A 240,124-nucleotide genomic window follows, 5' to 3' on the forward strand; every position below is an offset into this window, starting at 1 on the left:
AGAGAGTCACAATAAATTAGGGTTGCGAGATCTCCCGTATTTTACGGTTTCTTCCGTATTTTAGCCACATTTTCCCCAGTCTTCCGTCTCACATATTCGATAATATTTTCTCCCATAATTTATTTACTTAAATGGTAAATATGAATAGTGCTATGGTGTTATGAAAGTTATTCTAATTGCATTTTTTTTAAGTGTGATCTACAATGACAAATTCTCATTAATTTCAACCTGTTTTGTTAAGAGAAATTTCAATTGAAAAAGTTTCTGAATAAATACAAAGCAAAATGGTAAGTATTGATAGTGCTATGAGATTCATCTCAAATTACTTTTACATACAGTTATACTGTATATACCATGTTACTAAAGGTAAAATATGTCGATAATATTTTGATGGAATGATTTTGGAAATTATTTCCAAACTCTCCCGTATTTTTAGTTCGAAAACCTGGCAGCCCTACAATAAAATTTTAAGTAGATTTTCTTAATTTTTCATCATAGTGTCCCCTTAAGAACCTATAGCTTGTGGAGAAAAAATAAGGATAAAATAATAAATAACTGCGCAGAAACGCCAAAACAATATCAAAGCTTTACATAAAGTAGGCCTCACCCATTAATGTTTTACAGATAAATGCATTCAGGTGACTGTCTTAGTTTTCTGTTGTTAATGATTTTAGTAGGTTATTTAATGACGTTGTAACAACTACATTACTACAGCGTTATCTAACATAGATGGAAATGGTAACAGCGAGACGAGTCCGAGGATTTGCCATAGAATATCTGACAAATGCCTTACGATTAGAGAAAATATCGGGAAAAAACCCCATACCCGAGCAGCACTCTGGATTAGCAGACAATAGCGCAGGCCGCCTGAGCTAAGCTGGTGGCTGTCGGGAAATGAACCCGGACCTCGAGGCGTACGATTGATATGGGCCAGGATCAGTACCAGCCATTGTAGACCTCTAGGGACTGGCTACATGTTTTCACGAATGCTTGGAAGAGGTTCTTGACATTTCCAGGTCCTAGGTCAGGACTGAAGACACCGCGGCGTGCGTTCGGGCAAATCGATCGAGTTGTTATGGAAACGTAAATGGAAAACTAATTACATTTTCCTAGAAAAATGAATGCAAACCAAATCGTGGCGGTTTACAGAAGCTACGGGCTACGGGAGCTTTGAAGTTTTATTTTTGTGTAACAGACTTTTCCTGTGACAGGACATCCTGAATTGAATCCTCGAGAATAAAAGCTTTTTCTCAATCTCTCTAGAAACAAAATAGGCCTATGTTTACAAATGACTCGTTTCTATTTTTTTAATTGGTATATTTTGCGATGCTTTATCAACTGATATGGTTATCTAGCATCTGAATGAAATGAAGGTGATAATGCCAGCGAAATGAGTCCAGGGTCCAGCGCCGAAAGTTACTTAGCATTAGGCTATTTGCTTTTAATAGGTTGAAGAAAACCTCCGGAAAAAACCTGAACCAGCTAACTTGTCCCAATCAGGATTTGAACCCGGGCCCACTCGTTTCACGGTCAGCTTTGCCAGCCGTTACTACACAGAGGTGGACCGTATTTTTTCAGTTTTGGATAAATCACTTAGTGCAGTTTTGGCACAAGGAAATTAAAATTAATAGCCTATGTTTTATTTGTGTACTTCTGAAATGAATCGGCTCATAGATGGAATATCAACAAAATACTGGCGATGGGTTAGAAGAAAAGACTTTACACAAGTGGACAGGAGGCATTCCAAAACCAATTTTTTCGTTATCTGAAATAGGTACTGAAAATGTCATGATTCTTTTCGAAATGATATTTCACAGCATTACAAAACACTCTGCACTTCGTAAAGCGAAGATTATATTCTCATCGTAGTAGTAGTAGTAGTAGTAGTAGTAGTAGTAGTAGTAGTAGTAGTAGTAGTAGTAGTAGTAGTAGTAGTAATAGTAATAGTAGTAGTAATAGTAATAGTAGTAGTAGTAGTAGTAGTAGTAGTAGTAGTAGTAGTAATAGTAATAGTAGTAGTAATAGTAATAGTAGTAGTAGTAGTAGTAGTAGTAGTAACATTTCATTTAACGGTTGTTTTAACAGCAGATATTATTCAGTATTGAAATTCAACGTAGTCAAAAAACAATCGACATATAATTTGCCTGTTTGCCTAGAGGCCTCTCTCAAAGACGGATCTGCGACGCAATACCCCAGATTTACTACGCTCCCACAGGAAACAATGTTAAGAATTTTATCGTCCTTTAAGGGGTTAGGTACAGCTTACAGCAGTAAAATTTTGGAAATATTCAACTTTTTTTTCCCTCCATTACTGTATCATGTACAGTAATGAACATTAGTATGTGTAAAACACTGTCCTTCTTTCTATTCATCATAACATAACTACATTAAACGTATTACAAGAAATTCGTAGGATACGAGTAGCAAAGAATGCCGTACCTTACTCAGAGTGGCTGGACGTTATCGTCTTTCTACGGCACGCTGATAAGCCAAAGTCCATAAATTTTGTATACAATGTTATTACTAGAACAGGTTTCTTTTAAGTCCGTCATAATGTCAGCGAATTAATGGCCCATATACGTAGCCTAAATACTTATCGGAGACTTATCTGTGCAGATTTACATTTCGTAGGTACGGTATGTCTGTATTGAACGATCGTCCAGACACGTTCAGACTTTCCTTCTAGATTTATGGTTCACAAATAAATCGTAAGAAATTGTTGAAATCAGTAATTCCCCGTGGAGAAATTCGATCACTCGAGAAATAATATTCATTTTTGGTTCTACGAATATAGAAATGCATGAGAATAATTTCTCAAATCTGGGCCATATGCTCACAGTATTGTTTTTTTCTACGTTTACTTTCCTCCCGCTTAATTTGGAGACTTACCTCAAGGCCGGAAGTCTCAATCCTTTTCACCTATGAATGAGGGGATTTGCGTGTGCATTTCGGTTTGTATAGACATCTTGACTCAAGGTATGTTTCTGTTTTATGGGACTCCTAAGATGTGAGAAGAGGTGAATTCGAAATAAACAGCAGTAATAGTAGGTCCTTTCACTCCTTAGAGAAGCACAGAGTTTCAATGAGAGATCTATATGACACGATTGGCTGCCATTGGCTTAAAAATTCGGAATATAAGTTCAACATACAAATGAGTGATACAGAACGAAAAGTGAAATATCGAGTTAACATGTAACAAGGAATAAAAGGAGATAAATGTGTGTATGTGTACGGAGAGGAAGAATGAAATCCTTCCCCATGTGGACCATAAAACAGATCATTGTGCCACGGAGTTAAAATGTGTGACTTGTACGAATAGCATTTTAACTTGCAAAAGTGTATCAGACAAACATATTAAAAGTGATGTTTTCCTAAAGACATATGAGGTTAAACTATTCCATGTAGTCTAAGTATCAGGTATATTATATAGTATATAATATACCTATATTAGCTTGAAAACCAAATTTTCCTACAAAATCCCCCCCCCCCCCAAAAAAGTTATTTTTTACCTAATGGCGAATAACCTGACTTTGCGCCATTCACCATTCTATGAGCGACGTCCCAAAGATGTAGTTGTTCTTGCCGCCGTAAGTTTCTTAATTGGTTATTTTACAACGTTTTATCAACTCCTATGGTTATCTAGCGGCTGAGCGAGATGAATGTGATAATGTTAGCGAAATGAGTCCAGGATCCAGCGTCTGAAGTTACCCAACATTTACTCTTTATAGGTTGAAGGAAAACCTAGGAAGAACCCTCAACCAGGTAACTTGCTCGAACCTGGATTTGAACCCAAGCCCGCTCGTTTCACGGCCAGACATGCTAACCGTTACTTCACAGCAGTGGACTTCTCGCCATAGGCGTTGCCTCGGTGAATCATGGCAAGCGAACTACATAACACCGCATGATGGTTAATGGAACAATGATGGAATGGTGGTAGAGGGAACCGTAGTTCCTCGCGAAAACCTACCGCGAAGCAATCTTTGTCCTCCGGAACCATCGGGATTCGACCGCATGTTACCAGTGTGGAAAGGCAACGCTCTAATTATGAATCTTATGTCGCTAGAGAATGGTAAAAATTCATTGTGCTAGAGATCACCAACTACAGTCGTAATCAGCAATATGCGAGGCACATTTCATTTTTAAATAGTTTTTATGTCTCCTAAATAAGAGAGAAATGATACTATTTAAGCAAAATTTCTCTGCATTGAAAATAATAACACATTTTAAATCCCTTTTTATACGAGGAATCCGACAACAGTTGTGACTTCAAAGTAGTACCCACATTTAACTCTGTACAGACTATGCTCGCTCTTTCATAATATTTTGGCTGCATTCATTCGTTATTCTTGTATGCAAAATCGAGACAGTTGATGGAGGATTTAGAAAATATCATCCAAGGACCTAAAATGAGTAATTGTCTTATAGTGTCGTCCTTCATTAAAATGAATGACTGCATATTTGGGCCCAAATTGGTGACATCAAAGCCATGAGGTAAGCACTGTCATGAACTCTTCTTGAACTATTAATCCTGCCCATTGTTATACTGTAGACTACTTTAAGAACTTGTTTTTATTAGGCTTTTTCCACTTTCTAGCAGTTTGCACGCAATTCTCTTTCCTCTTGATAGAGGAGAGCACACTCAGCTAGTTACGATATTTCTCTAACAGATGGCTCTGCCTGTCGCGTTAGATAAAAAGATGACAATGAAGTGATGTTATGAGAGATTGTAGGATTGGGAAGAAAGCGGGTCGTGGTCCTTATAATTAGTACGATCCCAGCATTCACCTGGAGAGACTTTGGAAACCACAAAAAATTCAAGTCAATATATTCCGCCCCTGGAATTGAACCTCGGATCTCTCTAATACAAGATGGACTTGTGTTTTCGTTTAATTTTGTAAAACATGAAAGAAAATTGGGCGGATATTGTAGGATACTGCCTAGCCAAGTGCATTGTAAAGTGCTAAACGTGTTTTGAGCACGAGTCACATGAGGGATATGTTTATACATTGCTGCAATACATGAGACATTCTGTGCAGTTTTCAGCAGGAATAGATGTTATAGTAAATTTCCACAGTACATGAACAATTAATTGGTAAGAATTTAAATACGAAGCCGAGGAAGGTCTCACCCGCCTAATAGGATAAATGTTGAAGAAACGTACAGTATGCTGTGATGTTACATGAATGGCATAACACTCTCTTGTCTTAATACCATTTTTTTTAATCAGAAAAGGTAAACGTTTCTTGAGATTTTGTATTCATAACTAAGATTATATTATTTTCCACTAAAGGAGCCCACTTCCTACGGAATATGTAACCAATAATTCATGTTCTTTACTATACTTTTGTAATGATATACAGTAGTTGAATTCCGACCAAATCAGTAACAGCTGAACTTCAATTAATTTACCACTTGACACTGCAGTTGCAATATTCTTTCTTCGATGTTATCTCTATAGACAGTATGCAAGCATTTTATTGTCCTTACAAGTTCGTTGCATCTCTGTGCAATTTTAAAGTCAACAATGTTATCTTTCCGCGTGCTTTTTCTTGCTCTTGATGTAATATATTTTTATTTTTTCAGTAAGATAATAGGGCCTGTTGTAAGTAAGACAGAACTGTTACACTCAAAAGGAAAAGTTTGCTTTGTAATAAATTATGCTTAATCTCAAACAAAGCAAGTGTTAAAATATGTAACATATCTAGCGATCTTGAGATAATTAAAATGTAAGTATTAATTCCTCACCTTCTTATGCCATTTTTGAGGACAAAGCAAAGTCGTCACCTCCAGACATTCTCGTGATACGCAGAACGTGCGTTGTAGCAATTAATGTCGTGCAATGTTTGAACATGAGAGGGGATATCAAGATACTACAAACTTCGCCCTACTCCGCAGACATCCCAACAGTACGTGGAAGTGAAGCATGTAAACTAAAACAACCGAGTCCATTGAAAACCGGTAAGAGGCCTTATGTTCGGTTCATGTTTGCCGAGTCTCTGTAGAACTGAATGTCCCTTTGCGTTTGTTCAATATTTCCCTTTGCTTACATATTTTCGGTGCCATTCTCTTTAGTTCCTACTCTCCCTGCGCCTTTATGCTTTACTTGCATAAGGATATCAGGCACATATCTTACGAAGTTACGCATAGTAATGAGTATAGGTATTTTTTTTTGTTATTTATATGACTAAAGATTCACACAAATATACGTATAAATAAATAAAAAAATATATTTAAAAATTATATGTTCAAAGTACCGACTAATACGTGCAATGTTCAAACATGAGAGAGGAAACCAAGACATTGCAAACTTCGTCTTATTCCATATGAAAAAAACTAATCGTAAGATATGTGCTCAAATCCTTAAGCGGTTTAAAATAGTGTCCTGCAATGTTCGAACATGAGAGAGGCAACCAAGACATTACAAACTTCGTCTTATTTTATATGAAAAAAAAAAAAAACTAATCGTAAGATATGTGCTCAAATCCTTAAGCGGTTTAAAATAGTGTCCTGCAATGTTCGAACATGAGAGAGGCAACCAAGACATTACAAACTTCGTCTTATTTTATATGAAAAAAAAACTAATCGTAAGATATGTGCTCAAATCCTTAAGCGGTTTAAAATAGTGTCCTGCAATGTTCAAACATGAGAGAGGCAACCAAGACATTGCAAACTTCGTCTTATTCCATATGAAAAAAACTAATCGTAAGATATGTGCTCAAATCCTTAAGCGGTTTAAAATAGTGTCCTGCAATGTTCGAACATGAGAGAGGCAACCAAGACATTACAAACTTCGTCTTATTTTATATGAAAAAAAAAAAAACTAATCGTAAGATATGTGCTCAAATCCTTAAGCGGTTTAAAATAGTGTCCTGCAATGTTCGAACATGAGAGAGGCAACCAAGACATTACAAACTTCGTCTTATTTTATATGAAAAAAAAAAAACTAATCGTAAGATATGTGCTCAAATCCTTAAGCGGTTTAAAATAGTGTCCTGCAATGTTCGAACATGAGAGAGGCAACCAAGACATTGCAAACTTCGTCTTATTTTATATGAAAAAAAAAAAAACTAATCGTAAGATATGTGCTCAAATCCTTAAGCGGTTTAAAATAGTGTCCTGCAATGTTCAAACATGAGAGAGGAAACCAAGACATTGCAAACTTCGTCTTATTCCATATGAAAAAAACTAATCGTAAGATATGTGCTCAAATCCTTAAGCGGTTTAAAATAGTGTCCTGCAATGTTCGAACATGAGAGAGGCAACCAAGACATTGCAAACTTCGTCTTATTTTATATGAAAAAAAAAAAAAACTAATCGTAAGATATGTGCTCAAATCCTTAAGCGGTTTAAAATAGTGTCCTGCAATGTTCGAACATGAGAGAGGCAACCAAGACATTGCAAACTTCGTCTTATTCCATATGAAAAAAACTAATCGTAAGATATGTGCTCAAATCCTTAAGCGGTTTAAAATAGTGTCCTGCAATGTTCGAACATGAGAGAGGCAACCAAGACATTGCAAACTTCGTCTTATTTTATATGAAAAAAAAAACTAATCGTAAGATATGTGCTCAAATCCTTAAGCGGTTTAAAATAGTGTCCTGCAATGTTCGAACATGAGAGAGGCAACCAAGACATTGCAAACTTCGTCTTATTTTATATGAAAAAAAAAAAACTAATCGTAAGATATGTGCTCAAATCCTTAAGCGGTTTAAAATAGTGTCCTGCAATGTTCGAACATGAGAGAGGCAACCAAGACATTACAAACTTCGTCTTATTTTATATGAAAAAAAAAAAACTAATCGTAAGATATGTGCTCAAATCCTTAAGCGGTTTAAAATAGTGTCCTGCAATGTTCGAACATGAGAGAGGCAACCAAGACATTGCAAACTTCGTCTTATTCCATATGAAAAAAACTAATCGTAAGATATGTGCTCAAATCCTTAAGCGGTTTAAAATAGTGTCCTGCAATGTTCGAACATGAGAGAGGCAACCAAGACATTGCAAACTTCGTCTTATTTTATATGAAAAAAAAAAAACTAATCGTAAGATATGTGCTCAAATCCTTAAGCGGTTTAAAATAGTGTCCTGCAATGTTCGAACATGAGAGAGGCAACCAAGACATTGCAAACTTCGTCTTATTTTATATGAAAAAAAAAAAAACTAATCGTAAGATATGTGCTCAAATCCTTAAGCGGTTTAAAATAGTGTCCTGCAATGTTCGAACATGAGAGAGGCAACCAAGACATTACAAACTTCGTCTTATTTTATATGAAAAAAAAAAAACTAATCGTAAGATATGTGCTCAAATCCTTAAGCGGTTTAAAATAGTGTCCTGCAATGTTCGAACATGAGAGAGGCAACCAAGACATTGCATACTTCGTCTTATTTTATATGAAAAAAAAAAAACTAATCGTAAGATATGTGCTCAAATCCTTAAGCGGTTTAAAATAGTGTCCTGCAATGTTCGAACATGAGAGAGGCAACCAAGACATTGCAAACTTCGTCTTATTCCATATGAAAAAAACTAATCGTAAGATATGTGCTCAAATCCTTAAGCGGTTTAAAATAGTGTCCTGCAATGTTCGAACATGAGAGAGGCAACCAAGACATTGCAAACTTCGTCTTATTTTATATGAAAAAAAAAAAAACTAATCGTAAGATATGTGCTCAAATCCTTAAGCGGTTTAAAATAGTGTCCTGCAATGTTCGAACATGAGAGAGGCAACCAAGACATTGCAAACTTCGTCTTATTCCATATGAAAAAAAAAAAAAACTAATCGTAAGATATGTGCTCAAATCTTTAAGCGGTTTAAAATAGTGTCCTGCAATGTTCGAACATGAGAGAGGAAACCAAGACATTACAAACTTCGTCTTATTCCATATGAAAAAAAAAAAAACTAATCGTAAGATATGTGCTCAAATCCTTAAGCGGTTTAAAATAGTGTCCTGCAATGTTCAAACATGAGAGAGGAAACCAAGACATTGCAAACTTCGTCTTATTCCATATGAAAAAAAAAAAACTAATCGTAAGATATGTGCTCAAATCCTTAAGCGGTTTAAAATAGTGTCCTGCAATGTTCGAACATGAGAGAGGAAACCAAGACATTACAAACTTCGTCTTATTCCATATGAAAAAAAAAAAAACTAATCGTAAGATATGTGCTCAAATCCTTAAGCGGTTTAAAATAGTGTCCTGCAATGTTCGAACATGAGAGAGGCAACCAAGACATTACAAACTTCGTCTTATTTTATATGAAAAAAAAAAAACTAATCGTAAGATATGTGCTCAAATCCTTAAGCGGTTTAAAATAGTGTCCTGCAATGTTCGAACATGAGAGAGGCAACCAAGACATTGCAAACTTCGTCTTATTCCATATGAAAAAAACTAATCGTAAGATATGTGCTCAAATCCTTAAGCGGTTTAAAATAGTGTCCTGCAATGTTCGAACATGAGAGAGGCAACCAAGACATTGCAAACTTCGTCTTATTTTATATGAAAAAAAAAAAACTAATCGTAAGATATGTGCTCAAATCCTTAAGCGGTTTAAAATAGTGTCCTGCAATGTTCGAACATGAGAGAGGCAACCAAGACATTGCAAACTTCGTCTTATTTTATATGAAAAAAAAAAAAAACTAATCGTAAGATATGTGCTCAAATCCTTAAGCGGTTTAAAATAGTGTCCTGCAATGTTCGAACATGAGAGAGGCAACCAAGACATTACAAACTTCGTCTTATTTTATATGAAAAAAAAAAAAAAACTAATCGTAAGATATGTGCTCAAATCCTTAAGCGGTTTAAAATAGTGTCCTGCAATGTTCGAACATGAGAGAGGCAACCAAGACATTGCAAACTTCGTCTTATTTTATATGAAAAAAAAAAAAAAACTAATCGTAAGATATGTGCTCAAATCCTTAAGCGGTTTAAAATAGTGTCCTGCAATGTTCGAACATGAGAGAGGCAACCAAGACATTGCAAACTTCGTCTTATTCCATATGAAAAAAACTAATCGTAAGATATGTGCTCAAATCCTTAAGCGGTTTAAAATAGTGTCCTGCAATGTTCGAACATGAGAGAGGCAACCAAGACATTGCAAACTTCGTCTTATTTTATATGAAAAAAAAAAAACTAATCGTAAGATATGTGCTCAAATCCTTAAGCGGTTTAAAATAGTGTCCTGCAATGTTCGAACATGAGAGAGGCAACCAAGACATTGCAAACTTCGTCTTATTCCATATGAAAAAAAAAAAAACTAATCGTAAGATATGTGCTCAAATCTTTAAGCGGTTTAAAATAGTGTCCTGCAATGTTCGAACATGAGAGAGGAAACCAAGACATTACAAACTTCGTCTTATTCCATATGAAAAAAAAAAAAACTAATCGTAAGATATGTGCTCAAATCCTTAAGCGGTTTAAAATAGTGTCCTGCAATGTTCAAACATGAGAGAGGAAACCAAGACATTGCAAACTTCGTCTTATTCCATATGAAAAAAAAAAAAAACTAATCGTAAGATATGTGCTCAAATCCTTAAGCGGTTTAAAATAGTGTCCTGCAATGTTCGAACATGAGAGAGGAAACCAAGACATTACAAACTTCGTCTTATTCCATATGAAAAAAAAAAAAACTAATCGTAAGATATGTGCTCAAATCCTTAAGCGGTTTAAAATAGTGTCCTGCAATGTTCAAACATGAGAGAGGAAACCAAGACATTGCAAACTTCGTCTTATTCCATATGAAAAAAAAAAAAACTAATCGTAAGATATGTGCTCAAATCCTTAAGCGGTTTAAAATAGTGTCCTGCAATGTTCGAACATGAGAGAGGAAACCAAGACATTACAAACTTCGTCTTATTCCATATGAAAAAAAAAAAAAACTAATCGTAAGATATGTGCTCAAATCCTTAAGCGGTTTAAAATAGTGTCCTGCAATGTTCAAACATGAGAGAGGAAACCAAGACATTGCAAACTTCGTCTTATTCCATATGAAAAAAAAAAAAACTAATCGTAAGATATGTGCTCAAATCCTTAAGCGGTTTAAAATAGTGTCCTGCAATGTTCGAACATGAGAGAGGAAACCAAGACATTACAAACTTCGTCTTATTCCATATGAAAAAAAAAAAAACTAATCGTAAGATATGTGCTCAAATCCTTAAGCGGTTTAAAATAGTGTCCTGCAATGTTCAAACATGAGAGAGGAAACCAAGACATTGCAAACTTCGTCTTATTCCATATGAAAAAAAAAAAAACTAATCGTAAGATATGTGCTCAAATCCTTAAGCGGTTTAAAATAGTGTCCTGCAATGTTCGAACATGAGAGAGGAAACCAAGACATTACAAACTTCGTCTTATTCCATATGAAAAAAAAAAAACTAATCGTAAGATATGTGCTCAAATCCTTAAGCGGTTTAAAATAGTGTCCTGCAATGTTCAAACATGAGAGAGGAAACCAAGACATTACAAACTTCGTCTTATTCCATATGAAAAAAAAAAAAAACTAATCGTAAGATATGTGCTCAAATCCTTAAGCGGTTTAAAATAGTGTCCTGCAATGTTCAAACATGAGAGAGGCAACCAAGACATTACAAACGTCGTCTTATTTTATATGAAAAACTAATCGCAAAGTCTATGCTAAAACATGAAGGGGTGAGAGTGGAGGACAGCCCATATTTTTATAACAAAGTGGAACAAACACAACAGGCCTCCTTCTGCAGAGCGAACATCGACGAATGTCGAACTCGTCAAACTCGACTAACTTGAATCGAACATAGTGCCTGTAATACTTTCATCATCCGTATAGTCACACAAATATTGTTGCCGAGAAACTGTGATTTATTTGAATAAATTGTGTGAAGAATGTAATTATAGCTACTTTATTTCTGTAATTGGTATAATAACAAATGTCACGTATTTTGAAAACATAATGTAATGTACCTATATGTACGTATATTTCTGTCGAAGTTTAATAATATTTTTGTAATAAAAATTACCTCTCCTTACAACTAAATAATACTTCACAAGATTTGTTAAAAAATCCTTACTCAGCTAAAAGCATGAAGGGTTGGGAGACGAGTGTAAGAGAGGGCAGCAAATTTCAAGAGCACAGATCATACAAGGCGCAAGACCGAGCGAGCGAGCGAGCGAGACAGATCCGCTTCTTCAAAGCAGACTTCGGTTCTTGTCACGCTCGACAAACTTGAACCGAACATAGAGCATGAAATGTACGACATTAGTAGCAATACTATAAAAAGGACCTCCTGTGGAAGATTGTATGTTACTGTAATTTCAAGAGTGAACTGGAGTGAAATTGCTCCTCTGAATGCAGAACTCCCTCTCCCTAGATTACAGCTGTATATACAGTAAATAATTTTATTTTAATTTTAAGCGACTCATGATAACCTTAACTTCAACCCTTTACTTAATAAGTTGTGAAATGAAGGTGGAAAATAGGTTTTCATTACATGTTTTACTATTTTTCACAATAATTCACTTCTTTGATCATCTTGTGAATCATATCCCAGATTGCATATTATTTTTCTTGAACTATAGACTGCACACATTCATTCATTCATAGTTTTCTGCCCAAGGGCAGGTCTTTCACAGCATTCTCCAATCTTTACTATTTTCTGCCTTCTTCATAGTCTCTGCATATGATCCATATACAATATCTTAATGTCGTCTATCATATTTTGATATCTTCTTCTGGACTATCAGCCTGATATTGCACTCGGCAAAGATTCTCTTTCGAATACTGAATCGATGTTTGTATTCTAAGATGGAAGGACAGTTGGAAGAAGAGCAGTTTGGCTTCAGAACAATAGATCACATTACGAGTATTTCGAGAAAACAGGCTCGGATTTTCCATTACGTAAACGTTTTTCGTAAGCACCCTTACATTTCCTTAATACTTGAATTAGTTTTTAACACTGTCCATTGTTTCAGTAAGGCTCTGAATTTAATTAACTTGATGTAATAATTTATTATTATTATTATTATTATTATTATTATTATTATTATTATTATTATTATTATTATTATTGCTGAAGTAGGCCTACTTTCCCTGTATTTTCAGTAAATAGTCACTACATTAATTTCACATTTCATATGTTGGTATTCATTGTGTTGATCATTATATAACTACAAACTAATATAAGTAAGTTACGATTGTTAAATATTATAGTAACATACAGTATACGTATAATGGTTGTTAACCCTATACATTAAAATAAGCATGATTTTTGGTCGGTTATTTAACGACGCCTTATCAACTAATAGGTTATTTATCGTTGATTGAATGGTGATAACGAGATGATATTTGGGCGAATGATGCAGAGAATCTGCCATGGGATTACCTGAAATTCGCCTTACAGTTCAGCAGAATCTCGATAAAAAGCTGATGAGGTAATAAACACAAAGCCGGTATTAAACCCACGCCCCTTTACGTTTCCGGATCAACAGATAAAAGTGTTACTATAAAGAGTGATTCGTGACTAAAGACCTGCCCTTTAGGAATCAGTTCTATAGGTCATTTTGAGCATAGTATGTCATATGAACATGGGGCCGATTATCAACAGTTAAGGAGTTACAGTTGATCGAATCCTACGAAAGTAGCAATGGTTTTGATCTGAACTAAGAATTATTTACTTAAAATGCACAGAAATATTAATTTAAAACACTGTATTATTAATAAAATAAACATACCTTACCTCGAAAACAGATTTACAAAATATTCCTTCTACCACTTCAACGCACTTGGTCGCACTGATGTGAATGGAGCGCGCACGCATAGCGTTACGTGCATACCTTGGCACGGCTGTCCCTGATAAGCGCAACTGATAATCACCAGACCTATCACCCCTCCCCCAGTAGTTCATGTCACAGAGCAACCCTCCATTTAGTTTACTTTCCAATGTTTGTATTACAATGCAAGCAACTCCAAGACCTGATTCACAGTATGACGTCTGGAATTTTACGAATAACTTTCAAACTAATGATAATCGGACCCATGTTCATATAACATTTTATGCTCAAAATGACTATAGAAAGAGCGGGTCATTAGTCATGAATCACCCTATACAACATCTTTGGATGCTACCGCCTGAGCTACGCCGCTAGCTATTAGCTTGATATTATTAATGGTATTTACTATGAGGCTTACCACTGATTAAGATTCTGGATGATATGCACATTTATTACTAGGCAGTATATCTCACTTGACGCTATGTGTCAGAGGAAGTACAATAATTTTATTGTCTGTATACGTCTGAAATCTGATTAGTGGAATATGTAGCTAATCGGCGATGTATGCAATGGAGGGGGAAAGGAACTGGCTACTCTATCCCATTATCTCCTGGTGGCGCCATGTTGGTATCACTTGTGGGGTTCAGACCTGTCTTCGGACAGTTGACTAAACAACAGTTATGGCGCTAGACCTACCTGTTAGAAGCCTCAGAGGGTACGTTTACAGAAAAGGCTGAGAAACACTGCTCTAGAAGCAATTTCATCCCAGAATTGCCTTCCTTTAAATTCTCTACTGATTGCACATAAAGAAATTCCCGTTTGATCTAATAAAATTATATGTTCTGGATTTTTTTCCGAGGTTCTCCCCAATTATAAGACGAACACTAGATAATCTCATTGCGATTTCTAGAACTCATCTCGCCAAATATCACCTCGCTAACACTAATTTTACATACGCCAGATAACCGCAGAGTTGATACAGTGTCGTTAAATATTTAATTAAAAAAAAGAGCTTATTCTAGAGGTCATCTCGGATAGTGTCAATATTACTGGCTTTGAAAGGAGTTCCAAAAATGTTAAATTTTGTTCCATGTTGTCTAAAACTAGTAGGCTACATCTTTCTACAGAATTGCTTCGCACTACCAATTTGGCGTACTCTTCACTGCAATAATTTAAGTACCGGTACCAGTTCTTTACTTTCCAGTCGGCCATAATCATCTTCATCACATTGGCCGGAATTGGTCCGTTGATCGGTTGTTCTACAGCTCTGAGCCATGCAAATGTTTTATTATTTAGCCATTGATATAAATGTTTTGTTTTCAAATGAAGAAAGTAACATCAATCAAATCCATTGTACAGTATTATGTTCGCTTATGTCTCTGTTTCTGAAGAAAGAACAATGAAACCTTTCGGCTACTCGAAACAATCTGAAAATAAACATGCACGTGCATGACGAAAATAAACATTCTAGCTGATGGGTCAACCAACGGTAGCAGCTGTTCTTTCTTTGTATCGAAGTACTGTTTACAAATGCGTGCCTGTATAATATGTTGTTGCGAGAAATTGAATAGATTGAAACCATAACCTTAAACAAATAAGTTGTAACAAGTGTTATCAATTAGATAAACGCTTTTGCTTGTCTACATGGATATATAAATAAGAAAAATAAGCAATGACAGCTCGTGAACGAAACCATGTGTGTGGTATAACGCTTGTAGTAATCTGCCCAACAATTCATTTTGGTTCGTTTTAGAAGTGTTTTAAGAACTCTTATTTTATTCCACGTGTTCTTGTTCTTCTTGTACAGCAGTACAGTTGTTGTAATCGTAGTTGGTATCTACTGTGCAACTTTTAGGCGGCGCCTGTGTGACTATCGAGGCAGAATATAGCGCCTAAGTCCCAAGTCCCGAATTGTTTAGAACTTTCGATTTCATAATGACTAGATTTTATATAATATGAAAGTAAGAACTATGTAGCTAAAATGGTAAAATATGTAGATAATTATGTATTAGATGTACTTCTGCACACCGATAAAAAATTACAGGTGCAAATGTGATTCAACCTCATTTAATTATTGTTTGGAGGCGCAATTAATAATTAAATATTTTTCCACGTTTTCTCCGGTCATTGATTGTCTTGTCAACGGCAACCCATACGTAGGAATCGCCAAGTTAAGCTATAATCGTTGCCATTGTGTCAGTGTAGCAGGAGTTCAAATAATTTTTTCGGAATATTGAAGTTGCAGCATTTGCGTAGGAATGCTTGATACTTCGGCATTCCAAGTTTATACAGGGTATGTTTTCAGCATGTGCCATGCGCAAATCTTTATTAAATTCACTGGTAGAAGACGAAGAAGATTCCACTATCACTTGTATAAGAAGAATTTGTTTTTCGACGGAGCACGTTTTTTATTTGAGATATGTAGTTCAGTTTTTAAATGCGTTTGTCACACACTTTGTCAAGCACTATTTTGCCATCACTAGTAAAGGAATCGTCAATAAATCAAACCTTTTAACTTGGATGCTAACTCGGATGCGACTGGCGCTATAGCTGCATCACCTGATGTCAGAATAAGCTTCTGAAGAAAACTGAGAGAACTACTGTTATCTTCCAGAGCAACTGATTGGGGGTGTTTGTGTCAAACGGCATCTTTTCAAATTTCGATTTTTCTATTCCCAATGGTAATCAATCATTTCAGGCGATTATAATATACAGGGTGTTTCCGAGGTGGTGTTACAAACTTTCAGGGATGATGTCGAAGGGCACATGTATCAATTTGAAATAAGGAACCATGGTCGGAAAATGACTGAGTCGAAAGTTATAAGCAAAAATATTTGTGTGGAAATGGGATTGTAATTTGCCCTCCTTCCCTTAACCTTTGGAACGGTCGTGGAAAGATGGTATGGACCGGATGTCTCCTACGTGGGTACTTGCCCGGATACAATCTGTAAGCTTGTCTACTGTTCCCATTGGCTCATCCGTATTCGAAAATCAGGTCTGCTTATTCCGCTCTCGTGTACTCCTCCATTTCACTAGGACTGATCAACTGGACACTGCAACTTGTAACATACACTGCTGTCTACAGACGTGCATATCAGGACCGACCTTGTCCGTTACAAATTACGCTATCTGCATTGCTTTAGTGTAGTTTCCTGTCCCCATCCCTCAGACAGCACACTGAATGGAATACTGTAAGCAGACAACGTAAACAACGTCAGATGAATACAGTATGTGTAAGATGTACAGATAAATACATATAAATAAGGTGTACAGAGGAATAAAATTATTTCATTTCCACACAACTATTTTTGCTTGTAAGTTTCGACTCGGCCATTTCCGGACCAGGGTTCCTTATCTCAAATTGATACATGTGTCCTTCGCCATCATCCCTGAAAGTTTGTAACACCACCTCGGAAACACCCTGTATATTGAATATTATTCTAACCACATAATTAACAGTAAATAAATATTCGTCACATCTTGATTACACAACTTTTAACACTATATCACTTCGGAAAACGTATTATGTGTCTTTCTCGTGTTAAATTTCACATTAGTCTACCTCGTTAACATGTTTCAGTCTGTTATCGGCCATCTTCAGAAATATTCGTTCTTGAAATTATTTTCATTGTTACCAACACAAAAACACGTTGATGAACAATAAAATTAGCTCATTTAAACTAGTGCCCAATAATAGGACCAGTGCTACAATAAAATTATAGAGAAAAATTGGGATTTGTGTTAAATAAGCGTCCAGGTTTAATTTACGAACTACGTTAGGTTCCATTTCAAGATAAGTACGAGTAAAAGCACATCGCTATAAGCTTACGAACTTAACAGTGTAAATATTGACCATTAAAATTAAGGACAATAGATAATTTTCTTTAAAAAATCCCCTAAACTGGAAAATTCCGATTAATTTGGACGCAAGGTCGCTCTATCGGAGATACCGTTCAAGGATGCAACAACGTGCGTCCACTTTAGATTATTTTAATTCTCAAATCTCCTCTAGTAAGTGATTGATTGTGTCTAAAGGAAGACTGATAATGAGATAGGTATAAGAAGTGGTCAAAATCTAGACCGATTATATTATATTCATGAGAGAAGATATAATACAGCTGTCAAAGTGCACACGTACTATGACGTGTCATTGCCCATATTCTTTGACCTTCAACAATTTAAACTCTATTTTCTTCCACACTCGTTACCAATGGACCCAATAGTTTCCCATTTTACATTTTAGTTTAAGTTCAGTGTTCCCAACCGGTTCGATAATAATCATTTCATACCATAGTTATAGTTACCTCAATCACTTGCATAGCTGTGTACAATATTACACAATAGTCGGCCTCAATTCTGCTTGAGTGGGCGTGTCTTTACATTCTGCACGTGCAGCACAAGATAATCAGTAATTTATACTGACTCCCCTGCCTTTAGTCTGGATTGCAGGTGGAAAGTTCCTTTGACATTTTTGAATTGGATGTTCAACAACGCTGTATGAACAGCGTGGTTAAGTATTCTCAATGGAATTGGTGATAGCGAGATGAGTTCGAAGCTTCCCCATGTGACTGCCTTACAGTTGGAGAAAACCTCGGAAAAAATCAGACCGGATAATCAGTCCAAGCGGGATTCAAACTCTTACTCGAGTGCAGCCTCGTAGCGTAAGTCCCGTCTGCTACCCCTAGACCACGCTGGTGGTCCTTTGACTTTTTATAATGTTTACATTGCTAACTTTGTACGATTATAAATAATTGCTGTTTGCCAGTGACAAAACAAGGAGGAGGCCTCTTGTAATCTAAATTAGTGTTCTGGGTACTGAAGGAACCCACTTATTTTATTATTTATTTATTTCTCATCAATCTTGCTGGACATAGCGGATTTGGTGCATTCTAGTTGAAATCCGTAATTCCTATATCAAATACAAATATAGTAGATTATATAATTTCACTAATACTAAGAACAACTTCTTAACTTAACAACTTTTCGGAAAACGTATTATTTGTCTTTCTTGCGTTAAATTTTACATTACCTTGTTAACATGTTTCAGCCTGCTATTGGCCATCATCAGAACTGGCCTTTTGTTTTGTTTCCTGTGGGGGTGTGTTTGTGTAGTGTAAAGTGAAGTCAAAGAGTGTGTTACACTACACAAACACACCCCTACAGGAAACAAAACAAAAGGCCAGTTCTGATGATGGCCAATAGCAGGCTGAAACATGTTAACAAGGTAATATAAAATTTAACACAAGAAAGACAAATAATACGTTTTCCGAAGTGATATAGTGTTAAAAGTTGTGTAATCAAGATGTATTAACAACTCTGTTAGAACATGAAAGAGACATCTATGACGTAGTGCAGAGGGCGGCCACTAGAGGGAACCCAAGAGATGGAGCTTAATCTGAGACGATTCTAACCGGCGTCGGGGTTGTATCCGGCGTGGCTTAGTGGATAAAGCATCAGCACGTAGAGCTGAAAACCCGGGTTCAAATCCCGGCGCCGGAGAGAATTTTTCTCCATTCCATCACTCTTTCATCATATGATGACGCATGGAAATATCATATGTACTTCGGTACATCAAAAATATATAAAAAAATATATCTGTTAGAACAGTTTAATACTGTGCATCTACTATACTATATCATACAATACAACACGAATACAATAATAATAATAATAATAATAATAATAATAATAATAATAATAATAACAATAATAATAATAGCATTATATAATTATGTTTCCATTAAGACGGCTCTTCTGATACTAATTGCTCACTACTTCCTCTACCCTTTGTCTTTCATCTCAGACATTTGTCTTCCTTCCGCTTTAGATGATTCTTATTCTATTCTCTGTCTTTAATTATGTAACTGAATTATTCTTTCTTCCTTTTGTCAATAATAAAATATCACTCTTTAACTTAATGTTCTTATCCTATACTTATTCATGACCTATAGCCTAATTCTAGTTCGCTATATTATGATAATAAACTCAGTATACACTATATTTACTATTCATAAATCTTTTGCTGTTATTATTCTAAATTATCGTTTCACTTGTTTACATAACTAAAAGGAACCCATTTGTAAGCTCATGTAAAATGTCATGTTTTATTTAACGACGCTCGCAACTGCCGAGGTTATACCACACTTAAATGCCATCGTCCTGGCCCGGGATCGAACCCGCAACCTCGAGCATAGAAGGTCAGCGCCATACCAACTTGCCAACCAGATCGACAGCTAATGTAAATTTAAAAGGGTTAGAATTACAGTGAATTAAGTAATGTTTTCAGAATAAATTGTATTTCAACAGAGGAAAACTACGCCACAATATAACCAGGGTTGTAAATTTTATTGGTGTAGAGACTAGAAGAATTAGGCAGCAATAAAAAATCTATCTAAGAAAAAGAGATAACAACCTATACATAAAAGTACATTCAACCCATTTCTGTGAAAAAGTGACTTACTTCACTTTCATTCTGACCATTTCTTTATGTAATCATTTATGTTTATAACTTCAGTTATGGAAAAAAAAAAATGTATTATTTTTAGGAAAATGCAAGCAGTCAAAATTAAAATAAATCCTGTTTACGTTTCATTTGTTGGAGGCGACAATTTTTATTTGCCCAGGAACATAAGTAACCTTAAATATGGCCCTGACTACTACTATTCGCTACTACTGCTACTGTTACTACTGGTGCTATTACTACTGCAACTGTTACTACTGCTACTGCTATTACTCATGTTTTTACTACTGCTGTTACTAATACTACTGCTACTAAATCAATATAGATTTCTGATGTATTTGAGTTTTTTACGTTTTTCGGAAAAAAACCTATTTGTTAATTTTGTCCATAGCTGTAATATACGCGTATTGTATGTTGTAACTGATTATGCCATTAATATATTATTATTATTATTATTATTATTATTATTATTATTATTATTATTATTATTATTATTATTATCACTCTCAATTAAAACATGTGTACAATTTCTATTACTGTCGGTTTTTCAATGCGAGATTTCTTAGAAATTTAACACAACTGAGGGATATAATATGCACTTCGAGAACTTTTGAAGAAAATCTACAACACTGACTAAAACCTTAGAACAGATAGAATAGGCCTATTCTTAATTTGTAATTTGTTTGCACGTACATGATAATAACTACATTTATCACATCTCTCTGATGAAGATTTTATGTGCCAAAATTGTATTTCTTTGAAAAGACAGCAAAAAGGATCTTGGTTGTAGGCTAACTACTGCAAAATTATGACGGTTACAGAGAAGCAAATTTATTGATCTACAGTTAAATATTTGCACAGTCTGGATTAAATCTCTTTCTTTCGAAATAGGTGTAAATATTGCTGATAAAATAAACCTGATTACCTTCGATTTCAAAGGTCGTTAATCTTCATCGATAATATTTTTTTATAAATACCAAGCGACGTGATATTAGTAACGTTTTCATTATGTACTCTAAACATAGCAATCGGGCAAGGCCTCCGATGACGGAGACGTGTAGGCCTATTTTTTTTTTAAATTCTTATGCAATTGTATTGTACTCGTATAAATAAGCTAATACAGCTCTGCTGAGTTAAGTGATTCTCATATTACGATACCGACGAACATTTTTCACGTCCACCTATATAGCTCTTCCCTAATTCCTCACGTTGATTCTGGGTGGACGCCGGTTCCCTACATGTCATGAGACAATTTCTTCCCCCATGAGAACTCAAACCGGCCTCATTCTGTATTGCTAGTTCAAGGCATGCTTTAGATCATGTGGTTATGGCTCGGATCGTCATAAAATAGTTCAATGAAATCGGGATAAATTTAAAACAAAAATATATTACACAAGAAAAATGGTTACATGAAAAATTACCTATACGGTACTGCTCTTTCTACATATTCCGTCTATGCCTGTGGAGTAACGGCTGGCGCGTCTGGCTGCGAAACCAGGTAGCCCGGGTTCGATTCCCGGTTGGAGCAAGTTACGTTGTTGAGGTTTTTCCGGGGTTTTCCCTCAACCCAATATGAGCAAATGCTGGGTAACGTTCGGTGCTAGAGCTCGGACTCATTTCACTGGCATTATCACCTTCATCTCATTCAGACACTAAATAACCTAAGACGTTGATAAAGCATCGTAAAATAATCTACTACAATAAAAACATCTACGTATTCCTGTAGTATTTTCATAACTCAATTCGATATTCAAATACAAATATCTGTATAATAATGTTCTTTATAATATGAAAATATAAATTATTTTACACTTTAGACTATTCATATTTCATTGAAGTATTTTTAGAAGTACATGCATTCCCGTGTTTAAAATGTAATCATAAAATTCAGTATAGTATATACAAGGTGAGATAAGAACGAGCGAAGGAACGAAGCGATTACCAGATATTAGTGATTGTGAGGACAGAATAGATAGGGTTTTTGAGAGGTTATTAAATGGGAAAATGGAGGACAGAATAGTACAGTGAATGCAAGAAAGTTAGGGGAGGCAAAAGTGATAGAATAGGAATAGAGAAGAAAGTGTTAAGTATAAGAAGATAGTGTAAGAGTGTAATCAGATAGACATACAAACAATGAATAAAAGAAAATTAAAGTGAAAGAACATCTGAACAAATGTGAAGTGAAAGAGGGAGAAATTGTAAGTGTAATTAAGTGAATTAGATATTTCATGTGAATCAATGTTGTGGGTTGGGAGCAGTATCAGAGGTATTATAACTGTAGGAGTATTACAGAAATAAATTCATGGAAAGAGGCAATAAAAGGTGAAATTTAGGAGTGAAGTAAAGAGGAAAAGATAAATACGTAAATAGAGGATAGAATAATAGGAAAAAAGTGATGTAAGTGTTGTAAAATAGAGAAAAGGGAAATGTACACAATTAATTTAGGAGAAAATAGCTGGAAAAGAATTATTAAGAGTAGGTAGATTTGAGAGTAGAGAAGAAAATAAATAAATAACATGAATTATTAAGGAAAGGAATATGCAATATCTAATAAGAAAGCGAGAAATGGAAGGGAGACAGTCTAGATATGAAAGGAAACAGAAGAGGACAGATAAGGAAGGATAGATAGCAATTCAGTTAAAAAGAATAATATGAAGTACCGTAGAAGTGGGTAAAGTCAATCAGTGGGGGTAAAATCGATCATTTGCGATTTTTATTGAAAATTATATATTTTCTCAGTTACTTATTAAAATTTTGTTATGCTGACTTCATTGTCTTACATTGCAAAGTAAGCGAGAGGGACAACAAAAAGCCTGCGAATGCCAACAATGGAAACACTGTGTAATTACCGTTGACGTGAAGATTGTTATTTTCAACTTTTTCTCTTAAATGAAAACAAAGTCTTACAAATTCTAAATTATAGTCAGCAGTGAAAGGAGACAGGAAGTATACGCAAGTACTTTTCGTTGAGATTGTATCCTGAAATAATAGTTTTGCAGTTCGTAAATGTTAGTATTGAAACTTATTGTTTTAAGAAAACTTGTACCTTTGTAGGGTTAAGTCGATCATGCCATCAACCTACTCGAAACAGATAGGACCAGCAGGAAGAATAAATTGTTCACCGAAATACCTCCAACTAACAATAAACAGAAAAGTGTCATAGTATAGATTATATTGATGGGATAGGGAGGAAAGAGGAAGACGAAATTATGGTAAATTTCTTGCGTAAGAGAAGCAGTGCCAAAGGAACATATTTTGTACATCCCTCTGCACCTGACTATGGGAACAACGTAGTTTCTAAAGTGACAGGAGGAGGGGAAGATTTCAAATAACATCTGATATAAACCTAAGCAATGTTGAATTGCATTTTAGATTATAATTGAAGGGTGATATTTCAATGTAAATTTTGAATTCTTAAATCTTTGTTTGTTGGTATGTGAAGTATTAAAATGTGTTTTTATGTTTTATAAGTTGGCAATCATAGTCACGATTGTACAGTGGAGACCTATAGGCCTAATTCTATCGAATAGTATGATCACAGTAACAAAAGATACACTATATAATGCTATAGGCATATATTGAAGAATATTGTTGCTTTTTTACACCCCTTATAACAAATAAAATATATGTAATACACTTAATTTGTTTTTTAAAAACATAAACAGTGATCGACTTTACTCCGCAATATTTTAAAATCGATCTTAAACTAAAAATTCAATGGTGATCGACTTTACCCTATTTAAGCAGGTAACTTCGATCACAAGTCAAATAAAAAAAACAGTTTTTTATAGATTGTAATTCAATTCTTGTTACGTACCTTCATAAGTGAAGGATATGACGACAAAATGCTATTTTCTGAGGAACTTCGCTCCATTGCATAACCTCAATATCATTAAAAAATTGCACAATTTTGATAGACTTTACCCTCTTCTACGGTAATCAAGAAATACTTGGCAAATGAATATATTAATAGAAAACGGTGGTATGCATTAAGGAGGGGGGGGAGGAATGGATCGAAAAGCAGAAATGTGCAGGCCCACCATAACTGTGAATTGTAAAGTTGGCTAACAAATAAATATCGTATCGTATAATCATTAAATTTACATTTGACTAAACATTCCTCTACAGATTTTGTTCAAAATGAAGGCCCTGTTTCTCGATACACAATTCACAACGTTTAGACACTGATTTACAGATGCCAGAACATAACTCACGATTTTAATCGATTTTCACAAATGACTGTTCGATCAACTGATGCAGATCCTGTGGTTTCTGAGCAAAAACATCATTTTTTAGGATACACCACAACGAAAAATCACATGGCGTCAGGTCACATGATCTGAGTGGCCATTCTATTGTGCCACGACGGCCAATCCATTCATGGAATTGCTGGTTCAAGAAGTCCCTCACTCCTACACCAAAATGAGGTGGTGAGCCATCCTGTTGCCATATTAACTGCATTTTGGCAAAACGAGAGCTGTTTTCAAGACACATTGGAAAAACAGTTGACTCAAGACCTTGGTTGTTACCCCACTACTTATTACACCAGCTATTCGTTTATTCAAGTTAAGGCATCGGTATATGTGCACAAGTATGAAACCTAAGAACGAATATTAGGAAAATAGACTTTGACCACATTGTATTTTCATATTACTAGTAATTATAAAGTAGTTGTTTAGATATAAAAACAATACAATAAAAAGTACAAAAAAACATCGTATTATACCAATGTCTATATTATTGAATATACATATTTTCTTCTTTTAGGCTTATTTATAGTCGCTTTAACTGCACGGCCATTGTACGATGGCCTACATTGTTGTTGATATCACTGCCTCCGGTTGATATAACCATATATGTAACAGCTAACTCATCGCTATGTTAAAATCGGCAGCACTTTGAAGAGAACAACCGCCAGGATCGCCACCCGTCCGCCGTAAACGAACACGAGATGGCAGTACAGTCGCTAATGCAATTCAAATGGGAATTATGATGTGACTCCTTATGTAACAACTAGATGGCAGCGTAGTAAACCTGACAAAAGTTGTTAACCTCAAAGTCTATAAGGCCGACCTATCTGGGTATATATGATCTAGGATATAACTTACTGATTTGCTGCCATTTATCGGCATTTCGGCAAATCTGTGAACCACTGTTGTCAACTAGTGGGCATATTTGCAGACATGTCCAATTGTCCACCATGTGAAATCACTAGAGACTGATGCCCTAAGAAACATTATGCATATGTAGAGTTGCAGTGGAAATTGAAACCAATTCGGTAATTATCTTTTTAAATAATTAGATTCCTAATTATTTTATGATTGAGGAAACCACTGAAAATTCTGATCAGATTGGTTGCAACCTGGATTTGAATCCAGGACTTCCCAAGAGCAAGTTTGACGTTTTAACAGTAAGATACCTAGCACTGCTAACATTTTGTTTATTTCGTGATGATGAAAGCGAAATATATTTCCCTTATCAAAATGTATTCTATAATAATGTCATCAAAAACAGAATTATGACGAGCTTTCTCCATTTCGACGGAACACTTTTTGAAGCCCATGGGACATGTGACAACTCCATAGAATTAGGTCCACTATCTTGTTCTCTATACAGCTGCAAAGACGAGTACATTGCAGCCTTTAGAGTACAAGTAACCGACAATATCAGTGAAGTGTATCACGAGAAAGGAAACAATCAAGAAGGAATGCGTTGTAAACGTTTAAAATGAAATCGCCTATGCGATGAACAATGAATTTGTTTTGCAACACGATATCCTTCGTTGCGAAACAAAATGGCCACTGTGTGTACCGTATAGAATTTCCCACTCAACTTTCGTAAGGGAGTTACATCATGGGAATTATCAGTAACATACGCATGCACTCACGCACTTCGACCCAAGAAAAGTAACTTAACGCAAAACAAAAAAAAGTACCCACTTCTGAAATATCCAGCGCGCGAGATATTATCTTAATTAAGTCCATGAAAGCAGCACATTAAATTATTTAATTTTCCTTTATTTACAACGTAAAATTCATTCAATATTTCTTTAATATATTATATAGTATCAGACATACAAGCATTGGAATCTTATAGGCCTACTTTAATTCCAGGCACTTAATATTACGAAATTTATTATGGATAGAGTAGCTGTGGCGTAGTATTCTATGAGAACTTCGATTTTCATATTATTAATTCTGAAATAATTGATGGGGTTGATAGCAAAAACCGGACAAGTCCAAAATATTAATTTTTTCAGAAAACGAAAAAAACTGTCCCTCACGTTTCTCATACAATAAAATAATCTGACATATTTTATATAGGTATTTCATATATAGGCCTATATATACTAACTTTGGTAAAAGGTTTCACTGTTCTCTTTTATTTATATGGTTTCTTGGAAATAAAAAAGAAAACATTTGGACATATCCACTTTTTGCAGAAATTTTTATATGCACACACATTAATTGAAAAAAAGTATAAGAGATCATGTTTCATTCATATTGTCAACTGTATCAACATACAAATAAATACTTTATAAGTGTTTCATTAAATTAAAAACTTAATGTTGGATTGATTTCCTGAACAAGGAATACAATACTGTTATGTTTATATTTTTCTCTTTATAATTTGTGTCCAGTCTTTGAATTCTTGGCACGTCAGGTGGGACCAGGCTAGTATGTACAATGGAAGTTGGCCAAAAAAGACAATTCATCCAAACAAATTCGCCCATGAATATTAATCCAGGAATATTCGCCCAAAGTGATTACACCAACTGTTTTCATTCTCACCGTCATTCACGGAAAATTCACCCAGTGTGATAAAGTTTAGCTCATTTCATAGTAAATATATTTTTGTAGTAATTCGTTTCCGTGGTAACATTCGAGTCGCTCAGAGCAGAAGTGGTGTAAGTCAAAAATGAGTAATGAAGGTTAAAGTAAACATTCTGTAAAATACAGCGCAAAGTAGTAATTAATATTCAATTTATTTAAATTATTAGTAGTCAGTGGATAGCAAGAAGGACATATTAATTGCTACTTTGCGCTGTATTTTACAGAATTTTTACTTTAAACCTCATTACCCAATTTTGACACACCACTTTTGCTCTGAACGGCTCATTTGTATTCCGAAATGTGTAAGTATATACCCATATGAATATCTATTTCATTTTCTAGAATAAAGTGCGTAAGATTTGTTGATAATGTGGCGTTGTTAGCAGGCGAGGAAACGATACTAAAGGACATGCCACTGTAACTAAATTACAGCTGTAAAAAGTATAGGATGAAGATAAATGCAAACAAGACTAAAACCATGGTCATAAGAAGAAAAATGAAGAGGGTAAACGTACGAATTCTCAACGAGGCAGTAGAAAAAGGACAGCTTCAAATCCAGGAGTTGGATCTAGGACGAAGAGTAAAAGAACCACAAGAACGAAAATATAAAACGATGGAAGAGTAATGGAACGGAGAAAAATTCTCTCCGGTGCCGGGATTTGAACCCGGGTTTTCAGCTTTACGTGCTGATGCTTTATCCACTAAGCCACACCGGATACAACCCCGACGCCGAACAGAATCGTCTCTGATTGAGTTCCAACTCTTGGGTTCCCTCTAGTGGCCGCCCTTTGCACTACGTCATAGAGGGAACCCAAGAGAGAATTTTTCTCCGTTCCATTACTCTTCCATCGTATGATGACGCAGAATATCTGCATGGAAATATCATATGTACTTCGGTACATTGAAATAATATATGATATGCGTAAATCACGAAGTGATTTAAGACGGCGCTTATTCCGTCGGATCCCGGCCAACTAGTCACTCATAACGAGTGCACCTGAGCACATGTGTGGACTTCGGTCCGATGTTCATAGATATCTATGACGTAGTGCAAAGGGCGGCCACTAGAGGGAACCCAAGAGTTGGAACTCAATCAGAGACGATTCTGTTCGGCGTCGGGGTTGTATCCGGTGTGGCTTAGTGGATAAAGCATCAGCACGTAAAGCTGAAAACCCGGGTTCAAGTCCCGGCGCCGGAGAGAATTTTTCTCCGTTCCATTACTCTTCCATCGTATGATGACGCAGAATATCTGCATGGAAATATCATATGTACTTCGGTACATTGAAATAATATAGAAAATATAAAAGCTTAAATATAAGGCTGCACAATATTTCACAAAGGTATGATGAATTCAAAGACGAAGGACGTGTCGTTGAATACTTGCGTGCCTGTGGTTACAACATTCAAATCTGAAGAAATCCATCCAAGACTCGGTTTCTGCAATAAAGTAGGCCTACAGTTTTTCAGGAGATATGGAAACCATTCAAAACTTCGTTTCACCTAAATTATTGTATTAACAAATACAATTTTAAAAAATTTATATATGTCAATTTTCTTTGTTCTAAATTTATTTTGGGTCAATTTATTTGGATGCATTCTTCGGTGCGTCAATCGTCTATGGGTCAAATTCCATTTGGGTGAATATTCTTTGTGTGAACTAGCACCGAACCTGTATATCAAGTACTGAAAAATAATTATTTTCATAACAAAACAATAAACTATGCCCAATCAAAAAATATATTATTCTTCTTCCTATTATTATTATTATTATTATTATTATTATTATTATTATTATTATTATTATTATTGTAACTGTTTTCACTCATCATATCCACTGCTATTGTCATCTTCTGTCACCTCAACATTCTCCTCATTCTTATGACTTGCTTTTTTTTTTATTTGGTTCATTTTGATAATCATTCATTTTTAAAACGAAATATTTAACAAATAACACCGAAAATAACAGCTAATATGGCGATGAAACAAAAGAAGACACTACTAATTCCATCTTCATGATATTTTCTAACAAGAACTGGATAAGTTTGTGACGTCCGTCTCTTGCTAGAAAGACGTTGGAGTACTCCGCTTTTTGCAGAATCACATTTTCAAGCACCCATTTCAATGACACAAATCTGGTGTTTTTGGAAACTTGTTATACCAATAAATGCCGCTTGAAATTAAGTGAAGAGAACTGTACTATTCTCAAAATTGGAAGTTTTGGACTTGTCCGGTTTTTGCTGTCAATCCTTCAATGATTCCTAGCTCGGGAGAAGTGAGTAACTTGATTACAAGCAAAATTTCTTTCCCTTCCTGGCTATAGAAAATAACGTCGTGCATAACAGGCGCTATGTTCGATTCAAGCTTGTCGAGTATGGCAAAGTTCGATATTCGTCGACGTTTGCTCTGCAGAAGAGGGCCTGACGTGTTTGTACCATCTTGTTATAAAAATATTCGCTATCCTCCACTCCCACTCCTTTTTATTTTAACCGTTTAAGGATTTTAACACAGATCTTGCGACTAGTTTCTTTTTCATGTTAAATAAGACGAAGTTCGTGATGTCTTGGTTGCCTCTCTCATGTTCAAACATTGTAGGACATTAGTATAAAGCATTGAACGTTCATTTGGTTATCGACAAATAAATTTTAATACTTTACTTAAATTACCTTCCGATATGTGAGCCGGCAGCGATGTATGCATTATAGGCTATTTATATTTATTTGGCTTATTTATTGAAATTTTGGTATGAAATTATTTCTCATCAAAATGTTTAAATAAAGTTGTTGAAACTAAAATAACAGATGTGGTCGAATATTAAGTTAAGTCACTATATTTATCCATGCTAATGGTTATACGAGTATCCTTTCCGATGACTATTACACTTTTACTACGTCATACTACTTTTGACCAATAAAACGCTACGAAAGGACTTCTTTCAACCAATCATGGCTGCTGATCGCACAATTTTATCACTTCCCTTTCATTTCTTTATTTTTATCGCTTCCCTAGCATTTGTTTATTTTTATCACTTCCCTAGCATTTGTTTCTTTGTTTGCCAACATTTCAAACTGCAAATTCTTTACAGTATTATAAAACATTCTTTGCGATCGTCATTTGTTTCCCGCATAGATAGTCGACTGAAAATAGTGGCTCCGTTTAAACGTTTTGGTGAAGGTAACATTAGTGAAATAAACTTTTAGTAAGTCAATTAATATCTATTTTATTGTATTAGAGTACTTTATTTCTTCTAATCTTTATGTACTTTCTTCTGTTTTTATCACCTCCCTACCATATGTTGCTTTGTTTGTCAACATTTCAAACTGCAAATTCTTTACGGTACTATAAAACATGCTTTGCGATCGTCATTTGTTTACCTCATAGACAGTCAACTGAAAATGGCGTCTCCGTTCAAACGTTTTGGTGAAGTTAACATTAGTGAAATATAATTTTAGTAAGTCAATTAATATTTTATTGTATTAGAGTACTTTATTTCTTATAATTTTTATATAGGCCTACTTTCTTCTACTCGTGCAATAGTCAATTAAATCCCACTCGAATTTTGATTTTTTCTAGATAAATCAAAACCTCTAGTGAGATTACTGTTGATAAAATAGTATTTTTGAAGAATTGCTTATTGGCCATGCCCATAAGTTTGTTTTTTGAAGCTTGAGGTTCTGGGGTAAAGACTGTTTAATGTGTTGTAGATACCGGAGGTAAAAACTGAAGCAGTTACATAAGTCTAAGAGTGGATATTTGTGGTTTCATAAAAAAATGAATCTGTAGTAGGCCTAATGGAAATGTAAATAAATATGACAAACTTTGATCGAATATAGCGATCATTTTAATTGGTGCGTGGAATATGAGAAACATCGTGTCATTCAGTGGAATCTTACATGAAATTCATATTATGTTTGTGGTCATAAATCATAGTTGTTTCACAATCACATTTCCTGAAAAGTTACATAATTCGTAATTATCATTAATTGCTTTCAGGTACCTTGCTTCTGTGTAAAATTTGACGTAAATAGACGTTCATAAACACTGACCTTGCTTCATTCTGGACACAGTTCTCCCTTGTGAATATCTAGCATATATTTTTCAAGTATAGGCAAGGACTTTTTTTACTTAGTTATTTAATGACTCTGTATAAAGTACTGGCTTATTTAGCGCTGATGGAATTGGTGATAGAGAGGTGGTATTTGTCGAGATGAGGCTGAGTATTCGCCATAGATTACCTGACATTCGCCTTATATCGGAAAAAATCCAACCAGAAATTCAGTCTAATTGGGAATCGAAATCAAGCTCGAACACAACTTCAGATCAGCAGGCAAATGCGCTACCGCCCGAGCTAAACCGGTGGCTTGCCAAAGGGCTACATTTTAAATAGTAGGGCTACAGATAATGATGATACTACTGATGGTGGTTATAAAGACGATAAGCAATGTCCGTATTTAAGATACGCTCAGAATCTACTGTAATATCGGTAACAGAATGTCGATAAAACAAAAACTGTAAAAGTGAGATTCCACTGTTTAATTTCAAATGTGTAAATAAAAATGTTTTAATGATCTTCAGAAGATCTTCAATAGGCCACGAATATACATGACCACACACACACACACACACACACACGTCCGCACACACATAGTTAATTCATGATCCATTTAAATTGCACATTTTGAGAAGATGTTCGCCAGATACAACTTTTTTCTGTTAATGTTCACTACCATGTACCGATAAATAATGTAGGGAACGTCTAGGACAAGATCCGATTTGTCAGTCATACACATTTCGAAAAACAGGACACTTACTTGTGTTTGATCGGCGTCATATCGGCTGTCCGTCGTGATAAATATTTCTCGTGGTTTGTCCAAACGTTTGTAGATGGCAATAGTGGTGGGTTCTAGAATACTTAGAGATTTACAGAGGAATTGAAGTCCTGAATTTCCAGAGCGAGGAACCAAACGAGTCAGGTGGATCTCTCAGGTATGACAGGCCATTGCTAGAGATATATTCGGACTTGATGCCTGGAGAGGAATGCATGGTGTGGCGGATGTTGGAGCTCAGATATTCACTAGTCTTATCCCCCTTTTCCAAGAGAATCAATAAGTAGAACAGGCCTTCAAGACATTATTGCAGAAGGATTTTTCTCAGCTGCTCCGAAAATAAAAAATGATCTCGCAATAGTAGCAGTTTGACTCTCTATAGGAGAAAGACGTAACTTATGATGTATTAGTTTGAATCCTGCTGACTGTAAAGTGTTGGCACTGTCCACATAGGAACAATACGGCCACACAGCTGAGGAAACTGCGCTTCGTTGACAAGTTCAGAGAAAAAAGGCTATCTCTCTTCATACGTTTAACAGTTTGCGTCTTAACTTCGGGTATCTATCTTTTTTAATTTTCCAAGGCAATGACTCGGGGTGAGGCAAATGGCCAACGTTATTGAAGCTCTCACGGTTATTCCATCAATCCCAAAATCCCTCACAAGGACGCGGGATGGTGCGTACCTTCTGAGACATAGGCCTATGTACTGAGTAAACCGTAAGTAATGTCATCAATTATTTCAGGGGGTTATTCTTTGAGATACTTGAAACAAAAAAGTTTAACACCGTTTCTTTTCGTTTTTGCTTCCTTTTCGGGATAAAAAAAATGTTTTATATGAAACATTTCATGGCATGTTTTGGGAAAGTTGTTGATTTAATTCCCAATATCCTCAGTCGATTTAAGAGAGCAGTGTATTATGATAATAAATGGTTGAAAGAATTTTAGTTGTCCTTTAAATGTGCAGAAATTTGTTCCAAAAAAATGCAAGATTGTAAAATTCCTTCGCATTTGTTCGGATCAAATTTCTATTTCTGCAAATTTAACCCCCTGAAATTAATGACATTACTTGTGGTTCACTATCTCTCTTTGTTTTATTTCGGCTGCTTTGGCAAAGCATACCGTACTTCGAAATGTAATAAGAATTGTTAAAATGGAATTATATGCAAATAAATACAGTACAATGGGTTATTAAAAAAATCAGGATTTTTCTGAAACCGCTGAAACTATGTTAATTTTTGTTTCAAAGGCGTGTACTTGACCTCCTCCATTTACCCAAACGTCTCCATGGACAATGTGACGAAGTTGTGGTGCTTTTAGAAGCCGTAGGCCATGGGAGGCGAACTACATATCACCGCATGTTGTTGATTAGTGCAGCAGCGGTGGTGGAATGTTGCTAGGGGAAACGGGAGTACACCGCGAAAACCTAATACCAAATATCGTCTTTGTTCACCACGAATTCCACTTGAACACATCGGGACGAAACCGGGTTAGCAGTGTAGAAAGCCGAAGATTTAGCCATTCGGATAACGATGTGCTATGTTAAAAGTTACATTTACAAAATAATAAAAACTACATTTTGCAATACAGAACAATTTGACGTTACGATATTCTTTCAATGATTTTGAATTACTTTGGTAACGCGTAATTTGAAATGTAACAAGAATCGCTCAAATAAAATGCAATGATAATAAATATAATGGAATGTTAAAAAGTCAGAACACTTTAAGAGAACCTAAAATTATAAAAAATAAACAAAGTTTTACAAAACAATAAAATGTCCAATTCGTTCACAAAGAAAAGAATTTAACTTTATGATACCTCCTGCATAGAACTGGAATATATCAGTCCCCTAACTGCCCGTTGTGCAATTCAAATCAAGAAATGGATTCGGAATACCTCAAAATCTGTGCTTCAGTCGCTGAACATGATAGTATCTTTGAAAAGTATCTTTGAAAGTCAAATGACTTTATTGTCAAACGTCTGGCATTAGAAAATAACACCTAGGCAAATAAATCTAATGGATTTTATTTCGAAATGTAACAAATGGAAGGTATTCAAGCTATTTCATGACAGTTACTGTTTTTTCTTTGTAAACTTATTCGTCGAAATAATAATTTTGTCTCTACAGTTGTGAGTCGATCTTATTACGTGTTGTGGATTAAATAGGGTATTTTCTAACGCCTTAGAGCATTTCGCACGTTTTTCTTCTGGATGCTTTACGGAGCTTAAAATAATGACTTCTAATGTTTGAAAACAAAACAATCATCATTCTATAATTTTTTATTTGTTTTTAAACACAAATAAACCATATATTTCCGCGAATGAGATATATTTTTTAATGTTGCTCAATCCTTAACTTTAATAACGTTCAAGCGATTTCAGTGTCTAACTTTTGAATTCCCCATAATTTATCTTCTATGTTGACATTGCGTTGTCATGATGACAAATTAAACTTTGCCACATAATCACAATTTTGTAAGCTGTCCAACTTGTTCTGTTGAATAGTAAGATGGAATTCAGTCTTCTTACCTTTAGTCAGAACTTTCCTGCCACTCCCTTGGCATCCGGGAGCTACGGTCAATTTTCCATTGCTTCAACACCTGATCAAATCAACAAGGTTATTGTATTTCCAGCAACCCCTCTGCTCTAGGTCGTCTGAAATACAATGGAGACGCAGGAACCGTGTATTGCACACTCGTAACCGAGAAATCAATTGAAGTGGGGAACAGAGAATTGGTATAAATACAAATTGTGCCAGTGGGAACCACACAATTGTAAAATAAAGTTATACAAGCACAGAAGCGAAGAAATCATGGGAGTTGATTATAAGAGAGTTGTTACGGTTCTTTCCATAGCGTTGCATTTGGCGTTTGCTAGGGAAGTGAGTGTTCATGGACCTCAGGTATACTTTCTGCGTCGCAGAGATCTCAAGACGTCTTCGAGCGTCCCCGTGGGTTATGGAGTTGGCGGAGGATTCCTGCCTAAAGGGGGACTTCTCGGATTTGGGGGACTGGGAGGATACGGTGGGGGACTAGGAGGATACGGTGGAGGACTGGGAGGATACGGTGGAGGACTGGGAGGATACGGTGGAGGATTGGGAGGATATGGTGGGGGACTGGGACATCACGGCGGCCTCCTAGGAGGCTACGGAGGTTATGGAGGTTACGGAGGATTCGGAGGAAGTCTTCAGAAAAGTCTTGGTAGCTCGAGTTACAGCAACGGCCAGGCAGGAGGAGGAGCCCAGAATCAGGCGTCGGGGTTCGAAGCCGGGGCAGGCCACAAGGGTCAAGCCGCTGCGCAGAACTCGCAGGGGTACTCGGGAGCCGAGGACGCCAAAAAGCAGAGCGAGCAAAACGCCGGTTTCTACGGCAACGAGGCGGGCGAGAAGAAGAAATACGAGAAAGGAGGTGCCTATCAAGGAGCTTCCAATTATGGCCAATCTGGTGAGTGAGTGTGATTTTATTGGAGTCCGGATTTTATGTAGACTAATTATACATTATATTCGGATATTCCTTCTTATCCACATATCTAAAAAGGATCAATATTTGAGAACATTAAAATATTACCACTAGTGTATTCAAATTTGACGACAGGTATATTCATGTCTTTATGCATTTACATAGCATTTGCCAGAGAACAGGTTTCGCTCAGATAATTAGTCATTGGCTTTTACTGTTATAGATCAAACGCAATTGCTGATGAAATATTATGTAGGCTACATTTCTCCTGGATCGAGCGTGAGAATATTCTGTGTTGCATATATAGACAGATAGTATAGGCTTAATGGACGCCAAGATTAGAGCATTAGTATACAGCTGACTTCTATTCAGTTTATTTAGTGGCAATGAAGTACATATTATAGCAGAGAATCTTCATTTATGACATGTATATTACGAATAAATCGCACAAAATACGTCATGCTATATTTCTACAGAAATATCCTGAATTTCAACAAACATTTAACAAAAATTCAGAATTTAATGAAAAATTGAGAGAAATCTAATCCTTCCTCAATAAAAAAAGACGGGTAAATTGCGCTCTAACTGAAGAAAAATTCGATGACGTCTCCTAGAGCAGTGACGAAATTCATTGTGTGTCTATAAATCTTTTCAGAAGTGAAATGTGCGTTAGAGAGATGTCGACAGTTACAGTAGTGGCTTATTATAAGGCAAGCCAATACATTACATTTGTAATGGCATGTACGATTACAAGTCGTGAGATTTTATTGCCGATGTTGGTGTGCTGAATCACCGCTAAGCGGGCTGTTACTTGCCCATGTAACTTTTCGGACGGCTTCATACTAAGCGAAACCTGTTGTACACCCGTTATTCTTAATTTCTCATTTGAGTATCATGATTCTGGAATGATTATCGCGGAAATATACGTTTTCTCCATTTCAGACACCGAAAAACGTTTTGGACATTTTATCGGTCTTTGTACAAAGTTTTCTCCTAAACTACTGGTCGAATTTAGTTCCTATTCAGTTACATATTTATGAGTCAATTTATGCTGTAATAATAAATACGAAATATAATAAATTTTAGAAAAAGAATTAAGAGGTCTTTATTTGAACCCTCTTCACAGACATCACATCTATTCATCTACACTTAGTGTCATTATTAACTTTTAGTACCGGTACCTAAAATTCCGGGCTCTAATTCTGTAACTGCAATTAGAAATTTATTTAATAGCTGCTATTCATTTATCTGCACATTTCTAAAGATATTTATGTACTGTATATATTTCACAATACGATAATATGTGCCACTGTCTTTACCCCCAAGGAAATAGCCTACCCTTTTAGGGGCTGAGTAAACCTCAGGGCCACAGTGCGCTGAAAGGATATCAATGGAGAAAATCTATGATCCCCATTGGGATTCGAACCCGCGACTTTCCACCTTGTAGCATTAACTTACACCTTAACAGCAACGCTATCGCGCGTCCGTAACAATACTGTAACGCATAAACAGGATCTCTAGTAATTAATTACATTTGTAATTAATCATTTCGTTAGTGTAATGATTCTGAAACTGATTAGGAGAGAGTCAGGTAGTATTGGACATCGGATAGTATCGGACAGTGCGTTTCTTTCATCTACCACCATATGGTAGTACCTGAATGACATGATTACGTTTCTCTATGCGACATCACAGAAACGTAACCATGTCAATCAGGTACTATCATCGTGTGGTAGATGAGAGAAACTCACTGTCCGATATTACCCGATGTCCGATACTACCCGACTCTCCCCTACGTTTAAAGAAACCAAAGTTTAAAAAATCTGCTTTCTCCACCAGTCGTTTGACAGTATCCGATGCAAGTTGAATCTCAGCCCCTTTGGTTAAAAGCTGTCAAATGAAAATAAATCTAATTAAACCAGTTCCCTCGAAGGAAGTCATAAATATAATCAGTTATTTGTCCAGGAAATATCACTATTTTAATCATAGTCATAATCTGAAGTGCTGTGAAAATATTCGACGAAAATCTGAATTCGTTCAATTGCACTCGTTGATTTATAATCACTAGGACTCGGATTTTTAGGTGCTAAAAATCGAATATTAATTTATTTCTATGCGCTAAAAAATCGGGAAAATATGTGACAAAAAAGGAAAAAAATATTTAATTATATTTCAATTATTTTATGTGAATATAAACAATATGCAGTACTCACCAATATATTATGCTGTCTCGCCAACTGTTGAAGAATTACAGTACACAATGAGATTCATCCTCAAGTTGTCCTTCACAAATAACCGACAATTATCGCGGAACATTGTCTTGTAGCCTACTGGGAAAAAGAGCGTCCTGGCCATTGAGAAACAACATGCACTCCCTACAAACATGTTTATGATTGGAGACGAAAACAGAGGCAGCTGGTGTTTATGAAATTATAATTGCTTCCTGAATCAGCGTAATGATAAATTACAAGACACTACTAAATGACACATCACTGTTTATGTGTGTTAGTTATAATACAATTCTTTAATGGTAACAGCCTGACAACTCTTATCGCTTGTGGCGAGAAAGCAGACTGCAGTTCCACAGATAGGCATTTCCGAGAAACAGTTGCCAGCTGTCACGTCTAAGCAACTGCACTGAACATTCGGGTGATGATTAATTTGAAATGGGGCTTTAGTCAAAAATTGTTCGATGAAAACTTAACTTTTATGTGGTGTGTGGATAAGCTTCAGGGCTTCTACCGCGTTGTCTTGGTGTTGGTGGCTGACGTCGAAACGTCGAAACGTCAGCCACCAACACCAAGACAACGCGGTAGAAGCCCTGAAGCATATCCACACACCATGTACACCAGCCGCGGAAGCCTATGCGAACACTTAACTTTTATGTGTTTTTATATGAATATTTGAAAATGTGTATTTACATTTAAAAAATTCAAAATATATGTTTTTATGTGAAATAAAATTTGAAATAAATGCTCAGGTGACCAAGTACGAGTTTCTATTACAGTGCAAATAAAATATTTATTTACCAAAGGATTCCAGCCCTATTGATCATCTTATTAATAAATGCATATTTTCAGCCTTTCCCGCACATATGGAAAGGGTCCCAAACGAAGTTTGTGTTGGATAGGACATGTAACGCGAAAAGGTGTAATTATAATGGCAAGGGAGTTTACCGGATGCTCGTAATGCGTGAAGTGGAAAATCCGAGGGACGTTAATTTCAATAGAAATAGATTGCACACACCACAAACACCGTGGCGGTAACGTCATGCGTTAAGAGTAGTTGCAAGTTACACTACAAGGAGAGAATGTGCAACACAATAGGTGCGTGAGGCTGAGACTACACACAAATAAGTCACGACTACATAGTGTGACATTTATGAAAAAAAATTTTAAACATTCTAATTACTTTTCATGTCTGTATCTCTATTTGCCTGTACGTCTGTATGCTTTGTCTAACTCTCTATTGTTTGTTTGTTTTTTTATTAGTTATTTAACGTTGTAACAACTGTCGATGGAATTGGTGATGACAAGATGGGATAGAGGATTCGTCATAGGATTACCTCACATTCGTCTTATAGTTGGGGGGAAAACCTAGGAATAAAATAGAGTCATGTGGGATTCGAATCCACGACCGAGCGCAACTTCGGATTTTTTAAAATGCATAATTAATAAAGAAGTAGTATCAAAACCACTAAGTTTTTTGCCTACGCATAGAAACTGAACAACATGAGAGGAAAACTAAGTGAGACAAAACCACTAAATCATGATTCAGTGGTGATAGCATCAGAATGAAAATAAAGAAAAACCAGTCAATAAACTAAAAGCCTAAGGATTAATGATGGATTTAGGTGTCCTGAATTTGATGAACTGCCAAGAATCATATCTTTCTAATGATGAGATGAAAGGGTTATCACTGGAATGAAGTTTCTGGTAGAAGTGTCTTGTAGATTGTAGAAGATGAGTGTGCAGATAGTCAACCTGTAGATCTTCATGAACTTGTATATTGCTTGTAAACCAACCGCAGCATGGATGTTCCGGAGAGCTCTGTTTTGCGTTGTTTGTAGTGGCTTGAGGGTATTCCGAGGTGCATAAAACCAGTCAGGAGAAGCATAAGTCAGAATTGGAAGAATTAATTGTCTATAGAAATTTGTCTTCTGTTTCAGACTAAGCACAGGAGATCGTAGTAAAGAATAAATTTGAAAAGTGCGAGCAGTAGCTTTAACAGTAGTAGATTTGATGTGTTGCGTCCAGAGTAAGCGTTTATCAAGAATGACTCCGAGATATTTAACTTGATCAACATATTGTAGAGACTGAACATATAATGTAAGTTTACTATCATGTTTTTTGGTGCACTTTGTGAAAATTATGGATTCGCACTTGTCAGGGTTGATTTACTTCGGATTATAAGCCGGACGCAAACGCTAGTCACCGCCATCGGTGGATGCCATCTGTGGATAAACACGATCACTAGTGGTCCCCACTTTATGCAGACATTTTCTCCAACCGCGCGTTAGTAGCAAAATGGACTCCCATATGGAAGCATTGATCGCAATATTAGTAAAACAACACTGACATAAATGACGACAAAGAGCCGTTTTTGGGTACATCCAATATTGAGAACTCGCGATCATTTAGCTAAGCTTTTCGAGAAGCTGAAGATAAATTTTTTAAAGTATTTTCGAGTAAGCTTGACAACATTTAAATAATAATTATTATATTATGAGGTAGTGGATGGAAAGCTAGGAATGGTGTGGTGGACGTGAGTGGTTGCGTTTGCGCGGGATAAACGGTGGTCGAACGCAGCCACAAGCATCGAGATACGGCCTCTACCGTAGAATGTGATCAAGGCGGGAGAGGTGGAGTGTAACAGCATTTTGTCGTCACAGCTCTGAACTGTGACAGCTCTGGAATAATTGCTGTGACAGGTAATAGCGATTTTGTCACAGTATGATTTTCGTGTTCGGATCATTTTTGACAATTGTGAATGTTTCTCATCACTAGCCGGCAAATATTTACATTTATCGCTCTTTTGAAAATAGATACACGGGTGCCATGTATTATATCAACAATACTGATTAGCGCGGCGAATATAAGAAACACGCTCTGAGCTGTATTATCGAGATGTGTGGGCTCGTATATTCGTCCAAGAATGTTTACGAATGATTAAGTGAATCATTCGTTGGAGAATATAGCGGTCCACGCCTGTGGAGTAAGGGTTAGCACGAGGTGGCCCGGGTTCGATTCCCGGTCGGGGCAAGTTACCTGGTTGAGGTTTTTTCTGGGGTTTTCTCTCAACCCAATATGAGCAAATGCTGAGTAACTTACGGTGTTGGACCCCGGACTCATTTCACCAGCATTATCACCTTCATCTCATTCAGACGCTAAATAACCAAAGCTGTTGATAAAGCGTCGTAAAATAATCTACTAAAAAAAAGAATATAGCGAGTACATTGTAGCTTGAATATCAAAGAGATGACGACGTTAACCTTTTGAGTGGGACGAAAACTAATTAGATTCCAGTTATGTTGCCCTTCAAGTTAAAATTCTGACTTGCAGTTGTCTGGACTCTGTATAGTTGTCACATCTAGGCCTACGTACATCAGTCGCCATCACTATTAGTCACATATCGATCGGAGACGGCGATTACTCAGAACTGTGGTTTTGGAACTGTAGTCACAGTCGAAACCAGCGAGAAACCAGACGCAGCAGCAACAGAATCACAGAGTCTCAAATCACACCCAACGACTCTCTACGGACGCCGTATCTGCGCTGAGTCTATTAAAACTGTATACAAAATACAGACCGCAGCTAGTGGCTCCGTTTGCGCTTGGCCTTATACTGGATGTTCAGTTCAAAGTGTGTCATGGCTCGCTGTATGCCGTTATGTGGCTAGCCGATGAGCCTAGAGAATTCAATCTTCCTACACTTCCGCAGAGGTGTATAACCTATGAGGAAGAGAAGTTGCCTAGCAAGTACGGCGTTCATTCTGAAGAGTACGTACCGATACGTACGGTAACGCCGGTAGGGGCAGGAATATGAGCTGTTTGGAAATACGTACTGTCGGAATATGGGGAGAGGGTTAAGACGATTACTTACGTATTTGTTGACATTAACTTCGATGGTCAACATGGACACAGAGCATTTGATTTGTGTTGTGGAATGTTACCGTAAGCAACCGATGATAACAAATACCCTGCGTACGACTTGCCGGCGCAAAACACAGTTCGAAAGAGGTTATGGTAGCACACAGACCGTACAGACCGCCATCTGTTGCTACGACGTTCAAGTTATACCGTACACGTTCTCAAGTTCAGATTGAAGAACGCCTTAAATAATAGGCAACTTCTCTGACATATAAGCTGAAACTCGCTTCAAATCGGTGACCCAAAAACAGTGACGTCATGACACACTTTGAAATGAACACCCAGTAATCTCGTTCTATTTGTCTGTCAATCTGCCTATCCGTCTGTCTCTGCCCTCTTTGTTTCTGCCTGTTGCTTATCTGTCTATCTCTGTCTATTTGCTTGTATTTGTCTGTTTGCCTGTCTGCTTGTTTCTGTCTCATTCTGTCTGTTTATAGGCCTATCTGCTTGTCTTTTTTTGTCTGCTTTTAACAATCTGTCTCTTTTTGTATATCTCTATTTGCTCCCTCTGTCTATTTGTCTGTCTCTATCTCTTCCTATTTACCTCCGTCTATTTGTCTGTATCCCTGTTTACTTGTCTCTGTCTTTTTTGTCTTCTTCTACTTCGCTAGCTGTCTCTATTTTCGTATAGCTATGTCTATTCGTTTGACAAGTCTATTTACTGTACTCCAACCAGGAGAAAGTCTCAGGGGTATGAGACGCAGCGGGATAATGCTGTGAATGAATGTTGATGTCATAAGATGTCATAAAGTCACACACGTAGGTACACGCATCTCCATTGGCTAACTCTCAAAGCACAAACCATACACACATACTTATACTACCCTAGTTACAAAATTAGATCACGGTTAATCTCCTGGTTATGGTTGTGGTTTTAATCCCTCCATATAGGAAACAACATAAGCCCTATGCAGGAGAGCGCATATTTTTTTAACTGACGTTATAACGGTAATATTATCTATCTACTTCGCTCCAATAGGTGACGAAATAGTAAGTACATTCCTTTCAAGGTTAATCTCCTGGTTGGAGAACAGTACCTACCTGCTTATCTCCGTATGCTGTTTGTTCTGTCTGTTTATATCAGGGAGGCGCTCCCTGGTTTATATTTCATTATCAACTTGTCTCTGTTTCTAACCGTTTCTGCTTGCCTTCCTGATTGTGTCTATTCGTCATCTTTCTGCTTCTGCCTGTTTCTATATGTTTGGCTCTATCTGTCTCTTTCTATAGGGTAATTCCGGGGGAGATAGCCATGCGGGTGAGACGACCAACCGCTCTTATTTTTATTCTAATCATCTGTTTCCAATGAAAATCGGTTTGCCGCCAGATGTTAATTAAACGAAGTGATTGTTGCACCTGCGAAAACGTAAGGTTATTATTTCCGCGTTTTGTAGCCGTTCGTGAGTCTGTGAGCAAGCAATAATTTTTCACCTTCTGAAATAACAATAGAGAAATACTGCATTTTGTGAGGAAATTTGCTGGAAACATTATTAAAGAGGTAAGGCATCTTTAAACATTCTATCTTAACTGTATTTGTTCTCTTCACTGCTGCCAGTTTTTATTACGCGGTATGGCCATCTCTCCCGTAAAAAAAGGAGAGATGGCCAGCATTTTTCCGGGATAGATGGCCTACAATTGAGGAGTATTATTATGTTAAAAGTATCGTTATTTCTAGATTCCGACAAAATATAAAGCAAAGCCCGGCAGCAAACGTGTCTTTGGAATGAAGATGACTTATACCGTGCTTTTGAAGTCATTAAATATGGCAATTCTGTACGTCAAGCCTTCATTACATTTCATATTCCAATAAAAGCCCTGGAAAGTAGAGTTAAAACAGACAGTTCTACAAAGGGTGCAATGGGACCAAGTGACACATAGGCAATGACAATGGATGTAGATTTGTTCGCCATATTAAATATGCAGGAACATGGATTTTCCCTTACAGGGACCGATGTCTATAGTCTCGCTTACATTTTTGCTCAAGAACTTGTCAATATTCTCTGACTGGCTGACAAGCAAGCATTCTGATGGGAGCAGATAAAAAAGTTATATTTTTTCACCATGTTAATAACGTCAAAAGAAGTGCTTATACAAATTTTGGCCACTTGACCGCAATTACGAGGGCCGTAAAAAAAAGTTCGCCAGGGGTCGTTAACAGAAAGAAAACACAATTTAATTCAAAAAAATTTATTGGCACAGACACAGCAATTGTTGAGCTATTTTTTTTCAATACATTCCACACCGGAATGAGACATCTGTCATATCATGGGATCGGTAGAGAGGTGCAGGCGGCTGTCCAACGCTGGTTTCGATCCCAGGAAGCTGACTTCTACGACACAATGGTACAAAAATTGATCCCATGGTATGACAAATGTCTCAATTCCAGTGGGAGATACGTTGATAATTAGCGCAACAATTGCTGTATCAGTTTCAATAAATATTTCCATGTAATTGTGTTTTTTTCTGTAAACGGCCCCGGGGAAAATCACTTTCTGGATGGCCTGGTAATTACGGTCGAGTGGCCAAAATTTGTATAAGCACTTCTTTTGACATTATTAATATGGCGGAAGAAAAAAAAATAACTTTTTTATCTGCTCCCATCAGAATGTTTGCTTGTGAGACAACACTTCCTATCCCGGATACCAACTGGAAAAGATACTGTTACTTTGACCTTTCAGGATTTTGTTTCATTAACATGTTCATAAGGTCCCGCGTCGTGATCTAAGGCATCCTGCCTAGGACTCGCGTTACGGAATTCGCGCTGGTTCGAGTCCTCATGGGGGAAGAAATTATCTCATGAAATTTGAGCGAGTGTATGGGACCGGTGCCCACCCAGCATCGTGATGCACTTGGGTAACTACGATAGGTAGCGAAATCCGGTTAAGAAAGCCTGCTGTAACGGCTGGGGGGATCATCGGGCTAATCACACGATACCGCCATTTGGTTGGATGATCGTCCACCTCTGCTTCGACATGTGGACGTGAGGCCAGCAGCTGGCTGGTCGATCATGGTCCTTCATGGGCTGTCGTGCCTCGGATTATTATTATAATGTGTTCATAAGCGTTTCAATTTATTTCTGTGTTGTTTTAAGGAAAATTCACTAAAAGAGGAAAAAAACAAAAAATAAAGTTGTTGAAACATTTCAAACAATCATAATTATGCACTTAGACACTATATTTATGTGTCCAGTGCATATAACCTAATTGTTTTACAAAAAATTGTTATGAATTTACTTAAAAATAATGGTGGCCATCTATCCCTATATCCTATGGCCGTCTCACCCATACATGTTGGGTGAGATGGCCAGTGGCCTATTATATTTCAAACGTATTTTTTTATTACATCAGTGAATTCTATGCGCCCTGAGGCACTGTAGTGGAGAAATATAACCTAGAAGGAACGTATTTGATTTGTTTCGTATTTCTTTTCCAATCGGTTACCCTTTTCTAAGTGATTTAAAAAACTATGGCCATCTAACCCGGAATTACCCTATATAATGTCTGTATAACTCCAAGGATTTTCACATTCTCATCGTGGTTTATTCTATAGCCACATTTGGTCATTTCCTATCAGACATTGGATGGTGACACATCAAGACTCAGCGACGTGAGGTGATGAGTAGGGAAAAGAAGTTCATGCATTTGCATATTTGTTCTCTATCGTTGTGTGAATATCCTGAAAGATTATCTACATGAATCACAAATTTCTGAATACAATGATATTACTTTTATTGTGCATAAAAGTGCATATTTTGACTTTATTTATAAAAGCATCATATTTTAACATTTATGCAGGGAAACTGCATATTATGTATGTTTATTTGTCTTTCCCTCATTTTTAAAAGTGTGTAACCTCGTAAACACGACTAATTTATGTTTATGAATTTTGAACGTAACGATAACGCCCTCACAGGGAGCCTCTCAAGTTAGCAATTGGTATTCCTTTACTGCAGTCTTTAGCAGATTTTGATAGAACAATATCCAGTTTAACATCAGTTCCAGGAAATGTAGGAGATAAAGTGAACGAGAAAACAGCAAATATTCTTTCCAAAAATCCTGGCTATTATCAACTTTAAGAAATTCAAGATATTCTCGGAGGAAAAACACACCAAAAACCAACAAAATTTTCTATAGAACAGCTCACAGCTTTTGTGAAAGCCCCTCTTACTTCTTGTGACACAGAACGAAGTTTTTCGCGCTACAATGCTATGCTGAGAGACAACAGGCGAAGAATGACAACAGAAAACGTACGTCACTGTTTAGTTGTGAACTGTAACAGCATAAATGGAGCATTCAGCAATGAGGCAAGCACTTCAAAATCCATAGACTAAACATAAGTTACTTTTACCTTATTATTCTGTTAAAATAATTTCAGTCTGATAACGCATATTTTGTAGCATATTTATCTATTTTTACGGCATAAATGCATACATATTCTTCACGTTTTTAGGAAATGAACTTCCTTCCCTGGTGATGAGACAGTACAACAAATTACACCGAGAATGGATAAACGTCCATGCCCTACGTGGAACTTAATTCCACGACCATGTCGTCCTTATTTTGCTGAAGTCCTTCCTCAGCCGATTTCCAACGATTCGTATATTTCAAGTTTGTGTAGTTATTATTGTCATTATCACCTGCAATACAACTGTTAACTGATAACGTGCTTAACGGTACGGTCTCAAGAAACATCTGACAAAACTTCTAGTCGATTCATGTCTAACAGTTATCTCATCACATTAGCGTGTCCCATGTAATTTTAAACACTGCAGGTGCAGGAAATGATTCATGTTGTTCACCCACTTGCGAGATGAGAAATAATAATACAATGTTAAGTTACAAATAGCGAGTTTCAATAATATTTCACTATTAACAACTTTTCGAGATACTATATTTTACTTCTAATAAATACTAACGTTTGTCTGTCTGCAGGAAAGAAACAGGGTGAGGTGAAAAGCAATCAGGACCACAAGAAAGGACACAGTACCAAGGGCTATCAGAACTACCACCACAAAGACGAATCTTCGCAATCAACGACGTTCTTTGACGAAGCGAACGACGAAGGCGGTCACTACGACTACCAAGGCCAACAAGGAGGTTTCGGCGGCAATGGAGGATCGTCTTTCAAGGGCTCTCTCCAAGACGGCAGCTTTGCATCTGACGCCAAAGGAAAGCAGGGCCATTACAATTCGGGATACGCCACTGACAACCAGCACGGCGCCAAGGGATCTCAGGGCAATCAGCAGTTCTATGGAGATAACGAAGACTACGGACAGAAAAAGTCGTTCGGTGATTATGCCAAGAAAGCCGGTCTAGAAGAACAGCAGAAGTACGGAGGCTACCAAGGACAGCAGTTCGGAGGATTCAAGAAAGGTGGTAACCAATTTGGGGGCTTCGGACATGGACTAGGAGGACACTTAGGATATGTGGGGTATTAACTCGTGGCTTAAATGTTTACTTTGAAACTGTAGGGTAAATTATATACTGTATAGGTGTGGTCGATTATCTTTAAGTTTACAGAGAGATTCACGAGGTTGCAGTGCCACTCAAGAAGTTTATTCCTGTGGCAATTATGACGAGTTTCAAGGTTTTAACATAGTTTTTCCTGCTTCCTTCTTCTAAAAATTTAACTTATTTTTTCACCTCATATTCCCTGACGAACACCGCTGAATATCAAACCGACTAAGCGGGACTTTACATATAAAAAGTAAAATTTTGAGTAGCCTATATTGAAACAACTTGGCGAAAAAATATTCTGAAATTAAGAAAAATGAATCGGTCGTTCTAAAATGTGAATGCTTTCATAATATCTTTCACAATAAGGCATAAAACTATGTAATGTAACCTACATACTTGTTATGTGTTGCTCTACGTGTCTAAGAGCTTTAGTATTGGTAAGGATTAGAATACTCGAGTTATAAAAGGGAAGTCCATTTGTTTCGTCGTAGTTATAAGATTGTTCATTACATATTTGGAATTTATGTAACATGTGCTTTAGAATCACGGAACTTTAAAGTTGAATTGATTTCGTTGTTCTTAAAGTTGTGGACTCAACTCGCTGCTCGTAGCAGGGGAAGAATTAACGAATATTTATCCATACATTCAGTTAATTTTTCAAAATTCTTAGCATGGTTTTTCTGTCAGTATTTCTAACCGTTTTAATTTTCTTTCGATTTGTTTAATTCATCGTGGACAGTTAAGTAGACCTAGTCACATTAGTCTGTCTAGATAATGGATCAGAGATCACCAAAATTTTACTGTAGATGGTAAAATAAACTTCTAACCATGTTAATGGCAAAGGCACAATTTGCAAAGAATGTGTTCAGAGACAGTAGAGAAAGTTTTATACCAAAATACTCCTAGGTGTGACAAATCGTATACAGTGTTAAAGTTAGTGTATGGGAAAAATGGCAAGCTACAGCTTTTATTAGTTTATACGAGTTAAAAATAAAAACATCGTTCTACAATAATTTTCTTATACGCATCATTGTGAATCAAGTTTATACTTCATTTGCTGTAGTCCAAAAACATAAGTACGATGCCAACTGGGGATGGTGAAGAGTGACGCGCTCCATTCAAACGGATGCATTACAGAGAAAAATGATTCTATTTTTTTTTGTAAACGTCATTTTGTGCAAAATAAACTCTATCAGATATACACATTCAGAAAACATTAATTACATTCTATACAATGTCAAATAAAATTATAATAAAAACACTTTTTCGACAAAAGCGGAAAAAAAAATTATATTCAATTTCAATAAAGACGCTTTCAAAGTCTCATAACTAAGTAAGATAGGCCTATATGACTTCATGAAATAGTAACTTTTAATAATTTGTTTTGGTCTTTTGTAATTTTCCTTACTCATTACATATACGTCTCTATTTAAGATTCCAATTGTTATAGCATCATAACTATTGCGAATCGGATCCATGTTTACATAATAAATCCTTTTACTCCAAATAAACCCAGGAATAAATTGATACAATGTCGGTATATCTAAGTAATTACGTGAACAACTCTGTAAATTTAAAGACTATGGTTATGTCTTCTTCAATTATGTATTCTATAATATCACATAAAATACTCTCTTAATGTCAATTAAAGGACCGTTGGTAATTATAAATATGTTTATTCTGTTGGTGGCATATTTTGTAATCGATCGACCAAATCTTTCCACAATTCAAGTTTTCTTCATGAGAGATAAACATTTTAACATTATAACAATTTGCATGGAATACGTACGAATTAATGTCCATAGTTTGCTTCAAGGTTATTTAAGATTTTTACAATATTCATTGTATTATTTTGAAGTATTATGCTCATAATTTTGGAATAATTTTATATTGTATTTAAGCTGCTAAATTAAGTGCAAGAATGTGAATGCAAGGTAATCTATGGCGAATCGTCGACCTCATCTCGCCAAATATCATCTCGCTATCACCAATCTCATCGACGCTAAATAACCTAGTAGTTGATACAGCGTCGTTTAATAACCAATTACAATAAAAAAAATTAAATGCAAGAAATTCGAAGTCATGGGCTTATGTTTTCTACGGAAATCGTATTTCATTTCTGTTTTAACTATCCTTTCTTCACACATCATATACGATATCTGTTACATTATAATTTAAAACCAAATATTTCGAGTCAATTAGGCGTGGGTAATAGTTATGAAAGTGTTGTGATCAATTTGTTCCGTTTTTCAGGAGTCTCTTGTGTTACGCTTGTTTTTGTTTACATAGGCTACGAGATTATACAAGTCCGAAGAATAACTGGCGTTTATAATTGTCACTAGGCTATCTATAACCAGCAGTTACGAGAGTTCCAATACTAATGACTGATTTTAAAGTGCAACCTTTGCAGCCGTTGTTTACGATGTAAGGCTCCTGTGACAAATTAAACTCAAAACTGAAATTAGTATTCATGAATATTAATACTCTAATATTGAAGGCTACTACAAGTAATAATATAAAACGTGTTGTTCTGCCATGACAGTCTATTGAGCTTGTCTTCAAGACCAATATTATAATCTGTGGTATGACCCAATATAGACTAAGGACTCGAAATGGAGTGTTATTATGCGACCTCAGCGACGATATGAGCAATTATGCTACCCATCTAATCGAGACCGGTCACATTTCTGTCTTTATAATCTCGTAGCTATGATAGTTTGTGTTCGACATTTGACTAAAAATGTATAAGAATTATATAACAAACAACTAAATACAATTTACGATATTCGTTCATAGGACGCAAAAATGAATGTAATTATGAATGTATAAATATTATAAGATAATCTGTACAAGATATAAGTGTTTGTATCATGTTGAGATAGATGGGCAAATTCATAATAAATATTATTAAAAGAAAGTGCCCAATTTCTTGACACAGAGAGAATTGCCTTCAAATGAAATAATTTCATTTGATTTCCATTAATCTTTGAAGGATCAGAAAGTGAAGTATGACTAGCCCATCCTAGAATTAAACATGTAATTGAGCAGCTGTTTCCATACTAACATCTCCAAAAACTAAAATTTTACAGAAAATAAATGATACGTATAGGACATACATTTTTAAACTGAATATTAACTAATTTAATCGTTTCAAATATATCACTATGTTCTAGTCAGATAAGTAATTTTGTTTATGGTTGTATTGCTTAGCTATAACAAAAATAAATATGCAGTTATCGTAATAAAATTAGAAGCCAATTTCTTAATAAAAAGTGATAGTTTCTTCTAGGCCTAAATGGAATAATTTCCTTTAATTTTTGTACAGTTAAAAACTGATTTATGCCTAGTCCACTCGATTATTAAAACATCCAACTGAAATATGACCAGTCCACTCGGTTATTAAAACATCTAACTGGAATATGCCTAGTCCAGTCGATTATATATTAAAACATCCAACTGAAATATGACCAGTCCACTCGGTTATTAAGACATCTAACTGGAATATGCCTAGTCCAGTCGATTATATATTAAAACATCCAACTGAAATATGACCAGTCCACTCGGTTATTAAGACATCTAACTGGAATATGCCTAGTCCAGTCGATTATTTATTAAAACAACAACTGAAATATGACCAGTAGGTTTTTTCCGGGGTTTTCCCTCAACCCAATATGAGTAAATGATGGGTAACTTTCAGTGCTGGACCCCAGACTCATTTCACCGGCATTATCACCTTCATCTCATTCAGACGCTAAATAACCTAAGATGTTGATAAGCGTCGTAAAATAACCTACTAAAATGAAAAAAATATATGACCAGTCCACTTGGTTATTAAAATATCCAACTGAAATATGACAAGTCTACTCGGTTATTAAAACATTCAAGTAAAATATGAGAAGTCTACTTGCTTATTAAAAAATGCAACTAAAATATGCCTAGTTCACTCTATTATTACAACATACAACCGAAATGCGACAAGTCCACTCCATTATTAAAACATCCAACTGAAATATGCCTAGTCCACTCGGTTATTAAAACATCCAACTAAAATATGACCCGTCCACTCGGTTATTGAATATTTAATTCAGAAACTTGCTTCCGAAAGATACCACTTCTAAAAGCAATATTTCTACAGAAAATATAATACTCGTCTAGGACCTATAATATCTTTTAGAACCAATTTTATCCTTTCAAGTATATCACCAAGTTATATTCTATAGTCACCGCCTTTATTAATTAGACAAGCTGCTTTTTTCTTTTTGTGTGTTAGTTATCCACGTGGAAGTGACAAATATACGCTATTGGGAATTGCTGATAGATTACTGGCAGAGAACGGTGCTGCTTTCTTTTGATTGGAACGGTAAAGAAATTTAGCAACATTGTTAGCTATCCAGTGGAGATGACAAATACATTACATTTGGAAATGCTGAAAGATTATTAGCAGAGAACTGGTGCTTTTTTCTTTTGATAGGAGAGGTAAAACAAAATAGGCAATGTAATATTACCAGAAACGGCCTCAAAAATGCCATAATTAAACATGAAAAAAGCCTTCTCTATAATAAATGAAAGCGAAGACATATTAATTATTGTTTATGCCTGTTGATACTTTATGACATAGAAAGCAATACATATTTAAAGACAGTGAATAAAATTCTACTTCAGTCCACCGCTGTAGAGTAACGGTTAGCACGTGTGAGTAGGCCCGGGTTCAAATCCTAGTTGGGACAAATTACTTGGTTGAGGTTTTTCGGAGATTTTCCTCAATCCATTAACAGCAAATGCTGGGTAACTTTCAGCGATAAACCCTGTACTCATTTCGCTGGCATTGTCACCTTCATTTCACTCAGACACTAGATAGTAACCATTACAGCTGATAAAGCGTCCTACATAAACCAATTAAAGATACTGCTTCAAAGTACTGCATCATAATACTTTCTTCCCGTGACTCTACAGCCCATGAAGGTCCCAAACCGACCAGCCGGCTGCTGACCTCACGTTCACATGCCGAAGTAGAGGTGGACGATCACCCAACCAGAATGGAGGTATCGTGTGGTTAGTACGATGATCCCCCCAGCCTTTATAGCTGGCTTTCGCAACCGGATTTCGCTACCTATCGTAGCTCCTCAAGTGCATCACGATGCTGGGTGGGCACTGGTCCCATATACTGGCCAAAATTTCATGAGAAAATTTCTTCCCCATGAGGACTCAAATCAGCGCGCATTCCTTAACGTGAGTCCTAGGCAGGTTGCCTTAGACCACGACGCCATGGCGCGGGAATGCTACTATTTATAATTACTTATCATTCATATACTCATATCCAGTCACGCTTAAGTCCCTATAAATCCTCATAAATTACTTTAGTACTCGTATATTTTAACAGAGTTCTGAGCTTTAAACCTGCCAACATTAAGAAAATAGGCCTATTTAAAAATATATCTATACAAATATTTCATACACCATTTTAACATCTAACTTTGTATTTGACATTATTTTTCTCTTTCTCCTTGCCTTTAATTCGGTTTGGCTTATGCCGACCATGAAAAAGTTACGGCTAGCCTTATTTTAAATGTTGGTTATTTAACGACACTGTATCAACTACTATGTTATTTATTGTCGTTGAAATTAGTGATAGCAAGATGGTTTTTGACGATATGAGACCGAGGATTAACCATAGAATTACCTCGCATTTGCCCTACAGTTGGAGAAAACCTCGGAGAGAATCGAATCTACACCCGAGAACAGTCTTATATCAACAGGCAAGCGTGATACTAACTGAGCTAAGCCGGTGCCTAAAGCTTCTTCTGAATATACGGAATATTTACCCCTTCCCCCCCCCCCAGAGCTAGGAGAGAGTTGGGTAGTATCGGACATCGGGTAATATCGGACAATGCGTTTCTTTCATCTACCACCAGATGGTAGAACCTGGATAACATGGTTACGTTTCTGTATGCGACATAACAGAAACGTAACCATGTCATTCAGGTACTATCATTTGGTGGTAGATGAAAGAAACTCACTGTTCGATATTACCCGATGTCCGATACTACCCAACTCTCCCCTACCTATTTTTTTCTCTTATACGGAGGAGGGACCTGAAGGCTTACACTGCACCCTGAGGTTTATTGTGCTTACAACACTCATATTCTGTGAATGATTGGGTAGCCGAACGGCAGCGCTCTTGTACAAGTACAGAACGCCGCACCGTGAACGTAACCCAGGCTATGGTATGGATGATGATATGTGAATTAATGATGGCGAAATGAGTCTGAGGTCCAACGCCGAAAGTTACCCAGCAAGTATTCTTCTTCAGTTGGTTGAGGGAAAACACCGAAAAAACCCCAACTAGGTAACTTGTCCCAACCAGGATTTGAAACCTGGCCCTCTCGTTCCATGGTCAGACGTGCTAACCGTTACTTCACAGCGGTGGATCAGAACTACCTATACAGCAGCACAACAGCTTTTCTGTACATTTCTTTCCCCACTTTCGTAACACTCTAAATCACATGGAGTTTTAACGCTCATATCGTAACACACAATTTTTTTAAACATCTGGTGGCATTCAAGTAGATAAACAACAATAATTATAGTAGTGTAACTTCCATGACTCAGACATATATGTAGACCTACATAATATATCACATGTTGAAGTAGCCTTCTGTTTCCGGTTTCTCTTAACGATAATCACCAAGGTCGTAGACACATAGTAGGCCTACTTTGAATTACATTTGCAATTGTTTTCAAGATGGAATTTAATGTTCAAACGGACGGCACGACCGGGACAGTACAAAACGGGATGGTCCTCTTCAAAGAGGGACACCAACTTTAATGTTGCATCGAATTAAGGCTGGTTCACAATAAACCGGGAACGGAAAGGCAACGAGGACGAGAACGGAAATGATGTTAAAATAAATGTACTTAAATGTGGGCGTTCACAATGGTTAATTGTGAATCCTCACATTTAAATACATTTATTTTAACAATATTTCTCTTCTTATTCTCATTGTCGTTTCCGTTCCAGGTTTATTGTGAACCAGCCTTTAAAGAAACTGAATTAATACATACAGTACATCTTTTGCCTTTCGTAACACAATATAGATGTAAGAGATCAACGAACTCAGCGTACGTGCACAGCCTCGCGCTCCCTTCTCTAACTACAGCGTTGCGATGTGGATTGGATTGTTCAGTGGCCTGGAATTAAATTAAATTTACACGAAAACCGCCCATGTTATTGAAATACGACAGAGGGATAAATGATTATTAGTTTCTCTATCGATATGTATAAATATCACGAACCAATTGGGAATAGTTACCGAATAAGAGGATGTTAAATATTTGGGAAAGAAACGTTTTTTTTTTCTGAGAAAACTATGAACTTTACACCAATGTGGTATTACAGTTTTTTGTTACATACAACATGAAAAAAAATCTGCAGAGTTATTTCACTTCCACTCTGTATAGGTCTATATGTGATGATTGTTCCAGTCCGATAGGTGGTCCAGGTGGCATTATTCATTACTCTGATGTTGAAAGGTGTGTCATCCTGTTTCAGACTTGACAGAGCCAGATCCCATTCCCAGACGAGTGAGCCTACCTGATAAGCTCAGGCCTCGGAGTACCAAGCCCTTAAATCCTACATCCTACATCAGTACCGGTAACCCATACTATCTCACAAGGCTTCACCCAGACATGGGAGATTAATAATGTTGAGTTGTTATTTATCACTCGACAATTCCGAGTTATAACTCGCATGTGTACTAATAAATATACTTATCTCTCACTCAGGCTGGTACTGACCTTTGATCCTTGAGTAACAACTCTTGATGACGCAACAGACGAGAGACAAGTCACTATTCGATATTAATAAACGTTACCTCTCACTCATATAATTGATTGAGTTTATACTATCAACTTTCTGAGTTAACTGAATAGGTGACTCAAGGCGGTTGAGTGAAGTTAAAAAATCGTAAGGACGAGGTATATTATTGTTATATAACGCAGAAGAAAAGGTATAAACATCGCAGAGAAGCTTGTAAACATAATTACAAAGATTTTTACAAATTTAAGAAGGAGAACGTACAGTGGCTAACGCAGCAATTCTTGCAAGATTCAAATGGGAGAAGAGGAAGAGCTCTCGATAATGAAATAAAAATGAGAATTTTCTTATCATATGTGGGCGATCCAGGTTTTCAAATGGGCGTTCCAGAGGATATGGATATTTCTCATGGTACCGTGTCACTTTTCATTTCATTGTATTCCATAAATCTTATGTTAGCATTAAAGCTTCAAGATACGAAACAAGACTTAAACAAATTTTTTGTGAGATGAAGTGAGGCCGAGGATTCGCCATAGATTACTTGGCATTTACCTTACGGTTAGGGAAACCTCGGAAAAAAACTCAACCAGGTAATCAGTCCAAGGAGAAATCTAACCCAAGCCCGAGTGCAGCTCCTGATCAGCAGCTAGCGAATCTGCCGACTAACGTAAGTTACCTTGGTGGCTCTACAAAATTATAATGCAATGCATAACAAGAAGTTTCATCAGTTGATCTATGCAACAGTATACAATACACAGAAAGCAGAGTAATTCAATTTACAAGCATAAATTTTGTTAGATTAAATAAATAAATAATAATAAGTAAACAATTCGTCAGTTATGTAGAAGGTATGTATATGTAAAGTCGGCATGGTTGGTGCAGTTGGTATAGCGCTGGCCTTCTGTGCCCGAGGTTGCGGGTTCGATCCCGGGCTAGGTCGATGGAATTTAAATGTGCTTAAATGTGACAGGCTCATGTCAGTAGATTTACTGGAATGTAAAAGAACTCCTGCGGGACAAAATTCCGGCACACCGGCGACGCTGATATAACCTCGGCAGTTGCGAGCGTCATTAAATAAAACATAACATTTTAACATGTAGGCCTATATGTAGAAATTTGGTTAATTCTGTTCTCAACATGGTCCTTCGAAGCATTAAGATAATTAGGCAGTGCACTGAAGACCGTAATAGGTACATGAATAGTGAACTCCTTTTTCATAACAGCTTAGACTAACAGAGGATAGATGGAGATCTGATTTGTGTCTTATATTAAAATTGTAAATGTTTTGAGTAGTACTGAATATACTTTATTCTTTATTTAAAACATAATCAGGGAAAGAGTAGGTTCTTTTACGACGCTGTATCAACATCTCAGGTTATTTAGCGTCTGAATGAGGTGAAGGTGATAATGCCAGTGAAATGAGTCCGGGGTCCAGCATCGAATGTTATTCAGCATTTGCTCAAATTGGGTTGAGGGAAAACCTCGGAAAAAACCTCAACCAGGTAACTTGCCCCGACCAAGATTCGAACCCGGGCCACCTGGTTTCGCGGCCAGACGCGCTAGCCATTACTCCACAAGTGTGGACTCAGTGAAAGAGTGTAGACCTACTCACAATGTACAGTAAAGATTTCTAAATTTTGGAATATCTTTTTACATGATGTCCTTCTATGTACCCCAGTCATTGTCCTTATAGCTTTCTTTTATAAAACAAATTCTAACTGCTGGGAAGTTGCAGATGCTTTGAAATTAAAAGCATTTAATTGCGTTCAATTTCCAACAACTGTCCAAGAGTTACAGGATGCAAAAAAGAAAGTATTCATTTCCTGACACCATTGAAGCTGTGAATTGTACCAATATTTTTATTTAAAAAAATGAACATGCCGATGAGTATTTTAGCAAAAAGAAAAAGTGTTGCCAGCCTTAAAGTACGAGCTACCTGCAATGTCAAGGAAGAATTCACAAGCGTGGATAATTATTTCTATATTAGGCCTATATGAAGAAATTCGGTTGTTTGTAGAGTAATGATTGGCAATAATGCCAATGCACTTCTTCTAGGTGATATGGGCTATGGAATTCTGTGGTTCCAAGGCAAAAGATGATATTTAAATTTTTGTTGAAAATGAGGTTTTGCGATATGTTGTGCATCCTGCTGGTATCTTTATCGTGGCAAAATATAATATGTATTTATCTCTTTTTTTTTTGTCTAATCCATTGTTATGAAACATGATTCCTACGATTTTATAAGGTTGTTCAAATTATATCTGTACATGCTCGCTCTTGAAAAGTGAAAGAAATGACATAGAGGCCTAATTTTGCCTTGGAGCCACAGAATTGCTCCTTGGCTTATTACTTTACTATCACTTCATAGCAAAGAGCCTACAATAAATGTATACTGGTAACGAAAGAACGTGCGATTATAGAGATGTTTCGGCCAAGTGAAACAACGATTTCCAATTCTCCGAAGCAAAATAAGAGTTACAATGGAAAGTGCGTTATATCGCACAAGGTAACTAAACACCTACTTGAAGATTATGAAGTTCCATTACTGTAGGATGAAGTGGAGGAAGATAGAATTACCGAACAGGTTAGTTGTATCACTCAGACGAGTCATTAGAAAGGATATTCTCATAATATACAGCGTACACATATAGGTAAGTTTATCATCACATTATATTGTTACACATTCGTAAGATTTCCCCCCCCCCCCAGTGAAGACCATGTTGCAAATTCCTTTGCATTTGTCTTCAAGTCTTCAATGATAGGAAAAGACTTCCTATTTCTCATTTCCGGTAACTGAGTGAATAATATGTGGTGTTGTTTCAAAATATTAACAAATGAAGTTTGAAACTGCACACTTTCCTCCTCTATGATCGAAACAAAAGTATATTTACAAATCGAATGTGACGAAGACTTCCCTCTGCAAGGAGCTCTAGTCTAAACACTGATAACTTGCACAGCTATGTCTAGGCGATAAAATGTGAGAAACAACTCAGAGTCAGAGTGAGATATGTCCAGGAGGGGAAAATATTTATTAATATGAAATTCAGACTAATCACTCACTCGACCCTTTACCACTCTCTGAATTGTCCGATACATCTCACTCATACTCAAGCAGTTTTATTAATATCTGCCAATGTTTAACTATTGCAGATAGTGGAAGAAATGAGAGATGGTGAAGAGCGTTACTAGAATGAAAGAGGGAAACGAGAGTACTCCGAGAAAAAAATTCTCCAACATCTGCTCTATATGGAAGACCAGAGCGTTAGCGCTGAGCTACGGAAGCGATCTTATTCCTTCATTATACGAAATATTAAGATGAATAAGGAAATTTAATTAACGAAAACAATATAAAGCAAAGCGAAACAAATACAAAACAGAATGAAAGCACTGAGCTACCGTAGTGTGACCACGAGCTCAGCTGTATCTGCGAAATACTGAACTGAAATGTTTTACGGTATCGCAGAGCGCTTGTAACAGATAAATGAAATGCGGGAGATAGGAATTTACTATGGGATATTTTTCTTTAATAATAATAATAATAATAATAATAATAATAATAATAATAATAATATCAATGGAACGAAAATATAACATTCAACACGAAAGTTGTGCGATAACCCCTAAATTCCGGAGATTAACGTGTCCATGCGGGAGAGCTAATTGCGGGTGACTAGCGCATTATGCATGAAAGTTGGTAGGTTTATAATTTAACCACAAACTGATGACAACAAACCTAAAGCAGTAATATGTTTTCGATACGGCTGTTCCCTTGGCCGCACTATACCTTCTGATAGGTAGCCTATGTCATAAGTTAGCGTCTGTGGACATGCGTTTCCTATTGTTGTCATATATGTCATTAGATCCGAGATTCGCGGGTTCATACCAGAAGGAAGAAGATGGATTTTTAAGGCCGATAAAAATTCTTAGCATGAATTTCTTCGGAATGCAAGTAAAGCTAAGCGTCTCATGACATAGATTAATGGTGCGTAAAGAATTCTATCCCTGATATAGAGCTCCTGAGAAAATTTTTCGTAGGGTGACCAGAAATTTCTTGACAAAAGAGTAGTCCATACTATATGCTTCGACAGAGGGAAATCAAATGTTCGTCCTCCCCAATGCGTGAAGAAACAATTGAGTGAGTACGAGTCAGTTTTCCGTTGGCGTTGATGATGTCTTAACACCAGACTGCGAAACCGATGTATTGGTCATATCGGGAATGTTGATCATGAACTGATATCATGGCCTACACGCTCTCCCGATTTATCCCCTTGTGATTTTTGTTTTGGGATGTGTGAAGGATTCAGTGTTAGCGCCACCATTATCTGCTGATCTGCCAGAATTCCTGGTTCGCATCATTAACGAATAAGGACGCGGAAGTTGATTTTAGTGCATCAAGTAACGCTAAATTTTACTAAATGGCTCATACCTAAGCACCTTAGATATGATTGTGATTAACTTTTAACTACATTTTGTGCAATGTATTTAATTACATTTATTTAAAAATTACAAGACATTCAATTAAAAAATGCGTGAAAAGTTGTATAGAATAAAGAAAAAAGTATAATTGGAGATATTTTCAGATAGAACAGAGTATAGAGTATTTGCACTTCTAAAAGAGTATAATACTCTTAAAAAGAGTATGCTTGGTCACTCATTTTCCGGAAATACCTCGTCCTCTAACAATTTGAAATAGCGCAAAAGGACCACATCAATAGTCCTTGTAAGCCTGGAATTGCCTAAACCTTTACCGTGTTGAATTACTTGTCTTGATGTACGGTGAAAACATTAGGATTTTGTATGAGTCATGTCTACAACTTAAAGATTCACAATTAGAAAATGAGGACAGAATCTTTGAAACTATATGATATAATGAAGTTATATTTATGTCTATAGCCATGATTGATGATGATTTGAATTAGAGATGATGATTGAGTAAGAATGTGATTGTTGATTAACTTTGCTTTGTTTACGGTTTGCTGATCTCAATTAAATTGCAACACGCCTTTGAATAAGCTTGTGCAAGGTAGTAGATTACGTCAAGAAACTGCACAGGTTATGCACCGATCACTGACAAGGCATTAAACACTCGGGTGCCACTTATCTCGCTTATCTAACGGAACAAGCAATACACTTTAAAGGAGGTATGTCAGTCGCATCCAACACTTTAAGCTGCAATCGCATTATAATAGATTTGTGGACAAAATGCTCACTGACATAGAAAGAGAACAGATTCAAGCCCAGGTCTGAAGGAAGGGAAATAGGGAAAGGAGTACGATAAGAATATCCTTTATCGTCTACCCTGTTCAACATCTACTTGGAGGATTTGGTGAAGAACATGGGACAGTAATGGCAAAGGAAGGTTTTAATAGAACAAAAGAGCATCTTCTGCGGACCTCTGGAAAAAGGACTAAGGAAAAGACTAATGAAGTGCTTTGTGTGGAGTGTGGCATTGTATGGGGCAGAAACATGGGCATTACGACTAAGTGAACAGAAACGAATAGAAGCATTTGAAATTTGGATATGGAGAAAAATGGAGCGTGTAAAGTGGACAGACAGAATAAGAAATGAAGTTGTGTTGGAAAGAGTGGATGAAGAAAGAATGATGCTGAAATTGATCAGAAAGAGAAAAAGGAATCGGTTGGGTCACTGGCTGAGAAGAAACTGCCTACTGAAGGATGCACTGGAAGGAATGATGAACGGGAGAAGAGTTCGGGGCAGAAGAATAAATCAGATGATAGACGACATTAAGATATGTGAATCATATGCGGAGACTAAGAGGAAGGCAGAAAATATAGGAAATATTCGAGTGGGTTTGCAGTGAAAGACCTGCCCATGAGCAGAACACTTATGTATGTATGTATGTATGTATGTATGTATGTATGTATGTATGTATGTATGTATGTATGTACGTATATATGCGCAAGATTTTTTATTCCGCCATGACTTCAAAAACCGCTCAAGGGTCCACTCGCCAAGTAAAAATTGAGTACTGGATCTCTCCTGGGACTAAAGGGTATCGGAGCATGTATCGAGTGATCCCGGTGGTATAGCGGTTACCACGATTATAATCCGTTGCATTCTAGGTTCCCAAGTTCAAAAGAGATCTGGGGAGATGGAGTTTAAAGGGTGACAAAATCGTTAAGATGGCTACCTAACAAAGGGCAGAAAAGCTGAGAGGTCCGTGTCATAGATTTAAGGCACATGTAAGGACTCTCTGCCTGACACAGGGCTTCAGGGAAAAAAAAAAAATTCGCCCGTATTGAATTTCGACACTGAACAACCTCCGCAGTTGAAAAACAGTGTTAAATACAGAATGTTAAAAAATAATTTCCAACTAAGTACACTATACACAGGAACTAAACAGTTAAATAAGATCGTTGAACGTAGAAAATTTGTAGATTGTTTGCAAACTACTACAGAGAAAGATATGCTTATCCAATTTTAAATGCTGGTAAATACCTAAATATTTAACTTGTGAGGATATACTCAAGGCATGGCATGAACAAGTAGTTAGGTCACAATTAGGCTTATATAGTATTACATTTATATTACCGGTACTAATTACTTTCAATTGTTCAAGGCTATGTGATATTAACTAAAATTATATTAATTTTGTTTTAGAAATATTCAGAGAAAGTAAGTGAGCATCGAACCATTCCTTAATAATTTAAATAACATTGTTACAATTTTTATTTTCCATTCCAGTTTGAACCGCTAAATACAACCATAGTGTCATCAGCATAAGAATTCAGAGTGCCAGAATATTTTTCAATAACAATTTTAAGTAAGTCGTTTGCAGATGTATAATTATATAAAAAATAAAATAGGTCCTAAAACCGTGCCTTGAGGTACACCTATGTCATAGTTACGTGATTCATTAAGATGATCTAAATCGGAATTTGTCATAAGTACTGGAAATCATACCAACAACAGTCAAATACACTACCCGGGATTATAACACAGGACTTGGCGTTCAGAGCAGCGTCAAAGTCGCATCTCATTGATAGTCGCTGCACACACGTCATGCACCATGGCCTGCTCAGAATTGCAGTACTTGACATAGACCAAGAACTCAAGGAGGCAGCGTAAGGCTTGTGAGACCTCCTTGCTAATCCCTGGTAACCGGTTCTGGGTGAGGCTCAGGTATTGTCCGTACACGATAATAATAATATGAAGACTATGGAAACGAGTAGTTTGAATGTCACGTGGAGGACACGGATGTGGGTTCGGATAACATTTACGTCACAGAACGCTGCTCTCTAGGGATGGGAAAAGTTGTTATTTTCTCGTAACAGTTCCAACAGTCCCAGTTCCTAGGAAATACTAGTTTCCAAATAAATAATAGTATCATGTAACTACACAGGTGCACAATGGTATTTTGTAACGCGTACGTGAGACTAGTATGTAATGAAACAGCTAGGGTTGCTAGATTCTCAAATTGAAAATAAGGAACAAATTTATGACTGCTGTGGATTAGTGACTAGGGCAGATGATTACAGATAATGGAATCTGATGGGGAAATATATTTGAAAACTTTAAGTAAATGAGGAGAACTGTAAGTGTCATTTTCAAAGTTGCGAGGTAAACGAGTTTTAACATACGTTGAAGCTATTGGCACATACACGTCCCGCTATATATGAACGCATACATATGCATACATCACATTATGTATGAATATTGAAACTGATCAATTTTCATACTCACTGTTCTTTCCAGCCATTTTAACAATGCATTATTGGAAATAATACTACATAAAAGTACATTTAAAATCTCTTAAATTATTAACAAATAGTAATTTTCTACTTACTGAGTCATTAAACTAAGCTAGTCAGAAAGTATTAAACTATATTTAGTAAGAAATTATTATAATGTACTATAACTAGGGACCGTACTTTGTCCCAGGAGGTTACAAGATTAAGTATTACTGGAGTTTTTAAGTAGACAACACACGTGCTCTAGAAAGCAAAGTACTTCTTGACGGCTCACGCCACTGTTATGGGCCCATTGTGGTATCTACAAAGGCACTACAAATACGACTCTGCCATAGCCGGGATTTGAACCGGATCCGCAGCCATCGTAAGCTAGTGCTCTGTGAACTGAGCCACTAAAGTGACGTTAATCTTATCTTTACGTTAACAAAGTAATCCGAGAATATTAGCCACTCTATTTCTGTGGCACAAAAAAGAAAAATGAAATACCGTAGCTAATTTGAACTAATACGAACACTTCGCAAGCTAGAAATCTCGTATTATGTGGTTTTTGTATTGTTTTGCGTGTTGGTAAAAAAAGTTCACTGTCTTTCACAACCTGAAGTTAATGAAAACTATTTAAAGCCAGTTTTGATGCAGGTTGCACCAATCACGATCAAGACAAGTTTGAAGTGTAGTGTTAACGATTGTGAACGAGTTTAATTTCATTGAAGTTTCGTAATCTCTGTCATTCTTCAAATCTTGATCAAATCAGATGATAGAAAACATTACGATATATGGATCTTATGCGGAGTCTAAAAGGAAGGCGGAAAATAGTGAAGATTGGAGAATGCTGGGTTTGCAGTGAAATACTTACTTTTGGGCAGAAAACTGTCAATGAATGATCAAGTTTCAGGAGGATATTTTGAATCCCTAATCTGTAGTTAAATAACTCTTTTGTATAGTACAAGTAAGTACAAAGATGTTTTCCTAACATAGTTACAATTTTAATTATTTTTTAATAAAATTACAGATAATTTACATGTTGAGTTGATGGACCTGGAGTGTCTGTCTATAAATGATATGACATGAATATATTTTACAATTTTTTTCTTCACTGTCATTTAAAAGACATAAGTGTAATTATTTAGTAACTTATGACCCGAAATAAGAAGATGAACATCTTTAATATTCTGCTTAAAATTAAGGTATATGTGTTCGTCTCTCTATATATTCTTTTCGGTATTTTCGTCCACACCTGTGGGGTAACGGTTATCGCGTCTGGCCGCGAAACCAGGTGGCCAGGGTTCGATTCCTGGTCGGAGCAAGTTACCTGGTTGAGGTTTTTTCCGGGGTTTTCCCTCAACCCAATATGAGCAAATGCTGGGTAACTTTCGGTGCTGGACCCCGGACTCATTTCTCCGGCATTATCATCTTCATCTCATTCAGACGCTAAATAACCTAAGATGTTGATAAAGCGTCGTAAAATAACCTACTAAAATAAAATTTTCGGTATTTTCTACCATGTCCACTTTCACAGCTGTACTGTAAGTTATCCTTGACAAAAATGAACTAGCTGGTATTAACGATGCACTTGACGCATTGTAACGTTACATGACGGAAAGAAATGCGGTAGTATTATAATACTCGGTGACTCAGGGGAAGACGAGAGCGGACTGAGGAGGAAGGGATGTGAACAGATAACGTAAGACAACACATGCAATATTTGTACTGCAGTAAGCGGAAACATTAGGTCTCCTGTTCAACTTAGCTTTAATTTCCATACGCATTGTTACTCATGTTTCCTGCATGAAAATAACCTGGCTACTGGGATGCTTATCTGAGCGATGTTTATAATAATCAACAGCGATAGTCAAGATGGTCACATTCTTTCCGCTCGTCTTCTCCTGAGTAACGGACAGTAGTTACGTGTTTATGATGCACGTAGGCACTGCCATCGTGATCTAGACCAGGCCGTAATGCAGGATGTGTGACGTCACTCGATGGGTCGGGCAAAATTCGAGTATACGGAGCTGAATGAAATATATTACTTTAATGCGTGTCGGTGCTCAATTATATTTAGTGTAATGTGTGTATAAGATACGTTCACTTCTTATTGCATAATATGTTGCAGAAATAATTACAAAACTGTGTTATTTTAATGTGAACGGAGTTTTACATGTTAACATAACCTGTTTACATCAACATTTTAAGTTTGGAATGGAAGCTATTTTGAGATTTAATAAAGAATTATTTATATTGCGATTTTAATTTAGCACATCTATCTTCCTTACTTGTAGGTATAAAATTTACCACAGTCCCTCGTATGAAATTAGTCTAGGTACGTACGGTTGTGTGTTGCTTCATCTGGTAGGTTAGATAAATAGAATTAAATACGACCCAGTATAGTAGGGAACAAATAAATAAAACAATTAAATTGTTATTCAATGAAATGTGTGCATAAGTTCCATTTATTTGTTGTATAATGTGGCAGGATTATAAAACTGTGTTATTTTTATGTGAAGAGAATTCAGCATGTTAACATAATCTATTTGCGTCAACATTTTAAGTTGAGAACGAAAGCTATTTTGAGATTTAACAAAGAAGAATATATTTAGGATAAACTTCAGAACACGGTTATCTTCCTTACTTAAAGGTAGAAAATTCACCACACTCCCTCCTATGAAATGTACATACGGTTATATTACTTACTAGCGCTGAGGTATAGTTCCGGTAATTTCTGAACTGAAAACAGTTGAATTTATTTTTTGTGGAGATGCATTTAATCCTCTAAGCAAGGCATAATAAACGCCTGAACTAACCGAACTAATTAGTATATGCAAGGTGTATGAATACGAAGGGAACTACCTCAGCGCTAGTTTAGGCCTGGTAACATATTAAACTAATCAGACTGGAGTACCGTACAATAAATAAATACAATTGAAGTGTAGACAAACTGCATTTACAAGTTATACGTAGCGTTATGCTTAATTATGATGCATAATTGCGAATATAGAAATAAATCAAGTACTGATAGAGTAAACATAACCTATATTTTCAAAACATCAAAATATGCGTGCGATGCAACTGAAAATTGTTGAAACGTGCTTAAATGAATGTGTAAGAATTTCGTAATGAAGTGAGCGTGCTTTATTTCAATTAATTAAAATACTAGATACTGTAACAGTAATGAAAACTATAAGGTATAATTTTTCACAATATACGATATGTATCTCGCTTTTAGTTCAAATTGTGTATATTATAAAACGTCGTATTATTTATAATGTAGGTTATTTACACATAAGAAGGGCGCAATAATTTAAATTTAATAAAACAAATACGGTAAACTAACAATAATGGATTAGACAAGAGTAACATCAGTAACGCTACACTTAAGCCTAATCATAATTTACTTTACATCCCAGTCAATGTTTCACTTTCACGTGTATATTACACATATTTACTGTTTATAACACCAACAATTCACTTAACCACATAAGGGCGCAATGTTTAATCGAAATAAAGGCAGGTATTACACATACGAACTTTGCCTGCAACAACGTAATTTTTACACCAAAAATAATATTATACCTTACGTTGCAAGTGAATTGTGTCTCAAGAGTCTCACAATCACTGTTTAAAATTTTACTGACGCAATTACACTGCATTTCAGAGAAATATATGTTGTTTTTCATGTACTGCAACTAATTGATATGGTTGAAAGACCGCCCTTCGCGATCAGCTGTTAAGCGAGTCACGTGGTCTGCCTTACGGCCTGTATAGATCACGATGGCTGTGACGTAGGCCTAACATAACGTTATTCAAATCAAATCTGATTCGTGGTTGTTTTGGATTGGATAGAATAAACACGTCTAATACAGAGAGAGGTCTACTTACTAGTTATCCTTCTCTAAAAATTAAAAAGTATAACTTATATGATTATTTGAAGTGAGAGATATTTTATGTGACGAATTCGGTACGGAGATGAAAATAACCTTAATCAGAAGCTTCGTCTTTGCAATGTTGATTTATCCTTCATATATAGGCCTACGAGGTTGAATTTTAAAAGATTGTTTTTTTTCCCAGTCCGATACCGCACTTTATTCAATTTTAACCTGTACATATTGAATATACAGTTGTTTTGAAGTCAGTACCGGAACTAGTAAGCTTCTCCGTTGGATCTTGGTTATATTTTACGTCCATGAATATTTTTTTGAAACTCTCCTCTGTCTATTCCCGCGACATATCATCGAAAAGAAATCAAATTAAGAGACATTACCACGTCTCTACTGATTGGCCTGGGTTCAGCACTTAGTTACGAAACAACTGACGGGAAGGAAAAATATTGTACATTGCCAAACTCTGAAGTTAAGTTGGCATGGAAACCACAAATAATTCCATTCAACGTCAAGACGTGTTATGCTTTTCTGTCACGTCACGTTACATTACACGTAGCTAACGAGAGAGACAGGCTACGGAGCGACGTCAAATTCTTAGTCATAACATGGCCAACATTGAACAAGTTTATAAATAAATGCACGTTTAACATGAGTTTAATATAGCACTTCCTTTATTTTTTAGAACTTTGAACATGTACTTATATTAGGCGATTGTCAAGATGGCCATAACTAGTCCATGATAATCACGTGACTCCAATTCGTGCCGAAGCCTGTCTTTCTCGTTAGCCACGACATTACATTATATTATACTAGTTTCCTTTAAGAGGAGGGGTATGGGCTGGGACTGCCCTCACACGTAGGCCGCTTGGGTGGGCCCATTGTGTTACCCGGAATGGGATGACGTCCAAAGACTCTCGCTCTACAGATAACCCTACGGGCCACCCCCGAATTCAGAATCCCTTTATCTTTTCAAGTAGGTATCACCGCGGTCTTTCAACAAGGTACAATAAAGCCTACGGTAAATATCACTACCACCAGCAACTAATGACCACTTATCACGGGGTCCAAGTGCGTTGGCGGTCCGCAGCCTATTCTCCATCGGTTGCAACCCTGAAATATGGAAAAGAAATGGAGATTATGATGAAAGAGAAGTGAAGATGAAGTGGAGAATGTTGGTGGAATGATAGAGGGAAACGGGAGTACACGAGAAAAACCATCAGCAACATCTGCTTTACGTTAAGTCAATCATAATTCCGGTATTACAATCAGGACATCTTTATTACGATAGATGTATGACCTTTCGTCTAGTCAACTATTCGAAGACAGGTTTGAACCTCATAAGTACACCAATAAGGCATCACTCATGTGGCAACTAAGCCAGGAGATAATGGGGTAGGATGACCAGTTCCTTTCTCCCTTTATTGCATACATCGCTTGCATACATATTCCACTTATCAGACTTCAGATGTATACAAACAATTTGTTCTTTCTCTGACACATATCGTCAAGTGAGATGTGCTGTCTGATAATAGATGTACAGTCTTAGAAAAAAGTTTGGTAGCACGATATTTTTGTAAGTCCCAGAAAAGAGGAGTGAGCATGATCAGAGGACGTGCGACTTGGGTCACATGAGAAGGACTAGTTGAGATAATAAAATTAGTTTTGCTGCGTTGTATGTCTGATCGTGCGCACTGCCTCCTTTCTGGGATTTATAAAGTATCTGTACGAAGAAACTTTTTTCTAAGATTGTACATATCAGACAGAATTTCATTCAGATGCAGCATGAGCTTATTACTCAATATGAGGCCATAGGGATCATAAATTGACGGATCGTCAATTATTTGTGGATCAATGTTCTGGAAACGGTTTTTACTTTAACGCGACGTTAGAAAATTGACAGCTATGAAGTTGACGCCCATCAAGCACAATATGACGAACATTGGTGAAGCCAGCGTTTGGAGGGGACACTCTCACTTTCACCTACAGTCCATGGGAAGCCACGCACAGTTTGCTATTGCGTCACAACGTTGACTCGCTTGTTTTCTACGGCTGAATAATGAAACTTCGGGGGAAGTACAAGTCTATCTCGTTGATACAATCAAACGTGCATGTTACTAACCCAGCATTCGATCAACACTATGAGGCCTTGGATTCGAGTACTATGGGTGACTATCTATGCGTGTTTTTCGTATTGTCCTTTGGCAGTCCAGTGAGACGAAGTGACCTTCCACATGCCAAATGCTTATTATATGTCATACCAACGTGTCATACCTTGCTTGGCTTGGTTTGACTTTTAGAGAGCTGGGCTCGGGACGGATTCTTGCATTACGTGGCTAGCATTCGTTAATCCGCTGCTGACAGGTGGGTCATCCTGCCTAAGATCCTACAGAGCCAGGTCCCATCGTCAGACGAGTACGTGACAAGTAAAGAGCGCAAATGGGGTGCGTATTGAGAAAACATAAGTTTACTGCACAGAGTGCTTTAATGGCGTCACAAGTGTAGGTGGAATTGTACCTCTAATGTACGCTGACTTTACGCTCACAACTCACTGGCAGTGGACGTGATTTCGTAGCATTTATTTACCATTCGTACTTCTACAGTTGCTGGCACATTTCTTAACTTCCTCTCTTAGTTTTCAATTCATCTACACGTCTTCACTTCTTTATTCGTACAACTGCACTACGTACAGCATTTCTTTACTTCCCACCGTAATTATTCTCATTCTTCCGTACTTATTTACTTAATTTCGCAGCATTTATTTACGTTTATACAAAAACATCGGTAAACTATGCTGAAAGCAAATAAGTTTCGGCATTTATTATTATTATTATTATTATTATTATTATTATTATTATTATTATTATTATTATTTAACGACGCTATATCAACTACGAGGTTATTTAGCGTCGATGGAATTGATGATAGCGATATGATATATGGCGAGATGAGGCCGAGGATTGGCCATAGATTGCCTGACATTTGCCTTACGGTTGGGGAAAACCTCGGAAAAAACCCAACCAGGTAATCAGCCCAAGTGGGAATCGAACCCGCGCCCAAGCGCAACTCCGGATCTGCAGGCAAGCGCCTTAACCGACCGAGCTACGCTGGTGGCTTTATTATTATTATTATTATTATTATTATTATTATTATTATTATTATTTGAAGCTGCAGTTACTTGGTGAAGAGTTCGGACCTCAATACTTCTCTACGGACAATTTTATCGAGAGAAGAATACTTTTATTATACCCGTAAGTCTACTTTCATTAATTTTATATTTTTTGTTCCGTAATTTTAAGAATTTGGATATTGTGTTGCGAAATAGACTAAAATAATGATGTATCAATAGGTATCATATTCGAATTCGCCCCTCCCACATCATGCGTTGTAGGCAGAAGTTTTTCGTAATATAAAAACTGCCTAACTGAACATCGTAAGAGGTTCACTTCACCTCTCAATGCCAGATGAAATATATTGCTGTTCATTGCAACAAGTGAAACCATGAAGGAGGAGAAAGTAATACAAAGTAAGGTAATATACGTTTTCTATATGTTGTTAACTGTATAAATTCATTGCAAATATGTCTATTATAATGCTGCGACACACTGAATTGTACATATTGTAAATAAATGTAGTGATTTAATTTGAAATGTAAGCAATAGGTGGTTTAAAATTTTAAAGTGCATTCACGGAACACTAAAAATATGTAGCTAAACGACTGTACCGCCAAATTTAGATGTGGTTTTGGTTGTCTGAGGAGGACAGTACATTGCACTGTCTTACGTGCTGCTCATGATCGTACCTATAGTTGATGTTGCAGTTAACCTTGCAGTTTACAAACCCCAAATGAGCTCTTTTATAAGCCTGAAGTTCCGGAACCCTTATCAGCATCGGAAATCCGTACTACTGCCAAGACTTCACCCCAATTTATTTCTAACTATTGCAGATGACGGCCTTAACTTTGCCAGAAAAAATAAAGCATTATTATTATTATTATTATTATTATTATTATTATTATTATTATTATTATTATATAGGGGATACTTTTACCTTTAATAGAACAAGAAACTAGAAAATCTTTCTCAAAATCTATAGAGGTTTAACCATTAAAACAATATGACTAGTTTCTATAGTAAAGTTCTTAAGGCGAAATTTGATGCGTACACACGGGGGGAAGATAGTGAAGAGCGGAGCGAATGTAATGCTGGTTGAAGTAGCTCCGATAACCTGCTTACCATACAACAGCTAATAGAGAAACGCAAAACTCAAAGTGCATTATGCTTCTGTAGTCAGAATGCCAGATACAAGCTTTCGGTATAGGTGAAACAGAAACAGATAGATCAAGAAATGATAGAGATAATTCAGAACATTGACAATAAGATATATTATGTAAAACGTAGTAAATATCTGTCTGAAGTAATGTGCACCATCAAATACGTTTTATTTATTCTTCGTGTTAATAACACATACACAGAAACATTTACTTAACTGGTAGTAGCGCCCTTAAATAAAATCGATGGTGTTGGGGTGAAGTCTTTTTTGTGTAAGTGGAGTTTTGTTCCCCAGGGGAATACGGAAGTGAAAAAAAGAAAAGAATACTATCATTGGTACTTTTTATTTGCGTAGAAAATTGTTTGCAATAAGAATCCGATGTTTAATTTTCATTTAACTCAAAACGCATTTTTATGATTTATCTCCCTTTACCCAAACACCTTCGAAATTTTCCCGCATTCTTTTAAAGAACATATATAGCAAACAAACATCCATTCAATGTAGTCCACATGAATGACGTAAAATGTCCTAGTAAAAAAAAAGGCCTGTGTGTCCTTGAGACTATCCATAATGCAACACATTATCACTAGGGCTATTTGTTTAAGAAATTCAAGAGTGTTTTAAGAAAAAAAATGTTGTTGAAGGTAACACGTGTGAGCAATTCCCACCACCACCAAAAACATGCTAATTAGTGAACATACTAGCTCAAAGTTACAAGTCAACATGCGGTAATCTTTGCGGACAACGACCATTAGCCTTACTGGATAAAATGTGCATTTGGCGGGGAGGAACAGAGCGTGCTACCGTTATAACACACTACTTTACTGAAGATTCGTGGCTAATTTCGGATGCCGGTCATAGATGTTAATTTTTTCCTTAAGTAGTCTATGCTCCGCGTCGTAGCATTGTGGTGGCATAACTGGAATATCGTTACGGAATAATCGCTCGTTCAAGCTCTCATGGAAAATAAATTTTCTCATTAAATTTCGGCCAGTGTATGGAATCAGTGCCAACCCAGCATCGTGATGAATTTGTGGAGTTACGTTAGGTTACGAGACATGGACCATGACAAAGACAGATGTATCTAGATTGCAGGCAGCAGAAATGAGATTCCTAAGAGCAACGGCTGGATATAGTTTAATGGATAAGAAAAGGAATACAGATATTAGAAAGGACCTCAATGTTGAAAGCTTAATAAAGAAAGTAGAAGAATATAGAAGTTCTTGGTCGCAGCATGTTCAAAGAATGAATAATGACCGTATTCAGAAAAAAAAAATAATGGAATACAAGCCAAAGGGAAGAAGAACTTTAGGCCGTCCAAGGAAACGTTGGATAGAAACCTAAAAAACTATAAATATAAAATATACCAACCAATAAAGGTAGAGATGCTACTACAAAAAATTACAATTAAATCCAATTTCATAATAAAATTTCAAATAATAATCCAATAATAAATATAGGCCTAAATGTAACCCATCTCCACCAAAACATAAACTGCACCTTGACCTGACCAGCAAATAGAGGCGTAACAGGCGATGAGCCTAAATACTTGAAGATAAGAAGAAGACGTTAGATAGCAAAATAATCACTGATTATTCTAAACAAATAAAGAAAGTGGACAAATTTTTCTGGAAGTTAACGTCACGTGACGTGCAGAAACATAACTTTATGAGTAGGCTAATCAATCATTGAGATTAAATTTGCTTCTTATTTACGGAACGATAGAACCAATTAACGTCGTTTGTTTTGATGATATACTAGAAATTTGGTACAGGTTAAAATTTCAAAGGAATAGACCGCAAAATAATAACAATTATATGTAATCAAATAATTTAAAATTACTAATGTTTATTTCAAATTATTTACATTATTCATTAATTGACAATTTCACATGGAATTGCATTTTTACACGTAAAATCAAGTACAGTTTGTACATGTTTTCAATTAAATGCACGTTGAATTATTTAGAATATGTCAGAAAACTTAGAAAAGAATAAACGCTTTTACAAGGTGTTAAAAAAGGGTTGTAATATTTTGAGAGGAGGTAATAATAATCGAAACAAGAAAAGAAGTCTAATAAACATGGATCCTAAAATTAATATCTTTGAAGATACAAGTACTATGAAAATGGTATTGTCACAACAGTCAATCTTCTAATGTGAGCCCTTTACTCGTTTTTTATTGCAGTGCAAACAGGCAGAGTAAAATACTTGTTTGTTCAAAGATATTAATTTTAGGACCCATGCTTATTAGACTTTTTTCTTATTTTGATGAAAATATCATACTTTTTTAACTCTTTATATAATACCTCATTAGCGTTTACCGTCTATTTACTCTAATTTTCTTAAATTTTTAATACCTTTGACCTGCCTATTTTTAATTTTAGCGTATATCAAGCCGAGCTCTGATTATGACATTACAAATTACGTTAACTTGTTTTCAGAAAGAGAGAGGGCGAACTGACATGTTTGACTTGTCCCATTTCCACGTTAAAAAATAATAAAAAATTCCTAAAACGCTACGATCACCCTAAGAAAGATAAACGGACCAGAAGAAGTCGAGGGGATAGCAGATTTCCAAATCTGGAACGTGATGCAGAAGAGGAAGAAGAAATCCTGCCTTGCAGCCGCTTTTGTACCACAAATCACACAGACTATGCTATGGCATTTGAGATGGACTCATGCACTTGGTTTCTCATTGGCGCATTGTACAGACCGATTTTATTTAGTCCTGACAGCTCAGCGACGCGAAAGAGGGGAAGTAATAGGAGTAGTGGAGAGAGTTCCGGAGTAGAGATAAGGGCGAGCGGTCGGTAAAGAAATGCAGTACAGCTTCACTGTACTAGAAACATACCGCTATACCGCACGCATGACATCCGATCGCTCCGAAGGCAAGCGAGTGACTAACCCAAACACCCCTTGGCGTAACTAAATGGACTCGCCTGACCCAGGCGCACATCTCCGGCGACTGTCAGGACTAAATAATCGTACTGTATGCTTTACATACAAGCACTAACAGTCCGATGAGTGGTCTGGGAGGCATTTGTGAATCCGATTCTTACAGCTGGGCTATCCTGCCAGAACCTTGACAGAGCCAGAGCCCATTCCCAGATTACCTAGTAAGGCCCAGGGCTCGGAGACTCAAATCCTTAAATCTTATATCAGCATCGAAAACGCATACAACTTCCAAGATTTCTACCCAGCCTTTTTTTTTTTTAACTATTACAGATCATATGAGGGAGAGATGAAGTGTTGGTGAAATGAAAGACAGAAACGGGAGTATGGCGAGAAAAAATTATGTAACGGCTGCTTTATACGTTACAAATTCCATCACGACTACGTCGAGGATCGAACCCGGGCCGCCGGAATGGAAGACAAGCGCGAGCGCTAAGTCACCGACGGGTCTCAAAATATGCCACGAATCGAACTCTATCACTTCTAGCGAACAGTCGTCAACTGAGTTTTGGCTGGACGTCTACAGTTTCCAAAGGCTGTTAATGAATTGCATGAGCATGCCATTTGAATGAGCATGAAAAATATTTTAACATACGTTAGCGAATCTCAGTTCGTAAAACAAAAACTCAGGTGTCGACATGTTAAATTGCATCATCGTACTTTTACACTCAGACTTTCCTTGTACGATTGTACGGTTCGAGGAAGTTATTAGATATACACTTCTTCACGGTTTGTACAGGCGGGGTCTTGCAGCTATAAGGAAAACTTACTCGTCGCTACTAACCTTCCTCCTCCTCCTGTAATTCAACTCGGGGGAATACGATTATGTCATCTCATGAAATATGGCCTTCAGTTTTAGTGTTATGGCCTATTGAAAAGCTAATATTAACTTTGGGATTCACCACAATTTATATTGCGATACACAGGTGGTAAGTGCGTTATTTTTATAACAGAATCAAGAAAAAGTTAGAAAAGATGAGACGAAGTCTGTTTCCGAGATTCTATTACGCACTTAATATAGTACATGTATATTTAAAAATACAAATATTGTATAATTTTTACAACATTTTTTGCATTGAAAATATAGAGTAAATTTATTTTTTAAGGGCTTTGCGCATTGTTTCATTGTAGGTCAATAGGTAACTTATCCCAAGAACAGAGTTTGTCGATTCTTCGCCTTTTAGTCAATGTAATTATTATTTAATCAAGGGAGTATTATTTTGCTGAAAAGATTAGTTAGTGTTATAATTAGAGTCCTGCGTTTGGTTACCTAAAGCCTCCAAGCAACCCGCAACAGTGTAGCTGTATGTATAGAGCTATAGACGATAGCTCGGCGGCATTTAACGCTACCTACCATAATTCAGGTCTGCTGTTCAGTGAACATACGAAAAGAAAATAAAGCTAGGCGGTTGGAAATGAGTAGGCCTACTACAATACAGGATGTTTAAAAAATACGGGGCATAATTTCAGGTATTATTTCCCACATGTAGACAATCAAAATAGTTCATTACAACATGTGTCCGGAAATGCTTTATTTCCGAGTTATGGCCTTCACAACATTGAAATTCACCGGAACGTTTTTTTTTCCGCAGGTCGTTGCCGTCAAAGGAGACATTAACAGGGCACTCTGACAGTTCATTCCGAGGCGAAGGTTACATTCAGTGTTGTGTAGGCGTTAGACTGTGCGACATGTATTCAAATCAAGAGCTGGCAGAGATACACTTCATGTACGGTAAGGCGGACGGCAATGTTGCGCTGGCTCGTCGTTTGTACCAGGAGAGGTACCCACAGCGACAATGTCCAGATCGGAAAACATTTGTACGTCTCCATTACCGTCTGTGCCAGTATGGAAAATTTAACTCTCCTGGTTTGGGAAGGGGACGACCAAGATCTACAACTCCAGAAGTACAGGAGGAGATTCTGGAAGCTGTGAACATGACTCCTATCAGCACACGAAGGGTAGCGTTGCAAGTCAATGTTCCTCATACGACTGTCTGGAGACTGTTGAAAGAGTATCAATTGTATCCTTATCATTTGCAACGTGTACAGGTCCTGTCATCAGCAGATTACCCTGCACGAGTTAGGTTCTGTCAGTGGTTCTTGTAGCAGTGTGGTGTAAATCCGAACTTTCCTGCCTTAGTATTATTTACAGATGAAGCACAGTTCACACGAGATGGCATAACAAATTTCCACAATCAGCATGTATGGGCGTATAAAAACCCGCGTGCAACTGTTCCATCTCATCACCAAGTGCAGTTCTCCCTCAACATGTGGGCCGGTATCATTGGTGATCGATTAGTTAGACCCCATGTACTTGTAAACAGACTTACGGGGCAGGCGTACACAAACTTCCTGGAAAACACCATACCTCATGTTTTAGAAGACACTCCACTGATACGGCTCGCCGGTACTTGGATCGAAGGTTTCCTGATCGATAGATAGGTAGAGGTGGCCCAATTGCTTGGCCTCCACGCTCACCTGATCTGAACCCTCTCGATTTCTACTTGTGGGGCCATTTAAAATCATTGGTTTATTCGTCTCCGGTGCCTGATTTGGAATCCCTTCGGAATCGAATTGTGGCATGTTCTGAGGATATAGCCTACGCAATACTCCTGGAGTTTGGAATCGTGTTCGCAGGTCAATGAGACATCGATGTGAGATCTGTATTCAAGCAGGAGGTGGACATTTTGAACATCTTCTGTAATGACAAAGACCTGCGGAAAGAAAAACGTTCCGGTGAATTTCAATGTTGTGAAGGCCATAACTCAGAAATGAAGCATTTCCGGACACATGTTGTAATGAACTATTTTGATTGTCTACATGTGGCAAATACATACCTGAAATTATGCCCCGTATTTTTTAAACACCCTGTATAAGAATTTGGTAGCGAGCAAGTTCATTAGGAAAGAAGAAAGTTAATTTTGTCAGAAAGAAGGAAAAAATGTTTCATCTGAAATACTTCAAATGTTTACAGTCATGGATTGTAATGTGTAGAGACCCGTAAAGCACGCACTCATAATTTATTTTATTTTAAGTTTCTGCTGACATTTATATTTTTTCCTTTGTTAATTCCAAACCCTAGTTAGAACTAAAGTATCTAGATGCGTTTCAGTTAGCGGACGCTTAGTGAACGGTTATCGAAGTGTTAACGAAGGGTTAGTCTACGGTAAACAAATAAATAAGTGAATAAACACAAATAAATAAACATAAATAAATAAATACTACCCGGCAAAGCGAACTTGCGACGCGGAAAATATGTGCAACAACTCTGTGACGTCATCGTATCGTAACATAAATGGACACGTGGTCGACTGAAGCGCCCTGACCTACAAGTAAAAGGCAGTTCGCCTTGCTGTGTAGTAAATAAGTGGGTTGCCGTCTTTACTCACAAGGAAGACTCTCCGGTACTCATTTTGTTACAAGTTGAGTCGACCCCTGGAACTAGTGCAGCGGGAAGGATTAGTTCAGTCAGAAAAGTCGATGGCTCACATCGGCAATCGAATCCGGGACCTTCAGCTTTGTCGAGTACTACTTTAAACATTACGCTATTGCTTTCCTCTGAAACGTTGGGTAGCCAACGTAAAAATGGTGGGTTGATTTCTTTTGTATAGAGATGCCAATTGGAATTCTCATTAGCTTAAAGAGCGCATTTAGCATTTAGTAGTACTTATATACGTTTATGTGTTTAGTTTGTATAGTTTTTTGTATTTAGTTTGTAAGTGTATAGTGTAAGCACTCTTTCACTGGCTCCCCAAGTGTAGTAGACTCTTTAGCTCACCCTACACTACTGTAGGAGGCCGTTGCCCTTATGGTATTTCAGGCTTTCATATTTCACATTAAATATTGGACATTATTCATTCAGTCTCTCATATCAGCTACCTTTGCTCAGTTGACTCAGTTTCCTGTGGTTTGGAACATCCGTTTGTAATACTGACAGCTCATGCAACGTCAATATTGTGGTTATTCATGTCAAAGTGATGTCATATAAAATAACACGCTGTTATAGTTACTACTTTGCGAGGACTCTGTCCGTAACCAAATAATTTTTAAGATGAAATGCATTGTTGTCTACAAACATATTGACCTTGTCTAGTTTTCCTGTTTAATAATGATATAGAAACACCATTCGTGTATACGGAAGCTACGGACGAAGGTCCTTCTGTATGTAAACAACTGTTGATCTTCGAGGGAATTGGTAGTGCACTTGAAGAAAAGTCACATTTTTTATTTCTGACCTCAAAAATTAAACATTTTCTGTAGATTATTATGTGGATTTATATTTTTAGTAATTAGTGTTAGGCCCTAAAATTGTCACGCGTCCATTCAAATGCCAGGTATAATTTAAATTGCTTTTTATTGACTAATATTCTTAGAAGTGTATGTCCCGTTTTCTCACAAATGGCAAAAGCTAAAGTTCTCAATTTCCTTACCGTAATATATATATATATATATATATATATATATATATATATATATGGACAGACTTCACTAGTACAGTAGCCTATCATGCAAATGTTCATTTAAATATGATTTGCATTAGTATGTAAACATTTTAAAATATAAAACTTTATAAAAAAAGTTAAAACTTTTAAAAGTGTATAAAAATTTAGTTTCTTATCAATGTTTTAATTTTAATAACATGTGTTAAAGTGAACCTCAAGAAGAATAACAATTTTAGTTTCATTCTTCACGTGGTAGATACTAAATTTTTGTATTAAAACTACATAGCCTATGCTAAATAAACCAAATCTTATCAATATAGGTAGAAGCAATGGTAGAATGTGTGTACAAAATTTTCATTCTCACGCTTTCATAGTTTCTTAAGAAAAAGAGGATTGCTCAGCGTAACTTTTCGAGGACCGGACCGGGGACTCATCTTTGAACTTAGATGTGGCCCAATGTGCGCCCAAGGTTTATATATGCGATGAGTTTTCAGTACGACAAGTGGGCTGGGTGACATTCATGAATCCGATGCTGATAGGAAGGCCATCCTGCCTCAGCACTTCTAATACTTTTATATTACGATCAGAAACCCGTACTATCGCCAAAACTTCTTCCCAGGTCTACAGTATTTTCAATTATTGCAGATGATGGATGAAATAAGAAGAGAGTGAAAAGACAGATAGAAACGGAAGTACCTGTGCAATAACGGTCAGCGCGTCTGGCTGCGAAACCAGATGGCCCGGGTTCGATTCCCGGTCGGGGCAAGTTACCTGGTTGAGGTTTTTTCCGGGGTTTTCCCTTAACCCAATATGAGCAAATGCTGGGTAACTTTCGGTGCTGGACCCCGGACTCATTTCACCGGCATTATCACCTTCATCTCATTCAGACACTAAATAACCTAAGATGTTGATAACTTACTTACTTACTGGCTTTTAAGGAACCCAGAGGTTCATTGCCGCCCTCACATAAGCCCGCCATTGGTCCCTATCCTGAGCAAGATTAATCCATTCTCTATCATCATATCCCACCTCCCTCAAATCCATTTTAATATTATCTTCCCATCTACGTCTCGGCCTCCCTAAAGGTCTTTTTCCCTCCGGCCTCCCAACTAACACTCTATATGCATTTCTGGATTCGCCCATACGTGCTACATGCCCAGCCCATCTCAAACGTCTGGATTTAATGTTCCTAATTATGTCAGGTGAAGAATACAATGCGTGCAGTTCTGTGTTGTGTAACTTTCTCCATTCTCCTGTAACTTCATCCCTCTTAGTCCCAAATATTTTCCTGAGAACCTTATTCTCAAAGACCCTTAACCTATGTTCCTCTCTCAACGTGAGAGTCCAAGTTTCACAGCCATAAAGAACAACCGGTAATATAATTGTTTTATAAATTCTAACTTTCAGATTTTTTGACAGCAGACTGGATGATAAAAGCTTCTCAACCGAATAATAACAGGCATTTCCCATATTTATTCTGTGTTTAATTTCCTCCCGAGTATCATTTATATTTGTTACTGTTGCTCCAAGATATTTGAACTTCTCCACCTCTTCAAAAAATAAATTTCCAATTTTTATATTGCCATTTCGCACAATATTCCCGTCACGAGACATAATCATATACTTTGTCTTTTCAGGATTTACTTCCAAACCTATTTCAAGATGTTGATAAAGCGTCGTAAAATAACCTACTAAAAAAAAAAAAGAAAGAAACGGAGATACCTGAGAAAAACCCAACGTCTGCATTGTCCACCACAAACTGTATCACGATCTGGCCGGAAGGCCAGCGTGCTAGTGCTTGAGCCACAGATACGGCTAGACGAAAAGGCAAGTGTGTGGTCAACATATTTTTCATATTAAATATTTTTAATCAACTGTGGCAGTAGAAACTCTAATCAAACACCATAGGATTGACGTCAGTGCCAATGGGCCTACGTGGTGTAGGTGAATTCATGAAGTGGGAGGCACGGCATCATTACGTGATAATTTTTACTCGTTGTTAACACTTGGGACCGTGGGACTCGATTCTATTGTCTCGTGAAAGAACAATTCTTCCTAATATTGCAGTCATTAAGATAAAGACGAGTGCTGATAATAGGAGAATTCAACTTGGAATAACAGACACTGATTAGCTCCGCATCTCTCCGATATATTGCAGATTCGAGTAGCGATGCTATTATTCAAGAGTTTATCATTTAATCTACAATTTTGTTCTGGTGGCCATGTCATTATCAATCTTGTCATCAGAGATCCCACATATAATCAGTTGTGTTGTTAGGCAGGCCTGAAGAGTCGCAAACTAGTAATTTACGAGTTAATTGCCTTGTGTAGTGAGGACCAAGGCCAAGAACTAAACTGATATTAGGCCTATGTTCCATCTCCGAATCTATTACAGACTTGCTTGCCCTGATAAGGGAACTGTTCCTGGGCTCATGTCGAAACCGCCCCTCAATCTGCGCACACATCTTCACAGCAGATAGATATATAAAAATTTGCTGCTTATACTAGTAGTTGTAAAATGTGAACACTTGTAACGTTTCATTATAATACGGGTTACAAGAATGCGGGCCTAATGTTCTACTGGTTCCCTGCTCCACTCTACACTCCTCGTTATGTTATGCGTCATATCATTGGTTAGTTGCCTGCTTCTCGACACGAGAAAGTGTCGTTCTTTGTAGTTGGTTATTTTACGACCTTTATCAACGTCTTAGGTTATTTAGCGTCTGAATGATATGAAGGTGATAATGCCGGTGAATGAGTCCGGGGTCCAGCAACGAAAATTACTCAGCATTTGCTCGTATTGGGTTGAGAGAAAACTCCAACCAGGTAACTTGCACCGACCGGGAATCGAACCCGGGCCACATGGTTTCGCGGCCAGACGCGCTAACCGTTACTCCACAGGTGTAGACCGTTCTTTGTAATCGATGATTTTATTCAGTTGTGACCTATGTACTACTATCAGTGACAATAGTTTAGATAATTCTTCCGATTTTGCATCTGACTCCTGTGACGAATAAAATACTCATGCTCTGTGTTGTGCGTATTGTTTTTGTTTGCATTACAGCATTTTAATAATCAGACCATTAACATGTATAAGTTTAATTTGTATACGTCAGACTGATTTCAAGTCTTTAATTACTTATTCTTCTGTGGCTCATATGAGAATTATTATTAGAGGATTAATGACTTTAAGTTATTGCGGATTTTGTGGCTCATATTTTAATAATTACTCATGAATTATGTTCATCTGGGTTATTTTATTTCGCTAGTATTTCTTATAGTCTGAATAATTATATAAATTATTTTTTGTTTGGTTTTATGTAATTATTATTAAAATAGCTTTTTTATATATATTTTAGATGATTTTTTTTCATTATACAGAGTGAAAAGATACCTATTACATTAATTAACAGAAGTAATAAATGAAGTTCAATGTGAACAAGTTTTGTCAAATAAGTTTTTTGATACGTCCAATAGTTTCAAGAGTAAGAAATGTAACGCGTTGCAACACTGTAACGTTCCTTGAGGTCATTGCTCCACAGTGCGGGTGAGTTATCATGTGCTCCGCAAGACTTGCGAAGGAGAATGTGAACATAAACGTCCCTTCTCCTGTAGTTCATTTTTACTGTATAGGATGTTTCATAAATTTTTGGAAGTATATTTTTTTATTGTACCTTGTATAACAAAAATAATAGGAAATAAATTCTCAAACGTGACTTTATTTGAGTATAGTCTATATATTTGATTGTTCTCTTTATAAGTTACAATTGAAAGATAATTTAAGAATAATGTTTTTCAGATTCTTAACTAGGCTATCTACTTACATAGCCTTCAACACTGACTCCTGTGACGAGCAAATACTCATTCTCCGTGTTGCACTTATAGTTTTTTCATTGTTTTCATTAGAAAATATAAATAATCATATTATTTATTATGTATGTATGTAATAAAAATAATAGAGAATAAATTTTCAAATGTCATCTTATTTACATGTATTTTAAATGGTTTTATTTTAACATACAATTCAAGGCTAATTTAGGAACAATGCTCTCTAATTCTTAAAACTAGGCTATCTACTTACATAACTTTGATAAGAGAAGCGACAAGAATTGAAGGGTTCAGAACCATAGTGGGCCAAGCGACAATTACTAAAACCGTAGAAAACAGCGATTAAAATGAAGTTATTACCATAATTCAATGGAAACATACATAAAGTATACACATTCAAACTAAATGATATGTCAATCTTCATTAAACTATGGTATTCACTTAACTTTAACCCTTGCTTTCTCTGTTTTTAATAAATGGCGCTTGGTCCACTATGGCTCTGAACCCTTCAATTACATAGGTACTTTTAAAGAATAAAGTGCGTGTTAATCATTTCCTTTTAAGCACTGGTTTACCTTTACGGATACATGGCGCGTCTCTGGCTCAAGTGCTGCCGCGCTGCTCTTCCATCCAGGCGGCCCGGGTTCAATCCCCGGTCAGGTCGTGATGGAATTTGTGTTGAACAAAGCAGATGTTGCAAAGGGTTTTCTTGGGGTACTCCCATTTCCTTCTATCATTCCACCTATATTCTCCACGTCCCCTCATTTCATCTAACTTATCATCCGAAATAGTAAAAATGGGCCGGAACGTAATCTTGGGGGTAGTACTGGCTTTCGATGCTGATATAGGAAGAGCTTGGGACTTCGGTCCCTGAGACTGATCAAGCTATTCATCCGCGAAACGGGACCGGCTCTATCAAAGGCTGAAACAGGATGGCCCACCTGTCAGCGTCGGATTCTCGAATGCCACCCAGGTCACCTGTCGGACTTGGATAATAAACGCATATAAGGGCGCACAAAGAGCCAAACTGTACTTAAGCATTCGGACCCATCCCGAGTGCAGCCCTCGTAGATCGAAGCCAAGTCAAGATGTATATATGCGCCTGTTAGCTAATAAATAGAGCAAAAAGAGAGAGATAGAGCATCAGCTTAACTGGGCAACATGGCACTGACTTCGCGTAACCTACAGAACCGTATTCTTATGTTCGGCACTCCGCTTACTTCGAGAAAGTAGTTGAGTTGCTATATTTCGTGAATGACTACCCTGTCACGTGACATGAGTGCTTAGTTTGTGAACTCAACGCGCTTTTCCAGCTACGTGAGCACTACTCAAGTTTTCGATTATCTTTTATTCGAGCTTTTATTTTGCAACCTTACGATTAATATGGAAAGCAAATTTGTGTATTTGCCTATCTCCTGTGAAGAACTAACAAAGTGCGCAGTTGAGAATAGATTTCGAAATGAAAATTTGTGTTATCTTTGTGACACTGATTTTTATTACATTTTGGCAACAATGACTTTGATACCTAGGTATAGAAACAAAGACGAATAAGTGTAACTGTACTGGGGGACAAATGAGGTTATGACTCTAAGAGAATTATTTTTAGATTTCTGTTCCATAGAAGACAGAAGTGAATAAGTATTCAATAAGGAAATTGCAAACATATCTCGCGTGCATTCGCATTGTTTTTCTCACCTTGAATATAATACTTAAAGTAAGAGGTTACGTCTCAGATAGACATGTTTAAAAACTCTGACTTACCAAGTTTATTGTTAGTTATTACATTGTCACACAGAAAAATTTGCTTGTGTTAAGTGTTATCTTTCAAAACAGTAGAGTTGTGTTTGGATGTTAGCCACCGTGTTTGTATTGCGAATATAAACAAAGAAATGTGCTTACTGTCGCATTGAGTGAACGTGACGACTGTTAATACAAACTCTGGCACACACTGGCAGGAAAAGAATCTAATCTTTCATTTGTCCTGTATGATTTACGATCTGTAAAATAAACTAATGGCTACTAGCGTGGTCTAGAGGTAGCACCGGGACTCGTGCTCCGAGACAGCGTTCGGGCGTAGATACGAGCCGTTTTTATTGGTTGCATGGTTGGGTATTTTCTTATTTTCCCAATTGTAAGGCAAATGTCAGATAATTCCATAGCATATCCTCAGGTTCATCCCGCCAAAATATCATCTCGCTATCATTAATTCTTTATCGAAGCTATATAACCAAGCAGTTTACATACGGTCATTAAATAACAGATTTAAACAGAAAAACCAATATAAAATTGGTTATATTTCCTGGAGGAAAATTTAAATATTGAGAGCGCATTTGCCTGCTGATCCGGAGTTGCGCTCGGGCTTGGTTAGATTCCCGCTTGGGCTGATTACATGGTTGGTTATTTTCCGATCTTTTTCCCTGCTATAATGCCAGGTAGGCCCTAATCTATGGCGAATCTTCAGCCTTATCTCGCAAAATACTATCGTGCTAACATCAATTGAAGGGTTCGTAGCCATAGTGGGCCAAGCGCCATTTATTAAAAACGGAGAAAGCAAGGGTTAAAGTTAAGTGAATGCCATAGTTTAATGAAGATTGACATTATCATTTAGTTTTAATGTGTATACTTTATATTACTTGCTATATGTTCCCATTGAATTATGGTAATAACTTCATTTTAACCCTTGTTTTCTATGGTTTTAGTAAATGGCGCTTGGCCCACTATGGTTCTGAACCCTTCAATTTCATCGATGCTAAATAAACTAGTAGATACAGCGCCGTTAACTAACTAAACAAATATCGGTAACCCATAATTAGGCTACTCCTGAGATATTACATCTAATATTGATGGCAATGAACAAGATGTTTAAAAGTAGCATATGCATTTTTAAATTCCTAGTCAATTTCTATTAATTAATACATACTATATTATATTTTTTTAAGTTTATTTATACGGTACACACTTTAACATCTGTGGTCATATCGTATGTTTGTAGGTATACCAGAGGCTATTTTACTATTGATGAGTTCCTGTCTCTATTGTGTTTTTTTATTATGATTTATTTAACGACGCTCGCAACTGCAGAGGTTATATCAGCGTCGCCGGTGTGCCGGAATTTTGTCCCACAGGAGTTCTTTTACAGCCAGTAAATCTACTGACATGAGCCTGTCGCTTTAAGCACACTTAAATGCCATCGACCTGGGCCGGGATCGAACCCGCAGCCTCGAGCATAGAAGGCAGCGCTATACTGACTGCGCTACCCAGGCCGACTCTATTGTTTGTTGTAGATGGCTTGTGTTCATGTAACTGAATATAGATTTTGATTAATGTTTATGATATTGGTAATTGGGGTGGTGATTAATCATGACATGTAAATTTCCAATCCAGCATTTGCCTTTGTAACTGAGGGAAACCATGAAAAAGGCCTTTCAGATTGGTCAACCACGGGGTTTGAACCCGGGACCTCCCGAATACGAGTCTCAAGCATTACCGTCTCAGCCGCCTTGCTCGGTTAATACATTCTTATGATTGATAAGATACAGTATGTTTCGAAGTTTTATTGATGCAGTGAGAAGTGAGTGAGAGTGAGATTCTTTTAAATGTTATATTTGTTCGGATAAAATTTCTGCATATTTAAAGGACAAAATTAAAAATTCTTTCAATCATTTATTATCATAGTACACTGCTTTCTTAAATTGATTTAGCATATTGAGAATTAAATCAATGGTTTTCCCAGAAGACGCTATGAAATGTTTTATATAAAAGAATTTTTATCTCGGAAAGTAAGCAAAAACGAGCAAAATTGTATTAAACTGTTTGTTTGAAATATCTCAAAGAATAAGCCCATGAAATTAATGACATTTCTTACGGTGATATTTTTAATTAATGACGTACATCTATTTAAACTGTATAGTATAAGAGGGACGTTTTCACAAAACTCGTTATCTACATTTTTTTTTCGATTTTGAGGTTTTAGCGTATCCTTATGATTTTGAGTCAGGAGAAACCAATGGTGCTATCAGAATTAAGCTAAAATTGGTAAGTATATCAGTAAATTGATCTTGAAATAAAAGAGATTTTTCAAAACTCTGTATCTACAGTTGTGTATTTTAGAAAAGAGTTGTCTTGAAAAAAAGAAGATTTTGTAGATCACGAGTTTTGTGAAAACGCCTATTCAAATATCTCATTTTATGGAATTATAAAGAATGCATTGTGCGCAATATAGTGTATTTTTTTATTTTGGACGGCCAGTAAAGGATTCAGTTTATTTGTGTACTTTAAATTATAATTAAAAAAAATTAATTATTAACAGTACATCACTCGCAATGTTATAAAAAACTGAACTCCTGCGAAACGCGGATAATATAATGAGAAACTGGTGGTCTTCGTGACGCCCATTTTCAATTCTGTCTTGAACTGAGTATGGTCAAACACGATGCCTTTCATATGAAGCGACATACGCAATACTGTCTTTGTTATCTTATCATGGTACATTATTAGCTTTTTACATTTACGGATAGAACAGTTTACGTTTTAACTCAATTGGCTGGCGTATACTCGTATATCTTCCAGCAGTACTGCAACATTTCACAGTTCGACAGCTGATTCTTTCTGACACTAACAAAGTTCTCGTTACAGCTGGGGAACGTGACTGTTTTACTTCACTGGAAACTAGATGCCAGTATCGTCAACACCTAGTCGGCATAGTATTGCAGGCGGGTAGCTGTCTTTAGTAAAAGGGTAGAGAATATTCTAGCTGAAAAATGTTGGCTTATCTCGCACCAAATTTGAATAATTATTATCTCATTGATATGTCTTCCACATTGAAAGACACTCTTTCAGCTTTCCCAATGACGGGACTGCCTCATTGGACAAAGCATAATAAACATATTGAGTGAAAACAAAAACAGACCACAAAAGAGAAATAAGGGAAACGAACAAAAGGGAAAATTAAATACAGGAAAGATGATAGCATGCATATAACAGGCCTAAACATAGTAAACAAACGGATTAGACATTGGAGGAAAAGTATCCCTTTTTAGGAAACAAAGTACAGATGGTATTTTAAAATGGCAAGTGATCCTCTGATAGCGGCATGGGAAACATCACGAATGAAGTTGTTCAGCTGGAACTGCTTGCAGAAACTGGCAAAGAGGCGAGGTATTGTGCCCCTAGCGCCAACCATTAGCCCAACTACTTCAATGGAGGTGAGGTGATATTTCTCCAAAGAGACTGGAACTGTGGGCTCATAAATTCTGCATTTTTCTGCGTGGACGTCAGCAGGCTGTTGTTCCTGTGCCTCGAACCTCACTGTCGGGTCGATAATGTAGGCGGATGTAGAGCCTGGTGGAATGGCAAGCATGTCAATTCGCCGACAGGATCCCTCTTGAGAGATGCCATGGACTTCTTCGTGCACAGTGAGACCTTTCTTCCTCAAGGCTTCGGCAATCATGGACCTGATTCTGTGATGTCTAGAGTTCCGCAGTGTCTCGCTGAAAGGACAGGCACCCAAAACGTGGCCAAGAGTTTCAATCTCACTGACGCAACGACGACAGGGTTTCCGTCTCGGGACCTTCCTGGTATAGCACGCAGCGGACAAACATTAGCTGTCATTTTAAGAGCTTGTCTCCATTCACTGTTAAACTGAAAAATAACTATCTACGACACTAATAATAACACAATCATGAAATGTCCATAACTTTTCATAGTCATTCTGCTTATCATCTGTGTAAATACTGATCTTCGTTTTGTTCATGGTTTTATTAGCCTATGTTCTGTTAGCATTCTATCAATTTTTGTTAGTTTTGGCAAACTAACAATACAGTACAAGTCTTAAAAAGAACTAATATGGGTTGGACTGTTGATTGTTTACTATTTGAGAGTTTTATAGGAATGCTGTTCTCGGAAATAAAAAAATAACTAAGCAACCAATGAATATCCGTATTCCCATAGTTATAGGAATTAAGGTCACCTTCTCAAGTTAAGCATGTTGGCCATTGATCACCCATATCCATAATTATTCTAAAATATCGCCCAACATGAAAAGAATGTCTTGGAAGACTGAGTAATGGTACTATTAAACTTTACTTACTTACAAATGGCTTTTAAGGAACCCGGAGGTTCATTGCCGCCCTCACATAAGCCCGCCATCGGACCCTATCCTGAGCAAGAGTAATCCAGTCCCTACTATCATATTCCAATTCCCTCAAGTCCATTTTAATATTATCCTCCCATCTACGTCTCGGCCTCCTCAAAGGTCTTTTTCCCACAGGTCTCTCACCTAACACACTATATGCATTTCTGGATTCACGTATCCACGTATGCATACGTGCTACATGTCTTGCCCATCTCAAACGTCTGAATTTAATGTTCCTAATTATGTTAGGGACAGCTTCAAATACTTGGGGTGTACTATAAGCAGTAACATGAGTTGCTGCCAGGAAGTCAAAAGGAGGATAGCAATGGCCAAGGAAGTTTTTAATAGAAAAAGGAGTACTTTCTGCGGACCTCTGGAAAAAGAACTAAGTAAGAGACTAGTGAAGTGCTTTGTATGGTGTGTGGCATTGTATAGTGCAGAAACATGGACATTACGACGAAGTGAAGAGAAGCGAATAGAAGCATTTGAAATGTGGATATGGAGAAGAATGGAGCGTGTGAAGTGGACAGACAGAATAAGAAATGAAGCTGTGTTGGAAAGAGTGGGTGAAGAAAGAATGATGCTGAAACTGATCAGAAAGAGGAAAGAAATTGGTTGGGTCAATGAGAAGAGACTGCTAGTTAGGGGCAGAAAAAGATATCAGATGATAGACGATATTAAAATATATGGATCATATGAGGAATCAAAGAGGAAGGCAGAAAATAAGAAAGATTGGATAGGAGTATTTCTATGTTCTTCATAGGTTTTCTTTACTACAATATAACTTGTCTTCCTTCAGAGATCGTAAGGTTTAGAATTTATAGCTGTAATTTATTTATGTATATGATTCTAACATATTAAAAACAATAGAGAGATATTGTTTACTGCCTTAATTCAGTGTCCTACATTATTCTTATCCTTTGTTTTCATTGGAAGGCAGGTTCTATTTTTAATGGCGGTAAATATCATTTTAACTTCAACCACTCAACAGTTCTGTGTTTCCTTTGTTCATAGAAGTATATGTGTTATCAAAGAACGACTATTTTCGAGTTCGCCACATCATGAACATGGATGTATCATCATCGTTACGTAATAGTCATGACTATTTGCCCGTAATCAGTCAAAGTTCGGTGTTTTTCGATAAACGAATAATGTTTAAATACTGTAGTAACTCTCACAGTAGAACGCTCTGTTATTTTAAATCCACAATAAATGCGCCCATACTTAAATTGTAGAGGTAAAATTATGAACATTGAATAACATAACAAAGAAAGAAGAAAAGGAAAGGATAAAAAAATAATGAAGTGAGTTAGCGAGAAATTTGAAGTCTTGTCATTATCAATTTGATGTCCATGCACTGACGTGAGATGTAGAGATACCACAATTATTTATACCGTTAGTCGAAGAAGAGTGGGTATATTAAATAAACAGGCGACAGATAACAATAATTGCTTCTAATAATTCAGTAACCTTTTAGCGTCGTACGATTTGGAACTATTATTCTTAGTTTTGAATACTTAACTTTAATCCGAAACAGTCAAATAAAAAATTGAAAATTCCAAGTCTCCTATCAAGCCTTTCTTCCTCCCAATTTTCCATTTAAAATGTGCTTATTGTGCTATTACGGCGGAGTAGTGGTTCAAGACGACCGAGGGCACGAGTTAAAACTTCGACGATGGTGGAGTTATATTTGAGGTACACAAATCTCAGGGTTCTCTAATTTTTCCCTCTTGATTCCACCAATACTCTCCACAATTCCCTTTTTACTTCCATCCTCATCTCGAAAAATAGAGCACCACTTGTGAATACGTGACGCCAGATCGACCGTCCGCCATGGTGACTGTTCCTTACGATTTGTGCAAAGATTAGTAGATGACAGTGATAAAGTCCCTGTAAGAACTTAGAGTAATAAAGACAAAAAAGACAGTGGCTAACGAGAAAGACAGGCTACGGCGCAACGTCACATTCTTAGTCATAACATGGCCAACATTGAACAAGCTTATATATAAATGCACATTTAACAGAAGTTTGATATAGCAATTCCTTTGCCTTTTTAGAACTTTCAACATGTTTTTATATTAGGAGATTGTCACGATGGCCATGACTAGATAGAGATAACCATGTGACTACGATTCCCGCCGTAGTCTGTCTTTCTCGTTAGCTATGAGAAAGACTTGAGGCAATAGCTATATTCCTGATTGATTGAAACTAGTTAGCATGACTTCCATCAGTAATTTTATTTACTAATAAGTAAATATAATCAGACATAAATAATACTAATAACTGGATCAATGAAATAAAATCTCTTTTCTCTTCTGAACAAATTTATGTCTATTTTGTATTTAAAAAACTATGAAATATTTATCTTATCGTATTACCAATTGAAAGGTGTAATGATTTGATATCACTGAATGACTAGAAATGGAAAATAAATCACTTATGAGAAGTAAAATCCTCTATAATATCTAAATATATTTGCTTATAGAATAATATAATATAAATCTCCCACTTATTAAATTAACATCTTATATAATTACACATTCATTTATCTGCATCTTAAATATGCATAAACATAGTTACTTTATCAGTAAGGAATACGGAAAACATATTACCTTGTATTTACTAGAAGCAAAGCCATTTCCAAGTGTTTACTGGATTATACAGTGCATACATTTTATCGTTCCACATTCGCGGGTAATAGAGTGGAAGTGGCAGTGCACGACGCAGCTGCTCACATGCGAGCGTGGAAAATGTATGGACTATCACTAGACTATAGTTTAAGGTAGGCAATGTCGATTCCATTGTCTCAACTCTTTTCTTAGGACTTCGGCCTATAACTCATACAGAGATTCGTATTATTCCAGATGACTCATACATTTGCATAAGCGACACCGGAACCACCTAGGTTCTTTCTTTCCCGACGAGGACATGACAACTCATACATGTATCTGTGAGGTAACTGACAGTATACAATCATCAGAAGTATAGTACACAGATTTGATAACCGGGAAGGAATGCGTGGGGTGGCGTGGCTGGTGTTGATTGTTAGGCTACTTAGCAACTCAAAAAGTTAAAATAAGGGGTTTGCTATGAGTAATACTTTGACATTATTATATACGGAACGCATATTATCTTGCATCGTGTAGGTGTAGACTGCCACAGCTATATCAGGTACTCAGCCGGCTTAGTCGGACAGCACAATTGCCACGCAACTCATTCCATTACAATGATTTTTTTTTTCCAGTGGAACGCGCCGGAATGGTGTACCGGCACCTTTTTGTTGCATTTTTCATTATACAACCGAAAAATGTGTAAATAATTATGTTTTTTCTTTAACTCCTCCTAAGTCTTGAAAGTTTTAAAGTTGGACGGAAAGGAGGTTAAAAAAACAAAATTCCCGTGCACTGGACAGTAATCATTTCCGCGCCCGCTATAATACGAGTATATTCTACACAGAGTTCTACCACCTTTTTCTCCAGAAGAAGAGTACTGCATTCATCCTCTAGTCCACACCTGTGGAGTAACGGTTAGCACGTCTGGCCGCGAAACCAGGCGACCCGGGTTCGATTCCCCAACGGGACAAGTTACCTGGTTGAGGTTTTTTTCGAGGTTTCCCCTCAACCCAACATGAGCAATTGCTGCGTAACTTTCGGTGATGAACCCCGGACCCATTTCACAGGCATTATCACCTTCATCTCATGCAGACACTAAATAACCTAAGATGTTGGTAAAGCGTCGCAAAATAACCTAATAAAACAAAAAAAATCATCATCTACATTTCAAACTACTTGATAGTAACTTTTTATTCGCTAAGCTTATAATCCTTCTTCTAACAATTTCGATGTTTTTTTTATGTTATGTTTTATTTAACGACGCTCGCAACTGCAGATGTTATATCAGCGTCGCCGGATGTGCCGGAATTTTGTCCCGCAGGAGTTCTTTTACATGCCAGTAAATCTACTGACATGAGCCTGTCGCATTTAAGCACACTTAAATGCCATCGACCTGGCCAGGGATCGAACCCGCAACCTTGGGCATAGAAGGCCAGCGCTATACCAACTCGCCAACCAGGTCGACAACATTTTCGAAATATGACACATTTAAAGATAAGTGGCGGCACATCCGTTACGTGGATTTGTTACGAATCTTCCTTTTCAAATAAAAAAATTACATCGCAATGAGAAGGGACAAACATCTACTGTATTCCTAGACGGAACTCAACCGAAAACGTACCCGTTTCTTATGAGTTGAGTCATTGCGAATAACAACATGATCGAAGCCTGTTGTGATAATATTATCATTAGTAAAAGTACCAAGTTGTTGGGAAAGGACAGAAAGTATTGCTTTTCCTGTTCTTTATCTACCAAACGGCTTACAGTTCGTTGTGTCGGCCTTTATTTTTGAGTTGGCAGTTCAAAGCGGTGTGCAGATAATTCAGTTATCGTAGGTTGGCCTTGCGCTGTTGGTCGTGAAATGTCATCCAAAACAGATAGGTGTCGCTACCGTGTGTGAAATATCAAAGCCAAACAAGCATTCATGAACTTCAGCTCATCATTTTAGAACAACGCTTTTATTTCGCTCCTTGTGAAGTTGTAGGCCTATATGATTATTCAAAACCAGTTGCATCTTAAAATATCTGTAACATAATTATAATAAAATATAATACTTGAAGTAAGAAAAAAACCAAAGCATTATTGCGTTACATATGCTTTGGACGTGGCTACGTGCTTTGGAGTTATGATTTTTACAATCCAATTTTTCCATCTTTCCGTTTCCATAGTTAGCATTTTGTTCATTAAAATTATGATGAATGATTTTGTAGTACCACTGTAAGTATTTTTAAGGTCACTCATTGCTCATCAATATAATTAGGATACAGCCTGTATAAAGCTATTATAAAGCCGTAAGAGCCTTTTTAAGGCCTAAGAGAATTTTAAACACGTACTGTACAATTTTAAGAGAAGATAACAATAGAACAACAGAGTTACAGTAAACGGGAAGAGTTAGACTACTTCATTATGCTGCAGAATTTCGTCATCTCCAGACTGATGAAACACGAATTAGAAAACGTAATCTTCATATAGGAGGGAGCATCGTCCCATATCTACACCCATCCAAAGCAATTCATTAGAGCAGAGGTTCTTAAACTTTATGAATTCCAGGACTCCTTCGTATGATGTGCATTTGCTGGACCCCTAACACATTAGCTTTAACTTTATACTTTATATGCTAAGAAAATAGTTTCATATAGGCCTACAAAAGCAATTTATTTTTCACTATACAAACTACTACAAACTCAAGTTTTATTTCAAACACTTTGAATGAAATAGCTTTGTTAATAATAAAAAAGTAGTTAATACAACATTTATTTTAATAAAAATTAAGATATAAATTTATTTATGTTGGCTAAGGAGAATATGGTGATATTTCTTTGCACCTAGATGTGCAATATCTATTTAAATATTTGAAACGTTAGTCTGCTATAAAAAATCTGAATGTTAGAATTTATAAAAGTGATATTATCGATTGTTCTGTATGGTTGTGAAACTTGGACTCTCACTTTGAGAGAGGAACAGAGATTAAGCGTGTTCGAGAATAAGGTGCTTAGGAAAATTTTTGGGGCTAAGAGTAGGGTTGCCAAGCCTTCCGTATTTCCCGGGATCTCCCATATTTAACCCTAATTTTTAATATTCTCCCGACTCCCGCATTTTTCTGCTCTTCGAGCATTTTTCGCCCTTATTTTTCCATAATGTAAAAATCATTATTCTAAACATTTGATTTTGCTGTGAATGGTGATTGTTTACATGATGAATTTTGTTGTTCAAGAGATCCATTGAAATGTGCAATCTTTGTAGAAGGTAATGCTTGCCAGAAATGGGTTTTAGTGCTCAATCGTTTAAAATCAAACAACATCAATATTATAAATTTAGAAAAAACTAGCTAGTTTTGTTCTAAGCATACCGGGTAGTAATGCTCACACAAAGAGGATGTTTTATCTCATGAACAGAAATTGGACAGATGTTCGAAACAGAAGCACGACACATCAAATAAAATGAGGACTGCAAATTGCAATCGACTTCAATTATTACGCGAGACAAAATCTGCTTCAAATTACTCTTAATTTAAGCCTAGCTGGCAAAGCGTACAATAAAGTTGTTTTTTTTAGTAACAGAACGGAATAATTTGTTAATTTTCTATGTGAAATTCTGTCGATTCCTTAGTCTCCCTATTTTCTTCCAAAAAAGTTGGCAACCCTAGCTAAAAGGGTTGAAGTTACAGGAGAATGGAGAAAGTTACACAACTCAGAATTGCACGCATTGTATTCTTCACCTGACATAATTAGAACATTAAATCCAGACATTTGAGATGGGCAGGGCATGTAGCACATATGCATATATTGAATTTAGGAAAGACTTTTTCAGTCAGAAGGAAAGGCTTAACTAACCACGGATAATGAATTAGGTGTTGTAGTGTTGTGTAACTAATTCTGCGATTACCGTTTTCAATTGACGGGAAATGGGCTCTCCGTTTATCAGTATGCAGAGGAGTAGCCATTCACAATCTTGGCAGCGCAACCATGTGTCTGACGGTCTGACCTCTCTTTGTACGTGTCGGATGTAGTAATTCACATCGGAGGGGATTACCCGTATGGACAACGCCGTCCTTACTGTCACGAACTCGTTGCGATAGAATATCCTCAACCTACTTACACGGTAAACCCGCTACTACCGGATTTTCATACGGATGCAAATTCAAATGTTTTGCTGTGTATATTGTGAATTAATTTTCGTAGTAAATAAGTGTAGAATATTAAATAAGTTAAGGTGAAGATACAAATTTATGGAAAGTATGATATTTCCTTTCATTTTCCTAGGTGGAACGCTAATCGTATTTATGAATCATTTGAATAAATTTTTACCAGGATCATTGGGAGGTACTGACTATGGTAAAAAGTTGAAACGTCGCATAGCTAGGACACATCTCGTAGCCTATAATAGAAAGTACCAATTACTTCAGCTAATAATTGAGGAAAAGATCGAAGAGACGAAAGAGAAATGGGTTTTGGCTTTGGCTTGGCTTAACGCTTAGGCATGCTTTGGCCCTTTGTGCGTCCTATATATGCGATGATTGTCAAAGTCCGACAGGTGGCCCCGGGTGGCATTCGTGAATCCGACGCTGACAGGTTGGCCATTCTGCCACGGCGCCTGATAGAACCAGGTTCCGTTTCGCGGATGAGTAGTTTGATAAGCTCCAAAGGCTCGGAGCCCAAGCTCTTTCTATAGAGGCGGTTCTTGCCTAAAATGACAAGGAGTTCACTACTTTTATGATATTACACAGTTTTCCAACAATTTAAACAATATCTCATTTCTGAAAAATTAAAAAAATACTACAGTCCTTTAAAGTAGATAATTGTCTTAAAATGAGCATGATGATGATCATGATGATGATGTATATTTGTACAGAAAATCCATCCTCCTTTCCTTTTTTGTGGCGAATCTATTGATGACTTTCTCATTGAAATCCTGAAGCCTGTGGATCGTTGCTTTTCAATAGACAGCATGGCGAGAGCAGACAACTTATCTTCATCCATGGTGCTTCTAAGAAATGTTCCAATTCTCGCCAAAGCGGAGAAACATCTCTTTGCTTCACACGATGTCTCATCAACACGTGACTGTACAGCTGCGCTAGTTCCAGAGGGCCAGCGCATCTACACGTTTGCCCTGCAGATTTCCCCTTGCCTCTCGCCCTTTACGCAAGTCCAGAAGCTGGCTCGGCGAGGTTCAGAGGAGAAATTGAACCTTGGAAGCACTCATAAGCATGTAGGCATTCGATCTCTGCGGTTCATAGGTTTTCATACGACAAAATACATCAGAGCAGCAAGTAAACTTATTAAAGGTGCGCAAGAAACAAATAATGATAGTGTAAATTATAAATTGTAATTTTATTTAAACAATTAAATTCCTTTTCCTTTTCCCTGAGGGTTCTCTGAACCACTGAATGCATAAGACTGTCACTGTCGGCTCACAGGCGGGTCATCCTGCCCCAGCCCCTGATAGAACCAGGTCCCGTTTCGCTGATAAGCTCCAGGGGCCCAAAGCCCTAAGCCCTTCTTGTCATCGTCGATTGACATAGGGGCCATCCTGCCTCAGACCCTGACAGAGTCGGGTCCCGTCCGCATGCGAGTATTCTGATAAGCCCCAGGGGTCCGAAGCTCCAAGCCCTTCCTATATCAGTATCGGAAACCCGTACTAACCCCCAATACTTCACCCCTGCCAATTGTTACTATTGCAGATCACAGATGAAATGAGTGGGAGGTTGAGAATGTTGGTGTAATGATAGAGGAAAACGGGAGTACGCCGAGAAAAATCCTCTGCAACGTCTGGTTTGTCCACCAAATGCTTCTAGTCCAGACAATAAAATAAAATTAAAAAATTGAAATTTTTTTATCATTTTCACTTATATCTCCCCTTAATTTCAGCGAGTTACCCGTTTACGTTTATTCGTTTTAAGGAAGTCTTTGTTTTTATGGAAATTACCTTATTAACCTGGCCCACCCTCACTGATCTTCGTCCACCACAAATTTCACGTGGTTTTGCCGGCATTTAAACCAAAGTAAAAGGAGAGGAAGCGACACTCCAACCGCTGGCGTTCGCCTGTCAACACTGTATAAGAAAAAAGTGAATATTACTCATGGATTAAAGCAGAATATAAACAATTTTAACGTTTCTTTTATCTCATTAAAACATAGTGCTAATGTTTAGTTAACGTAAATCGATTAAAATTATCTAGACTGCGAGATGAAAAGTAATCAGCCAGAAGGACTGGAATTGTTTGCCTAGTAACAGCAAACATCCTACAATCAAGTGGAGTACTTCAATGATTATGTAACATTTTTATCTGAAGCCATGTTATAATTTCGATAATAATTGTTAATTTAATTCGTCACTCCCATAAGATAAAGAAGACGCGACAGTTTCAAACTAAATAATTGAAGAGATGACTCTGTTACCACAGTCTAGCATATACAGTCACGAAGCTTGAGTTGTTGAGGGTACTAAGAACAATAGACTGTGTCGGTATTATTTCGGATTGTCTGTGATGAGGCGATAGTAGCGATCCTAGTGGTTAGTAACTATCTATGGATGCATATTCCCTACGTACTGAGCTTCATGACTGTATAATTATACTAGACTGTGCTGTTACTATAATGCCATAGACATGGCAGAAAAAGCCAGCGTTTGCGGGTAGGAAACCTATCTCACAGTCACAGCGTTCACAAACATTTTCGGAATCTGATAACGATAATATTCGTTGATGAAATGGTTATCATGCTCGCCCATTAGATACGACTCAGAAGAGATCAGATAGATATTTCGATGGCTGAGAACCAGACTGTTCTAACAAGGGACGTACCCCAGCTCGAACGGCTAAAACCGAGTGCAAATGCATTTAAAATACAGAGCTGTGCTTGTTCTACCACTCATCAAGGTTATTTATCTGTAAAACTCCGCAGTCGTGTACAATCAATGATTGAAGAATAACGAATCTAATGACTAGAGAAGCACAAATCGCTGAAGAAACAACACCGTGGAACAAAAGTTATGACAAGGAGATCCACAAAATACATAAATGAGGTATTATGTGGCAAGAAGCTACACGGCATTGGCTTTAAATAATATACGAGTAGGGCCTATAGGGTATTTCAAAAGTCAGTTCAAACATTAAACCGCTATAAATATTATAATATGAGATAGGGGAAAAAACAAAAACACACAGTTTTGGGCAAACAGCGGGGTTTACAAAACATTGGGAAGATTTCCGCCGTTCTCTTGTTCAACGTACAGCTTTCTTTCTGCGACACCATGCACAGCATTTTACAGATAATGTCTTGGAATATTGGCAATTTCTTGCGAGATGGCATTTTTCATTTGCAATAGGGTTGTTGGATGTGTGAGGAAAACTCGTTCATTAAGGTAACCCCACAACCAAAAGTCGGCCGGATTGAAATGTGGAGATCGCGGAGGCCACATTGTTGGAAAGTGCCTACTGATGACACGATCGCCAAATATCTGCGCAATTAATTGTTTTTCAAGGATAAAGATGTGGGGTGGAGCGCCATCGTGCATGAAGATTATGTTTTCCATATCGTGATTCCTCAGTCTAGGGATGACGAAGTTCTGTAACATGCTGCAGTAGCGCTCCCCGTTTACTGTAACAGTCTGTCCACACCTTTAGAGTAACGGTTAACGCGTCTGGACGGGAAACCAGGTGGCCCGGGTTCGATTCCCGGTCAGGTCAAGTTACCTGGTTGATGTTTTTCCGGGGTTTTCCTTCAACTCAATATGAGCAAATGCTGAGTAACTTTCGGTGCTGGACCCCGGACTCATTTCACCGGTATTATCACATTTATCTCATTCAGACGCTAAATAACATAAGATATTGATAAAGCGTCGTAAATAACCTACTAAAATAATTAATGGTGGAGTTAACACGTGCAATTAAGGTTCGTTTTCCGACCAAGTCATCAGTAGGCACTTTCCAACAATGTGGCCTCCGCGATCTCCACATTTCAATCCGGTCGAATTTTGGTTGTGGGGTTACCTTAATGAACGAGTTTTCCTCACACATCCAACAACCCTACTGCAACTGAAAGATGCCATCTCGCAAGAAATTGCCAATATTCCAAGACATTATCTGTAAAATGCTGTGCATGGTGTCGCAGAAAGAAAGCTGTACGTTGAATAATGGAACGGCGGAAATCTTCCCAATGTTTTGTAAACCCCGCTGTTTGCCCAACACTGTGTGCTTTTGTTTTTTCCCTATATCATATTATAATATTTATAGCGGTTTAATGTTTGAACTGACTTTTGAAATACCCTATAGGCCCTACTCGTATATTATTTAAAGCAAATACCGTGTAGCTTCTTGCCATATAATACCTCATTTATGTATTTTGTGGATCTCCTTGTCATAACTGTCTGTTACACGGTGTTGTTTCTTCAGCGATTTGTGCTTCTCTAGTCATTAGATTCGTTATTCTTCAATCATTGATTGCACACGACTGCGGAGTTTTACAGATAAATAACCTTGATGGGTGGTAGAACAAGCACAACTCTGTATTTTAAACGCATTTACACTCAGTTTTAGCCGTTCGAGCTGGGGTACTTCCCTTGTAAGTCCATATTTTATAAGAAAGAAATCTATGTTTCATTGTGTTCCATGTCCTTGTCAGCATGTATGAATCGAACAAAATTGTAATATCCCTCTTAATAAGGTTACTATGAAACTATTCAAAATTGTTTCATGAAGCTTTGAATGTCGGGAGCTTAAAATAGCTGTCCTGGGGGGGGGGGGAATGGAACTGGTTCTGAGTCATCGATTTGTCCATTGTGGGTGAAATACTACATATTACAACATTTCAAAAGTTGAGTTAAGTTGAGTTAAGGAAGGATCAGTCAAGTTGAATTACCGTTAGTCATTTATAACGGCTCCAATGAATATTATTTTCTACCTTCTTTATCTTTCGGCTGAAGACAGTTGATAAAATCATAATTTACTGATGGCGACAGAAAGGTAAGTTTAATAGTAGTTTTACAAATGTTACCAGTACTAAATAACCATAAGTTCATCATATTACTGCACGTTACTGCATATTACTGATGGCGACAGAAAGGTAAGTTTAATAGTAGTTTTACAAATGTTACCAGTATTAAATAACCATAAGTTCATCATATTACTGCTCGTGTCTGGTGTAGGCCTACTCTAACGACACTCGTGATACCTTGGAAAGACGTATAAGTTGAACTTGGGACCTCATAGTTTTCCACGCGGTCCGCCTGACTCCAGTCTCTGTTTAATATGTCTCAAGATTTTACTGCAGTTGTTCTGTCGTGCATCCCCTCCCCATATGTGGTAGCTATTAGTTTACGTCCATTTTCAACTTTCCCCTACACAATTCTCTAATGTTCCTGCAATGGAAAGGCGGCAATCGGAGTGAGATAAATGGCCAACAGGCTTCGAACTCGTATATACACTTCTTCTCAGTCCCAATTTCCTTTGCAAGGACGTTGTTTTCGCGTATCTTTTAAATGTCTCTCCTTCCATTTCCTCAGTCATTCATTGGATTTACACATGGCAATATTGTGTATGCAGTGCTGTCATGGGGCCATACGGGCCATATGGCGTATGGGAACCTAGAAGTTTTTAACGAATTGTACAAAGAAGAGAAAATTCCGTTCATACCGAGCCATACAGCATATGAGTGGCTTTGTAAGTTTTGTACGCGGAGATCAGTAATCATTTTAGATAATCTTTTGTTTTCATTGGGAGATTCTGTGACTCCAAAAACAACTACATTGTCTCTACGTGTATTTCACCTATCTCCTGCTGTCAGGACTAAATAATCGGTCTGTACTTTATGATCATACGTTTTACGCATTTGACAACTATGTGTGTGTCTTTGTCTTTTTGGTACGTACAGCCTTTTCTATGTCCAGTCTTCAGAATACTAGCCAATTAAATAAATGATACTTCTGAATAGTTAATTCTCTATCTGTAACATTCTTTTACTCTTAAAACTAAAGAAAAAAGGTATTTTGTGCGAGATCGTGCGTATTTGCTTGGTTTCCGCACAAAACCAACCCGCGGTAAGTCTAAAATTCCACATTCAGTATTCCCAACCGAACACACATAACAATTTCCCTCTTCTTACCGCTTAAGTGACATATTGATTTTACTGCTTTAGGGTTTTAACATATTATTTTTAGAGACGTTCAATATAGTAATAATTATAAATTGGAAACTTACCACTGCAATTTCACCTAAATTGCACTGTTAATTATTGTTTTAAAATATTTTAAAAAATTAAGTAAACTCTACAACTCCACTAAAGTTACTGCATTTCGTGATGCATGTAACATTAAGGAAGCCGTTTGTTTTAAGTTCGCATTTATAGACTGGGGGGAAAAAAAGGACAGACGTATATCACGGCCTGCTGGAGTATAGTAAACACAGAAAACATTTTAAAGCAACAATGTTGAAGACAGATATTTTTGTTTTCCAAAATTGCCGTCATTAAACAGAAACCAAGATGGAGATTTCATTGCAACTAATTAGAAATTCCTCTTTCAGGTATGTAATAAACGATCTTCGCACAAAATAATGTACGATACATGAGCGGTATGTTTTCTTTCAATTCTCGGAAATTAAAAAAGCTCAACTACGTTTCGCTTTTTCAAACTTTTCCTCGAACATGAAAACTTCAAAATACCGCTCTTGTAACGCATATTACTATTATAAATCAATTCAAATTAGTGTAACTCTGAAAGTACTGAGATTATATGATATATATATTTTTTTTGCTCAGAATGTCTTCGAAAATAAGCTCCGTAAGTGGCGGTAACTCCTCGTGAATCACCCTATATATATTTCTGTGTGTGTATCTTCCCCTTTAGCAATCCAAAAGTCCAATTCAAACCTCTTCTGTAGGAATTACAGTGAAACGATGACAGGGAAAATGGAAGCATCCCAACAAATCCTGCTTATATTAAATTTCACTTGGATCCTAGGAGTTTAAACCCTGCATTTTGAAGTTGAAGGCAGACACACTATTCGGCTTTCCTATCTTGTTTTCACATTTAGGCATTTCACGTCAGCTAGAGTATATTACTATCCAATGCTCCGCTTTAGGAGAGCAAAGGCTAATAATGAAGATTTCCGGTCTCTGATAGGGTCAAAAACCCTGATAGAACTTGTATTTAATCCCTGTAGCAAATTTCGGTGAAGTCCGGAGGGCCCAAATAATCAAATCCACTCTCCTAACCTCCACGCTGCTCCCTCCCGGGATCTTTTAAGATGCGAAAGAGAGAGTGGTGTGCAGAAAGCAACGTGAAGCTATCGCATTTATCTTTCCCCCAAAAAACTGCAAACATGGCATGAAGAGTCTTTCCACGGTAAAAGATTCCGGATGTATACTATCCCCCCATTCGGATATCCGGAAGGGGTTACTGGGAAAAGACACATTATTGAAGGATACACTGGAAAGAATGGTGAACGGGAGAAAAGTTCGGGGGAGAAGAAGATATCAGATGATAGACAACATTAAGATACATGGTTCATATGTGGAAACTAAGAGGAAGGCGGAAAATAGGAAAGATTGGAGAATGCTGGGTTTGCAGTGAAAGACCTGCCCTTGTGCAGACAACTATTAATAAATGAATGAGTGAATGCTCCGCTTTAATGGAAGATGAAAAGTAACAAGTAACTTGTGTGTATATACAGACACACAAACAAACATGTTGAAGTCTACGCATACAATGAATTCTCACGCAATACAATACAGCAGAATATCGCTCTGAAAAGCTGTTACTCACTCAATAGTTTCATCATGACTACCTGAGAATTTTATGAGTCACGACGCTGTATGGTGGCAGTAAATACCAGAAAATGCCAGGTTGCGGTTTATAACCCGTGAAGATATCACATATGACATAACAATATTGCTACACTTGAGAGAGACTAGTAGGCCTACAGAAAAGTTTAACAGTGTCCTACATTATTAAGGACAAGGCTCAGTTCATAGTCATATCTCACACAACTCCTCACCAAAATAATCGTGCTTCGATCCCAGACAAATTCTGTGATACAGGTCTGTTGTAGTGCAAAATTTCTTCGATTAATTTGTTCTTTGTCATTGTTATTCTATCGATATTCGATTGTACCGTCCACACCTGTGGAGTAACGGTCAGCGCGTCTGGCCGCGAAATCAGGTGGCCCGGGTTCGATTCCCGGTCGGGGCAAGTTACCTGGTTGAGGTTTTTTCCGGGGTTTTCCCTCAACCCAATATGAGCAAATGCTGGGTAACTTTCGGTGCTGGACCCCGGACTCATTTCACCGGCATTATCACCATCTCATTCAGATGCTAAATAACCAAAGATGTTGATAATGCGTCGTAAAATAACCTACTGAAAAAAAAATCGATTGTACCCGTACCATACCATCGTCTCTAAATAATCTCTGTAGCGTCAAGTAAATCATCATATTCCCACGTTGGCTTGAAGTTTCGGTGAGTGTAAGTAGAAATTGTGGTAAACAAAGATGAAGTCTGAGGAATATTTTCTCAGTGTGCTCCCGTTTCCCCTGCCAGCAATCCACTACTTTTCCATTAACCATTACCATCATCACCTTTCAGATAACTTATAGGCCTACTGTAGATCTACCAAAAGCAATATCGAAAACGAGGTAAGCGAAGTACTGGTAGCCTACAGTTTCAGAACGTTGTTCTTACAGAGAGGCGAATTCCTTCCGTTTATGTAAAGAAAGACGGTAGGTTCATTTGTGATTTTCAAAGTTGGTTGTTCTTCTGGAATTTATAGCTTAAGCGTGAAGGGGAAAAATGCGGGAGAGATATATTTCGACTTACGAAATGAAATGGAAAGAAACTAGATGTGCTGTAATTTAAATAAAATGTGGACTAACAAAATGGGTTGCTTATTCTCCAAGAACATCTTTCCCGTCACTGCTTCAGCATTGATCCTTTATCGCTATATCGTAGTCTCACGGTATTCATAATTTAATAACTCAGAACATTATTCATTAATAACATAAACATAAATTTATTTCAGTAATTTTTTACTTAATGCAACATAATATAGGTACAGATTTGTGAACATCGGTAATTCATAAAAAAAAGATAAAACAATCACTGATGCATCACAGTAAACCACGTTTAAAATAAATTAAAATACATGTTCATTTGCTCTCTAATTTTATGAGTAAAGAGACAACTGAAAAAAAAAAAATATATCGATTTCGATATTTTCACAGAAATGTGCATTTTAAATATCCATGAAACCGAAGACGTGTTTTTATACAGAACGTTAGCTTACATAATGTAGGTCGACCGGGCGGTGCGCGACCGGCACGAAGGCCACACACGGCAAACCATCTCCCTCACGCTCGGCAATCTAGTTCACTGTTTAGATTTAGGAATACTTGTGTTGACGTTAGATTGCGTGTTATTCTCCTGATTTTTTACTATGCACCATCTTTCCTAAACTTTTACATGTAGGCCTATCTTACTGGTATATGTACAGTAAGTAGTTTACCCTTATTGTTGGATAAACTATGAAAGCTAACTAAATACATAAAATATATATTACTATAAATGTTGTTTTGTTAAGTTAGAAATACATCAACAAAATGAAATTAAGGGCAATAATTGAAATGATAAATTACTGGTACGAATAAAATTAGTAGTGAATTCTTGTAAAATAAGATTATAAGCTACCAATCATAAGTTATTACAGTATGCTAAAAATTAAAATAAAATACAAAATAAATTGTGTACGACTGCACACTAAAAATCTGATATAAGCTACCAATCGTAATTCGTTACAGTATGCTAAAAATTAAAATAAAATACAAAATAAAATTGCATCGTTTATCTTGTTTACTTCAGTTGTTAATTTTACAGTTCAGGATCTGTAAGTAGTAACAGCCTAAAAAAAAATTGTTTCATCAAACTTAGCGTTGAAAATAAATAAATACAATAGAATGGAACGCGTGGACAGGCAGAATAAGAATGAAGCTGTGTTGGAAAGAGTGGGTGAAGCAAGAATGATGCTGAAGCTGATCAGGAAGAGGAAAAGGAATTGGTTGGGTCACTGGCTAAGAAGAAACTGCTTACTGAGGGATACACTGGAAGGAATGGTGAACGGGAGAAGAGTTCGTGGCAGAAGATGATACCAGATGATAGTCGATGCGTATGCAAAGAAGAAGACAGAAAATAGGAATGATTTGCAGTGAAACACTTGCTCTTGGGCAGAACACTGAATGAATGAATGAATGAATGAATGAATGAATGAATGAATGAATGAATGAATGAATGAATGACATTAATTAATAAGTGTAGAAAATATGAACGCATGTTAACGTACATTAGAATATACAAAAAAATGTATATATTTTTTTTCAGTGAAAACTATAACAGAAATGAGAACTGCGAAAATAACTCACTACCGGGACATTGAAGAACTGGCATTTCGAACTTGGCGGTATGATGGTGTGAGGCGCGTCGGGGAGGAGAGGGAGGAGTAATATCGACAAGTGAAGAAGAACCTGCGCCAGTACGTCAGTAGCACCTAGCACCGTCAGTCGAGCTTTGGTGTTAGCTGACGTAGGATCTGAAAGTGAGTTGACACCTTTGAAACAAACTGTTTATGAATCGTGTGCAAGGAATACAAATTCTGTCTCTACTGTTTTACGATAATTGTAAACAATGGAAGTGCGTGTGTAATTCTTGTTGGTTTATGTTGATGTGACATTCAACGTGCTCTCCGTTGTGTTTTGTGAATATTGAAAATTAATGGTGATCACATGCTGGCATAATAGTAAATAATTTAATCTTGTGAGCATGTTTACCCGTTTATTGAAGTGCATTCTATTAAAATAACGAAGGACGTGATTACTGATTACTGTGTTTCACTACATTACAGTAAAACGTGCAATACTAAGTAAAGAGAAAGTATTAAGAAATACAATTTATTCAATCGAGTACCTACTACAATCATTTGGTCTTACTTATCTCTGGTACTTAAGCCCGCGTATGGCAATACAGTAATAATAGTGACAGTAATAAATTAATATGATTACTACAGAACATAAATAATAATATGCATAGTTTTGCGGGCAAATTATGAATACAGTTTAAAACAGCTAATAGTTACAATTGTTAAAAATGAAAATTTGCCTTCTGAAATTAAAAAAAAAACAATGTTCTGGTGAATAATAGACTTAGATAATTGAACCAAGAAGTGAAAAAGAAGGTGAATTAATTCATAGGCTTGTCCCTCTTTAAATACAGTATTTACCACAAGTTAAACTTCACAGAAATATACTTATACAGTCATTTTAATATCAATGACATTCTTCATAATAAAATACACATTATTATTTTTGGAAATTAACAAACATAATTATCACAACTGCTATGTTCTGAAAATAAACTATTATATTTTCAATTCTGACTGTTGGTTCAAGTCCAAGGATTAACTAGTAATTATTATTGTACCTACTTAGTGTAGCCCTATGTTGCATATATTTTAGTTATTATTTTCAGTTCGTTGACAAAATAATATGTAATTACTTATTGCTACCTTTCACCACTAAGTATTTCATTTTGCATCAGCATCGTCCTGTTAATTTCTGTTTATTATTGTAAGATGCTTTGCCATAGCCTTAGCTTCTCTCTAAACGGGTTCAATTCCTGATAATTTAAGTGCACTGTCTATGATACAGGTTTTTTCCTATAGGCCTACAGGTACAGTGTTTTCTTTTTCTTTGCCAATATAGCTACTTTCACCATTATGCCATGATACTATGTTTATTATTTCACCGATTCTGAATAGATTCTGTACTTGAAAAATGTACTACATAAGCAATGAAATGCTTTTAACTGCAGAATTCTTATAATTTTGGTGGATAACTCATAATTTCGAAATAAAAAGAATTGTAAAGAACTTGTCGTTGTCTATTTAGACTTAGCTTACATTGCAGCATTGTTATGGAAAATTTAAGGAAAACTATTTTAAATTTCAGGATGGTAGTTTCACGGTTCAAATTCCGAATCTCCCGATAACAAAGTCATCACGATACTGCACAGCAAGCACATAGTTATAGTTATCATCATACTATCATTTCTTGCAAATACAAACAGTACCCATAATATAAGCAATGCTTGTAGTTAGGCGATGACACATGGTCACAAAATAGTGCGATTATAAAAGTTATTTTTGCTTAATTTATTATACAGTCCATTATATTATTTTCCTCTGTATACATTTGAACAAATAAATTAATATAAAGTCACAACTTAATAATGCGTAGTTTCCATCACGAAGCGGAGATTATGAATCAGACCAGTAATTTAAGCTGAAAACAGATGAAAAATAAATTATAGGCTATATCGAGACAGATTTTAAATGTTAATCATTGTCACTTAATTATTTTTTATATTATTACGAAATAATGATTTACAGTTTACATAGACCTATATAGGAATTACGCCACGGTTATTTAATTCCCACTTAAGCTATGGACAGATCTGTCTTAGGTAAAATCTAATCAAGTGCCGGGCTATCTTCACTTAAGGGAATTCAACTTTTAGCACCTCAAATTCCGGCCTCTAGGCCAAAAACTTATAACTTTAATTCTAAACATATCATTACAATGTGCACGCAGGAATCACGCAATAGGAGCCAAACTAAGACCTAGTTCTGTTTAATGTCTAAGGTTATTTTGTCCAACAAACCTATCTTGATAACAGGTAAAAGTATCCCTTTTGTATGCCATGAAGGTGCTTGGAGATAGAGCTCTATGCTTTCATTACCTTGGCATTAGAATGAGGTGATGTGATCACTTGATCAGCAACACATTTCGACCTCCTTTTTCCCCGAACAGGACTTGGTACTCAAATTGATAGGAGGCTGAGTGGACTCCGGAGTCGTTCTGAAAAATTTTGGCAACGAGAAAAATTCCATCACCACTTAGGAATGAAGCCGAAACCTTCTAGTCCATAGTCAGACTTTCCTTTGCCGACTGAGCTACCTCACTGAGTAGCTTATAACTTAAACATATCATATAATGAACCGCCAGTTACTGTTTTACGAAGATGAAGATGAAAAAGGATTTCCAGACTACGATAATTAAATTCAAACAAATAAGATGTTAGGAATGTTGAATAAAATTTGTGGTATTCATGCTAGCCGTTGGATCAGAAGTTCACGTGTTTAAACTCAGCTAGAGGAGTGAATTGTGAAGAAAATCCTTAGCATGGCTTCCTACGAGAGAAAAGTAAAGCTATGTATTTCTGAAAAATTTCATCTTTGCTATATTTAAATGGTGATAAGTCTTGTTTCAGGGAAGTCTAAATTCTGTGCCTTACAGTACAGGTAGTATTGAATCTGTCAAGTACCGATAGGGTATTTTAGGCCTATATTTTAAGTCGTGTGTTTTTTTAACTCTAATAGACTTCAAAATTTAATGTATTATTATTATTATTATTATTATTATTATTATTATTATTACTATTATTATTTTATTTAATGACTCGTGCAATTGCAGATGATATTCACAGTCATTTGCGTAATGTCTTTGGCTGTATAGGCTACAGAAATTTTCATTTTATAAATCATTCTTAAGTGACAAATGCTGATATTATACTGACGAAAATCACAGAAGTATCTTCGTTAGTTCATTACATACCGCAGAGGATAAGGTGAATTCATTGCCACAGCCATATTAGTACGCATTGTGTCCCTGACGTCATGGTGGAGTTTAAAAAAATTATAAACCTAACGTGATACATACATTAAACATGAATTCACATTGAAAAAAGTTTGCTCACATGTTTATCGAAGTTCTGTGTGGTCGTCATTGGTGGCTCTTCAAATGTGTAAACAGTGTTCCACTTCCTGTCACACTCAAAGAACATTATAAGTGACAGATTCAACAGCTTGGGAAAGCTGGGAAGCTCGCTGTTTCAAGTGTTGAACTTTGTGAACACGAGCAAAGTAGACTGTTTACTTCACATACTCCCAAAAAAAGAAATCCAGGTCTGATGTCCGAAGAGTGTAGAGACCACTGCTTCCATCTGCCCTTCCTTGTGTTATTTTCGTGTGGCGGTTCTTTGTTAAACACACAACAGTACTCATGTCGCACAGCTACAAAACACATTGTACATTTCTGTCAACGTCCAGCTTGTGTACAATCGTTATGCACCATGGAATGAATATTATTGCACTTTTTGTTCAATTGATGTCTGTCTTTTGTTTTTAATACCAACCTCAGGAAAACTTGGTTCATTCTAACAATATAATCGTCTTGAAATCCCACTATAACTTTTGGGACAAAGTGTGTTTATATTAATAAAAGACGTAGGCCTACTTAGTCAGATGACTAGAGTTAGACTTTCTGCACCAGAAACCCGAGTAAAAATTTTGATGAGTCGAAATGGAATTTGTAGGGATAAACAAAGATTACCTTTTCTTGGAATACCGGTACTCCTGTTTCCTGTGGCATCGCTGCATCATTTCTCCATTCATTATCCGCCAAATTAAGTAGGCCAGTTGGACGAAAACATGTTGTCATTATGCTGGCAGATACAACCAATTATAATTGGTTCATCCATGATATAGATTATACTTATGAACTTGGTCCAACATACATATATTAATTGTAATAGCTAATAGCATATTAAGTTCATAAATATCCGGACTTTAATTAGCATATGTAACTATGTAAGATAATCATGAATGCTCGCAGTTGGTTTTGGTCAGAGAAACTGTATAATCGTACAGATTTTACAGAATATTGAATGGAATATAAATTTTTCAGTGAGTTGACTAAAAATATTGAGTCGATAACTAATTGTAAATAAATGATTGTTTGATTGATTCATAATTTCCTGCCCAAGAGCGGGTCTTTCACTGCAAACCCAGCATTCTCCAATCTTTCCTATTTTCTGCCTTCCTCTTAGCCTCTGCATCTGTTCCATATATCTTAATGTCGTCTATCATCTGATATTTTCTTCTGCTCCGAACTTTTCTTCCATTCACCATTTCTTCCATTGCATCCTTCAATTGGCAGTTTCTTCTCAGACATTGACCCAACCAATTCATTTCTCTCTTGTTCAGTTTCAGCATCATTTTTTCTTCACCCACCCTTTCCAACACAACTTCATTTCTTATACAATCTGTCCATTCCATACTCTCCATTCTTCTCCTTACTTCATCGTAATGTCCATGTTTCTGCCCCATACAATGCCACACTCCACACAAAGTACTTCACTAGTCTCTTCCTTAGTTATTTTTCCAAAGGTCTGTAGAAGATGCTCATTTTTCTATTGAAAGCTTCTTTTGCCATTGCTATCCATTTATTAAATGGCAGTAAAATTTTAATTGAACTTTCGTACACTCGTAAAAATGAATATGCATTTCAAGCTCTTATTGGGGCTTACATACTATGAATGAGAAGTATATAATTTCTCAGCCCATTTTTTTTCACTGCTTTGTTTTCCTGCATTTTTCACATTCATGTTGCCCCTCATCATAGTTTACTTTTTGACATGTGAGTTCTGACAGCATTTATTCATTTATTCATTTTACTAAAATATATTTGAGTTGAATGTTTGTTTGTTTTAAGCAAGATAGTACTACTAAAAATTAAATTTATGGAGTTTTCTCAAACATTTAATTTTTTAATCAGAGTAAATATTGTGGTATATAGGGTATAACTAGTTTGATCAATTTAGTAAGCAAGCAGCACTAGATATTCATTCATAGCTTTCTGTCCGAAAGCAAGTCTTTCACTGCAATGCCAGTATTCTGCAATCTTTCCTATTTTCCGCCTTCCTCTCAGTCTCCACATACAATACATATATCTTAATATTGTCTATCATCTGATATATTCTTCTGCCCCAAACGTTCCTTCTGTTCACCGTTCTAGATATAAGTACGTTAATTTAAAAATGTATGTCTTTACACCAAAAAAAAAAATGAAACATTTAATATCAATTTCAGTTCTGATTAATACTTTTTCCAAGGAATAAATTAAACATTTTCAGATTAGCTTAACATTTACAAGTTAATCTCATAACAATATCAGTAAACAACATAATATAGCCTAAGTAAAAATAATAAATGAAGAGAATGATGATACTAAAGTAACAAATGTAATTATGTATAGTCCGGATCAGCTTACTTAATACTTAGTCATTTTTCCACTATTACTAAATATGCTAGTGAATTATAGTGATTTTCTAGCTCTCAGGTTGAATTTTCTTTTACCAACTTCATTTCTAATTTCGGGTACTGACAAATACTACAACTGGCAGTTATTTTGTAACTGTTATGTTGGCAGCAATGATTTCAGTTTACAGTAAAGCAAACTGATGAAAATGCAAGTACAGTAAGTAAATACATTTTTAGGTTAGGTCTCATGAATTGTAAACTCTTTAGTGAAAGCAATAAATTTCATGTTGCCTGACAAAATAAATTGTATTATTAGATCATATTAATTCCTCCTAATTACCAACATAATATGCTAGAAGTCCAGGAGGAAAATATAATACTGTATTTCATAAATAAATTATTGAACCATTTAGGAAACACCTTGCACCATAAAGATGAGATGTACGTAGCATTGTGATTTTACCCTCTTTGGTGATATCTAGTATTAGTTGGCAACACTGAAGAGATGGCCAAATTAGTCTTTTAGGAATTACTCTTACGTGATCCTCACTATAATTCATAACCAATTTCTTCGTTTGGAGCTTGTTGAGCAAAAATTTAGATTAAGTAGGGAAAATTATTCTTTGTCTTTGTTCCATATATTTTTTCGCTATACTTTGATAACAGCGAAGTAGCTAATCATACTGGAATAAAAACAAAGATTACATGTGGCAACACATTCCTTAACACTCACCTGAAGTCCATTAAAAACATTAACATTGGCAGTAACTCACATACTTTTAAACCAAACTCGAGCAAGAGAAAGAAAATTGTTTAGTACAAGGGAAGTGGTTGAATGTACCTAAGTACAATAATTTTATTTTATCCATTACAGTAGATTTAAATTTTTACTTTGGGTTAAATGGATGGAAATGTCATTGTTGACCCGAGACAAAGTGTCATAAGTTTTAAGTTTATTCAATTAATTCTTTGCATTTTTGTATTGTTTTTATTGTCTGTATGTGTTTTTATGTAGCCTACTGTATATGTAAATTTGAAAAATTATTATAAATTAATTTTGTTACCTTTTTGTGGGTTGGGGGGGGGGGTTCTACCGAACATAGTTTATTGTAATTAGAAAACCCACATACTTGTGCGTGGAAAAGAACTTTAATTAAAACAACTCCTGGTATATCTTCACAGACAACGAAGTGGCACAATGGATGACATTCCAGGGAGTGCTGGAGATGCCAAATACCACGTCAACACTCCAGGAATGGCCAGTACCCCTTCATCCATTGCCACTGAAAACACAATGCTTTCACCAACAGCTAAGCAGACGTACTTCAAGGATAATAAAGTCCAGATTCCAGAGACAGAGAAGGTTTGTATGCCTAGATTTATTAATAGTATGGTGGTAGTGGTGGTAGTAATAATAGTAGTAGTAGTAGTAGTAGTAGTAGTAGTAGTAGTAGTAGTAGTAGTAGTAGTAGTAGTAGTTGTGGTTGTGGTTGTGGTTGTGGTTGTAGTTGTTGTTGTCTAATGTCTAGGATCTTGAATGATCTTCATTATCCATCTTGCTTCCCAGTACAATTTTAACAAAGGTTTATGCCAGAACTTTCCAAATGCAAAGCATTTTGACAAATGATCTCCTTTCACATTAAAATTTTTCTCTTTACACAGTAAATAGATATTTTATGAAGTGAGCAGCAAATAGTCATGTCTAGTAAGTAATTAAGCCGAACCTGGTCTACTACTATGGAGTAATGGTTAGCACATCTGACTGGGAAACGAGCAGGCCCAGGTTCAAATCCTGGTTGAGACAAGTTACCTGGTTGGGGTTTTCTTCGAGGTTTTCCCTCAACCATTTGAAGCAGAATTGCTGGATAACTTTCAGCGTTGGAACTCGGATTCGTTTTGCCATCATTAATTAACACTTCATCATCATCATCATCATCATCATCCATACTATAACCTGAGTTACGTTCATGGTGTGGTGTTCTGTACCCTACTTGTACAAGAGCGCGGCTGTTCGGCTACAAGGTCGACCTGGTTGCCGAGTTGGTATAGCACTGGCCTTCTATGCCCAAGGTTGCGGGTTTGATCCCGGGCCAGGTTGATGGCATTTAAGTGTGCTTAAATGCGACAGGCTCATGTCAGTAGATTTACTGGCATGTAAAAGATCTCCTGCGGGACAAAATTCCGACACATCCGGCGACGCTGATATAACCTCTGCAGTTGCGAGCGTCGTTAAATAAAACATAACATTTCCGTAACATTTCGGCTACAAGTATGATTCACAGAACAAGAGTGATAATCACAATAAGCCTCAGGCTGCAGTGTAAGCCTTCAGGTCCTTCCTCCGTAAAAGAAGGAAAGCCACTGCTTCTTGCCAGTTTCTATTCTGTTTATTATAATTTTTGCTGAATGAAAGGTAAATTTTTATATGATTTTTGTAGAATATTGGACCCTTTCTTTGCTAAAATATCTGCTAATTCATTGTCAAATACACCATAATGAGCTGGGATTCACTGCAATGTGTAAATTTATTGAATCTTTTATGCATCTTTAGACTATACCGGATTTCACATATTATTTTGCTGGTAGTGGAAGTGCTCAAAGATGTTATTGCTTGAATAGCTGTTAATGAGTCTGTTAATATGACATATTTTTGAAATGCACTTATTCTATATAGTAATTGTATCATTGTTATATCTATAGCTAATATATCTCCATCGAAATGAATATACGTAGTTAGTGCCTGTTGAAATATAGGAATTGACGTCTGCAGTAGATTCCAGCACCTGTACCATCCTCCTGTTTGAGTAGTGTTATGTTTACTTATCTTGTGTTGAAATTTATTGTGCTATTGCTACTGAAATATTTTTAAAAATATAGAAAATTATATGAAAATCTTAAATTCATCGCATCTCATTTACTTTACAATATATTAATATAGATTCGCATATGTTACTATGTAATATATATTGATTTTTTAATTAGTGTATTCAATACTTATACATGGATTATAGATTGCCTAAGTAATTAATTCAACCGATTAATGCTAACGGTAATATCAGGAATTAAGTATTGCCAACATGACAGTGTTAGAAAGAATGCTAGTGACATCAATCAGCAATCCACACTTCTCAGACAAGCTATAATATTAGTGGTAGTGGTAGTAGTATAATATGAAAAGTACCCAGGCTTAGTGTCTTGCAATTACTTGTGAAAACTACCCTAATAACCAAATTTCTTCAGAAATACAGGATATTACTTTTTTTTTTCGAACTGCTTATGTTCATTTTAAAATATTGCTGGAGAAAATTACACTCGCAACAGCTCCTCTTGTGTAAGTTACACGTGATTTGTAATTTATTTCTAATACAAAAAAATACTAATCGAGAATAATAATAATAATAATAATAATAATAATAATAATAATAATAACAAGAATATATACTGGTAGTGTACCAAAAATATGTATTAGTGGTTAAGGAAGAAATAACAGGTGACACTTGCAGAATAAACTATTGATCACAAATATGAGAAAATAACATATTTCATTTCAGAGTGGATTCAGCTTTCGAGTATTATGGGCGTTCACCGGACCAGGCTTTCTTATGAGCATTGCATATCTTGACCCAGGAAACATAGAATCAGATCTTCAGTCCGGTACAGTAGCAAAATACAAGGTAAGAGAGGTGGATAGGAATCCGGTACTTGTGGTGTTTAATGAAACTTGCTTCATCCAAATAAATGTTAACAAATTTCGTGAACTTAATTACAGTATAAGTTATTTTAAGGTTTCAGTTATTTCTTTCTTTATCTGTGAATATTTATATTCTGTTAAAAAAACTGATTTTCGACATTTCTAGTTGTAATTTGGGAATTGAAAGATATCTGTAAGAATGTTGTGTGGATAATTTATTTGACATAACATTTTTTGTTTTCATTTAGTTATTGTGGGTGTTATTGGGAGCTACACTTCTTGGACTTGTAATGCAAAGGCTATCAGTACGTCTTGGGGTTGTAACTGGACTCCACCTGGCTGAGATGTGCTACAGACAATATCGCAAAGTGCCCCGTATTATTTTGTGGTTGATGGTAGAGATTGCTATTATTGGCTCCGATATGCAGGAGATTATAGGAACAGCAATAGCTATCTCACTCCTCTCAAACAAAGCGTGAGTACTTTAATGAACTTCTGAATTCAAGATGGAAAAAAAAAAAAAAAAAAAAAAAAAACCAGAGCGAAATAAAAAAAATCCAGAATACAGTGTATGTATAGTTTTCAAAAGCTATAGACAATGAAGTCAGATAACTTATCGTATAAAAATATGAATTTGATATGATTGTTATCTCATTAAACTTTGTATGTATATATTGAACAAGGTAATACAAAATTTAATTATTAATCTTAACATCAAGTACTGTTTATGTTTAATGTATGTAATGATAATGGTATCTGAGTTTGTCTTAAAATATAAAAAAGTAGAAATGAATCCCAAAAGCTATGCATCATTACATTTCGTTTGGGAAGGGATCTTTGGTTTGCCCAAAGAAGAGGCGGACTTAACTTTGGCATTGAGATCATAACAGGTCATTTGAATGAAATAAGAAGAAGAAGATGGTGATGATGATGATGATGATGATGATGATGATTATGGTGATGAAAACATCATCACATTATATAGTAGTTAATTTCTTTTCAAAATACAGTCAATGCCAGATTTAGGCAATATCCAGGGAGTGCATTTCCTCTCTCTTTTTCTCTTCCTTTCTTTTCGTTTTTATTTTACAGTAAAATTTGCTTTTAAACCCCTTGTTGATAAATCTTTCTGAAGTTTGTTCTTTAACACCTTGTGGAAATCGAATATTGTTTTGTTACTGCATTGTCGTGGTTGTGGTGAGAGAGTAAAAAGGAACTGTGCAGCTGCATAATTATATTGTAATGCCAGTTATAGTAATATGAAACTGCTTAAATTTAACTGCTTGTATAAACAAGAATGGATTATTGAAAATCAAATTGGATATGTGCTTATTTTATATATATATACACATACTGTGTTTCATAAAGATTTCAGTGGTTATAAAACTTTATTTCAAGTTAGCTACTGAACTTACTTTAATGAAACCAGTCCTGAACGAACGAGGGACTCAAACAGTTTTTTTTGACATGATGTTCATTGTGTCTACCACGGTTGATACGACACACATCCACACAATGATCTAGTTCTTGCCACACTCGCATCAACATGAACTTGTCGAGAGTGTTAACCGCTGCAATGATACACTCTCTTAGGTCTGTGATATCACATGGCATCGGTGGGACGAATTCCCTATCTTTGATGCAACTCCACAAAAAGAAGTCATACGGTGTGAAGTCTGGTGATCTTGGGGGTCACAGCATTAGGTGCTGGTCATTTTCAGGTGCACGTCCTGACTAATGCATTAGCAGCACTGCGTGGGTTCTTTTCGAATTTTCTATGAAATTCACGATGGACAGTAATCACTGAGCTACTAATGTGAAATTCCAAAACACAAAACGATTTCTTCACATGCATAGCAGCAACAATGAGAAATGCGAGCTGCAAATGAACAGAACAATGTGAGTGACTGCGTAGCAGTAACGGAATAGGAACTTCAGCTGTGGCTGAACAGAACAATGTGAGTGATTACCTAGCAGCAACGGAATAGAAACTTCAGCTGCAGCTGAACAGTGAGTGACTGCCTAGCAGCAACGGAATAGGAACAGACTTATCATAGCATCATTATTAATATTATTACGTAAGGACAATGGCTAACCTTGAAGGAAAATTCTTACCGGAGCTTATTTGTGACAAATTTAACTTCAGGACATTAATTTAAAACTAATGAGTCTCTTGTTTTCAGTCATATGTACATAAGCGTAAACAATAGCGGCTCTCTTCCACAGATAAGGTTCTCTGTTTATTTTAAAACTGTGTATTAAGAGAAATTATACACGCTAATTATTATATTGCTTAATTTTTTTTAAACTGTAAATGTAGTAGGCCTAATGACATGGTCTGAAATTAGCAACACATTATGTATTCATCAGTCATGCACGTATGTAATAATAATAATAATAATAATAATAATAATAATAATAATAATAATAATAATGATAATAATAAATTAATCAAATGCTCAGAACATTGGATTTTTCCGGTTTGTTTTCTTAATAATAATAATAATAATAATAATAATAATAATAATAATAATAATAATAATAATAATAATAATAATAATACCGGTAATAATAATAATAATAATAATAATAATAATACCCAAATGGAAGTGCAGAGCATTGCCATATAATAGAATATCCTGTGGCTTACAAATAAATTGTGTTTAGTGCCTTCAGTGTTATGTGTTATACAGGATAATTAATTAAATATGACCCGTACTTCAGGAATCAGTTCTGTAGATCGTTTTGAGAAAAAGTGATTGATTATCAATATTTCAGGAGCTAGGGCTGCCCGAATCCTAAGAAAATAGAAGCAGTTGTGCAGAATTAAAGAGACTCAATTAGAAATAGATAGAAAGATTATTTATAAATATTGTATTAAACAGAAAATAAGCATATCTCAGTTTGAATACAGATTTTCAAATATTCCTCTTTTCACTTCAACGCACTTGGCCACATGTATATGAATCACATAGCTCAGCTAGGCTAGTGGACACAGCAGCATTTACATTACGGGCAAATAATTGTTCTCTTGTTTCCACTTTCGTAAGTGAGCTGTTACTGCATGAGAAAAGGGAAGGGAGGTACAACATGCTGATAATACATATGTCATCAAGTCTCTGAAGGGACCTCTTCCAATGTAACATTGTAAAATGCGGATGTTAGGCCTATTCATCAACAGCTGATGTCACCAGACCTGACCTATCCTACCCCTCTAGCCATACTTCACGTCACAGCAAAACCTCACTTTCTTTAATGTAGGCTGCACTGTTTGTATTAAGACAGAAACACATTACAAGCTTGAGTCACTGTACAATGTACAAATAAATTAAAAAACTAATGATAATTGAACCCATGTTCATATGACATATTTTGCTCAAAATGACGTGTATGGAACTGATTCCTAATGTGCGATCTTACTTCATGAATCACACTGCACTGTATAGCCTATATGTATTTAAATATAGAAGGTGTGACTACGAAACCTCAGCAGACGATAGAATGGAGCAGTTTCTTTGTTTATCTTGCAGAGTTCCACTTTGGGGTGGAGTTATCATCACAGTAGGAGATACCTTCACATTCCTGCTCCTCGACAAATATGGTCTACGTAAACTTGAATTCCTTTTCGGCTTCCTTATCACAGTAATGGGTATCACATTTGGATATGAGGTATGTAATTTTTCATTGTGATTAAGACTCGAACATGGCAACATAATCATCAAAACTAACAGCAACAATAGTAATGTTATTATAGTAAAGTTGGGCTTCAATTATCATCATTAATTCGTTCCACAGAACTGTTGGTTATCAAAAAGATGAATATAGGATCATTTAAACCCATGTTATATTGACAATTCATTCCGAAAATAAAATGTATCCATATATAAACTTACGTTATACCTAGGCCTGGATTTTCAGGATTTCATATTTTTCTAGTCATACTTGCATTAATTAATGTGTATCAGATAAATTTCAAATGTAAACACAGTTTTTAGGAAAACAGACAAAATAATGAAAATACAAAGTTCCTATTTCTAAATATTAAAGATTAGCATATAAAATGAAATGCTCACTTTTTTTTAGGATGAATTAAATTTGGGAGGAGTATTTGTTTCAGAAGCTCAATCTATTAGATATCTTGGTCTCATTCTTGATGTCAAGCTAATGTAATAATTAACCTTTAAAAACTGGAAGACATATACCACAATTGCATGCAAATTTCTAACTCTTATCGCTGAATTCGTATATCTGTATAATCGGGTAAACTCGTGTTGGGTTCGTTAGCCGAGCAGTTTAAGGCGCACAAGATATGTCCGGCCAGCATATTGTGCTAAAGTTCGCAGGTTCACGTCCCAGCCACTGCACTCAATTGAGCCTGTGGTAAAGGATGGGGAGGGCCATGTAAAACAATCGGTGTAATGGTACACATGAAAGCTGAAGGGATTTCACTTGACTGCAGTTGAAATGATTTTCCTCCTTTTTAAGGGCGGGAAAAATATTGCAATAAAATTATTTTAATGAAGTGTAATATCCTTATGCTAGGTCTACAGAAAATTAAAGAATATCAACCTAATTTATGAGCAGTACACAATTTATAATACGAGTATATTATATCATGCCACGACTATAATATTAACTGTCCGTTATAATGGACGATTGGCTCTTGAAGGTTAAACTTATCTGAAATAGTTAAAAAATGCAGATATCGTATTTACCATTCGAAACATAAGTATATCATAAAAATCATCACTAGCTGTACAATATAAATGGCTTGTAGGTCTATACCTTTTTCTGATCAAGCCAATCCAGCAATATGACTATTCTATACGGGGTTCTGCTTCTTACACTCATTATAAGTGAATTAAAACCATCCATAAAGGTACCCCAGTTGCACCCTGTGCGAAATAATGCTGATCTAAGCCACATACAATCTTCTGCATGAGCTACAGAAGATTTCACAGCACTTTTGACTGTCATGCTCTGGTTGGCCGAATTTATAAAAATTACCCTCCTGACCCACTAATAGGAAAATTAAAAAAGAAAAGACATGCTGATTTAAGATTGTTAACCTGTTTTGTTGATGTCGGGATCATCGCTGGATGGCTCCCTGATTACATGTTTCATATTTCAATAATTATATTTATTCACCTTGATTACACACTTTGAACACTTTACATCATGTAGGAATATACCAGTAGTTAATATAACCACTTTCATGTGTTGTAAACTAAGGTGTAATTATGTATTGACTAATTTCAGCTTACGTCAGTCATCATAACTAGTCAGAACTAGTATATTAACTATATTCCTAAGCAATTTATGTTTAGTTTGAGCACAACTATAATGTGTAACTTATACAATCAAGTTATTCTTGTAAAAAAGTCATATTGAATTAATTAAATGTAAGACAATATCACAAATATCTTACTGAATTAACCACAAGTTTTTTTAAAAGTAATTTATCTGTAATGAAGACTGAATTAATACCATTCAGTCTTTCCAACCCTAAACCTCCTCTCACTGGCAATAATATGATTGGAAACCGCCACTTATATCAATAGATGTAGTCATTCTACTTACACTAATAAAAACGTAGGCCTATTAATACAATATGATCCTGCAAAAACGACGATTAGTGTAATTTAGACGATTAGTGTAATTTCGACGATAATCGAATTTAATGATTAGTAGAAACAACCGAGTTTCCCCTTCTCCCTTCCTCATCATCATCATCACTCAGTCCAGACACTACACTTACACGAACACTTACACATACACTCACCCTAGTACACGAAATAACTCTCCACAGATACACATCATGTACAGTATGACCTGCCGAAGTGGTGTACAACTGGAAAATGGATCACAGTTCTGCCATCTATCCGCAGTATGCAGAACCCGAATCACGCAAGTGAAGTGGGTGGGCATTGGTTACACATACACACACAGAAACAATAATTTAAGACGGAGATTATTATTACAATGTTTTCTTTTATTATGGTACCGTAATGTTACTTTTAATTTTCCTCTTTTAAGTTTCTTAAAGCAATCAAGCTTGTTGGATATACATTCAATTGTACGCACATGTGCATCTGAATATGTAATTATGCCTGAGTCCCCATCATGTGCATGAATCTCTTTTGACGACATTTGGTATCAAAGAATGTCAAGAATGGATTAAGGTAACTCTTTCAGCTTCCTTTTGAAACATGGCTTGAGAGAGGAATTATACCCCTAAATATAATTTTTCTCAATACCTCTTACTCGAAAATCAGAATCTGAATTGAAACTTGAACTGTTTTTTTGTAACATGTGTTTATTGACTTACAGTACGTGGTGGCGTCTCCTGATCAAGGTCAGGTTATGAAAGGAATGTTCTTCCCTTGGTGTGAAAATTGTGACAGTACAGCATTGCTCCAAGCTGTTGGAATAATTGGAGCTGTTATTATGCCTCATAACCTGTACCTGCATTCTGCTCTGGTCAAGGTAAGGAGTATATATATTTATATCACTTCCATTAATTCGTTAATTGATATAATGTAATGAAACATTTTTATACACTGAACAATTTTGCCACAAGTAAAGTCAACAAGAGGAGTACTGGTGTGCAATGTAAATTTAATTTACTTTCATTAATTTTACATAGAAAATATACACAAGGGCAACTTTTTATTCTTCTAGTTCGTTTTGTTGTTAATTACTGTAATGATGATGATGATGATGATGATGATGATGATGATGATGATGATGATGATGATAATAATAATAATAATAATAATAATAATAATAATAATAATAATAATAATAATAATAATAGTAATAATTCGATTTACCAGTACGACATATTTTTGCCAACAATAATTGTTCCTCTGAACCAAGAATGTTTTACAAGCTACAATTTTTCAGCATCACAAAATGTTCTGTTTATGTATGAAAGTTCGTCAGTTTTTATTTCCAGTACTATATAAAAGAAAGTTGTTATTTTTGTCTTTGCTCAAACGCAAAAAAGTGTGTAATTTATAGCACAAATAACAAAATTATGTAGGTAGTTGGTATAATGAGAATAAGATAACTTGAAATGATACTAGTAATGAGTGAGTTAAATCAATCAAAACTTGTTAAAATATTTTGGAAATCTGTTAAGAGTTGCATAACAAAATTAGAAATAAAATTTAATTTATGTTCATTTTATCGTATATGTACACTTCAAAATTATTTATCAATTTCTTGTAATGTATGTCTTGAGGCTTTCCCGGCGTTTGATGTAGAATAAGTCTTCTCGGGTTCTCCAAGCTTGGAAGCAAATCTCCAACTCACCTGGCTGATAACCCGAGAGGACTTATTCTATTTTTCTTGGAACTTCATTATTGTCATTATGTTTAAATTGTTCTTTATCCATTTAACATACTTTTCTTTTCTTCCGCAGTCACGAGATGTGGATAGAAGGAAGTCAGAAAAAATTAGTGAGGCCAATTATTATTTCTTCATTGAGTCATGTATTGCTTTGTTTTGTTCCTTCATCATCAATGTTTTTGTGGTGTCAGTTTTTGCATATGGACTATTTGAAAAGACCAACAGAGAAGTAGTAAGTATTTTTTTCATAATTCGCTTGAAAGAAAGCATTTATTTGATGTATGGCCATTATTAGTACCGGTACCTAAAAGTTGTCATTATTCACTGTAAATATGAAATACTGTATAGCATAGCATGTTGACAGAAGGGTTTCGTGTCCTAACATTTAAGAAACTTCGTCATGTATTCACATTCTGAGTTACTTTTAAACTGTTTTCATGATGTGTAATTTATAAAATTTGTTTTGTTTTTCAGTATGAAATGTGTATCGAGAAAAATTCTACATTCAGTTCTGTGTTTCCTGTAAGTACTTTTAAAATGACTACTATGAACTAAAAATATGTTTTAAATGTATTTCAATGTTGAGTTATATTTTCCAGCGTATAAAACGCACCTTTGTTCTTTGCAAATAGGCCTGAAAGACCGAGTGCATCTTATACTCAGATACTGAGTTTGTGAATGGGTCAAAGCTTTATAGGATGCTGTGAAAACTGAGACAATGGTTAAATCATTTAAAAAGTGTGTTGTTAGTAATGGACTGGATGGTACAGAGGATAATTTGTTGTATGAGGACTCAGTTCTAATGTAGAAGAGGTTTCAAGGGACTCTTCGTAGATTCTAATGTAGAAGAGGTTTCAAGGGACTCTTCGTAGATTCTAATGTAGAAGAGGTTTCAAGGGACTCTTCGTTTAGCTTTGGAGATGAATTTCTGGGTTTTGATGAGAAGATTAAAATGTATTCATTCCTAGTTAGATTTGATGAAAGTAGACCTACCTATTACTTATAATTGAAATAATGTAAATTCATTATGTTTGTCCTTTTGTGTTTTAGTCAGTTATGTCCCTTCTAAATTCTTTACATTCATTAGAATCCTAGAATGTGACAAGAGCTCACACCAATCAGCACCATAAACATTAATATATAACTGCCATTTGTGGCTTATTACTTATTGGTTCTGTATATTTCATAAATGCTGATTTTCTAGTGGTATCAAGTCTGTAGCTTTAGACTGTTTTTTTTTATTATTCCAATGTGAAGATGTCATATCTTTCCCATTTCTAAAGAAATTTAATATATTGAAATGACGTGATCCTTGCCCACAGTTGTGCTGGTTTTCTTATACATGACTGTTGATAAAAAATTCTTAAATATTCCATATTTTAATTGCAGAATAATACTGACGCAGTTGAGGCAGACATCTACAAAGGTGGAATTTTTTTGGGCTGTGCATTTGGGGCAGCTGCTATGTACATCTGGGGTGTTGGAATTTTGGCAGCAGGACAATCAAGTACCATGACAGGCACATATGCAGGACAATTTGCAATGGAGGTAAGTCTGCATTTACCTATAAACTCCCACTACTGTGTTGAAAATTGTCTCTATAAACATATTGTCTCCAATACTTTTGAGAACAAATATTTTGTATTATTCTTTTTATAAGACATGAGAAAGTTGACAAATAGTTAATTTTTTATAAAATAAATACAGTGCAAGCTTACAGATGTAAAGACACCACAAAAGAGAAAAGAAAGATACAATTGGTGATTACGATTATAACGAACAAATAACTATTTCCTGATGATTAAAAGAAGAGGTTGTTTATAATAATTATAAACAACCTCTATAATTATTATTATTCTTTTTATAAGACATGAGAAAGTTGACAAATAGTTAATTTTTTATAAAATAAATACAGTGCAAGCTTACAGATGTAAAGACACCACAAAAGAGAAAAGAAAGATACAATTGGTGATTACGATTATAACGAACAAATAACTATTTCCTGATGATTAAAAGAAGAGGTTGTTTATAATAATTATAAACAACCTCTATAATTATTATAAATAGGAGTCTTTCCCTAATCTTTGAAGTTAAGTGGATACAGAGTTTGTGCAATGAGCCAATGACTTGAAGAGTAGTGGCATGTGCTTTACAATGAAAACAGACGACACCCGCATCAAGAGTAGGGCTTTGTTGTGTATTACAAAATAATAAACACAATCTTTGCTGTAAAATTTTAACTTAAAATATTACTGATTAAGAAGCACTACTCTTAATGAAATGTTTAAGGCTATATTATAATAATCTTTGCTATAAAATTTTAACTTAAAATACTGATATAACTGTAACAGGTACTGCTCTTAATGAAATGTTTAGCTTGGTATATTACAATAATGTTTACTGTAAAATTTAACCTAAAATACTGGTACTACTACAGTGCGTACATAGCTCGGCTAGAACCTTAGGTCAGGTCACCAGTCCACAGCCCATAGAAAGTCTTATGAGAGCTTTGTATTGTACCCACTTCTAAAAATATCTGGTTATTAGTTTTATATTAGAGTGACATATAATAAGATACATGTCAAGCAGTGTATTCTACAGAACGGTCCGGCCGAGCTACGAACGCACTGTATAACACAGGTACTACCCATGTGTACGAGTGTACTTTTCAATAAAATGTTTAAAGTACTGGGTATTCAGTTCAAAGTGTGTCGTGGCTCGCTGTATGCCGTCATGTGGTTAGTCGATGAGCCTAGAGAATTCAATCTTCCTACACTTCCGCAGAGGTGTATAACCTATGTGTCAGAGAAGTTGCCTAGCAAGTACGGCATTCATTCTGAAGAATATGTACGGTAACACCGGTAGTGGCAGGAATGTGAACTGTTTGGAAACATGTACTCAGGTGGGTTTTTTTCTTACTGTCGGGATATGGGGAGAGGGTTAAGACGATTACTTATGTATTTGTTGACATTAACTTCGACAGACCACATGGACACGGAGCATTTGATTTGTATTTTGGAATGTTGCCGTACGCAACCGATGATAACAAATACCCTGCGTACGACTTGGCCGCGCAAAACACAGTTTGAAAGAGGTTATGGTAGCACACAGACAGTACAGACCACCATCTGTTGCTACGACGTTCAAGTTATACCGTACACGTTCTCAAGTTCAGATTGAATGCCTTGATTAATAAGAAACTTCTCTGACATAAAAGCTGAAACTCGCTTCAGATCTCTGACTCACAACACTTTGAAATGAACACCCAGTAGTTGTTCTCAGCTTTATTAAAAGGAAGATTGGCATGCACCATCATTTCGTGCAAATCTCCTTAAGATTCGTCCGCTGAATTATTAGTTGAAGGTAGATCATCAGACTCACTTATTTCTATGAATTTGAAAGAGAAAGAGAGAGAGAGAGAGAGAGAGATTTTCTCTGCTCACTTTTGTACTGTCGTACTTGATTTAGACATCTATATTTCAACTAGTAGTACTGTACATAATATCATAAACATTGCTAAGCTGAAGTATACTGTACTGGTACCTATGACCTTGTATTGCGCATTATTTATTGTGATTGTCTCTACTGTATTGTATACCCTATGCACAGTTATGGGACTAAGCAAACGGGCTTTATTTATAATACAGTATTAAGTTACACAAGGTTTTTAAAATGTAAATTAAATTTTGGAATTATAAAACCCCTCGTTCCTAACATGCCAATATTTATTTTAGAAGTGAAATGCAATTAAATTGTTTTATCTCATGAAGTTTTATGTTGTTCTTAAGAAGGTATGTTGTTAATACTCTTCGTTATAATTAATCGAAAAAGAGCAAGAGTATTGATCAAAAATATCTCGTACGTTTTTGCGATAGTTCTTCTTATACTCCGTATAATATTATTACAGTAAATATTATTGTTCAATAGACAGCACAAACAGAAAACAGTGCACGTCTGAATTTGAAGAGAAACTAAGCCTATCTTTGTTTGCAGCTAGGGACTTCAGAGCATTATGTTACGTATTGGAGACTGGATAGTAATACTCTGTTTAATCTTAAAGTGATAACATGCCAACCAGATGACATACGAATTCCGTTCTTGTACAGTCAGTTTCAGAATTTTTAGCTCTAACAAATGAAACAGTTTAAAATTCAACCCTGTGAGTGCAAGAAAAAAAGTAATACACGCTGCATTAGCGAGACTTTGTGATGATTTAACTATTCAACACCACCTCACGATCATTGGCTAGTTGACATAGACTGGCTTCAATTAACTCTGCCTTATGTGCCTTCTAATTCTGAAAGCGCTCTAGTAGCGAAATTTTATGTCTAGTCCTGTTATTACTCAGTTTTCAAGTCTTGTTAACAGGTGTAATTTCAATAATGATATGACCTCTGATAAGAATGAGAATAAGTCGATTCATAATCTCCCTGATCCAGATCCATTTACGTATAGTGAATGTGCCAAATATACATTTATGTACACAAATGGAAAATGATTATCACTGAAGCTAAAAGTAATTAGGAAGAGCTAAAGACTTGAATAATTTCAAGGAAAAATTGTTCCGGGGCCATATATCGAACTTGGGACCTTTGGATGAGCGCACCAATGCTCTACCGACTGAGCTATCCAGGAACTGTACCAGACACCGGCTCAGTTTTTCCCTTTTATATGCACATACCTCAAGTGGGCTGACAAGACTCAAAGACCCAACATTGAGTGCACATAAATTCTTTGTGACGTGAATTGTGGTTTTCTGTTAACGAACAATGATGTATATTATGCATATCTGGCTTTCAGGTGTGAAGCTGACTTGAATAATTTCAAGGGAAAAATTGTTCCGATACCTGGTAGCTAAAGTCTTAATTGTCAAGCATTCTGCTTTATAAACCAACCTATTACAGTATAATAAACAGGTACCTGTGCTATTAAAATAATAAATACATGTATAAGTAAATAAATAATCGTTAAACTTTTTTTCCTGTTACTTGAGCTGTAACTTGCTTGTTTTGTTACGCTTATTAAAACTTTTGGAGAATGTGACATTATCATTTAACCCTGAATTGAAAACTTTGCCGCAGCTTAATAATTTGATGGCCTTTCATGAAGGAGACTCGGTTCGATCCCTAAGAGATTTTATGTATTGAAGAAAGTAATTTTTGGGTAGATTTTATTCTGGGTAGGATACCTCGATGCCATCACCATTTCAATACACTTCTTCGTCGATATAGGAGAGAGTCATGTTCACCTACTTAGATATAACACATGGAGCAAGTAATCTGGTCTTGGTAGAGCATGAAAGTTGAGGAATATTATGGACAGGAAAACACTGATAATATGGGAATGGGTATTTAAGAATTGCTAATTTATTGTAAAAAGTGAATATGACGCAACGTTAATACAAATTAATTTTACTTGCTAGAATACTTTATATCTATCTATAAAATACAGTAAGAAATAAATGAATGAATGTATGAAAGAATGAATAAAGGGATGACTCAATTAATAAATAAATAAATACATAAATAAATAAGTAAGCTAAGTAAACAAATAAATAAAAACATAAGTAAGTAATAAATAAATATTACCTTAAACTTCCCAGCAATATCCTTAATATTTGTGCCGTATTCTAGGCGTTGAGTAATATTTACTTTGTCAAAAATACTTAGACGTGAACGTGTTTGTGACATGATGCCTTGCCAGTATGCGGGGACTTGGATTCTCGTCACAATAGACCACGTTGTACTGTTTTCTGCTTTCTTTACACTCAAACCCATTCTACTAAGTTGGCGGAGCAGTGTATAACTATATTGTCATTTCATCATGTCTGAATAACTTCTCTACTTTTAAAATATTTAAAGGAGATGTTAAGTAAAGTAACAGTATTAGTGATAATAACAGTAAATGGATAATAAGATTCGTCTTTGAAGAATTTTTATATTGAAAAATGTTTTGATTTCAGGGATTCCTAAACCTTCAATGGCCAAGATGGAAGCGAGTACTATTCACTCGAACAATTGCCATTGTGCCAATATTTCTTGTGGCATTCTTCTTAGATATTAATAACCTAACTGGCATGAATGACGTGTTAAATGCTGTAATGAGTGTGCAGCTGCCATTTGCGACAATACCAACAATTGCCTTCACGAGTAATTCACAAATAATGGGCGAATTTGTCAATGGACTGTAAGTAAAATTTGTGATACAAGTTTTTACTACTTAAGAAACTTCTGTATCTTTTTTTTGTGTGTGTGTGTGTTTTTTTTTTTTTTTCTAAAAACATATGGGGCATAAGTTCAGGTATGTATTTCCCACATGTAGACAATCAAAATAGTTCATTACAACATGTGTCCGGAAATGCTTTATTTCCGAGTTATGGCCTTCACAACATTGAAATTTACCGGAATGTTTTTCTTTCCGCAGGTTGTTGCCGTCAAAGGAGACATTAAGAGGGCACTCTGACAGTTCATTCCGAGGCGAAGGTTACATTCAGTGTTGTGTAGGCGTTAGACTGTGCGACATGTATTCAAATCAAGAGCTGGCAGAGATACACTTCATGTACGGTAAGGCAGACGGCAATGCTGCGCTGGCTCGTCGTTTGTACCAGGAGAGATACCCACAGCGACAATGTCCAGATCGGAAGACATTTGTACGTCTCCATTACCATGTGTGCGAGTATGGAAAATTTAACTCTCCTGGTTTGGGAAGGGGACGACCAAGATCTACAACTCCAGAAGTACAGGAGGAGATTCTGGAGGCTGTGAACATGACTCCTTCTATCAGCACACGTAGAGTAGCGTTGCAAGTCAATGTTCCTCATACGACTGTCTGGAGACTGTTGAAAGAGTATCAATTGTGCCTGATTTGGAATCCCTTTGGAATCGAATTGTGGCATGTTCTGAGGACATAGGCCTACGCAATACTCCTGGAGTTTGGGATCGTGTTCGCAGGTCAATGAGACATCGATGTGAGGTCTGTATTCAAGCAGGAGGTGGACATTTTGAACATCTTCTGTAATGACAACAACCTGCGGAAAGAAAAACGTTCCGGTGAATTTCAATGTTGTGAAGGCCATAACTCGGAAATGAAGCATTTCCGGACACATGTTGTAATGAACTATTTTGATTGTCTACATGTGGGAAATACATACCTGAAATTATGCCCCGTATTTTTTAAACACTCTATATATATATATACTTTTCGTGTAATACATATATACACACACTTTTCGTGCAATACCTTGTATTTAAGTTAGCTTATTTAATGAGATGCTTAGAGAACTATTAATCGGTAATGCTGTCTTTAAACTATCCGAAACTTGCAACTGATAAGGGTGTGATAGGCTTATTGAAGGGACACTGTGCACTTACAAAAACGTGAAGGTGGTAGTAACACCTATAAGTGCAGGGTTATTGGGCAAGAAGAACCCATTTGAAGTGTAACATAGTCTTGAAGAGATACTGATTGTTCTGTAACAGAAATATATAGCTGTGGTCTGATCTAACCTTTTTCTAGTTCTGTTCTGATCATTGGTACATATTTTTACTGACTATTACACTCTTACTACGTCATACTACTTTTGACCAATAAAACGGTACGAAAGGACGTATTTCAACCAATCATGGCTGCTTATAGCACAATTTTATCGCGTCCCTAGCATTTGTTTCTTTGTTTGCCAACATTTGAAACTGCGCTGGTCTGGACGTCAAAAATATATATAAAATTACAAACCACTCCAGTCGACGCACAGCAGTTTCAAATATGACTCGCATTGGCATTCAAGAACAAGAATTAATAAAAATCACTGATCATACCTATGCATCTTCAGAAATCCGATTTACAAATAATTGAAGAGCACCATTCGGAAATCCTGAATAAGTTGAATACACCATGTAGGCCTAAATCAACGAGTTCCACTTCTATTATGCACACGCCCAATATAACATCAATTGAACCACCAACCACATTCAAATTTGAAAATTGTACATTCAATAATTATTCCTTTTAAAATTATTCATTCGGAAATCCTGAATAAGTTGAATACACCATGTAGGCCTAAATCAACGAGTTCCACTTCTATTACGCACACGTCCAATATAACATCAATTGAACCACCAACCACATTCAGATTTGAAAATTGTACATTCAATAATTATTTCATTCGGAAATCCTGAATAAGATGAATACACCATGTAGGCCTAAATCAACGAGTTCCACTTTACGCACACGTCAGTTGAACCACCAACCACATTCAAATTTGAAAATTGTACATTCAATAATTATTCCTTTTAAAATTATTCATGTTTATTTTTTATGTCATCGTCGTTAATTAAAACTTTTCTAACATTTGTGTATATTAGTTAGGTTATGTTATAGCTTCTGCTCTGAGAGGATAAAAAGAACTTCTGCTATATGATATTATGGATAGTCACGTATCAGAGATTGTTTAATATTAAGATTTATTGAATAGTAATCATTACAGTGTCTGTACTGTCTTCGCGCTACGAGTTGGCGCAGGGAGTAGATAGGCGGGACGGGGGAACTTCACGCTACACTCTGACCTGAAAACTTCAGTCCACTTACTTGGCTACACGGGAACGGAGTCAGACATAAAAGATTCCGCATCTTCGGTGCTGTCGCTATGACTATCATTATCACATTTTTCAAAATTTCTGGAGTATGATCTGTCCATGATAATCGTCTGTTAATGTTCCAGCCGTGTATATTAATTCGAATCTCTCAACAAAGCCATTAGCCCCACCGCCCCATCCTGATGGACAACAATGAGTGTTCTGGACACATTTGTGGTAGTCAAAACTCCCGTAACATTTTTATTGTGCCAGCACTTGGGAAACGTTAAATTGGTAGGCCTATCTATCCGCATTTCGTCCAGATACAAATCGGTTTTTCCACTTTCCTAAGCTTTCTTATTTGCTGTAGATATCTTCACGTATTCTAATTTACAGTGTTTTCCTCAATTTTTTTTGCTGCACACTTCTTCCACCTGAAATCCTTTTTCTTCAGTATTCGTCTTAATGTTGTCTTTCATTTCAAATCAATTTTCTCTTGTAAAAGGGTAGACGTTTGTTGCAGCTTGGTACTATTTTTTTTACTTGTTATTTAACGACACTGTAATAACTACTAGCTTCTTCAGTGTCGATTGAATTGATGATGGCGAGATGGTATTTGGCGAAATGAAACCAAGGATTCGCCATAGATTACCTGACATTCGCCTTCCGCTTGGGAAAACCTCGGAAAAAACCCAACCAGGTAGTCAGCGCAAACTGGAATCGAACTCACTCCCGAGCACAACTGCAGATCAGCAGGCAAACGTGCTACCTCCTGAGCTACACCGGTGGCCCTCTTTCTTTTTCAAATAAAAATTCTCAATTATATCTTTTTTGTCAATCTCCCGTTGAAGTCATCTACATTTGCGTTTCGGTAGTCTGGACGTTTACATTTTTTTTCTCCCTCAGGTGTCGACAACGCACTTTCTTCTGTGCAGTCTTTCATTTCATTCCTTATACGCTGTATTGTTCTTGTGGATAGATTAGAGTACTTTTCTACCTTTGCTGTAGGTTTCGTAAGAGGAATGCAAAGGCACTGTTGTTCTTTTTCTCCATCACAGAATTATTTTGCACTTCTAATAATATTCCTTTCTTCGCTATAGATTGTCAATCCTTTTTTCCTCTTTGTCGACATATTTACAATAAACAAAAAACTGCTATAAACCTAAATAACAGTATACAACAGGGGCGTATTTTGCGGGCTACCGGCGGTAGCCCAAGGAAATTACAAAAGAAAAAGTTTATAATATAACATAATGTAATAATTTTGTATTATTAGTTTTACCATAGTAATTAAAATTAAAGTAATTGTTAGATATATTTTGTGTAATAATAGGGTCAGCGGTAGCCCAAACCCTTTAACCAGTATACGCCACTGGTATACAATAACATAAATTCTATTAACTATATTATTATCAACACTATTAACACGAAAAGCAAAGGATAACTAAAGCAATACAAGATTTGTGGTATACTGAAAACAATTGTCTTGTTGAAACTAATAAAACACTACAGTAAAAACCCCACTATTATTTTCACAAAGTCGCAAAGATTCATAGACACGTGTAGTAGATGTTTATGAAACAGGAATATTGCAGTGAACAGCGTGGTGCGCATGCGCGACTGTTTCCCCTCCGCCCCGTCTAAGTACTTCAGCCGCCTTCTCCTGGCGTGACAACAGTATAAAGACACTACTGCCATCTAGCATGCATCTAGCGTAATATTTGTAATGTTGAGATGGTACTATAATACATTTGAAGACAGTTGTATTTTCGTAAGTCAATTAATATTTTATTGTATTGGAGTACTTCGTTACTTCTAATCTTTATATACTTTCTTCTAATCGTGTTCCACTCGCAGATTTATCAATAAAATCAAAACGTCTAGTGAGATTACTGTTGAAAAATGCGCTGTTGTATGAAGAGTGATTAACGGATGTAGCTATTTCTTCACACTATAAAATAATATATTCTATTTCTATTCCAGAGGAAACCGAGTGGTATCCATAGCTCTGTCTGCACTGGTTATAGCAATCAACATATTTTTCGTTACCCACTCAGTGATTTATGAGATGCCTCCACATTGGGCATTATATTTGTTTATAGGATTGTATGGTATAGGATACATACTATTATGTATTTATCTGTTATTGCATATGGCAGTCAGTATGGGTAACTCAAGACTTAGTGAATATAGGGTAAGTGATTTCAATTTTAAATACTTTCTTTCTTTATATCCATATTTCTAATGCTTATGATGATAACGAATATTTTGTCATCTATCAATGACATCAAAAAATTTCTAAACATATTTAGACTCCAGGCTTATCGTTGTGCAGACTCTTGCTTCATCTCCAGTATTGACTGGAATGATACTTGCGAAGGACAAGATTACAGATGGAGTTCTTCTGTTTCCTCAACCTATAAAAAATTCATTCCATAAATACACTCAGTTTCACCAATGGCAGTTTAATAAAAATTATTTGTATAGGTTATATGTAGTCTTTCACATTCGACTATTTATTCTGTAACGGGAAATGTAACATTCATATTTCAAAATTATAAATAAAATCAAAATGAGAAGAAAATTTGTCCACGCTTTAATGAGTTTGATTTTCTTCTTTCTAGAATTTTTAATAAGTACAATGATGTAAAAAATATAATAAATATTATGACGCATTGTGATAGAAAGTCCACGCCTGTAGAGTAACAGTTAGTGCAACTGGCCGCGAAACCAGGTGGCCTGGGTTCAATTCCTGGTTGGGGTAAGTTACCTGGTTGAGGTTTTTTCCGGGGTTTTACAAGAAAATAGGAAAAACCAGAAATACGTAGCTTTCTGTATCAACGTAATATTGAATTTAATGCCTTACTTGTTTTTCTGTGCAAGCTGGTCACTATTTTAATTCAAGATCCAAATTTTGGATTTACAATGCAGCAGTTTAACGGGTACGTTTTAACATAAAACATGTCTTGTATCTTTGAACACTGGCTTTATTTTCTGTATTATATGTCATTATTTTAAGTATTCAGTTTAATTTTTTGTCGCTAAAATGACTATTGCCTGATATGAAAATACAGTATTTATATCTTGTTTAGATTTGAGATAATTTTGGTCTTGTAATTACAGAGATTAACTTAATAATGCTAAATTGGACGAGTAAGATCATTACTTTCGCATTATTCAAAGTATATATATAAATTAGAAAGTATTAAGATGTTACATAAATCTATTTCGAAATTACAAGCATAAAGTGCCAAAGTACATGTTTTCAGTATTTTGGGCTTGTCTATACTCTGTCTACTGGGCGCCATAAAGCATTAGCTATTTTATAATCTTGGTATTCATTATTGTAGAATTATTTTCAAGCATATTGTTATCCCTGTAATTTGGACAGTAATGGTACTTCATTTGAAACCCTTAGCTCAACAAATGCAAAGTTTCGATATGCTAAAAAAATTTTAATCATAATCTTCCAAAAGAAATAGTCTAGGGTAACACTGCAGTGTTTCTGGCTTATAATAATAATAATTATTGCCTGTTAAAGGAAATATTCCACAAACAAAACATAATTATTATGAAGTTGTAACTTCATAATAATTATGTGTTTTGAAACATATTAATATCTGATAAGCCATTTAAAAGTACTTACTTCTATTTTGGTGACTATTTATTAATTCTAAAGATTCCAATACATAATTACCTGTACTTTTATTTATTATTTTCCTAAACGTCATAAAATAAGAAAAAGTAGCGAACATATTTTCTGATGTTTCAATCAATTTTATGATTTATTCAATAATGAATTGTGTTGTATAAAAGACTATGGACAATTTATATTGACTGTCATTAAATATCAGACTGAAACAAATCTCAAGATCTAGAATAGCCATTGGAAATTGCATAATGAACTCAGTACTAAATATATGACAGCCTGTTTTACAGAAATTTATCTTTACTACTAATTATTCAGTTTTTGAAGTGATGTTCTAAAATGATACATTTCTTAATCTCTCATAATTATTTTAAATTTTCTATTACAGTTCGTATCCAAATATATAAGTTGTCCACATGCAACAGACTTTGGCCTGACTACACCGAACTTTTCCAGGTAAGATATTCTACTTTAAGGGCTAAAAAAAGCTTCTCTTTTTATTCTATAACAATGCTTAGCTTTTGCTTTTACAAAATCTACGAATTCCTTCTGTTATCTGCTACCGTTGTGCAAATTACTGTCCTGTAGTTTTCCAGTATCTAGCTTTTGTGCATTGTCATCGCATTTGGTGGTTGGTTAGCCAAGCTTGTATGTTGATCTAACAGATATCACTGCAAAATACAGAAGACTTTGTTCTCAGCTGAAAAAACACAAATGGAAATATAACAGTTGATTTTTTATTCAGGCACCAAGTACGCCTGCCATGACCTGTATTATGGTCTTCATTTTTATAAACACATTTACTCCTCTTGAACTAAGTTATTGCCATAACTAAATTTTTCTGTGTACTGAAACTGTTAGTCATTGTCAATGCACTTCCTAATAAATACTCATTTATTTTGTTTAGCTCGTTATTTGACGTGATCTTCTCCAGGAATTTTCCTATCAATGGCAAGGCATATTTACTTAATGTGACAAATGTGTAGATAGATACATTAGGCCTTTTATGTATATGTGTGCCCTGAGTTTACAGACCAATTGTGCTTGCTTTAGCTTTATCAGATGTCGAATCATTAGTGGAATAATGGCAGAGGAAAGGAGACTATCCGTAGACAACCTAGTCTAGAAAAATTCCACTTGGATTCATTGGGTTTGCAACCTGCGTAATTGACGTAGAAAGTCTGTGCTCGGCTGCTCAGCTAACTGTGCTTCATATTTTAGACTTACTGGTACGATTAATGTTCATGTGTTTAGTTGACCATTATTACTGTAATACTAGCTTCTAGATTGCAGACGTAAATTCAACAATCTTAAGCTGACTCTTAGAATAGAAGATTATTTTAGGCATATTTCCTTCGTGTTTTCTCTAAAGAATTGCATTGCTGGATATCTTTATGTTGAGGAGAAAAGGCGATTGTATGGAATTCGAAATGTAATCTGTGAAAACTTACATAATATTTTATTATTATTAAATTTAATATATTTCTTAGTCATTTGTAACATTGTAAAATTTACCTAAAATTTGTTACTAGTTTGATAATAATAAAAACCGTTTTTAATTTATGCAACTAACTTATACTTCACATCTCAGGATAGCTTTTAGATAAATATAAATTACGTATGGTTATTCGAGTAATTTAGTCTCTGTATGATGCTTTTCAATTATTTTCTGTAAGTTTTTCATACAATACTAGTACATTCAGATAAACCAAACATAGGGATAAAAATGTTGAAGTTTCATAATGGACTTATATAACATAAGGCAAGATAAAATTCTTTTCTCTGTGTATTTGCTGGCTGAACAGTCTACCAAAGTGAGATGACGATGTTTTGTAAAAACGAAATAAGTTTGGCAAAATATGGAAATAATCCCCCCCCCCCCCACCCACAAATTCTAGAAATTTAGTTTCTTAGACAAGAATTATTTAGATCTTAAATATTGTATACCGTACTTAATATAATAAATTCACTATTTTTATGTCTTAATATAGCATATGATATCTCTTTTTAGAACTGATTTTAAATAATGGACATCGTTTGTATAATACATAGCCTACATATGCCTGAAGTAACGAACCATTTGCAACTAGTCATTGCATATAGATGTCTTTTAGTCCAACAGTGTATTTATATTGTGGCTGTTTTGTAATGTAGTAGTATGCTGTGTCTTTTGGCAACCCTTACTGAAGGGCAGCTACCCTTGTGAGATTTATATAGCTTTGTAGTGTTTCTTTAAATAACATATTTCATTGTTCCCATGATTTAAGTTCAGAAACATGATGAATCTTAAAATACAGCAAAGCTATATTAATTAATCTTTAAATTAATATAAAAACTGTACCATCGTGTACCCTACCTGATTCATATGATGCCAAGTGAAAGGGTCTCCAGTGTCTATACTTCTCCACAGAATATATTGCGCCATAATACAGGAATCTATGGCTATGATATCTCTGGGGAGATGTTACAATATAGTAGTTTTACATTGATTTCTAAACTGGTAACATGAAAAATAATGATAATATACTTAGAAAGCAACCAGAAGAGGAGTACATCATCTTAATTTCTTTGTTAATTTAGGACACACTAAAATAAAACTTTACAATGAATAGACTCCTGAATTGTGTCAGCTTAACCGACACCCATTTTCAATTTTTACACTTATACTACTAGTACAGCAGTGAGTACTGTTACACATAAAAGCCTTGGACAAGTGAGATTTTTAATCGACATATCTCTATTCTTTTCTACTAGAGGCCTAGAGAGCTATCGTGGTGATTCTGTCATTAAAAGTTGAGAACTGAATACTGGCGATCCTGGATATAGAACTTTCCTTTGTTCATCTTTATTCATGAAAATAAGATTTTATATGCAGTAAGTCTATTATATGGGACTTGGCACTACTGACCCTTTATCTAGTGTGACTGTATATTAATAATATTGAAAATAATTTAACTCATTTGAAAAGCTTGAACATCGATACTGTAAAAGTAACCAAATTGTTATTTTACGCTCTATTTTATAATATTCGTGCAAACAACTTCAGAATTTACATTCACTACCTGGAACTGACCTATATTTTCATTATGCACTTTTTGTCCTATGAATAGAATGTTGTCTTCGTTTTTAAAAGTACACTTTCTGCTTATTTTCAGAATGCTGCCTCATCTGTTGAGTCTATTCTTTGATAACTATGTATTGGGGTTCCTCCTATCCTGTTAACTTTCTCTACTTTTCTTATTCTTTTAGTTACACACGAGAGGATTTTTGAATACATTAACAGCATGAAAAAATTGTAAAATGTGTGAACCAAAGTGAATATTTTTCAACACCATTTACAGCTGATTAACTTATAAACTTTTTTTTGATAACCCATGACAAAGTATTTGTGCCAAAGGAAATGTATCAGTGAGAGAAAACTGAAAGATTATGAACAATGTAAATGGAACAAAAATGGAAGTCATTTAATTTCATCCAACTTGGAAGCAATGGTATGGTATGTATAATCCATATGAATGGTAATGAAAGTGTCTTTTTTTTGTATTTGTTTTTGTAACAGATGTTTTTAGATGTAAGCAGGGCTGCCATTGTGCCTGTGACTTCCGCATACTTTATAGGAATTTGGTTCTGAATGTGTAGAACTTGTTTTCTATGTTTGTGTGTTGGTAATACTCTTCTAAGCATGCACTCTATTTTCAAAAGTCAATAATAATTGCAAAATAATATTAATACAGTAAATAGGTCAATAAACATGCATGAAATAAGCTTCAAACGTCAGATTTAGCACTAATGATTTTAGCAGATCATCACTTCAGCACTGTAAACTTTCATATATTGATTTTCATTTCTGTGTTAGCTTGAGTAAGATATTAAGCTTACATAATTATTTATTTTCCAAACTTGGAAAATGCTTTCTTTTGCATTCTAATTGCAAGATATGATTTACTATATTGCTAGCACATTCTTGTTATTGTTGTTATATTTTTGTTTTTTTGTTATTATTACTTTTTGTCCATTTTTGTTTCTGTTATTTAATGGTAGTGTTCTTTACAGCAAATCCAGTAAAACTGGGTTCAATTCCCAGCAGGGAAATGAAAGTTTACTTTCTCCCTTGAAAGAAGAGTACCTAGTGTTTTCTTTATTTTGTGTTTGTCCTGTGTTATCTTAAGCCACGACTTTGCGTCATTCTGGTCAATGTTGGTTCAAATCTTTAAAGGTATGTTCATGGTTGAGGGTAATTCTACTTATGATTATTATTTACTGGTACTGTCACTACCGCCACCATGTTTTCTAATTCATAAAGTGCTTAGTTTGTGTATTAGAATTTTACTATCGCTTGTGTTTGAAAGACTAAGGGAAAATATAATGACAGACATATCTTAACAATTTTTGTAGAAACTTTTCTTTTTAGTCATAGTGTGATATAATTACAGGCATCCTGAAAGTGTTTTGAGAAAAAGCATTAACGCTTGCTTTTAGTTTTGGCTTTTTAAATGTCATTTAAGAATTTTGCAGTTCAAATTTTGGATACCAGTCCATTTTAAGTCAAGGACTATATTTGTTTTACATGATTTATTACATAAGATGCAATTAGTTCATTAGTAAGTTATTTAAATCACTAGCATAGGTTAGCCTTCCAGTATATGCTGCAGTGGATTCGCAGCTTGGAATTGCTGATAACAATATAATCTCAATCTAGAAACTAACCTTGGCCACAACTGTGAAGTGCAGGGACAAACGCCGAACCTTTGCTAGAATTTTAAGTAATTTCACTATAGTTGCATACTTGTGTTTAGCATTGAAATGTGTTTTGACAGCCCAGATCCTATAGGTCATAAGTGCACATTTATATTTTTACTTGGGAAAAAAGGGCAAAGAATGACTTGTGTAAATAAATAATTTAGAAGCTTCCTGACTAGCAGATATGGTTCATTCATTCTTCACATATAACATGTTTTGTATTTATCAAGTGTGCTACAAGATATACTAAAATACTTTCTTATATTTGTAGCAGTATATCAACATTCACGATACAAGAAGCTGGAATGGAAATACAAAAGAAATAGCTCTAGGCCTCTACCTTTGTGAGATGGAACTACGGTCACAATCTAACAAGTGTGACTTCAAGCTTTACCAAATACTCAACATGAAATGCAAATACTATCGTCAGAAGGGGCCAGCATTTATTTAAAACGTATGGAAGATGGTTGAGTCAGTAAGGCAAGAGAGAAAGCATTTTCTACATTTCTTTCCAGTAGATGTAATTTTATTTATATGAAGTGTATTGCATTTCACGACAAACAGCAACGTTATACATTGTGAAGGGAGAAGGAAAAGCAAACTACGTTTGTAATTCTACTTGAATGTATCATATATGGTTCCTTCATTATTTCAAACAGTATTTTAAACATAAAATAGTTTACTTTATACATATTTTGCCTATGTTAACTATTTTTATTCCTAAATATTGTTTCTCTTAAGAGGCTACAAATCATACTTTTCTCGTATTTTTAAAGCAGTACTTCTGATATTTTAAAAATTTAAACCCTACAGCACATCACGATGTCAGGCTGTTGATATCCATTACTGCCACTACATTAATTTTAATAATTCGTTAGTATGATTGTCATAATCGATATTTGCAATATATAAACCAATCTAGGAATATCTACATGGAGACCTGAAGAAATTAACATAGGTATCAAAGTGAAATTTGAGAACTACAGAAGGTTCCATATTCTAACACACTTCTGTGAAAGTGAACGACAGTCGACTGTCGTGCTATACCTATGCATATCACAAATGCTTGCCATATAAACCTAGCTTACATTCCATTTTCATGAATACCGGTACTGTAAGATTTAAAAATACTGGCAATATATTTTAAAAAGCGAATATAAACGCATTCTGCATAAAATCCCGAAGTATTGTATAGACTGATTATAAACATTTTCCTAAGATGAAAAATTATATTTAAGATAAAGTGAAATTCTGCTTCATAGATGCGTGCAAAATACTACTGTGATATCAGTTTTTTTCAGTTATTGTTTAAGAAAAAAATGATGTATAATGATATTATTTTAGTTCAAATTGTTCTATTTGCATTGTTCACGCAGATTATTTTATAAATTGTTACGAAAGTTTATTAATGAACTACTGTTTCAGTAAATGTATTTAAATTTGACATGAAAGACGAAATCGTCAAATATCTAATTCACTCGAAGTTTGGAAATTCTCGAAAGTCCGGTTATCTTGAGTTCACAGTCGAATAGGTTCCACATGAATATGCTAACTTTGACAAACGAAGGTAAGGAAAGTTATTTTAGATGTAGGATTATTATACATGATGAAGATTAATTATTTTTTACTGATTGTTCATGGTGTTATAAATCGATTAGTGCTGTGATATAATTTTTTTAGCCATAGCTTTAAATCAAAATATGTAGTATAATATAATTAACAAGTGGGGATTGTCTTAGTATATGAGGTTTATGTTTTGAATATGTTATAGGCTGCATAGGAATACAATTTTATCAAGTTACTTTTTTTCTCCTTAAGGCCAAATAAAATCCGTCCCCATCCACCACTGTGCATAAGTTCTGAATGTAAGAGTGCTGTGATAAAAGTTCTGAACTAGTCCAAGATAACTGATATACAGTATGTGTAAATAAAGCATAATGTTTGAGAAAACGTCTAACAAGAACTTTTAACAGGTTTATGAAGAATGGTAGAGCTATGTACAAGTGTTGAGATCTTAAATTTTGTCATGAAATTAGGATTTATCATCCTAATGCAATGCAGCCTTTTCCCCAGACAATATTAGGTACTGTATCTATCCGTGAATGTATGGAATTTTTGTTGTGCTACCATATATGGTATTTAAAGAGTAATGACAACTTTACTGTGAAAGATGGAAGGGGGAATGATTCTACAATGCCCAAAGTTGTGAAAAAGGAAGCATTTTTCCTCTTGCATTTTACATTTATTCGGATAGAATAGTTATTGATTTTATATATCAATTTTGTCTGAAAGCAAATGAGTGGCAGTTTTCTAAAAGATTAAGTGAAAATTTTTACAACAATAATCCCTATGTTAATTATATGTCTTAGCGTAATATTTTCATTCCCCTTTTTAAACAACTGTTCTTTCTTTCCTTTCATCCACTATTAAACATCAACATTGTTTCATCTTCGGTAAATTTGGACAAATGTGCAGCTAACAGTGAAACAAATCGAATTTAACACCTTAATTTTGTCCTATTAAGTTCAGGTATTCAAGCAATTTAAACAGCTAAAGGGGTTTGTTATGATTACTATCTTGCTGACGAATATCGGGTATCTGATAATTTAATGTAAACACTTTTATTTGTGATATATAAATGGCGTATAACATAATTTCATGTACATACAGTATTTCAGACAAGAACTGTCAATTGGTCTCCTCGATAAAAACGGAATTTGGATATTTAACACGATTTACGAATGCAACCAGTTTTGAAATGTATCCAGAATTACAGATTAAATTGGGAACATTATGTCGAGAGAATGAAAACGATAGAATTTCACATTAAAATAGTTTTCAAATGGTAGAAGTTTAGAAACAATATATTAATGTTATTACAAACCATATAGCCTAAGACATGGTCTGATGTTGATGACTATTATTATATAATCACATTAACGCAAAAACAGTAATATGAAAATTTACCCATCTGACAATCATGGCTCATAACTACTGAAGAAAAACGTAACATGAAAATCATTTTATATCATTTTCAGAAATTCTTCCTTATCTTTTCCTTTTTTCTTTCTTCTCTCTCCCATCCCTAACCATACAAAGAAAGACATAAAAAGAGAACATCTTAATAATTATTATGAACCCCTTCCATCTTCTGAATGTAACACGTATATTATATTAGATCTGTTTCAGGGGTAGGAGCCCCTAATAGATCTGTGATATTGAAGCAACTGGTACTTGAAGAAAAGATCTGTTCAAGGGCTAAGTTCCTTAATAGATCTAGCAATATTAGTGCAGTGTAAGAGGATGATCTGTTCTAGAGGTAGAAGCCTCTAATAGATCTGATAAAACTTACAACTCGCAGTTGTTAAGTGCAATGTTTTAGATGATCTGCTCCAGGAGTAGAAGCTCCTGAGAGATCAATCTGGTTATGATGTAATTAAATTTTACAAGTGCATTCAAATCTTAGAATTTCTCGATAATTCTGGTGTACAGATATAAGGAAGGGTCATGATCTGTTCCAGGAGTAGGAGCTCCTAATAGATCTGTAAATATACTACAAACTGTATTTGTTAATTACTAAGTCCTTGTAATATTGTTTTATCAGCTGAAATTTAAGAGAGATTTTGTCATTGCTGCACATATTTTTGCTAACAGAAATTAAGCTGTAATGTGCTTTAGTGTTATATATCATTGTATGTTTGTGAAAAAATTAACTATGTGCCTGCTCATGGGACGGGGTGGGGTTCAAAGTCTGAATGATAATTGTTAGGGTGACCTGATTATAAAATTATGGGAAAGAGAAATGAAAGTGAAATATTAAGCATGAAGTAATTAGCAAAATATTTTTTTTACTTGGTTATTTAATGACGTTATATCAACTACGAGGTTATTTAGCGTCGATGGGATTGGTAATAGTGAGATGATATTTGGCTAGGATTCTCCGTAGTTTACCTGACATTTGCCTTATGGTTTGGGAAAACCTCGGAAAAAACCCAACCAGGTAATCAACTCAAGAGGGAATCAAACTCTCACCCAAACGCAATCGACCTGACTCATTCTCAGCTCACAAAGTGAAAGGTGATTTCTACAGTATTAGCACTTGTCAGGAGCCTAACAGGACAGTGACTGCAAGGACAGGGTCTCCTTCCACTTTTGATTTCAGTATATTAGAACTTACTTGGTAGTCCACAGGGGCATTTCACTTAGATGACAAAGAAAGGAAAAGTTTTTATGGGTTGTCACCTTTCTCGATTTGTTTAAAGCTGCTTGTTTATCTTTGCACGTAAGATCTAAATTTATGAATCTAAAATAGATAACAAATTGATGAATACGTATTATTGGAGAAAAAGCTCTAAAATTATTGGCATCACTCTCAAAGTATATACAGGTATACATTCTTAACCAACACCACTAGAAATGATACACTTTATTTGGAGAGAGAAAAAAAAATATTAAAGAAAAAATCAGGTCACCTCAACTTATTTTAAATGAGGTTTTGAAAGGGGTATGGAGAAACGCTTGTGGGACTCAAATTGTAGTGTGTGGCTGTTGAATAGAAAGAAAATAAACCATATGAATGATAACTTTAATCATATCTTGCTACAGTGGTATTTTGATTATATTCCTACATATTACTATGAACTAGCTGAATAAAACGTTCCATAAATGTGGTTTTTATTTTTTTCTTTCATTTCATCAGCCACTCACATAATCCATGGCTTAATCATAGGGTGAAAGAAATTGGTGCTTTTGATTGGTTAATTATTATAGTTTAAAAGGCAGCTTGTAGTCTGATCAATAAATTATATCTTTACTGAAGGGGACTACATTGATTTATTTCGTTCCATTCCCTTTCCTACATCTAAGGCTCGAGTTCTCATTCTCTGTGGGTTATAAAAAAAAATCCGAATCCAAAACATAAGCATACTTTGTCATGTTTTGTATAGTTTTGCAGCAGTTTGATTCTTCATCACGTTTCAAATATAATTTACTGTGTGTTCAAATAAAAAGACAAAGTCTTCATTTTTTTCATTATACTGGTACACAGAAGTTGTTTAACATGAAAAAATAACGCATTTGTTGATACAGAATAACAAAACTTTTTTCGACTACCCATAACTACATGAATATGATGGCACATACCTTTTAGTTTTAATGATAAAGCTAAATCCGATATAGTTGCTCTATAACAACACAGCTAGTTCTCAGAACAGTGGAAAAGTGTGATAGTTTAATGGTTGAAGATTCCAATATCATGATCTTTCCCTTCACAAATATGCCTTTGAATGTAAACACAATTCGAAGATAGTGTTAAGACAGTATCTCTCAAAGTAAGACACTGCATTCAGAAAAGCAATATTTCTGTTCCTCCATTATTTTAAACTTATAAGAAACACATCTAATACATTTACTACGATAATTCTAAACGCAGAACAACTAAAAAAAATCTAAGCAAGTATCAAACTAAGAACCTTCCCACTACACATTCAGCACTCAAACTCTGAACTATTGAAAATACCTGCCAGAATTCAGCACAAGATAGATATGTGAACTAAGGAGTGACAGACCACATTTCACTACCAATAACTCTGTAACCTTTGAGCATTGTATAATTGGGTTTTACTATACTTTATTTTACATAATTAATTTCAAACCAAATAGAACCATCAAAATCAGTGCCCCAAAATTCTGTGTCCTCTTTGTTAGCTCGCAAGTGATCATTGGAAACAAAACAACAATAATAATAATAATAATAATAATAATAATATAATAATAATAATAATAATATAATAATAATAATATAAATAATATAAATAATATATTATTTATTTTACACTTACCTCTGATAGTAATTTGGTATTCAGATATCAATTCCAGACATCCATAAAGTGGAGAGAGAATTTTCTGGACAGGATATGTGACTGGAGGAAAGGGATGCAAAAGGAACATTATTTTAAACACCACAGAATGTAAAACAAATTGTATTCACAATATACATTCTACATATACTTATTTTTTAATTATATTGTGCATTTAATAGGATCAAACTGATTTATGAAATCTCAGTGCCTTCACACAATGATCGCATTATTTTCATACAAAATATCAGTTTTTAAAAACAGCACACAACACTTGAGCACAGCCATATGCAACACAGGAATGCAATGGAAGCACATTTCAAATGAGGACAGTGGCACCCACATTTTCACATTAAATATTTGTACGTATATCACTATTGAATACAATTCGTACCTTTTACTAGACCGAACATTCAAAATCAATACAACTGCATCACAGAAACACTTCTGACTAGGAATTACAGAACTTCATATAAAATAATGCTTCCCCAATTTAGTTTCCTTTTTAAAATATAAGAAACAATGGCCAGGTAACTACAGAGCAACTGTAAACGTAATGGCAAATAATTATCAGTTACTTTGCTTCAATGTGCATTAGGACACTGATACAATGGGAAAGTAAAATTACACATACATATTTTACCTATGATTATAAAATTAAGTACATGGCTTTTAAAATTTACTAGCATAAGCAATTCTGAAGTTCTGTACATTCTGTCACTTGAGACAGAGAAGCAGGGCCGGATTTACCAAGTAGGCTACCCTAGAGCAGCAATTTTTAAGAGTGTTTTTATCTCCATTATAATAACTAAGTTTACACAAAGGATGAAAGACTGTCCAGATGATTATGGAGCCCAAGCAATCGTGGAATGAATTTCTAGGAGAGAAATCCAGCTTCTCATTATTACCTGACACTTTTTCCCTTGATTTCAGGAATAATTGCTCTGGAGAACGGGACTTTTTTTTTGCTTACAGTTCAAAATTATTTACATTCAGAAATGAATGAGGACAGACTTAATGCTTCAGTTATTCTTAACACTTAGTCAAAATTGTTGGTATCACTGGAATATAACGATCTAATAAATCAATTTACTAGTCAAATGTCAAAACATCAAAAAGTGATAATTTAGGTATTTTGGCCATAGCACCTCTTAAGCCAATATAAATGACCTAGTGTATATGTATGTCTATCATGGTATATCTATCATGGTGGCAGCTTATTAATTGTGTACTGCAATGCATGTTTATCTGCATAATGTCTTAAGTTATTAATGAAACAGCTTGAAAGGTTCTTACTAAATGAAAAGTACTAAGCTTAGTACCAATTCCTCCCCCCCTCCCTACTTTATTAATGATGCCCAACAACTTTAACTTTAAAAACAAATTTATCCGTCCACATGTTAAATCTATATACTAAGGTAGTAAAGACAGTAGTTATCAATGAATCAATTTTTTAACACGAGAATAATTCAGAATACATGACTACTTCAGGAAAAGGGCAGCATGAACTTATACTGGGTGTTCAGTTCAAAGTGTGTCATGGCTCGTTGTATGCCGTCATGTGGCTAGCCGATGAGCCTAGAGAATTCAATCTTACTACACTTTCGCAGAGGTGTATAACCTATGAGGTAGAGAAGTTGCCTAGCAAGTACAGCATTCATTCTGAAGAGTGCATACCAATACGTACGGTAACGCCGGTAGTGGCAGGAATGTGAACTATTTGGAAATACATACTGTAGGGATATGGGGAGAGGGTTAAGACGATTACTTACGTATTTGTTGACATTAACTTCGACGGTCAACATGGACATGGAGCATTTGATTTGTGTTGTGGAATGTTACCATACGCAACTGATGATAACAAATACCCTGCGTACGACTTGCCGGCGCAAAACACAGTTCGAAAGAGGTTATGGTAGCACACAGATCGTACAGACCACCATCTGCTGCTACGACATTCAAGTTATACCGTACACGTTCTCAAGTTCAGATTGAAGAACGCCTTAAATAATAGGCAACTTCTCTAACATATAAGCTGAAACTCGCTTCAAATCGGTGACCTAACAGTGACGTCATGACACACTTTGAAATGAACACCCAGTAGATTAGAGCACCTAAAGCTTATCTGCCTCTGTAGAGAACAAATTTATGTTTTATGCAATAAGCTTTAGAACTCTTGTCAATAACTTTATATCCATATGAACAGAAAACCTATACTTCCTTCCAGAAATAGAGTAGATAGAAAGAGCGAGGGACAAATCTAGAGAAGGTTGCTACATATTAATTTTTCTGTGATATGAAGATGGGAAATAATAATAATCTACTGAGTAGGATCGTGAACATAACCTACTGCCAATTTCCGCACGCAAACACGCAATTATTAATTGCCTTTAAGGAGTGACAAAATCCTAGCTTAACAGATTTTGTATCACAGAGTGTTCACTTTACAAAATATGTGAAACTGAAACTTTCGAACGCATAATATTTGAATGCTCAAAACTAAATTCCTTCAGAAAAGAATCAAAAGACCAATCCTCAACCAACCCAAAATCCGGGATAACAGCAGCAGAAAAATACTGAAATAATTTCCATGTTTGGAAATGGATATACACAGCAAAGACAGAAATAAGAAAAGAATACTGAAATTGTGTTGAAATGTGAATAATTAACAAAATTTTTCCTCCTCAGGAGTATACAGAATATGACGTCCTCCTTTGCATTGTTAAAAAGAAAAAGATAGAAAATATTGTCACTACATCGAACATAAATACAGTTTGAAACCAGTGAAAACAACCTCATATCATACATTTAAACATATCCATTTATGCGCTATAACAACATGCAGAAAGAAGGTATTGTTAAACTTTGTTTAAATAGCAAGTTTGCTTAGTGTACGACATAGGCAATGAAACCCTTGAGCAACAAATACTGGTATTTTAAATGTAGCCTATCTTACCTACTGTAGAAATTTAAGCATCAACAGAATGCCTTTAGGGAATGACATTATGAGGCTTGAGAATATGGACAAAAATGAAAAAAATTCTGCACACACCATTTCACTTACATTAAAATTCACCACAACAATAATAAAACTCACACACCCCTATAAAATCTTAAATATCTCCATGAAATTAATGAACAGTTGGACGGAACCTGCAGCCTTAATGTAGCAATTACAGGTCATATAAGTCTGCACTAGTTAGAAGGGACATTAAATCGTACATATGGACTAAAATATATACATCTATTACAAGCCATATGTTAATATCTTACATATTTTTTTCCAGTCAACAGGAATGTTCCCTAAAATATCATACATGACAATGTGCTATGTAGGATATAATGTTACTTTCATTCTATAGCTTAACCTGGTGCATTTATCACAGCTACTGCCAAAGGAAATGTGATTTCTGATTTTTTACAAACTTTTATATTAATTATAAATATACAGTATTTGCGGATATAAAAAAAATTCGGGTATCTGCATAGTATTCGAAATACTGTATCTAGAAATTCTTCATAAATTAATTTATGCAATTTTATGCTTCAACATATTGTTGTTATACTTTTATGCTGTAAAAATTCTCAAGATATTCGTTTTATATGAACTTATCTTTCTTTGTTTCTTATATTTGAGCAAAATTTTATGACATAATTTTAATAACACTTAAATCTTTGATTCTTTTAACAAGATCGTATCATTGGAATAGGTACTTGAACACCTCTCAAGATACATTACCTCTTACCTGTTACAAAAATATTCTTTTACCATTCAAGACAAATAAAATTATTTGTTTTCAGAGAACAAAATAAAACTGTCCGAAAAAGAACAGAAATGTGAAATGTGACGTGCCACTATTACAATCTAATAATTAAATGTGAATGTAAAACAATAAAAACCCTTTTCCCCCCAAAAAAAATAATTTTATGGTAAAATTATTCTGACTTTTTATGCAATTTCAACTGTCAAAAACGAAATATTTAACTTTGACAAAATTCAGAAGTAATAAAAATTTCGCAAAGAATTCATTCAATGTGAAATTTAATGTCCAGGTAGAAAATTACCTGGCTGAAAGACTAGCAAGAGGAGAGAGAAATTCATCAATTTCTCTAACTGACGTCCTGATGTAGTCTGTGGTAGTAATAATTTGAAGACATTCTCTGCTTCTTCCAGTATGTAATTCCGAAAACCATGGACAACAGAAGAAGAACTGCTAAAATGCCACTCACCATCAAAGCTAAAAAGAAAAACAGCAAAGTTATAAATATGTTTTTATTCTTAACAAATGTATTTAAAGTATTTAGTTTCGTTACCATTGAAATTTGCTATCTATATTGAAGAGTACAGGGGAAAAACAATCAAAGTCACAATTCTCTTAAGGGTGATGTCATTTTCTAAATCAGTGTAATACTGTAAAATTTATTGCTGTTCCTACTGAAAAAGTAGCAAAGGATGACTGTATCCTTGGTGATAATTCTCCTTTACCAGTTTTTATAAGAAAAACGCTAAAGTTTGCAGTAACATACTGAATTTGATGATATCACCCTTATGAGAATTGTGACTTTGATTGTTTTTCGCCTTTACTCTTCATAATATAGTCTTCCAAAAATATACCATATAAAATTTTTAGGTCATGCTGTTATGGAAAATAAATCTGTGTTGTTAATGAAGTATTATTAAATTTGATCATTCTTCATCAAATTATAATAAAATAAAAAAGTACAATTACAATATTTGACCCAATTGTTTAAATAGAATAGTTTTTTCCATTCAGTTAAAAATAATTAAAAGTCACTGTCATTAAAAATGAAACATACTTTCTCATTATAAGTCTCATACATTTCACAAAATTTCAGTTATTTACTTTATCATCAATAATCTCATTTGTTTTTATTTTCTTGAACTAACATTTACAGAGCACAAAAGATGAAATCTTATATTAAGTAAAAATGCACTATTTAATTGAGAGAACAGGTGAATTGGGAGGAGGTACGTACCTTCCTGATTCAATAAAGCAAACAATGCCAAGATATAAATGCCACCACACAAATATTTATCTTGTGCACTATGGCTAAGTAATTTATTTGTTACATACTGTATCTTGCTATAGATTACTTTTCCCTCCTCCCCCCAATGCCACCAGATTGTCTTCGACATTTCTATCTCTCCTGTCTTTCCTGGCAATGGCTTATGTGTAACCCACTCCTGAGGTTGGGGTGCCTGGAAAGCGGAGTTATGCTATCCAGATGATATTATGATAGGATGACTATGAATATGTGGTGCCAGGAGAGGTCTTAAATCTAAACTTAAACTTAATTTCCAGACTATGGACAAACTGATATACAAACCGATAATTGCAAGTGAATTGAAGGCAAAGTCATCAGAAAATAAACCCTTCTTGCACTCTTTCTCCCAGTTAAAAGGAATTACAGGCTTAAGAAGTCTCGCAAAGTCATCCAATGGGCAAGCAGCTTGGCATCCAGGAATGATAAGATTATAGGGCTCATGTGCAGTTGAGTTGCGGAAATAAACCTATACAAATAAATGAACACTACATTTACATGCCTAAACATTTGTACCATTTTGAAATTAAGGAAATTCATACAGTCACATTTTCATTTACTAAAGATTACATAATTCTTGTCAAAACTCAAGACTTTACTTCAACATCGATTATTTTAATCTAATAATATAGCAAAAATAAGGAACTTAAATCCATAAAACAGCAACAATATATTTATTTACCTTTTAGAGTCAAAATTTCAATTAAAGCTGCAACCGTCAATAATATTTTACAACTTGGAAGTTAACAATTTTAAAATTAGTTTGGGCTTCTCACCTCCTGTGTATACGTAACATTTCAATATGTGTATCTAACTTCCGAATTACTGTAATAATTTTTTAATAAAATAAATAAATGTGTCAGTGTTAAGGGATGACATTTCTTGTAATACATAATTCTGTTCAAAGCTATAACCTAAAATAAAGTTGTTTGTTTATAATATGTGGCTAGCTTTTATTTTGGAAAGGAATTGTTGCAGTAACATGGGTTTAAATGATTCAATTATCTATGTTTAGAAAACTGCTACAGTTTTTTGGAATGAATTGATGATAACAATTGAAGCTCTGCTACATAGATTTAATTCTGAATAAATTTCACAGTATTGTTTACTCAAGATTTTATATACGAAGTAAAGTAAGCACACATGCTTCATTTAATATGCTCAACACAGTAAATTTTCCTCTGATTGAAGTTCTGGCTGATATGTAGCCTACATCTATTATCAGGTAGTACATCTCACTTCATGATACGTGTCAGAAGGAGAACAATTACTTGTATGCATCGAAAGTCTGGTTACTGTAACATGTACTAATCAGCAATGTATGCAATGGAGGAGGAAAGGAACTGACCACCCTACTCCATCATCTTCTGGCTTAGTTACCTCATAAGTAGTGTCTTGTTGGTATCACTTGTGAGGTTCAGACCTGCCTTCGGACAGTTGACTAAACAACAACAGTAAATTGTAATATAATATATTACAATATTATTTCAATATCATTCCTAGACTCCTACATATGGTTGTGATTCTTACCATAACTTTATGCTTTCCTTGCTTTGTCTTCCATAATTCCACCATTATTAGAGCCCTATAAGGAGGACTCTGTGGATCAAAAACACCTAAAGCCATGAGAAAATTGGCGATTGTGACGTCGTGGCCAGAGTACATAAACATTTTATAATTAGGTCTAAGGACACCATCACGTTTTTCAATCATGTGTTTTACCATTTCTCCCATCAGAGGACCTATTAAAGAAAAAGGAATATAATAGAAATCATCATTACTGGTGGAATCAAAACAACTCCAATAGATTCTATGAGATTCCTCACTAATATTAACAGCATCAAAATGACAATAGAAGAAAAAGCACTGATTCAATATGAAAAACTTATTAGATTACCAGGAAACAATCGACATTCATACAGTCCTCTCTGTAGATTGAAAACTCAAAAAAGTTTCATATCCATTGTTCAAGAATTAAAACAGAAAATCAATATCCCGAATTTAAAAGAAAATCTACAAATTAAACCAAACCCTTTAACTCTATTAAATATGGAATATAATCTAAATTTAACAGAAGAAATACTGAAATCAGAAGTAAACACTGAAATATTAAAACAATTGTCTTTAGAGACAATTAATATTAGATACCCTCCACAAAACTGGCTTCATTTATACACTTACGGATCCTTGTTTTTCCAGAGAACAAGGTGCCGGTGCAGGTGTTATGTGCTGTCTCTTCTCACTTTATAGATCTCTTGGGTATGGAACAACAAGTTTTGATGGAGAAATCATTGCAATAAGTGAAAGTCTCAGGAATCTTCTATGCCACATCAGTAAATTTAAAAATGCAGTTATATTACCAGACTCCAAAGCAGCTATTCTATCAATAGTCTCTAAACACACACCTTCATCTCAAACAGCAGAAATAACTAAAATGCTCTCTCAATTAATATCACTCAATAAAAGAATTGTATTCCAATGGATACCATCCCATTGTGGAATCCTGGGAAACGAGAATGCAGATGCTTTAGCAAAGAAGGGCAGCACTACTACTTACAGACCTGTTACTAAATCTACGTATTACTCTGTGAAAAGATTTATTAAATCTACATACTTAGACTTCAACAAACAAAATTTGATAACACAATCCCAAGGGAAAAAATGGAACTCTCTGCATCAAAATCCACAGTTAATTCCCGATTTACCACGAAAATCGTCTGTAGCTGCATTTAGAATGGCAACAGGCCATGATTGTTTGGCCAAACACCTGCATAGAATTGGAATATATCAGTCCCCTAACTGTCCATTGTGCAACTCAAACCAAGAAATGGATTCGGAACACCTCAAAATCTGTGCTTCAGTGGCTGGTCATGATAATATCTTTGAAAAATATTGGAGTGCAAGAGGTCAAATGACTTTATTGTCAAACGCCTGGCATTAGAAAACAACAACAACAACATAATAGAAATAAAATCTTGCAAAAACTAGATCATATTATTAACCATTTAAGTTTATTTTAACAGTAAAAGAAGGTAGCATCAATGTGGCAATGCAAATATTTTTAATTTCGTGAGGAGGGTATTTGAGCAGGCAGAACTTTATTCAAAGTAGGCAATCCTCCTTCCACACAAGTGACTTTATTATGGGAGTAGTCAAGGTAAATGTTTCTTACATTGATTATCAGTACTGATTACAATGTTCTGTGCATATAGGAGAGAGTCAATGTTCACCTACTAGATACAACATGCGGAGCAAGTCCCCTGCAACCAGAAAGTGGTACAACATGGAGGTCGAGGAATATTATGGACAAGAAAACATCGGTTATACGCAAATGGGCGTTTAAGAGTTGTTATTAATTCATTACAAAAAGTGAATCTGATACAATGTTAATACAAATTAATTTTATTTCCTAGTATATATCTACCTATAAAATACAATAATAAATAAATAAATATCATCTTAAACCCTCCATCAATATCCTTAATATTTGCGCTGTTTTCTAGGCACTGAATAATATTTACATTGTCAAAAATACTTAGGCACCAACATTTTGTGACATGATGCTTTACCAGTATGTGATGGCTTGAATTCTCATCAAAACAGCAGAGCACATTGTACTGTTTCTGCTTCCTTTAGACTCAAATGCAGTCTACTAAATCGGCAGAATAGTGTAGTCTGTGATCCATTTTCTGTTTGCAAATTATTTAGATACAAAATAAACATAAACTACATGACGCTAAAATTCAAAGAAGATTTAACAAATTCAAACATGGACATTAATCAGAGCTGCTCATAGGGGGAGGGAAATGGACACCACTTGAATGGGAAAGTCCGGATGCCTGTGGGTCCAAACCTAATTTAGATGTTTTTTTTTAAGGAAAGGAAGACACAAAATATTCACAAAATTTTTTTAAATAAAAGAAGAATACTATTAAATCACATATTATTGATATCATAATTAAGGTTTTAACAAGTTTTAAGAAGTAGACTACTACTGAAGAGTTAAGACTAAAGTACCGTAGCCTACTTCTCAAGAGCTTCTATAAATGTGATGTTTCAGTTAGGATACTACTGTAAAACAATTAATTAGGCTCCACTACAATGACTTAGTTATATCTATATGTACATATTAATTTTTCTTATATAAATTTTTAATATTTTCATTAAAATTGTTTTTAAAATTACATCTTACTTTTTTATTGTAAGACCAATTATTAAACATGTCTATAAACTGAGGGTTTTTTATTTCTCTTGGCCAAGTAATTCAGAGCCATCATTTTACCCAGGCTTGCTTTCAGTGGTGCCATGAATGCAGCACATCCTGTTTGCCTGCTGACACTCCAGTTTCTGTATGATTGGTGGACTGACACAGCTCACACACTTTCTTATGCATCAAGACAAATTCGATGAATGCCTAAGTGAAGAGTCAACATGACCAGTACTAGTTAATAAAAAGTCCAAAACTCACACATGATCCTAAGGTCGGAGTGTGATGTACCATGAGTGCAACTAGAATAATGGGCTCTATTTTTTTCACAAAACAATTAATGCTACCTGGTACATATCAGTAATTTTAGAACAGTTTTTCCTCACTTGACTGAAGAAGAACGAATGCATAATGTGTTTCAGCAAGGTGGGGCTACAGCTCTTACAGCTCAGGCTTCTTTGCGTGCGATTGCTGACGTGTTTGCTGACAGAGTAATTAGTGCAGGGTTGTAGCCCATTCAATTTCTATATTTTTATTTGTGAGGCACATTAAATGAACTGTAAAATAACATACAAGAAGAAATAGCCAACATTTCGCAAGCAGAGTTGCAATCAGTGAATGAAAACTTGTTATGATGCTAAAATATCTGTCTCAAAGCACTAGGAGTACAATTTCAACAGTTTTTTTGAAAAGGTAAGCAATGTTAGACTCGTTCACAATTTTAATTTGCAAAATAACAGAAAATTAGATACTTCTTTAATTTGACCCTAAATAATCTTATGTTTGGAGTTTGATTTTTTATATCCATAGGGAGGCTATAGGTTAAGGGTGTTTGAGAATAAGGTGCTTAGGAAAATATTTGGGGCTAAGCGGAATGAAGTTACAGGAGAATGGAGAAAGTTACACAACACAGAACTGCACGCATTGTATTCTTCACCTGACATAATTAGGAACATTAAATCCAGACGTTTGAGATGGGCAGGGCATGTAGCACGTATGGGCGAATCCAGAAATGCATATAGAGTGTTAGTTGGGAGACCGGAGGGAAAAAGACCTTTAGGGAGGCCGAGACGTAGATGGGAGGATAATATTAAAATGGATTTGAGGGAGGTGGGGTGTGATGATAGAGACTGGATTAATCTTGCACAGGATAGGGACCGCTGGCGGGCTTATGTGAGGGCGGCAATGAACCTTCGGGTTCCTTAAAAGCCATTTGTAAGTAAGTAAGTAGGGAGGCTATTAAAAATTTTTACTGCCATATAACACACTCCTTTTTGATAGCATGATAATTTGCTGATGGAGTATGAAAGTCATTTTTTAAGAATATTTATGCTATGAACTGTTGAATTAGTTACAAAGTTTTCACAATTACATACGAGAAAATTTATTAATGAAAATATATACTGACAAGCAATGGGCATTATTTGTAGTTTAACATCATGAACTCTATCTGAAACAGAATTGTCAAAGTCAGTGATTTCAAAATCATGTCCTCTCTTTGTTAAATTCGCTGGGCTTTGAACCTTCTTTGGCATGGAAAGCCAAGACTCTAGATGTGTGATTAATGATAGGCAATAATGCGTTTTGTGTGTTTCCACACCTTCTATACTTTAAAGTCTGAGTCTTACAAGCCACTGCCTCGAGCTTAATATTTCTTTTTCAGTAAAAGTTGTGGTGCATTCCTACAGTAAGATATGACATTGTGTTACTTTCCAACTCACCTATCTTCAGCCGTTGTAACAACTTTGTTTTAGCTGGGACTGTGAAGCTAAATGAAGCAACTGGTTTCATTTTATCTGGATAGACTTCCTTCGTCCAGTTTGGCAATGTCAAGTTGTACAGATCCTCTATGAACAGGGTATTGTAGATATACTCTAGACTTTCTGGGTCATGCACGACAGCTCCAGACTTCTCACTTATATATTTGTACAACTCAGCATGCTCCTCATTGAAGCGTTTCATTTCAGGTGATGACTTCACTCGTTCCATTTCAGCATTGTAACGTGGGCATGGACGTTCACCAGCAAGGACCTGGTGGGAAAAGTTACATAGTTTGTTGTTAGACCTTTGCACAATTTAGCATAATGCAGAGCCATCATTTAAGGTGGAACAGCAAAAAAAGATTCCCAAGAAAATCCTTTGAATTTGAAAGTTCCTTCTTCCCAATGCAGTATAGTAAGTTGACATTTAATTGCTCAAACACAAATGCATAATAAATAACATAAATGAGAGGGGAAAATATTAAACAATTAAAACAGATGTTTCTTGGTTTTTCAATAACATCGATATATTGGAATTGCTGCAGTGATATTCAACTCCCTGCTGGTGTAGCACAGAAAATTGTTTTAGATCAAATAAATCCAAGACAGGTAAATTAGCCTATCACAACAAAGCAATTTGAAAGTCAAACTAAAAAGCTATTCGATATAGTCAAATTTTAAAACTGTTATATACTTTGCTAATTTAAGTTTACTTAAAGTAAAAAGACATTTATATTCGTAAAGCAGGGTTGACATAAAGCAACAGTCACACATTACTCCTTTTGCTTTTCAGTTTCTATCCTGCAGATTCAAAACTTGCATGCTATGTTTGCACACACAAACGAAAAGTATGACGTGCAATCTACTGCTTTCCATCCCAAGATCTGTGAAGTTGCATCTACACGGTTGAATTTTCAAGCACGTATGCATATAATCTGGGAGGAACATTGAAAGAATCAAATTTAAAACGCATATTAAATTAAGATGCATGCAGATTTTGTGTCTAAATAGTTCGTCGTTTTGAACGTCATATTCACTACATAAATATCATCATCATCATCATCATCATCATCATCATCATCATCATCATCATCATCATATCCGTCACATATTAGACCCTACAGGATCTGTTACGGTCTCATGCCAGCGCTTTCGTGGTCTTCCCAATTTCCTCTTTCCTCTTGGTACATAAGTAAGAATCTGTTTAGGCCATCTAGTGCGATCCATCCTTTCGACATGTTTTTCCCACTGAAGTCGATATTGTTGAACAAAATTAACTATAGGATCCATTTTAAGTACCTACAATATGTCCACATTTTTACGGTGTTCCAGCAAAGAGCATCCCGCTGTTCATCCCATGAACCTCATTTCAGCTGTTGTCAGCCTTTGCTCATCAGCTTTTCTGACTGTCCAGGCCTCGCTACCGTAGGTGAGGACTGGTCGAGCTAGTGTTTTATATACCTTTAGCCTTGTATGTTTCTGAACATGGGATGATTTGAAGACGGTGTTAATTACGCCAGTGATTTTTATAAATTTAGATATTTTGTTCGACATATCTTTATCAGTGATGTAAGAGAGGTTATAACCTAAATAGTTAAAGGAATTAACACGTTCAATTAAAGTATTATTTATCATGATCTTACTTGGAATTGGATTCTCTCCCGAAAATGCCATGACTTTTGTTTTCTCTTTTGAGATTTCCATATTGAAATCTGAGGCGGTTATTTGCAAATTATAAATGGCTCTTTGTAAAGCATCCTCTGTTTTAGCGATAATAACCTGATCGTCGGCAAACATTAGTGTATCGAGAACTGTGTTTCGATTAATTTGAATTCCAGCGTGATGACTTTGCCTCCAAATGTATAAAATATGGTTCATATATATAATAAACAACAGAGGGGAAAGACCGCACCCTTGTCTAACACCTTGGTTTATGGAAGTCCAGCTAGTAGTTCCGCGTTCAGTTCTTATGGCAATTTCATTTTGTTGATATAAATTATAAATGGAGAGAATGATTTGGTTTGGCACATTATCATAGCGTAAAATCTCTAAAAGTTTATTTCTATCAACGCTATCAAATGCTTTTATGAAATCAATAAAAGCTAAGTGGGTTGGAATATTAAATTCTCTGTGCTTTTCAATTAAAATCTTCATGGTGAAATAGCTGCCACAACATGATCTTCCTTTTCGGAATCCAGTCTGTTCTTCAGTGATTTTGTCTTCGTAAAGATGTGATTATGGCTGTATAGATCTTATATCCCGAATTGAGAAGACTTATACCCCTGTAATTTTCACATAATTTTTTGTTTCCTTTCTTATAAATGGGTACTACAATGGCTTTTTGCCAACTTTCTGGGGGTTTCGAACCTGCCCATATATTGTTTAAGAAATATAAAAATCTATAGGTAAATTCTTCTCCAGCGTATTTAAAAAGCTCGAAATTTAAATTATCTTCGCCTGGGGCTTTCCCGTTTTTTAAACGTTTATATACTTCAATAAGTTCATCATAAGTAATAATATCTGTTGTGTTGTTGTTGGAAGTCTGTAATGTAAGAGAGATGTTTTTTTGAAACCATATATTTTTAAAGTAATCAAGTAGAAATTCGTTAGGAATAGGGTTTATAACATTTTCTTTTATCTCCGAATTTATTTTCTTTAAAATTTTGAAAGTTTTGGGTCTTGATAATGTTAAATCTCTTTCTAATCTTGAGACGAAGTCATTCCATTTCTCTCTGTGTCGCTTTCTTGTTTCTTGTTTTGCAATTGCTCTCTTCCTTTTATAATCAATTTCATCTTCAAGTTCTTTTGTTTGTAAAAATCGGAGACATGCTTCGCGTTTATCATTTATCATCTTTTTGATATCCTCATCCCATTTTAGTATGCCTCTTTTTCTCTTCTGCTTAATATTTTTTACGCCAATACTTTCAAATGCAGCCCTTTTTAAAATATCTGTTAAGTTGTTCCATTCTTCCTCTATATTATCCGAGGTTTTGATTTTTTGAAGATATTCCTTTATTCTACATTCATAAAGCATTGAATATTATCATCTCTCAATAAGTCTACTTTAAAAATTAGCCTAGTACTTTCTTGCTTGGAATTTTTAATATTTCTTTTATACCCATGGTGCTGGTATTCTAATAGGGGATACAATTAAATAATGATCTGTCTCTAATTCAGGACCTCTACAAGCTTTGACATCTAAAACGAAGCTAAACAATTTTTGATTACAAATGACATAGTCAATAATAGATTGTGATCCTCTTGCGTGCCATGTATATGTGTGTATACGGTATTTTTGTGGTTAAAGAAAGAATTCATTACTTTTAGATCATTGTAAATCACAAAATCTCGTAGTCTTTGTCCATTATTATTACAAGTTGGTTCGCCGTGTTTTCCAATGTGTCCTGTAACTTCATTATTACCAATTCTTGCATTGAAATCCCCTAATAAAAGTAACATGTCTGATTTATTAACTTTATTGATGATGATTTGTAATTTATTGTAAAACAACTCACTATTATCTTCATCTCCTTCCACAGGTGCACAGGTGCCTATTACTGTCATAAAACCTCTTCTAAGTTTAATTCGAACTTCCATTAATCTTTCATTCCAAAATTTATAATAATCAATAGAGGAGCGTAGTGAATAGGACTATGAGTAAAAATAAATGGAAATAAATATATTAATCAATATTAAATATCAATCTTGCTTACATAGCTTGAATGCGTAAAGTTGAAAGAAAAGTTGAACCATGCAGATGTGCCTTAAGAGTTGCAACAGCAAGTTGCTTGCCTGTTCACACACAAGGCAATACTACTGCATACTATAGTCTGTGTATTTCGAACTGGCAGCTCAAGGTCAAGCAATGGGCTGCATTTGCCATGCGTGCTTACTCCCACTTCTGAACCGTTCTCCTCAAGAAAAGTCAGCTGGACCAATGGCGCAGCATGTTAGAGAGGAAGGGGATCAGCCAGAGCTTAGGAGAAGGGGTACAGTGTAGAGGAGACGAAATGACCTTGAGCCGTCAGTTCGAAATGTACAGACAATAGTCAGTTACAACTTTCTATTTTGTTTTCATGCTTCAACAGTAATGCCTACTATTGGATCATAAGATATATCAATGTTACTATTCTCGTGAGCAGTGTTCAGTATGAAATTATTCCACAAAATGTTGATAAAAAAATATATTACCGCATATGTCATGTCTAGGCTGTGTATTGTTGTAAGCCATGAACTTTCATTGGGAAGCATTAAAAATATGGAAATAACAGAAGATATAACTTACAAGTGACGACACTACTCACAAATACTGCAAAAGTTTCAACATACATTGCTATTATGATCAGTAGCCATTACACAGTACACAAGTTGACTACTATATTTTGTACTGCAGCACTGCACAAGTACAGAGCAAGTCAACCAGGGCTAGACCAGTGTCAGCGGAAAGTCGTATGCATAGTAACTGCTGTGCCATCGTAGTGATCAGATCTCTTGCTCACGTACATTTCGTGTTTAGTTACGTAAACACATTCACACAGTGAGGGTGCAGCTGTATACCGTACATTTAGAGTGCAGTAGTATGTCCATTATGAAATATAAGCCTTGAACAACAGGTGTTTATTTACGACAACTTCGTGAAATACGACTCTTGGAGAACAGTTGTAATAAACTAATTCACCAGAGTATTCTAAAGCAATTATTTACAATTTAGTGAAGAAATTTCGTACAACTGGATCAGTATTGGATAAGAACTGAACATGTGTGAAGCGTGTTCTCACTGAGGAGATGTTAGATGAAATTGGCCACCAACTAGAGAGAAGTTCTATGATATCATCCCGTCTTGTAGCTTAGCAGGTAGGGGTGTCACAGTCTTCAGTGATAAGAGGTATGAAACAATTAAAATTAAAACTTTATAAAATTCGTGTAGTTCAGAGTTTAACAGAACCTGATTATCAGAGCAGACTTAGGTTTTGCATGTGATTCTAACAGTCAGTGTATGATGAGCTTCTTGACCCCACTTTAATTTTTTGTACTTTTCAGTATCAAGGTACAGATTACTCTGAAACTATATACTTGCTTAAGAGATGAAAATTTCGAAAAAATGTTTCTAACACTGCATTAAGTAAATGCACGAGAAATGATTGTGATGTTGCAAGTTTCATTCATTGTATAGGCAGAAAAGGAAACGTTGATTATTTTTTTTTCATACAAGTTTTAGCTCAACTGTAATAGCCTTTCGTTTGTTCAGTATGCAAAAGTACTCATTTCCAGAATTTTTTTAACAATATATAATATTTCACAATCTAAGGAAGAAAAGCATACCTTTAGAAAGTATAAAAAATCAACATTTAAAAAAATTAAATTACTGTTACATATTAATTATAAACCCAATTTTTTTGCTAAGTTAAGATGAAGAATCAATGTGAAAAACTGTCCTAGTAGTGAATTTTTAAGAGAGAGAAAGAAATAAATCATCCAGCCTTAATTAAGGATGTCTACGAGGATCCGGAAATTAATAGCAAATAAATATAATGAATTAAAGATGAATATTGTTATAAAAATAAAATGTAATAATTAAGCACCATGTCCTGCGCCGTGGTGTCGCGGTCTAAGGCATCCCGCCTAGGACTCGCATTACGGAATACATGCTGGTTCGATTCCTCATGGGGGAAGAAATTTTCTCATGAAATTTCGGCCAGTGTATGGGACCGGTGCCCATCCAGCATCGTGATGCACTTGGAGAGCTATGATAGGTAGCGAAATCCGGTTGCGAATACCAGCTATAACGGCTGGGGGGATCATCGTGCTAACTACACGATACCTCCATTCTGGTTGGATGATCATCCACCTCTGCTTCAGCATGTGGGCGTGAGTCCAGCAGCCAGTTGGTCGGTCTAGGCCCTTCACGGGCTGTAGCGCCACGGATTATTATTATTATTATTATTAATATTATTAATTAAGCACCACTGGTTATCAATTATAAAATAAAATCTTAGTAGATGACCTTAAAATTATACATACAAATAAAATCAATCAATCTTCTTAATGTATCCAGCTGTTTGCTGATAACATAAAGTCCACTATAGGTCACTGTAGTCTATTCAGTTGTTGTTTTTCACAAGAAATGAGGGGTATTTTGATCGGTGTTCATTATAGATGCCTGTTGCTAGTAGTCAGAGTTGGGGTGTAGTCAATGTATACTGCAGGGCTGTGTCTTCTGCAACTGGTACTGATGATTTTGTACTAATAAATAAAAGATTTTTATTTAAAATTACCATATCCTTAATTAAGACCTTCTGAGTGGTATAAATGAATTGTATAATTTGCAGGGAATCTTTAAGAATTTGTGAGATGATTTTTTGAATTTCAAAGATGGTATTGATATTTAAAAAAAATTACCGTATTGGCCCGAGTGTAAGCCGCACCCGAGTATAAGCCGCACCCTTAATTTTAGGGGGAAAGGAGAAAAAAAAAAAAAGAAAAATTGAGTGCAGAATGAGAAAAAAAGGAAAATTGAGTGCAGTGAAATTTACCAGTCACATTATCCAGTTAAAAAACTGTTTACACTTTTTAAACACTTTTTCTTCAATTACGGTATTACGTGGGTAAATCACCAAAAATACCGGTACAACTAATCACTGTCTTCTCCAATGTCACTGCTGACTTCACTACTACCGGTACCGGTATTTGTTTCATCACTGTCACTTTGTTCATCACTCTCCGCCCAAAGTACGTCGTCCTCACTGCCATCCAGAGCATTAGACACGCAGCATTTCTTGAAGCCTTTGATGATTGAATCTGGTGATATCGTGTGCCATGAAGAGAGAATCCACTCACACATAAGGCTGACAGATGGCTTCTTGATCTTCCCAGATGGAGTGAATGCATGACCCCCTTCTAGAAGCCAATCCGAAAATTGTTTTCGGAGTTGGTCTTTAAAAGGCTTGTTCACGACGACATCAAGCACCTGCAATTTTGATGTCATACCTCCAGGTATGACGACTAGGTCTGTCTTCAATGCAGTAATTTTCTTCTTTACTTCGAGTGTGAGGTGACCTTTAAAGGCATCCAATACTAACATAGCCCTCTTACAGAGCAGCACACCTGGTCTGCGATTCCAAACCGTAGCTAGCCAGTCCACCATCAGTTCGGTTGTCATCCATCCTTTCTCTTGGCAACGAATCACTAATCCCTTAGGTAAATTCTCCTTGGGCATAGTTTACGCTTCAGAATAACGTACAGTTTTCCTCCATCTGCCGTAACCGCCAGCATCACAGTGATTCTTTGTTTTTCATTTCCAGTTGTTCTCAATGATATGCTTTTCGCCCCTTTATTGTCAACTGTCATATTGCTCGGCATGTCCCAAAATACGGGCGTCTCGTCGGCATTGCCGATCTGGTGTAATGGGTAAGAGTGGCGCTGACGCAATTCAATGACGTGCCTCTGGAAGTTGATATAAAATTACCGGTAGCAACATGCGCCACATTTCAAGTTTAAATTTATCGGCCGCGCAAATAAGCCGCACCCCAACTTTTCGAGTTTGAAATTTGAATAAAAAGTGCGGCTTATATTCGGACCAATACGGTATATGTAAATTTTTGTAAAGAACTCCAAGCACCAAAAAATAAACCTGTCACTGACCAATTGAAGAGAGGGATGTTATACTTGGCACTAAGGTAGGGAATACAAGGTTCATAAATGGCCCTCTTTTCATGATCAACCTGATAAGCTTGGTTTAGATCTCTCTCCATGCATATAGTTGGATCTATGATAATATCCTTTTGTTGTTGCCTGTTTATTGTTATTATATCCGTTCTTCTGTGAGAGTTCTCTTCAAAAATACATTGGACCTCTTCATGAACTTCCCAACCCTTGTCCCAAAGAAGACAGGCGATAGCTCCACGGACTCTATGATGCCTGTTATGCAATAACTCTCCTTTCCGACAAAAGCCCAACACGTGGCCAAGAGTTTCTGTCTCGTTGCAGCCAGGTTGACGGCAACGAGTCGTGCTGAAAGCTCTGCCAGGAATGGAGAGCACTGCAGTAAGGTTGCAGGACATCTTGATTGCATTAATGTATTCCGAAGACAACAAATTCTTTTTGGTGCTGACTCATGAATTGGCTCTTGGATATGACATTACATTTTGTAAGACATTCTTCCTTAGGCAAATAAATTAGATAAGCTATAGCAACACCGAACTCATAAGGCCAATAAAGTCTCTTCTAGACATGAAAAATCTTATTGAATTGTCTTCTTTTCACGTTCGTTTTCTTAATTTGGTACAATAATACAGTAGTGACAATGCAATATTCTGCCATCAAACAGTGTCACAATTGTCCTCCATGTTTAATTATTACCACTTAAATACATTATACTAAATTATTCTGTTCTGGCACATATACAGGGTGAATTTAAATTCATCAACATGCTTTGTTGCATAATAGGAGACATTTGAAATGTTTTGAGGTAGTAAACCATATGCCGAAAAATCTTTTTGTTTCTTAGCAAAACGGGGGTGAAAGTATCCAAGGGAGAATCCGATAATAAAATTACCTCCTGTGGGATGCATGTGCTCGCACTGTATCTCAACTCAGTCCACAACATAAGGCACTCTGTTTAAAAATCGCCTACTCAAACAGTGCAATGACTTGGAATACTTTGGCAATGCATTTCGTATTAGATGGATTGGACTTGGTGCTCCAGTATTCTGACCTGCTAGGGCTAGGTCACCTGATTTACGTCCGTATTTTTTTTTTATGGGGACACATGAAGACCAAAATTTATCGTACTCCAGTTACTTCAGCTGAAGAGTTTGTGGTGTGGGTCATTGCTGCAGTTCAGGAGTTAAAAGAAATTCCTGTTCTGTTTGTGATGGTCATACGGGTAATAATTGAGATGCATAGCCTATATTGAATCAGGAGGATCATATTTTGGGTAAAATCTGCAGTAATTTACTTTTGTCAGAAGATTGTGTAATTACATCAAATTTTTGCTTTTTGTATATACATTTCTACTCGTACAATATTATTTTTTATTTCTGTTAACTAATCATGGTTTGGTAAAATAAATTATAACTGTCTACAAGTAAAATTAAAAGTAAGCTGAACGTGTGTAAGTACTGTAGGTTTCAAATAAAAACGTGTGTAAGTACTGTAGGTTTCAAATAAAAATTTAACACCCTGTATCTTGTGAACAATTGGTTTCTGTGGTTTCATATCTCTAATTGTTTAGTTGGGTGTTATCTACAACTCTTGGAATTTTGTCGGTTGAATTTAAATTCACACTGTATAATGTGGAAACTACCTACTACAGAACTTAAGAGAAAAAATTCAATGTTACCTGATCCATGTTTTCTGGAACTGTGTGAATTGGTATTGGTTGCCAGCTTATATTTGCACTCCATTTCTGCCATTGTCTTGGAGGATACAAGCCAGCCAAGTTGCTTTCAGCACTCATAAGTGTTCTGTCAACATCAGTTGAACGAACAAAAATATCTTCACGATTGTACATCTCAGGAAGGAACTTGCTGTATCTCTTACGCAGCCACTGACCCAATTCATATTGTTGCTGTTTGCCAGCCTGTAGCAGTAACAAAAGATGCATGTGAGTATATCAGTACTAATATAAGGTACCGTATTACCCAGAAATATGTGTTTTATATTGATAGCAAAAAAACAAATTATTTTGAAGTTTACATTTCAGACCAATTATAAATATGATTGAACTGTAGTAACTGCAGCAATGATTGCTACAAATGATAATGACAATGACTATGACAAATGTTATGACTGTCATACATTGCTGCACTATTAACAATGACTGTGATGATAACTGACAATTGCTTTGACAACTATGAAGACGTGATGACGAATGTGACAATGTTCATTATGACTTAATATTCCTGATAATTACACTAGTCTGCGATGAAATTCCCGCCTCCAAAGTTTTAGTGTTTTTAGGGTATTTTTAGCATGCTGAAATCAAATTCAAAGCCAAAAAGTTCCTATTACGTACCATTTTTTTATTATTTTAATTTTCTTATAATATATTACGACAATTTATAGCGTAATTATGTTAAATGTAATACTTTAACATATGTAGGTTTAGTATGTTAGGATATGAAAACCAAATGTATTCAACATATTTTAAGGTGTTTATATTGAAAACCAAGGACATTGGATGTTTCTTAGCAGATAGGGGGTGCAAGCACATAAAGGAAGTTAGGGTGAAATAACGTGCAGCCTTGTCAATATTTTTATTTGTGAAAGATAGAAATGTCAGCCACTCCTTGGTGAGAGACTGAACTTAACTCGTCTAGTTTCTCTCACATTTCATTAGTCTGCATTTCATCTCGAAACGAAACTAAATCAGTTTGAAGCTTTATTGTGGAGTAGAATGTTGAAAGGTTTTTAGTTCAGTAAGAAAGTAATTACCATGTTGCATCAAAGATGTCTAAATAATCCAGACCACTTTTGTTATATAACGTACGTAGGATATACACATTGCCTAAGCAGAGGTGTAATATTACAGATTTTGTGAAAAAGTCATACCATACCTATTTTGGAATCAAACTTGGAGACCAAAGTAAAGCTTGGGCACCACACAAAGTGTGTAGAGTATGCACTGAAGAACTCGTCATTTGATCAATTGGAGAAGACCGTTGCTATCTTTTGGAGTACCTATGGTTTGGAGAGAGTAGTCGAACCATAGTAATGACCGCTACTTCTGTTCGTGAGATGTGAAGGGGTACGATTATAAACATAAAAATCAAATCGTATATTCAGTTGTTCGGTCGGCCATTTTACCTGTGCCTAATGTACCAATCTCTGTGCGACCAGAATATCTTAAACAAACATCATTCTATTGGTACTGACAACGTGAAATACGTTTTAAATACTTTTTCTCCGAAGATGATAATCTTGTATATTGCAGTAATGTGAAAGAATTTATGCTAAAACTTGAACTTTCAAACTATGACCTAAGTGAATGGAGACTGTTCATTGATGCTTCCAAGTGAAGTTTAAAGAATTTCCTCCTTCATAATGGAAACATTTTTGGTTCAGTGCCCGTTGCCTACTCAGTGATCCTCAAAAAATCATACACAAATTTGCAACTGCTGTTATTGCGACTAGACTATAGGAACACAACTGGCAAGTCTGTGATGATTTCAAAGTTCTTACTATGTTGCTGGGTCAACAATCTCGTTTTACCAAATTTTCATGCATTCTTTGCCTGTGGGATAGTAGGGCACGAGTTCACTGGACTATGAAAGACTGGTCACCTCGACAAAATTTGGAAGTCGATTGTAAGAATGTTGTATGCCAAAGCCTTGTGAGTTCTTCTAAAGTTGTGCTGCCATCTCTTCACATCAAGCTTGGCTTAATGAAACAACTTGTAAAAGCTTTAAATAAGGAAGGAGGCTGTTTTAAGTACATATGTGAGAAATTTTCACTACTATCTGAAGCAAATCGAAAGACGATAAATATATTTAATGGTCCTGACATAAGAAAACATGTCTGGTGCAGCATTTAAAAACAGTATGGATGAAAAGGAGAAATCAGCATGAATGTTGTTTTGTGAAGTTGTTTTAAAATTTCTTGGCAACAAGGATCCTAATTACCGAAACATTGTGGCTAACATGCTTAAAGCATACAAGGAATTTGGTTGTAACATGAGTATCAAAATTTTTTGTTTTCTCAGCTAGATTATTTCGCCGAAAATCTAGGATTTTTCAGCTATGAGTAAGATGAATGATTTCACAAGGATCTGCAGGAGTTCGATAGAAGGTACCAGGGACGCGGGAGCATCAGTATGCTTGGTGATTATTGTTGGATGTTAAAGCGTGAAATACCTGAAGAGAAACATAAAAGAAAGAGGAACAGGAGGACTTTTTCAACTAAGAAGCAAGTAGTGTAATTTTTTGTGTGATACAGTGTGGTAATTTATACATCCAATAATGAAGTAAACAAGACAAAACAAAGCAAAAACACTCTAGTGACATGTATGAACAACCATACACATAATTTCAGCAAGTTGTGTCTTTTAAATATTGTTTTTGAATTTGAAATAAAAAAGTGAAATGAAAAAGTTTGTGATGAAATTCACGTGATTATAAAATACATTTAAAGTGATTTTGCAAACAAGCCTGATGTGATAGAAGCAAACGGATTGAAAATTCGGATTCAGCACATCGACATTATATAAAATCACATTACTTAGTTTAGGCAACAAACACAAAGTTGAAATTCGCAGGCTAGTGTTATTATTAAGTTATTTAACTACTCTGTATCCACTGCAAGGTTGTCTAGAGTAGATGAAATTGGTGACAATGAGATATATTTTAAGATATGTCTTAAGGATTCAATATGGAATTACTTGACATGTGCCTTACAGTAGAGAAAATTTCGAAATAACACAACAAGTAATCAACTTCAGTAAGATTTGAATCCACATGAGGATATTAACACCATACTATCTACATATTGTAACTCCCAAAAATTGAATTTTGAGTTACGGGCAGTTTTGTAATCTTTATTTAATCCTCTATCAAACAGTAGAATGAACTCTCGTATCTCTAAGTTCAAGGGCAAAGTCTGCAGGATTCATAATGATACTTGGTAATCTTGATTTTTCATACAACTTTGAAATGTTTATCTTGCATTTATTTAAAACCAACTTTTGGTAGCTACGATAGTATTACTTTAAGTGTGCGATGTGTTAGCATTACATTTAAGTAAATGAAGTATATATTCTACTGTGCACCTAGATTCAGAAGTTAATTTTTTTATTTTTAATGGAGGCTATTTGAAGTTCGAAATTAACTTTGAGGGCCAAATACAGCACGAATTTTACCTGCACTTGAAATAAATAAACGTGATATTGTTTTCTTTTTTCAAGTTTGTTCCTATCACGTTGTGGAATTCGAAGTATGTTTCTCAGAAAATCAAAGAAATACAATTACCGAAATTACATGGTATGTATCCTTGTATATTATATACAAAGCGACACCAGAAACATTTATTCTGTAAATTTACACCTACTACAACCCTGAAAGCTATAAGCAAAATGACACCCCTGAACATTTATTCTGTAAATTTAATTTTCTTGTAATTTACTATATTAAGTCTTTCTTGAAAATGTGCAACAACAGCTTATACTTTAACAGAATTTTTTATTTTGACAATTTGTTATGTTCGTATTAGTTAAAGGTTAATATAATATTAATGTAATTGGTAACCGAATCCCTATTATTAAATTAAATATAATTTACGGTAATCTCCTGTTTTCATTTATTTTTTATTTTATTTATTTATTTTTGAGAAGAACTTCGTAAGATAAGAATTTGCTTTTCGAAATTCTGCAAGTAAAATTACACTCCCATTTATATAATTTCAGTTTTTCTTCACCAAAATTAACACTGAATTACCGGTATTTAAAATAACAGATATTTCCATCTTCACTTGTAGGAAAAACTTACATTTGTGAGCTGCCCCCAACCAGCAGGCCAGTAGCTCACATTATTATACGGATCTGTTGGATATGAGGAAACTGGTGATCTATCTCCATGCCGAAATATCTGTAAAATAAATTAACTTGAACAAGTACTAAATTGAGGCAATTCTGGAGGACGACCACATCACGATTTTCGAACTTTTTTTTTTCACAAACGATGATTTTATGCTTCATTTTCGAAAGGTAATAGAAAAAAATTTCGGAAAAACATAATTTCGCCTGTAACCTAACATAACCTATCATGACTATCACAACCTAAACTAAACTAATCCAAGAAATCTAGTTAAATGAATTAATATTAATATTAGAGGAGAAAAATCTGCTTTGGTGCCGGGATCGAACCCCGGTCCTTGGTTCTATGTACCAAGCACTCTCACCATTGAGCTACGCTAATCCCCAGCACCAGAGCAAATTTTTCTCCTCTAATATTAATTGTTACCATAACAGATGTATTCTGTAGGACCAAAAAATTACAATCGTTACGTATTTAAACGAAGCTAACCTAAGCTAACCTGGCAATATTATGTTAGCTTAGTTTTGCTTGAGTTAGGGTTAGTTTAGATTGTGGTAGGCTACGTTAGGTTACAGTCGAAATTATATAGGGTATTTAAAAAATCAGTTCAAACATTAAACCGCTATCGATATTATAATATTTGAGATAGGGGAAAAAACAAAATCATCACAATGTTGGGCAAACAACGGGGTTTACAAAACATTGCAAAGATGTCCGCCGTTCTCTGTTCAACATACAGGATTCTGTCTGCGACACCAAGCACAGCATTTTGCAGATGATGTCTTGGAATATTGGAAATTTCTTGCGAGATGGTATCTTTCAGTTGTAGTAGGGTTGTTGAATGTGTCAGGAAAACTCGTTCTTTAAGGTAACCCCACAACCAAAATTCAGCCGGATTGAAATCTGGAGATCGCGGAGGCCACATTGTTGGAAAGTGCCTACTGATGACATGATCACCAAACATTTGAGTAATTAATTGTTTTGCAGGGATAAAGATGTGGGGTGGAGGGCCATCTTGCATGAAGATTATGTTTTCCATATCGTGATTCCTCAGTCTAGGGATGACGAAGTTCTATAACATGATGTAGTAGCGCTCCCCATTTACTGTAACAGTCTGTTTTATTCCATTATTGTCCACACCTGTGGAGTAACAGCGTGTCTCGCCGGGAAACCAGGTGGCCTGGGTTCGAGTCCTGGGCAGGGCAAGTTATATGGTTGATGTTTTTCCCGGGGTTTTCCCTCAACCCAATATGAGCAAATGCTGGGTAACTTTCGGTGCTGGACCCCGGACTCATTTCACTGGCATTATCACCTTCATCACATTCATATGCTAAATAACCTAAGATGTTGATAAAGCGTCGTAAAATAACCTACAAAAAATTAATGATGGAGTTAACATGCGTAATTGAGGTTCGTTTTCCGACCAGTCATCAGTAGGCACTTTCCAACAATGTGACCTCCGCGATCTCCAGATTTCAATCCGGACAACTTTCGGTTTCGGGTTATATTAAAGAACGAGTTTTCCTGTCACATCCAACACCCTATTGCAAATGAAAGATGCTATCTCGCAAGAAATTGCCAATATTCCAAGACATCATCTGCAAAAATGCTGTGCATGATGTCGCAGACAGAATGCTGTACATTGAACAAGAGAATGGCGAACATCTTCCAAATGTTTTGTAAACCCCGTTGTTTGCCCAACACTGTAACGTTTTTGTTTTTTTCTTATCTCAAATATAATATTTATAGTGGTTTAATATTTGAACTGACTTTTGAAATACCCTATGTATCCGGAATTTTTTCCATTACCTTTCGAAAATGGAGCATAAAATCGTCGTTTATGGAAGAGAGAGAGAGAGAGAGAGTGAGAGAGAGAGAGAGTGAGAGAGAGTGAGAGAGAGAGAGAGTGAGTTTAACGAGCGCTGAGGTAGTTCCCTTCCCACTTCGCTTCCACATATTCAGATGTTTCTTCTGTAATACCAACATAAGTCTAGTGACATTACGAAAGTTTTACACTAGTGTACACTCAGGCATATACGAATCTGTGACAGGTTGTTTGGTTAGGTTAGTTTAAGCTTTTATTACGCCTTGCATAAGTTATATGAATCTCTGCAGGATTTTCAAAGCCTGGTAATTTTTCTTTAGTGATGTTGTTAGCGTAATAGACAACGTGGACGCGAAGACACTATAGGAATTTTCTATTTCATTATAATTTGTTGTGCTTAACTGTATTCCAGTGGTTATTGAATGAATACAAGTTTTACGTTCTTCACATTACATCATATCGTGAGTTTTAAGTCCCTACTTTCCTTTCCTTCACTAGAAATCACAATGTTCGCACTTCCATTTCCACTCACCTCTCATTTCACACGTAATTTACTACATTTCCGAACAATTTTCTTGTCTTGAAATATTTCCCTATAAAATCCTTAACTTTTGAAATCTATCTCGGCAGAAAACCCTTACTACTTCGATCATTTTCACTTCCAAAATCACCGGAACTACCTCAATGATAGTTTTTCCAAAAAAAAGAATCTACGTAAAGATTATTTTTTGGTCCTACAGAATACATCTGTTATGTTAACAATTAATATTAGAGGATAAAAATTCACTCCAGCGCCGGGAATCGAACCTGGGTCCTTGGTTCTACATACCAAGAGCTCTCACCATTGAGCTACGCCAAAGTTCAATCCACAGCACCGGATCGAACCCCTCTCCTCCAGTGTTTTTTCCCTTTGTGGTCTGACTCCAAATTGGGCATGTATGCTGACATTTTATATTAAGTCAACTGCCATTATACAAGGAGCGCACTCAATTGAGTGACTTGTTGGGCGGGATTCCACAGTAATATGCACAGTAATCTGTACAGTAATATGCACTGTTGCTCGTAGAATGTACGAAAAGATTATAATTTTTTTTTTGGTCCTACAGAATACATCTGTTATGGTTTTTTTCCTCTAATATTAATTGTTACCATAACAATGTATTCTGTAGGACCAAAAAATAATAATCTTTACATAGATTCTTTGAGCAACAGTGCATATTACTGTACAGATTACCGTGCATATTACTGTGGAATCCCGGTCAACAAGTCACTCAACTGAGTGCGCTCCTTGTATAGGTGGAGTTATGGGGGGGGGGGGGGGCCCAAACTTGTCTGACCTCTTTTTTTTTTCTATTAACATTAGAAAATATTGAATTCAAAAGATTTTTTTTTTGCTTTTGTTTATGATTAAGTTTCTGTGCTTAAATTGATGAATTAATGTCTTCAGATCATGTGCCTGGACTATAATATTTATTTTAAATTTCTGAATGTATAAGAATTCCTATACCTCATTTGAGGAATGGAAGCACTGTGATTTTTCTTTTGTAACAGCCTGTACTCATGTGTCAGAAGTATGCAGGCCGTCACTTGGAGATGTATGAATAACAAACTGAACAACAATGCAGAGAAAAGAAAAGTGATCTCGGTATAATGTGTAAACTTAAAGCAGAGATTAAATAAAATAATTAGAATTTACATTTCATATGATACTGTATCTTCAGGAAGCTAAGCTTCATATAAAAAGGTTTCTGTTAGCACTGACTGTTACGTAGTTTTATTTGATGTATGCATGTGTTTCTGTACGAGAGAGAAAATGAGAGAGATTGTTTTAAGTTATACCCTATTATAATTTATAGCAGATCTACAGTTCCAGTCCTATACAACTTGGTTCGAAACATCGCGAATATGGAACATGCCCCCCGAAAATATTTTTATTAAATGATCATATTCCGATATACTGTACCACGGTCAAACTATAAAGGGGGAGGAGGTAAATGATGTCCCCCGTAACCCTGTTATATGGGGATTCTATGGTTTTGCTTTGCCCCCCCCCCCACAACTTGGAGTCAGGCCACAAAGGGAAAAAAACACTGGAGAAGAGGGGTTCGATCGGGTGCTGTGGATTGAACTTCGGCGTAGCTCAATGGTGAGATCGCTTGGTACATAGAACCAAGGACCCGGGTTCGATCCCCGGCGCAGGAGCGAATTTTTCTCCTCTAATATTAATATTAAAAATAAGAAATTCGAAAATCGTGGAGTGGTCGTCCTCCAGAATTGACAAATGACATTTACTTAAATTCGTTAAAACTGTGGATTGTCTTCCACGTTGGCATTCACAAAAGACTCACTAGTTAGTCCGCAGTTGTAGGGTGGATAGGCTTTTCATTTTTTATTTCTTGCAATAAGTTAGGCCTAAGTCTTACCTTGAATTTTCTTGTTACGCCTTACAAATTTTCTCGAAAATAAAATTGATTCCTAAGTACAATATATGCATGCAAGCATACAAAAGTAGTTACGATTACATATAAAAAATATACAGGCTAATAGGTTTACATAGCTTAATACTGGTTTTCAATCAAAATAATAAAAAAAAAAAAACACAGTAAGGCTACTATATAACTGTCCATAAATATTTGGATGTTGATTTAAATACTTACAATGTTTACTAACAGAAGTGAACCTAATGAATCTTCATCTTCCGACACTGACAACACGAAAATATCCCTCGACAAGTTTTCCAAGGTCATTAGCCCTAAAGCGAATGAAAATAGAAAATTTGCCAACATTTTTAACAATGTATTTATATAAAAAATAATACTGTTATTCTCTCCAGTAGCACAAACCACGAACGGTGTTGTATCTTATATACTGCTCCTATTACACGACCTTGCCAAACCCCACCACATTGTAACAACTTATTTTGTTAGAAAAATATGCGTGAAAATCAACTCTCTTGTCGTTGTGGCCATGTTATTACTGTACTTGTCATAATTATCACCCGTTTACTTTCTGATAAGATATAGATAATACCTTCCTGTTTCTTTACTTTCACGCTCACGAACATAACCGGAACATACCATAGACAAATAACAGAGAGAACATACTGAGCAATAAGATTATGCGAGAATTGAACAGTCACAAACAGAATCGTTATATCCTAAGCCCAGATTCCGGGTGGGGAACTGTGCTCGTTGGGTCGGAACATAAACCACAGGAAGTGCAGGTATGATGGTGAATTTCTGTACTACGAAATGGGGAATGCCAGAGCCTTCTTTAGTAACTATTACAAAACTGGCTGAATTATTTTAATTTCATTTGTCTAGAATTTCCATACACTGTCATAGCTCTCGCCAATGAATATCAAAAGAGTTAAAGAGAGAGAAAAAAAAGTAATTAAATAAATCTAAAACCCATTTGACGAAAATAAAGATGCAACTACATAAAATTTCATCGAAGTGAATTTATTTATGGCTGGCAGACTAACTATCTTAAAGTTGCTACCAGTGCACTTCATTAGAACCAGGTACCCAGCTTCGAAGCCGTTAGCCCTGTGAACCTACAGTATATTATACATAAATATTTACTTAAGGCTGGTTCACAATAAACCGGGAACGAAAACGAGAACGAAAATAATGTTAAAATAAATGTATTTAAATGTGAGCATTCAAAATAGTTAATTCTAAATGCTCACATTCAAATACATTTATTTTAACAATATTTCCGTTCTCGTCGTTTCCGGTTCATTGTGAACCAGTCTTTACTGACTTTTAAAGAGCCCGGAGATTCACTGCCGCCCTCACATAAGCTCGCCATTGGTCCCTATTCTGAGCAAGATTAATTCAATCTCTAGCATCATATCCCACCTCCCTCAAGTCCATTTTAATATTATAGTCCCATCTACGTCTCCGCCTCCCCAAAGATCTTTTTCCCTTCGGCCTCCCAACTAACACTCTATATACATTTCTGGATTCGCCCATGCGTGCTACATGCCCTGCCCATCTCAAATGTCTGGATTTAATGTTCCTAATTATGTCAGGTGAAGAATACAATGCGTGCAGTGCTGTGTTGTGTAACTTTCTCCATTCCCCTGTAACTTCATCCCTCTTAGCCCCAAATATTTTCCTAAGCACCTTATTCTCAAACACCCTTAACCTATGTTCCTCTCTCAAAGTGAGAGTCAAAGTTTCACAACCATAAAGAATAACCGGTAATATAGGCCTAACTGTTTTATAAATTCTAACTTTCAGATTTTTTGACAACAGACTGGATGATAAAAGCTTCTCAACCGAATAATAACAGGCATTTCCCATATTTATTCTGTGTTTATTTTCCTCCCGAGTATCATTTATATTTGTTACTGTTGCTCCCAGGTTGAATTTTTCCACCTCTTCAGAGGATAAATTTCCAATTTTTATATTTCGATTTCGTATAATATTCTCGTCATGAGACATAATCATATACTTTGTCTTTTCGGGATTTACTTCCAAACCTATTTCTTTACTTGCTTCAAGTAAAATTATCGTATTTTCTCTAATCGTTTGTGGATTTTCTCCTAACATATTCATGTCAGCTGCATAGACAAGTAGCTGATGTAATCCGTTCAATTCCAAACCCTCTCTGTTATCCTGGACTTTCCCAATGGCATACTCTAGAGCAAAGTTAAAAAGTAAAGGTGATAGTGCATCTCCTTTCTTTAGCCCACAGTGAATTGGAAATGCATCTGACAAAAATTGACCTATACGGACTCTGCTGTACGTTTCACTGAGGTACATTTTAATTAATCGAACTAGTTTCTTGGGAATACCAAATTCAATAAGAATATCATATAAAACTTCTCTCTTAACCGAGTTATATGCGTTTCTGAAATCTATGAATAACTGATACACTGTACCCTTATACTCCCATTTTTTCTCCATTATCTGTCAAATACAAAATATCTGATCAATAGTTGATCTATTACACCTAAAACCACATTGATGATCCCCAATAATTTCATCCACATATGGAGTTAATCTTCTCAAAAGAATGTTGGACAAAATTTTGTACGACGTCAACAAAAGTGATAGCTATTCCTCGAAAGTTACTACAGTTAGTCTTGCCCCCTTCTTAAAGATAGGTACGATTATGGACTCCTTCCATTGTTCTGGTAAAATTTCCTTTTCCCAAATAGCAAGTACAAGCTTATAAATTTCGTTAGATAATGTGCTTCCACCCTCTTGTATTAATTCTGCTGGAATTGATTGATACCTGGAGACTTATAATTTTTCAGACTTTCTGTTGCAATTTCGACTCCAGAAAGTGTGGGTTCGGGTATAAATGGTTCAGCAGTTTGTATTTCAATTTCGTCCCAATCATTTCTATTTGGCCTATGTATATTTAGTATTTGCCCAAAATAGTTTTTCCATCCGTTCAGGAATGAATGAGAGTCTGCAAGCAAGTCACCATTTTCATCCTTGCCTGATATCCATTCTTAAATTCCTTTATGCCCTTATATAAATCTCTAATGTTTTTATCTTTACTATTTGTTTCTACCTCATTCAGTTTTCCCTTCAAGTAATCTCTCTTTTTATTCCTAATTGTACAATTTGCTTCCCATCATTTATTCATCTCAACTGGATCCTGTAAGAATTTCAATTTTGCCTGTTTCCTTCTTTCTATTATCATGCAACAATCTTCATCAAACCACGGTTTCTTTTTCTTAGTTTCATAATAACCTATGCTCTGTTCAGCTCCAATTCTGATATTATCTCGGATGTTTTCCCACACGCTATTAACATCTAATGCTTCCTCAACTTCGTCGGAACTTGCTAATACAGCAAACCTATTTGAAATTTCGACCTGATAATGTTGCTTAGTTTCCTCGTCCTTTAATTTCGGAATATTGAATCTTCTAATGTCAACTTGTTGCTCTACTCGCTTGGCTACTGATAGTCTTTCTCTTAGTTCTCAATTACCAAATAATGGTCAGAATTACAGTCTGCCCCCCCCTGAAGTTTCGAATGTCTACTATACTAGTATGTCTTCTTTTATCTATCAAGATGTGATCTATCTGGTTATGTGTCAATGCATCTGGAGAAGTCCAAGTATATTTATGTATATCCTTATGGGGGAATGTTGTACTTCTGACAATTAAATTTTTTGATGTGGCAAAGTTCACTAACCTAACTCCATTATCATTACTAGTTACGTGTAGGCTCTCTTTTCCAATAGTCGGTTTAAAATTGTCCTCCCGTCCTACTTTAGCATTGAAATCCCCCAATAAAATTTTCATGTGATATCTAGGTAACTGGTCAAAAGTCTGAAGCTAACCTTCATATGGTCGTCTTTCTCTTCTGTAGGGGCATGAGCATTTATAACTACGATATCGCACCATCTACCCTTAAGAACTAAATATGATAACCTATCACTGATAAATTCGACCTTTTTTATTGCTGATTTTATTCCTTTATAAACAAAGAATCCTCTTCCTAATTGGTGATTATCGTTTCCTTCCCCATAATACAACAAGTAATCTCCTATTTGTGTTATGCCGTTCCCATCTAACCTAACCTTCTGTACTCCCACAAAGTCTATTCTATATCTAGCTAGTTCTTTTGCTACTAATGTTACCCCTCCTGTTCTATATAGACTTGTAACATTCCAAGTACCAAATCTCAAAACCTTATTCCTTTGCTGTGGTCATGCCAGAGAATCAGTCCCATTCCAAGGCTTATTTGAAGGTTTCGTAACAATCTGTTTTTTACGGTGATGGGTTGTTAGCCCTTCGCCCAACCCCCAAGCTGGAGGACCACCCCTTATCGGCTGTCCACGACTGCTTATTCAATATATTCACAGCTACCCTCCATATCTGGAGGCCGTCTCCTAGATCCCCAACCTGAGGATCCACTATGCCGTAGTGATAGGGACCCACAATACATGTACATAAATATTTATAATAATTAAATCCATAACAGGTGATTTTGTAACTGTAACATTACCAAGCTACCTGTTCTGGATCCAAAGCCAAGATTCGCCAAGTACAATGGATTTTAAAGAGAGATTTTTTTTTCTTGTATGGAGGAAGGATCCTAAGGCTTACACTGCAGCCTGAGGCTTATTGTGCTTACCATTCCTACTCTTATGAATGATTGGGTGATAAAATCCTTACTTTTTTTAAAGAAAGGAAGTAAAGCTGCCGACCCCATATCCAGATTTGCAGACAGAAGGCAAAGGCGCAAGGAGAAATTTGTCAGCTATTTAAAAAGACCATATTAATTTTGATGATGAATGACATCTACAAAAGAAAGTGTAAACTCCTACTACTACTACTACTACTACCACTACCACCACCACCACCACCACCACCACCACCACCACCACCACCACCAGGTAGCTCGGGCATCAGGCACTTTTGTTTGCTGGTCTGGAGCAAATTCTGCATTTATTTGATTTCCTTTTCTTTAGAATTTACTATTACCAGCACATTCATACACAATTTTGCACAAAAGTTTCATTTTCTTTAAGATTTCCAGAGATTTTTTTTAGTTTATATTTGTCTATAAGTTTAATGTGCCATATCACCTCTTTAGATACAGAAGACTGACAGAGTATAAATGTGCACCACAAAGCATTAAAATGTGCGTTAAACCTTTGATTGTCACTATAATTTTGAAAAAAAAAAAAAAAAAAAAAAAAAAAATGGGCAGACATAGGAAATCAACTGTACAAAACAAAGAACAGAAGCCGTTACTATGTTTAGACTAAACATAGGTATTGACTGCCTAGTCATGGAACTACCTCATCTGTGCAAAATAACAATCTTAGGAACAGAAGAATGGACACTATGCAGACTACTAGACACAAAAATGTACTGGGATCACCTGCTGAGCTGTACCAAACTGTATTTTTTCATTATATGAAGTGTAAAGAAAAATTATTTTGATGCTACAAAAACATATTTCGAGTTTTAACGAAAATATGCTTCTAGCATTTCTAATACCGAAAAAATGGTTTGTTACATGTGTTCTGCTGTGTGAACAAATATTGTTCGTATTCATTATCTACGAGTCACTTCAACCACGAATGCTACATATAATGGGTCTTAAATTGAATATATCACAAAATTACAATTTACCAGTACTTGAAATTATATTTTTCTTGCTTAAGATAACATGATAAATTTAATGTTATAAACAGTACGATTCCAAAAATGTTTGTCTTACAGAAATTATTTATTATATAACTAGCCGTACCCATGTTCTCCGCTGCACTTGTTAGAAATAAATATAAAGCAATTACATACCATAATTAAAATAGGACATCTGGTCCAGGGAACATTCGTGTTTGATAGAAGAATAAATCGTTTAATATGTTACTTAATTTAAATTGTATTTAAATAATTAAAATGCGATCATTTTGGTCCAGAGACCACTCATTTGGTGCAATGATAATTCCTTTAACATGTTTCTTAATTGTTATTACAAGCAAATAATTAAAATATGATCATTTGGTTCAGAGAACATCCGCTTTTGGTGCAGGGATAATTCGTTTAACATTTTTCTAAATTAGTCTTGAATGAATGCATCCTTTAATAAATCACTCCAAATTAATAGAATTGATTGTGTACGAAGATAATTTTTATGTTAACCTTACTATGCATCTTTTTTTTTTTTTTTGTTAAGTTTATTTTATTCACGCCTTATTATCTGTGGTCATGTCGCGTGTTTAGAATGTGTGGGTATATGAGTAGGCCGTTTTTACTCTTGTTGAGTTCCTGTTTCTATTGTGTGTTGTAGATGGCTTGTATTCATGTAACTGATGATAGACTTTGATTAATGCTTTTGGTATTGGTAATTGAGGCGGTGATGAATCATGGGATGTATCTTTCCAATTCGGCATTTGCCTTTATGACTAAAGGAAATCATGAAAAACCCCAATCAGATTGGTCGGCCACAGGGTTTGTACCCGGGACCTCCCGAATGCGTGTCTCAAACACTACCGTCTGAGCCAACTCGCTTGGTTGTATATCATTGTTTATGCAAATAAAAAAATGAGGTACCCTACATAAATATTACTTTAAGAAACACAGGAAACGAATATGGGTAAATTATGAGCACAGGAACGCCATTTCGTGACACCTTTTAAAATAACTCAGCTCCAGTGAGCTCTATGGTAAAATGCTTATTTATTTGGGCTGTATGGTCCAGTAAAAATAATAATCTTTAGGACAAAACTCTTAACTATTATGTTCTGTGAACAAAAAGAAATTTAAGTGTATAAAATTAGAGTATTTTATGTGGACCAAATAAAGTTGCAATAATCAAGTTATACAATATTTCGACAGAATATCAAGTTTTCTGTGCGTAAAGATCTATTTTCATCTTACCTCAATCCTCATATATAGTATTACATCCATCTAGAGAAACTACAAATTTCAAATAGTGAAGGAATTATCCAAATTAGCTTCTGAGATTACTTCATACAGACACAGAAATATTCTCTGTATATTAATATTGATAAACGTCAAGGCCGCCTTAAATAGACAGAGTCATTTCTTTTTATTTCATTATAGCCATCGACGTCGTTCCTGCAGTAACTCCTATGTGACATAATTTTCAAATTGTTGCTCTACTAAATTACTTAAATAGTTATACAGCAAATAATACAATCTCCTATATGTAATTACATTTCTTTCTTTCGAAAATGTAAGAATTCACGATCTCCTATGTACCACTGCCATAGAATAAATAAATCTGTTTTTTCTCCCTACTGAAAAATTTTATATTTTGCACATAGGAGTTATGGAACAACGACACTATAATCTGAGGCAGCGGTGAAAATGTATTGTATTGTTATTTTAAAACTCTTGCATATCCTTAAATATCAGTCCTATCAAAATTTTGCCTGGAATAAAACTTATTGGAAATCATTTTTAATGAATGTAACATTTTTCACAAAAATCAATAATAAGCGAGATATTTCGATTTATTTAATTCAGGCCTCGTTATAAATAAAGTAGTTTGAATGTCCTACAGCCTAAAATCTAAGTTACAATGAACTTAATTTATATTCCAATTTTCATCGAAATCTGTTCAGCCATTATCGCGTGAAAAGGTAAACATCCCGACAGACAGACAGACAGACAGACATACAAAAATTTCAAAAAAGCGATTTTCGGTTTCAGGATGATTAATTATAAATGTTAACACCAATTATTTTTGGAAAAGCGAAAATTGCCAGAAAAATTTCGGTTACAGATTTATTATTAGTATAGATTAAGCATTCAAACGAAAACTTGAAACAAAAGAAGTATGGCTTAAAGATGTCTGAATAATTAATGTATCAGTAACCTAGATGTTAAGAGCAAATAGAGCAATATTGATATTTTTTGTAAAAAAAATTAACAATCTACGAAATTATTCCTGCTCTTAAATCCTTTCCAGACAAACATTTTTGGGTTTAAAGTTTTCTTCACGATTTACTGAACATTAATCTAGCTATTATGGAATTAGAGCAGAACAAAGACACTTTACTTTTCTGTACAGTTAGGTGCAACTTCACTCCTATCAAACATTTCACATAAATGATTTACAAGCCAGACATGATGATGAAACCATAAAGGGAAGGAAAGAATTAGAAATGACTAGATCTGAATGGACTCCTTGTCACATGTTAATAAAGATTGACAAATATTGGGTGTCTCAGATTAACATGGTCTGCCCTTGTGCTGGATTTTGTATGCATAGCAATGATATACCTAACAGCCGCATGGCACACTGGGTTGTTGCTGGAAATATATTATGTACTCACCCAATTAACTAAGAACATGTTGAAAATTCTGGCTGTCTTTTTCTATACATTTTTGGCACTTAACACATTCTTCATCATTCACTCAAGTTCCCGTCAAGAAATAGAAGCAATCTTTCAAAAGATATTACGAGTACTAAAAATAGCAAAATATGCACTGTTAAAAAAAAATTTAACAACTTCACATTCATAACTGATTTCTATAAAATCTCAATAATCGAATGTTATGGAATATGTGAAAGAGAAGACTTAACACATCACTGGCAAACAGAAGTAATGGTTTGGGTCTCAAAACGAAGATTTGTGCTTGGTACATTACGGACTGTACTATGCCTTTTGATTGTAATGTTTGAATTAATTCCGGTTCTGTTTCGATATACATACCCCTTGCAGAGAACAGATATATTTCTCAATTTTGTAGAATGGCCACGAATTCAAGACTTGAAGAACCCAGACAAACTGAGACTTGCAGCAACAAGCAACTTCTACATTATGACTGATGATAACATTACCCTTGGAATGTGGCAATGTGGCATATATTGCTACCTCTTTAATGAATGACTCTGTGAAACCCAGGGCATTACAACATTCACAATTGCCAAGAATCATGCGAACACAAAAAATCCCACTGTGACAAAATCGCTATTATCTATCACAGCAACTTTTCCGGAGCTGTGAGATAAAATGGTGTCACGCCCCACCTCTACTTTTAGGGAACCCGGAGGTTCATTGCCACCCTCACATAAGCTCAACATCAGTCCATTTCCTGAGCAAGATTAATCCAGTCCCTAGTATCATATCCCAACTCTCTCAAATCCATTTTAATATTATCCTCCCATCTACGTCTTGGCCCCACAAAGGTCTTTTTTTCTCTCAGGTCTCCCAACTAACACTCTAACACATTTCTGGACTCACCCATATGTGCTACATGCCCTGCCCATCTTATACGCCTGAATTTAGTGTTTCTAATTATGATGATACAAGACTACAAAATATAGTAAGTTATGTAAACTGTATTGTACAAAGTGATTTATATAGAACTAATATATTTCTTTCTTTATTTCAAAACGAATGATGCTAGCCACAATTTGTTAGACCTCAAATGTAGAGTATCTTTGGAATATTACTAACCTCTATCGCAAATGTTGATAATTCTTTATTTATTCGGCTGGAAATTCACTTAATGACCAGTTTTTAACGTCAAATTAAACAGGAGTGTGTGCACGCATCTAGCAAGAAGGAAGGCGTGAGGAAACGGAAACTCGAGCTTCGGTGTGGTGACGGCACGGAGCGGAGAGAGCAAGGGAAACATCTAGAAGTGGAATATATGGTGTAGTAATAAAAGCGCGAGTTGTCGACAAGTCAGTCAGTCTGGAGTCAGTCAGTCTTGAGTCTTCAAGTCAGTCTTGGACAGCAGGCGAGTTCGACGTGCAGTGAATAGCATCTGGGAGACTTGGGTTCGACGTGCAGTGGACTGGAGTGAGTCTGTGACTGTGACAGTGTCCACCAGGCGAGTGTGACGCAGTTTGGGAGACCTGAATTCGACGTGCAGTGACCTTAAGCGGTGAGCTAGAAGAACTAGCCAAGGCAAACGAACTGTGAACTGATAGTTCTGTTCTGCACATTGTGAACATTAATTGAAATTAGGAGTACATTGTTGTTCTTCTCAATAATACACGTCACGTCGTGTATTGTCATTGTCGCTGTGTGGAGTGCAATAACGACTATTGTGTTGGTGTGTTGAGTGGAATACCCATTGTTGTAGGGTGAATTATTAAGAATAAAAGTCACATTGTTGTCAGGTGTGTGGTGGTTAAAGTAGAATAAAAGTTACAATACTCTACATTTGAGGTATAACAAATTGTGGCTAGCATCATTCGTTTTGAAATAAAGAAAGAAAGAAATGTGTTAGTTCTATATAAATTACCGTACTCTGTACTAAGTATAATGAGTAGAACAAAAGTGAATGAATATAAATATGGAAACATATTTTCTTCAGTTCTTGAGGAAACAATTGCTTTGATTAATTATTGATCTAATGGTACCTGACAATTACACTTACGTTGGAATTTTTCGATTTGGGCAAAATCTCAGCCATACCTTAAGAAAGAGTGCCCTGAAACAAGGCACTTTTGGTCATTTTCATCAATAAAATAATACCTTGGCTATGAGATAACACCATAGGAACAATAACATCTTTTTCATACATCTTGATTACATACTTTTAATATTTATATGACTAATGACTTAGTAAATTTGTTATATAAACATCTTTTTTTGTGTTAAAAGGAATTATTATGGTATTTTACATGAGTTACTAACGAGTGTTGTTTTTTTTTTTAATTTGAACGTAATTAATAACTTGTTTTGTATGTTTTCACTGAAGCACCAGTGTGCACAAAATATTGTTCTTTCATCCTCTTTTTCTATTTGCTTACGTTCACAATCATTAATTTTGTAACACTATCACAATTCAAAAGAAGTTGTAATGTTTACAAAAGTCCTGAAAGCGAATAGGTGACTATAAATGGCACACCTATTCACCAGTAGTAAAACTGAAAGCATTGCTTGGTAAAAGCATATAGCACAGTGATGTTTCTTGAAGCTAGCAATATTTTTGGACACGATTTGAGCCTATTTCCAGGTCGCATATTATTTGGTCCATTATACGAGTATATTTACGAGGAGACGAAAATCGATATTTTTGTCACTTAGCCCATTATACAAGGTGAACCGTAAGTGATATCATTAATTTTAAGTGGTTATTTCTCGTTTCAAACAAAAAAGCTTTAATACAATTTTGCTCGTTTTTGCTTCCTTTTCGAGATAAAAATTGTTTTATATGAAATATTTCATAGCGTGTTTTCAGTTGAGCCACTGATTTAATTTCCAATATTCTGTCAGTTTAAGACAGCAGTGTATTATGATAATAAATGATTAAAAATATTTTAGTTTCGTCCTTCAAATCTGCAGAAATTTGATCCGAACAAATGTAACTTTTCGTTCTGCAAAAGAATTTTACAATGTTATATTTGTTCAGATAAAATTCCTGCACACACAAAGGATAAAACTAAAATTATCTCAAATATTTATTATCTTAATACATTGTTCTCTTAGACTGATTGAGAATATTGGGAATTAAATCACTGCCTTTTCCAATTAAACATTTCAAATAAAACCATTTTTATATCGAAAGGAAGTAAAAACGAGAAAAATTGTATTACAATTTTTTGTTTGAAATATCTCAAAGAATAACCTCCCGAAATTAATGACATTACCTACGGTTCACCCAGTATATTTAAACTCTTCAAATACTCGAACCAAGAGCAGAAACAGAAAGACTTAACACACTTAAGAATCACATGGGAAAGAATGGGTATCAGAAGAATATGGGAAACCAACTGTAAAAAACCAAGAAAAGAAGTCATTGCTATGTTTAGACTAAACTCAGGTCACAATTATTGGCTAGCCACTCATCTGTGCAAAATAAAAATCTTAGAAACTGAAATATGCACACTATGCAAACTACAAGACGGAAAAATGAGCAGTATCACCTGCTGATTTGCACCAAACAAAAAACTTCAAGTATAAAAAAAAATATATAAGTGACTTTATTGGAATGCAAGACACAAAATGGGTTAAAAGTTCACAAATGTGATCCAGTGGACAGTGGAAACCAACAAACCAACTTGGATATCAATGAATTGAAGCCATTAATTTTATAGCTTACAAGCTATAAGGCAATACTTAAAGGATGGTACTATTCAATACGCTAATATAAACGAAAGTTCTCAAAAATGTATCAATGTTTTCACCTTTTTTACCTTCATGGTCATAATTTAATAATTAATTCCATAGGTACCCAGGAGGAGGAAGAGAGAGAGGGAAGTGCAAGATAGGGTATTTTCCTTAAAATTATTCATAACTCATTCCTGAATGTTTTTATGTATATAATATTATCATTACATAGATAAAAAGATAAGATGGAGGAAAAAATTATATACCATTGTGTCTCCTCCTTTGAAGAAGTTTTGAAATAAGCATGATTACAATATATTAACAAAATTTCACTTTGACATTATTTACAAGAAGAAACTTACAAAATGAAGACAGTTTCACATGCTTAAAATATGTACAAGATGTTATATTCCCAGCATCAGTAAATGAAAACTTCAGTTTCTTGATTGCATAGATAAAAACAGTTTTACATTGCTGGTGTGTTTATTTGCGACTAGGCGACGAGAGATGACCAAATGTTTCTCGTTTCGAAGAGTTACAGATAACACAATTACCCTGGAAAAATCAAACGAATTATTCACTCATCATAAGTCCATAATAAAATTCAATTAATGTAATAAATATTTACAAATAATGGGCAGAAAATATATTATATTCATTTCTCATTCAAGCTCACAATTAACATATAGTGTGTCTCTAAATTAGACAGACATATTTTGAGATCACATAATCTATTTTATAACACTTTTTGTTTAGGGCTGCAGTGTAATGGCTTCAAATTGCTAATTTAACACTGTAGTAAGTGTTTTTCCTTTTCTCTGTTTTGTTTGTATTTTTCTGTATTTTTGGATCAAATGACTGTATGTGACATTATGATTTGCTTTTTAATTCATTAATTAATTTTCAAATAACTGGTTACCTCAACTCGTACTGTAAAATCCCCAATTAAGGGCATACAACCTTGTTGAACTGGAAGAGAATGTCGCAGCCCATTTGTTCCTGAACAAAAAGCATTTAAAAAAATGTTCATCTATCCAATCTCAAAGTTTGTTGGTCTAATTTAGACACACCCTGTATGCACAACAATTAAAGTTCAGCTTTGATGCTTACATGGAAGATAAAGTCATAGGTTCGATCTTCAATCTAAAACACGAATGCTTGTATGCTGTCAATTTGTGATGGCCTGATTCACTTAAAGAGTCATGCTGACCCCACATCATTGAAGATTCACTGTGTACCTGTCTAGTGTCAGCTTGAAAGAAATAAGCCAAGTATGTATGTGTAAAGCTCATTAGAGATATGAAATTCCTAGACTGATATTAGACATAAGACCGAGGATGTCAATTTTTAAATTGAAATGGAATAAGAAGATACGGTGCACTGGAGTGGTCAGTTGTCAATTGATAAATTGTTAAGTATAATCCACTTTTACATCCCCACAATTTAGGTTTTCCTGCTATTTACGCTATTTTCGGTCCCTTTAATTTGCATATGTTCATAATGTTATATACACCCCACAATTACGTTAATGTAATTTAAAATTTTCCTCTATTTAAACCACTGTGCAGAAACATAAAAATGTAAACTAACTGCAAAAGAATAGTCGTAACGAGAAATAGTTGTAGATTATTTTCAGGATGACAGTGCCAATTGAGATACTGTTTCCACAAGAAGTGCAAAAGCAGTTGTAGCATTGGGAACATTGAGAAAGTATCTTTCCCATACAGACAGTGATGACACTATGTTAAAGAAACTCTTTGAACTAGAAAAGCAGAAAATATCTGACTGCAGAAAAGCTAGAAGAACATGTAATTTTCTTCTATGAGTGAGTTTTTATGAAATCTACATGCACTGGAAGTTAAAAATTTAAATTAGGGTTTATTTAACAACACTCGCAACTGACGATGTTATATAATTCTGCTTCAAGTGGTTGAGGGGGATAGCCTCGGAAAAACCAACCACATAACTTGTTGCGACCAGGATTTCAACTAGGGCCTGCTCGTTTCACAGTCAGGCAGCTAACTGTTACTCCACAACAGTGACTTATTGCAATATTTAATATTAATAAAAAAATTGTTTCAGTGACGTGTTTATGGTACTGTATCTATGGTGCAAAATAGGCCACATCCAAGTGGTGTACCCTGGTGAACACTAAATTACCTAAAACCAATCTTAATGTATCCGAATATAAAATATAATAATTAAGTAATAAATAGCCTACTGAAGCCCCTCTGCTTGTACCAAACCTGCTCCACATTACTCAATGAGAACTACTAAATTACTCATTTTACAAATTAGATTATTGTTGTACATACTAAAATTAATCAAATTTGTCACTTACCTCGCTAATGTCTAAAGTAGGAAGACATTCTTCATGGAATGAATGCTTACAGTAAAATATAACAACATTACTAGCACGGCTTAGATCTGCAAAATAAAACAGATACTCCATTTTGAATCTTGCGTACACTACTTTTAACACTTGAATATAAGTAATTGATTAACTAGCGGACTTACTCGTGTTAATTATGTAAGTTTGTGCGGCTTACAGCTGTTTCGGTGTTTCATCACCATCCTCAGAGCCAGGGGCGTATTTTGCGGGCTACCGGGGCTACCGGCGGTAGCCCAAGGAAATTACAAAAGAAAAAGTTTATAATATAACATAATGTAATAATTTTGTATTATTAGTTTTACCATAGTAATTAAAATTAAAGTAATTGTTAGATATATTTTGTGTAATAATAGGGTCAGCGGTAGCCCAAACCCTTTAACCAGTATACGCCACTGCTCAGAGCCTACTAGATCTCGGCATCATCTCGAACTTCTCTGCCTGTTATGTGGGTGTGTTTGATTGTTGAAAGGTGTTTAAAGGTGGAGTCAAATAGTGTGTGTGTGTGTGCTGAAATTGATCTCTGTGTTGAGAATTTGATCGGGGTGTGTTTTAGTGTGTTTGTATATACACCAAAACAGCTGTAAGCTACACAAACTTACATAATTAACACGAGTAAGTCCGCTAGTTAATCAATTACTTAAAAACAGATACTTTTTTATTCCAGTCAATGATTCCTGCATATTAGAATTAAACATATTACATGCGGAAATTGTCAAAAACAAAGTAAAATATGATGATCATTATAATAATAATAATAATAATAATAACAATAATAATAATAATCGTAATCATCATCCTGACAAGTATTAGGGCGAGTGGTCTGTTACGGTCTTGTTTTCTGTCCATTTCTTTTGAGGTCTGCCAATGGATCTTTTTCCTCTTGGTTGATAATTTAAAATTGCCTTTGGAAGTCTATTGTTGCTCATTCCGCTGAAGTGATTTTTCCTGTTTTCTTGATATCGCCAAATGTATTCCATCACTGGTTCAGTCCTGAATTCCTCCATGATATCCTTATTCCTCTCGTGGTCGGATTTAGTGTATCCCGCAGTCTTCCTCATGAATCTCATCTCACATGCTGTGATTCTGTTAATATCTCGAGCTCTTAAGGTTCATGCCTCACTTCCATAAGAGAGAACTGGTCTTACGAGAATATTATTCAGGCGTAAACAGGTATATTTCTGAAAACACTACTGATTATGCTCATAGTTTTGGTGTATTTGTTGATTTTCTGGGAGATATCCTTTCAGATTGAAAAGATAGTTGTACCCAAAGTAAATGAATTCATTCATCCTTTCCAGAATTTTGTTTTCTAAACATATTTTATTTTTGAATTGGGTCTTTGTTCTGACATTGTGTTGACAATACATCCATACGATGGATTGACATCGACACTTAGCCACAAATTCTGCTTGGAGAGCCATTGGCATGTTACAAATGGGACAGACACAGCAGTACGTAGCCCAAAGACTGAGCATCTCACAAAGTGTTATCAGTAGATTATGGAGACGTTATAGGGATACTGGAACCGTTGAAAGATGATCTGGCTAAGGTCGTCCTAGATCGACAGCACCACAGGATAATCGTTACCTTGGTCTTTTGGTTCGTTGGAACCATCATCTCCATACCTCTCTACTTCAACAAGAGTTTGTTTTGACAACAGAAAGGTGTGTATCATCGCAAATGATACAGAATCGTTTACATGATATTGGACTTCGTGTCCAATGACTGAGGAGATACATTCCTCTTATAGCAACACCGGAGAGACAAGGCCAAAGAACATCGAAACTGGGGCCATAACAATGACGTTCAGTTATATTCACAGATGAGTCATGCTTATGTTTACATCCCGACAATCAATGTAATGTATCTGCATATGGAGAGAACGAGGAACCAGAAATAACCTGGATTTTGGCATAAATACGTATGCTTATGGTGGAGAACTAATGGTTTGGGGAGGTATTAGCATTGGTTGTCGTACAGACCTCTATGTTGTCCTTATCCCTGACAGCTGTGAGATATAGGGATGAAATTCTCACAACCATAGTCGTTCCTTATGCTGGAGCAGTTGGAGAATCCTTCATTCTTGTGGATGATAATGCACAAACACACAAGGACACATGGTGGACAATACGCTTCATGAACAAGGTATCCAGTGAATGAACTGGCCAGATCAATCCCCGGACCTCAACCCCACTGAACATGCTTGGGTTGCTCTATATAGAAGGTCTGCAAGTTGTCAGGATCCTCTAGTGACCAATCAGTAGTTAAAACACTACCTCTTAGAAGAGTGACGACAAATTCCTCGAGAAAACCTCGACAGCCTCATAGATGTGAAGATGTTCTGGCTATAGCAGAAAATCAGACCTGTCATTAATAGCTTGTTTGTGAAGTTTCTTTTTGTTCTTTTTAAGAGCGAAAATGTTAAGTGCTCTGAACAATGCTTTGTTTTGTTCATTCCAAACAAACAAATTGAAATGTAATGTGTTTTAGTTAATTATGTGGACCACACACCTTTTCGAGTAAGCATCTGAAAGATACAGAAATATCTCTCTCTCTCTTTTTTTTTAAGCAGTGTAATAATAATGTTGGTTTTGTTTAAGTGCAAATTCGTGATCATCTAATAATTTTACAAACTGAAGTATCATGTCACACAAACACAGAAATGTGACTGTACTTACTCACCTTTCACAATGATTTTCCTGTGACAAGCGCCACATACTTGTTCATCTGGAAGTAGAAGAAAATTAAGACAGTTATAAACAAATGGTAATGTCAGATACAAGTTACAAAGTATGCTACCTGTAATAAAAGGCCCATGTACCATCAATGCAAATTCCTCGCTGCTGCATGGAAACCAACTTCTCGTGCAGATTGAAATAATCGGAAACCAGAATCTTCTTGCAGCCTTCTTGTACAGACACCTGTAACAATTAGAAAATTGCATGTCTATTTAATGGTATGTAAATCTGGTAGTGTAATGAAATACATACATGCCCATAAACAGGACCTGCTGAAGATCACTCACAGAAAATTGGAAAATAATTTTGCAAACTTTCCATGAGCTCCTCCTGAGGGCCCAAACCGATTCACATTGTGGATTTAAGTTTATTTATGTCACTTTATAAACCATTGTGTAACACATTAAGTATTTTAACGTTACACTCACATATCTGAAGCACTGTTGTATTTTTAATGTGTTTTGGTTTCTGCATATTCAGTAACTCCTGCTTCAAAAAATTTTATCTCAATAATGACTCATAGCCTCAAAATATTAAGACATTACATTTCTGAAGATTTCTTTGCACTACTGCCACAAAGTTGATAATTTTGAATTTGTGATATATGTTTGTGACAAATCAAATTTGTAGATTTGTAATTAGGTAGATTTATTTTATATTTAAATTTATTTCAATTTCTACTCGAAGATAACAAAAATCTGTCTTGTTCTTGTTCATACCAAAGTCACTTGAACATATTATGCTTAATTATATTAATTTCGGCCTAGTTAGAAAAATGAATTAAAGGAAAGTGTACATTTCTTAAGTTTAATAATTTAATAATATAGTTTTATCCACTGCTAACATATTTAATTAATAAATTAGTGAAAATAAAATGTCCATTTCTATTGCAAATTTCACAGTCACGATCTGACTGTCAAAAGACATGTCTGTATCAGGGAGGATCTGGAGGGTATCTGCATAAATACTTTTCATATTTCAAAATGGAACTTAGACATTCTTTTGGACAGGCAATCAACAAGGGTTTTTCACTTCTTGTTACCAACAATACAAAGGTATTTAATATATATATATTTCGTTCAAAATAGCTTATGTTATTTGAAGGAAGTAACACTTTCATGTTACACACTTTTATCAATTTTCCCATAGATTACAAATAATTTTTTCCTCAGGCTCTGTGTCACTTTTCCATATTAAATTTATTCTGGACAGACACTACCTATTCTGCCTCCCCTCATGCGAGGTAATTGGCATGTAGTAATGAAAAACAGATTAAACATAAAGTGAGTTAATTTTGGTTCTACAATATTAATCCAGCAATATCATTCGTTTGAAGACCACATCCATCCTAGTACCTAATTTCTCAAGCCTTCTATTCTGTAGGTGAATTCATGACATTCAACAACGCTTCATGAAATTGATACTAAAACTTTGTGTTGTACCAGTAAACTATATTGCGAACCTCGTCTGTATATATTTCATCTAGACTGTGACTATAAATTAAGACTTTATAATAGTATTAAGTTTATTGAATTGTTCCATATTTTAGCTGGTGAAGCAATGTACGAATACCATGGAATGTTAATAAATGTAATACAATACAATTCCCTCTTATTACTCCTGTGTGGCACTGGATGCTTTAGCTGCTGTGTTATCACACTCTAATTAAGTGCTTTGACATATTCTTTATAATTGAAGCTTCGATTAATGTGGTTAATTCGTTGCACAAAGCAGCAACAGTAATTGAAATGATGATAAAATTTAGTAATCTGAATTCATATTATAGTGACAATTCGTTCAAAAAATAAAATTGAGTTATATATAAACATCTTTCTTTTAAGTTATAACTTTGAACAAAGCTATGTCTTACAAAAAACAGCATCCCTTAACACTTTCCAATTGATTTAATTGAATAAAAATTACTAAATCCATTACATTTCTTATAGGATTTAACAGAAAGGTGCATAAATGTAAAATTAAATAACACCGAATTGTATGTTTTAACAGGACACCATGTTTGTTTACCTATTCCGACACTTAAATTCACAGCTGACAGATTCTTTGATGCCTATGTCACAAAAGTAGTGGGGGCATTCAAAACGAAATGCTAAGGTGGTAACTGGAAGCTCGAGACTGGAGAAATGTTAATCATCCAAGAGAAATGTATCCGTACATTTGATAAAAACGACAATAAGTATAAAATATGATGATAGCCAAAGATGAAAATGATCAAAGATCCATTTTATAAATTGGATCTTTCAAGAAAATAAAGTGACCAAGATTTCAGGTTTGGTTCAATTAATATTTTCTTGCATTTTTACAATCATCAGTTCGGAATTTTGCTCTTTCAGGAATTTAACTCCTACTGGACACACATGTGAAAAAATACTTGCAATGTGGGATCATGATTCCGAGCTTCCAACCAAGATCATACAGGACATCATAAGGATAACAGACAAAAACCAATGCCTGAAACTGAATTTGATATATTATGTAGAGTAACATCAAGCTGTGCTTAAATCATTGTGTATGCCATGATCATTTGTTCAATAATTATGTTAGCAAATATCAAGGAATGTTAACTATCCCAATAAAGAATGATGGGAAGAAACAATGCCATTTGATTAATGGCTTTCGAAACATTTGATTTTATTTTCGTAATATATGCAAGTACACGATATTCATTGAGACAAGAGCCTTACATAATTGTAACACCACGAAATTATAATGGTAATACAAAATTTCTCATTATTATATGCTAGTTTCTGGACATCATAGTAAGTTCATTTGAATATATACCTTATGAACTTTATGTAAAACATTACAGCCAACTGAAGTGGCATTCTGACGTCACATTCAGCATCCCATTGCTAACGAGAAAGACAGGCTATGGTGTGACGTCACATTCTTAGTCATAACATGGCCAATATTGAACAAGTTTATATATAAATGCACGTTTAACATGAGTTTAATGTAGCAATTCCTTTGTTTTTTTAGAACTTTGAACATATATTTATATTAGGCGATTGTCAAAATGGCCATGACTATATCATAATAACCACGTGATTCCGATTTGTGCCATAGCCTGTCTTTCTCGTTAGTCACGCAGCATCCCCAGTGTTCTGACAGTGTATGCAGTCGTGAAGTCAGTCTATGTCTGTCCGAAACATTGCCACGATACTTGAATGGTAATGAACATGACATTCTTATTTGTATGCATGCTCATCGGAACTTAATCTCCGCTATTTTTTCTGTGAGACTATATGGAGACCAAAATCTATACCACTATCATAATATGAGAAAGGAACTTCGTTATCAAATTGAATAGTTTCCACATGCTTCAAGGACTACTCTGGAATCATCGTTGTGGGTGCAAATGTAAAGGCAATTTTGGACACTCTTGTAAGAACTAGGAAGGCAGTAAAAAGGTTAGCTGTATTTATTAATAAAACAGTTGCTGAAAGTGTACCCATGACATTTGGAATAAATGTATGTATGTATGTATGTATGTATGTATGTATGTATGTATGTATGTATGTATGGATGTATGCATGCATGCATTTAATGCTCAACCAGATTGATTCAACATCATTTGGTTTCTGGCAGACCAGTACAAAGTCCCCATAGAGGATTTAAAATATACAAGTTTTTTACAAACATTTAAAAGTTCCCAATTCATAATAGAACTTTCCTCATTACAAACGACGCACTGAGGTGATGGTAAAATACCCAGTTTATATAAATATTCTGCCAGGCAGTCTTGTCCTTTGGCAATCCTTATGGCAGCTACAGTCTCTTTACAGGGATGATCAGGAAGTATCTCTGACTTGTCAACAAGACCAACCCATTTCTTGCCACCTCTCTTTATTTGAAGATCTGAGAGAAATTCATTCTTAAATGACCAGTTAACACTTATCGTTTCAAGTTGTGATACGAAAGTTGGGAATCTCCGTAATAATATTTCAGTCCCTTTTTTTGCTAGGGAGTCCGCAATCTCATTCCCTGAAATACTAACATGAGAAGGTATCCACTGGACGACGACGACGACTTATAACACTTTGAGTGAGGCAAGGGATTTTCTGATCTCGACAACTCTTGATGTTACAGGATGAGGGAAGATGCCACTGCCAAAATGACAGATTGAGAGTCACAGGGAATGACAACATGACTGTGACAAGTCGGTCTTCCAAGCAACTGCTTTAAGGCAAAGTTTATGGCCTCCAATTCGCCATTGAAGTGCAACTGGTAGTGCCCTAGCGACTTGTAGAAGCTAAAGGCTTTACGGTAGATTCCTGCCCCAGCACATTCCTTGCTCTCGTAGAAAGAGCCATCAGTGAAGATCTGCAGCCATCTGCACTCAGGATACCAGTCATTAAGAGCTGCAGTGCTATAGCTTTTAGTTCTGTAATGTAGGCGCCTCCTCATGGTACACTCTGGATAATGCTGAATGGTCTACGAAGAAAGCTCATAATGACAGATCTTAATGGAATTAAATCCGGATGAAAAATGTCTGGGCGGAGGCAACATTGAGACATTCAAGACCAGTTTTATTTAAAATCCTGCAATGGAATGCACGAGGCATATCCCAATCAAAAAAAGTGGAGTTACAGTTGAAATGTAAATGAGTGTAACTTTTTGTGCAAGGTTTGTAGGGTTTAAATTCATCTCCACATACTTACTTATGATGATACCCAGAAACTGTCTTGTAAAGTACGCTCTATAATAACGAGATATTCTGTAATGCAAGTAATAGCCAAATTTCTGTGCATGTTTATCATGTAATGCTAAATTTCTGCCTATGAGAGGGCTTATACCTTCGTAGTGCTAGAATGACTTAATCAAGCGACACTGAGATGTCACTTGATTTTCTACTTTCAATTTACAGTATTTACAGCCGCTTCATACAATATATTAATAAAGTTAAAGGGAAGATACCTGTAAATTGTAATCCTGCATCATTTTGACAAGAGAGTTTTGTAATCCTGGTATCTTCAAGCCACTTTTTATTCTCTGGACTAGAATTCGAGGATCAACATAAGTCCCAATTTTCTGCAGTAGGAATGTTATAAAATCTGTGAACAACATGCAATGTTATAAGCTTCGACAAAACTCACATAATTACATACAGTGAAACCTGTTCAAATCGGAACCTGAATAATCCGGAATGCTGTCTATTTCGGAACAATTTATTGGTCCCAGCAAAATTCATATATTGTTGTTGTTGTTTTCTAATGCCAGGCGTTTGACAATAAAGTCATTTGACCTCTTGCACTCCAATATTTTTCAAAGATATTATCATGACCAGCCACTGAAGCACAGATTTTGAGGTGTTCCGAATCCATTTCTTGGTTTGAGTTGCACAATGGACAGTTAGGGAACTGATATATTCCAATTCTATGCAGGTGTTTGGCCAAACAATCATGGCCTGTTGCCAATCTAAATGCAGCTACAGACGATTTTCGTGGTAAATCGGGAATTAACTGTGGATTTTGATGCAGAGAGTTCCATTTTTTCCCTTGGGATTGTGTTATCAAATTTTGTTTGTTGAAGTCTAAGTATGTAGATTTAATAAATCTTTTCACAGAGTAATACGTAGATTTAGTAACAGGTCTGTAAGTAACAGTAATTCATATGTATTATGTGTAATTTTTCCTGAATAAAACGGAAACTGTCTGCTACTGTTCAAAATGGAAATAATATTTTGGACACACTACTTTAATGTAAACTATATTTTGAAACAATATGTGCTTTCAAGGAATGTACGAAATACTAGTAGGTCACTAAAATAAAAACAAGTTTTCTTTGTAAAATTTTTGAGGGTGCGAGGGTGTGTTGGCCTGATGGTCATAAATTTTATTACCCTATTGACTAGGCAGACGAGTTCCTTCAAAGATGTTCAATGCTTCATTCCTGTATATTGTCGTAGCTGGGTAGAACGCAAGTGTATTAGCGATTTCGTGATAAAAAAAATTGCGTAAAAATGTTGCACTATCATTAATTGATGAAGTAAACGTTATCGAGGAAAATGAGAAACGAAGAGTATGGAAAATGTGTTGAAATTTATGAATGGAAAACTCAGGTGTAACTTAACACTAAAAAATAAAGGCCGTATCATGAGTGAGTGGCTTGCGGTCAATAATGGTGACATAAAAAGAAAGAGAAAACAACTGGTTACATAGAAATAAATGAACTGTTGTGGGAGTGGATTGTTCTTGCCCTTTCAAAGATCATGCAAATTTCTGGACTTATTCTGCAAAGAAAACCCTTGAACTGGCAAAGAAATTAGATAATCCAGAATTCAAGGCTTCTAGGCTCCTAGTCCAATTAAATAATGTGCTGTAATATACAGTACAGTATAATATATAGTGTTAGATATTACATTTAGTGTAATTAATAAACTTTACAGTGTTTAATGAGTGAGTTACGATACAATTTATACACGAAATGAGATTTTCATCAAGATCATTCACCAATTAAATAAGTGAAAGGAAGCTAATTTAATGTCAGTAGTGTTAAAGAGAATATTTTGTAATTCCTACAATTTGCGGCATGCTATTTTGTTTTTCTTTTATGCAAATGATAAAATATTCCATTTTAACTTCACACCTGAATAACACGGAAACCTGTCCAAAACGGAAAAAAAATTAGGACCATGTCACTTCCGTCTTGAACAGGTTTCACTGTATAAGGCAATCGGGAAAGAATACATATTTCATATTAAACTGCAGGACGAGTGTAAGTCTCTTTCTTTTAATTAGTTATTTAAAAATGGTTTATCATCTGCTACGTTATTTAGCATCGATTGAATTGGATACAGCAAAACTGAGGCTGAGAATTCGCCATGGAATTACCCGAGATTCGCCTTACACTTGGGGAAACCTCGGAAAAAGCCTTAATCAGGTTAACAAGTACAAGCAGAAATCGGAACCATGCTCAAGCATAGCTCTGGATCAGCAGGCAAATGCAACTGCCAGCTGAGTTAAACCGTGGCTGAAAGTCTCTCTTTAGAGATATACTCACTATATGATGTAATGCCTCTGTACACATGAGTTCAAAAACTTTTGCACTGAGACCCTTGTAATGGTCTTGCCCAGAATTAAGAACAGGTTGAATTAAGTATAAGTAATTAGCAAAGTGAAAGACTTACTAACAAGCCAGGTTGTATATACTTCAATGTATACAGATAACTGCTTTCAAACCAAGAAAGAAATAAGCCAGCTTTAAAGATAGTTCAAAGAAATACCGAAGTGACTCCTTTTTTGGCGATAAAAACTGCAAAGCATAACAAAATGGGAATAAGAAATCTATAAAAGCCACCGGCGTGACTCAGTTGGTTAAGATGTTTGCCTGGTGGTCTGAAGTTGTGCTCGGATGCGGGTTCGATCCCCGCTTGGACTGATTACCTGGTTGGGTTTTTTCCGAGGTTTTCCCCAACCGTAAGCGAATACCAGGTAATCTATGGCGAATCCTCGGCTTCATCTCGCCAAATACCATCTCGCTATCACCAATCTGATCGACGCTAAATAACCTAGTAGTTGATACAGTGTCGTTAAATAACCAACTTAAAAAAATCTATAAGAAATCTGTTATGTACACAACAACAAATATTAACACTTCTTTCTACTATCTGAAATGAGATATTTCTGTAAATGCTCCTCATACAGTCCATAAAGCAATTAGAGTTCCTTGCTTCAAATCTCAAACAATGGAAAGAAGTGAGCTGTCATCATTATCATTATTATTATTAATCATTATCATTACAAAGACACAAAAAGTCACAGGGTACATAATGATACTGAAGAGTTTAAGAGAACTGTTTGAGATAGTTCTATGAAATATATTAAATCAATTTTAAATATTTACCTGGTTTATCAAGGGAATATTGTATAAGATCTTCCCATAATTCCATGTCATCATGCTCTTTGCAGAAAGCAATAGCTTGTTCTATATCACCAATTTCTTGGGTTATCAAAACTAGTGCTTCCTTTGTATTTCCAATACGTCCTGCAAACAAATATAATGTACATTTGTTATAGTAACTTTTACATTATTTACTTGGTAAGATTATATATAAATAATGCTGTCACTGACCTAGAAGATATACCATCTCTGGATAGAAGCATCTCTGCTGACATATATCCAAGGCTTGTTGTATAGGATATTGGTCTGAGCGTCGGAGGAAAGGTAGCAGTTTGTCTTTTGCAAAGTCAGCATATAACTGAACCAAGAGTCCATGATATTTCCGTGCTGATTCCCGAACATCACGCTTGTCTAATGCATCCAAGTACTGACCAGATTAAATAAAAACAAATAATTAAATTATTATCCAATAAGATTTGAAATGCACTAATGTGTTAAGCAGCATTATGTCACAAGCAATATCTCATTGTTTAATATCATTCCATTGTAAAATAATTATTAATGTCATGAAACATTTTGGAGAAACAATTCGGTGAACTCGTGAAAAAAATAAACAATGGTATTATATGGAATATACGTCAATGCTCTATAACAGGGTGTGAACTATATAAACTGCCAAAATTATACAGACTGTACATCTCAGTCTACTAAACATGATACATAGTAAAATTTTGTTTTTTTTTTTAATTCCATTTTTGTTTTTATGTTTTTAGGATTGATAGTAGTCTACTATTTACTGTTCGACTAAATGTGAACGTCATTGCCAAGACCTTCCCTCCAACACATGCTAACACCACCTCAATAGACAGATAACAGAGTATCCTAATTTGTAAACAAGGATATCAATGTATGTGGTGGACCGAAGTAAATAATGATAGTCTACTATAATTTCTAAAACATTAGATTTACAGTTTCTTTTTCTAGGAAAACCGCAAAAGTTACGGAAAAATTTCATTAGATTTTTTTGTTCAGTAATTTATGCTCTATCACCAGTATTTTTTTTTTTTGGCACTTTATATTGTTTATACCTTATATATGGCTTACACGGAGCTCACAAGAGAACATGCTTTTGTGATCACTAACTTTGATAATTCTATTTCAGAAGTAATAATGTAAAATGAAATACAAAAAGTCAAATTTTATGTCCAAAGATTGGCGAGTATTGTAGCAAAAGTTTCAATCACTTGCTAACATACATATACATGATGATGAACTCTCGTCAGGTGTCTTTGGAAGTATAAAAACAATCTTCAATAACTGACATTAAAATTAATTGAATACAGGTATTATCCTTTCTTCAAAGGAAAAAACAATTATACGAAAAATCACTTCTTGACGACAAATAATACAGTAGTTTGCCCGTTAAAAAAGAAAAGGGGCTGCTAGAATTGTTATTAGAATTACATTCTGACTCGAACTTAAAAATCGTGTTTCTTACAATGTTCCTGTTGTAAACTTGGTTGCATGCACCTCCCATATATCCCGATGTTTCCTGAATTTCAATACAACATTATATGCCATTTGCATCAGCATACTTGTGTGAGAGTACATTTTCTGATCTGGTCTTCTTGAAGAACAAATATAGAAGTAAACTTAATGTTGAGGGAGACACTTAAAATTTACAAGTACCTGCAACTGAGCCAGACTTAGCAAAGCAACATCAACCATTCCATTGATAACCTTATGATAAGTCTAAAAAACTGATTTAATGTTTTCCAGCAAACACATCAACTATCCCAATGGCAATCTTATGGTATGTCTAAAAATCTGGTTTAATTTTTCAGATCAAAAACATGATCTAGCCTAAAATAAGTTCATAATTAAGTATCTTCAGATTATATTCAAAAGTGAAAACTGAATTTTAATATTGCTGTCAATTTATTAAGGATGTTCAATTCACTACGTTTACAGAATATTGTAAATTTTATACTGAACAACAATGTAATTTTATTATCTCAACAATAGGATTTACTCTCCACACAGTAACACAGTATTCGTTGGTGCACTCCACAGACGACAATGACAATTTACTTGGACTATTACGAACAACAATGAACTGTTAATCTTAACTAATATTCACAAAGCACTATTTACAACACAGAACTGTCAGTTCTCAGCTCTTTGTTTTGGCTAGTTCTTCTAGCTCAGTCACTCGCGTTCACAGAATCTCGAACCCCAGACCTTCAGAGACGATCCGCTGAACTTCGAACTCAGGTCCCCCAACTGCAGTCCACTGCACTCGAACTCCGGGCTTCAGGCTCCACAGTTACGGACACAACTCAAGTCGCGCTCTGGTCTCGAAGCTGGCTTCACTGCTACACAAGACTAACTCGCTTACTATCCAAATCAAATCTGCCTTCTTCTCGGAGGCTGGCTTCCTTTTTTATTTGCTAGGCAACGCTTCGCGGGCCTTCCCGACGTTTCCGTTACTGGACAATTTGAGAATAATGTCAAGCTGCTATTCTCCCCCTTCACAGCACTGCCATTGGCTTTCTTCCCCTCTCGTCGCGCCCCTCTAGTTTGCGTGGCTGCAGCTCCCTTCTCCACGTCACCCGAACCTTCCACGCGCACCCTGCCCTCTGTGGGACGCGTGATCGAGTCTCGACGGGCTGTCACATTGCTCCCTCCTTAGGGCTGCTCGTCCCGGGCAGTCCCTTGGTAGGCCGCTAGTTGGTCCAGATGCACCACCATCATCTTCCCTCGGGGTTGTCGCTCGATGCGGTACACCAAGCGGTATGGTCCATCCCAGGCACGCTGCAGCTTCGGTGATTTTCCTTTGGTCCTGGTAGGTCGATACAGCCACACCAGGTCGCCCTCCTGGAATCCTGCAGAGTTGGCTAATCTGTCGTAGCGCACTTTCATCCTGTTACTGGCCAACTTGAGGTGCTCTCTGGCCAGTTGGTGGACTCCATTCAACTTCTCGGTCAGTTCTGCCACATAGTCAGTCACTGGCTGGTCGGCGCTGGGTGGCGTGCCAAACAGCAGATCACAGGGCAGGCGCAGCTCTCTCCCAAAGACCATGTTTGCCGGTGTCATCCCTGTTGTATCATGGACCGAAGCTCTGTAGGCCAAGAGGAACAGTGGGACTCTGGCATCCCAGTCTCGCTGATGGTTGGACACCACCTTCCGCAGGTGCTCCTCCACCGTTTAGATGTATCGTTCTACCATGCCGTTGGACTGTGGGTGGAGGGGAGTGGTCCTGGTTTTATGCAACCCCCAAACGCTCGAGCAATTCTCCCATAAGGTTGGATTCGAAGTTGCGCCCCTGATCGCTATGCAATTCCCAGGGCACCCCGAATCGGCAGATGAAGTTGTCAAGCAGTGCGTCGGCCACCGTCGAAGCCTCTTGGTTGGGAATTGCGTACACCTCTGGCCATTTTGTGAAGTAATCCATGGCGACTAGCAGGTAGCGATTCCCGCGATCCGTGACCGGGAATGGTCCAGCAACGTCGATGGCGATCCTCTCAAAAGGAGGTCCCACGTTGTACTGCTGCATGGCTCCCCTGCTGCGTGTCCTTGGTCCGCAACTGGCTGCACAGGTGTCGCATCTTCGGCACCACTGTTCTGTGTCGGTTCTCTGATGCAACTAGTAGAACCTCTGCCTTAACTTGTCCAGCGTCTTGTTGGCTCCCAGGTGGCCTCCAGTTACTCCAGAATGATTCTCCTCCAGCACTTCCTTCACCTTGCTCCTGGGCAGGACAAGTTGTTCTGTGCGAGTCCTTCCATCGGCCGACTCCCAAATCCTCTTCAGGATACCGTCTTTGACAGTGAAGGATTCCCACTGGGCCCAGTAGCTCTTGTAAGTGGTGCTACGGTTGGCGATATCGGCCCATACTGGTCTCTGGCCGGACTCCACATCACGCAGTAGCTGTCCAATGTTTGGGCCCTCCAGCTGCTCCCTCCTTATGGCGGCGTTATCCCATCCTGGGCTCGGCTGGGCGGCAATCGCTCGGACTGCGTGGGCGCCATCTCGCTCTTCTACTTTCAGGCAGTGTTTGCAGCCATCCGGGCACGGGCGTCGTGATAAGGCATCAGCGTTGGAATGTTTCTTCCCTTGGTGGTGTTCGGAGGTGAAGTTGTACTCCTGCAGTCGTTGAACCAACGGGCGGTCTGCCCCTCCAGATTCTTGAAGCCCAATAGCCAGGTAAGTGCAGAATGGTCTGTCCTCAGATGGAATTCCTGGCCATACAAATATTTGTGGAAATGCTTCAGGGCTTCCACAATGGCAAGAAGTTCTCTACATGTCACACAGTAGTTTCTCTCAGCCTTGGATAGTGTTCGGCTGAAGTAGGCAATCACCCTCTCTTGCCCATCCTGTTCCTGAGAGAGTACTCCACCGATGCCTACGTTGCTAGCGTCCGTGTCGAGCGTGAACTTCCTTCCAGGGATGGGATATCCCAGTACAGGAGCAGGGCAGAGCGCCTCTTTCAGCGACTGGAAGGATGACTCCGCCTCGTCCGTCCACTGGAATTGTCGTTTCTCCTTGGTCAACTGGGTTAGAGGCTTAGCGATGTTGGCGTACCCGGCTACGAACCTTCTATAAGTGCAGAGGCCGAGAAAGAGGCGCAACTCCTGTTTGTCCCTCGGTCTCGGCCATCCTCTGACGGCTTATAGCTTCTCCAGGTCCGTGGGCACTCCGTTGGTCCCTACTACGTGTCCCAGGTAGCTGACCTTCTTCTGGAACAGATGACATTTCTTCGGGTTCAACTTCAGCCTGGCTTGTCGCAGTCTCTCGAACACTTTCCTCAGGTTCAACAGCTGTTTGCCGAAAGTCTTGCCGACCACGATGACGTCATCAAGGTACAGCAAACAGGTGTCGTATGTCAGGCCTCTCATTACTGACTCCATTAGTCTCTGGAATGTAGCCGGGGCGTTGCAGAGGCTGAACAACATAGTCCTTGGCCTGTAGAAAATGCCGTTTTCTCCTTGTCCTCCAGATGTAGCGCCACCTGCCAGTATCCTGACTTGAGATCCAACGTCGACGAGAACCACTCTGCTCCGGCCAGGGTGTCCAAGGTGTCGTCAATTCGTGGAAGGGGAAAGCAGTCCTTCTTGGTGACGTCATTCAGTCTTCTGTAGTCCACGCAGAAGCGCAGGTCCCCATTCTTATTCTTCACCAGCACCACAGGTGATGGCCAAGGGCTGTCGGATGCCTCGATGACCCCTCTTGCTTTCATGCCCTCCAGTTGGCTGTCAATCTCCCTCTGTTTAGCTAGAGGGACGCGTCGAGGAGGTTGTCTGATTGGGCGAGCATTTCCGGTTCGATGCGGTGCTGAACTTTCTCCGTTCTCCCATAGTCATTTTCAGACAGACTGAACACGTCCTGAAATTCTGTCAGTAGATCGTGGACTTGTCTTCTTTCTGCTTTGCTTAAATTCTCCGCCAATTCTCGAGCCAGCTCTTTCAGTGATGGGTCTAGATCTGGACGTGGTCGGTGATACTCCTCGTTATCTGCCAGAGACGTCACAGACATCACCGGCTCGACGCTACCTAGTACAGTTCCACTAGGCACCTCCTTGTCCCGATTGGTGATATTCAGGACCCTCACCAGTACCATCATCTTGTTCGGGAGTAGGGATCTGGCCACATAAACCCCATCTATCGGAGTTGTCTGCGGATCGAGGAGCAGGTTTCTCTTAGGCTGTCCGTCCAGTCTTGCCGTCACCACCATCTCGCAGCCTGCTGGGATTATCACTTGATTCTCCAATGTGAGTCTGCTGGCCATGGGTTGGTCTTCGACATCCCTCAGGAACACTTCATCCTGACCAAAACGGAGGATACGGTGCCGGACGTCCACCATTGCATCGAAGATCCGCATGGCGTCGAGTCCCAGGATGACATCTTCAGTGATGTTGGCGACGAACACCCACATCTCCAGTCTCCTCTTTCCCAATGTCAGATCCAGGAAAACCTCTTTCTGGATGGGCAGGCTCTCGCCTGAGGCAGTATGTAGCTCATATCGGCACAGCGGCGTCCTCCCAGGTAGGCCACGCACGACTTCCGGTCTGGCGATGGTGAGCGACGCCCCGGTGTCTACCAGTACTTAGCATGGGCGGCCTCTTATCCATCTGTTAGCAATCAGCCCATCGTCGCATATTCTGTTAACCGTCTTCAAGATCAGCCAAGGGGATGGTGATGACGGCGCCGACGTGCCCCTCATCGCATCGGCCTCTTCTAGTTTTCCTGTTTGTGACCAGATCGGTCACAGTCCCTCCTCAAGTGCCCAGGTTCGCCACAGGACCAGCAGGTAGGCACTCCTAGTCTTTGTCGCTCGGGTGATTTTGGTTGACGTTCCTCGACGTCGGCCACTGCGACGCTCCTAATCCGGTGCGATGTCGAGACGTTCACTGTCAACTTGGCTGCCTCAATCCTGAGGGCCGCCGCCAGAGCTGCGTTGATGGTGCGATACTCTGCCAAGAGTAGCTGTTGTCTTATTTCCGGGCCTCGAACTCCGCTGCCGAAGGTGTAGCCGCCTCTCCAGCGACGAAGTTCGGTGGTAGGCCCCTGAGGGCCTTATGGGCAAGTTGTTCCACCGCCATCACAAATTCTTGTAGGGACTCGCCTGACTGTTGGACCCTCGTTTTCAGTTGGGTCCTGAATGCTGCTGCGAGTTGATGGTCACCATAACGTCCCTCCAGGGCTGCCATTATCTCAGCGGCTGTCCCATCTTCTGGAACACTATGAAGGATCTCTGACGCCTGTCCTTGAAGTGCGGTCAGCAGCTGAGTAGTCTTCTCCGCTGGGGTCCACCCATTATGTGCAGCGGTGGCCTCGAACGGGCGACGGAATATCGCCCAAGACGTCGTACCGTCGAACTTCGGCGTCTTGACGTTGGAATATCTGGCTGAGGGCGATGGTTCCGCAGGGCCACTACATGAGGTCCTCAATTCTGTCGCCCGTTGAACTTCCTCGGCAATTATCTTTTCCTGTTCTCTAGCCTGGCGATCGACCAACGTGAGTATGTGCTTGTTTTTTTCAGCATGTCGGTCCATTAATGCGAGTATGTGCTTGTTTTCCTCAGCATATCTATCCAGCAACTCACTCGTTTGCTCCTGACGGTGCTCGAGAGCGCGAATTTTGCCGTCGAAATGGTCTACATCCTGTCTTAGTTCGGTCACTGTCTCGTTTATACTTGCAAAATTCTGGTTTAGCTTGTTCAAATCGGCCTTAAGTTCGTCTTTCACGACAGCGACAATTCCATCTACGTGGGCCGAAATGCTTCCAATTTGCGTAGTGACGTCATCTTTCACTCCGCTTATATCGTTCTTCACCTCACTGATGTGCTTGTTCATGTCGTCTTTCATTTCTGCTTTTACGTCACTTATGTCCGTTTTCATTTCAGCTTTCATTTCCGCGATTGCTTGCAGGATCTGCTGTAGGTTCTCCACTATGTCTATAATATCCCGCTCCTGACACCAGTGTAAATTTTATACTGAACAACAATGTAATTTTATTATCTCAACAATAGGATTTACTCTCCACACAGTAACACAGTATTCGTTAGTGCACTCCACAGACGACAATGACAATTTAATTGGACTATTACGAACAACAATGAACTGTTAATCTTAATTAATATTCACAAAGCACTATTTACAGCACAGAACTGTCAGTTCTCAGTTCACAGCTCGTTTGTCTTGGCTAGTTCTTCTAGCTCAGTCACTCGCGTTCACAGAATCTCGAACCCCAAACCTTCAGAGACGATCCACTGAACTTCGAACTCAGGTCCCCCAACTGCGGTCCACTGCACTCGAACTCCGGCCTTCAGGCTCCACAGTTACGGACACAACTCAAGTCGCGCTCTGGTCTCGAAGCTGGCTTCACTGCTACACAAGACTAACTCGCTTACTGTCCAAATCAAATCTGCCTTCTTCTCGGAGGCTGGCTTCCTTTTTATTTGCTAGGCAATGCTTCGCGGGCCTTCCCGACGTTTCCGTTACTGGACAATTCGAGAATAATATCACGCTGCTATTCTCCCCCTTCAAAGCACTGCCGTTGGCTTTCTTCCCCTCTCGTCGCGCCCCTCTGGCTTGTGTGGCTGCAGCTCCCTTCTCCACGTCACCCGAACCTTCCACGCGCACCCTGCCCTCTGTGGGACGCGTGATCGAGTCTCGACGGGCTGTCACAATATGATATCAGCCTAAATTATACAAAACATTTTGGGGGTCCGCCAAAATGAAATATGAGATTCAAGAGATCCGTGACACTTAAAAGATTGGGAACCACTGGCTTAAAGCATGGCTTCCTTTCGAAGAGAAGTAAAACTAAGAGGATAGCACAATGAGTCCATATTAGTGGTCTAAATACAACTGGGTTTGTTCCACCATTTACTCACTAATATTTCATCTATTAGGAATGGAAATATTATTAGTAAGTTTTTATGACATTACAGTAAGATCCTATTAAACTGCAACTGCAAGATGAATGTCTATTATAATTTCATATGTCAAAAATGTCTATCTTACCAAATATAAATAATGTTGATTATTTTGAAGACGAGATACAACTATTTCAGAAGGCACTCGTTCCTTTTCTAAGAACATATTGATAGCCTGGTCCACATCAAGATCCATAAGATCTTCTATCATGTCATGGATTGCTCCAAACAAATTATGTTTGTGAATCAGCTGAAACACGTCCTTGTGTCGCAACCTGCAATTTTATTATACATATTTTAGTCATCCCACTGAAAAGTGCCAGTGCATATTTTTCATTGCAGTATCCAAGATACTCGCATTGTAAAAGGAATATAGTCTACGTATATGTGAATTAACCAAGATTACTTTGTATACATTAATATTCAGCATTATACTTACTTGAGATACATGGCAAGAGCTTTATCATATTTCTTTTCATGTGAGTACAGAATTGCCAGTGCTTCGAGTAGTAAAGTTTTCTCTGTATCGTTCACTAGCAGATGTTCCAGAACTGCATTTACTACAGCTGGTACATTATACAAAGTGGGTGACCATTCTTTCACCAAATTGAGGAAACCCTGGAAAAAACAAAGCAGCAAAATCTTAATGTTTCAGGTTTTTGTGAGGAGTATGAAGCATTACCACTTCAAAGTAAGAAATATTGTCATAATTCTTTATTTATAAATAAACATATGACGCACTGTAAGTCTGAACGATATATAACACTAATATAATATCTATAGTAAATAGTATCCTCTGATTGAAGTTCTAGCTGATATGTACATCTAATGTATCAGGCAGTGTATCTCACCTGACGATATGTGTCAGAGGAACAATTGTTTGTATGCATCTGAAGTCTGACTAGTGTAATATGTAGCTAGTCAGTGATGTATGCAATGGAGAGGGAAAGGAACTGGCCACCCTACCCCATTGTCTCCTGGCCTACTTGCCTCATAAGTAGTGCCTTCTTGGTATCACTTATGAGGTTCAAACCTGTCTTCAGACAGTTGACTAAACAACAGTAAATAATAGCGCACCTGCATTTGAGGATAACTAACCTTTTCCTTAAAATATGTTGCTCTAGATCAATGGAATACCTTTTTTTCTCCCCCCTACTCCTAGGGACAACTTTCCATTCTAGCTTGTACCCCCAAAATTATTATACTTATTTCAAATTATACATAACTATATCTAAACTAAATTAAACTCAATAATTTACTACAAATTTACGTAATACGAGGCGCATCAAGAAAGTAAGTTTCCCTATTTAAAAAAAAACACACACTTTCAGGAAAACATTTATTGACAACAGGTACAGCAATGTTTCAGCTATTTTTCAACATAGCCACCATCAGAATTGAGACACTTGTCGTATCGTGGAATCAACTTTTGTATCCCTCTCTCGTAGAACTCTGCCGCCTGTGAATGGAACCAGCGTGTGACAGACGTCTAAAGCTCTTCATCATTGCCAAAACACTCATTGGAGGACAGGAATTTCTTGGAGGTGTAAGAAAACGTGAAAATCGCTGGAAGCAAGATCAGGACTGTAGGGTGGATGATCAAACAACTCCCAGCCAAATTCCGTCAAAACAGCTGCTGTGCGCTGAGCAGTATGTGGACGAGCATTGTCATGGAGGAGCACAACACCTGCAGTAAGCATTCCACGCCTCTTGTTTTGAATGGCACGTCACAATTTTCGCAGTGTTTCACAGTAACGGTCAGCGTTCACTGTTTCACCTCTTGGAAGGAAGTCAATGAGCAGGATGCCCTTCCTGTCCCAGAACACCGTGCACATCACTTTCCGTACCGACAGTGTCTGTTTGAATTTCGTCCTGACCGGAGATCCACTATGTCGCCAATGCATTGACTGCTGCTTGGTTTCTGGGGTGAAGTGCGAAATCCAAGTCTCATCGCCCGTGACGATCCTGTCGAGGAACTCGTCGTCATCATCATGATACCGTTGCAGAAATGTCAGTGCTGCTCCTAAACGTTGCATTTTGTTTGGGTGTCAGGTTTTTCGGCACCCACCTGGCACACATTTTTTTGAACAGCAGGTGCTTAGTGACAATCTCATGCAACAAGGATCGCGATATCTGCGGAAAATGGCTGCTCAGCTCCGTATTTGTGAAGCGATGGTTCTCCATGATGCACTGCCGCACCAGCTGAACACGATCATCATTGATGAAGGACGGTCGCCCACTGCGCTCTTCATCATGGACACTTTGACGACCTTCGGAAAACTGCCTACACTAGCGAGCTGCCGATGAATTTCAATTGGCGCAATGCTTTGTGAATTAAAGAACTTTATCACCGACCGAACCTCGCAGGCGGCGGGAGAAGGAATAAGAGCTTCCATTTCGGACCACTGCTGCCATGCTACTGGCACCAGGCGGGACCTGTCCAGCTGGCATATGATTGATACGTCATAGATCTGTTATGCATGCGCAATTGACACGGCTAATTACGTTTACTTTCAAGGGGAAAAAATCGGGAAACTTACTTTCTGGATGCGCCTCGTATTATAGGAGCACAATTAACATAACAAGTGGAGCTGCAAGATTCCACTGCTGAGTAGAATAATAGAAGGCAATACAAATTTACTCTGGCAGAAATGGTTTTCATTTGCTCTGATCATTCATGAACTTTTTTTTTTTTTCATGAAACATATATGTTTATTTCAAATTTTACGTAGCCCCTAAGAAGACATCGTGTATTCCCGGTTGAATATCATTGCTCTCGATTACATTTATGATTATTTAATGTATACAAACAATTCACCTACGCTCTGCACTATTGGATGGTGTAAATTTCTAAGACAAAGAAATTTTGTTTCAAAATTTCTGTATTGACATTAAAAATTTCGTCTCCAACATTAAGAGTAACCATAACCAAGACTGAATCACATTCTCTTGGAGTCACAATGAGAAAGATTATAATGCTAGCCAGAAATATTTCGAATGATGTGATCACTGTGCCTAAGTACAGCATATACAACTTAGCAGCATTATAACCGGTCATAGCATGTGAGAAGTAGATCATATTATCCATACACACTAGTGGATATAATTTTCTAAGGGTAGACCATTTGGTTTTAAAGATAAAAAACTAAGTAAAATAATTATTAATATGTAAGATTCATATTAATACACAGTTTTTAAAGTAGAGTGATTCCTATCTGTTAGAAAGAGCCACTATTATTTAATCTGATCTATATAAATCACGAATGAAAATAAAAAATTCGTTAATATTTTAATTCAGGTTTTTGAAGTTCAACTCACCTATCACAAATAGTTTAAAATTAAATAATGAAAGTAGTTTATACGGATTTGAAATGCCTGGAGGGGGGATGTAGTTCCAGACGGATTTTCTTCTCTCCCCGTCTCCAAATCATCTCCCGAATTCATCACTGAGTAAATGACTCGTGGCTGTAGAAGATAGCAGCCATGCAATAAGTGACAACCAGTAGTGATTGTAAAAGATTCCCTGTACCTACAATTTTCCAATATCTTATATAATCCACAAGGATTCGATCTCTGGTACTTTTGGTATGAAACCATCAGTTATGTGACAGAGTTATGCTATTTCACTGTACATTACCTGCGGCTCCATTTTCAGAAACTCATACAGCACCATTTCATAGATGTGAGGATCCAGTGCATTGTCTCCACGAGGCAAGTAACGACTTACAGCTCGCAGCTGCTGCACCCTAGCAAATTTGAAAACTTCCTCTTCCCAAAGGCGCTTATCTTTCCCTGGTGAACAATTGAAGGGAACGAAAATTACTTCATGTTCAGTCAGAAATCGCAGCCACCAGCAAAAGATCACAACTATGAATTACGTTTTGAGTAATGACCAATAATACTTTTTTTATATTGTAATATTGAATTCTGCAATATAAATTTGTAGTTCTTTCATTCCGGATAATTGAACTGATCATTGCAGAAAGGAGATGCAGTAAAAACCTAATTTAATGTTCCTGTTTTTAAGGACTAATCTGTTAAGTAGCAGCCAAATTACCATAAGAATAATGTAATTAATTACCACTTTTAAGGAAACCCTGTTTAAGGAAAATCCCGCTTTTAAGGAATATTTTTCAAGTGACTTTGTGATAATGAAGCTCGAAATATCGACTCAACTTTCAATAAAATCAATAGTACCAGCATATTCGATAGCGCATCTCAATTGATAGTAATGTGGCAGCATTATTTTTTATCGTTCTTTATGGTCTAGTTTTGAATTGCTTTCACAGAGTGGTTGCTTTGCTTGTTTTGTTTTCTCGAGTTGTGTAGATCCTGTTTCCAAGTTTTTTTTTTTTTGCTTTGTTTATTAGTTTATGTTGTTTATGCATCGTTATAATGGCGATTAAATGGAAGAAATTAACTATTGGACAGAAAGAGAAAATAATAAGGGATCCCGAGCTAATCTTCAAATAACACTATTACATATGGTAAAAAAGCATGGTTTACCGACTACTCCATTTGAAGAATTAGAAAATATTGTAATGAAATTTATTGTAAATAATAATAAAATTACAGGTCTAATTAAATGGTTATAATAAAGTTTCGTATATAACACACGTTAGTACTACTTATTTCAGCTTTTCCTTTCCATTTTATGTAAACCCTCTCTTAAGGAAAAAAAAAGTAATCCCCCAGAGATTCGTTAAAAGGATTCTACTGCAAGTAACGAAATGTACGTAATTGAACATGTATTAATACTCATAGGCCTTTTATACACGATCTCTTGCAAAAATGAGTTAAGTCTGATAGTTTTTATAGCTTCGCTAACTATCTCTGTCAGCAGGTTCCTTGTAGATGTAGGACAAATCTGAAACTTTTCATCCATTATCTACTGCACATGTTTTTCTTTAACATGTAGTTAAATGGCGACCATATCTGAATGTTTTGAAACTGGTTTATATCTGAATAAACCCCATTTTTTCCCATGAACAAGATTATGAAATAGTGATTATGATTCTAAGAAGCTCAATTAGGATTTTGAGGCATCACCTCTATAGGCTACCTGTACTTAAGAACATCTTTCACATGATAAACTTACAAGTCATTATTGAACATCAATCTCCGTCACGTATTTAATTATGGTCTCCTTTTATTTTCTTTTATTGAAGCCATTATCCTACCTTGTCTTTAATGGCAGTCTGTAAATTCAGGAGGTTTTAAAAAAAATTATACTTTTCTAAAAACTTACTTCTTAACAAAGTTACAGGACTTCCAAATCACGCTTGACTTCTGAATAACCCTACAGTATTAAATCAATTTCCTCCTAGTTACAGACAAACAAAATATAAAACATTAATATTTGGTCAATAAATCATGTAACAGATTAATTAATTACTGAATAAATTAACAAACAAATCATGAACGTGCAATACGAACACATCATAATAAATAATACGACGTAAGTACAAAGCCTTGTCTTTTATGTAGTATTTTAATTACAAATGCTAGCTACTTACCTAAAATTTTAAGACAGAGTTGACCAGCTTCATCGAATTTATGCTCAAACAAGAGATGATCCAAATATGCACGACCGACTTGTAACAACGTATGTCTCTTCAGATCACGTCCTTCAAACTGAGTTACAGCCTCCATTGCAGCCTCATATTTGCTGAAGAGAATGTAAGTTTCTAAATACATTGAAAGCATAAAACGTGAATGTGTAAACTCAAACTATATTCTTGGAATGTATTTAATTGCAGATTTACAAAATATATTGCCTATTTCTACAAGAATTTCCATTAAGAAATCTTATATTTACAATTTATATTACAATATTAAAGAAAACAAGTACATTTTGAACTGTTACAAGTGAGATGCTGTTTCTTTGTAACCTTTACATTAATATGAAGGTACTGTACAGTACCAATTAGCACTTACGAATGTTCAATAAGCCACTGTACACGATCATCTGCATCATATGGACTTGCCACAACAACATCTTTCGGGCTCACAATGAAGAATCTACTTTCTTCTATTAAACATTCTAAAAATAAAAAGAAAAGAAAAAACAGCATTCTTAGCAACTACAAATGAATATTATTGATTGCTTTTCATACAGATTTCGGAATTAACTTAATGACATATATATATATATATATATATATATGTGCGAAAATCACGTATGAAAGAGGAGGAAACGAAAGGAGAGAGAGAAGAGGGAAAGAGGTAGAGGGGGAGAAAGAGGTAAAGGGGGAGAAAGATGGAAGAGGCAAAAGAAGATAACACTTCAGAATTAGGTTTTTTGGGTAATCCACCATATCCTGGAACTTAACATTTCCAATGTTTCGAAACTACCTACAGGTACCAACATCAGGGCAGTTAGGTAAGACCAGGGTGGGTCATCTACTCTTTTGGCTCGTTACTCCAAGATATTCCAGACAACTGACTAGTTTTAAAATATCGATTTTTTTTTTGTAAAGCATAATCAATTAATGCACAAGTTTGTTTGTCACTCTTTGTGATGTGCAAGTGAAAATTTAGCAAAGAAATATAAATACAGAGATTCAATTTAAGACAAGAAACGTAGGTGAAGGCAAACCATACTAACACAGGAAAACTGCAAGAAATTAATGTTTATTTTGCTTCTTCGTTATAGAAATTGTACTAGTTTTTAGTACAGCAAATGAATGGTCCTCCAAAAGCACATACTGCTACAACACTGTCAAACATAAGCATTACAAAATTACAGAAATACAGGCATTGAAACCATGCAACTCAGTTACTCATGAGCATGTCTGTGAATACTTTTCGTTTTATCAATAAAAGAGGGTTTGCTAGATTCAGAGCTGTTTTCCTTGATGAATATTGATGTCAGCTACTTAAATGGAAGAAGGGATGGAGAACATGCTCACACGCAAACACATACACAACAATAATAACTAGTGTTCAAAGACCCTTTGGCCTTCTTCATTAAAATGCTTGCATGACGGAAATGCTGGTGTGTTATAATGTGTAAAGAATTACTGGCCCAATATTTTTCATAGAGATTACAAATTCGGATTGATATATTCTTTAAATAACAATTACAGACACAGTAGTTTCACAGACCTGACAGAAGAGGAATGACTGCATGGTTTGTTTCAAGTTTCAAAAGGATTCATGCTAGCATCTACATACCTAGTAGACTGCAATTTAAAAACTACAATTAGTGTCTGCAGAAAAGGTGATTGTTGATGTTTATGGCCGTCTAACACCATGTGATTTTTATTCGTAGAAAAGTTTAAAAAGCATCGTATATAAAAGTGAACTATACACACTAGGAGATCTCGAAGACATCATCATACAGCTGGAGATTACAAATATTCTGCTTGAAGAACATAGAAACCCTAGAAGTTGATTATATTATTTATTTCCAATATTACGTATTATGAATGAATGTTCTTGCTCTCTTAAAATTGTTTCTTCAAAATGTGTACTTTGCAAAGAACTGACCTCCCTAATGGACAAAAATCTTTACAGTGCACAATGTTAAGAAAAAAAATCTAACTACATGCTACTGGGATGTAAGATGGCGAATGAAAGAACCCCAAAAAAATCTAACTGCATGCTACTGGGATGCAAGATGGCGAATGAAAGAACCCCAAGAAGCTGAGCATTAAAAACGAACCATATTAATGAAAGTGCAACATTACTTATTTCAAACACATAAAGATTACCATATTTACTTGCGTAATAGATATACTTTAGTTTTGATTTTTATAACAAAAAACTAGAGTGCGTCCTTTATGCAAGGAAAAAAAAAACACGTATTAAAGGTGCACCAGCTCGAAAGTTGAAATAATCGATAGAATATTATGTAATGATACAATGGGCCGCGACTAATTTATATATCGATTGCATCGCACGTAAGACTATCTATAGTTAGCAGCAGTTACATAAACAGATGATAACTTGTAACAATGAATACAGTGACAATATGACAAGACACTTTATTGTTATTATTAACACTAGCCTTATCTCACTCATTGTCAGGTTCAACATTACTGCTATCATTTGTCACAGATTCATATTTCTCTATGTCTCTCTTACGCGGGGAATTTTTTTTTTTTTATTTTTACGCGAAAAATTGGGATGCGTCCATTATGCAGGGGAGTCCATTACGCGGGTAAATACAGTAAATTATACCATTTTTCAACATCACTGAAAGACTACTGTATTTATTCTTTAATTCAAAACGAATTTAGAGATAATGTTGCAAAACTTTACAGACAGTATGCTAATACAGTAAAAATGAATCAGATAAAAAATATTGTTGGTGATAATCTCTGTTGGTACTCTCCTGTAATTTTAGTCTTAATACTCACCAAGATGATAATCATTGCATTTATATTCCTGGTAACCACGTAGGGACAGAGAGTCTGTGCAGATTTCGACGTAATCTTCCACTCTAGGCTCCACTACATAAAGCTGAGGGCGCTGAGCTTTTCCATCTGCATCAGGTTCCTTGACATATCCAAGAATTACCAGCTGATTGTCTAGTGGGCCTATTCCACAGATGTAGAATTCGGTAGTGAATGTGGACACTGTAAAACAAATATACAAATTAAAACATCTTCAACTACTCATGGCTGCTGTACAGTAACAGACTACCATTTTCATTTATAGAAAAAAGACTGAATAATTTTGAGAAATTTGCGAAAATTCTAATACCAAATTAATTTGTTATTAAAGAATTAGTACCAAAAAGCTTAAATGTTTATTAATGCAATAATTTTCTTGAAATTTCCTACCTGGTTCTACTACATACTCTGGTAATTCTCTGTTAGAGAGTTCAGTCAAGCTGCGTTTCCGTATCATGCATACCCTCACTGTATCTACCCATCCTACGAGCAGAGTAGTGGCATTCTTCCAACACAAATTGCAGCGATAATGTTCTGGTAAAGCACTGAAAAAAATGAAGATATGCATAAAACTGAAAATTGAGGCGTCTTTCACAAAAGCAACCATCTCTGTAAGCAATTATGTTTTAATTTGTATATTTGTTTCCCAGGAAGGGAAGAAAATAGTGTACAGAATTATCTTACAGTATTTTAAAATCAAACTTAATTTAAATTAATGTTAATGGATTAATTGCCTCGGCAACAAACATTCAAGAGATGGACGCTAAAGGGAACCAACAAACAGTAGCCACAATTTAGTCTTTATTAAACACGAATGTGTACAACTTCGAGCCATTTCTTATCTGTTCTGGAATCTGGAGGCCTGGCTCAGGACCTCGCAGAGTGAGGGTGATTGTGGAGTACTGGTGGAATGATGGCAATGGTGAGGGGAAATGGGAGATCCCTGAGATAAATCCCCCACACCTAATTTGTCCATCACATATTCCTTCATGACTCAGATAGATATCGAACCTGGATCGTCACTATGTAAGGCAGGAAGGCTAACCACCTGGCCATGGACGAGTCTAGACACAATTTAAAAATGCAAATTTAAACTATGACGACTGTGTAAAAGACACTTCAATTATTACCTTGTTTAGTTAGCCTCCTTTAAATATAAAGGTTGTTTAGAGATTATGAGAGAATGGTATGGCAATAATGAAGCAATGGTGAAATGAGGACGGCAAGGGAAATCAAAATACTTTGAGAAATCTGTCACATAACCACTTCATTCACCACAAATCTCACAGGATTTACTTAGGATTGAACCATGGGTCCTTTGCTATTATCTGATGAACCTATGGGTGTGCTTACACAAAGAATTATGCGTGAAATTATTTATGTTAACCAGGGGTTATAGAGAAATCCTCTTCAATGGTTCACCTTCTCAATAAAACTGAGTGTACTTAGTGTTTCAGCAAGGAGAAAATCTACAGTTTCTCATGGAAATTTCAACTGAAACATAACACTTTCTGTACCTAACGGACAAGTACCTGAATCAATAGTGTTGCATATGAAAGCCTAAGTATCTTGTCGTATAAGATGCACAATAAACCAAATGTTTAGAGCTTTAGCTTTACATATTGAAGATGTTGTTGTTGTTTTCTAATGCCAGGCGTTTGACAATAAAGTCATTTGACCTCTTGCACTCCAATATTTTTCAAAGATATTATCATGACCAGCCACTGAAGCACAGATTTTGAGGTGTTCCAAATCCATTTCTTGGTTTGAGTTGCACAATGGGCAGTTAGGGGACTGATATATTCCAATTCTATGCAGGTGTTTGGCCAAACAATCATGGCCTGTTGCCAATCTAAATGCAGCTACAAACGATTTTCGTGGTAAATCGGGAATTAACTGTGGATTTTGATGCAGGGAGTTCCATTTTTTCCCTTGGGATTGAGTTATCAAATTTTGTTTGTTGAAGTCTAAGTATGTAGATTTAATAAATCTCTTCACAGAGTAGTACGTAGATTTAGTAACAGGTCTGTAAGTAGCAGTGCTGCCCTTCTTTGCTAAAGCATCCGCATTCTCGTTTCCCAGGATTCATTGGAATACAATTCTTTTATTGAGTGATATTAATTGAGAGAGCATTTTAGTTATTTCTGCTGTTTGAGATGAAGGTGTGTGTTTAGAGACGATTGATAGAATAGCTGCTTTGGAGTCTGACAATATAACTGCATTCCTAAATTTATTGATGTGGCATAGAAGATTCCTGAGACTTTCACTTATTGCAATGATTTCACCATCAAAACTTGTATATAGTTGATTCTGTACCATTAAAGTAGTCCCCGCCCGGAGATCCGATTGGGGGACTATTTTACCTCCGGATAATTTTACCTTAATGGTATTCATTTCATATTGGAGTTAAATGGCAAGTTGTAGCCGATTTAAGTGAACACCATATTTTAACGTTTTGGTGACTACTTCATTCACACACAACCCCTATATATCAGCTATATTGAAGATGTGGGTTCAAATTTCACCACACCAAAGCAGAATTTGTAGTGGTAAAAGTGTTGTGGGCATATTTTCGAAGAGTACCTCTATTTTCACGGCCAGTATTCCACCAATTGCTCTATTAATCATCGTTTTCATGCTGGTGCAATGCAGATTTACTTCCTATGGCACACTAGGGACTATGTCGAATGGTGAAAAAGTGATCCTTAAGTCTGACACATCACTTCTCAAGTTTGCTATGGTCAATAAAATTGAGAATAAAGCAGCTTCTGGGATGAAGGAGAAAACTTCTTTTATCTAATCAATAAATTGTTGTTAAAATAATAATATCATTAAAAGGAGTGTGATTATATTTGTGATATAATTTAATTATTATTTGTTAAAGTTACAACTGTACTGAGATGTAACAAGCAGTGCCGAGGATAAGTACAAAGTACACTTACTCTGGATTCCTGTTCCACTTGATGAGGCCCAGTGAACACCTGGCATTTATGTCATACACACGTACTCCTATGTCGCTTGCCCAAGCTACAAATTGACCATTCCACGTAATATTCTGAACTCCTCCTTCAGCTTCATACAGTACTGTCGACTTAAGCCTGGATAAGAAAGTCTTTTCATGCAAGACTAGCCGTTCATCACCTGTTTTTGCAAGATTACAGTGTTAATTATATACCTATGTCAAACTAAAGAGTAATTTCTTAAATCATTTTTGGTGCACTTGTGAGACAGTATATACGAGTATAAGAAATTTATGATACATTTTATCTGTGAAAAATTGTTGATTAAACTTACTAGCCTCAGTAAGCAAACCTGGGAATGGGGTGATGATCTAAGTGCGAAATAATTTGTGCAGGCCATGGAATCCTATTTATACTCATTCATTCAGTTCCTGGGAGAAATTACTACACTTTTATTTCATCTCAGCAAGATTATGTAAAATTTAATTTCGAAATACAATTTTGAAGTTATGAATAGACATTTTCATTAAAGTAGTCCAAAAATTTCTGGTCAAATAATTAGAATGCTGAACACTGGATCCGAGGTTCTAGCAAGACCGAGGACTATGATTTTCATACCTTTCTTTGGAAGGAAAGTACAGAAAGGGATTTCATGTTATATACCTGTAACTTGTCAAAGAACCATATCTCTGAATTAAAAAGCTCAAAAAAATTTCAGCCACAGTCTTCCTGCCAAATTCGAAGTTAAACTCAGCTTGTCAATCACCTTTTCTATTTATCATTTTATTATTATCAGAGATTATGAATTCTGCTTTCTAGACATTCCCACTTTACAAAAAATACAACACAGTTCATTTTCGTTTTCATCACTAAATTCAAGTCTCTCACCTGTAATGAATCTTCTTCCAGAACCGGACTTGTAGTAGTTGGGATCAATAGCTATTGACTTGACAAGACGACCAATCACCATATTGTGATTGTTCTCAGTTGAATAAAGACCATATATAAAAACCTGTTAAAATCATAAATAATTGACATACTGATATCGATTTTTACAGAAGAGTAGTGTATTTTCTTATATCACTGAAATTAAAAGCTTTTACGATGCATATTTACAAAACAGCTATTATTTCATACATAATTTAGGCCAAGTCAATTAATTTAAATCCTAGATGGTCACTTCTCATTCAAGGGTGACGTTGACTGCAATTTGAATACAAGCAACTTCCTAAAATTAATAGGAATGAGTATGGTATGGAAGTAAAGTTGTAGCCAGATCTACATAGTTAATAGCTCTCGCTATAATATGTAACCGGCCTAAAAATAGGACACTAATTTTTGTACCAGTAATTATCTTTTTCAATGTCAACAATAATGCAAAATGTTAGTAACAAATTGAAAATGTACCTAAATTAAAATCTTTTGAAAATGCAGAAATTCACTATTTCGTATCTAACAAGAGAAAGTTGTGTAATATTACAGACGAAATTATGCACTATATTTTACCACTGATTACATTATTCTGTCTCTATTAGAAACAAGGTTTTAAATCTAGTGTCACACTAGCCTCAAAGTTACACTTTCTCTATTTACGCCTATCAAGAATTACAAATCCTTTGCATTCAAGATAGTTTTCCTTTTGTTTCACTGCAAAAGTCAAGTTGTATTTTTTTTTTAACATCCGTAAAGATAAAAGCCTACCTACAGATGAGGGTAGCCTACGAATTCTATCTGGTTGAAAGAGTAATTGCAAAGGCAAACAAGTGAAACTTATAACTACACCTTTATCCTATTTCAAATTGTCACGTGTGGCCAAAAAAAAATAATAATGTAGCAAAAGTTATATTACGAAGAACAAAACTATAATTAATAAGTTAATCCAAATTACAGTTCAAAAAATACAAGAAAAAAGATTGAGTTCACAATCCTTTGCATAATGCATAGTGCAATTTTCAATTACACTTCTGGATGAAGAAAACAGAACCCATAGCATATACTTTTCGAGTAGGTACAAAAATAAAAATTCGAAACATACTTTTCCATCATCAGAGCAGCTGGCTATGAAATCTCCATTCTGGTCAATGCTGATTTGATTAACAGCAACAGTATGGGCACGCAGTTCTTTACTGCGCACATTGTTACCCTGATGATCCAGCAAGTGAATCATTCCCCAATGACTTCCAACACAAACAAACTGAAAATAAAAATTCATATTTCTTATAGGGCTGAAACTAAATGCATTAAAATATTACATTACCAAAATCATTAATAAATCTTCACTGAAAGTTTTTTTAATAACTGCTTACAATATTTCTATGAAAAGAATATATAATTATATCAAATTAATTTTATCAACTATATAATTAAGGGCTTGGTGCAAGAGGGAGATAACTCCAAAATTTCATTTCTTCTGTCTACATATAGGGAAAAATTAGTGGCATGTTTGGTACAACAAGAACGAGGTAGATTTGATGGAAATTGAATGTGTTATAAGAGATTGATATATCACTATTAACAAAAATTTAAAATTAGATGTAATAACGTTTGCAGATGATCTTGTTTTACTAGCAACATCTGAAGATGATTTACAATGGTCAGTACCGGTACACAATTTAAACTTAATAGCTCAAAAATATTCAATGGAAATATCCATTAACAAAACAAAAATAATGGCTTTTTGTGGTAAATACCCAATACTAAGCAAAATTTGTTTAAATAACACAATTTTGGACAGAGTTAATGAGTTTAATTATTTAGGATATAAACTTTCTTTTGTTGAAAATTTGGATTTATCAGAGAAAATTGTAAAATTCAACAAATCAATGGGCATCAATAATAGAGTTTTAAAACCTTCATTAATACAAAAATCAACTCGTACATGTCTATATCAAATAATAGCTCAACCAGTCTTATGTTATGGGAGTGAAACGTGGACTATAAGGACAAAAGATGAAAGCAGACTAACAGCTTGCGAGATGAGATTCATGCGCCAAACAGCTGGCTACACTAAATGGGATCGAAAGAAAAATGAAGATATCCTTCAAGAACTTAATGTGTCATCAATACTGGACTATATCTCCAGATATCAGTTAAACTGGAAGGAACGCGTCTCAAGAATGGTTTCATCCAGGATCTCTAAGGCAATAATGAAGTATCGTCCAAATGGGAAATGGTCACTTGGTCGACTATGAAAAAATGGCAAGAAAATCGCTTTTTCAGGCCGTAACAGTTCTTTTGGAACTAGTACTTGACAGGATGATGATGATGATGATGATGATGATAAGAGATTGAAACTTACCTCGCTTATGTGTTTGGTGCAAGAGAGAGGCAATTAATTGTCTCTCCTGAGAAATGTGGTAAAATGAATTACCCTCTCTCTTGCACCAGACCCTTCCATTATCTACATCAATGTTTCACTTTACATACAAACTCTGTCCTTATTATTCGAGCACTTACCATATCTGCCATTAAATCCGAAGCTGATAGATTTTTAAGGGCCATAAAAATCCTTAAACAATGGAAATAAATAAATGGTGCTGCTGCTTCAGTATGGCACAATGAATGATAATGATAATTCTGATTAGGGTTCAGCCTCTCTCCCCACTCCCCATGAGGTTCCATACGAGTAAGCCTCAAAATAGAAGTCCTAGTGCACACACACAGACCGCAAAATGAGCCCAATAAATCCTTTCATGTGAGGATGAAGACAAAATCATAGTTTCAGCGAAAAGAACTCAATGATCAATCACCTAAAAATTGATCAGTCTTTACCCTTGAGTGTGTTGGGAAAAAAACAGGAAAAATACTCAACCAGGCAATTTACTGCAACCCAATTTTGAATCAAGACTTGATAGTTTTGTAGTCAGACGTGCTGGATGTACTATTGAGATATCAACTAAACTTAATATACTTATAAGTCTACTAACTCAATTGCTGGCACTTATAAAACTGCCATATAATGTGACAAACCTTTGGATGTACGGCAATGCAACTGGCAGCATCTTTGGTGAGAATATTCTGGAGATCATTAGTTAGACGTACATATTTCAGTTTTGGTTCAATTTCTTCTGATGTAGAACTATCCTTGTCTTCATCTTCAGCATCGCTAACACCCTCAGGTTCCTATGAATACAGGACAACATTTATAAGTGAGATTCGGAAACACATATTAAATGTTCATAAACATGTCATTACGAGAAAAGTTTCTCAGCCAAAAGAGTCGTGACATGTTCTTCATTGTTAATCTTAAAGAATCTGTTACAAAACTAAATTGGTTTATTGACACGGACATTACCATTTGAACATAGGTATTAGATTTAAATAACATATAGCCCGATTTGTTAAGAAAACACTAAGGATGAAAAGGAATAAAATTACTAATGTTACGAAAATCAATAAATTTATTACTTTGAATATTCTTACATTTATATCAGGTGCAGATTTGAAATTTCTGATGACGACTACGATGATAATAGAGAAATAGTGTAAAAATCACAATCATACAGAACAGAGATGTCATCCTTAGACGTCTAAAACATTGTTCCCAAAATTTTGCAAGGGGTTCACCAAAATTTTTCCCTAATGGCGGATTTTGATATTTTTTATTGTTATGATTGTTGTTTAGTCAACTGTCCGAAAACAGATTTGAACCTCATAAGTGACATCAATAAGGCATCACTCATGAGGCAATTAAGCCAGGAGATAATGGAGTAGGGTGGCCAATTCCTTTCCCCCTCCGTTGCATACATCACTGACTAGCAACTTATTACACTAATCAGACTTCGGATGCATACAAACAATTGTTCTTCCTCTGACACATATCGTCAAGTGAGATGTATAGCCTGAGAATAGATGTACGAGTACATATCAGTCAGAACCTCAATCAGAGGTAATTGTTATGGTATTATTATTACAAATTACACATGAAATATTGAACTGTAGCAGCTATGACTCCATGTGGATTAGACATATTGTTTTCAATTCTTTGAAATGAAGCATGTGTTTAGATATTTAGTGACAGGGAATAGTTCCTAAGTCTGTTATAAGGAAAAGATTTGATTGTGGACACAGAGATGCGTGCCACGCAACGAAAGAGAGGAACAGATGGGTAGGTACAAAGACATGCCGCTATGCTATGGCTTTATGCAACTGAACAGTGACAGGTGGTACAATCCCCAGTCTGACCCAGGCTAAGAGGTGGTTCAGGAGGTATTCTTTGCAGAGACGTGCATTCCTAGTTCTTGAACATCTTTGTACACTTACATGTGCAAATATATGTCATCTCTTAATTCTTTTGATGTCTTTCCAACATGTTAAAAGGTTTGCAGACATCGTGCCTGAACCTCTGTTGCCTTCTGGTAGCACTTAGAGTGGTCATAAATTGTAGTTTGAGTTGGATTTTAAAATACATGTTTCTGCATTAATTTCTAAAATCCAAACTTTCTCTTGGGGATAGTTAAGCTTCACCTCAGAAAATGAACGTCCAATCAAATCGCAAATTTTTAAACTTAATAATTTTACAGTAAATGTAACAACTAATCACAATGATAAAATTCTGTAGTTTCAACAATAGGCTACCTATACTTGGCCTGGTTGGCAAATACAGTTGCATATTAGTATCAGAATCATTTCAGTTCACATCTAAAATGGATAAGAGGTTGAAAGTGGAAATTCGAAACAGGAATAGAAATTGGGAGTGAGTGCTGCATCAAGCTCGTAGGGTGATTCAATTTCTAGTGATGTGTACCAATCCGAAAGTACAATGATAATTACATTAGATTTGAATTTTTCCACACAGGTAGCAAACCTGTTCAAGACTGCAGTGTGTTGTTTGTGGTGAGATTCTTGCTAACAGTAGTCTGAAACTTCTCTACTTAATCGCTATTTTTACTGATTTTCAATTACAGAAAAGTTATAAATATTTGTCATTAATTAGTTTTTACATCTTGATTATACAACTTTTAACACTATATCACTTTAGAATATATAGTTTATTGCTTTCACGTGTTAAAACACTAGGTTACGGTACCTTGTTGACAAGGACTAGTCAACAAGGTACCATAACCTAGTATTTAATACGTGAAAGCAATAAACTATATATTCCGAAAAAATTACGAATAGATTTTGGTTAAGTTTAAAGAAGGAGTCCCCAGTGCAGTGTTAGTGAATAAAGCCAAGTTCGTTGAAGCATTCGCTTCATGCAACGGTTTGAATTTAAGGGCTTTTAAAATTTTAAAATTAAATTTACACGAAAACCATGCACACTATTGAAATACGCTAGAGAGATAAATTATTCTTTATTAGATTTCTTATTTATATGGACAAAAATCACGATCCTACTCGCTATAGTTACCGAATAAGAGATTGTTAATCATTTGAGAAAAAACTTTTTTTCTGAAGAAAAAAAAAACTGTGAACTTCCACCAATATGATATTATAGTTTTTTGTTACATACGTCATGAGCTATTCGCTCTGGAAATTTGCAAGGCTATTTCACTTCCACCCTGTATATGCATTCTGTTCTCAGATATTGGCCTCTTCAATTACAATGTGAGGAAAATGAAGTGTAGGTAGCCTAAATGAGGAATAACATAAAAAGCTCAGAAGTAAATCGAAAAAAATCCCTTTGTCCCTTGACTAAACATTTCCGACAAATAATTCCACAAACAGGGGAAGAAGTGGAGGAGAAATATAATAGGAAATCCACAGTCCCTGGTACCAGCTACTGAATACAAGTAAGTTATGTTATCAAGCACGTGTTTCTCCTACTAAAATGTTTAAGACATAACGTCGTAAAATCATTAATATATTATTACAGTGATTATGCTTTTCGCTAGATCTCAATACTTGTTGCTGCTACCAGTTTCCGTCTAGTTGGTCGCTAATAATGCGCAAAGTAACAGAGAAGCATCAGATATTAAGCTTTTCCCAATGCATTTAGTTTCAACCCTATGGGAAGTGGCCTATGCTAAAGCACACAATAAATTACACAAGAAGAGCTCCTATTCATTCCAATCCCTATAATCAATATAATTTAATCAAAATACATCTATTAAACACACCGGCACTCCTCCATCCATTTGATGTTGGGATGTGTTAGCTTCATGTTCTTCAGTTGTTTCAACAGGTAGAAGTTGTGGGTCCATTGTTTCAAAATTAGATAACCGGTATTATAACTGGAAAATAATATTTTATTTTATTAGTCTGACCCAATATAAATAAATGAGCACACATATAATTTGAGTTAGCTGAAAATATCAAATGTCACAAATTATACTAAAAATATGGATGTCAAACTGCAAATTAAAAATCTATTGTTAAAGAATAACCAAGAATAATTAATCAAGAATAGTAGAGTCACGTGGTATTAATTATGTAGATTAACTCGGTTTATAGAGTAAAAAAAAAAAACATATGATAACTAGGTTATATGTACTAATTTCTGTGTGGAACAGATTTTTTTATGTCTCCGCATTTGTATTAATATACATTTGAACATATGTTATAAGGAAAGGTAATTTATTTAAACAATGTATTTCTTTTCTACTTTGCATGCGAGTATTTTAACTGATCTGGGTGTGTAGTTAGTTGATTGGTTGTTATTTTACAAGTTACGAGGTAAGTAAAATTAGAAGTGGGATTTCAAGGGGCCGTTAGGTTAGATTAATTAGCTTAGGTTAGTGTAGGTAAGCTAGGTTAGCATAGATTCGCTTACTTTATGTTTTTTAAATTATTTTATGTAGAATGATATAATAATATATTATATTTGAAGTTCGTATAGAAAAATTACAATTATTTCAGCAAATAATTTGTGTCAGAATACTGTATACTTGAAATTTGGGAAAGTCGAAATTTAGTTGAGAGTGAAAATACACATTTGCGGGCAAAAAATTTATAAATGTTTTAAAATTCGAAGTTTTTTTTTTCGAATTTTTCGGCCAGAAATAGGTGAGGTAGTTATTGTAAATAATTATTTCTATATTTAACTCAATTTACTACATTTGGAATTTTTTCAAAGATGTAAACTTATTTATACACCAAGGAGTAAAAATAAAGTAAGATTTATGGGTGGAGAGTAAAAAATATAGGAAGCAATTTGAAATATGATTTTGAACTGAGCAAAAGAGCCATGACAAATCTTGAGATTACACATAAGCCTGTTAATTCTGTTTTTCGTAAACATCATAATGATACAACTGTGTGACATGCATGAAAACACAGAGAAACAACCTAAAATCTAAATTATCTGTCAATGTTTCAAATTACGATCACATCTGACACAAAACAGTGTGGCAACAAAGTATGTTATTTATTGATAAATAACAATCCTTTCTTTTAGTTATGACTTCTCAGCATATTCATTCATTTGTCATATCTATAATTATAATAATTCACAGAGTAGTTTTCTTTATTTTACATTGACAAATGCACAATTTAGCCATTACAATCACATCTCACACCACCACAATACCGCGCATCACTGTCACGCATGATGCGGGATTCGTTACTAGTGCGCAGAAGTTGTTGTAATATGCAAAACCTCGCGCATAAGGAAGGTGAGGTCACGTGACTCCTCCCTTTACTTCTTCGGTCACCATGTTGAGTGCAGTATCGAGGGCTACGGCTGGAGTTTTGAGAGGGGTTAAACCCTCTCTAACTCCACAAAAATTCCAGAATGAAAGTGCAAAGATTGCTTCAGCTCTTTCGGTTAACAGTAAGTGTATAAATTTTACTCTCCGAGTTGTATTTTCATGTTAGAAGTTTGCTCTACAATAGCGGTGACCCTTGCCTTGAATTCTTTTTAGCCTACGTGTTCACAGTTACAGAGTCAGTAAAATGCCTTTTATAATTTTTAGAAGACAGGTACGCCGTGGTGTAAATGTTATATGAGTTTTCTTCGTGAAATTTATGGAAATAAACGCCTTTGAAAATTATTTGACCTTCCCTGCATGGCAGCCATTTTATAGGTGTATACAGCTGGTATAGAAAGCCACAAACTCCTTCTAATCGAAATACTTGCAACATAAAATTATTTTAATTAGTTCCTGTAGTACCTGAAAATAAGAGTCTGACCATTTTCGATGGGTGTAAAGATTTAGTAAATGGAAAAAGAAAAAGAAGAAAATACTATGTCAATTCCTACAGAACCGGTTCAGCTTCTAACTTCCACGTAAAATTCTGTACAAAATCCATACTATTTCTGTTAACGTTAGTGTTTGCGTAAATCGGAATATTATTTTTATCTAAATATTACCATTCTTAATTCTAGGCCATACAAATTACGCAACTACACCGCAGCCGAAGACGAAAGGACCTAGCGGAAAAGTGGTGGCTGTGATCGGTGCCGTTGTAGACGTGCAATTTGAAGATAATCTGCCACCAATTCTAAATGCTCTCGAAGTTCAGAACAGGAAGCCCCGACTTGTGCTTGAGGTCGCTCAGCACTTGGGTAAGTAAGTTGCAGTTACAAAATATTGCTTAATAAATGCGATACCCGAGAATTCTTAATACATTATACTCGCTTTTATATTCCTTTTATACAGGAGAGAACACAGTTCGTACCATTGCCATGGATGGTACTGAGGGTTTGGTACGAGGACAGGAAGTTTTGGATTCAGGTTTCCCAATCAGGATACCTGTTGGAGCAGAAACCTTGGGAAGAATCATCAATGTTATTGGTTAGTACAGCAAATAGAGGTTTCAGTAGATTCAAGATTTTGACATGATCAGAGAGTAACATTTTAATATTCTTTCATAGGTGAACCAATTGATGAGAGGGGCCCAGTTAATACTACAAAGTTTGCTGCCATTCACGCAGATGCACCCGAATTTGTGGACATGAGTGTAGAGCAGGAGATTCTAGTAACAGGAATTAAAGTGGTGGATCTCCTTGCTCCCTATGCAAAGGGTGGAAAGATTGGTAAGAGCTCTCAAGTTATTGATTTTTACTGTGTGTACGTTTATGCAAAAGTGTTTCAATTTTGGATTGAATTGCTACCATAGGTCAGTTTAAAAATAATCTCATTAGATTAAGCACGTTTGTACGAATTAATCTGGGTTATAGTCAGTTTGAGAGAGTAAAATCATTCATGACTGGTACATAGTTATTTCAATAATGTCAACAGAGATACATTTCCAACAAAAGAGGCACAAAGATATTTGACGCTGTCTGACTAGATTAGAGAATTAATTGTCTTGAAGTTGTTAAAAGGGCCAAGGAATTTATACCCATAAAGTAAAGTAGGTAGTAACTGATTTCTATCCTCTCTTCCCCCCCCCCCCCCCCAATTCGTCAATTTTCACCTGCGCACATAACGATCTGTTGTACAGTTATTATTGTCGATCTTTCCGCGATAGAGATCCAGTGCACATACATTACCAAATAATATATTGTAATTAAATTTTCAACGTTTTCTTATAAGTGACATATTATTAGCGTCTTTATATTTAAACGGGAAAGTGTGTTTACTAGACCTCGTACTGTGAGAAGATGGCAACCTGGCTGATACTACTACGTAATTACCAAGACTAAGTTGCGTAGGCCTCCTTCAGTCCGTTAAAAATCTTGAATAGCTGAATGGTATGCAGCACAAACTCGACTCTCTTGTAGTGCAGTGATGTGTATTTGTTACTTATTTATTCTGTACACATTTTGAAAAGTTTGTCAAATGTTTCAGGATTGGATAAAATGGTTTCGAGTTAAAAAGCGAGTTTTCCCGTCACCTCACCTCTTTGCATTACTTAAAATTCAGTTGCCCAGTTAAATAAATTTACTGCACCTTGCAGGTTTCAATCATTGGAAAAGACCAGTTATCTCTGATTGGCTGGACTTTGTTTTGATTCACTCTAAACATTCACTGAATGCATTACAGCTGTATCTACATATTTATACTGGTACCTATATCCACAGGTTTGTTTGGAGGTGCTGGTGTTGGCAAGACCGTATTGATTATGGAACTGATCAACAACGTAGCCAAGGCTCACGGTGGTTATTCCGTGTTTGCTGGTGTAGGTGAACGAACCCGTGAGGGTAACGATCTGTATCATGAAATGATTGAGTCTGGAGTCATTTCCTTGAAGGACAAGACCTCCAAGGTGAATGTCATAATGTGTAAACATGCATGCAAATTTTCACATCTGAACTGTTCGGTGTTTGTATTCCTTATAATTTTATTCTAGGTCGCGCTGGTGTATGGTCAGATGAATGAGCCTCCTGGTGCCAGAGCCCGAGTGGCTTTGACTGGACTGACTGTTGCCGAATATTTCAGAGATCAGGAAGGACAGGACGTGCTGTTATTTATTGACAACATTTTCAGGTTTACTCAGGCTGGTTCAGAGGTGAGACATAAAGAAATGCGAGTATGTTTCTATGAAGAATTTCTACGTACTAATATAATGTGCAATACTTCATCAGTTGGATAATCCGCCTCTCGGTTAATAGGATGATAGATAATTGGAGTTCTACTGTAAGTTATACAATATTAGAATATAGAATAATATGCTGTGTGTAATGAAAAGTCCATTAAAACAGTAAATGAAATAATGAGTAATAAATTACTTCATTGAATAGTAAAAGAATATACGGAATTAAATTAATCATTCACCCGAAGAACATTGTAACAAACATTTTTGTTGAATACGAGTTAAAGATAAAACTACGTTATGACTGTCCTGCATGTGATGGGAAACTTTGTTTTTGTTGGTTAGAACGTTGTTTAGATGAATAATTAAAATAATAAGTTGAATGAAAAATGACAGGTCAGCTTAACAAATTTAAGTGTATTACTCAAAGGGACTATCCCCCCACTTCCAAAAATTGTTTTGGACTGAATTTCAAGCACACTTGAATGTCATTAACCTTTTAGTCCTTAGGTTCTTTTTTATTTGCAACTTTTTTTTTAACGTATAGGTTTTCTATATCTTCACTTGTGAAGAACTTTGTAAGTGTACAATTTGTGAAGAAGCTCTCTTCTAAAACGTCGCCTCATTTTCTTGTAACATTCCTTTCTCACTAAATCTTCCACAATAAAAATTTTCGTGGTACAGGGAAAACCATTTCACTTTCTTTATTTGTCAAACACTAACATTACAAATGTCGCAAAGCACCCGACTCATGTGAAGTAACCAAGTACGACAAAGTCCAATAGCTTTATGGACGTTTTGTAAGTTTAACCAACCATGATTAAGAGAAGGTGACAGATGTTTGTTTAGTAATTGTCAAATATGAAAACGGGATATCACTTCAACTGAATTGAATTGACTATTGTCAGGTCAAAAAAGTAATGCAGTTGACCATCTTGAATTAATGAATGAAAGTAAAGTGCTTTCTGATCTGTTGTAAAAATTCTGTACGTTTTTAATTTTGTTGCTTCAAACAACTGACGACCGTCAGTTTATTGTTGATCAATATTGATGAAATGGTTTTTATTTTAACAAGCTAGTCTAGAGTTCTTATTTTTTCACCATTACGCAAAAATTAATTAAGGAATCGGTTGTGAATTGTATTATTTCGTATATATGTTATTCCATTATTTTGATAAAATTTAATTTATTTGTGAATTGTAGATTTTATACTTAACCCGATCTATCTCTCGGTAAGTGAGGTGTTGATATTGGTTTCTAGGTGTCTGCTCTGTTGGGCCGAATCCCCTCTGCTGTGGGTTACCAACCAACTTTGGCCACTGACATGGGTACCATGCAGGAAAGAATTACCACTACAAAGAAGGGATCAATCACATCAGTACAGGTACATGTCTGTTATAAGAGTGCAGCATGATTTGTGAAATTGAAACTCTTCAAGAAATTAACAATAGATTTAAAGGATGGCATATTGTAATTCTGAATGTACAGATATGGGGAAAAAAAAATCGGAGTTCCCTTATTGTATAAGTTTCGCTTACAATACACTGCATGTGCAGTAAACAAGAATCCCTGTATATATGCTACTTGTGGACAGTCGTGCGAAATTGTTGCCTGTATACAGGTGGACTCCCACCAAGACTCACTTCAAATTTTAATTCTGTATCGGTACATAATTAATATGTTAATTCATGTTTTCATTCTGTAAGTTGCAGGAGTTTAAGTTGATTATAACTATGCCTGCACAACTTGCTTTTAGGCCATTTATGTGCCAGCTGATGACTTGACTGATCCTGCCCCTGCTACCACCTTTGCTCACTTGGACGCCACAACTGTGCTGTCGCGAGCCATTGCTGAGCTGGGTATCTACCCTGCAGTGGATCCACTTGACTCAACATCTCGTATCATGGACCCCAATATCATTGGTGGTGAGCACTACAATGTAGCCCGAGGTGTCCAGAAAATCTTGCAGGTATGAGGCACATAATATTTCTGTAACCTAATGCAATTTGTATTTATTTAAAAGAATATGAAAATATAGTGAAAAAGATATGCAGAAATCATTATGGAGGTTGCATATTTAACTTCTTTTTAATAGGACTACAAGTCACTTCAGGATATCATTGCTATCTTGGGTATGGATGAGTTGTCTGAGGAAGACAAACTGACTGTATCCCGAGCCCGAAAGATTCAGAGGTTCCTGTCACAGCCTTTCCAGGTTGCTGAGGTGTTCACCGGTCATGCAGGCAAGCTGGTGCCATTGGAGGAGACCATCAAGGTTAGTAATAAAACAGTTCTCCATTCAAGTCAATGTAGTAACAGTATAACAGACACTCTCATCTTGTATGAAAGCGAGTCTTCTAATGACGAATTACTCGTGAGTTCAACAAAATCCATCCTAATATACAGTTCTCACATGAATCAGGTATTAATGGTTCAATTAATTTTCTGGATTTAAAAATTACAGTTAAACAACCCCGAATAACATTTGACATTTTTTGGAAACCCACCTCGACTAATCACACAATACATAATACATCTATACATCCCCCTTCACACAAGATGAGCAAATTTAGATAGAATGATCACAACTCCTCTAGATAAACACAAATATGAGAAAGAATACAATTACATTCTAAACCTTGCATTAGATAATGGCTACAACAAAACTGATCATTAAAAATCTTATTGCTAAAAGAAAATTCACTCTAACCAAGAAAAAATTTACTATATTAACCCCCGAAAATACACCTTCTAAAAACATCGACTTGGAAAGACCTACTTTGGCAAAATCTCGATTTTTCAAACATAACATAACATACATATTGCCTTCTGTACAAATAATAAACTAATATATAATATAATGCCCAATCAAATAAATGATAAAGATACCTTCTCAAACAGAGGTATTTATATGCTTAATTGTATTAAAAAAAAAGTACATTGGTCAAACACATAGGAATTTCGGAACTAGGTTCAGTGAACATGCATCTGATTTTAAGTACAATAGAAATAGATCTAAATTCGCCACACATTTAATTGAAAAAGGTCATGAACTTCATAATATAAAAGATACGGTCCGATTGTATAAACCATTTCATCTTAGGTTAGGATTAAATGGGTCCGTCTAATGCTTCTCTATTAATACTGTATTGATATATTACAATTTATTGATCATGAGCGTTTTCGGCACATATGTGTGCCATCTTCAGATGTTAAAAGATAGTCAGAATACATACTTGATAATGCCTTAATGGTAAAACAAAAGTAACAGCGACATAACCGTTATATACTATTCATATGACCTTATGATTATAATGTTCACACCGTTATTAATTACACACTATCCTTTCATAATGGATTAAGCACACATACTAAATAAAACAATTAAAACAGATATTTAAAACCTTTAGCTTTGGCAATAGCAGGTAATGTTTGATAAATTCAAAATGAATGTCATTAATGTCAATCACTTAATTTCATTATAAGTACCACGTTAAGATAATTAAATCTGATCAGAATAACTAAAACTGAATATAACCATAGCTTTGACATACTGGCAGGTAATGCTCGATAAAATTGTCAAATGTCATAATATCAATCACTTATTTACATTTTAATAAAACATGTTAACACAATTAATTCTAACGTATGTGGTGCTTACATAGTGTGGTTTCAGTCGTTAGCAGTTTGAATGCAGTGATGTTGTAGTCTGGTATCAGCTTACAATGTTGAGTTTTAACAATATCATGTTGTCACTTCTCGAGTTTCAGAATAGCCAGGTATACTGTGAACACGTAAAATATTGGAACGTTGTAAGTTAATGGCTTTTTGTAATTTCTATAGTTGAAAACAAAATTATGGAAGTAACTTACGTGCAGAAGCTTGTTGAATGATGTGTTCATGTCGGTGTTTCGGCTCGGACTGAAAGTCTGGAAGTGCTCACATTGAACAACCTTAGACTAATGGACATCTGGCGGTACCGGAAGTGGGGTTGAGGGTGGGGGAACCTGTATGGAAGTTTGCCTTGTTTGTTTGTGTGGAATTAATTTAAATAAATTAAATAGAGGATTAGAAGTGTTACTTATCTGTTCATTTATGATAGAATTCCCCTTATTATAACTTTTAGCAATGTAATATTGCTCAGCTGTGTCGATTAAAGAACTATTATTAATGACCTTTAGGACTTTTAACGTATCTGTTATGTTGGTTAATTCGTGTCCATCAGTAAGGTGTTTTGCGAATTTTGATTTGTTTCTGTTATATTTGAAATCTGTTGTGTGTTCTTCATATCTGATTTTAAAGTTTTGGCGAGTTTGACCAATATACATCTTGGGGCAATTCTTACAATTTAATTGATAAATACCACTGTTAAAGAAAGGTTCAATATTGTTTGTTCTATTAGGGATATTGTTATGTAATTTGTTATTGGTTCTTGGAGCAATATAGATGTTATGTTTTTTAAAAAAATTATTTAGTTGGTTAGAAATTTTTCCGAAATAAGTCATTGTTTGCCAAGATTTTTTGGGTTTTGATTTTTCCGAAGTGAGTGTAGTAAATTTCTTTATGGACAATTTTGACTTCCTTTTACTGACTGGTTTTTTAATTAGATATTTGTCAAATCCGTCAAATGAAATTAAGTGATTGACATTAATGACATTCATTTTGAATTTATCAAACATTACCTGCTATTGCCAAAGGTAAAGGTTTTAAATATCTGTTTTAATTGTTGTATTTAGTATGTGTGCTTAATCCATTATGAAAGGATAGTGTGTAATTAATAACGGTGTGAACATTATAATCATAAGGTCATATGAATAGTATATAACGGTTATGTCGCTGTTACTTTTGTTTTACCATTAAGGCATTATCAAGTATGTATTCTGACTATCTTTTAACATCTGAAGATGGCACATATATGTGCCGAAAACGCTCATGATCAATAAATTGTAATATATCAATACAGTATTAATAGAGAAGCATTAGACGGACCCATTTAATCCTAACCTATTGTACTTTGCTTATCGGTCAAAACTTCAACAAAATGAAATCATTTAATCTTAGATCAGAGGTTAAATTGATCCTCGTTCTAGCTGAACTTGGAATTTTGTGTTGTATAACGTCTAATCTGAGATTAATTTGTCTTAAACTAAAGTCAACTTTGACTGAAGAAATTTCTCCGATTAAGTTAGATGATCCAAGTTCAGTTATTTCTTTCCTGTTTGAAATATACGAGTGGCAGATTGTGCAAAAAGAATAACCATTATTATTAATATTAATAGATATGGTAGGTACATATATATATTTTTTTTTCAATTTCTTGCCTTAATACACAAACATTCTTATATTTTATAAGGCTTTGTCATGTTCAGCAGTATCAAATAACATAACCTATAATTATATTATGTTTATAACAACAACAACCATTAATTATTAATGGATATGATAGGTACATTCATAAATTTTCAATTAACTGTATTACTAAACGAAATTTGTCGTTTTATAAAGCTTTATTATGTTTAGCAGTATCAAACACCACAACATAACAATTTGGAGAACGGTCAACCTTCTTATTGTCCGCCATTATTTACAATGCACAAAACAAACCATTGTCTCCAACAGAGTATATGGAAAGTCGCCAAAAAGTAGTTGGAAAGTCTCTAGATTTCTCATTATACAAAGAAATATTAAATTTTGTCACTATGGGGTGCTAAAAAGGTTGCTAAATCCCTATTTAAGCAATATAAAAGTTAAAGGAAATTGTTGTTGAAAAAGAGTTAAAGTCGCTAAATTGGCAACACTGAACAAACCTGTACAACATGGCCCGCGCATCACATACTTCACCTGTTTGTGCGATGTTGCCAAATCCTTTTCACGTGAACTTAGCTTGCATTTGAACCAAGGTAATATGATCGCAGAAAAGTTTTATACAATAGAAGAAGTGTCTGAACTCGGTTCACTTTCCGATCTTCGATCAAAGTTGATCTTTAGTCAGGGAGTTTTATACAATTGGGCCTACAAATAGTTAAAACTTTAAACAATACCAACACAGTAAGCACTGCTGAATATTTTATCACGAAGGCCTACAATCAAGAAACCCAACTTTTAAACGAACAAATTACTAATAATTTTTATAAACAAATTACCACATCAAAAGTTCCACTTCCCCCTACTAACATTACACCTTACCCCCCTCCACAAAACAAATGACGTATGTCTAGATAGGGGATAAACTGTAAACACAGAGCAACTGTCAGTTTCGTTGTAGTGCACAATCAACACAGGGCTCCTCTTAACCGCCACATCATATAAGTTTTTATAATAGTTTAAGCAACTACTATCAAACCATTTATATTTAAAAAATTTCTTTCTAATACAATATTAAATTCATTAGCTCATTTCTTATACAAATATATTTTCAGTTTTAACGACCTGATTGACAATAGCACCTTGTGCTAACTTCTGCAGGAAGATAATATACATATTTGAATTATGTAATTTTTATTTTATCGTTCAGCATTCATTTTATATGTCCATGTCATATACAATCTAGTTTTAAATATTTTAATATGTAATCAACATGTATCTTAGTCATAATGTTTCCACACGAAGTATTCATATTCTTGTATTGTTACGTGTTCTGAAGATGGCAGTTTATGCCAAAAACTTTTAACACTGTAAATGTTGTAATATTTTGCTAATTATAGCATTGTGATTTTGATAAGCAATTTGAAGGACATACCTATTCAATTATTGTAAAAGAGCTTGGACCCACACATCATGTTCATCAAATTAGTAACAGTATGTTTAGAATATTATACAACTTTAGGGAATATTATGGGAGTAATGTTAGTTAAACTGCGTGTTTAATTATATAAGATTTTAGACTTACCTGGTGGTGGTGGTTTTTGTGTGATGAAGCTTTCATATTTCTCACAGTGTATGACTATACGGGAATGTAATTTCTGTGTTGTAACACTTAATAGTTCCATCTCGAATGATGCTAGTTACGAAATCTAAAATGTTATTGTGCGTGAATTATTTTAAATAACTGGAAGTAGTATAGTTGATTGCTGTTCAAAATACCACGATTACTATGTGGTTCATTTCAGTTGAATACAGACAACTCAAAGCATGAGATTGGCATTGGTTGCCACATTAACACAGTCTTCACCTCTCTTGATAGCCATTTTTTTTTCTATCAGTAATTTTTGTTTCCTTGTTGCCTAATGTGTATGGAGACAGCAGACCACTTCACATTAAATATAGGAATTATAGATTAACGATTAATCGATTGCTAATATTTTTAATGTGATTCTTAATGTATTCTAGGTATTCCTGAGAATGGACATGTGATTTTGCTCATGCTATGTAACAACACTGATATTGCATGCTGTTACTTACTTACAAATGGCTTTTAAGGAACCCGAAGGTTCATTGCCGCCCTCACATAAGCCCACCATCGGTCCCTATCCTGTGCAAGATTAATCCAGTCCCTATCATCATATCCCACCTCCCTCAAATCCATTTTAATATTATCCTCCCATCTACGTCTCGGCCTCCCCAAAGGTCTTTTTCCCTCCGGTCTCCCAACTAACACACTATATGCATTCCTGGATTCGCCCATACGTGCTACATGCCCTGCCCATCGCAAACGTCTAGATTTAATGTTCCTAATTATGTCAGGTGAAGAATACAATGTGTGCAGTTCTGCGTTGTGTAACTTTCTCCATTCTCCTGTAACTTGCATGCTGTTAGTCAGTTTAATAGCAGAGCAAAAATATACGGCAAAAGTATACTTTTTTTTTCTTCACTAAAATCCACTGATTATTTATATTTTAATGAAAATTTAATATCACGTGTATAATTCTGTTCATACTTCATGAATTAATTTCAGGGATTCAAACAAATCTTGAATGGTGACTATGATCATTTACCTGAAGTTGCATTCTACATGGTTGGTCCTATTGAGGAGGTCGTTCAGAAAGCAGAGAAACTTGCAGAATCAACAAGTTAAGGTGTTGTGTGTAAGAACGTCAATCAAGAGACTTAATTTAATTGTCCAGTGTAGTAGGCAAGAACATTACCGTTTCTGAGTAGTGTATGACTGTATGAAAGTGATGGGATTCTTCCTTGATTTGGGCTGCTGAGTTATGCAAACTGATAGATGAGGAATTGTATAAATTAAACACTTTTCTTCTGTTGTACTTTATATGTATGAACTCAAGACAATTGCAGAAAAACTTCAGTTTTGCTAAGTATTGAAACCATACCTTGCACTTTAGTGTATGTATAGATACAAGTCCTGCATTTCTCATCGTTTCTGTTGTAATGTGTGGAAATACATGCTGCAATAAAATACGAAAAGAAACTATGTTCTTTGAATATTTCCTTTCATGTGGAAAGAGGATGGTAATAATAAAAGAAATTTTCTGGATATAGTTTTGTAACATTCTTTAATTAAAATTAATTTGCAATTTAATAGAGGATTTAACAGTAGCTGTCCAGACAGTTTCTGTTTATTGAATGTTTACAGGTCCTATATGTGTAACCCATGTGAAAAGGCTCCATTGACGAGATGAAAAACAGCCATAAACTGGTGAACAAAGTAATTTCTATTTCTTGAGATGTGTACAATCTTGGCTCAATACATGTCAACACCGTGCCATAAAATAAACATTTTTAGTAGAATATTTCCATCAACAATCAAAGGTACATAACTCCCAGCTGCCCATAGAGAAGGATGGATACCACTTGAGTTGGGGGAGAGGTCTGGCCTGATTTTGAGATATTTTAGGGAGAGGAAGACAAAATATAATATGTAACTTTTCTTTACATGAAAGAATAATTCTGTTAAATCACATATTTTTGAAATAGTTACTATGTTTTCAAGTTTTAAGCGGTCTACTATTGAAGACTTGTTTTCTTCAGTCTTGGATTATGAAAGATCATATTTTTAAACAATTTTTTTGGGAGCAATAGAAAATTACGAAAGTGGAAACAATATTTTAAATATTATTAGGCAAAGGTGTAATGATGTAAAAAAGCAACAAATGTTCAATTACATAACATAACAAAACTTCACAAAAAAATTACAGGAAAGTTCAAACTCTGAAGTAAAGAACCATATCTGTATAATGATGTGATAGAAATGCTAGAATTGGTTTTGCTGAATTAGGGTGAACAATCCTTCACATGCCTGCACTTTCATGACTTAAGGCTAGATGGTGGAACTAGATGCTAAGCTTTCCGTTTCCATCATGCAGAAGATTGTGTCAGGCGTCGGTGTAAGTTGTACTCTTGCGAGATAAGTGATGTAGTACAGTGTGTTAAGTTAATATAGCTCAGTTCAGGTATTCTGTTCCTCAAAGAGTATGATTCATAGGTGGATTTTTTAATAATAACTTAGGCGACAAACTGTAGATAGATTTTTAAGTATTTATTAGTAGTAACTTCGTGGCAAACTAGGTAGATTTACTGCAGATTTTCTGATGACTGTTCACTGTGGTTATCAGCTTGACTCACCCAAGACCTACAAGCAGTAGAAGTGGGCATGCGGGGGATTGTTCACCCAGTATATTATGTGGTGAATGGTGGTCTAGTGGCTAAGAGTGCTGGACTTATAATCTTGTAGACCTGGGTTCGATCCTCGAAATACCCCCAATTTATAACTTATGTTGGCAAACCCATAATCCAGGTAACACAAGAGTTTTCTGTGGGAGCTCTGGTTCCCCTGTGTCATCCCAACAAATCTCCATCTCATCACAGGTGTAGCATAGATCAGCCTCCAATGGTGCCAGTGTTGTTGGTGCTTTTGGCACTAGATCTGGTGTTTTTTAAAGTTATCTGGTGCCAAATTTAAATAAATATTGCCTTAGCAATGCTATAGTGCTATTGCAGTAATTTTAGTGTCTAATTTTGAGCTTTTAAGGAAAAGAAGAAAAAACTCTGAGGAAAAAGATTCATTTACTATGCAGTTGTGTAAAATGAGGTGAAGTCTTGACACATTTTAATCAAAACTAACAGTTTAAAGTATAACTATACAAGTGTGTAATAAACTGAAGCACATGTGCATATAATAGAACAAGGTGGAACTACCAGTAATTTAAAATCGTGTGATTAGGAGGCATGGGCTGGAGTCCTCAAGCACAATACTGGTAAGTCAATTAATGCATTATAATGGATTATTAATAGACTTTATGAGATTAACACTGAAAAAGTGTCATATAAGTGCTACTGTACACAAAAATTGTTTGAGCTGGTTCCGCCTATTAGTCTTAATATATATATATTTTTTTTATCCAATGCCAACAGGTTGTCTTTTATACATTTCTGGTCTTCTCTACTGGCCATGGCTTAGTTGTAACCCACTTCAGAGGTTGGGGCGCCTGGAAGGCAGAGTTACATTACCCCGATGATGTGATAGGATGATTATGATAATGTGGTGCCAGGAGAGGTCTTAAATCTAAACTTAATCTAAATTCCAGACCATGGACGAACACAGGAATAATAATAGCCAGAAGCTCTCAC

At 35.8% G+C, this 240,124-nt stretch overlaps 5 protein-coding genes and 1 long non-coding RNA gene across 15 annotated transcripts; 4 read left to right on the forward strand and 2 right to left on the reverse strand.

Moving 5' to 3' along the window:
- Positions 1–34,600: 34,600 nt before the first annotated feature.
- LOC138715151 (uncharacterized) lies at positions 34,601–49,827 on the forward strand. The gene is made up of 2 exons (XM_069847703.1): positions 34,601–35,294; positions 46,386–49,827. The coding sequence occupies exons 1-2, from the start codon at positions 34,664–34,666 to the stop codon at positions 46,889–46,891; spliced, it is 1,137 nt and encodes a 378-aa protein (XP_069703804.1). The 5' UTR covers positions 34,601–34,663; the 3' UTR covers positions 46,892–49,827.
- Positions 49,828–104,986: 55,159 nt separating this feature from the next.
- Positions 104,987–143,505, forward strand: Mvl (solute carrier family member malvolio). 5 transcript variants are annotated; one of them, XR_011336170.1, is made up of 14 exons: positions 104,987–105,125; positions 111,867–112,047; positions 114,236–114,358; positions 114,624–114,850; positions 117,906–118,044; positions 120,706–120,861; positions 121,802–121,960; positions 122,203–122,250; positions 123,118–123,276; positions 127,691–127,914; positions 132,282–132,492; positions 134,336–134,403; positions 137,197–137,443; positions 138,959–143,505. XR_011336170.1 is itself a non-coding variant. In XM_069847704.1 (13 exons), exons 2-13 carry the CDS (start codon positions 111,883–111,885, stop codon positions 139,011–139,013), a joined length of 1,734 nt encoding a protein of 577 aa, XP_069703805.1. In that variant the 5' UTR covers positions 104,987–105,125; positions 111,867–111,882; the 3' UTR covers positions 139,014–143,505. The 5 variants fall into 5 exon arrangements, 3 of the variants coding, with proteins under 3 accessions (XP_069703805.1, XP_069703806.1, XP_069703807.1); XR_011336171.1 differs by having other exon boundaries at positions 137,197–137,438; XM_069847704.1 differs by lacking the exon at positions 137,197–137,443.
- A 1,147-nt stretch (positions 143,506–144,652) lies between these two features.
- On the reverse strand, positions 144,653–174,088 carry LOC138715156 (prostatic acid phosphatase-like). Its single transcript, XM_069847715.1, has 7 exons — positions 173,585–174,088; positions 169,055–169,153; positions 164,917–165,156; positions 155,538–155,847; positions 151,140–151,351; positions 149,895–150,078; positions 144,653–148,783 (listed from the first exon to the last, which is right to left on the reverse strand). The coding sequence occupies exons 1-7, from the start codon at positions 173,711–173,713 to the stop codon at positions 148,656–148,658; spliced, it is 1,302 nt and encodes a 433-aa protein (XP_069703816.1). The 5' UTR covers positions 173,714–174,088; the 3' UTR covers positions 144,653–148,655.
- Positions 174,070–198,868, forward strand: LOC138715160 (uncharacterized). Its single transcript, XR_011336174.1, has 2 exons — positions 174,070–174,150; positions 194,688–198,868. It is a non-coding gene; the product is annotated as an uncharacterized lncRNA (long non-coding RNA).
- lt (vacuolar protein sorting-associated protein light) lies at positions 185,646–226,749 on the reverse strand. 6 transcript variants are annotated; one of them, XM_069847707.1, is made up of 20 exons: positions 226,653–226,749; positions 225,298–225,411; positions 222,206–222,358; positions 220,272–220,430; positions 219,125–219,248; positions 218,219–218,417; positions 215,667–215,821; positions 215,241–215,459; positions 212,815–212,920; positions 212,394–212,545; positions 210,515–210,669; positions 207,317–207,495; positions 206,966–207,152; positions 198,672–198,867; positions 198,444–198,584; positions 195,516–195,652; positions 190,664–190,763; positions 190,525–190,569; positions 187,792–187,877; positions 185,646–186,005 (listed from the first exon to the last, which is right to left on the reverse strand). In XM_069847707.1, the coding sequence occupies exons 2-20, from the start codon at positions 225,379–225,381 to the stop codon at positions 185,934–185,936; spliced, it is 2,649 nt and encodes an 882-aa protein (XP_069703808.1). In that variant the 5' UTR covers positions 225,382–225,411; positions 226,653–226,749; the 3' UTR covers positions 185,646–185,933. The 6 variants fall into 6 exon arrangements, with proteins under 6 accessions (XP_069703808.1, XP_069703812.1, XP_069703811.1 ...); XM_069847711.1 differs by having other exon boundaries at positions 226,681–226,699; XM_069847710.1 differs by having other exon boundaries at positions 226,502–226,689.
- A 42-nt stretch (positions 226,750–226,791) lies between these two features.
- On the forward strand, positions 226,792–237,968 carry ATPsynbeta (ATP synthase, beta subunit). The gene is made up of 10 exons (XM_069847713.1): positions 226,792–226,949; positions 227,505–227,684; positions 227,779–227,913; positions 227,994–228,155; positions 229,146–229,330; positions 229,415–229,573; positions 230,859–230,981; positions 231,354–231,566; positions 231,693–231,872; positions 237,492–237,968. Exons 1-10 carry the CDS (start codon positions 226,832–226,834, stop codon positions 237,609–237,611), a joined length of 1,575 nt encoding a protein of 524 aa, XP_069703814.1. The 5' UTR covers positions 226,792–226,831; the 3' UTR covers positions 237,612–237,968.
- Positions 237,969–240,124: the final 2,156 nt, after the last annotated feature.

This window comes from Periplaneta americana, chromosome 15, assembly GCF_040183065.1.
Source record: "Periplaneta americana isolate PAMFEO1 chromosome 15, P.americana_PAMFEO1_priV1, whole genome shotgun sequence".
Taxonomy (NCBI): Eukaryota; Metazoa; Arthropoda; class Insecta; order Blattodea; family Blattidae; genus Periplaneta; species Periplaneta americana.

Coding starts and splice junctions, on each gene's coding strand:
- LOC138715151 (XM_069847703.1), top strand. CDS start 34,664: ATGGGAGTTGATTATAAGAGAGTTGTTACGGTTCTTTCCATAGCGTTG. Junction 35,295..46,385: donor TTCCAATTATGGCCAATCTG/GTGAGTGAGTGT, acceptor GTCTGTCTGCAG/GAAAGAAACAGGGTGAGGTG.
- Mvl (XM_069847704.1), top strand. CDS start 111,883: ATGGATGACATTCCAGGGAGTGCTGGAGATGCCAAATACCACGTCAAC. Junction 120,862..121,801: donor TGCATTCTGCTCTGGTCAAG/GTAAGGAGTATA, acceptor TTTCTTCCGCAG/TCACGAGATGTGGATAGAAG. Junction 122,251..123,117: donor CATTCAGTTCTGTGTTTCCT/GTAAGTACTTTT, acceptor TTTTAATTGCAG/AATAATACTGACGCAGTTGA.
- LOC138715156 (XM_069847715.1), bottom strand. CDS start 173,713: ATGTTGGCAAATTTTCTATTTTCATTCGCTTTAGGGCTAATGACCTTG. Junction 169,154..173,584: donor CACTTCTGTTAGTAAACATT/GTAAGTATTTAA, acceptor TTTATTTTACAG/ATATTTCGGCATGGAGATAG. Junction 150,079..151,139: donor AAGGAAAGCATAAAGTTATG/GTAAGAATCACA, acceptor TTATTTGTATAG/GTTTATTTCCGCAACTCAAC.
- lt (XM_069847707.1), bottom strand. CDS start 225,381: ATGGACCCACAACTTCTACCTGTTGAAACAACTGAAGAACATGAAGCT. Junction 210,670..212,393: donor ACTCTGTCTTAAAATTTTAG/GTAAGTAGCTAG, acceptor ATTGTTCACCAG/GGAAAGATAAGCGCCTTTGG. Junction 198,585..198,671: donor AGAGATGGTATATCTTCTAG/GTCAGTGACAGC, acceptor ATTTGTTTGCAG/GACGTATTGGAAATACAAAG.
- ATPsynbeta (XM_069847713.1), top strand. CDS start 226,832: ATGTTGAGTGCAGTATCGAGGGCTACGGCTGGAGTTTTGAGAGGGGTT. Junction 228,156..229,145: donor TGCAAAGGGTGGAAAGATTG/GTAAGAGCTCTC, acceptor CTATATCCACAG/GTTTGTTTGGAGGTGCTGGT. Junction 230,982..231,353: donor GATCAATCACATCAGTACAG/GTACATGTCTGT, acceptor ACTTGCTTTTAG/GCCATTTATGTGCCAGCTGA.